The 243,793-nt window shown below is 44.6% G+C and overlaps 11 protein-coding genes across 17 annotated transcripts; 4 read left to right on the forward strand and 7 right to left on the reverse strand.

Moving 5' to 3' along the window:
* Nucleotides 1-57,686: 57,686 nt before the first annotated feature.
* Nucleotides 57,687-58,987, reverse strand: LOC128304080 (alpha-ketoglutarate-dependent dioxygenase alkB homolog 4). Its single transcript, XM_053041211.1, has 3 exons — nt 58,772-58,987; nt 58,055-58,689; nt 57,687-57,991 (listed from the first exon to the last, which is right to left on the reverse strand). Exons 1-3 carry the CDS (start codon nt 58,871-58,873, stop codon nt 57,781-57,783), a joined length of 948 nt encoding a protein of 315 aa, XP_052897171.1. The 5' UTR covers nt 58,874-58,987; the 3' UTR covers nt 57,687-57,780.
* A 367-nt stretch (nt 58,988-59,354) lies between these two features.
* LOC128305603 (recombination repair protein 1) lies at nt 59,355-62,404 on the reverse strand. The gene is made up of 5 exons (XM_053043134.1): nt 61,465-62,404; nt 61,258-61,404; nt 61,025-61,108; nt 60,597-60,662; nt 59,355-60,530 (listed from the first exon to the last, which is right to left on the reverse strand). The coding sequence occupies exons 1-5, from the start codon at nt 62,129-62,131 to the stop codon at nt 59,596-59,598; spliced, it is 1,899 nt and encodes a 632-aa protein (XP_052899094.1). The 5' UTR covers nt 62,132-62,404; the 3' UTR covers nt 59,355-59,595.
* Nucleotides 62,405-62,965: 561 nt separating this feature from the next.
* LOC128305604 (transmembrane protein 53-B) lies at nt 62,966-64,851 on the forward strand. Its single transcript, XM_053043135.1, has 4 exons — nt 62,966-63,457; nt 63,537-63,897; nt 63,963-64,106; nt 64,177-64,851. Exons 1-4 carry the CDS (start codon nt 63,228-63,230, stop codon nt 64,351-64,353), a joined length of 912 nt encoding a protein of 303 aa, XP_052899095.1. The 5' UTR covers nt 62,966-63,227; the 3' UTR covers nt 64,354-64,851.
* A 204-nt stretch (nt 64,852-65,055) lies between these two features.
* Nucleotides 65,056-66,480, forward strand: LOC128305605 (uncharacterized). The gene is made up of 2 exons (XM_053043136.1): nt 65,056-65,334; nt 65,400-66,480. The coding sequence occupies exons 1-2, from the start codon at nt 65,117-65,119 to the stop codon at nt 66,088-66,090; spliced, it is 909 nt and encodes a 302-aa protein (XP_052899096.1). The 5' UTR covers nt 65,056-65,116; the 3' UTR covers nt 66,091-66,480.
* Nucleotides 66,481-66,540: 60 nt separating this feature from the next.
* LOC128305606 (thioredoxin-2-like) lies at nt 66,541-69,899 on the reverse strand. Its single transcript, XM_053043137.1, has 2 exons — nt 69,742-69,899; nt 66,541-67,603 (listed from the first exon to the last, which is right to left on the reverse strand). Exons 1-2 carry the CDS (start codon nt 69,763-69,765, stop codon nt 67,304-67,306), a joined length of 324 nt encoding a protein of 107 aa, XP_052899097.1. The 5' UTR covers nt 69,766-69,899; the 3' UTR covers nt 66,541-67,303.
* An 809-nt stretch (nt 69,900-70,708) lies between these two features.
* Nucleotides 70,709-80,746, reverse strand: LOC128302074 (protein rolling stone-like). The gene is made up of 5 exons (XM_053038798.1): nt 80,472-80,746; nt 80,187-80,409; nt 73,024-73,143; nt 72,764-72,944; nt 70,709-71,269 (listed from the first exon to the last, which is right to left on the reverse strand). The coding sequence occupies exons 1-5, from the start codon at nt 80,565-80,567 to the stop codon at nt 70,996-70,998; spliced, it is 894 nt and encodes a 297-aa protein (XP_052894758.1). The 5' UTR covers nt 80,568-80,746; the 3' UTR covers nt 70,709-70,995.
* Nucleotides 80,747-93,696: 12,950 nt separating this feature from the next.
* On the reverse strand, nt 93,697-143,209 carry LOC128300434 (protein rolling stone). Of its 5 annotated transcripts, XM_053036482.1 has the most exons (9): nt 143,015-143,209; nt 139,948-140,002; nt 134,408-135,040; nt 106,093-106,183; nt 100,491-100,734; nt 100,186-100,308; nt 97,431-97,611; nt 95,890-96,168; nt 93,697-95,535 (listed from the first exon to the last, which is right to left on the reverse strand). In XM_053036482.1, exons 4-9 carry the CDS (start codon nt 106,177-106,179, stop codon nt 95,484-95,486), a joined length of 966 nt encoding a protein of 321 aa, XP_052892442.1. In that variant the 5' UTR covers nt 106,180-106,183; nt 134,408-135,040; nt 139,948-140,002; nt 143,015-143,209; the 3' UTR covers nt 93,697-95,483. The 5 variants fall into 5 exon arrangements, with proteins under 5 accessions (XP_052892442.1, XP_052892441.1, XP_052892443.1 ...); XM_053036481.1 differs by lacking the exon at nt 134,408-135,040; XM_053036483.1 differs by lacking the exon at nt 134,408-135,040 and having other exon boundaries at nt 142,974-143,209.
* A 5,147-nt stretch (nt 143,210-148,356) lies between these two features.
* On the forward strand, nt 148,357-156,559 carry LOC128303493 (voltage-dependent calcium channel subunit alpha-2/delta-3). Its single transcript, XM_053040466.1, has 14 exons — nt 148,357-148,475; nt 151,505-151,586; nt 151,663-151,869; nt 151,945-152,478; nt 152,545-152,670; nt 152,733-153,086; nt 153,166-153,821; nt 153,888-154,033; nt 154,117-154,619; nt 154,707-154,949; nt 155,019-155,130; nt 155,195-155,408; nt 155,485-155,698; nt 155,778-156,559. Exons 1-14 carry the CDS (start codon nt 148,357-148,359, stop codon nt 155,901-155,903), a joined length of 3,636 nt encoding a protein of 1,211 aa, XP_052896426.1. The 3' UTR covers nt 155,904-156,559.
* Nucleotides 156,560-160,221: 3,662 nt separating this feature from the next.
* LOC128301404 (myb-like protein AA) lies at nt 160,222-163,574 on the reverse strand. The gene has a single exon (XM_053037854.1). It carries the CDS (start codon nt 163,351-163,353, stop codon nt 160,414-160,416), a length of 2,940 nt encoding a protein of 979 aa, XP_052893814.1. The 5' UTR covers nt 163,354-163,574; the 3' UTR covers nt 160,222-160,413.
* Nucleotides 163,575-164,231: 657 nt separating this feature from the next.
* Nucleotides 164,232-166,595, reverse strand: LOC128302514 (protein adenylyltransferase Fic). The gene is made up of 2 exons (XM_053039353.1): nt 164,764-166,595; nt 164,232-164,691 (listed from the first exon to the last, which is right to left on the reverse strand). Coding segments are annotated over exons 1-2 (1,626 nt in total). The 5' UTR covers nt 166,389-166,595; the 3' UTR covers nt 164,232-164,690.
* A 1,314-nt stretch (nt 166,596-167,909) lies between these two features.
* LOC128301003 (nuclear pore complex protein DDB_G0274915) lies at nt 167,910-241,032 on the forward strand. 3 transcript variants are annotated; one of them, XM_053037285.1, is made up of 12 exons: nt 167,910-168,422; nt 195,985-196,660; nt 226,272-226,419; nt 226,505-226,668; nt 226,741-226,961; nt 227,034-227,284; nt 227,365-227,447; nt 231,081-232,823; nt 234,236-234,526; nt 235,764-236,231; nt 237,387-237,598; nt 238,085-241,032. In XM_053037285.1, the coding sequence occupies exons 2-12, from the start codon at nt 196,485-196,487 to the stop codon at nt 238,204-238,206; spliced, it is 3,879 nt and encodes a 1,292-aa protein (XP_052893245.1). In that variant the 5' UTR covers nt 167,910-168,422; nt 195,985-196,484; the 3' UTR covers nt 238,207-241,032. The 3 variants fall into 3 exon arrangements, with proteins under 3 accessions (XP_052893245.1, XP_052893246.1, XP_052893247.1); XM_053037286.1 differs by lacking the exons at nt 234,236-234,526; nt 235,764-236,231 and having other exon boundaries at nt 167,910-168,627; XM_053037287.1 differs by lacking the exons at nt 234,236-234,526; nt 235,764-236,231 and having other exon boundaries at nt 167,910-168,627; nt 237,396-237,598.
* Nucleotides 241,033-243,793: the final 2,761 nt, after the last annotated feature.

Consider the following 243,793-nt stretch of genomic DNA (forward strand, 5'->3'; position numbering starts at 1 on the left):
GGATGCTTTTTCCGTGTCAATCGAGACAGAAAACTCGCCACAAATTACCAGCTTGTCAAGCTCCTGATACCAGGAGAGCATCCAACGCAGGAGGATGCTTTTTCCGTGTCAATCGAGACAGAAAACTCGCCACAAATTACCAGTTTTTCGAGCTCCTGATACCAGGAGAGCATCCATCGCAGGAGGATGCTTTTTCCGTGTCAATCGAGACAGAAAACTCGCCAAACATCACCAGTTTTTCAAGCTCCTGATACCAGGAGAGCATCCAACGCAGGAGGATGCTTTTTCCGTGTCAATCGAGACCGAAAACTCGCCACAAATTACCAGTTTTTCGAGCTCCTGATACCAGGAGAGCATCCAACGCAGGAGGATGCTTTTTCCGTGTCAATCGAGACAGAAAACTCGCCACAAATTACCAGTTTTTCAAGCTCCTGATACCAGAAGAGCATCCAAAGCAGGAGGATGCTTTTTCCGTGTCAATCGAGACAAAAAACTCGCCAAACGTTACCAGTTTTTCAAGCTCCTGATACCAGGAGAGCATCCAACGCCGGAGGATGCTTTTTCCGTGTCAATCGAGACAAAAAACTCGCCACAAATTACCAGTTTTTCAAGCTCCTGATACCAGGAGAGCATCCATCGCAGGAGGATGCTTTTTCCGTGTCAATCGAGACAGAAAACTCGCCACAAATTACCAGTTTTTCGAGCTCCTGATACCAGGAGAGCATCCAACGCAGGAGGATGCTTTTTCCGTGTCAATCGAGACAGAAAACTCGCCACAAATTACCAGTTTTTCAAGCTCCTCATACCAGGAGAGCATCCGACGCAGGAGAATGCTTTTTCCGTGTCAATCGAGACAGAAAACTCGCCAAACATCACCAGTTTTTCGAGCTCCTGATTCCAGGAGAGCATCCAACGCAGGAGGATGCTTTTTCCGTGTCAATCGAGACAGAAAATTCGCCACAAATTACCAGTTTTTCAAGCTCCTGATACCAGGAGAGCATCCATCGCAGGAGGATGCTTTTTCCGTGTCAATCGAGACAAAAAACTCGCCAAACATTGCCAGTTTTTCAAGCTCCTGATACCAGGAGAGCATCCAAAGCAGGAGGATGCTTTTTCCGTGTCAATCGAGACAGAAAACTCGCCACAAATTACCAGTTTTTCGAGCTCCTGATACCAGGAGAGCATCCATCGCAGGAGGATGCTTTTTCCGTGTCAATCGAGACAGAAAACTCGCCAAACATTACCAGTTTTTCAAGCTCCTGATACCAGTAGAGCATCCAAAGCAGGAAGATGCTTTTTCCGTGTCAATCGAGACAAAAAACTCGCCAAAACTTACCAGTTTTTCGAGCTCCTGATACCAGGAGAGCATCCAACGCAGGAGGATGCTTTTTCCGTGTTTATCGAGACAGAAAACTCGCCACAAATTACCAGCTTGTCAAGCTCTGATACCAAGATATGTTTTTTCCGTGTCAATCGAGACAGAAAACTCGCCACAAATTACCAGTTTTTCGAGCTCCTGATACCAGGAGAGCATCCAACGCAGGAGGATGCTTTTTCTGTGTCAATCGAGACAGAAAACTCGCCACAAATTACCAGTTTTTCAAGCTCCTGATACCAGGAGAGCATCCAAAGCAGGAGGATGCTTTTTCCGTGTCAATCGAGACAGAAAACTCGCCACAAATTACCAGTTTTTCGAGCTCCTGATACCAGGAGAGCATCCATCGCAGGAGGATGCTTTTTCCGTGTCAATCGAGACAGAAAACTCGCCAAACATTACCAGTTTTTCAAGCTCCTGATACCAGGAGAGCATCCAAAGCAGGAGGATGCTTTTTCCGTGTCAATCGAGACAGAAAACTCGCCACAAATTACCAGTTTTTCGAGCTCCTGATACCAGGAGAGCATCCAACGCAGGAGGATGCTTTTTCCGTGTCAATCGAGACAGAAAACTCGCCACAAATTACCAGTTTTTCAAGCTCCTGATACCAGGAGAGCATCCAACGCAGGAGGATGCTTTTTCCGTGTCAATCGAGACAGAAAACTCGCCACAAATTACCAGTTTTTCAAGCTCCTGATACCAGGAGAGCATCCAAAGCAGGAGGATGCTTTTTCCGTGTCAATCGAGACAGAAAACTCGCCACAAATTACCAGTTTTTCAAGCTCCTCATACCAGGAGAGCATCCGACGCAGGAGAATGCTTTTTCCGTGTCAATCGAGACAGAAAACTCGCCACAAATTACCAGTTTTTCGAGCTCCTGATTCCAGGAGAGCATCCAACGCAGGAGGATGCTTTTTCCGTGTCAATCGAGACAGAAAATTCGCCACAAATTACCAGTTTTTCAAGCTCCTGATACCAGGAGAGCATCCATCGCAGGAGGATGCTTTTTCCGTGTCAATCGAGACAAAAAACTCGCCAAACATTGCCAGTTTTTCAAGCTCCTGATACCAGGAGAGCATCCAAAGCAGGAGGATGCTTTTTCCGTGTCAATCGAGACAGAAAACTCGCCACAAATTACCAGTTTTTCGAGCTCCTGATACCAGGAGAGCATCCATCGCAGGAGGATGCTTTTTCCGTGTCAATCGAGACAGAAAACTCGCCAAACATTACCAGTTTTTCAAGCTCCTGATACCAGTAGAGCATCCAAAGCAGGAAGATGCTTTTTCCGTGTCAATCGAGACAAAAAACTCGCCAAAACTTACCAGTTTTTCGAGCTCCTGATACCAGGAGAGCATCCAACGCAGGAGGATGCTTTTTCCGTGTTTATCGAGACAGAAAACTCGCCACAAATTACCAGCTTGTCAAGCTCTGATACCAAGATATGTTTTTTCCGTGTCAATCGAGACAGAAAACTCGCCACAAATTACCAGTTTTTCGAGCTCCTGATACCAGGAGAGCATCCAACGCAGGAGGATGCTTTTTCTGTGTCAATCGAGACAGAAAACTCGCCACAAATTACCAGTTTTTCAAGCTCCTGATACCAGGAGAGCATCCAAAGCAGGAGGATGCTTTTTCCGTGTCAATCGAGACAGAAAACTCGCCACAAATTACCAGTTTTTCGAGCTCCTGATACCAGGAGAGCATCCATCGCAGGAGGATGCTTTTTCCGTGTCAATCGAGACAGAAAACTCGCCAAACATTACCAGTTTTTCAAGCTCCTGATACCAGGAGAGCATCCAAAGCAGGAGGATGCTTTTTCCGTGTCAATCGAGACAGAAAACTCGAAACAAATTACCAGTTTTTCGAGCTCCTGATACCAGGAGAGCATCCAACGCAGGAGGATGCTTTTTCCGTGTCAATCGAGACAGAAAACTCGCCACAAATTACCAGTTTTTCAAGCTCCTGATACCAGGAGAGCATCTAACGCAGGAGGATGCTTTTTCCGTGTCAATCGAGACAGAAAACTCGCCACAAATTACCAGTTTTTCAAGCTCCTGATACCAGGAGAGCATCCAAAGCAGGAGGATGCTTTTTCCGTGTCAATCGAGACAGAAAACTCGCCACAAATTACCAGTTTTTCGAGCTCCTGATACCAGGAGAGCATCCAACGCAGGAGGATGCTTTTTCCGTGTCAATCGAGACAGAAAACTCGCCACAAATTACCAGTTTTTCAAGCTCCTGATACCAGGAGAGCATCCAACGCAGGAGGATGCTTTTTCCGTGTCAATCGAGACAGAAAACTCGCCACAAATTACCAGTTTTTCAAGCTCCTGATACCAGGAGAGCATCCAACGCAGGAGGATGCTCTTTCCGTGTCAATCGAGACAGAAAACTCGCCAAAAATTACCAGTTTTTCAAGCTCCTGATACCAGGAGAGCATCCAACGCAGGAGGATGCTTTTTCCGTGTCAATCGAGACAAAAAACTCACCAAACATTACCAGTTTTTCAAGCTCCTGATACCAGGAGAGCATCCAACGCCGGAGGATGCTTTTTCCGTGTCAATCGAGACCGAAAACTCGCCACAAATTACCAGTTTTTCGAGCTCCTGATACCAGGAGAGCATCCAACGCAGGAGGATGCTTTTTCCGTGTCAATCGAGACAGAAAACTCGCCACAAATTACCAGTTTTTCAAGCTCCTGATACCAGGAGAGCATCCAACGCAGGAGGATGCTTTTTCCGTGTCAATCGAGACAAAAAACTCGCCAAACGTTACCAGTTTTTCAAGCTCCTGATACCAGGAGAGCATGCATATTTTGCAGCAATTTTGATCGAAAACCACCGAAAAGTATACAATGTTTAAACACTAACTTTCCCGTTGGTCGTGAAAAATTTCTTCGAAAACTACCAGTTTCTGAATGTACAGTACCAGGAGAGCATCCACGGAAGAGGTAGCTCCTGGTACTGCGCCGGAAGGTATGCAATCAACTTGCAATGCAATGCGCCGTAAGGTATGCAATGTTTATACACTAACCTTTTATACAAACCAGCTGTTTTCAAATTTCCGATACCAGGAGAGCATGTACTTCATGAGGTGAAATCTTCCCTCTCCCTCCCCCCCCTACCCTCACCATCGGTCCATGGCGTCCAAGATGGCGACCAATATGGCGGACAAGATGGCGGACAAGATGGCGGACAAGATGGCGGACAAGATGGCGGACAAGATGGCGGACAAGATGGCGGACAAGATGACGGCCAAGATGGCGAACAAGATGGCGGACAAGATGGCGGACAAGATGGCGGACAAGATGGCGGCCAAGATAGTGGCCAAGATGGCGGCCAAGATGGCGGACAAGATGGCGGCCAAGATGGCGGACAAGATGGCGGCCACGATGGCGGACAAGATGGCGGACAAGATGGCGGACAAGATGGCGGCCAAGATGGCGGACAAGATGCCGGACAAGATGGCGGACAAGATGGCGGACAAGATGGCGGCCAAGATGGCGGACACAAGATGGCGGCCAAGATGGCGGACAAAATGGCGGACAAGATGGCGGACAAGATGGCGGCCAAGATGGCGGACAAGATGGCGGACAAGATGGCGGACAAGATGGCGGACAAGATGGCGGACAAGATGGCGGACAAGATGACGGCCAAGATGGCGAACAAGATGGCGGACAAGATGGCGGACAAGATGGCGGACAAGATGGCGGCCAAGATAGTGGCCAAGATGGCGGACAAGATGGCGGACAAGATGGCGGACAAGATGGCGGACAAAATGGCGGACAAGATGGCGGACAAGATGGCGGACAAGATGGCGGACAAGATGGCGGACAAGATGGCGGACAAGATGGCGGCCAAGATGGCGGACAAGATGCCGGACAAGATGGCGGACAAGATGGCGGACAAGATGGCGGCCAAGATGGCGGACACAAGATGGCGGCCAAGATGGCGGACAAAATGGCGGACAAGATGGCGGACAAGATGGCGGCCAAGATGGCGGACAAGATGGCGGACAAGATGGCGGACAAGATGGCGGACAAGATGGCGGACAAGATGGCGGACAAGATGACGGCCAAGATGGCGAACAAGATGGCGGACAAGATGGCGGACAAGATGGCGGACAAGATGGCGGCCAAGATAGTGGCCAAGATGGCGGACAAGATGGCGGACAAAATGGCGGACAAGATGGCGGACAAGATGGCGGACAAGATGGCGGACAAGATGGCGGACAAGATGGCGGACAAGATGGCGGCCAAGATGGCGGACAAGATGGCGGACAAGATGGCGGCCAAGATGGCGGACAAGATGGCGGACAAGATGGCGGACACGATGGCGGACAAGATGGCGGTCAAGATGGCGGCCAAGATGGCGGACAAGATGGCGGACAAGATGGCGGACAAGATGGCGGACAAGATGGCGGACAAGATGGCTTACAAGATGGCGGACAAGATGGTGGACAAGATGGCGCCCAAGATGGCGGACAAGATGGCGGCCAAGATGGCGGCCAAGATGGCGGACAAGATGGCGGACAAAATGGCGGACAAGATGGCGGACAAGATGGCGGACAAGATGGCGGACAAAATGGCGGACAAGATGGCGGACAAGATGGCGGACAAGATGGCGGACAAGATGGCGGACAAGATGGCGGCCAAGATGGCGGACACAAGATGGCGGACAAGATGGCGGACAAGATGGCGGCCAAGATGGCGGACAAGATGGCGGCCAAGATGGCGGACAAGATGGCGGACAAGATGCCGGACAAGATGGCGGACAAGATGGCGGACAAGATGGCGGACAAGATGGCGGACAAGATGGCGGACAAGATGGCGGACAAGATGGCGGACAAGATGGCGGACAAGATGGCGGACACGATGGCGGACAAGATGGCGGTCAAGATGGCGGCCAAGATGGCGGACAAGATGGCGGACAAGATGGCGGACAAGATGGCGGACAAGATGGCGGACAAGATGGCTTACAAGATGGCGGACAAGATGGCGGACACGATGGCGGACAAGATGGCGGTCAAGATGGCGGCCAAGATGGCGGACAAGATGGCGGACAAGATGGCGGACAAGATGGCGGACAAGATGGCGGACAAGATGGCGGCCAAGATGGCGGACACAAGATGGCGGCCAAGATGGCGGACAAAATGGCGGACAAGATGGCGGACAAGATGGCGGACAAGATGGCGGACAAGATGGCGGACAAGATGGCGGACAAGATGGCGGACACGATGGCGGACAAGATGGCGGACAAGATGGCGGCCAAGATGGAGGCCAAGATGGCGGACAAGATGGCGGACAAGATGGCGGACAAGATGGCGGACAAGATGGCGGACAAGATGGCGGCCAAGATGGCGGACAAGATGGCGGACAAGATGGCGGACACAAGATGGCGGACAAGATGGCGGACAAGATGGCGGACAAGATGACGGACAAAATGGCGGACAAGATGGCGGACAAGATGGCGGCCAAGATGGCGGCCACGATGGCGGACAAGAAGGCGGACAAGATGGCGGACAAGATGGCGGACAAGATGGCGGACAAGATGGCGGACAAGATGACGGACAAGATGGCGGACAAGATGGCGGACAAGATGGCGGACAAGACGGCGGACAAGATGGCGGACAAGATGGCGGACAAGATGGCCGACAAGATGGCGGACAAGATGGCGGACAAGATGGCGGCCAAGATGGCGGCCAAGATGGCGGACAAGATGGCGGCCATGATGGCGGACAAGATGGCGGACAAGATGGCGGACAAGATGGCGGACAAGATGGCGGACAAGATGGCGGACAAGATGGCGGACAAAATGGCGGACAAGATGGCGGCCAAGATGGCGGACAAGATGGCGGACAAGATGGCGGACAAGATGGCGGACAAGATGGCGGCCAAGATGGCGGACACAAGATGGCGGCCAAGATGGCGGACAAAATGGCGGACAAGATGGCGGACAAGATGGCGGCCAAGATGGCGGACAAGATGGCGGACAAGATGGCGGACAAGATGGCGGACAAGATGGCGGCCAAGATGGCGGACAAGATGGCGGACAAGATGGCGGCCAAGATGACGGACAAGATGGCAGACAAGATGGCAGACAAGATGGCGACCAAGATGGCGGCCAGGATGGCGGCCAAGATGGCGGACTAGATGGCGGACAAGATGGCGGACAAGATGGCAGACAAGACGGCGGACAAGATGGCGGACAAGATGGCGGACAAGATGGCGGACACGATGGCGGCCAAGATAGTGGCCAAGATGGCGGCCAAGATGGCGGACAAGATGGCGGCCAAGATGGCGGACAAGATGGCGGACAAGATGGCGGACAAGATGGCGGACAAGATGGCGGACAAGATGGCGGACAAGATGGCGGACAAGATGGCGGACAAGATGGCGGACAAGATGGCGGACAAGATGGCGGACAAGATGGCGGACAAGATGGCGGACACGATGGCGGACAAGATGGCGGTCAAGATGGCGGCCAAGATGGCGGACAAGATGGCAGACAAGATGGCAGCCAAGATGGCGGACAAGATGGCGGACAAGATGGCGGACAAGATGGCGGACAAGATGGCGGACAAAATGGCGGACAAGATGGCGGACAAGATGACGGACAAAATGGCGGACAAGATGGCGGACAAGATGGCGGCCAAGATGGCGGACACAAGATGGCGGACAAGATGGCGGCCAAGATGGCGGCCAAGTTGGCGGACAAGATGGTGGACAAGATGGCGGCAAAGATGGCGGACAAGATGGCGGACAAGATGGCGGACAAGATGGAGGCCAAGATGGCGGACAAGATGGCGGACAAGATGGCGGACAAGATGGCGGACAAGATGGCGGACAAGATGGCGGCCAAGATGGCGGACAAGATGGCGGACAAGATGGCGGACAAGATGGCGGCCAAGATGGCGGACAAGATGGCGGACAAGATGGCGGACAAGATGGTGGACAAGATGGCGAACAAGTTGGCGGACAAGATGGCGGGCAAAATGGCGGACAAGATGGCGGCCAAGATGGCGGCCAAGATGGCGGACAAGATGGCGGACAAGATGGCGGACAAGATGGCGGACAAGATGGCGGCCAAGATGGCGGACAAGATGGCGGCCAAGATGGCGGACAAGATGTCGGCCAAGATGGCGGCCACGATGGCGGACAAGAAGGCGGACAAGATGGCGGCCAAGATGGCGGACAAGATGGCGGCCAAGATGGCGGCCAAGATGGCGGACAAGATGGCGGCCAAGATGGCGGACAAGATGGCGGACAAGATGGCGGACAAGATGGCGGCCAAGATGGCGGACAAGATGGCGGACTAGATGGCGGACAAGATGGCGGCCAAGATGGCGGACAAGATGGCGGACAAGATGGCGGACAAGATGGCGGACAAGATGGCGGCCAAGATGGCGGCCAAGATGGCGGACAAGATGGCGGACAAGATGGCGGACAAGATGGCGGACAAAATGGCGGACAAGATGGCGGACAAGATGGCGGATAAGATGGCGGACAAGATGGCGGACAAGATGGCGGACAAGATGGCGGACATAATGGCGGACAAGATGGCGGACAAGATGGCGGACAAGATGGCGGACAAGATGGTGGACAAGATGGCGGACAAGATGGCGGACAAAATGGCGGACAAGATGGCGGACAAGATGACGGACAAGATGGCGGACAAGATGGCGGACAAAATGGCGGACAAGATGGCGGACAAGATGGCGGACAAGATGGCGGACAAGATGGCGGCCAAGATGGCGGACACAAGATGGCGGACAAGATGGCGGACAAGATGGCGGCCAAGATGGCGGCCAAGATGGCGGACAAGATGGCGGCCAAGATGGCGGACAAGATGGCGGACAAGATGGTGGACAAGATGGCGGACAAGATGGCGGACAAGATGGCGGACAAGATGGCGGACAAGATGGCGGACAAGATGGCGGACAAGATGGCGGACAAGATGGCGGACACGATGGCGGACAAGATGGCGGTCAAGATGGCGGCCAAGATGGCGGACAAGATGGCGGACAAGATGGCGGCCAAGATGGCGGACAAGATGGCGGACAAGATGGCGGACAAGATGGCGGACAAGATGGCGGACAAAATGGCGGACAAGATGGCGGACAAGATGACGGACAAAATGGCGGACAAGATGGCGGACAAGATGGCGGCCAAGATGGCGGACACAAGATGGCGGACAAGATGGCGGCCAAGATGGCGGCCAAGATGGCGGACAAGATGGCGGACAAGATGGAGGCCAAGATGGTGGACAAGATGGCGGACAAGATGGCGGACAAGATGGCGGACAAGATGGCGGACAAGATGGCGGCCAAGATGGCGGACAAGATGGCGGACACGATGGCGAACAAGATGGCGGCCAAGATGGCGGACAAGATGGCGGACAAGATGGCGGACAAGATGGTGGACAAGATGGCGAACAAGTTGGCGGACAAGATGGCGGGCAAAATGGCGGACAAGATGGCGGCCAAGATGGCGGCCAAGATGGCGGCCAAGATGGCGGACAAGATGGCGGACAAGATGGCGGACAAGATGGCGGCCAAGATGGCGGACAAGATGGCGGCCAAGATGGCGGACAAGATGTCGGCCAAGATGGCGGCCACGATGGCGGACAAGAAGGCGGACAAGATGGCGGCCAAGATGGCGGACAAGATGGCGGACAAGATGGCGGACAAGATGGCGGACAAGATGGCGGACAAGATGGCGGACAAGATGGCGGACAAGATGGCGGACAAGATGGTGGCCAAGATGGCGGACAAGATGGCGGACAAGATGGCGGACAAGATGGCGGACAAGATGGCGGACAAGATGGCGGCCAAGATGGCGGCCAAGATGGCGGCCATGATGGCGGACAAGATGGCGGACAAGATGGCGGACAAGATGGCGGACAAGATGGCGGACAAGATGGCGGACAAAATGGCGGACAAGATGGCGGCCAAGATGGCGGACAAGATGGCGGACAAGATGGCGGACAAGATGGCGGACAAGATGGCGGCCAAGATGGCGGACAAGATGGCGGACAAGATGGCGGGCAAGATGGCGGACAAGATGGCGGACATGATGGCGGACAAGATGGCGGCCAAGATGGCGGACAAAATGGCGGACAAGATGGCGGACAAGATGGCGGCCAAGATGGCGGACACAAGATGGCGGACAAGATGGCGGCCAAGATGGCGGACAAGATGGCGGACAAGATGGCGGACAAGATAGCGGCCAAGATGGCGAACAAGATGGCGGACAAGATAGCGGCCAAGATGGCGAACAAGATGGCGAACAAGATGGCGGACAAGATGGTGGACAAGATGGCGGACAAGATGGCGGACAAGATGGCGGACAAGATGGCGGACAAGATGGCGGACAAGATGGCGGCCAAGATGGCGGACAAGATGGCGGCCAAGATGGCGGACAAGATGGCGGACAAGATGGCGGTTAAGATGGTGGACAAGATGGCGAACAAGTTGGCGGACAAGATGGCGGGCAAAATGGCGGACAAGATGGCGGCCAAGATGGCGGCCAAGATGGCGGACAAGATGGCGGACAAGATGGCGGACAAGATGGCGGACAAGATGGCGGACAAGATGGCGGACAAGATGGTGGACAAGATGGCGGACAAGATGACGGACAAGATGGCGGACAAGATGGCGGACAAGATGGCGGCCAAGATGGCGGACAAGATGGCGGACAAGATGGCGGCCAAGATGGCGGACAAGATGGCGGACAAGATGGCGGACAAGATGGCGGCCAAGATGGCGGACACAAGATGGCGGACAAGATGGCGGCCAAGATGGCGGACAAGATGGCGGACAAGATGGCGGACAAGATGGCGGACAAGATAGCGGCCAAGATGGCGAACAAGATGGCGGACAAGATGGCGGACAAGATAGCGGCCAAAATGGCGGACAAGATGGTGGACAAGATGGCGGACAAGATGACGGACAAGATGGCGGACAAGATGGCGGACAAGATGGCGGCCAAGATGGCGGACAAGATGGCGGACAAGATGGCGGCCAAGATGGCGGACAAGATGGCGGACAAGATGGCGGACAAGATGGCGGCCAAGATGGCGGACACAAGATGGCGGACAAGATGGCGGCCAAGATGGCGGACAAGATGGCGGACAAGATGGCGGACAAGATAGCGGCCAAGATGGCGAACAAGATGGCGGACAAGAAGGCGGACAAGATAGCGGCCAAGATGGCGAACAAGATGGCGAACAAGATGGCGGACAAGATGGTGGACAAGATGGCGGACAAGATGGCGGACAAGATGGCGGACAAGATGGCGGACAAGATGGCGGACAAGATGGCGGCCAAGATGGCGGACAAGATGGCGGCCAAGATGGCGGACAAGATGGCGGCCAAGATGGCGGACAAGATGGCGGACAAGATGGCGGTTAAGATGGTGGACAAGATGGCGAACAAGTTGGCGGACAAGATGGCGGGCAAAATGGCGGACAAGATGGCGGCCAAGATGGCGGCCAAGATGGCGGACAAGATGGCGGACAAGATGGCGGACAAGATGGCGGACAAAATGGCGGACAAGATGGCGGCCAAGATGGCGGCCAAGATGGCGGACAAGATGTCGGCCAAGATGGCGGACAAGAAGGCGGACAAGATGGCGGCCAAGATGGCGGCCAAGATGGCGGACAAGATGGCGGACAAGATGGCGGACAAGATGGCGGACAAGATGACGGACAAGATGGCGGACAAGATGGCGGACAAGATGGCGGACAAGATGGCGGACAAGATGGTGGCCAAGATGGCGGACAAGATGGCGGACAAGATGGCGGACAAGATGGCGGCCAAGATGGCGGCCAAGATGGCGGACAAGATGGCGGCCATGATGGCGGACAAGATGGCGGACAAGATGGCGGACAAGATGGCGGACAAGATGGCGGACAAAATGGCGGACAAGATGGCGGACAAGATGGCGGACAAGATGGCGGACAAGATGGCGGACAAGATGGCGGCCAAGATGGCGGACACAAGATGGCGGACACGATGGCGGACACGATGGCGGACAAGATGGCGGACAAGATGGCGGACAAGATGGCGGCCAAGATGGCGGCCAAGATGGCGGACAAGATGGCGGCCAAGATGGCGGACAAGATGGCGGACAAGATGGCGGACAAGATGGCGGACAAGATGGCGGACAAGATGGCGGCCAAGATGGCGGCCAAGATGGCGGACAAGATGGCGGCCAAGATGGCGGCCAAGATGGCGGACAAGATGGCGGACAAGATGGCGGACAAGATGGCGGACAAGATGGCGGACAAGATGGCGGACAAGATGGCGGACAAGATGGCGGACAAGATGGCGGACAAGATGGCGGCCACGATGGCGGACAAGATGGCGGACAAGATGGCGGACAAGATGGCGGACAAGATGGCGGACAAGATGGCGGCCAAGATGGCGGCCAAGATGGCGGCCAAGATGGCGGACAAGATGGCGGCCAAGATGGCGGCCAAGATGGCGGACAAGATGGCGGACAAGATGGCGGACAAGATGGCGGACAAGATGGCGGACAAGATGGCGGACAAGATGGCGGATAAGATGGCGGACAAGATGGCGGACAAGATGGCGGCCACGATGGCGGACAAGATGGCGGACAAGATGGCGGACAAAATGGCGGACAAGATGGCGGACAAGATGGCGGCCAAGATGGCGGACAAGATGGCGGCCAAGATGGCGGAAAAGATGGCGGACAAGATGGTGGACAAGATGGCGGACAAGATGGCGGCCAAGATGGCGGACAAGATGGCGGACAAGATGGCGGACAAGATGGCGGACAAGATGGCGGACAAGATGGCGGACAAGATGGCGGACAAGATGGCAGACAAGATGGCGGACAAGATGACGTGTCATGTCATATGATCGCTCGCACGTTCTTTTTGTAGCGCATAACGCGTGCACTCGCACTCTGATGGGTACTTTTTGCTTAACCTATTTACAAAAGTTCTTTTGCTCATTGTGTTATAGTCGAGAAGTTTATAATTTGTTTTCCGGTGTTGTTGGTATCGTCCGATATATAAGATGATATTTCAATTATGGGTTTACCATGGTTTTGTCCTAGTTAAACAAATTGCTGTGTAGCTAGCTTTCTTGCGCAATTATTCCATTTGCATGCGGTTGCTGTTTTAGCATTTCGTTGTCTCCAATTAATCATCGTTATGCTTTACTGACTGATTGCTGCGTTTGCATAAAATGTGTCACCTATGGTGCACTGACCGATCGTGGTGCAATCGATTACTTTGTTGGCTGAAAGAATTGTCTTTTGTAAAATGTGTCTAGCTGTTTCCTGTTTATGTTTTTACCAAATGTGTCTTTATGATTTAAGTTTGCGTATACCGTTTTCTGTCAAGAATGGTGCAATGCTTCGAGCTAATGAAATACATGCGGTTTTGCTGTTAGCACATATGCTACATCCCATTTCATCCATCTCACTTGCATTGGCGATCTCACGTGTTTGATAGTATGCAATAGCAATCGTGATGGGCAAATTTGTCCCAAGCTGCAGATGTCACCTCTTGAATAACATGCTCTCCTGGTATCGGAAATCTGAAAACAATTGTGTGCGCGGCTATGGTATAGTGATTTTCACAGTTGACCAGTTGATTTAGTCATTGGGCAAATTTGTCAGCATTTTGTCAACTCTCGTGGCCCTGCACCTAATGGATCAAAGAATGCTATAAAACATAATCAATTGTTGAAAAAGTTCAGTAAGTAGAAGCTCACCACAGAAAACAACCGTTAATTTTTGTTCATCGCCTAAAACATCGACGTGAGCGAATGATCATGGAGGTAGTCTTTCAACACAAAAACTTGACCTAGCATTTTAGTTTTCAAATGCTAAAAGCTATGCAAATCTAACCGACTGTGCATAACACAAATTATTATTATTATATAAAATTCGCGTTGTTTGTTTAATGGGATACACCATGTTAAACAACCCAATAAATAATAAATAAACAAAAAAATCGAAATTCAAAACTTAGTAACTCGCTCATTCTGTATTGCAAATCGTACTGGACTATATTCCTGTTATCAAGACTCGGATTGCAAGTTACGGTGATGAACATATCTGGTTTGCCCAAAAGCACAAACAATGATCATTGAATTTTGATACTGTGTCCTCATGTATCCGCTGCAACTGAGTGTTGCATGGCGAATATCCCGGAAGCACTGCGAGCGAACCAATTCGATGGCAAAGTGCTCCTTGGATGCTGTAGTTGTAAATTCCACCACGTGCAGCTTCTCGAAGTTGGCGCACGTATGATTGTAGCTCCATTTAGAAGAGTGCAGGTACAGTGGTAACTGGTGTTGGTGGTGATATAGCCGGTTCCGAGATTGTATTCGAAGATGGTGATGGCCATTGCGGATCATTTGAAGAAGATGGTTAGGGACGACCCAGCGGCGAATCAAACGGTAGGCGGAGTAGGCCCCTTCTCACTGCGCTTTTCGCCTTGTCTCATTTCAAGTCCCCTCAATGTCCCCCTTCTCTCCTGCATCGTTTTTAAAATTAGATGCCCCAACTATAATTCCGCTCGGGGCCTCCAAGGCGATTGATCCTCCACTGGCTCAGGTCTTGAGAAGCAATTATAGCAGATCCCAACAACTAACACATCTGCTATGGGATCGCTGGATAAAGGAGTATTTTCCCTGCCTCAACAAACGGCCGAAGTGGCGCGACGACAAGGTGCAACTGAAAGTGGGCGACTTAGTATTTGTCATCGAGGGTGATCGCAAAGAGTGGACCTGAGCGGTGGTCATAGAGGTTCACGCAGGGCGAGATGGTCGAGTACGACAAGCGATTGTTCGTACCGCTACGGGGAAACAGCTAAAGCGACCGACAGTAAAGTTAGCTGTACTGGATGTAGAAGTTAGGAACGAAACGCAATAAGCGCAAACGTGATCGCACTAAGATACTAAGACCGTTGTTTACACTTCGAAAAACGTGGAGTATAAGTGAATCCGGTTATACAATCTGACAAGGAACCGGTTCACGGGGTGGGGTGTTGCCATGGTTCATATACGAGAATTAAACGATATAAACAACAGGTTAGGAAGTATCAAAGTTGGTGACAGAAGGACGAGCGATCGTGACGGGTACTGCTAACCACCGCTAGGTGACAGCCGCACAGGTTCGGGTCTTGGGGCGATGACCTGGAATTTGGGGAATGGAAAAAGATTGCGCCATCGTGAAATGCAGGGAGTCGTAGTCAAATCAGCAGCGAAGCGAGACAGTTTTCAAAAGGTGTGTAAAAGTGCATCAAGCTCCTGATACCAGGAGAGCATCCAACGCAGGAGGATGCTTTTTCCGTGTCAATCGAGACAGAAAACTCGCCACAAATTACCAGTTTTTCAAGCTCCTGATACCAGGAGAGCATCCAACGCAGGAGGATGCTCTTTCCGTGTCAATCGAGACACAAAACTCGCCAAAAATTACCAGTTTTTAAAGCTCTGATACCAGGAGAGCATCCAACGCAGGATGATGCTTTTCCGTGTCAATCGAGACAGAAAACTCGCCACAAATTACCAGTTTTTCGAGTTCCTGATACCAGGAGAGCATCCAACGCAGAAGGATGCTTTCCGTGTCAATCGAGACAGAAAACTCGCCAAACATTACCAGGTTTTCAAGCTCCTGATACCAGGAGAGCATCCAACGCAGGAGGATGCTTTTTCCGTGTCAATCGAGACAGAAAACTCGCCAAAAATTACCAGCTTGTTAAGCTCTGATACCAAGCGATGTTTTTTCCGTATCAATCGAGACAGAAAAATCGCCAAACATTACCAGTTTTTCAAGCTCCTGATACCAGGAGAGCATCCAACGCAGGAGGATGCTTTTCCGTGTCAATCGAGACAGAAAACTCGCCACAAATTACCAGCTTGTCAAGCTCTGATACCAAGAGATGTTTTTTCCGTGTCAATCGAGACAGAAAACTCGCCACAAATTACCAGTTTTTCAAGCTCCTGATACCAGGAGAGCATCCAAAGCAGGAGGATGCTTTTTCCGTGTCAATCGAGACAGAAAACTCGCCACAAATTACCAGTTTTTCAAGCTCCTGATACCAGGAGAGCATCCAACGCAGGAGGATGCTTTTTCCGTGTCAATCGAGACAGAAAACTCGCCACAAATTACCAGTTTTTCAAGCTCCTGATACCAGGAGAGCATCCAAAGCAGGAGGATGCTTTTTCCGTGTCAATCGAGACAGAAAACTCGCCACAAATTACCAGTTTTTCGAGCTCCTGATACCAGGAGAGCATCCAACGCAGGAGGATGCTTTTTCCGTGTCAATCGAGACAGAAAACTCGCCACAAATTACCAGTTTTTCAAGCTCCTGATACCAGGAGAGCATCCAACGCAGGAGGATGCTTTTTCCGTGTCAATCGAGACAGAAAACTCGCCACAAATTACCAGTTTTTCAAGCTCCTGATACCAGGAGAGCATCCAACGCAGGAGGATGCTCTTTCCGTGTCAATCGAGACAGAAAACTCGCCAAAAATTACCAGTTTTTCAAGCTCCTGATACCAGGAGAGCATCCATCGCAGGAGGATGCTTTTTCCGTGTCAATCGAGACAGAAAACTCACCAAACATTACCAGTTTTTCAAGCTCCTGATACCAGGAGAGCATCCAACGCCGGAGGATGCTTTTTCCGTGTCAATCGAGACAGAAAACTCGCCAAAAATTACCAGTTTTTCAAGCTCCTGATACCAGGAGAGCATCTAACGCAGGAGGATGCTTTTTCCGTGTCAATCGAGACAGAAAACTCGCCACAAATTACCAGCTTGTCAAGCTCCTGATACCAGGAGAGCATCCAACGCAGGAGGATGCTTTTTCCGTGTCAATCGAGACAAAAAACTCGCCAAACGTTACCAGTTTTTCAAGCTCCTGATACCAGGAGAGCATCCAACGCCGGAGGATGCTTTTTCCGTGTCAATCGAGACAAAAAACTCGCCACAAATTACCAGTTTTTCAAGCTCCTGATACCAGGAGAGCATCCATCGCAGGAGGATGCTTTTTCCGTGTCAATCGAGACCGAAAACTCGCCAAAAATTACCAGTTTTTCGAGCTCCTGATACCAGGAGAGCATCCAACGCAGGAGGATACTTTTTCCGTGTCAATCGAGACAGCAAACTCGCCACAAATTACCAGTTTTTCAAGCTCCTGATACCAGGAGAGCATCCATCGCAGGAGGATGCTTTTTCCGTGTCAATCGAGACCGAAAATTTGCCAAAAATTACCAGTTTTTCGAGCTCCTGATACCAGGAGAGCATCCAACGCAGGAGGATGCTTTTCCGTGTCAATCGAGACAGAAAACTCGCCACAAATTACCAGCTTGTCAAGCTCTGATACCAAGAGATGTTTTTTCCGTGTCAATCGAGACAGTAAACTCGCCAAAAATTACCAGTTTTGCAAGCTCCTGATACCAGGAGAGCATCCATCGCAGGAGGATGCTTTTTCCGTGTCAATCGAGACAGAAAACTCGCCACAAATTACCAGTTTTTTAAGCTCCTGATACCAGGAGAGCATCCATCGCAGGAGGATGCTTTTTCCGTGTCAATCGAGACAGAAAACTCGCCACAAATTACCAGTTTTTTAAGCTCCTGATACCAGGAGAGCATCCATCGCAGGAGGATGCTTTTTCCGTGTCAATCGAGACAGAAAACTCGCCACAAATTACCAGTTTTTCGAGCTCCTGATACCAGGAGAGCATCCATCGCAGGAGGATGCTTTTTCCGTGTCAATCGAGACAGAAAACTCGCCAAACATTACCAGTTTTTCAAGCTCCTGATACCAGGAGAGCATCCAAAGCAGGAGGATGCTTTTTCCGTGTCAATCGAGACAGAAAACTCGCCAAAACTTACCAGTTTTTCGAGCTCCTGATACCAGGAGAGCATCCAACGCAGGAGGATGCTTTTTCCGTGTTTATCGAGACAGAAAACTCGCCACAAATTACCAGCTTGTCAAGCTCTGATACCAAGAGATGTTTTTTCCGTGTCAATCGAGACAGAAAACTCGCCACAAATTACCAGTTTTTCAAGCTCCTGATACCAGGAGAGCATCCAACGCAGGAGGATGCTTTTTCTGTGTCAATCGAGACAGAAAACTCGCCAAAAATTACCAGTTTTTCGAACTCCTGATACCAGGAGAGCATCCAACGCAGGAGGATGCTTTTTCCGTGTCAATCGAGACAGAAAACTCGCCACAAATTACCAGTTTTTCAAGCTCCTGATACCAGGAGAGCATCCAACGCAGGAGGATGCTTTTTCCGTGTCAATCGAGACAGAAAACTCGCCAAAAATTACCAGTTTTTCGAGCTCCTGATACCAGGAGTGCATCCAACGCAGGAGGATGCTTTTTCCGTGTCAATCGAGACAGAAAACTCGCCACAAATTACCAGTTTTTCGAGCTCCTGATACCAGGAGAGCATCCAACGCAGGAGGATGCTTTTTCCGTGTCAATCGAGACAGAAAACTCGCCACAAATTACCAGTTTTTCAAGCTCCTGATACCAGGAGAGCATCCATCGCAGGAGGATGCTTTTTCCGTGTCAATCGAGACAGGAAACTCGCCACAAATTACCAGTTTTTCGAGCTCCTGATACCAGGAGAGCATCCAACGCAGGAGGATGCTTTTTCCGTGTCAATCGAGATAGAAAACTCGCCAAAAACTACCAGTTTTTCAAGCTCCTGATACCAGGAGAGCATCCAACGCAGGAGGATGCTTTTTCCGTGTCAATCGAGACAGAAAACTCGCCACAAATTACCAGTTTTTCGAGCTCCTGATACCAGGAGAGCATCCATCGCAGGAGGATGCTTTTTCCGTGTCAATCGAGACAGAAAACTCGCCAAACATCACCAGTTTTTCAAGCTCCTGATACCAGGAGAGCATCCAACGCAGGAGGATGCTTTTTCCGTGTCAATCGAGACCGAAAACTCGCCACAAATTACCAGTTTTTCGAGCTCCTGATACCAGGAGAGCATCCAACGCAGGAGGATGCTTTTTCCGTGTCAATCGAGACAGAAAACTCGCCACAAATTACCAGCTTGTCAAGCTCCTGATACCAGGAGAGCATCCAACGCAGGAGGATGCTTTTTCCGTGTCAATCGAGACAGAAAACTCGCCACAAATTACCAGTTTTTCGAGCTCCTGATACCAGGAGAGCATCCATCGCAGGAGGATGCTTTTTCCGTGTCAATCGAGACAGAAAACTCGCCAAACATCACCAGTTTTTCAAGCTCCTGATACCAGGAGAGCATCCAACGCAGGAGGATGCTTTTTCCGTGTCAATCGAGACCGAAAACTCGCCACAAATTACCAGTTTTTCGAGCTCCTGATACCAGGAGAGCATCCAACGCAGGAGGATGCTTTTTCCGTGTCAATCGAGACAGAAAACTCGCCACAAATTACCAGTTTTTCAAGCTCCTGATACCAGAAGAGCATCCAAAGCAGGAGGATGCTTTTTCCGTGTCAATCGAGACAAAAAACTCGCCAAACGTTACCAGTTTTTCAAGCTCCTGATACCAGGAGAGCATCCAACGCCGGAGGATGCTTTTTCCGTGTCAATCGAGACAAAAAACTCGCCACAAATTACCAGTTTTTCAAGCTCCTGATACCAGGAGAGCATCCATCGCAGGAGGATGCTTTTTCCGTGTCAATCGAGACAGAAAACTCGCCACAAATTACCAGTTTTTCGAGCTCCTGATACCAGGAGAGCATCCAACGCAGGAGGATGCTTTTTCCGTGTCAATCGAGACAGAAAACTCGCCACAAATTACCAGTTTTTCAAGCTCCTCATACCAGGAGAGCATCCGACGCAGGAGAATGCTTTTTCCGTGTCAATCGAGACAGAAAACTCGCCACAAATTACCAGTTTTTCGAGCTCCTGATTCCAGGAGAGCATCCAACGCAGGAGGATGCTTTTTCCGTGTCAATCGAGACAGAAAATTCGCCACAAATTACCAGTTTTTCAAGCTCCTGATACCAGGAGAGCATCCATCGCAGGAGGATGCTTTTTCCGTGTCAATCGAGACAAAAAACTCGCCAAACATTGCCAGTTTTTCAAGCTCCTGATACCAGGAGAGCATCCAAAGCAGGAGGATGCTTTTTCCGTGTCAATCGAGACAGAAAACTCGCCACAAATTACCAGTTTTTCGAGCTCCTGATACCAGGAGAGCATCCATCGCAGGAGGATGCTTTTTCCGTGTCAATCGAGACAGAAAACTCGCCAAACATTACCAGTTTTTCAAGCTCCTGATACCAGTAGAGCATCCAAAGCAGGAGGATGCTTTTTCCGTGTCAATCGAGACAAAAAACTCACCAAAACTTACCAGTTTTTCGAGCTCCTGATACCAGGAGAGCATCCAACGCAGGAGGATGCTTTTTCCGTGTTTATCGAGACAGAAAACTCGCCACAAATTACCAGCTTGTCAAGCTCTGATACCAAGATATGTTTTTTCCGTGTCAATCGAGACAGAAAACTCGCCACAAATTACCAGTTTTTCGAGCTCCTGATACCAGGAGAGCATCCAACGCAGGAGGATGCTTTTTCTGTGTCAATCGAGACAGAAAACTCGCCACAAATTACCAGTTTTTCAAGCTCCTGATACCAGGAGAGCATCCAAAGCAGGAGGATGCTTTTTCCGTGTCAATCGAGACAGAAAACTCGCCACAAATTACCAGTTTTTCGAGCTCCTGATACCAGGAGAGCATCCATCGCAGGAGGATGCTTTTTCCGTGTCAATCGAGACAGAAAACTCGCCAAACATTACCAGTTTTTCAAGCTCCTGATACCAGGAGAGCATCCAAAGCAGGAGGATGCTTTTTCCGTGTCAATCGAGACAGAAAACTCGCCACAAATTACCAGTTTTTCAAGCTCCTCATACCAGGAGAGCATCCGACGCAGGAGAATGCTTTTTCCGTGTCAATCGAGACAGAAAACTCGCCACAAATTACCAGTTTTTCGAGCTCCTGATTCCAGGAGAGCATCCAACGCAGGAGGATGCTTTATCCGTGTCAATCGAGACAGAAAATTCGCCACAAATTACCAGTTTTTCGAGCTCCTGATACCAGGAGAGCATCCATCGCAGGAGGATGCTTTTTCCGTGTCAATCGAGACAGAAAACTCGCCACAAATTACCAGTTTTTCGAGCTCCTGATACCAGGAGAGCATCCAACGCAGGAGGATGCTTTTTCCGTGTCAATCGAGACAGAAAACTCGCCACAAATTACCAGTTTTTCAAGCTCCTGATACCAGGAGAGCATCCAACGCAGGAGGATGCTTTTTCCGTGTCAATCGAGACAGAAAACTCGCCACAAATTACCAGTTTTTCAAGCTCCTGATACCAGGAGAGCATCCAACGCAGGAGGATGCTCTTTCCGTGTCAATCGAGACAGAAAACTCGCCAAAAATTACCAGTTTTTCAAGCTCCTGATACCAGGAGAGCATCCATTGCAGGAGGATGCTTTTTCCGTGTCAATCGAGACAAAAAACTCACCAAACATTACCAGTTTTTCAAGCTCCTGATACCAGGAGAGCATCCAACGCCGGAGGATGCTTTTTCCGTGTCAATCGAGACCGAAAACTCGCCACAAATTACCAGTTTTTCGAGCTTCTGATACCAGGAGAGCATCCAACGCAGGAGGATGCTTTTTCCGTGTCAATCGAGACAGAAAACTCGCCACAAATTACCAGTTTTTCAAGCTCCTGATACCAGGAGAGCATCCAACGCAGGAGGATGCTTTTTCCGTGTCAATCGAGACAAAATATCGCCAAACGTTACCAGTTTTTCAAGCTCCTGATACCAGGAGAGCATGCATATTTTGCAGCAATTTTGATCGAAAACCACCGAAAAGTATACAATGTTTAAACACTAACTTTCCCGTTGGTCGTGAAAAATTTCTTCGAAAACTACCAGTTTCTGAATGTACAGTACCAGGAGAGCATCCACGGAAGAGGTAGCTCCTGGTACTGCGCCGGAAGGTATGCAATCAACTTGCAATGCAATGCGCCGTAAGGTATGCAATGTTTATACACTAACCTTTTATACAAACCAGCTGTTTTCAAATTTCCGATACCAGGAGAGCATGTACTTCATGAGGTGAAATCTTCCCTCTCCCTCCCCCCCCTACCCTCACCATCGGTCCATGGCGTCCAAGATGGCGACCAATATGGCGGACAAGATGGCGGACAAGATGGCGGACAAGATGGCGGACAAGATGGCGGACAAGATGGCGGACAAGATGGCGGACAAGATGACGGCCAAGATGGCGAACAAGATGGCGGACAAGATGGCGGACAAGATGGCGGACAAGATGGCGGCCAAGATAGTGGCCAAGATGGCGGCCAAGATGGCGGACAAGATGGCGGCCAAGATGGCGGACAAGATGGCGGCCACGATGGCGGACAAGATGGCGGACAAGATGGCGGACAAGATGGCGGCCAAGATGGCGGACAAGATGCCGGACAAGATGGCGGACAAGATGGCGGACAAGATGGCGGCCAAGATGGCGGACACAAGATGGCGGCCAAGATGGCGGACAAAATGGCGGACAAGATGGCGGACAAGATGGCGGCCAAGATGGCGGACAAGATGGCGGACAAGATGGCGGACAAGATGGCGGCCAAGATGGCGGACAAGATGGCGGACAAGATGGCGGACAAGATGGCGGACAAGATGGCGGCCAAGATGGCGGCCAAGATGGCGGACAAGATGGCGGACAAGATAGTGGCCAAGATGGCGGACAAGATGGCGGACAAGATGGCGGACAAGATGGCGGACAAAATGGCGGACAAGATGGCGGACAAGATGGCGGACAAGATGGCGGACAAGATGGCGGACAAGATGGCGGACAAGATGGCGGCCAAGATGGCGGACAAGATGGCGGACAAGATGGTGGACAAGATGGCGCCCAAGATGGCGGACAAGATGGCGGCCAAGATGGCGGCCAAGATGGCGGACAAGATGGTGGACAAGATGGCGGACAAGATGGCGGACAAGATGGCGGACAAGATGGCGGACAAGATGCCGGACAAGATGGCGGACAAGATGGCGGCCAAGATGGCGGACAAGATGGCGGACAAGATGGTGGACAAGATGGCGCCCAAGATGGCGGACAAGATGGCGGCCAAGATGGCGGCCAAGATGGCGGACAAGATGGCGGACAAAATGGCGGACAAGATGGCGGACAAGATGGCGGACAAGATGGCGGACAAAATGGCGGACAAGATGGCGGACAAGATGGCGGACAAGATGGCGGACAAGATGGCGGACAAGATGGCGGCCAAGATGGCGGACACAAGATGGCGGACACGATGGCGGACACGATGGCGGACAAGATGGCGAACAAGATGGCGGACAAGATGGCGGCCAAGATGGCGGACAAGATGCCGGACAAGATGGCGGACAAGATGGCGGACAAAATGGCGGACAAGATGGCGGACAAGATGGCGGACAAGATGGCGGACAAGATGGCGGACAAGATGGCGGACAAGATGGCGGCCAAGATGGCGGACAAGATGGCGGACAAGATGGTGGACAAGATGGCGCCCAAGATGGCGGACAAGATGGCGGCCAAGATGGCGGACAAGATGGCGGACAAGATGGTGGACAAGATGGCGGACAAGATGGCGGACAAGATGGCGGACAAGATGGCGGACAAGATGCCGGACAAGATGGCGGACAAGATGGCGGCCAAGATGGCGGACAAGATGGCGGACAAGATGGTGGACAAGATGGCGCCCAAGATGGCGGACAAGATGGCGGCCAAGATGGCGGCCAAGATGGCGGACAAGATGGCGGACAAAATGGCGGACAAGATGGCGGACAAGATGGCGGACAAGATGGCGGACAAAATGGCGGACAAGATGGCGGACAAGATGGCGGACAAGATGGCGGACAAGATGGCGGACAAGATGGCGGCCAAGATGGCGGACACAAGATGGCGGACAAGATGGCGGACAAGATGGCGGCCAAGATGGCGGACAAGATGGCGGCCAAGATGGCGGACAAGATGGCGGACAAGATGCCGGACAAGATGGCGGACAAGATGGCGGACAAGATGGCGGACAAGATGGCGGACAAGATGGCGGACAAGATGACGGACAAGATGGCGGACAAGATGGCGGACAAGATGGCGGACACGATGGCGGACAAGATGGCGGTCAAGATGGCGGCCAAGATGGCGGACAAGATGGCGGCCAAGATGGCGGACAAGATGGCGGACAAGATGGCGGACAAGATGGCTTACAAGATGGCGGACAAGATGGCGGACACGATGGCGGACAAGATGGCGGTCAAGATGGCGGCCAAGATGGCGGACAAGATGGCGGACAAGATGGCGGACAAGATGGCGGACAAGATGGCGGACAAGATGGCGGCCAAGATGGCGGACACAAGATGGCGGCCAAGATGGCGGACAAAATGGCGGACAAGATGGCGGACAAGATGGCGGACAAGATGGCGGACAAGATGGCGGACAAGATGGCGGACAAGATGGCGGACACGATGGCGGACAAGATGGCGGACAAGATGGCGGCCAAGATGGAGGCCAAGATGGCGGACAAGATGGCGGCCAAGATGGCGGACAAGATGGCGGACAAGATGGCGGACAAGATGGCGGCCAAGATGGCGGACAAGATGGCGGACAAGATGGCGGACACAAGATGGCGGACAAGATGGCGGCCAAGATAGTGGCCAAGATGGCGGCCAAGATGGCGGACAAGATGACGGCCAAGATGGCGGACAAGATGGCGGACAAGATGGCGGACAAGATGGCGGACAAGATGGCGGCCAAGATAGTGGCCAAGATGGCGGCCAAGATGGCGGACAAGATGGCGGCCAAGATGGCGGACAAGATGACGGCCAAGATGGCGGACAAGATGGCGGACAAGATGGCGGCCAAGATGGCGGACAAGATGGCGGACAAGATGGCGGCCAAGATGACGGACAAGATGGCAGACAAGATGGCAGACAAGATGGCGGACAAGATGGTGGACAAGATGGCGCCCAAGATGGCGGACAAGATGGCGGCCAAGATGGCGGCCAAGATGGCGGACAAGATGGCGGACAAGATGGCGGCCAAGATGGCGGACACAAGATGGCGGACAAGATGGCGGCCAAGATGGCGGACAAGATGGCGGACAAGATGGCGGACAAGATGACGGCCAAGATGGCGGACAAGATGGCGGACAAGATGGCGGACAAGATGGCGGCCAAGATGGCGGACACAAGATGGCGGACAAGATGGCGGACAAGATGGCGGCCAAGATGGCGGATAAGATGGCGGACAAGATGGCGGACAAGATGGCGGCCAAGATGGCGGAAAAGATGGCGGACAAGATGGCAGACAAGATGGCGGACAAGATGGTGGACAAGATGGCGCCCAAGATGGCGGACAAGATGGCGGCCAAGATGGCGGCCAAGATGGCGGACAAGATGGCGGACAAGATGGCGGACAAGATGGCGGACAAGATGGCAGACAAGACGGCGGACAAGATGGCGGACAAGATGGCGGACAAGATGGCGGACACGATGGCGGACACGATGGCGGACAAGATGGCGGACAAGATGGCAGACAAGACGGCGGACAAGATGGCGGACAAGATGGCGGACAAGATGGCGGACACGATGGCGGACACGATGGCGGACAAGATGGCGGACAAGATGGCGGACACGATGGCGGACACGATGGCGGACAAGATGGCGGACAAGATGGCGGACAAGATGGCGGACAAGATGGTGGACAAGATGGCGCCCAAGATGGCGGACAAGATGGCGGCCAAGATGGCGGCCAAGATGGCGGACAAGATGGCGGACAAGATGGCGGACAAGATGGCGGACAAGATGGCGGACAAGATGGCAGACAAGACGGCGGACAAGATGGCGGACAAGATGGCGGACAAGATGGCGGACACGATGGCGGACACGATGGCGGACACGATGGCGGACACGATGGCGGACAAGATGGCGGACAAGATGGCAGACAAGACGGCGGACAAGATGGCGGACAAGATGGCGGACAAGATGGCGGACACGATGGCGGACACGATGGCGGAAAAGATGGCGGACAAGATGGCAGACAAGATGGCGGACAAGATGGTGGACAAGATGGCGCCCAAGATGGCGGACAAGATGGCGGCCAAGATGGCGGCCAAGATGGCGGACAAGATGGCGGACAAGATGGCGGACAAGATGGCGGACAAGATGGCGGACAAGATGGCAGACAAGACGGCGGACAAGATGGCGGACAAGATGGCGGACAAGATGGCGGACAAGATGGCGGACAAGATGGCGGACAAGATGGCGGCCAAGATGGCGACCAAGATGGCGGCCAGGATGGCGGCCAAGATGGCGGCCAGGATGGCGGCCAAGATGGCGGACTAGATGGCGTACAAGATGGCGGACAAGATGGCAGACAAGACGGCGGACAAGATGGCGGACAAGATGGCGGACAAGATGGCGGACACGATGGCGGACACGATGGCGGACAAGATGGCGAACAAGATGGCGGACAAGATGGCGGACAAGATGGCGGACAAGATGGCGGACAAGATGGCGGACAAGATGGCAGACAAGACGGCGGACAAGATGGCGGACAAGATGGCAGACAAGATGGCGGACAAGATGGTGGACAAGATGGCGCCCAAGATGGCGGACAAGATGGCGGACAAGATGGCGGCCAAGATGGCGGACAAGATGGCGGCCAAGATGGCGGACAAGATGGCGGACAAGATGGCGGACAAGATGGCGGACAAGATGGCGGACAAGATGGCGGACAAGATGGCGGACAAGATGCCGGACAAGATGGCGGACACAAGATGGCGGACAAGATGACGGCCAAGATGGCGGACAAGATGGCGGACAAGATGGCGACCAAGATGGCGGACAAGATGGCGGACAAGATGGCGGACAAGATGGCGGACAAGATGGTGGACAAGATGGCGGACAAGATGGCGGACAAGATGGCGGACAAGATGGCGGAAAAGATGGCGGACAAGATGGCGGCCAAGATGGCGGACAAGATGGCGGACAAGATGGCGGACAAGATGGCGGCCAAGATGGCGGACACAAGATGGCGGACAAGATGGCGGCCAAGATGGCGGATAAGATGGCGGAAAAGATGGTGGACAAGATGGCGGCCAAGATGGCGGCCAAGATGGCGGAAAAGATGGCGGACAAGATGGCAGACAAGATGGCGGACAAGATGGTGGACAAGATGGCGCCCAAGATGGCGGACAAGATGGCGGCCAAGATGGCGGCCAAGATGGCGGACAAGATGGCGGACAAGATGGCGGACAAGATGGCGAACAAGATGGCGGACAAGATGGCGGACAAGATGGCGGACACAAGATGGCGGACAAGATGGCAGACAAGATGGCGGACAAGATGGTGGACAAGATGGCGCCCAAGATGGCGGACAAGATGGCGGACAAGATGGCGGCCAAGATGGCGGACAAGATGGCGGCCAAGATGGCGGACAAGATGGCGGACAAGATGGCGGACAAGATGGCGGACAAGATGGCGGACAAGATGGCGGACAAGATGCCGGACAAGATGGCGGACACAAGATGGCGGACAAGATGGCGGCCAAGATGGCGGACAAGATGGCGGACAAGATGGCGACCAAGATGGCGGACAAGATGGCGGACAAGATGGCGGACAAGATGGCGGACAAAATGGCGGACAAGATGGCGGACAAGATGGCGGACAAGATGGCGGACAAGATGGCGGACACAAGATGGCGGACAAGATGGCGGACTAGATGGCGGCCAAGATGGCGGACACAAGATGGCGGACAAGATGGCGGACAAGATGGCGGCCAAGATGGCGGCCAAGATGGCGGACAAGATGGCGGACAAGATGGCGGACAAGATGGCGGACAAGATGGCGGACAAGATGGTGGACAAGATGGCGCCCAAGATGGCGGACAAGATGGCGGCCAAGATGGCGGCCAAGATGGCGGACAAGATGGCGGACAAGATGGCGGACAAGATGGCGGACAAGATGGCGGACAAGATGGCGGACAAAATGGCGGACAAGATGGCGGACAAGATGGCGGACAAGATGGCGGACAAGATGGCGGACAAGATGGTGGCCAAGATGGCGGACACAAGATGGCGGACAAGATGGTGGACAAGATGGCGGACAAGATGGCGGCCAAGATGGCGGACACAAGATGGCGGACAAGATGGCGGACAAGATGGCGGCCAAGTTGGCGGACAAGATGGCGGCCCAAATGGCGACCAAGATGGCGGACAAGATGGCGGACAAGATGGCGGACAAGATGGCGGCCAAGATGGCGGACAAGATGGCGGACAAGATGGCGGACAAGATGGCGGACAAGATGGCGGTCAAGATGGCGGCCAAGATGGCGGACAAGATGGCGGACAAGATGCCGGACAAGATGGCGGACAAGATGGCGGACAAGATGGCGGACAAGATGGCGGACACGATGGCGTACAAGATGGCGGTCAAGATGGCGGCCAAGATGGCGGACAAGATGGCGGACAAGATGGCGGACAAGATGGCGGACAAGATGGCGGACAAGATGGCGGACAAAATGGCGGACAAGATGGCGGACAAGATGACGGACAAAATGGCGGACAAGATGGCGGACAAGATGGCGGCCAAGATGGCGGACACAAGATGGCGGACAAGATGGCGGACAAGATGGCGGACAAGATGGCGGACAAGATGGTGGCCAAAATGGCGACCAAGATGGCGGACAAGATGGCGGACAAGATGGCGGACAAGATGGAGGCCAAGATGGCGGACAAGATGGCGGACAAGATGGCGGACAAGATGGCGGACAAGATGGCGGCCAAGATGGCGGACAAGATGGCGGACAAGATGGCGGACAAGATGGCGGCCAAGATGGCGGACACAAGATGGCGGACAAGATGGCGGACAAGATGGCGGCCAAGTTGGCGGACAAGATGGCGGCCAAAATGGCGACCAAGATGGCGGACAAGATGGCGGACAAGATGGCGGACAAGATGGCGGCCAAGATGGCGGACAAGATGGCGGACAAGATGGCGGACAAGATGGCGGACAAGATGGCGGTCAAGATGGCGGCCAAGATGGCGGACAAGATGGCGGACAAGATGCCGGACAAGATGGCGGACAAGATGGCGGACAAGATGGCGGACAAGATGGCGGACACGATGGCGTACAAGATGGCGGTCAAGATGGCGGCCAAGATGGCGGACAAGATGGCGGACAAGATGGCGGACAAGATGGCGGACAAGATTTCGGACAAGATGGCGGACAAAATGGCGGACAAGATGGCGGACAAGATGACGGACAAAATGGCGGACAAGATGGCGGACAAGATGGCGGCCAAGATGGCGGACACAAGATGGCGGACAAGATGGCGGACAAGATGGCGGACAAGATGGCGGACAAGATGGTGGCCAAAATGGCGACCAAGATGGCGGACAAGATGGCGGACAAGATGGCGGACAAGATGGAGGCCAAGATGGCGGACAAGATGGCGGACAAGATGGCGGACAAGATGGCGGACAAGATGGCGGCCAAGATGGCGGACAAGATGGCGGACAAGATGGCGGACAAGATGGCGGACAAGATGGCGGACAAGATGGCGGACAAGATGGCGGACAAGATGGCGGACAAGATGACGGCCAAGATGGCGGACAAGATGGCGGACAAGATGGCGGCCAAGATGGCGGACAAGATGGCGGACAAGATGGCGGACAAGATGGCGGACAAAATGGCGGACAAGATGGCGGACAAGATGGCGGACAAGATGGCGGACAAGATGGCGGACAAGATGGCGGCCAAGATGGCGGACACAAGATGGCGGACAAGATGGCGGACAAGATGGCGGACAAGATGGCGGCCAAGATGGCGGACAAGATGGCGGACAAGATGCCGGACAAGATGGCGGACAAGATGGCGGACAAGATGGCGGCCAAGATGGCGGACAAGATGGCGGACAAGATGGTGGACAAGATGGCGGACAAGATGGCGGACAAGATGGCGGCCAAGATGGCGGACAAGATGGCGGACAAGATGGCGGACAAGATGGCGGACAAGATGGCGGACAAGATGGCGGCCAAGATGGCGGACAAGATGGCGGACAAGATGGCGGACAAAATGGCGGACAAGATGGCGGACAAGATGGCGGACAAGATGGCGGACAAGATGGCGGACAAGATGGCGCCCAAGATGGCGGACAAGATGGCGGCCAAGATGGCGGACAAGATGGCGGACAAGATGGCGGACAAGATGGCGGACAAGATGGCGGACAAGATGGCGGCCAAGATGGCGGCCAAGATGGCGGACAAGATGGCGGACAAGATGGCGGCCAAGATGGCGGACAAGATGGCGGACAAGATGGCGGCCAAGATGGCGGACAAGATGGCGAACAAGATGGCGGACAAGATGGCGGCCAAGATGGCGGACAAGATGGCGGACAAGATGCCGGACAAGATGGCGGACAAGATGGCGGACAAGATGGCGGACAAGATGGCGCCCAAGATGGCGGACAAGATGGCGGACAAGATGGCGGACAAGATGGCGGACAAGATGGCGGACAAGATGGCGGACAAGATGGCGGACAAGATGGCGGACAAGATGACGGCCAAGATGGCGGACAAGATGGCGGACAAGATGGCGGCCAAGATGGCGGACAAGATGGCGGACAAGATGGCGGACAAAATGGCGGACAAGATGGCGGACAAGATGGCGGACAAGATGGCGGACAAGATGGCGGACAAGATGGCGGACAAGATGGCGGCCAGGATGGCGGACACAAGATGGCGGACAAGATGGCGGCCAAGATGGCGGCCAAGATGGCGGACAAGATGGCGGCCAAGATGGCGGACAAGATGGCGGACAAGATGCCGGACAAGATGGCGGACAAGATGGCGGACAAGATGGCGGACAAGATGGCGGACAAGATGGCGGACAAGATGGCGGACAAGATGGCGGACTAGATGGCGGCCAAGATGGCGGACACAAGATGGCGGACAAGATGGCGGACAAGATGGCGGACAAGATGGCGGACAAGATGGCGGACAAGATGGCGGACAAGATGGCGGCCAAGATGGCGGACACAAGATGGCGGACAAGATGGCGGACAAGATGGCGGACAAGATGGCGGACAAGATGGCGGCCAAGATGGCGGACACAAGATGGCGGCCAAGATGGCGGACAAAATGGCGGACAAGATGGCGGACAAGATGGCGGCCAAGATGGCGGACAAGATGGCGGACAAGATGGCGGACAAGATGGCGGACAAGATGGCGGACAAGATGACGGCCAAGATGGCGAACAAGATGGCGGACAAGATGGCGGACAAGATGGCGGACAAGATGGCGGACAAGATAGTGGCCAAGATGGCGGCCAAGATGGCGGACAAGATGGCGGCTAAGATGGCGGATAAGATGGCGGAAAAGATGGTGGACAAGATGGCGGACAAGATGGCGGACAAGATGGCGGCCAAGATGGCGGAAAAGATGGCGGACAAGATGGCAGACAAGATGGCGGACAAGATGGCGGACAAGATGGCGGCCAAGATGGCGGACACAAGATGGCGGCCAAGATGGCGGACAAAATGGCGGACAAGATGGCGGACAAGATGGCGGCCAAGATGGCGGCCAAGATGGCGGACAAGATGGCGGACAAGATGGCGGCCAAGATGGCGGACAAGATGGCGGACAAGATGGCGGCCAAGATGACGGACAAGATGGCAGACAAGATGGCAGACAAGATGGCGAACAAGATGGCGGCCAAGATGGCGACCAAGATGGCGGCCAGGATGGCGGCCAAGATGGCGGCCAGGATGGCGGCCAAGATGGCGGACTAGATGGCGGACAAGATGGCGGACAAGATGGCAGACAAGACGGCGGACAAGATGGCGGACAAGATGGCGGACAAGATGGCGGACACGATGGCGGACACGATGGCGGACAAGATGGCGAACAAGATGGCGGACAAGATGGCGGCCAAGATGGCGGACAAGATGGCGGCCAAGATGGCGGACAAGATGGCGGACAAGATGGCGGACAAGATGGCGGACAAGATGGCGGACAAGATGGCGGACAAGATGGCGGACAAGATGACGGCCAAGATGGCGGACAAGATGGCGGACAAGATGGCGGCCAAGATGGCGGACAAGATGGCGGACAAGATGGCGAACAAGATGGCGGACAAGATGGCGGCCAAGATGGCGGACAAGATGGCGGACAAGATGGTGGACAAGATGGCGCCCAAGATGGCGGACAAGATGGCGGCCAAGATGGCGGCCAAGATGGCGGCCAAGATGGCGGACAAGATGGCGGACAAGATGGCGGACAAGATGGCGGACAAGATGGCGGACAAGATGGCGGACAAGATGGCGGACACAAGATGGCGGACAAGATGGCGGACAAGATGGCGGACAAGATGGCGGACAAGATGGCGGCCAAGATGGCGGACAAGATGGCGGACAAGATGCCGGACAAGATGGCGGACAAGATGGCGGACAAGATGGCGGACAAGATGGCGGACAAGATGGCGGACAAGATGGCGGACAAGATGGCGGACAAGATGGCGGACAAGATGGCGGACAAGATGGCGGACAAGATGGCGGACACGATGGCGGACAAGATGGCGGTCAAGATGGCGGCCAAGATGGCGGACAAGATGGCGGACAAGATGGCGGACAAGATGGCGGACAAGATGGCGGACAAGATGGCGGACAAAATGGCGGACAAGATGGCGGACAATATGACGGACAAAATGGCGGACAAGATGGCGGACAAGATGGCGGACAAGATGGCGGACAAGATGGCGGCCAAGATGGCGGACACAAGATGGCGGACAAGATGGCGGACAAGATGGCGGCCAAGTTGGCGGACAAGATGGCGGCCAAAATGGCGACCAAGATGGCGGACAAGATGGCGGACAAGATGGAGGCCAAGATGGCGGACAAGATGGCGGACAAGATGGCGGACAAGATGGCGGACAAGATGGCGGACAAGATGGCGGCCAAGATGGCGGACAAGATGGCGGACACGATGGCGGACAAGATGGCGGCCAATATGGCGGACAAGATGGCGGACAAGATGGCGGACAAGATGGTGGACAAGATGGCGAACAAGTTGGCGGACAAGATGGCGGGCAAAATGGCGGACAAGATGGCGGCCAAGATGGCGGACAAGATGGCGGACAAGATGGCGGCCAAGATGGCGGACAAGATGGCGGACAAGATGGCGGACAAGATGTCGGCCAAGATGGCGGCCACGATGGCGGACAAGAAGGCGGACAAGATGGCGGCCAAGATGGCGGACAAGATGGCGGACAAGATGGCGGACAAGATGACGGACAAGATGGCGGACGAGATGGCGGACAAGATGGCGGACAAGATGGTGGCCAAGATGGCGGACAAGATGGCGGACAAGATGGCGGACAAGATGGCGGACAAGATGGCGGCCAAGATGGCGGACAAGATGGCGGCCATGATGGCGGACAAGATGGCGGACAAGATGGCGGACAAGATGGCGGACAAGATGGCGGACAAGATGGCGGACAAGATGGCGGACAAAATGGCGGACAAGATGGCGGCCAAGATGGCGGACAAGATGGCGGACAAGATGGCGGACAAGATGGCGGCCAAGATGGCGGACAAGATGGCGGACAAGATGGCGGACAAGATGGCGGCCAAGATGGCGGACAAGACGGCGGACAAGATGGCGGACAAGATGGCGGACAAGATGGCGGACAAAATGGGGGACAAGATGGCGGACAAGATGGCGGCCAAGATTGCGGACAAGATGGCGGACAAGATGACGGACAAGATGGCGGACAAGATGGCGGACAAGATGGCGGACAAGATGGCCGACAAGATGGCAGCCAAGATGGCGAACAAGATGGCGGACAAGATGGCGGACAAGATGGTGGACAAAATGGCGGACAAGATGGCGGACAAGATGGCGGACAAGATGGCGGACAAGATGGCGGCCACGATGGCGGCCAAGATGGCGGCCAAGATGGCGGACAAGATGGCGGACAAGATGGTGGACAAGATGGCGGCCAAGATGGCGGACAAGATGGCGGCCAAGATGGCGGACAAGATGGCGGCCAAGATGGCGGACAAGATGGCGGCCAAGATGGCGGACAAGATGGCGGACAAGATGGCGGACAAGATGGTGGACAAGATGGCGAACAAGTTGGCGGACAAGATGGCGGGCAAAATGGCGGACAAGATGGCGGCCAAGATGGCGGCCAAGATGGCGGCCAAGATGGCGGACAAGATGGCGGACAAGATGGCGGACAAGATGGCGGACAAGATGGCGGCCAAGATGGCGGACAAGATGGCGGACAAGATGGCGGACAAGATGTCGGCCAAGATGGCGGCCACGATGGCGGACAAGAAGGCGGACAAGATGGCGGCCAAGATGGCGGACAAGATGGCGGACAAGATGGCGGACAAGATGGCGGACAAGATGACGGACAAGATGGCGCACAAGATGGCGGACAAGATGGCGGACAAGATGGTGGCCAAGATGGCGGACAAGATGGCGGACAAGATGGCGGACAAGATGGCGGACAAGATGGCGGACAAGATGGCGGACAAGATGGCGGCCAAGATGGCGGACAAGATGGCGGCCATGATGGCGGACAAGATGGCGGACAAGATGGCGGACAAGATGGCGGACAAGATGGCGGACAAGATGGCGGCCAAGATGGCGGAAAAGATGGCGGACAAGATGGTGGACAAGATGGCGGACAAGATGGCGGCCAAGATGGCGGACAAGATGGCGGACAAGATGGCGGACAAGATGGCGGACAAGATGGCGGACAAGATGGCAGACAAGATGGCGGACAAGATGACGTGTCATGTCATATGATCGCTCGCACGTTCTTTTTGTAGCGCATAACGCGTGCACTCGCACTCTGATGGGTACTTTTTGCTTAACCTATTTACAAAAGTTCTTTTGCTCATTGTGTTATAGTCGAGAAGTTTTTAATTTGTTTTCCGGTGTTGTTGGTATCGTCCGATATATAAGATGATATTTCAATTATGGGTTTACCATGGTTTTGTCCTAGTTAAACAAATTGCTGTGTAGCTAGCTTTCTTGCGCAATTATTCCATTTGCATGCGGTTGCTGTTTTAGCATTTCGTTGTCTCCAATTAATCATCGTTATGCTTTACTGACTGATTGCTGCGTTTGCATAAAATGTGTCACCTATGGTGCACTGACCGATCGTGGTGCAATCGATTACTTTGTTGGCTGAAAGAATTGTCTTTTGTAAAATGTGTCTAGCTGTTTCCTGTTTATGTTTTTACCAAATGTGTCTTTATGATTTAAGTTTGCGTATACCGTTTTCTGTCAAGAATGGTGCAATGCTTCGAGCTAATGAAATACATGCGGTTTTGCTGTTAGCACATATGCTACATCCCATTTCATCCATCTCACTTGCATTGGCGATCTCACGTGTTTGATAGTATGCAATAGCAATCGTGATGGGCAAATTTGTCCCAAGCTGCAGATGTCACCTCTTGAATAACATGCTCTCCTGGTATCGGAAATCTGAAAACAATTGTGTGCGCGGCTATGGTATAGTGATTTTCACAGTTGACCAGTTGATTTAGTCATTGGGCAAATTTGTCAGCATTTTGTCAACTCTCGTGGCCCTGCACCTAATGGATCAAAGAATGCTATAAAACATAATCAATTGTTGAAAAAGTTCAGTAAGTAGAAGCTCACCACAGAAAACAGCCGTTAATTTTTGTTCATCGCCTAAAACATCGACGTGAGCGAATGATCATGGAGGTAGTCTTTCAACACAAAAACTTGACCTAGCATTTTAGTTTTCAAATGCTAAAAGCTATGCAAATCTAACCGACTGTGCATAACACAAATTATTATTATTATATAAAATTCGCGTTGTTTGTTTAATGGGATACACCATGTTAAACAACCCAATAAATAATAAATAAACAAAAAAATCGAAATTCAAAACTTAGTAACTCGCTCATTCTGTATTGCAAATCGTACTGGACTATATTCCTGTTATCAAGACTCGGATTGCAAGTTACGGTGATGAACATATCTGGTTTGCCCAAAAGCACAAACAATGATCATTGAATTTTGATACTGTGTCCTCATGTATCCGCTGCAACTGAGTGTTGCATGGCGAATATCCCGGAAGCACTGCGAGCGAACCAATTCGATGGCAAAGTGCTCCTTGGATGCTGTAGTTGTAAATTCCACCACGTGCAGCTTCTCGAAGTTGGCGCACGTATGATTGTAGCTCCATTTAGAAGAGTGCAGGTACAGTGGTAACTGGTGTTGGTGGTGATATAGCCGGTTCCGAGATTGTATTCGAAGATGGTGATGGCCATTGCGGATCATTTGAAGAAGATGGTTAGGGACGACCCAGCGGCGAATCAAACGGTAGGCGGAGTAGGCCCCTTCTCACTGCGCTTTTCGCCTTGTCTCATTTCAAGTCCCCTCAATGTTCCCCTTCTCTCCTGCATCGTTTTTAAAATTAGATGCCCCAACTATAATTCCGCTCGGGGCCTCCAAGGCGATTGATCCTCCACTGGCTCAGGTCTTGAGAAGCAATTATAGCAGATCCCAACAACTAACACATCTGCTATGGGATCGCTGGATAAAGGAGTATTTTCCCTGCCTCAACAAACGGCCGAAGTGGCGCGACGACAAGGTGCAACTGAAAGTGGGCGACTTAGTATTTGTCATCGAGGGTGATCGCAAAGAGTGGACCTGAGCGGTGGTCATAGAGGTTCACGCAGGGCGAGATGGTCGAGTACGACAAGCGATTGTTCGTACCGCTACGGGGAAACAGCTAAAGCGACCGACAGTAAAGTTAGCTGTACTGGATGTAGAAGTTAGGAACGAAACGCAATAAGCGCAAACGTGATCGCACTAAGATACTAAGACCGTTGTTTACACTTCGAAAAACGTGGAGTATAAGTGAATCCGGTTATACAATCTGACAAGGAACCGGTTCACGGGGTGGGGTGTTGCCATGGTTCATATACGAGAATTAAACGATATAAACAACAGGTTAGGAAGTATCAAAGTTGGTGACAGAAGGACGAGCGATCGTGACGGGTACTGCTAACCACCGCTAGGTGACAGCCGCACAGGTTCGGGTCTTGGGGCGATGACCTGGAATTTGGGGAATGGAAAAAGATTGCGCCATCGTGAAATGCAGGGAGTCGTAGTCAAATTAGCAGCGAAGCGAGACAGTTTTCAAAAGGTGTGTAAAAGTGCATCAAGCTCCTGATACCAGGAGAGCATCCAACGCAGGAGGATGCTTTTTCCGTGTCAATCGAGACAGAAAACTCGCCACAAATTACCAGTTTTTCAAGCTCCTGATACCACGAGAGCATCCAACGCAGGAGGATGCTTTTTCCGTGTCAATCGAGACAGAAAACTCGCCACAAATTACCAGTTTTTAAAGCTCTGATACCAGGAGAGCATCCAACGCAGGATGATGCTTTTCCGTGTCAATCGAGACAGAAAACTCGCCAAAAATTACCAGTTTTTCAAGCTCCTGATACAAGGAGATGTTTTTCCGTGTCAATCGAGACAGAAAACTCGCCACAAATTACCAGTTTTTCAAGCTCCTGATACCAGGAGAGCATCCAACGCAGGAGGATGATTTTTCCGTGTCAATCGAGACAGAAAACTCGCCAAAAATTACCAGCTTGTCAAGCTCTGATATCAAGAGATGTTTTTTCCGTGTCAATCGAGACAGAAAACTCGCCAAAAATTACCAGTTTTTCAAGCTCCTGATACCAGGAGAGCATCCAACGCAGGAGGATGCTTTTTCCGTGTCAATCGAGACAGAAAACTCGCCACAAATTACCAGCTTGTCAAGCTCCTGATACCAGGAGAGCATCCAACGCAGGAGGATGCTTTTTCCGTGTCAATCGAGACAAAAAACTCGCCAAACGTTACCAGTTTTTCAAGCTCCTGATACCAGGAGAGCATCCAACGCCGGAGGATGCTTTTTCCGTGTCAATCGAGACAAAAAACTCGCCACAAATTACCAGTTTTTCAAGCTCCTGATACCAGGAGAGCATCCATCGCAGGAGGATGCTTTTTCCGTGTCAATCGAGACCGAAAACTCGCCAAAAATTACCAGTTTTTCGAGCTCCTGATACCAGGAGAGCATCCAACGCAGGAGGATACTTTTTCCGTGTCAATCGAGACAGCAAACTCGCCACAAATTACCAGTTTTTCAAGCTCCTGATACCAGGAGAGCATCCATCGCAGGAGGATGCTTTTTCCGTGTCAATCGAGACCGAAAACTCGCCAAAAATTACCAGTTTTTCGAGCTCCTGATACCAGGAGAGCATCCAACGCAGGAGGATGCTTTTCCGTGTCAATCGAGACAGAAAACTCGCCACAAATTACCAGCTTGTCAAGCTCTGATACCAAGAGATGTTTTTTCCGTGTCAATCGAGACAGTAAACTCGCCACAAATTACCAGTTTTTCAAGCTCCTGATACCAGGAGAGCATCCATCGCAGGAGGATGCTTTTTCCGTGTCAATCGAGACAGAAAACTCGCCAAACATTAAGAGTTTTTCGAGCTCCTGATACCAGGAGAGCATCCAACGCAGGAGGATGCTTTTTCCGTGTCAATCGAGACAGAAAACTCGCCAAAACTTACCAGTTTTTCGAGCTCCTGATACCAGGAGAGCATCCAACGCAGGAGGATGCTTTTTCCGTGTCAATCGAGACAGAAAACTCGCCAAACATTACCAGTTTTTCAAGCTCCTGATACCAGGAGAGCATCCAACGCAGGAGGATGCTTTTTCCGTGTCAATCGAGACCGAAAACTCGCCACAAATTACCAGTTTTTCGAGCTCCTGATACCAGGAGAGTATCCAACGCAGGAGGATGCTTTTTCCGTGTCAATCGAGACAGAAAACTCGCCACAAATTACCAGTTTTTCAAGCTCCTGATACCAGAAGAGCATCCAACGCAGGAGGATGCTTTTTCCGTGTCAATCGAGACAAAAAACTCGCCAAACATTACCAGTTTTTCAAGCTCCTGATACCAGGAGAGCATCCAACGCCGGAGGATGCTTTTTCCGTGTCAATCGAGACAAAAAACTCGCCACAAATTACCAGTTTTTCAAGCTCCTGATACCAGGAGAGCATCCATCGCAGGAGGATGCTTTTTCCGTGTCAATCGAGACAGAAAACTCGCCACAAATTACCAGTTTTTCGAGCTCCTGATACCAGGAGAGCATCCAACGCAGGAGGATGCTTTTTCTGTGTCAATCGAGACAGAAAACTCGCCAAAAATTACCAGTTTTTCAAGCTCCTGATACCAGGAGAGCATCCGACGCAGGAGAATGCTTTTTCCGTGTCAATCGAGACAGAAAACTCGCCACAAATTACCAGTTTTTCGAGCTCCTGATTCCAGGAGAGCATCCAACGCAGGAGGATGCTTTTTCCGTGTCAATCGAGACAGAAAATTCGCCACAAATTACCAGTTTTTCAAGCTCCTGATACCAGGAGAGCATCCATCGCAGGAGGATGCTTTTTCCGTGTCAATCGAGACAAAAAACTCGCCAAACATTGCCAGTTTTTCAAGCTCCTGATACCAGGAGAGCATCCAAAGCAGGAGGATGCTTTTTCCGTGTCAATCGAGACAGAAAACTCGCCACAAATTACCAGTTTTTCGAGCTCCTGATACCAGGAGAGCATCCATCGCAGGAGGATGCTTTTTCCGTGTCAATCGAGACAGAAAACTCGCCAAACATTACCAGTTTTTCAAGCTCCTGATACCAGGAGAGCATCCAAAGCAGGAGGATGCTTTTTCCGTGTCAATCGAGACAGAAAACTCGCCAAAACTTACCAGTTTTTCGAGCTCCTGATACCAGGAGAGCATCCAACGCAGGAGGATGCTTTTTCCGTGTTTATCGAGACAGAAAACTCGCCACAAATTACCAGCTTGTCAAGCTCTGATACCAAGAGATGTTTTTTCCGTGTCAATCGAGACAGAAAACTCGCCACAAATTACCAGTTTTTCGAGCTCCTGATACCAGGAGAGCATCCAACGCAGGAGGATGCTTTTTCTGTGTCAATCGAGACAGAAAACTCGCCAAACATTACCAGTTTTTCGAGCTCCTGATACCAGGAGAGCATCCAACGCAGGAGGATGCTTTTTCCGTGTCAATCGAGACAGAAAACTCGCCAAAAATTACCAGTTTTTCAAGCTCCTGATACCAGGAGAGCATCCAACGCAGGAGGATGCTTTTTCCGTGTCAATCGAGACAGAAAACTCGCCACAAATTACCAGTTTTTCAAGCTCCTGATACCAGGAGAGCATCCAAAGCAGGAGGATGCTTTTTCCGTGTCAATCGAGACAGAAAACTCGCCACAAATTACCAGTTTTTCGAGCTCCTGATACCAGGAGAGCATCCAACGCAGGAGGATGCTTTTTCCGTGTCAATCGAGACAGAAAACTCGCCACAAATTACCAGTTTTTCAAGCTCCTGATACCAGGAGAGCATCCAACGCAGGAGGATGCTTTTTCCGTGTCAATCGAGACAGAAAACTCGCCACAAATTACCAGTTTTTCAAGCTCCTGATACCAGGAGAGCATCCAACGCAGGAGGATGCTCTTTCCGTGTCAATCGAGACAGAAAACTCGCCAAAAATTACCAGTTTTTCAAGCTCCTGATACCAGGAGAGCATCCATCGCAGGAGGATGCTTTTTCCGTGTCAATCGAGACAGAAAACTCACCAAACATTACCAGTTTTTCAAGCTCCTGATACCAGGAGAGCATCCAACGCCGGAGGATGCTTTTTCCAGGTCAATCGAGACCGAAAACTCGCCACAAATTACCAGTTTTTCGAGCTCCTGATACCAGGAGAGCATCCAACGCAGGAGGATGCTTTTTCCGTGTCAATCGAGACAGAAAACTCGCCACAAATTACCAGTTTTTCAAGCTCCTGATACCAGGAGAGCATCCAACGCAGGAGGATGCTTTTTCCGTGTCAATCGAGACAAAAAACTCGCCACAAATTACCAGTTTTTCAAGCTCCTGATACCAGGAGAGCATCCAACGCCGGAGGATGCTTTTTCCGTGTCAATCGAGACAAAAAACTCGCCACAAATTACCAGTTTTTCAAGCTCCTGATACCAGGAGAGCATCCATCGCAGGAGGATGCTTTTTCCGTGTCAATCGAGACCGAAAACTCGCCAAAAATTACCAGTTTTTCAAGCTCCTGATACCAGGAGAGCATCCAACGCAGGAGGATACTTTTTCCGTGTCAATCGAGACAGCAAACTCGCCACAAATTACCAGTTTTTCAAGCTCCTGATACCAGGAGAGCATCCATCGCAGGAGGATGCTTTTTCCGTGTCAATCGAGACCGAAAACTCGCCAAAAATTACCAGTTTTTCGAGCTCCTGATACCAGGAGAGCATCCAACGCAGGAGGATGCTTTTCCGTGTCAATCGAGACAGAAAACTCGCCACAAATTACCAGCTTGTCAAGCTCTGATACCAAGAGATGTTTTTTCCGTGTCAATCGAGACAGTAAACTCGCCACAAATTACCAGTTTTTCAAGCTCCTGATACCAGGAGAGCATCCATCGCAGGAGGATGCTTTTTCCGTGTCAATCGAGACAGAAAACTCGCCAAACATTAAGAGTTTTTCGAGCTCCTGATACCAGGAGAGCATCCAAAGCAGGAGGATGCTTTTTCCGTGTCAATCGAGACAGAAAACTCGCCACAAATTACCAGTTTTTCGAGCTCCTGATACCAGGAGAGCATCCATCGCAGGAGGATGCTTTTTCCGTGTCAATCGAGACAGAAAACTCGCCAAACATTACCAGTTTTTCAAGCTCCTGATACCAGGAGAGCATCCAAAGCAGGAGGATGCTTTTTCCGTGTCAATCGAGACAGAAAACTCGCCAAAACTTACCAGTTTTTCGAGCTCCTGATACCAGGAGAGCATCCAACGCAGGAGGATGCTTTTTCCGTGTTTATCGAGACAGAAAACTCGCCACAAATTACCAGCTTCTCAAGCTCTGATACCAAGAGATGTTTTTTCCGTGTCAATCGAGACAGAAAACTCGCCACAAATTACCAGTTTTTCAAGCTCCTGATACCAGGAGAGCATCCAACGCAGGAGGATGCTTTTTCTGTGTCAATCGAGACAGAAAACTCGCCAAAAATTACCAGTTTTTCGAACTCCTGATACCAGGAGAGCATCCAACGCAGGAGGATGCTTTTTCCGTGTCAATCGAGACAGAAAACTCGCCACAAATTACCAGTTTTTCAAGCTCCTGATACCAGGAGAGCATCCAACGCAGGAGGATGCTTTTTCCGTGTCAATCGAGACAAAAAACTCGCCAAAAATTACCAGTTTTTCGAGCTCCTGATACCAGGAGTGCATCCAACGCAGGAGGATGCTTTTTCCGTGTCAATCGAGACAGAAAACTCGCCACAAATTACCAGTTTTTCGAGCTCCTGATACCAGGAGAGCATCCAACGCAGGAGGATGCTTTTTCCGTGTCAATCGAGACAGAAAACTCGCCACAACTTACCAGTTTTTCAAGCTCCTGATACCAGGAGAGCATCCATCGCAGGAGGATGCTTTTTCCGTGTCAATCGAGACAGAAAACTCGCCACAAATTACCAGTTTTTCGAGCTCCTGATACCAGGAGAGCATCCAACGCAGGAGGATGCTTTTTCCGTGTCAATCGAGACAGAAAACTCGCCAAAAACTACCAGTTTTTCAAGCTCCTGATACCAGGAGAGCATCCGACGCAGGCGAATGCTTTTTCCGTGTCAATCGAGACAGAAAACTCGCCAAAAATTACCAGTTTTTCAAGCTCCTGATACCAGGAGAGCATCCAACGCAGGAGGATGCTTTTTCCGTGTCAATCGAGACAGAAAACTCGCCACAAATTACCAGCTTGTCAAGCTCCTGATACCAGGAGAGCATCCAACGCAGGAGGATGCTTTTTCCGTGTCAATCGAGACAGAAAACTCGCCACAAATTACCAGTTTTTCAAGCTCCTGATACCAGGAGAGCATCCATCGCAGGAGGATGCTTTTTCCGTGTCAATCGAGACAGAAAACTCGCCAAACATTACCAGTTTTTCAAGCTCCTGATACCAGGAGAGCATCCAACGCAGGAGGATGCTTTTTCCGTGTCAATCGAGACCGAAAACTCGCCACAAATTACCAGTTTTTCAAGCTCCTGATACCAGAAGAGCATCCAACGCAGGAGGATGCTTTTTCCGTGTCAATCGAGACAGAAAACTCGCCAAAAATTACCAGTTTTTCGAGCTCCTGATACCAGGAGAGCATCCAACGCAGGAGGATGCTTTTTCCGTGTCAATCGAGACAGAAAACTCGCCACAAATTACCAGTTTTTCAAGCTCCTGATACCAGAAGAGCATCCAAAGCAGGAGGATGCTTTTTCCGTGTCAATCGAGACAAAAAACTCGCCAAACGTTACCAGTTTTTCAAGCTCCTGATACCAGGAGAGCATCCAACGCCGGAGGATGCTTTTTCCGTGTCAATCGAGACAAAAAACTCGCCTTAAATTACCAGTTTTTCAAGCTCCTGATACCAGGAGAGCATCCATCGCAGGAGGATGCTTTTTCCGTGTCAATCGAGACAGAAAACTCGCCAAAAATTACCAGTTTTTCGAGCTCCTGATACCAGGAGAGCATCCAACGCAGGAGGATGCTTTTTCCGTGTCAATCGAGACAGAAAACTCGCCACAAATTACCAGTTTTTCAAGCTCCTCATACCAGGAGAGCATCCGACGCAGGAGAATGCTTTTTCCGTGTCAATCGAGACAGAAAACTCGCCACAAATTACCAGTTTTTCGAGCTCCTGATTCCAGGAGAGCATCCAACGCAGGAGGATGCTTTTTCCGTGTCAATTGAGACAGAAAATTCGCCACAAATTACCAGTTTTTCAAGCTCCTGATACCAGGAGAGCATCCATCGCAGGAGGATGCTTTTTCCGTGTCAATCGAGACAAAAAACTCGCCAAACATTGCCAGTTTTTCAAGCTCCTGATACCAGGAGAGCATCCAAAGCAGGAGGATGCTTTTTCCGTGTCAATCGAGACAGAAAACTCGCCACAAATTACCAGTTTTTCGAGCTCCTGATACCAGGAGAGCATCCATCGCAGGAGGATGCTTTTTCCGTGTCAATCGAGACAGAAAACTCGCCAAACATTACCAGTTTTTCAAGCTCCTGATACCAGGAGAGCATCCAAAGCAGGAGGATGCTTTTTCCGTGTCAATCGAGACAGAAAACTCGCCAAAACTTACCAGTTTTTCGAGCTCCTGATACCAGGAGAGCATCCAACGCAGGAGGATGCTTTTTCCGTGTTTATCGAGACAGAAAACTCGCCACAAATTACCAGCTTGTCAAGCTCTGATACCAAGAGATGTTTTTTCCGTGTCAATCGAGACAGAAAACTCGCCACAAATTACCAGTTTTTCGAGCTCCTGATACCAGGAGAGCATCCAACGCAGGAGGATGCTTTTTCTGTGTCAATCGAGACAGAAAACTCGCCACAAATTACCAGTTTTTCGAGCTCCTGATACCAGGAGAGCATCCATCGCAGGAGGATGCTTTTTCCGTGTCAATCGAGACAAAAAACTCGCCAAAAATTACCAGTTTTTCAAGCTCCTGATACCAGGAGAGCATCCAACGCAGGAGGATGCTTTTTCCGTGTCAATCGAGACAGAAAACTCGCCAAAAATTACCAGTTTTTCGAGCTCCTGATACCAGGAGAGCATCCAACGCAGGAGGATGCTTTTTCCGTGTCAATCGAGACAGAAAACTCGCCACAAATTACCAGTTTTCCGAGCTCCTGATACCAGGAGAGCATCCAACGCAGGAGGATGCTTTTTCCGTGTCAATCGAGACAGAAAACTCGCCACAAATTACCAGTTTTTCAAGCTCCTGATACCAGGAGAGCATCCATCGCAGGAGGATGCTTTTTCCGTGTCAATCGAGACAGGAAACTCGCCACAAATTACCAGTTTTTCGAGCTCCTGATACCAGGAGAGCATCCAACGCAGGAGGATGCTTTTTCCGTGTCAATCGAGACAGAAAACTCGCCAAAAACTACCAGTTTTTCAAGCTCCTGATACCAGGAGAGCATCCGACGCAGGAGAATGCTTTTTCCGTGTCAATCGAGACAGAAAACTCGCCAAAAATTACCAGTTTTTCGAGCTCCTGATACCAGGAGAGCATCCAACGCAGGAGGATGCTTTTTCCGTGTCAATCGAGACAGAAAACTCGCCACAAATTACCAGCTTGTCAAGCTCCTGATACCAGGAGAGCATCCAACGCAGGAGGATGCTTTTTCCGTGTCAATCGAGACAGAAAACTCGCCACAAATTACCAGTTTTTCAAGCTCCTGATACCAGGAGAGCATCCATCGCAGGAGGATGCTTTTTCCGTGTCAATCGAGACAGAAAACTCGCCAAAAATTACCAGTTTTTCGAGCTCCTGATACCAGGAGAGCATCCAACGCAGGAGGATGCTTTTTCCGTGTCAATCGAGACAGCAAACTCGCCACAAATTACCAGTTTTTCAAGCTCCTCATACCAGGAGAGCATCCGACGCAGGAGAATGCTTTTTCCGTGTCAATCGAGACAGAAAACTCGCCACAAATTACCAGTTTTTCGAGCTCCTGATACCAGGAGAGCATCCAACGCAGGAGGATGCTTTCCGTGACAATCGAGACAGAAAACTCGCCAAAAATTACCAGTTTTTCAAGCTCCTGATACCAGGAGGGCATCCAAAGCAGGAGGATGCTTTTTCCGTGTCAATCGAGACAAAAAACTCGCCACAAATTACCAGTTTTTCGAGCTCCTGATACCAGGAGAGCATCCAACGCAGGAGGATGCTTTTTCCGTGTCAATCGAGACAGAAAACTCGCCACAAATTACCAGTTTTTCAAGCTCCTGATACCAGGAGAGCATCCATCGCAGGAGGATGCTTTTTCCGTGTCAATCGAGACAGAAAACTCGCCACAAATTACCAGTTTTTCGAGCTCCTGATACCAGGAGAGCATCCAACGCAGGAGGATGCTTTTCCGTGTCAATCGAGACAGAAAACTCGCCACAAATTACCAGCTTGTCAAGCTCTGATACCAAGAGATGTTTTTTCCGTGTCAATCGAGACAGTAAACTCGCCACAAATTACCAGTTTTTCAAGCTCCTGATACCAGGAGAGCATCCAAAGCAGGAGGATGCTTTTTCCGTGTCAATCGAGACAGAAAACTCGCCAAAAATTACCAGTTTTTCGAGCTCCTGATACCAGGAGAGCATCCAACGCAGGAGGATGCTTTTTCCGTGTCAATCGAGACAGAAAACTCGCCAAAAATTACCAGTTTTTCGAGCTCCTGATACCAGGAGAGCATCCAACGCAGGAGGATGCTTTTTCCGTGTCAATCGAGACAGAAAACTCGCCACAAATTACCAGTTTTTCAAGCTCCTCATACCAGGAGAGCATCCGACGCAGGAGAATGCTTTTTCCGTGTCAATCGAGACAGAAAACTCGCCACAAATTACCAGTTTTTCGAGCTCCTGATTCCAGGAGAGCATCCAACGCAGGAGGATGCTTTTTCCGTGTCAATTGAGACAGAAAATTCGCCACAAATTACCAGTTTTTCAAGCTCCTGATTCCAGGAGAGCATCCAACGCAGGAGGATGCTTTTTCCGTGTCAATCGAGACAGAAAACTCGCCACAAATTACCAGTTTTTCAAGCTCCTGATACCAGGAGAGCATCCATCGCAGGAGGATGCTTTTTCCGTGTCAATCGAGACAGAAAACTCGCCAAAAATTACCAGTTTTTCGAGCTCCTGATACCAGGAGAGCATCCAACGCAGGAGGATGCTTTTTCCGTGTCAATCGAGACAGCAAACTCGCCACAAATTACCAGTTTTTCAAGCTCCTCATACCAGGAGAGCATCCGACGCAGGAGAATGCTTTTTCCGTGTCAATCGAGACAGAAAACTCGCCACAAATTACCAGTTTTTCGAGCTCCTGATACCAGGAGAGCATCCAACGCAGGAGGATGCTTTTTCTGTGTCAATCGAGACAGAAAACTCGCCACAAATTACCAGTTTTTCGAACTCCTGATACCAGGAGAGCATCCAACGCAGGAGGATGCTTTTTCCGTGTCAATCGAGACAAAAAACTCGCCAAAAATTACCAGTTTTTCAAGCTCCTGATACCAGGAGAGCATCCAACGCAGGAGGATGCTTTTTCCGTGTCAATCGAGACAGAAAACTCGCCAAAAATTACCAGTTTTTCGAGCTCCTGATACCAGGAGAGCATCCAACGCAGGAGGATGCTTTTTCCGTGTCAATCGAGACAGAAAACTCGCCACAAATTACCAGTTTTTCGAGCTCCTGATACCAGGAGAGCATCCAACGCAGGAGGATGCTTTTTCCGTGTCAATCGAGACAGAAAACTCGCCACAAATTACCAGTTTTTCAAGCTCCTGATACCAGGAGAGCATCCATCGCAGGAGGATGCTTTTTCCGTGTCAATCGAGACAGGAAACTCGCCACAAATTACCAGTTTTTCGAGCTCCTGATACCAGGAGAGCATCCAACGCAGGAGGATGCTTTTTCCGTGTCAATCGAGACAGAAAACTCGCCAAAAACTACCAGTTTTTCAAGCTCCTGATACCAGGAGAGCATCCGACGCAGGAGAATGCTTTTTCCGTGTCAATCGAGACAGAAAACTCGCCAAAAATTACCAGTTTTTCGAGCTCCTGATACCAGGAGAGCATCCAACGCAGGAGGATGCTTTTTCCGTGTCAATCGAGACAGAAAACTCGCCACAAATTACCAGCTTGTCAAGCTCTGATACCAAGAGATGTTTTTTCCGTGTCAATCGAGACAGAAAACTCGCCACAAATTACCAGTTTTTCGAGCTCCTGATACCAGGAGAGCATCCAACGCAGGAGGATGCTTTTTCTGTGTCAATCGAGACAGAAAACTCGCCACAAATTACCAGTTTTTCGAACTCCTGATACCAGGAGAGCATCCAACGCAGGAGGATGCTTTTTCCGTGTCAATCGAGACAGAAAACTCGCCACAAATTACCAGTTTTTCGAGCTCCTGATACCAGGAGAGCATCCATCGCAGGAGGATGCTTTTTCCGTGTCAATCGAGACAGAAAACTCGCCACAAATTACCAGTTTTTCGAGCTCCTGATTCCAGGAGAGCATCCAACGCAGGAGGATGCTTTTTCCGTGTCAATCGAGACAGAAAACTCGCCACAAATTACCAGTTTTTCAAGCTCCTGATACCAGGAGAGCATCCATCGCAGGAGGATGCTTTTTCCGTGTCAATCGAGACAGAAAACTCGCCACAAATTACCAGCTTGTCAAGCTCCTGATACCAGGAGAGCATCCAACGCAGGAGGATGCTTTTTCCGTGTCAATCGAGACAGAAAACTCGCCACAAATTACCAGTTTTTCAAGCTCCTGATACCAGGAGAGCATCCATCGCAGGAGGATGCTTTTTCCGTGTCAATCGAGACAGAAAACTCGCCAAACATTACCAGTTTTTCAAGCTCCTGATACCAGGAGAGCATCCAACGCAGGAGGATGCTTTTTCCGTGTCAATCGAGACAGAAAACTCGCCACAAATTACCAGTTTTTCGAGCTCCTGATACCAGGAGAGTATCCAACGCAGGAGGATGCTTTTTCCGTGTCAATCGAGACAGAAAACTCGCCACAAATTACCAGTTTTTCAAGCTCCTGATACCAGAAGAGCATCCAAAGCAGGAGGATGCTTTTTCCGTGTCAATCGAGACAAAAAACTCGCCAAACATTGCCAGTTTTTCAAGCTCCTGATACCAGGAGAGCATCCATCGCAGGAGGATGCTTTTTCCGTGTCAATCGAGACAGAAAACTCGCCACAAATTACCAGCTTGTCAAGCTCCTGATACCAGGAGAGCATCCAACGCAGGAGGATGCTTTTTCCGTGTCAATCGAGACAAAAAACTCGCCAAACGTTACCAGTTTTTCAAGCTCCTGATACCAGGAGAGCATCCAACGCCGGAGGATGCTTTTTCCGTGTCAATCGAGACAAAAAACTCGCCTTAAATTACCAGTTTTTCAAGCTCCTGATACCAGGAGAGCATCCATCGCAGGAGGATGCTTTTTCCGTGTCAATCGAGACAGAAAACTCGCCAAAAATTACCAGTTTTTCGAGCTCCTGATACCAGGAGAGCATCCAACGCAGGAGGATGCTTTTTCCGTGTCAATCGAGACAGAAAACTCGCCACAAATTACCAGTTTTTCAAGCTCCTCATACCAGGAGAGCATCCGACGCAGGAGAATGCTTTTTCCGTGTCAATCGAGACAGAAAACTCGCCACAAATTACCAGTTTTTCGAGCTCCTGATACCAGGAGAGCATCCAACGCAGGAGGATGCTTTTTCCGTGTCAATTGAGACAGAAAATTCGCCACAAATTACCAGTTTTTCAAGCTCCTGATACCAGGAGAGCATCCATCGCAGGAGGATGCTTTTTCCGTGTCAATCGAGACAAAAAACTCGCCAAACATTGCCAGTTTTTCAAGCTCCTGATACCAGAAGAGCATCCAAAGCAGGAGGATGCTTTTTCCGTGTCAATCGAGACAGAAAACTCGCCACAAATTACCAGTTTTTCGAGCTCCTGATACCAGGAGAGCATCCATCGCAGGAGGATGCTTTTTCCGTGTCAATCGAGACAGAAAACTCGCCAAACATTACCAGTTTTTCAAGCTCCTGATACCAGGAGAGCATCCAAAGCAGGAGGATGCTTTTTCCGTGTCAATCGAGACAGAAAACTCGCCAAAACTTACCAGTTTTTCGAGCTCCTGATACCAGGAGAGCATCCAACGCAGGAGGATGCTTTTTCCGTGTTTATCGAGACAGATAACTCGCCACAAATTACCAGCTTGTCAAGCTCTGATACCAAGAGATGTTTTTTCCGTGTCAATCGAGACAGAAAACTCGCCACAAATTACCAGTTTTTCGAGCTCCTGATACCAGGAGAGCATCCAACGCAGGAGGATGCTTTTTCTGTGTCAATCGAGACAGAAAACTCGCCACAAATTACCAGTTTTTCGAACTCCTGATACCAGGAGAGCATCCAACGCAGGAGGATGCTTTTTCCGTGTCAATCGAGACAAAAAACTCGCCAAAAATTACCAGTTTTTCAAGCTCCTGATACCAGGAGAGCATCCAACGCAGGAGGATGCTTTTTCCGTGTCAATCGAGACAGAAAACTCGCCAAAAATTACCAGTTTTTCGAGCTCCTGATACCAGGAGAGCATCCAACGCAGGAGGATGCTTTTTCCGTATCAATCGAGACAGAAAACTCGCCACAAATTACCAGTTTTTCGAGCTCCTGATACCAGGAGAGCATCCAACGCAGGAGGATGCTTTTTCCGTGTCAATCGAGACAGAAAACTCGCCACAAATTACCAGTTTTTCAAGCTCCTGATACCAGGAGAGCATCCATCGCAGGAGGATGCTTTTTCCGTGTCAATCGAGACAGGAAACTCGCCACAAATTACCAGTTTTTCGAGCTCCTGATACCAGGAGAGCATCCAACGCAGGAGGATGCTTTTTCCGTGTCAATCGAGACAGAAAACTCGCCAAAAACTACCAGTTTTTCAAGCTCCTGATACCAGGAGAGCATCCGACGCAAGAGAATGCTTTTTCCGTGTCAATCGAGACAGAAAACTCGCCAAAAATTACCAGTTTTTCGAGCTCCTGATACCAGGAGAGCATCCAACGCAGGAGGATGCTTTTTCCGTGTCAATCGAGACAGAAAACTCGCCACAAATTACCAGCTTGTCAAGCTCCTGATACCAGGAGAGCATCCAACGCAGGAGGATGCTTTTTCCGTGTCAATCGAGACAGAAAACTCGCCACAAATTACCAGTTTTTCAAGCTCCTGATACCAGGAGAGCATCCATCGCAGGAGGATGCTTTTTCCGTGTCAATCGAGACAGAAAACTCGCCAAAAATTACCAGTTTTTCGAGCTCCTGATACCAGGAGAGCATCCAACGCAGGAGGATGCTTTTTCCGTGTCAATCGAGACAGCAAACTCGCCACAAATTACCAGTTTTTCAAGCTCCTCATACCAGGAGAGCATCCGACGCAGGAGAATGCTTTTTCCGTGTCAATCGAGACAGAAAACTCGCCACAAATTACCAGTTTTTCGAGCTCCTGATACCAGGAGAGCATCCAACGCAGGAGGATGCTTTCCGTGACAATCGAGACAGAAAACTCGCCAAAAATTACCAGTTTTTCAAGCTCCTGATACCAGGAGGGCATCCAAAGCAGGAGGATGCTTTTTCCGTGTCAATCGAGACAAAAAACTCGCCACAAATTACCAGTTTTTCAAGCTCCTGATACCAGGAGAGCATCCAACGCAGGAGGATGCTTTTCCGTGTCAATCGAGACAGAAAACTCGCCACAAATTACCAGCTTGTCAAGCTCTGATACCAAGAGATGTTTTTTCCGTGTCAATCGAGACAGTAAACTCGCCACAAATTACCAGTTTTTCAAGCTCCTGATACCAGGAGAGCATCCAAAGCAGGAGGATGCTTTTTCCGTGTCAATCGAGACAGAAAACTCGCCACAAATTACCAGTTTTTCAAGCTCCTGATACCAGGAGAGCATCCAACGCAGGAGGATGCTTTTTCCGTGTCAATCGAGACAGAAAACTCGCCAAAAATTACCAGTTTTTCAAGCTCCTGATACCAGGAGAGCATCCAAAGCAGGAGGATGCTTTTTCCGTGTCAATCGAGACAGAAAACTCGCCACAAATTACCAGTTTTTCGAGCTCCTGATACCAGGAGAGCATCCAACGCAGGAGGATGCTTTTCCGTGTCAATCGAGACAAAAAACTCGCCAAAAATTACCAGCTTGTTAAGCTCTGATACCAAGCGATGTTTTTTCCGTATCAATCGAGACAGAAAAATCGCCAAACATTACCAGTTTTTCAAGCTCCTGATACCAGGAGAGCATCCATCGCAGGAGGATGCTTTTTCCGTGTCAATCGAGACCGAAAACTCGCCACAAATTACCAGTTTTTCGAGCTCCTGATACCAGGAGAGCATCCAACGCAGGAGGATGCTTTTTCGTGTCAATCGAGACAGAAAACTCGCCACAAATTACCAGCTTGTCAAGCTCTGATACCAAGAGATGTTTTTTCCGTGTCAATCGAGACAGAAAACTCGCCACAAATTACCAGTTTTTCAAGCTCCTGATACCAGGAGAGCATCCAAAGCAGGAGGATGCTTTTTCCGTGTCAATCGAGACAGAAAACTCGCCAAAAATTACCAGTTTTTCAAGCTCCTGATACCAGGAGAGCATCCAACGCAGGAGGATGCTTTTTCCGTGTCAATCGAGACAGAAAACTCGCCACAAATTACCAGTTTTTCAAGCTCCTGATACCAGGAGAGCATCCAAAGCAGGAGGATGCTTTTTCCGTGTCAATCGAGACAGAAAACTCGCCACAAATTACCAGTTTTTCGAGCTCCTGATACCAGGAGGGCATCCAACGCAGGAGGATGCTTTTTCCGTGTCAATCGAGACAGAAAACTCGCCAAAAATTACCAGTTTTTCAAGCTCCTGATACCAGGAGAGCATCCAACGCAGGAGGATGCTTTTTCCGTGTTTATCGAGACAGAAAACTCGCCACAAATTACCAGTTTGTCAAGCTCTGATACCAAGAGATGCTTTTTCCGTGTCAATCGAGACAGAAAACTCGCCACAAATTACCAGTTTTTCAAGCTCCTGATACCAGGAGAGCATCCAACGCAGGAGGATGCTTTTTCCGTGTCAATCGAGACAGAAAACTCGCCAAAAATTACCAGTTTTTCAAGCTCCTGATACCAGGAGAGCATCCATCGCAGGAGGATGCTTTTTCCGTGTCAATCGAGACAGAAAACTCGCCAAACATTACCAGTTTTTCAAGCTCCTGATACCAGGAGAGCATCCAACGCCGGAGGATGCTTTTTCCGTGTCAATCGAGACCGAAAACTCGCCACAAATTACCAGTTTTTCGAGCTCCTGATACCAGGAGAGCATCCAACGCAGGAGGATGCTTTTTCCGTGTCAATCGAGACAGAAAACTCGCCACAAATTACCAGTTTTTCAAGCTCCTGATACCAGGAGAGCATCCAAAGCAGGAGGATGCTTTTTCCGTGTCAATCGAGACAGAAAACTCGCCAAACGTTACCAGTTTTTCAAGCTCCTGATACCAGGAGAGCATCCAACGCCGGAGGATGCTTTTTCCGTGTCAATCGAGACCGAAAACTCGCCACAAATTACCAGTTTTTCAAGCTCATGATACCAGGAGAGCATCCATCGCAGGAGGATGCTTTTTCCGTGTCAATCGAGACAGAAAACTCGCCAAAAATTACCAGTTTTTCGAGCTCCTGATACCAGGAGAGCATCCAACGCAGGAGGATGCTTTTTCCGTGTCAATCGAGACAGCAAACTCGCCACAAATTACCACTTTTTCAAGCTCCTCATACCAGGAGAGCATCCGACGCAGGAGAATGCTTTTTCCGTGTCAATCGAGACAGAAAACTCGCCACAAATTACCAGTTTTTCGAGCTCCTGATACCAGGAGAGCATCCAACGCAGGAGGATGCTTTTTCCGTGTCAATCGAGACAGAAAACTCGCCACAAATTACCAGTTTTTCGAGCTCCTGATACCAGGAGAGCATCCAACGCAGGAGGATGCTTTTTCCGTGTCAATTGAGACAGAAAACTCGCCACAAATTACCAGTTTTTCAAGCTCCTGATACCAGGAGAGCATCCATCGCAGGAGGATGCTTTTTCCGTGTCAATCGAGACAAAAAACTCGCCAAACGTTACCAGTTTTTCAAGCTCCTGATACCAGGAGAGCATCCAACGCAGGAGGATGCTTTTTCCGTGTCAATCGAGACAGAAAACTCGCCACAAACTACCAGTTTTTCAAGCTCCTGATACCAGGAGAGCATCCGACGCAGGAGAATGCTTTTTCCGTGTCAATCGAGACAGAAAACTCGCCAAAAATTACCAGTTTTTCAAGCTCCTGATACCAGGAGAGCATCCAACGCAGGAGGATGCTTTTTCCGTGTCAATCGAGACAGAAAACTCGCCACAAATTACCAGCTTGTCAAGCTCCTGATACCAGGAGAGCATCCAACGCAGGAGGATGCTTTTTCCGTGTCAATCGAGACAGAAAACTCGCCACAAATTACCAGTTTTTCAAGCTCCTGATACCAGGAGAGCATCCATCGCAGGAGGATGCTTTTTCCGTGTCAATCAAGACAGAAAACTCGCCAAACATTACCAGTTTTTCGAGCTCCTGATACAAGGAGAGCATCCAACGCCGGAGGATGCTTTTTCCGTGTCAATCGAGACCGAAAACTCGCCACAAATTACCAGTTTTTCGAGCTCCTGATACCAGGAGAGCATCCAACGCAGGAGGATGCTTTTTCCGTGTCAATCGAGACAGAAAACTCGCCACAAATTACCAGTTTTTCAAGCTCCTGATACCAGGAGAGCATCCAAAGCAGGAGGATGCTTTTTCCGTGTCAATCGAGACAAAAAACTCGCCAAACGTTACCAGTTTTTCAAGCTCCTGATACCAGGAGAGCATCCAACGCCGGAGGATGCTTTTTCCGTGTCAATCGAGACAAAAAACTCGCCACAAATTACCAGTTTTTCAAGCTCCTGATACCAGGAGAGCATCCATCGCAGGAGGATGCTTTTTCCGTGTCAATCGAGACAGAAAACTCGCCACAAATTACCAGTTTTTCGAGCTCCTGATACCAGGAGAGCATCCAACGCAGGAGGATGCTTTTTCCGTGTCAATCGAGACAGCAAACTCGCCACAAATTACCAGTTTTTCAAGCTCCTCATACCAGGAGAGCATCCGATGCAGGAGAATGCTTTTTCCGTGTCAATCGAGACAGAAAACTCGCCACAAATTACCAGTTTTTCGAGCTCCTGATACCAGGAGAGCATCCAACGCAGGAGGATGCTTTTTCCGTGTCAATCGAGACAGAAAATTCGCCACAAATTACCAGTTTTTCAAGCTCCTGATACCAGGAGAGCATCCATCGCAGGAGGATGCTTTTTCCGTGTCAATCGAGACAGAAAACTCGCCAAACATTACCAGTTTTTCAAGCTCCTGATACCAGGAGAGCATCCAAAGCAGGAGGATGCTTTTTCCGTGTCAATCGAGACAGAAAACTCGCCACAAATTACCAGTTTTTCGAGCTCCTGATACCAGGAGAGCATCCATCGCAGGAGGATGCTTTTTCCGTGTCAATCGAGACAGAAAACTCGCCAAAAATTACCAGTTTTTCAAGCTCCTGATACCAGGAGAGCATCCAAAGCAGGAGGATGCTTTTTCCGTGTCAATCGAGACAGAAAACTCGCCAAAACTTACCAGTTTTTCGAGCTCCTGATACCAGGAGAGCATCCAACGCAGGAGGATGCTTTTTCCGTGTTTATCGAGACAGAAAACTCGCCACAAATTACCAGTTTGTCAAGCTCTGATACCAAGAGATGTTTTTTCCGTGTCAATCGAGACAGAAAACTCGCCACAAATTACCAGTTTTTCAAGCTCCTGATACCAGGAGAGCATCCAAAGCAGGAGGATGCTTTTTCTGTGTCAATCGAGACAGAAAACTCGCCAAAAATTACCAGTTTTTCAAGCTCCTGATACCAGGAGAGCATCCATCGCAGGAGGATGCTTTTTCCGTGTTTATCGAGACAGAAAACTCGCCAAAAATTACCAGTTTTTCAAGCTCCTGATACCAGGAGAGCATCCATCGCAGGAGGATGCTTTTTCCGTGTCAATCGAGACAGAAAACTCGCCAAACATTACCAGTTTTTCAAGCTCCTGATACCAGGAGAGCATCCAAAGCAGGAGGATGCTTTTTCCGTGTCAATCGAGACAGAAAACTCGCCACAAATTACCAGTTTTTCGAGCTCCTGATACCAGGAGAGCATCCATCGCAGGAGGATGCTTTTTCCGTGTCAATCGAGACAGAAAACTCGCCACAAATTACCAGTTTTTCAAGCTCCTGATACCAGGAGAGCATCCAAAGCAGGAGGATGCTTTTTCTGTGTCAATCGAGACAGAAAACTCGCCAAAAATTACCAGTTTTTCGAACTCCTGATACCAGGAGAGCATCCAACGCAGGAGGATGCTTTTTCCGTGTCAATCGAGACAGAAAACTCGCCAAAAATTACCAGTTTTTCGAGCTCCTGATACCAGGAGAGCATCCAACGCAGCAGGATGATTTTCCGTGTCAATCGAGACAGAAAACTCACCAAAAATTACCAGCTTGTCAAGCTCTGATACCAGGAGATGTTTTTTCCGTGTTTATCGAGACAGAAAACTCGCCACAAATTACCAGTTTTTTAAGCTCCTGATACCAGGAGAGCATCCATCGCAGGAGAATGCTTTTTCCGTGTCAATCGAGACAGAAAACTCGCCACAAATTACCAGTTTTTCAAGCTCCTGATACCAGGAGAGCATCCAACGCAGGAGGATGCTTTTTCCGTGTCAATCGAGACAGAAAACTCGCCACAAATTACAAGTTTTTCAAGCTCCTGATACCAGGAGAGCATCCAACGCAGGAGGATGCTTTTCCGTGTCAATCGAGACAGAAAACTCGCCACAAATTTACAGCTTGTCAAGCTCTGATACCAGGAGATGTTTTTTCCGTGTTTATCGAGACAGAAAACTCGCCAAATATTACCAGTTTTTCAAGCTCCTGATACCAGGAGAGCATCCAACGCAGGAGGATGCTTTTTCCGTGTCAATCGAGACAGAAAACTCGCCAAAACTGACCAGTTTTTCAAGCTCTGATACTAGGAGGGCATCCAACGCAGGAGGATGCTAATTAATGCGAAACGTTTTTCGGTTGGTTCGCGAAAACGCACCTCGAGTCAAGGAGTGCCTGCGACCTTATTGAGGGCCGTTGGTTTGTTCATGAGCAAAACGCTAGTAAGCGTACGAAGCTCTAAACGAACGCTTATGACGTGTGAATGCAAATATGCGTGGCTTAAAGCTTTCACGCGGGCCTTAAGAGGGCGACCATCCGACGGATGTTGTCAAATGTTTATGCCCGGAACTCCACAAAAGCTTGTCCCAACTAGTTCCAGTACGACAAAAGAAGATTAGTAGAAGAGTTAGCGTAAGAATTTACAATTGCAATTTCTTTCGATCAACCTAGCGTAAACAACTCTTTAAACATTCATCTTCCTGTATAATTTGGTTTCGCTTTATGAGTTACGAAATTTATCTATTGCATCTTACAGCCTTTTTCATCCGGTAAAACGGTGCAACACGCAAACTCTTGCTGCGATACATTAGCTATCCACCGTTACTGACCGGTGATCCCAAAATTGTTTCGCCCGTTCAAAGATATCTTCACTCTGACTGAACTCACTGCCACCTTGCAGATACATTGGTGTAAATTCTCGATACGCCAAACAAACGCGTCGCTCCGATATGTCTTCACGTAGAACCGAATGTTCCCACTGATAACGCGGTGATCCGTAAAGTACCAACAGCGAACGTCTAAGAAATGTTAAGAACGGTTAGTTTATGGGGTTTAGTTTAAACTCTAAATTAACAGTCTACCTTGGCATCGGTATGCGTACGATACGGTGTTCATGGCGAAGCATCGTCTTCTCATCCATCAACTCTCCCAGCAAATGCTCACGATACTGTTGCAGAAAGTGTAGATTATACTTTAATTTCCCGTCAACGCATTGATACGGTGACATCGTTAGCACGGAATCGCTAAGCATATTAACCGTCACGATCCGTTCGCCCCAGATCCAGCAGTCGTCTATGTGTGGATCGATCGAGGCACCACGTTCCGGTGCATATTCCAAAGAACATTGTTCTATGGTTTGAAAGTTGGCCAGCAAAGGGATCGCTTCAAAACGACGTTGAACAAATTCGGTCACTCTTGGAAAACCGATAAACTGGGCCGGTCTTAAGCGTGTTTTTTTGAAATTTGTTTTCGGCCCGAAGTTTTGCTTGCGTCGACCGCTCTGTGAAATGTCCCACGGCAACTCGTCTAGACCTTGCAACAGGCCCACTTCCTCTGCAGTAGACAGAAAATCGAGATCAATGTACACACCCGGGTAATTTTCTCCCTGTGCGCCACCGTGCTGTGGTGTGTCTGCATGCTCCGAAAGCACCTTTTTCCAATCCCAACCGGGATAAATTTTATTGCAACGCGGACAGAACACAAACGATTCGGAGTTCTAAAAGAAAAAGAACATACTTAGCTTCTCTATCGTTCAAAGTATGCATGTGCAAACAAGAGAATTTGAATTTCACCATTACCTGAAATGTGGTGTAGAAATCACTCCGCACGATGCCAAATTCGGCTTCACAACTAAGGCACGTTCTACGCCCCTTACAACCACATGGTCGAGGAAAATCCATGGTTCATAAGCAGAAAAACGCTTTCACTCAAAAATTACATCCAATTTATACAAAATCCCTTAGTATTTTGATAATTTTTCCAAGGTTTTAACCTCCGCAGCCTTCAGTACTCTAAGCACTTTCACAATATTGTTGTTTGTTTACATTCCGATGCATTTGACAGATCTACAACAGGGTGACCCAAAAGCGAAGTTATTTTCGAACAGATTCAAATATTTAATTTAAAGTCGTTAAAAAATCGCCGTCCGATTGCGGCAGTGATAATCCGATGGAAATGGCCAAACTGCCAGTCCACGTGCAGTTTGGCCAGCAGGTAGGTTTGCTTTACTCTATCTATCCCACAAGATAAACTTTACGAATCCCCCGGATGAAAAGTAAAGTTCAAATTATTGTTTGTTATTCTTTCAATTATGCAATACATTTGTATAGAATCTTCCCATTAGATAAAATAAATGCATATTCTTAACATTAAGTATTTATTATGTCGCACACACACCAAACAAATATCTTCACGAAAGTGCTGAAGTCCTGCAGTGATACTGATCGGTTAAAATAGATACTTTTAAAAAGGATTACAGTTCCCAACGACAACCGTAGACCAACAAGAGTCTACACGGGACAATCAGCATTAACGTATAATCCGAAAGTACAAAAAGAAAATTATTAGACACAGAAAAATGCAATGTAAAACAGCAACTAAATACACCCAAATTGCGGATATCTTAAATGTTTAAGAACAACGTCACGGGACAGTGATCGCTACCGTATACCTGCGTCCGGATAACATTATCCGTCACCTTGTCCACCAGTCGCTCGGATGTGATGAAGTAATCCAGCCTCCAGCCTACATTTTTCGCTCTCGCTCCTCCCATATACGTCCAGAACGTGTACGCACCCTTCCGGTCGGGGTAAAGCTTCCGGAACGTATCGACAAAGCCAAGCGAAAGCAGATTACTCATTCCGTCACGTTCCTCCTGCGTGAAGCCAGCATTCTTACGGTTGGTTTTCGGATTGGCCAGATCGATTTCCTCGTGCGCAACGTTCATATCGCCACACAGTATCACTGGCTTCTTAGCGTCCAGATCGCGCAAATACTGGTGAAACTTTTCATTCCACCGCAACCGTTTCGGTAGGGTGACCAACTTTTTCCCCGCATTCGGAACGTACACGCACACGAGGTAGAACTTCTCGTACTCAGCCGTTAGTAGCCGACCATCCTGATCCTGCTCCTCATCGCCCAACCCGTACACTACGTGGATGGGCATCTTTTTCGAATAGATCGCCACACCAGCGTAACCACCCGGCTTGCACAACCAGTACGGATGGTAACCCTTGATATGACGCGCTTCGTCCGGTAGTTGATCTTCGGTACATTTCGTTTCCTGTACGCACAGTATATCCGGCTGCTCGTGCTCGATATAGTCAAGCCCACCCTTGCCTACCCAACCGCGCAAACCGGCCACGTTCCAGCTGGAGATTTTTAACGTCCACGGTTTGGGCTCGCCAAGCGCAAAGTTGATGGTCCCGTAATCGGTGGCACATTTGTTCATTTTCGGCGTAGCCACCTTCGCTTTCTTTTCTTTTGATGGTACCGCCACTTCCTCGGCATCGTCTACCAGTGCTTTAGTCCTCTTCCGTTGCGTTACGGTCGGAATGTCTAGGTAATATTAATATACTTTTAAGTGTCTGCTAATGGGTGTATCTGAACTTAAAAGCGGTTTACCTCCATTGGTTGCTCCGCCAGAAGCTTTTCTGTTAGTATTGCTGCTACCATCAGCTTCTCCATCGGCTGCGTGGATAAGATTCATACCACATTTTACAAGTATGTTTATGATTGAAAAATTAAATTTACACGGATTGACATTGCAGACGATATGGACAACGAACTAAGTAAACAAAAAATACAACATGCAACTAAGTGTTTAAATGGGGTTAATAATTCAAACGCATTCATGGCTTTTTTCTACATATGTTCCTTTTTAGTTTGATTACAGAATAATAAGAATTGTAATTCGAATTAAAGCGCATGTGTTAAACATGACTGGTAGTATACAATACATATAAGTTTGTTTCATAAGCGATATGTTTGTTAGTATCGCTAATAGAGCAACGATCAAATTCATTATAACCGTTGGACATTCAATCAATTACCATCGCTCACAACGATCGCCTTGCGAGTTCTGCCTCGCTTGGGTAGTTCTACGGTCTTTGCTGGTGATTCAGGTGTAGGAGCCACTAAGTAAATACAAAAGCAAATAATGTTTACTTATCCATACGGTTGAAAATGATTGTACAAGCAGTGCATAACTGTGCTACATTTGCTAGGTTCTTTCGAGAATCTTGTGCATAACCTTAACCAGCATAGCATTTATGATTTGACTTACCGGCCGGAGAAGCATCCTCGACAGCAGCTACCTTCTTCTTGCCTCTTGCGTTTGGTTTTGTTGTTGTTGCCGTTGTTGCTTCAACAGCAGATAGAGATTTTGAATCTTCCTCCTTCTTTTTGACTGCAGTTTCAGTATCGTTTTTATCTATAAAGAAATGGTATTAATATAATTACTAGTAACATTATCAATCACAGAAATATTTACCTTTGCCTTTGCCTCGTCCCTTAGGCTTTGGTGGGATTGCTGTGTCTTCCGGTTCCTTTGCTACCTTCGCAGCACTGGTTTTAGCTCTTCCTCTCTTAGCAGGCATTGGAGATTCCACAGCCTTTTCCGGTTCATCTGACTGTTTCGTATCATTAGCAACAATTTTCTTTCCTTTCGTCTTTTGTTCTTTAACCGGTGCGATGACAGGTTCGGGTCGTTCCACAACCGTTTCTTTCTTCGTCGATCGACTCTTCTTTACTGGTCTGTTCTTTTCGACAACGGGAGCCTTTTCCAATAGCCCATTGCTTTCCTCCGATGACGCAGCCTTTGTTTTATGCTCCTCCGATACCCCGTTGGGTTGATCCACAGCCACATTCTTCCTTGTCGATCGACTCTTTTTTACCGGTTCGTCACTTTTTACGGCTTCATTTGCTTCCAATCCATTGCTTTGCTCCGATGCGGATGCCTTTGTTTTCCTTCCCATCGCCTTTCGTTGGGGTTTTTCCGTGGCCACAGTTTCGGAAACGGTAACCTTCCGTTTACCGCCCTTCGCCTTCAACGGTTCCACGACGGGCATTTGATCGGGTTCCTGCTCGATCCGAACCACCACCACCGGTTCCTTCACAACCTTCGGCTGACGTCCACGTTTTTTCTGCTTATCCTCCATAGCTTCCTTGGTTGGTGTGACTTCCTAGAACACTTTAGCTATTTCTTGCTTCTCCACAATCGGCTCACGAACAACACCGGTTGTCAAAACGAAAACTGGTTCCTGGTTTTTGCGTTATGGTACAGAGGATTATTCGTGAACCAAGTACGTAGAAATGTTCGTTAGTTTGGCGGTTTTACTATGTGCAGTCGGTTGGAATGTGTTCAGTGCACGGCACCACACCTAGCTAACTCAGCTGGAAAAAACACACTTCGAAGCACTTTGCTCAAAGCTTTGCCTACGACGATTTGCTGTGCAGATGCCGGGTAGTGAAAAAGGCGCGCGGTATTTGACTTTTCTAGCCGTATGACAGTTGGAAGCGTGCGTATATAACCCTCCGGAGGATCGAAATTTAAAACGACAGAGAAGAATATCGCAAACAATCTTTTCTTTTTACCACATCAAAGGTGTAGCTGGAACCAAATTATCTGCTTTTTAATTACATTAAAATTATTATCTTCATGGTATCCATCTGCAACTCTTTTCTCTATCCAGTGCTCCTTCCTAAATCGTCAACAAAGCGCTTCCTCCTTCAATCCCAGCAAATGCTGCTTTGCCGGCAAAGGTGCAAAACTGTGCGCATGCTTCGGAGAACGCTGGAAGAAAACGTGTCATGGAAACGGAGAAACATGCTTCTCGTACCACATGGAAAGCAGCGTACAAACTCGCCGTTTACCATTGTATGCGTTCGCTGAGGCAGGTTCCTGTGTATTTGTATCCGTGTGGGAGTGAGCATGCAGTCAATTTTCCGATTTTCTTCCCTGGAAAAGTCAGCTGGCACACGCGTGTACGGTCAAGCTCCGGCGGAAATACACCCCCAAAATGTGTTAATGGTCGACGTTCGGTGCGGTATTGGACGTGTCCGGGTGTGCTGAAGAAAGTTCCAATGGTGTTTAATACAGTGGTCAACGGTATCGCTTCAATTGGTTAAGTTCTCCACGCATCTTACGGGGAAAATCATCCAAAACGCTTTCGCTTCCAGCAATCCCAGCAGCTTAACCACGTTTACCGATTGAAGGTAGGAAGCAGAAAAAAAACGAAGACACTCCACACACTAATGTCGGCTATTTACGGGACGCGGATGGAATCGGATTATCCACTCGACGATACGCTGGAGTACTTTATCAAATTCCCCTCGCCCAACTTCCGGAGCGACACACAAACGGCCGAAAGTGACTATGTGTTTGTGTGCAATGAAACAAATGTCCCCATCGTGTTGCTGCTTGGATGGGCCGGATGTCAGGACAAATATCTCATGAAGTACTCCAAGATTTACGAAGACCGTGGGTAAGTGGGCGACTGGTAGCCCCAGCTGGTCCGGTTGCGAAGGAATGCTAACAGTGTTGTTTACATTATCGATAAACAGACTCATCACCATCCGATACACGGCGCCGGTGGAAAATCTGTTCTGGAAGCGTGCCGGGATGCATCAGATTGGGGAGAAGATATTGAAACTCATCTACGACATGAACTTCGACAGCCATCCGCTTATATTCCACGTATTTTCCAACGGAGGTGCGTTCCTGTATCAACACATTGCTCTGGCATTAAGACGCTCCAAATCCCCGATCAATATCTGCGGCATGATCTTTGATTCTGCGCCGGGAGATCGGCGGATAGTGGGTCTTTATCGTGCCATTACGGCTATCTACGGGAAGGAGCGACGGTGCAACACACTACTGTCCGCTTTAATGGCCGTCGCAGCCATTTTGCTGTGGACTTTTGAGGTAAGCACATGGAATGTTCCATGCGAGAAAGTAGTAATTCGAATCTGTTTCCTTTACAATCACAGGACGCCTTCAATTATGTGCTTAATTTTATCAAACCCCGCGGCTACGAAGTACAAACCAATCCGTCGTACAATCTGAAGTACGAAAGCAACGCATGGCCACAGCTGTTCCTCTACTCGAGAGAGGATCTTTTGATACCCTACACTGTAAGGCCGGACTAGGGTGCTTCAATTGCGATCGTTGCCACAATAATGTTTTGCTATGCTCCCATTTCAGGACATTGAAAAGTTTGCCAACTACCGACGACGCTGCGGTGTGGACGTACGTATGGTTTGCTTTGAACGTTCGGAGCACGTAAAACACTACATCAGGCATCCGCAGCAATACGTCTACACCGTGTGCAAGTTTATCAACGACTGTTTATCTCACTACTATGGCAAATTTCACAACTAAAACGTTCAACATCGAGCTTTCGAAACATCGGTCCATCGGTAGCGCGAAGTTTATTTAGTTATGTTATACGATTCGTTCAGTTTAAAGTCGCAAATGGCACAACAATTAGTTACTACGCGCGCAAAGGAACGCACATTTACAATTAAGAACTAAACCGCCCCCCCCCCCGAAGTGCGACACTTACAACAAGCAAGCCTTTCCTCGAGCATGAAACTTTAGCGAATTCCTGCGGATGGGTGGGAATAGTTAGTCTAGCAAGTTAATTATTTTATTCACAATATGCATAGCAATTGGTTTTTTGTGATTCACCTAGAAACTAATAAGCATCTTTAAAATGCCTTAATTCCGTGGTGCACGAGATTGAGCGCACCCGCGTGTACGTTAACTTTCTTAGTGCAGTAGTAGCAGTAAAATGAAACTCCAAAAGTGTATGTTCCGTTCTAGCAAAACGGTATCTGTGAAACGAAACCATTTCCAAGGATTTAATAAAAGGATCATGTAATTATCATCATGAAGGGAACGAAGCTCGTCATAACTACCATTTCAAAATGGACCGTATAACAGCGATATAACTGTATGCCAGAAGGAATGAAACGCACAGTGGGAAAGCAACGGTGGAATGTGGTCATTTTAAAATGTCATTTCAATGTTTTCAGCAGCAGCGTCGGATTTGTTTACATTTTGCTAAAACCGCACCGCACCGGTGTTCCGTTCAGTGCAAGAGGTGTGTCGCGTTTTTATTTGTGATAAAATACGTAAAACAATGAAGCGATATTTGTTGGATTTAAGTGAACTGTTTACAGACCATAGAAAAAAAGCTTACATCGGTTATCATGCTGCGTGGACCACGGTGGGATGCGTGATACGCACCATACGAAACACATTCAACATACAGTCGGACATCTACATCTGCAGCGAGGATGGAATATTCTATCCTGCCTGTGAAAGTGTAGAGCTAATATGCGAAGAAAAGTCTATCAAGTAAGTATACCGGTGTATTATTATACCCTCGCGCTATATCCACTCTCTGTTTTTGTTTATTTTAGGGTACTGCCAACGCAAAACGTACAGAAGGAAAAGATAGTATCAGACGACGAACCTCCTAACCGACGCGTGGCAAATACTAAGCAAGAAAGTAACGTCTACGAAGACATAGAATCAATGCTCTTGAGTCTTCCCACGCCTAAGCGTCATCGTGTGCGAAAGCGTAAAGTTAATCAAGTTGCAAGCAAAGAGTCCCTACCGCGAATGGAAAAAAGAGTACAACAAACTCCTACAGTTACCAGGCAGAACGGCCACATTCGATTTCCTCTTGAAGAGCCACATTTGAGTGACAGTAGTAAATTAACGCCCGAACCAGAACGTCCGTACAGGAATCTGAACCGTGAAATAAAGGCAAGAGTTGTACGGGCTGTATCCCCATCGGCACTTATCAAACAGTCATCTGAACCACCAACAATTGGTGGTGGAACTGACACGAGTGAACCGATCAAATGCATCACAAAACCCAATATAAAACCAAGAATTGTTCGAGCGATACCCTGTACCGTTGAAATAAAACAGGAACTACTTAACGCTGGCGCTATGGAAACAAATGTTGCGTTTGGGCAGGAAACGTTGCTCCAATCGTATCAACCGCAAACAGTAGAAGAAGACTCGAATGTAATCGCAATCGACTATCCAACACCTGTTAACGGTGAAGAGGCCACTCATGACACCGCTGTACCGGCAGTATGAAGGTAGTGGTTCAAGTGTTATGTGTTTAACATTACCATCTGTTGCTGCAGCATATTCACTGAGGAATAAGAATGCATTTCAAATGTTTCCTACCTTCTGTTGGCTAATTGGAGAATAAATATCAGAAAACAGGTACTTGAACATTAAATATTGGACACAGAATCCAAACGTTATGTAGGGTTTTGGTGTAAAAAAAATGAATAGATTCGTGCATATTATTTCCATTGGCCAAAGAATTTATTGAAGCACGATGCTATACTATTCTTGTGTTGTAATAGAAGTTATTATTACAAAACAAAAAATTGATTTTAAAACTCGAGCAGTCGTCAGCTAGGAAGACAATTTTCTGTATATTCCCCTCCATTAAAGAATACTATACAACAATACCATTAGCCATTAAGGCTAAAATGGCTGATATTTAGCCAAATAAATAAGCCAACAAAACTCGCATTTCGATTGTAAACACACGCTTCACATAAGCCGATTCGAATTTATTTTACTTTTACGGTGATAAATACAATTCACATTACTTCGTTTACTATTCAATAGCGAGAGCACTGGTGTGTACTGGTGTGTTGATGGGTGTGTTTCGACATGAATATTATTATCTTTTTCTGTTTCTCCCCCCATTATTAAAAAAACGCATAAAAACGCTTGCAAAATAGAGCACAACAAATACATTTATATTTAACACGATGCAAGGCAAATGGTGAAGCGACGACGACGAATCCTATATGCTCCTTCATTTAGTGGGGTTTTGCTGTTGTTGATGAGTTGTTTTGCTTTGCTTTTCTCTTTGCGTGTAAGTAAACCACTTATCCTTCTATCTGCTTAACAACGAATCGGAGCGCATGCACGCGACAAGACAGAGAAAAAATATCACGCAATCAATAGAGAAGGCTGGTGTTGATTAAAAACGGAACAGGTCTTCCTAAACCATACACTACAAAAACATTCGTAGGCTGGAATCGGGAGAGTAATTGGGGAGGGTGACTCTAGTTGTAAATGGGACGCCGAGCGTCCTTTTCCGTGCGCCAAACACACTTGGTGTGATTTTTATGAGAGATTGTGAGAGACTGTGGTGGTTGTGATGATTGTATGGCTGTGTGTAATTGTGCTTCTCTGGTTGGTGTAGTCGCATCCGCTTATAACCTCTTCCGTCCGTCCAAAGGGCACAACACAGCAGTTCGATTGTGTCCTTTCTGGACCGCGCTCAACCAGAGTGCTGCTGGATGAAGCTTTCCAGCTTCTCGGGGTTCGCACCGGAGAACTGGGCCACCACTTCCTTCCTCTTGATGAACAGGAACGTGGGCATGCTGGCGATGTTGTACTGGGCCGCCAGTTCTTCACACTCGTCCACATCCACCTTCACCACCACGATCTTGTCGGCGTACTTGTTCTGGAACTCTTCCAGCTTCGGTGCGATCACCTTGCACGGTCCACACCAGGTGGCAAAGAAGTCAACCACCACCAGCTGATCGCCGGCCGCTTCGAGCTTGTTGTTGAAGTCACCCTGCAGGATGCGGTGCATTTTATGTCAGAGAAGCAAGTGAAAAAACAAGAAATTAATAGACTGTCCCTGGGTTGTTGCTTACGAAAGATTGCCGACATTTGCCAAGCGATTTGGTTTGGCATGAGGAACTATAAACTGGTTTATGGTAATACATCGACAACCGGGCATGAGCAATGCATTGCATCGCTGGTGACAGTGCAGTAAAACTTATTCATTGCACCACCGTGGATGACATCATCGTGTATATTCGTAGTACATACTCAGAACGTAGGATGACTTGAACGTCCATCTCCGGCAAAGCCTTGGGCTTACGTTGAATTGGACACAGAGAAAGTACGAGTATAGAATGAAAGATGGCTCATTTGTAGCCTAACATCCATCCCCATAGCAACAAATGGTTACTACTGGTACATTCTCCCACCGCTAGACTTAAATTGGGCCTTTGGGTCCCTGTATCACGTCAAGGTTGATGCTGCGATACACACATTGCAATTCTGGGCAATAATAAATGATGAATAATGGAATTCTATCGCGAAACTAATGTATTGAATTCCGCTAAGTCTTGCATAAATTCGACGAGCAACCTTCAGACTAGTGGTACAATCTGAAGGCTACACAACCAATGTGTGACTAGTGCAAGTTTCCAATGACTCACTGGACAACAGGTACAGGTGTGTGGTGTTAAGCGTTGTTAAACATATTATTTTACACTTCGCTTTAAGCTTTTCAAACAGGAATTCCATTCCCAAAGTTGGGGGAACGCGAGACAGAGAGCAAAGGCGATGAAAACGTCCATTTAAACACGGTTTCACCCTTTGCATCAGAGTAGGCGATGAAAATACAAACATCACCTGGAACGGCAGAGAGGCGCGATATCAAATGACTCGAAAAAAATTGTGTACACTTGGTCAAGAGAAGAAAAAATGAACCAACTTTTCCCCCCTACACAGTGTGTTTAATGGTCAGTTTTTCTAATTATATCGAGTGTGTGTGTTTTGGGTGTTGTGGACCGTCACACTTTCACCGCGAAGTGCACTCTAAACAAAAAGATGGCATCACAGGAACAGGGAAAATCTTCCTGCTGATCTCTCCCAAGAAACTAGGGGGGAGCGAAACACAAATTAATCAATCAAATTCGCAACCTGGAACGATCTGGAAAGTGAAAAACACAGCATGCCATCATCGCTGACAGAGATCAGACATTCCCTATCGGTTAACGGTTGCGTGTGTGAATGGAGCAAACAGGACCGAGCAGCAAGAGCAAAAGCTCACGTCATAGTAACCTTCCTGTAGTTTTGCAGTCGCAATCGCGTCAACATGATTCGTCTGTTGGTTGCCTAGAGATGGTGTGTGTTTGGCTAGCCGCGAAAGTAGGCTTATCTAACCGCAGGAATATCACACACCCCTCCCGCGGCACACACATACACACAAACTACCATTCATCGGGGGCATTGTTTCCCGAAAAGATGTTCGATTACCCTTTCGTGGAACTCTTCCATCGTATTTCCTACATCTCATCATGCCGCCGTTCGACATGCAGATCATTGCTTGGAAACAACGGTCGCTAGTGGTCGATGGAGGAATCGGCACAATTTTGTCGTATCGTGCCACATAAATCCCCATGATTCGCGCCACATACAAGCACCATATCATCTGGCCGCAGTGTGTCGCTTTGACCGGACAGCCTAACAAATGGCGGTAGTGCAGAGAAGGTCGACACACAAAGTACAGCACTACCAATACATCAAGCGCCTTAATTAGCCCGTTCGTATATTTGCTGACCGCGCGATGACGATGGCGCTGTTCCCTCCCCTGATGCTTGATGCGCTTCCCTCGTCGCGTGGAACGGAAGAAACGAACAAAAAGAAAATGTGATAGAGCACAAAAAAGTAATAGAAACATATTACAGCAATCCGAAAGGAAGCTCCACAAATCCCACACTCGTTGTCCGGGAATATTGATATCCCCGGAATGTGAAAAAAACGTTGATTCCCATTGGAATGTGGTAGGGGAAAAATCAGCCTTCACCTCCTGCCCGGCCGCTTTGGGGAAGTAAGCCGGCCGGGAACGATTGCGTACGTGCGATGAGATTACACTTAATTTCACGGTACACTTTTTAATTGAGCTTGTATACTTACGGAATCCTTCACCATGTACACCATTTTGAAATAGATAAGATGATGTGGTGCAATAAAACGATACTCGAAGTACGGTTGCGATCAACGCACGCGATGACTGTACGCGACGGGAGAACTTGTTCGACAAACACGTCCGCTTGCAATCAAGGGAATTTTTCTATTCCCCTACACTAGTCGGAATGACAGCTTCAAACGCAATACGACGTATGAAATATTTCGAACGGAATGAGAAGAATTGTCGTTCGAAACGATATGGATAATAGCTAAACTAGTTTGCAATATGACATATGGACTTGTTTCGTTGCGTTTCGTGAGATGTCTTTTTGTCGGCTTTACTCATTTGTATTAGCAATATAAAGCAAAAATGTAACAAATGTTCGGAACAATCATTTGGGACTGTATTGCGAAATTTGAATGCCGTAAACTTTTCAATCAAGTTCGAATAAACCCTGACGTGACGTTTGACAGCGTAAACCTGACAACCCATGCAACATTTCGTAGCTACGCGGAATATAGCGGAATTTTTTTGAGTTTTGCTCAACATTGATGCAAGTTTTGCAAGGAAAAATAGAAGTGTTTTGTGATAAATCAAAATAACTTGTATGAAACGTAACGGATATGGATTTTTACAGTGCGTCTCGATCGATGATCTCATAGTGAGAAGTTCATTCAAATTCATTTCACTTATACTGCATAGTGAGTTACTTTGCAAGTGAGAAGGGAGAGCCTATGTTTTCTCACGGAGCTTTCAGCTACAGAACGAGATCATGAAAATTTATGTTCAATTCGGTTGAGAAAAGAAATCCTATTAATGTAATTAATGTAATTGTGATACGATACAAAAATCATATATGAAATGGTCAACCAATTTGACTTTCTTATTTAATTTTTATCAGTGATACACATTCATTCGATGGAAATCCTATGACTAAAAACATTCTATTGACTCTTTGCACACACGGAACGATAAAGTTTAACAATTTTAAAATGTATCATTACCTTTATTAACACATAATCACAGTTTACTCTTAGCATTGTACAAAAAGATGCTTACACATAATACTTAACAAAACAAATACCTTTTCTGTAGCTTTTTTTCAGATTATTCTCGCTACTCTATACCCCCAGAGAAAACGGAACCTCCTAATTAAAAGTGCGCTCTAGCTGACGTACGTAAACCACGGTGTGCATGGGTCTGCTCTGATCGATCTCCGAAACATTGTTGCCCATCCCCAGACCGATCCAGTACGTTCCTCAGTACCGCTCGCCGATGCTGAACGCCTTGTTATCGTTGCCGTACACCATCGAAATGCCATTACACTTGCCAGTCTGCAGCTGCAGCGTCGAGTTGGTTGGGATGATTGGTTTGTGGTTGAAGTGCCGCAGATAGATCTTCACCCGCAGCTTGTAGATCGCAAACATTAGCACGTGGACGATCATGGCTAGCAGGATGGTGCCGACCACCGTTACCATCGCCTTGCCCGGCTCGTTCCAGTCCAGAACGTTGTAAATGTATGGCCGGCCGAATCTGGGGAAAGAAGGCGAGTAATGAAGGACAGAGTGGGCAGGTTTCAGTGTACATGCATGGCACGGTAAGTTGGTAACAGAGTATCCGAAAGTTGCGTTTTCCCCTTCTTCAAATCGTGGCAGATGGATGAGAAGAGAAGAACGTAAAGTGACCCTGAACGGCCAAAGCGATAGGCGCTAAAGGTAGGTAAAAACTGGTCCAGTTTCGTAAAACTTTAAACATCTGAAGAACCTTTCGCGGGGTAACTTTTTTACATCCATTTCATGTGCTGTCTTCTGGCGTCTGATGCTTAGTTGGAGTGGTAATACGCGTCAAACAGGTTTCTACTGCACTACCATCGGATGCTTATGACTGCACGGATGAAGGCGTTTCTCGTACATACACGTACCGGCCAGCCATTTCTAGGGGCTGGTAAATTACAAGGAAGTCCAAGAGGGTACCCGATGCTTTGCGGAACGCATACGAATTACGGGCACTCTTATCGAACAGGGTGCCCCATCTTATGGGACGCTTATCGCTTAGTGTTAGCACTGCCGCTGAGATAGATCAGCGTTATGCAATGTTAATGCAAACTAAAGGTGGATCGTGCAGAGCAAGTGATCTTTGTTATTAGTAGTTGGATCAGTCGTAAGGGTAACAGGGGCGCAGTAAGTCGCATAGTTGATTGAAACTACGTAACAGACTGAGCTGTGTGATGAGATTTTCCAGAAACCGCCAGAAGAAAGGCAATCAGAAACGGCAAGTGAAGACGACTATAAAGGTTATACGAAATAAGTAGCGCTCCATAATCTAGTGGAGATAATAGACAATGCGAAAAGACTCTTCAATGATGTCTTGTTTGTTTTGCCATTTTTTGTGCCGGCAAATGTCTTCTAGCTGACGTCAATTCTATTTTGCTAATAAATCACTTTCATCTTTTTTTTGTAGTATTCTATACAAGAAAGAGCTGTTTTCACAACTTGCAGCTCGAATAATGCAAAACAAATATTGTACAAGCAATGTGACAGGGTTCTGAATGTCACACCCTGATGAGGAAACAAGAAACACTTGAGAAGCATCAAAAGCGGCGAAGACGGAGTAGAATCTATACGCTCGGTCACTGGATATTGCAGTACAAACATCATTTAAATGAAAGACAATGGTTCATCTTCATTCTTGATGTTTGGTTAGCGTAACAACGGGTTTCGCGATTTCCATTACAGTATATCAGCGTGACAAGGTACCTCGCTTGGCTCTTAGGCACACTTTGCTCTTGTCGCAATCCTTTCAACATGGCGAATTGCATGTATATTTAACAATATTCCAACACGAACGGTCGGTTGAGATCGTTAACGCATGGCTAAAGTACTGCAAGCATCATTAATCACTGCATCGATCGGTCCGATCCGTCATAACAGCGCTCCGGTCAGCTGGACAATACAAGCCGTACGTAATAACAGCTGATACCGGGCAAGTTGCGCCCAGTTACCTGTATTAGACCCCCAACCGGCTTACCTATCTGTACCATCGGCCGCGTAGTAGATGAGCGAGAATATGCAGTACACCAGCCCGAAAGTGATCGGTTGCAGTACGTGCCATATTCGCACCGGGTATGCCACGATAATAAGGTCGAGAAACATGAAGACACAGTTGCAAGCATGGATCAGGATGTTGTTCGGATCGACTGGCATTGTTTCTGGGGAGATATTGAACAAAAAAAAAAAGCTCACCGTATTAGTAAAGGATGATTGGAGAAGGTGTGCCGTAAAGTTTACCATTGTGCAGGATCGCCCAGTAGATGACGGTAATGCACACGGACAGGATTAGCGTGATGTTGTGCAGCATCCAGTACACTTTAAACGAGTTGGGCATTTCATCGCTATTGCAAACTCTCTCTGAAAAAAATTAAAGTAAACAAAGAAATTAGATTAATAGATTAAAGATTAAAATAAATTTAATTTATCGTTTTTCGAGCATGTCGTACTAGATTCATTAAGAATTCAGTGGCACCGACCGGACCGATGTTGATGCAACCTGCACCGTTCTTTACACCGCATAACTGGTCTTAAATCCTATCTGGAACATTCCAGATACGCAAATACTGGAACATTTCAGTAAAATACGTCGATACGGCCTAACAGTTCTTACAAAAAAAAATTAAGATTTGACTCTAATATTAGTTCTATTTGCCTTTTTTTACTTATGCACAAGCATATTATTCCCAGTTTGCAATTAATGAACGTTCTTCAACTTATCAATCCACTAGACAGTATTGCCTTTTAATACAAATATAACGTGTTCACATTTAACTATTTATGGCAGGGTTTTAAACTTATTATTTAGATTGATAGTGATAATTTGGAAGGTATTTTTTTTAAATGTGCGTATATTCATGCCATTTTTGATCAATATTTTAAACAAATACCTTTTCTATAAACGAAATGTTTTATTTTATTTGTTTCGATATTATTTTCGTGCATTTTTATATATTTTGTTGAAATAACTCTTCATTTCTTAACTTCCATTTGCAACTTATTTCTACGCCTGTCGACTAACACAAACATTAACGCAAAATATGAAGCATTTTCCATTAATATTCTATTATCATCTGTTTGATATAATTGTTCAATTAAAATTTTTGAACAAATTAATTTTGTAACATGCATTGTTCCTTTTGAGTCATACATCTCAACCAAATGGCTCCCATCGGACGTCTACTATGCCTTTTCTTTGCCAGGGTTTCCGAAAGAAAAGATACATTCGCATGCCTTACGTACATTGTCTGAGTGTTTCCCTGCACTGGATTGCACCATTCCACCGCGTTCTCAAACGATGCAAATGAAGGCACAGTTCGATAGATGCTGACCGATTAGTCCATACGTATACGCCTAAACAACAAGGGCTTGGCTTTGCTGAACGTCCCAAACAATAGGGCCCAAACATAAACCGGGTTACCTTCTCACCGCTGGCTGTCTCGAGACAGAACGGCGTCAATTTGCCGCTTATGCAATCGGGGTCGATTCGATCGCCCCGACACTTTGGTGCACTTTTACGCAACGCTGGCGAGATCGCGAGTTCTGCGAGTTGGCGAATTGTTTGCCCTGTGCCCTGTCTCAAGTGAGCTACATTCGTGAGGTACAAAGGCGCGTGATTGAATGGATGGTAAGGTAAGCTGACGCTGTCAATACGTCGGTGCGTCGGTGGATAAACATTGTACTAAAAGAAATTAAAAATGCACCCTTGAACAAGCGGGTGAGATGGGTCTTTGTTGTCCCTACTGTAACAGTGGCACTGTTTTGTTTGATAAAGTAGCCGGTACCGGGTACCTGGGGTCATGCAAGGCCGCTAAAAGGTAAATAATATCATGCCCATCGTGCAAAACGTGGAAGACGCGCCACCCGTCTTGCACGCGCTGCTGGACAATGTTGATTTAATGACTAAGGATCACCATTACAATGCTGACCCATATTGTTCGTCATGCTTCGGTGGACAGTTGTAGATGCGTTTTTATACGCGATATAGTATACTTTTATGCAGATATCTACCATAAATAAATCACCACAAAATAGGTCCACCAGCGCAGGCTGAGCCAGTGGCCAAGCAACGCTTATGTTATTTTAACGATCATCCATTTTCCGCTACACAATTCAATTTGGAATAAAAAATGAACAATCATTACAATGACAATTGTTCTGGTATGATGGATTCATTCGTACTAAAAAGGAGTTGCAAAGGAAGAAACATGCCATGAAGCTCATAAATACCCTAGACGATATATTTTATTTCAATAATTATGAAACATTTCAGTTAAAGCTAAGCAGTTGCTGCTATCTATTTTTTGTTAATATATTAATATTATTGTCTTTCTTTAAAAGTTTTTTTTTTCTATATTTACTCTATACAAATATTTTTTGGTTAATTTTTATTGAATATGTATTTTATTCTAATTGTTTTTGATTTTATATAAATAGTGATGGAATGTATAATTGGGCTCTTGTTTACTACAGAGTGTAGACCAACTGCTATGAACCTTTTTAAAAATAACCAAGGTCATTATGGGCAGAAATGCATTCACTTCTACAATACGGCCCCTTCGGAAGGTCATTGATGATAAAAATGGAAATCGCTGCAATTGTGTTTTAAGTCGGCAAAGGAACAAACCGTAACTGGAGGAGAAACGAGCAAACAAAACAAAAAAAAACCCTTTCACAACCCGCTAAAGAACCGTGAAGGGAAAATCGGTGTGCTGTGGAAGCATGCAGAAAACAAAATGGTCCAAAATAATATGCCAACCCCGTTAGGTGACATTGAAGTGGGTGGTGTTATTTTATTAATGCATTAATGCGTCCACCTTCGTAACTTGCAGCACCGGGTGTAGCAAACCGGGGGGGGGATTTGAGAGTAATAATTGAGCCGGAAATAATTGTATGTAAAACAAAACACAAAGAACACTACCTATTGGAACTATTGTGATAAAGAATATGAAGTTGCAGGGTAGAAAACGTATAATAAATAGAAGAAGATGTAACGCAATACAACACGCAACTTTAAGTGTGTGCTAAGCGAATGAGAACAACTACACAACGCGAGAAAATCGAAACAATCTTTCCGCATGTACGCAAAATGGGAAGCACGATAAGTTCCTGTTTTTTTGGTTGTTCAATTTCATTCTCATGTTGCAAAGCATTGAGAGCCATACAAAATGGTGAACGTGACGGCAATAGCAAATCGCAATAGTCATATTTTTTGAAGGCGAGTTTTCGAATTCCATAAGTAAGGTTTTTTTTTGGCTTCAAGTAACGGTAGCAGCACGATGCGCAGTATTGGCATAAAAATATCACCAGCAACATTTATGAGTTCCATAGGAAGTACCAACAATGAATTGAGGTCATCGGATTGTTCCATTTTTGGACAAGAAATATTTTTAAACGCATGATTCCACACGGAAGGAGAAGTTTCCACGCGGAACAAGAACAAGAGTTTGCAATATTTTAAACCAGAAACGGAAGTAAAACAAATTCAACACTCAAAAGCGTTTGGAATTGCGGTTCTTGTTCCTACAAGTGGTTGCCACTTTAATGATATGTTGTCATTAAAAATAAAAATTCCTGTGAGACATGTGAACGATGCTATCACTGATGCAATCGAGTGGAGCATCTCATCTATTGCGGGGTTGTTTCTTTTTGCAAACGTGCTTATTGCAAATGGATATTTCTTGTACAAACGATTCGAAGTCGATTTCGCGTGTGTTGCTTTTTTATTTTCCTCAAGCGAATAGACACAACGAATGATAAACGATTGGACGTGATTTGAATGTGCTTGGATTGTTCATTGACCGGCATTGGGTTGCGATCGAGCATGATTAAAGCAAATTATTTCGATGGCACATTGATGGTTGTTTGAAGAATAAAAATGCTTTATAGACCAAAATTATCATTATCACACATTTATTTCAATGTGGGTCAGCTATATAGTGAGTGAATTGATTTTTGGATACTACAATATACTGAAGGACGAATCATAATTATTGCAAGGCAAAACTGTTAAACAGGCTCCCAAAACTTAAGTATTGGTGATCTAAACTTCAAGCTTTTCACCCAGTTTAAGCTCATTATCTCAAAAGCTTAAGAGTATTTGAATATTAGAACTTTCTTTGATGATAACTTGCTGAGAGACTTCTGGTGGACTCATCAACGCCATCAACTCATCACTCTATCTCAATTTGGGATCTACTACGCCTCCTCTGTCCATGTGGAAGACCTTAAATGACTTAACGGACTGCGTCGTCCGGTATCATTCTCATGACGTGACCAGCCCCTTCAGAGCCTGGCGAGTCTAATCTGCTGTACGACAGTGAATTCGTCGTGCAACTGGTGGAGCTCGTCATTGAAGTGGCTCCTTCATTGTCGTTCCACACATGATCAGGGAGAAGAAATCGTTCTGAGCATCTTTCTCTCGAACGCTTCATACAACAGAGGTAATTTCAATTTTAGATGGGCATGTAATTTAATTGTCTTATCAATAGATCCACCATGTTTCATGAGCGTCTAAGAGTTCCTATCAACAATGTTCGTAAAACTTTCCCATTAGTATGCAGAATAACGCCTAAGCTAAGTTTGTGCATAGAAAGAACAAATCGTCAAACACTCAGCATGTTACCTCACACAGGCATGTCTCATCTGGAATTTAGGTTACTGCCATCAACCACCCAATTTGGGGTAGACACACAACGTCACCTTTCAAATTGACAGTTAATTGAAAGTCAACTGATCTATTCGCCCTTTAAAACCTCCAACATGCAGACTCATGCACATCCCCATGTACGGAAGCGTCTAATCACTTCAAGGGGCGTTTATGTTTGCTATCGATCGTCAACGTTCTAATGGCTATTATTGACCATATCGAGCCGGGCCATCCATGACGTGCCGATTCGACTGCTTTCCTACATTCCCGGATGTGACCCACCGGACAGTCATTGAGTCGATTATTGTTGTATACAATCAAGAGCCATTGCGCGGATGCAACTAATTGTGCTTCGATCAGAATGGAGTGGTTCGATGAAGTGGGATAGTAGGAAACGCCTTCCCCTATTAACGATCAGCACTACAAAACCAAAAATCCCCCCCGGCTTTACGTGACATGGTTGTTAATGCTAACCTCCATTCCACGACACCCAGTCCCAGACAACCGGTGTTGATTGTTGGTGTAGGGGCTTCTCCGTCACGGTCGTGTGTTACAGTTCAAGGCAAGTCCTGACCTTCTGGCTTGCAAAGGCCCCCGCCTTTTGACTTAACACACCACCGCCCGACATGAACTTGAACTTGAAAACAGTGTTTCCCCGGCATCGATCAACATCTTCATTTCGGTAAAGGCTGTCACACCAGTCAATGGCATGCATGGAAGGCTTTTAAAAGTAAAGCAAACCTCCAAAAGCGCCAATGCAGAAGACCGGTTTTTCTATGCCTGATCGGGGGGACAAGACAAAAAGCACAACCGGATCGAACAATTAGTGCGGCGTCTCTGAACCGAAAAAAAGACCCATAACCCATAACCTTCTACCACAGGCCGAAGCTGCCTCGTGAAAGGGCAACGGGTTTTGTTTGTTTGTTTTGACGGTAGACGCACGGTATATAAAATGTGAAATTGGCAACAGCATGCTAAATACATCCGGAGAAAGCAGGGACCGGAAATGTATAACTAAAATTTTAAATGCGAAAGATAAAATCAAAAACTGCCGCTACCGCTAAAGAAGATTGTGTGTAGATGGAGAAGATTTAGATTTTTACAGTGTAAGCCACAATAAGCGCCATCGGCTTTTGGAGTGTAAATTTGTAAAACGATATTGCAAAAAATAAAAACAAACTTTTGTCTCACAGAATAGGGTCACGATCACCGGATAGAACAATATAAATGATCGAGGAACTAATTATACTTCACAGGGATCAATATTGAATTAATTAAACAAGGCAATCTTCTATAACTGGGGCTTAAATTGGAAACATAAACAGAAGGAAATTTCATTTCATTATCGGTTTGTTGTTGAGTCGTGCATGATCGAATACCTTAGTCTAGTGATCATAAAACTATGCCTCGCAAGTCACATGTATAACCCATTTGGTGTGGCTCTTCGTTCAAATCGATTACTCGTGGATAGAGTATTAATTACAACATTAATTAGTATAATATTTATTAGTAATTAATTTTTTAGATTACTAATATTTTCATACAGTGTTTCAAGTTGTCCAAGTAATAACGGTAGGTATAGTGCTTTCCATAATAATGCTCGGTAGGACAACATAGCGATTTTTAGATTCAAATGTTTAATTTTAACTTAATTGAACATCTTGTTCCGTCAGTGGCACTATTACCTCAAGAGGTGCTAGCTTTCCTGCACTATAACTATCCATAGCTGCTTACGGGGGTTGGGGATTATGTTGTACAGAACCAACCCCTTCACCGAGCCAACTCAATTGAAATTGTACATATAGGTTTAAATTTGTTTTTAACGAAAACTCAATAAAAATAATTTTAAGCAAGCAAGAGAAATAGAGTACGACATATTTTAAGTTTGTTATGTATCACTATATGAATATCTTATGAGGCTTAATTGTATTCGCTACGTGATAATACGTTGAAGAACATTTTCTAATCTCTAGTTTACCTGCACTAAATTTGTAAAACATTATAAATATTTTTTTTATAAAATTTTACAATTTGAATTTTGAAAACTAGTTTAATGTTCAATTTGTTGTCGACAGGTTCTTCATTCCGAGAAGATCAGTGCTCTACATGACCATAATGAGTAAGTTAAGTAATAACTTATAGATATGTACAGTGAACACTTTTAACAACAAATCCATTAAACAAAGTATATGTAAAAAATATAAAGAAAGCGAGAATTCCAACTATTTAAAAAAAAATTATAATAGTACGAGGAAAAAGAACCGAAAAAGGTTGCTTTACTTTCGTCTATTACTGTTAACACTTATCAAGCGCTGATTTATCAAACACTAACACATCGATGGCATAAAACTAGTTTCGTTTCATTGGTCTTTTTATATCTGGCTTCGGCGCACGCAGCAGAGTCTGGTTGGATGATTTGGTGTGATTTTGGAATATCACAAAAATACACACGATTATGCAAAAAAAGCCCCCATTCTCTCACTAAACTTCCTGTTTGGAAACACGTTTTACACATTTTTTGTCAGTTCGTTTGCATATCGTCCAGCCGTTATGGAAGCGACATTTTAACTGCTTCGACCTCGAGCGCTGTGGATGCAGCAGAACCGTACCATTCCGAAGTGAAGCTGTCAAGGTGGTGATGTTTACCCCCCGGGTTTGTTTGCCGAAACAATTACGACCTCAAATGGTTCGGTTAAATCGTCTAACTATTCTTTCTCACTGTCTCACTCACCACGTGTAGAGTTTGAGGGCTTACCTGAATATTCCGGATGGAAGTACCAAATCATCACCAGCACCGCGCCCATTACGGTCGTTCCCATGCACAGCAGAATGCCCCAGTGTGTTAGATAGATGAAGTATTTACTGAACTCGTCGCGTTCTACGGCGACCACCATCGAGTTGATGACCACACCGGTGAAGAAGATGGCCAACGCTAACCGATAGAGCAGGAAGCATATTGACTTCGTTCTTGTTTGCCACTGCAAGAGGTAAAACCGGGTTGTAGAACAAGCGGCACGCAGCATCCACGCACGAAGCTTACCTGTGATTTAACAAACTCCTCTGCCGGGAGATGGGCAAACCCGCAGTTCCGAACCTCGAGCTCCTCTTTGCACGCGCTCACAAACTTGTTGGGCATCGTTCTGCTTGCCGTTTTCTATTCACCGTAAACACACAGCAGGGGTTTCCCTAGACGCTTTACCACTTTTGCCAAAGGTGCTATCAGTTTTCCGTCGTCTTTCACCGAAGTCTCCGAAGCACTAATCGATCGCAAAGGGAAGATAGAGAAATAGAGAGAGCATTGCATTAAAGCGTCTGGCACAGGTGACAGTGTACGAATGCGAACTAATCGCGTCCAATCAACCTAGGCACCGTCCGTGTCCCACTGGCAACGATGCGACGCGGTCGTATCACTCATTATCAGTCCCATTTCCATCTCCTGCGACCTCACTTTGTCTCTGCTGCACACGCCGTGCGCCGTGTAAACTCTTTTGCCGGCCGATAACAAAAGTGGGTATCATTAGCGGTTTGACTATTGCGTGTACAATACAGAGGAAAAAAAAGCTATGATTCCTTACACTCAACCATCAGCCGGCAATGAGGATTATACGAACGGATGACATTGTTGGTTGTGTCATTTCTTATCGCGCTTAATAAGCTCTACTCTTTCCCGTACTTGGTACGATTGATTGATACGATTTCTGTTAATCGATTGTTCCGGTTACGGTAATGAGCAAGGAATGTTCCGGATATGAATGAACTCGACATTATAACATGGGCAGCTGGCTCAAGATAAAAATAAACAATACGTCACAACGATTAAAGCTTCTCTGTTCTAGAACATTCGTAACGATCTAATGGAATGAGTGCCTCAATGGGATAAATTAGAAATTGCTGTTAATAAACATTCGACAACATTTTAATTATCTTTTGTTTCAATTCAGTTTAAAGCTGTACAAGCCCGAGCTTTCTCTCGACCCCATGTTAACGTTATGGTATGTGATGGATGAAACAATATGTTTCCACTCTTCGTAACAATGTTTGGCGAAATGAATCTCATATGAAAACCCCTGTAATTACATCAACATTTGGAAATGTAATGAAGTTAACTAACTATCTGATTGTATTAAATGTTATCCAAAGCGATCTTTATAAAAAAGAGAAATATCGTTTAAAACTACTGGATGGAAATTTTCGTTTGAGAAATTCTTAACACAATTTTGTAAAACATTTGCCACATACAGGGCTCTTAATAGAAAACCTATCGCTGATCCCACCATGCCCTGTTGCTTGGATTATCAGGATTTTCCGGGATCGGGTTATTAAAAAACTGCAGCTTTTGATTGACTTGCATCATAGATTTACATTAAAAGGTAATAATTTGAGACAAACAAATAAAGTATATTAAAAAATAAATAAAATATACTTCGTCAATATACTTCGCCTTTCTCATGTGTCGATATTTTACAAATGACAGTATTTATACTTTTTAATGCACTCCAAAGACCCAGAAAACCGTCGCTCACTTTGATGTATTTCTCATGGAAAAAGCTCCACTCACACCCAGGAAGTGATATTACTTTAATTCAGCATGAAACACGTTTCACGGGCGCAGTGTGCGTGAAAGAAAAGAAACCATTTTACATTCTTGCCTCGCGAAAAACAATTTTAGCGCCGCGTACGGAATCGGGCCAGTGGGGAAGCTGAAGGTTGACGCAATCTTCTTGGCAACCTCCAAGCAGCACAACGTTCGTACGAAACATCTGGCCATCGCAACAAAAAGGCTTCTTCTTGTTGCGGGTTGTCGAGTGTCAAGGATTAGTCGGTTGTGCACGAATTCATTTGTCCGCACAGGTGCACGGGCGACGGATCATCAAAGGGTGCATCAACAGTCAAGGACTTTGTTGTGGGGCCCCCGGGGCTTGTCGCGGTGAGTAATTAACACAGTAACACTTGAAGGGCACTTTATGAGACGCCATTAATCAGTATGGGTAAAGATCGCATTCCTCCCATCGACTAGCCACAACTCGTTTGGGTGAATAATTAAACATTCGAGCAGACACGGTAGACATTATCCAATATAGTGCCACAAATACTTTCTACACCGTTTTTACTGTCTCGTGATAAATATAATTTTAATTGCAACTGATCCGGAGCATATTTCACGGTGCCGCACATAAACACAGCGCTTCACTACGTCAATATGTGGCATATTTTGTGCACATCCCTTTGAACATGGTACATGATGATGGGGATGGGGTTTTTATTTTATTTTTATTACTTTTGTTTGCTTCTCTGTTTTTCGTTTTATGTTTTTTGTTTTGCCCAATATTGTCCCATCATAATAATAACAATAAAGAAAAATGCTACCACGGTAAAAATAGACATGATAGCAGAACATACCGAACATAATTACCACCTTATGGTTTCGTTTTATTTTTGTTTTTTCGAACTTCGGGTGGTGGTAGAACACCCTTTGGCTTTGAAATGTGCGCCATGATGGTTAATAATGGCTTTTAATTGTTCGCATATCGTACCCGGCGTTGTTTTTATTCCGGAGCTGCAAAACAAGCTGCAAAACAACACCAACACCTCCGTCAGACGATGGGACGGTTTTTGTGGGGATGTACATACATATATGTTGCTTTATGCTGCTGGCATAAAGTCTGCTGATACACTCATTTTGCGGTCAAAATGTGAAACGGTTTTGAAAGCGATACACACCAACACAGCCCGGTCTGCTCTGGTCTGGTTTGGTCTGGTAGGACTTTAATAGAGTTGAGTAATAATCGCATCAGCCCCTTCCTCCCTTACCGCTGGCAACGCATGACCCGGGAGCGAGTGTGTCTTATACCGTGCCACGCACATCGTATGCCATCTAACGAGACCTTACCCACACCGGTGTCCGTTCGATTGCGGAAGCAGCCGGCAGTAGATTGGCAGTTGTTTTAGGCGGTGTTTTGGGTCGGTTTCAGCTCGGCTCGACACGAGCTAACCGTTGCTTGCAGTAGGCGCTGACGCTAAGGAAGCTTCGAGAAAACCGTTCTCCCGGTAATGCACACGATGCAACACCGCACAAACTTATTATTGCACACCATCTCGGATTGCTTCGCTCCCGCGAAACGGGGGGAATCCTTGCGGCCGGGCCAGGCCGGAATGGAATGGGTGGTGGTGGTGGTAGCTATCTATCTAGCATAATGATGGCTTTAGTCGGGTTGCATCGCATTTCGTGGCCTACTGCAAAACTCACCAACATGCGAGCCGAAAGACCGGGAGCTTACCCCGGGTGAAAATTTATTACCATCGCGACGTCTTCGCTTGGACAGGAGGACGGTACTTTCAGCGGTACCCGTAGTTTATGGAACCATTCTTTAGCGTGGTTAACTTTAAGCTAACCTTTGTTTCTACGTTTTTTTCTCCTGCTTCGCCACATAAACATACATCATGCGTGTGTTATGATGGAATTTCAACAACCGTTCACTACTGGCCGGTGGCAAGGCAAGGTAGCTCGATCTAATACGAAACCCCGAAACGCACATAGACGACTCTCGTTTCGCCTTTAATGCTGGCATTATTTTACCCAAATTCCCGCTTTTATTGTCTAACCGGGGTGAAATGTTCCCACCGTATAAAAGGCGATCTACCGCAGCAGGCGGACGCATGGGATCAAAGTGCGTAATGAGTTGCGTTATGTAAAGGGAGCTGGTGTTTTTTTTTTGCTTTCTTTGTACTCCCTGTTGTAAAGAGATGCGCACTTTTGATTAACGGCTTAATTAAATTCCCCACATCGTCTATGTCGTATGGTGGTCGGTGAGAAACACGCACACACACACACACACACACACACACACACACACACACACACACACACACACGGTTGTAAATGATCGACGGTGTGATTTGGTGGTTCACATGGGATGTGGAGTGACATGGTGTAAACATTCGCTATTAAGGCGCGAGATAGAGGAAATGGGATCTTATTTAACCTTTCTTTATTGCTTAGGAGTTTCTGGAACGCCCAATTGACACATGAGCGACTACTTAATCTATCTAACTATTTGATTGGTTATCTTTGGTTACTATTTGATTGGCTACCACCTTACGTTGCATTATGTACATTATGCCATATAGAAGAATTTGGATGTACAGGCAGTCCCCGAGATTCGCGGATTCGGAGATACGCGGTTTTTGAAAATTTGACAGATGAGCTAGTTTATAGCACAACATCTAAGCAAAAAGATGAAAATTGGTCGAAAATACATTATTTTGCCACTTATTTTAATGTATTCTTTCTTAAAATCGCCCGATTCGGTGAAAAAATTAAGTCCAGAGAAGTAAGTCGACTCTGTGACTTTGAAGTATGAACGAAATTGTACTAGGATTCGACTTACGCGGAAATTCGAGTTACGCGGATTTTTGCCGGATTATAGCGGTCCGCTATAGTAGCGTATCTCGAGGACTGCCTGTACTCAAGAGTAGTTAGTCGTGTGAAAAAATTGAGACATCCTTCTTCAGCGTTTTGGTATGTAGAGACTCTTCCCATCCAATGAATCAATGTGACGATTGAAATGTTTAGCCGTAATTCAGGACCAAACCTGAACCTGAGAAGACATCTACCCAGGACACTGTAATATTTAAGGAAATGTACCTATTACTAACGTATTAGCTATGTGGCATAGGTAATTATATTAAAAAACTACAATGGATGTATCAAGAGGGTCTTTTTAAGATTATCATTCTCCCTCAACTTATTGTTTTTATTTCTCTTTATTAATTTGCTCTTCCCTGTGAAGCAAAACTCGGGAAATTTGCAATCCAATTTAACATCTCCCCTTAATATCTTTTAGCTGTCTGGAGCTCTCCCTATATATGGAAATATAAGTGATATACTGGATAAAAATAAAATAAACTTGTATCCTAAAACTTGTATCCCGATAGAAGAACACACCCTCGAAGTCGTCTGAAACTTTTCGCATCTCGAGTTCAAAGTTTATACCGACAGCAACATTGAAGTTGAAATGTATAGACACAAGACTGTACTGGCTGTCAACCGCTCGTATTCCTGCTTCAAGAGACGGTTCTCGTGTCGAAAGTGGAGGCAAGAATTGTTGAACCATCTAAATGGTTCATATGTGCGGAGAAACAATCGAGAAACACCTTAAGAAATGTGTCAAGAGCTGACTATTTTTTATCAATAATACAGAATAAAACACTCAATTCAACTCCTCTAATCAATTTCATACGATTAGCTCAAATTTAATTAAAAAAAAACCTCGGTAAAAAAAATCAACCTACAACATCTGGAAATGTTATTTCATAGCTACACACAATGTGGCTTGCTTGAAGTCTAAGTTCCTAGAACGCATCACGACCGCTCGAAACAATTGGAAAATCCAACACGAATCCAATTTCCCCGCCATCGCATCATCGCTCGTCCAAACACCAACCCGGTCAAACCACCACGTTTTTGTGTCTCTTGCAGGCCTTTTCCCATCCAATGCCTTCAATTGGACCGTTGCACCGTGACGCGGTTGCATACGATCTTGGGGCGCGCAATCGTCGATGCATGCGAACGGATGTAGCGAAGCAAAATGGCAAACCGGGTAATGGTAGTGGCAGTAGTAGTAGTAGCAGCAGCAGCAGCAGCAAAAAACACAGACCAAACCGCTACCATTCATGCGCAATATCAATCAAAACGGATACGAAATGATACGAGTACTAGATGCCAGTTACTGCAAGTGAACTGCAAGTCGCTTGCAAAGTGTGTTGAGAAATTTGGGGAATTCAATATTGGTTTAGTTCGGTTTTTGTCGCTTTCCACCTGCTGGTATGCCGCTCGAGAAGATGATGCAATAAAAACGAGGGCTTGGGCGAGGGTTTCGTTAGTGTAGCACACATAGCCACCACGCCAAAGAATGGCGCTAACCTGGTCGACCGGAGGGTATAAACAGAAGGTTGCATTTTCGTAATGACGCCAAGAGGCAAAATTTGTTTGCCATTCATTCCATACGCAATGTTTGATCCGGTTTCTGCCTGCCGACAATCCGGTAGTTTACGTGGCGCAAGTGGAACGTTCTACAATTTTGCGTACATTCACGCACGCAGATGGAGGCCTCATTTGCGTGCGAATGTTTTGCAAGCGTAGGTCATAGCGGTATTAAACGAATTAATTACATATTTTAACTCATTAGTGATGAAGCAAGCAAATGGAACATTTTATTTCGTGCTCTTCCAGCTTTATGGGCAATGTGCGTTAGAGTTGGTTGTTAATAGGAAACAGCAGACTTCGCCATTAAAAAATAAGATTTCTGACTAATCACATTGCACTGAGTTTAACGAACGTTACTGCGCGCCGTTAGTCATTGATGTTATTTTAAGGGGAGCGCTTTTTTATCAACGCGATATCAACTGTTAGCACAACGAAACGAACGTTATTAAAAACAATACAGAAACACGCGTTGCACGTGAGGCTAGTTTTGCTTTTTGCTTTGCTCTTATCACCATGACTACAACCACATACGATTATTTTCACACTGAACTAACACTAACTGGATGGTGTGTTTATATCGTTTCATATCGAAAGCAAATCGTATTTTACGGCGAAATACTCGGCGAATATATCTGTTTGGTGGCAAGAGAATAATTAAGCTTAATTAAGTCTAGATCATGAATGATCTAATTTTTCTGACTAACAATATGTCATTAATGAAAATAACCTTCTTCTAATCTGTAGGCAAACTTGCACGCCTGTCGAAAAAGAATTCCACCTCACAAGGACTGGTGTTAAAATCCTACACATACTGCTAATGTGCATTGAGTCAACAAATCGATAGCTTCATGCTGTCAATGCCACAAACTTGTCTCACGGGGCGACACATTCCTCCAGTAAGCACCAAACGTCCTATGTTGAAATCCACACGCTACTTTGATCAGCCCGGCAGTTAAAAGCCGGTCCCGAAAAACGAAGAACTTCAACGCCACGGTAAGCGACGAACTCGATCACGACGCGCCGAATGTCGAAAAACCTGAAGCTGTACTGTGTCGCTCTTTTTTTTTTTTGCATCATCATCACCATCGACAGTGGTTGTCGTTGCTGATGCTCATCGTCATGAAAATACCTTCGTGAGGATAAACCTGTTCCATCGCACCTCACGGTCATTTGTGTGCGGGTCCGCAGATCAAGGGCAAAGGAAGCTTAATTTGCGTTGTTTTCAATATCCTTCCCAGTGGTTCGCCGGGTTGATTCTTTCCCGTGAGATTTTATGTGCGTCCGAACCAACGCTCTGGCCATCGGAAGCAGGTGGTAGAAGTTTGTTACCTTGCGCGTTGTTTCGCACAAACCGAATGACCTACAAAAGAGCACAAGGTAAACGGGCCCTAATACAGGCGTCTGGTGCTGTCAAGGGGAAGAAGAACCCGCTTCAAACTGCGGCTAGAGGGTGTTCCTTTTTTACTTGTTACTGGGCATTGACCCAAGACCACTCTGGGACGGAAGAATCGGACAGCATAAATCCATTTTAGTAGGTCATTTAGTAAGACCAGTGCTTTCTTTTCAACAAGCAATAGTTGATAAGGTTCAAAAGAGGGGTATTTTCTCTATCTATGCATTTGAAGGCTTACTAAGCTTTAACAAAAGTGCTAATAACAATTGATTGCAGGATTGATTTTAAAGTGTACCGTTAAGGTATTAATTTAATTAAATTAAAGTCGAAGTAAGTCAAGTATTTATTGACTATTTCAATAGACACTATTTTTAGTCATAAATACATATTAGCAATCTTGTTTTCTATATGAAAAAAAAATTGAATTTCAGCCAAAATATAAAAAAAGCCAAAAAGCCTGGAGCTCTTAATGCAACTTTCATGAAAAAAGCACTCACGCACGTTCCTCTTTCCACAAAAAATCAGGTGTAAAGTACCGGCGAAAGAAGCATCACTCTCACCACCGAAAAGAACATACCACTTGAAGCATTAAACATCAAAGAACAGTTCACACCAACGGGAAAGCCGAACTAACACGCTCCCCTGTTACGTGATACTTGCTCGCAGCGAACCGGAAGGGTGTAAACTTTCCGGTCGGAGGTTTATTCTGTGCCCTACAGCACGGTAACATTACGTGAAGCAGAAGTGTTAACACGGCAAACACCGAAAATAGTACGGGTCAGCACGTGTTCGGTGCGTTATGGTTGTTCGGAAAAGGGAACTGAACGGCCGACCGTGTATTGAGCCGTGCAATCACGTGGACTACACACACAAACACACACAACGTACGTGTCCTTAAAATTGGATTACATTTCTCCCATGATGGGAATGAATTTATTATGCAAAGCGATGGTACACATTAAGTGAGTAAAGCGAGCCCAGTGTGGGCGCATTTGTGGGTCGAATCTTAGTACTGTGCTTTCAGAACGAACAAGCGAACGTTACCCCACCAGGACCCTTTTGCCGTACGCTTAAGGTCAATGAATTCGTTATCTTGGAAAACCTTGAGCGAGCGGTCAACGGTGTGTAGAGTTGGAGGTTCATTTTGGGAAACCTTTTTATTGATATGACTTAGTTTTTGGCACGCTAGTTTTTGGGGTTTGTTTCCATGGCATTGGTTACGGTAGAAGAAAACGTGAAATCCCAACAACAAGGTTAGAAAATGGTTCCCATGTTGGTTCATGTTTTAAGCATAAAAGCTCTATTAAATCGAAGCAATCTGTTTGTTTGTGTGTTGTTTCAGTGTGAGCTGAGCAGTAATGGTCGGTTTGATCAGTTCAGCTAGTTAAGGGTTAGCTTGAATTAAATTGTCACTTTTTATTGTAAAGTTTGTGTGTGACAAACAAATATAAATAGGAACAGAAATTCCTTCCTGCACTTGAAAACAATTTCTAGTGGATTTTTAAACTTCATAAATGTACATCCTTCTGAGAGAGATCTGTCCGAAGTAATTGTCATAACAATCCTTATTTGAAGCTTTTTAAGAACCGTTTTTGTAAATCAGTATATAATTTTTGATTACAATTTAATGGTTTTAATAGTCATTAAATTTATCGATCAATATAATGAAAAGACTTAATGCTTCTTAGATGTTTAAAAGCAGAGCTATTACGAGTTAATAACCGTTCCAATCCTATAGTTTTGCATATTACAAGTGAAATTAGCCGTTTCAAATCAAAACATCGCTGATTCAAAGTGGAGGTAACTTATATATTAACGGGGTAAATAGTAAAATATGTTAACATATTGATTATAAGTTAGTTCTAGATGTTCTTGAGATGTTATTAAAGAAAAACTGAATTATTTTAGTCGTTGTTTGAGGATTGACTGCTACACTGCTAAAGCTGATGTATGTTTTTGAGCAATAAACTGTCACCGTCTTCAAATGCCTTCGATTGATTGAGGATTTGGTTTATGTTCTGCTGCAGAAATAATTTCCTTGGCGTTAGAACCTTCAGGAGTTTTTCAATAATATTGGTATTCTGATATCTTCAATATTATTGTTTTCAATTCCTGCTAGAATACTATTAACCAACATCACCAAGTTAATAAATCACAGAGAACTCTGGTTGAATTGGTTCAATGAGCTTTGCGACGTAGCATATCTTGCGATAAAAGAAGGGAGCAAGAAACCGAAATGTTCGTAATGCCCAAAAACACGTTAAGTAGGGTATTCGCTACGAGGTGGTTCACAGTATACATGTGTCTCTATAGTTCCATTCCCCAAAACTCGATGTTTAAACAGTTGTTCAATAATGACCGACCTCCAGTACCAGCCAGTTTCAGCTGTGTCTATACAACGCACAACCACTTTTATGCAGTGGAAAATGTGTCGATGCTGCGAATGAAACGATGTGATACACTTAGAAGCTTTATATTTTCTTGCCTTTTCATCACTCCAGGCCAATCTAGAGGTGTTAAACTCTGGCGCAAAACACACGCGTTATCGCTACACCTTCATCGTTTCGCCGTATGAAGTACTAGCACTTATCTTAACAATCTATCTGGCAGTTAATACCAACCGGCAATTATAGAACAACGCCCCGCGAGCTTACGGTGGGGCAGATTGGCAAACGCTTGCCAGCAAAGGGGAAGCTGCAATTGAAAGCTCAAGGCCACATTCCAAACAAACGAAAACGAAAAAAAAAACGAACCCTCTCTTCCGCAAGCAGGAAAATGATTGAAAACCCCCGGCGGCCGCCCCGGTTGGTTCTGTTTGCGGTGGGTGAGGTAATAACGGCCAACGGGCCGAATCATCGCGATCAACCAATTGTTCGATTATTAATAACACCATAACCTAAATAATCGAAGCGCTACACCGCTGTATGACCATTTCTTTTTCGCTGTTCGATCCGTCTCGCCTTCTTTCCACTCCCGCTCCGGTCCTAATGCATTACTTGACAAATGAACGTACATGGCATGCAGTGCCAGCATAAACACAACACCCCGATGGTCGTTGGAACAGAAGGTGCAAGTACACAAGGCAATGTGGTGGTTTTTCTTTTTCTCCCAACTCAACCGACCTGCCTCGCACCCTCAAACCGGGGCCAGCACCACAACATGAAACATGTTTGGCAAAGCGATCACCATTAGCGGACGGTGTCTGGCGTGAATTATGTTTCGGCTGGCGTAACGCTCGACCGGGGCCAGCGGTTTTGGGGGATAGATTTAGTTTGCAATTCTGATATCTCTGCTCCCGTACCACGGTACTGGCGCGGGGTGAACCGTGTGGAAGAGGGTGTGAAATTACACTACATTATATCATAAGCAACAAAACTGCTGTGATTGAAACCCATGCGTTTGCTTAATGGGCCGTTTAAAAGTGAGCTTTAGCGTAAATAAATATATGAATTATGCTCATCAATAAAAAAAAACGCCATAACCATATGTGATAAAAGATATGTGATATAAAGTATTTAACTCTCATTTTAAGAACAATTTTAGTAGTTTATAAACCCCTAAATCTCACATGAAGTTTAAAGAAATATGTTTTTAAAGCAATATTTATATTTTAACTCGAATAGCTCTGCTTTTAAGTGGCCAATGTTTTAATTATTTCCGTAAACAGTTTACTTGTTCATTTTCACACTCAACGTTTTCCATAACGTTCTACAGACTGCTGTTTCGAAACAATTCACTGGTGGATTCATTTTCACTAGAACAATAATTATTCCGTTCCATCATTTTTGCAAACAATACACCACACACTGTAACTCATCCATCATTGCGTTTTGAACTCAGACAGTTTCAGCGTGGCTTAATATGAAAATAAATGCCGACTCGCATCAGCATCGATACACATCACTAAATTCAGCACCAATACGCACGCACAGATGCGTTCTGCGATGCGATCACAATCCGTTCCGCCTGCTGAACCAAATACTCACTTCCACTTCCGGTCTAACCGGTACAATGTTAGATGCGAACATATAACCGAATCACCACAACCAGCACAAACTACATGAGAAGCGACGTATGGGAACCTAAAATCACCATTTATGCCCACACGATTTCTCTTTCGGTTTAGAATGGTTTGTACCAAAAGCGCTTAGCATAGATTCACTTCTTACCAAGTGCACTAGAAAACCAACCAAAGCTCACATACACTCTTTGCTGATTTCTTAGGAACAAACAAAAAACACTAAAGCACAAGGCTCTGGGACGAACCTACCGAAAGGTAGGTAAGAACGCTGAGCGCTGCGGTAAACACTGAACTTGGCTTTCCTTTCACGTTTTCCTTTCGATAAAAGCGGCGGTGAGACGCGTCCGACCTCGAACGGGGCGCGCTTTCGGGTGTAGAGGTCTCTGCGAAATGCGCACGCGTTCCAAACCGTAGATCGACCGCGACTGGCAAACACACAAACAAGTCAGCATTAAGTGCCGGGCACTGCGTGGCAGCAGGTTCACAAAGCTATGGTGGGGAGGGTTTAATTCGGGTTTGAGCTTTGCATAAACAGCGAAGGCATGCGGTCGAAGAATATACCTGTGCATTTAGCCGTTGGATAAAATAACACTTTTTTCCATTAATTCAAGCAAACATTGATTATGTCAAAACAATTTAAACTATGTTCAAAAGTTCTTTATGTTTTCGAGGGGTATTTTGTTATTTTTGAAATTTTTATTTCGAATTGTTTGGTTAGATATGAATGAGTAACCCTGCAATAAACTTACGAGCTTTATTGCATTCAATGTTGCATGCACGATTAGGCCTCGCTCTAAAGATGTCGTATGAAACTGAGGGTAATTCCGGTAATGCACGTATCATAGCATTATTAGAATTGTTTTATTTTCAGGATTAATCAAAAGCAGCTTCAGCTGAAAAGGTTTTGGCATTTAAATTACATTAAAATGAAAAAAACATATCTAAAATCTTCAATATGATCATCCCGCGGCTGGGAACCGCGGAAGCTTTTTCAATGCCTACTTAATTCGAATGATACTAGTATTCCTTATTTTGCTTTAAGTTGTTAATGGTTAGCTAGGGTAATGCGAGAATTATTACCATTCTAGGTTACTCTTCAAATGCGCAATCTGTGTCTTTGCTTCTGGATGTTTAATAATGTCATATATTGTTTAATAATAGTGTATATGCTGCAGTCATATTTTTGGTGTGTTTTATGTAAATAAATAAATAAATAAAACTACTTAAGGCTTTCTACCTTTAACGATAAATCAAGCAATCTTGCTAAAACTCTGGCAACAAGGTCACTCTTGCCCAAACGTAAAAGCTTTCTTTGGTAATTCTTGGATAGGTGCCAATTAACAGATTACTAGCAAACAAATCACATAAATCTTCAGCTGCGAAGCCAGACAGTGAAACAACATGATTAGAGCTACTGACCAATACTAGACCCATAGCATGCGGAGCTTTTTCTACTAGGGCAAGGAAAGCTATTGCTTGATGTTTGCAGCTTTATAGACGTTTTAATACCGTATCGTTATAATGTACCTGTTATGAGTTACGATGAGTTGCTGCATCCTACAAATATGTCTTGATTTCGTAACGCCTGAAAGTAGGTAATACAAAATTTATTGATCATTTTTATTAGTCTCTCATTGTGCTGTTTTAATGTTTTAACCATTCCATTCGCCAATACTTACATTACTACATTTTTTATGAGATTATTTATTATAAATAAAAAATAAACAAATATAACATATGTTGAGAAATTGAATACATCACCTTTCGTTAAAACTCACCTTCCTAACAAATTATGCTTACCTGCTATGGAAACACTCGTAATTTCTCAAGTACCAGCAACGATCCTGCAGCACCAACCGGTTGAACATGATTTTTATATATTTTGCATTCACTTCACTCTAAACAAACCAATCAAATTTATAAATGGAATGTTTTTTTTTTGTTTGCTTTGCTTTGTTTCTGGATTTCCTTTCATTAATTTAGTGTTTGATTTCGTTTCCTTCACTCTTCCAGTGCTCCACACCCGGCGTAGCCTGCCATCTCTTTAACACGTGTTAGGTATTCCTTTGTTTTTGTTTCTACTACTGGCTTGTCTGTTTCAATATTTATATCTCAATAAAATGCATCCTATAGGCTTTGCATTAGCAATTCTTTTACGCGGATGCATCACCCCACAGGCCAGAGAACCTATCCATCCGGCTCGGCTGTGCTGTGTGTTGCATCGCATCTCCAATACTTTTTTTTATTGCTAAAATCAACGCACAACGGGCATCACCATTCGTAACAGCTGACAATATCACCAGTGTTGTTTTTTGCTTATCTCGCAGACTGCATTTACGCATTTTTTGCCACTATCACTCTCTACACGCTCCTTCCTCATTTCTTGTATTCTACTATATTTATCAACTCGCGCCCCTTTTCAGCTTCTCTTTTCCCCTTTTCTGCCAAACAATCTAATGGAGTTTCTTTTTGTTCGCGTTCCTTTGCTATGATACTGTTTGTTATGTCTTTAAATATATTTCTAGAATCAACGACTGTACTTTAAAGACGCATTCTTACGGATCCAACATTGGTTTGGTTTAATTTGTTGTGTGGAGTTTGCTTGTGTGTTTCTGTGTTTGTGTGTGACTTTTGTTTTGTAGTTTCTTGTTGTTGCTATTGTTATAATAATCTTCTTTTTTGTTTGAGTTTGTGTGTGTGTGTGTGTTTGTGAATCTAGCCCCCCGCACCACCGTCCGACAAAAACGTTTTTTTTTGTTTGTTTGTTTGTTTTGTGAGCAAATAGTAACTTTATACGCTAAGATCTAACATTTCGTGAGTGATGTCAGTTGTGGTTGAACGGTAGGCGCTCAATCGGTGTGTGTGTGTTTTTTTTGGTTTGATTTTAGTTTTCACGTTTTTGTTTGGTTTTTTTTCGGTTTTTTTTCTCGTTTGATTTTTTGTTTGTTGTTGTTGTTGTTTGTGTTGCATTTTTATAATACGATTACGGGAAAGAGATACTACGGTGAACGAACCCGACGGTAATCTAGGACGGGAATAGTGGAGTGTGAGTGCGAGACGACGTGGGGGAAAGTAAAGTAAAGGTAAAGCAAAAGCGAGGAATCGTTACTTTCGTTTAGAGAGGCATAGTATATCGGAATGTTTCTTTTTTGTTCTTTTGTTTCGTTTTTTTTTCATCCTACGAACGAATGTAATCACCATTGTACGGTTCTTTTCTCTTTTTTTGGCATAACACGCAGGATATGGTTTTGGTAAATTAATTCACTACCTAAACTTACAATAACTGAACGGAAATACTTTAAATGCGAGTATTGAAATCATCTTACCATACGCGCTGCATACCATGCGTGCGTACCTCTAGATGCGTGTCCTTTGAAAGGAGCAAGACAAATTGTATTCCAAACCCTGCCGACGGACTGCTGAGCTGGGCGCAACTCCGACCAGCTGTTTGCTACGTACGCTAGATACTGTCATGGCGATCGGTGTTGGCGATCCTTATGACAACTATACAATTTTATCGGTTAAAAACATTTCCCCTAAATGCAAACGAAAATCCCAAAGTAAAGCGCACGAGCACCATCACCACCATATATATGCCCGCCGTACGGATCGCTGTTAACTCTGTGTGGAAATATTGGTCGAGCAAAGTGCACTAGCGTAGGGAGGCCACCTGGCGCGAGCCACGTCCATCATGGCGCGACTCTCTTCGTAGATGACGGAAAGCGTGCGATTTTGTGATGAGAGGGAGAGAGAGAGAGAGAGAGAGAGAGAGAGAGAGAGAGAGAGAAGAGAAAGAAAGAGAGATATATGATTGATTTCTTCTTCTTTTTCAGAGCAATATGCGGTTGAGCTTCTTGCAACAATGGTGCCCAACAATACAAAAACACACAGCCAAACGGAATCGGGGAGTGGGGTTAAAGGAACTCACAAGGAAGAATGAAGGGAGACAAAGTGTAGGCAATGAAACCGGGACGAAGTGGTAGTTTGTGCACTGGTGCATTCGGCTCATTTCGGCACTATCGCGTTAAGCGTCCCACAAATCCCTCACAAACGCTCACTTCAGATCGACCACGGCGGTCGGATTGAGGAAGTTTTCCCGCTGTGCTTCCTCCATCGAGGAGAGTGTTCGCGTGATGGAGGTGATCTTCTCGTGGCTGCTCGATTTGCTGTTGTTGCCCTGGACGCAGACGCGCGCGTACAGCCACACCCGGAGACAGTACAGGCAGTAGCAGAGGAAGTGCATCAGAAACACGGCAAAGATGCCGAGCGCACAGATGACGATCGATTTGCCCGGCTTGGTCCAGTCGAGCATTTTGTAGATGCTGGAATCGTTGTGTCTGGCGGGAAGGTGAGATACGGTAAGCGTAAGTATTAAAAGTCCATTAGTGCACAATGGAATTCGATACTTAAAAGCACCCGATTTTTGCAGGCTTATCTTATTTCTTAAAAGCTCAAAAATAAACTTAATTATTAACACACTTTACATAGCAACCTTGAAATCAAATATAATTCGTAATATATAAGCCGACGACCAAAATAATTTACCTATCAATTAAAATGGAATGGATAAGTTAAACATAAATAAACATATAAATAAGAAAGCTTAAATATTAGTAAGACAAATACGATATTCAAAATCATATTTTTTGTATTAATAACTGCTTAAATGAACCATCATTTTTGGTGGCATTAGTTTTAAATGAGATTAGTACTTTACACATATAAAATTAGATGTTAATTCGAATAATTCGAAGAAAATGTCACTTATTTCTATAATAAGGCGAAAAGACTATTAACTTTGGATTTTTTTTTCTTTTACTGAATTGAACTATTTAATGGAATGTTATGCTTTTCTAGAAGCTCAGTAAGTTACAGTTTCATATCAAGAAATTGATAAACCAAAAGCTATAATGTTTATCATAAATTTTAACTAAAAATCATATGCATTAAGTAAAATGAAGATCATTTTCTAACGTATGCAAACTTCAACTTCTTATTGTTGACGAAACCGAAAGAAGCAGCAATTTAATGGCAACGTACCGCAAAATAGTACACCGCACTAAATCGTTTGCAACAATTATCACCATCTTGGGAATAATGGAAGCTTGATTAATTTTGCTCTTCATCTTCATGAGTGCAAAATAAATGGTTTCGTTTGCCTGTCATTCGTTTACCGTACAGTGCGCGGAATGCAGCGCATATCTTTCGCTTCTCCTTGGCTAAACTCGCATCGCATTGTAAGCTAACTTCCCGAAGATGGGTAAAACTTTGCTCAAATATTAATGCACTGCTCGCACAGCACCCGTGGCACGGCACAGTGTCGGTGGGCCAAAAGTTCTAGTTCATCGAAGTTGTTGGCATTGCAGCCACTTGGTTTATGGCATAATTTATTCAAATTCGCTGGTAACCATCCAACCTTGCGTCCCAGGAGAGGTGCAAAATACCAAGCGCAATTGACAGTCTAATTAATCCGCCACAAATTGAACACTACGGGACAGGGGCGGATACAGTTCATGTCCGATGCGAGTTTCTAATACTTTTATTTCACGTGACCACCCAGCGGGCGGGGATAGATAGCGGGCCCGTGAATGATCCTTACCTGTCCGTTCCGCCAGCCAAGTAATAGACGATGGAGAACAGCGCATAGGCCACCCCGATACCGGTCGTCCAGTACGCATGGTTGAGCTTGATCGGATGTCCGACGATGGTTAGATCAATTAGCATAATGATGGAGTTGAGCACGTGCACCATGAGATTAACGGCATCGACACGGTTTTTACCTTTGTGGGGAAGAGCGGAAAATCAAAACGGAAAGCGATAGTAAAAGAGATTACACTTTTCTATTAGCAGCAAAACCAATAACACATAGGCCGCTGCTGGGCGGTTCCAGAATGAAGGGTATTCAAGAGGATTAATTGGATTTTGTTCAATTTGTTCAATTCGATGGCAACAATGTTGTCATGTGTGTAGTGCACGTATCATTAGTATAGTGAGGCTTGATGATTTTATGAGATAAATCCGTTTACTGTTAGGCCATTAAGTAAATTAGATATTGAATCTGTAAACGAAAATGCTTTAAGGCGGAGATATATCTAATTTTTAAGTTAAATCTTGCTTAACGAAAAAAGGATTTATATAAACGATACAAAGAAATAAGAACAAACAAATGTTTAAGCGTATTGTTACGTGTTTTAAATTACAAAGACACAAACAGCCAACATACAAATTATTGTGATTGCAGAGCACTATTTTTTTGTGCGACATCACAAATAGCCAACACAACATCAAAAAATCAACAACTATCAGAAGCAACCACTCGTTCCTCTATCTTTTACACCATCCTCGTACGTATCGTTATCCAACGATGCCACATGGCCACTGCACTAATGTCTCTAATGAGCAACCAGGCGTCTCCATAAAGCAAACCTTTTCCCATACACTGCCGAATGAAAGAACTACACACTGGCTGCATCTCATTTCGTACACAGTATCACACAGCACTTTAATATTCACTGACATAATCTCTTTCTTGTTTTGCTACACAGCTACACAGCGCAGGAATGCATCTAATCCTCGTCGACATGTGGCACAATGTGACACTCGCCCTCTATTGTTTACCCTTTCACTGTACAGTGGAAGATTAAAATTCGCAATCATTTCACACCCGTGCACACCAAACGTATGGCCTAAATTATGCGCCAAACACAACAAAATGCTGGTGGCAAGCCGACTGTGACAACGAAATAATACAACTGTAATACAAGCAAAGCGACAAGCGCAATGAATTGAAGAAATTAACGCGCACACTTAACGTTTGTATACGCACAACGTATAAAAGGCTGTCCTACAGAGCCCAGCGTGGGGTGGAACAGTTCTGATAAGCATGAAATGGGTGCGAAATAAAACACGAGTGGTAATTCCTGCGAACAGTATCTGCACAGCATCTGCTGATTGCTGGAGACTTGAAGCTTTCAAGACATTCGCGCTTAAGGCGAAACACCGGAAGTTGTTGTGGTGTGGCAAGCCGCGGCAGTACAAGAGTTCGCTAGCAAATTTGCACCCAAAAGCATGTAAGAAAGCAAGCAAGAAACAATTGGTGCAAGGGTTCCAGCACTTAGCGGTTGGATAATGATTTGACTCTGCTCGGCTGACTAGCCGGAACTGAGCTGTTATGCATGCTTTCAGTTGCCAGTCACAAGCAGTACGAAAGGCACAATGGAGGGTAAAAAGTTCCGGGCCTCGCCACTGCGAAGCTATACCTCCAGCGCTGTTGGTGAAGAGTTAAGCATCTGGTAATGTTAATAGTATGTACCGAGAGCTTTCACTTCGAGTAGTGGCGGATGTACGATTAAGATGTTTTATTGTTACATTAATTGTAAACAAAAATCTTCTACTGAATAAAAAGGACTGAGTAAGTATGAATAGTATCTTAAACCATAACGGAATAGTGCAGAATTGTGTGAAGATACTTTATTTCTATCCGATGAGTTGCATGCGCCTGGAAGTATGCAATATACCATTTCTAAACATCAATCGTCACACAGCTTAGCATTCATAAGCACGAAAAGTGTCTAAGCAGGATCTGAGATGATCTTTCTTCAGTTCGATCTAACATTCACCTTTTTATTGCATACTTTTAGGCGCTACAATCACAAAACAAGTCCTTGCTCTTGAAAACAGCTGTACTAGTATTTAACATTGCTCGAATGACAAAACAAACGATACATGAATTTTGGATACGTTTACGATCGTAAAAACGATTTGATAATCGATTGTTAAATAATTTCAATTTTAAAAAATCGACACTATGACTCTAAATGGCTTCTTAGAAATCAAACACGGAAGACTGTGACATCCATAAGCTGTGAACAAATAACACAACGATTCCGAAGAACGATTAGCCGCTGCTTTTCAACTAACTAATTTTATCCTCTTGCAGGAAGTTATTAATCGATAGCAGATTATACTAGCGTTGAAGAGACCAATTTCTGGGAACTGTTTATGATAGGCTTAAGCACGGCAGCATGGATGTCAACTTATCACCTTGCGGTCTAACAGGCGTTGTGCATGCTTTGATGCGACGAGATGCTGATGTGTATGATATCCGGTCACTCACCGGAGCAAAATCCTCCCGAGATAGTTATAAACGATGATGAAATACATATTCATAAAACATTATCTCTCCGTTCCTATCCCTATTTACAGCTCTGTATCTAATCTGCATTTGTGGGTGTCTATGTGTATGTGTGAGTTGGTGAATGCGTTTGGATACGATGGAATATTATATCAATTAAGGATACACATGCAGGGCCACACCTTGTCCCCTTGCGGACAAAACAGCACACTATACTCACTTGGATCGTACACGAACATCCAGTAAACGATAGTGACGATGAACGAGTAGACGGTAGCAATCGTGTACGCAATCCAGTACACCGAATGAAGTCGGCTTTCCCTTGCGACATGAATGTTCCACTCTGTTGAGGGCGAAAAGATGGGAAAAATCAAATCTCCGGAAACCTATCCACCGAGGACACACCGCCAGGACATGACTGGCGGAAGTAATAGAATTGACATCTTCCTCACGACCGAGCGGCATCAAATGCAGCTTCCTGGTTGCTGTTCTTTTTTTTGTTTGTTTTTGTGTCGCACTTCTTACCGAACTCATTCCGGTCAATCATCAGACCCTTGGTGACGATGATGGCCGCCAGCCAGGCCTGTATGGTGCACGCTATCAGTGCCCAGTGTGTCAGGTAGATCCACCATTTGGCGTAGTGATGTTCGAACATCGGCTCGGAACGGCCAATGTCCAGCACGGAGCAGACGAGCATCGCCAGAAACACGATGGCCACTATCAACCGGTACAGCAGGTAGCATATACCGACCTGGGTGCTGCTTTGCCACTGGAAATAGAAAGGAAAGAAAGCGCGTGTTAGCGGTGACAGTTCGTTTAATAGAAGCACAGTGGACAGACCAGCACAAACAAAAACCCCTCCGCAAGAGATAAACTCAATCAAACACACTATAAACAAGAAACCACCCAGCACACGGTCACAAGCTACAGGACGCGAAACAAAGTGCGAACAAGAGAGAATGGAACAGCGTGAAAGGAAAATGGCCATCAACTGCAGCTAGGCTAGCGGCAAAAATGCACATTTGTGTCTGTGTTCGCCTAACACAAAGTTGTGATTGGAAGATGTGTTTGTTTCACTCCCTTTTTCCCGCTGACGACCACTGTGCACATTTTTTAGGTCGCGAATTTTCCAACCTTTTCGTGCGACGTGATCTAGGAGCAGTTGCTTTGCTGTTGTTATTGCTGTTTTTGTGTTGTCTCTCTCAAATCTACATCATGCTGATTATATGCAGAAAGCGGACCGCATTTTGGAATGGGTGATAGAGTACTTTTTGAATTTTTCATCCCACCCCTCCCCCATTTTGTCCATTTTGGTGGCCGGCCGAAGTTGGGAAACTCTGCATCAGATCGTTTGTGAGAAATGAAGTGATGAAATATTTACGGTTGCATGGAGTTTTCCTCCTGGCAGCTCCTGGCGTTATTTTTCCATTCTCCCGAATGAACATTTGCGCTAAATTGCTCGCTTGGGATGGGGGTCAACGGAACAGTGGGCGGCTTTTGGATAAATGTCACATAAAACTGCCCACCGCACTGGTACACATTTTGTCTATTTGGTTGTCGACCAGGTTAGTCGTCTACGTGGTTTCCAACTAGTGTTATTTTCATAAATTTACAACTTGTTTTGCGTTTTATATTTTTGAAAGAACTCCTGGAAGAGCTCGTGTAAGAATGCAATATTCTGTTGTTTTTTTCTGAAAGTTTTTATAACAGTCACGAAAATAGATTACATAAATTCGTTAAAAAACATTTGGGATGACTTTTGGCAGACAACGGTAAGGAAATTTGGATATCTGTATTCATCCATATTGGTATCCATGTTGTGATAGAAATTCAAAACAAAATAAACAAAACTTTTGAGACACTGGATATCATAAATTTACAGCTTTCAAATACAGCAATATCAAATAATTGTGAATAAATTTATTATAAGATATTGATTTCAAATAAATTACCCATATACATCTTTTGTTGAGCACTAGGAAATAAAAAAATGCCCATTTGATGTAGTTATAAAAGGAAAATGTTATGGCTTATCCCCAATACCAGCTTACCATACAAACTTTGTAAATTTTAAAATGAAAAATGTTGCATTGAAATTTTCTGCAATATTTCCCGTACTTCATTAATATAAACATACTATTTATATACGTTTAATAAAAGAGTAATTTAGTTAATGTTAATAAAGTAAAACAATTTTCGCTCCTTTTGTGTGGAAAAACTATCGCGGAGCCGCTACAATGGCAAACTCTACCAGTTGTACGACGAACTTACTGTCATACTCGCCAAGCTGCTTACGTCATGAGAATGACACCAGACCACCCAGTAAATAAAATCCTTTTAGGTCGTCCAAATGGAAAGAGGAGGATCTAAGGAGTCCTACAGCATGCTTATAATACCGCGAAGGTAAGGTAACATGTAACAGGTAGGTAAGTAAGTAAGTAAGTAATATTATCGAGCAGAACCAACCACATTGTTTGGAAGATATCGTCTAAAGATTTATGCTTCCTAAATTAAAGTACGATTGATCTCAATTTTAAATAAAATACAAAAAGTTACACTATCAATATTAGTTAAACGAATGGTGAAATATTTGGAATTGTTATTGAGTATAAATAATTATGGCGCGGAAGACGATGAACACAACATGTCGCTTATTGTTTTTACAATCACGTTTCAATTTGAAAGGCCCTCAATCGAGCTAGAGTGGTGCAAAGCGGAACACTATATGATGCGCATAGTAGTAGGATAGTATTGTTTGTTAAATTTTGAATGAAACTGTATGTCACCTTTGTCATGATTTTTTTTTCGACTTTGATTGCAAAAACGTTACTTGAAAACGGGTTACGATCAATATATGCAACCAAAATATTAATACATCGTTGGTTGCTTCTCTTGGTAGTGTTCATTCTCTTTCTAACTTTTGAGAATTTAAATATTTATAGCTTTATATTCACTACTGCAGAATGAATTAAGAATGTTTTTTTTTACCAAATTAAAAATGATTATTACATGAACTCTTCATAAAAATACGCAGTCCAAATTATAAAATATTATTTCAAATTAACCATTTGAATATCGCTTCGCATCGACTTTAAATACCAATGAAAGATGGAAATAGCTCATCAAACATTTGTGCAATGATTTAATTGAAATCAACAGTAATGCTTACGATTTCCCACCGGAGCAACTGATCCTGTGCGGTGCGGAAGTACCCCAAACCCGAGGGACGATTTTACCAATCCCATTCTCCACTTAACCTTGCTTTTCCACCATATTACGACCACATCGCTCGGTTACTGTACAGCGTTACCACTTGTCCCCGATCATTATTATTGCTCTTCGAAAAACAATTGTTTGTTACAAATAATACCAACCCTTCTCCTGATAGGCAAACAAATTAAGAATGAAATTGTGATTGTGACTGGGGCGCTGCTTCTTGCACCATGACGCGACTCCAGAGGGACGGTCGGTTGCATCGGCTTGCGCATTATGTGCATTAATTAAAGCATTGTTGAAGCCACAAGTACGTGCGAGTTGTGTCCGCAAAAAAAAAAAAAAAACGGGAAGCGACAACACATAAATATTTGACTGCAGTGTTTTTCAATTTGTTTCATGATGTGATAGGAGCAGAAGCACAAGCAAAAAAAGCTTTCGCAATTTGAGTTTTGTTTGTTTTCTTCGACATTGGCACGAGAGATGAGTGGCGATGGGGAAGCACACCATCGCCAAACTGCACTCAATCCCGGTTGAAAAAAAGGTTGATTTTTGTGGCACGTTCTTTATGGTGCCACGGAGGACCCCATGATTCATAGGTTGAAACCTAAGGACGGCGGTTATGTACCGGCAGGTTGGGGTGCATTTTTCGTGCGCTCCCCACCGTTCCCGTTTGGCTGCTTTCAATAAATATTCCCAGCTTTAGTGGAGCGCTTTTGGCGTACAATCCACTAGAATTGTATGCATAGTTCGCTGCTGTGGCTCATATATTTATCCCGTTTCTGTTCCCGTGAATGTAGCGCTCCTTTATTGTCTTCAGCGACGTTGATGCCTATTTTCTTTAGTTTGATTTTTCCAATCGAATATTTTTTTTTTCACAACCCCTGCTCTCAAATATTGCTACGGGTTATTGATTATTGTTGAGGACAGCTTAGCCCTTGGCCTTTCAAGTAGGTTCAAAATTTTGAAAACTGTTCCAATGGCAACTCCTTTGTGCCTTTCCATTCCTCCGCTCCACACACAAACACACTTTCAAAGCTTAATTTATTTACGTTTATTTTTCCCAGCTTTTTTTTTTAATTTCCATTTTAAAGTGCAGCATCCTTCCCTGTTGGCACGTGGCATTTATCGTGGCTACACGCTTGGCGCATTCTAGGGTCATTGTTGTTTTTTTTCCTCCTTTTTTTTTGTTTGCTTCCCCACTATATTATGCTTATGAGGGTTCGAGAAGAGCAAAACAAAAAAGCACACGAAGAGAGTGCAGCAAATTTACGGTTTTGCGTAAATGATGCTTTACGATGCCGACTGCTGTGGTTCACGGGCTAGCGCACGTACACGTATGCAAACTGGGTGGTTCCTTTTCCGTGACTTACATACATCCCGCTGTTGTTCGGTTCACGCACACACACAAACATGCAGGAGCATCCGCACGGGTTCACATCTGGTCCGGCAAGCGGCACCCCGGGCCGGTTTTAATTTCATGGAGACGCCTGGTGGTTGCAAACAGGCGCGAGATTTCAAGTCCCGTACGAATGTCGAACCGAGTCACGTGTACAATATGAGTGTAATGGTGTTTTTTTTTTGCTTCAGTGCTGTGCCGTTCCGGAAGGAGCGCGATATGCAATATTTGTAGCCATTGTGACGATACAAAATCACTATGGTACTGCTAACGACATAATGCTTAAATTGACGCGTGGATGATCAATTTTCAAAGTGCCACCATAAATGACTAAGTGGACGAGCAGTTAGCATTGTGCTGTTTAGAGTGTTTTAAAATTTTGAAACAACACTCACACACAAAGTGCAACAAAGTATAAAAAACACAGCTACTGTAAGGAAAAAGGAATAAAAGGAATTGTTCAAAAAAATAGCATACAGGGAAGTAGCAAACATAACAAAACCCATCAACATGATAATTTAAAAATTGCATGTGTTAAGCGAGAATTTGCATACTTGTAGGCGTTTTCATTTTATATTTGAAATGTCAAGCCATAAGCAAGCCATTTAAATTGCAATACGCCTCAAATTATGCAATGCACACAACAAACGGTACTGAAAACCAATTCAAGGCAATTTATCACGTGTCGTGTTCATTTCTTGTTTCACAAGTATAAATTGTTTTGCTTTATAAATTCAAACCGCCATTTCCTCGAAATAAAATCCTTTATGCCTGTACTCAACCATCTACTTTATGTGGTTTAACAATTGCCGGTTTGTTTTGTAACCGTGTGTGTGTGACCTATTTCTGAAGACAACAACCACAAAAAAAAACTCTCTCGCGAATGAGGTACCCTATACCAGGTACACTTCACCCGCTGAGATATCCCATCATCATCATCTGGGGGTGAGATATGCTCGACTGGAGTGGCTTATCTTTAGCGCTCCTTGCAGTCTAAATTATGAACCAGATAAAGCGGAAATGTCATCAGACTGTTTCGTCCCGCGCTGTCATCCAATGCCGTCAGCGCCGTCGAGTTGGTTGAACGTGCTGGAAAGTGCTCTTATCAACGCGGACGAGTAACTACGGGACGTGTAGCTCCCGTGCGCTGGGCTAACATAACCGCATCACGCCTACACGCAAGTGGCAGCAGGCACCGTCCACAATGCACCACACTCGTTCGCTCGTGTGCTAGCGGAAACAAAACCAGCCCGGGATTTTTTCGTTTTTATTTATGCATCTCAATCTGTTTATTAGCTCGTTTGCCCAGCCGCACCGGGTGAGGCCCATGCTCCATGTTTGGGTGTTATCTCTCCGGTTCTCTGGGCGGGAAACACTCACTCCCAGCACTGTTATGGTGGCCGTGTTATGGAGAGACCTCTCGGTTTGTTTGTGCGCTATTCCTGTTGTTGTGTTTTGCCATTTTGCTACCCCTCGTCGGAGCCTGCACGTTCCAACACATCGACCTGGACTTACCTGACACAGATAGAAGTGATGCCGTTCGACGCGGTTCGGTGAGCTGCTCGGTTTGGGCATGCAGCTGCTCCATATTTTGGTGACCATTACTCTGGGGAAAGGGAAGAGAAAGCGAGAAAAAAGGAACGGCATGAGCAAAACACGGTTCAATTAAAGTTTATCCCAGACTGGCGTAAAAAAAACCCATAGCTGATGCAGTAGTCGGCCGAAGTAGCTTGCTGTCAAAGTGTGGCGAGCGTATAAATACGGATCTTCTCCACCGACCACCACCGCGTGCGTGTCAGAGCAAGGTACGGATGAGGCAACACATTTGCAAAGCGTGCGGTAAAGTTAGTAATCAACGCAAAACGAAACGGACGGAACGGGGTAAATTAGGGAACTGTTTTCCCGGCCACTTCCTCCCGAACGCAAGGGGACGTGTCAGGTTGGACAGTTGATTTTGTTAATGGAAACAAAACTCCGCAAATTCCGGTTGGTCTCAGTCAGTAGGTAGCTTTTCCCATTCTTTGTGCGGAATATAGGATTAGAGGAAGATTTTAAAGGATTATCTTAGATTTCACTTAGTACGTCACTGTGGTTTGTAAGACTTTGCGGAAGCAAATGCCTTTCCGGGCGAATTTTCTGCTTTAAACTTTCAACATGGAGTCTTTTAACTATCGCTTAGGAAGTTTGAAGTACTAACCGGCATTCAAAGCAAGTGTAAAATAGTTAAATAGTTTGATAAGTAAGATAAAACAGAGTGACAAACTATTACGGTTCGAGGATTTACAAATAACTTAACACAACTTTACTGCGTAGACGATGGTGTTTTTGATAAAGAAAATGAATGTAGTAATTATCATATATTCAGAATCAATTTCGTTTTATTGTATTAAGATTATATCATAAAATTTCCTGTATAAATAAAGATGCGATATGATTAACCCATTGCATCTTGGGGTCTGTAAATCCAAATGGCAAGACCCGACCTAGTAGTTCTTCTAGAAATGACCTGAAACGGGCGACATTATTTTCATTTCACCTTCTTCAGCACTCGCGAATTCTGAAGAATGAAAATTCCACTTTTCGAATTGTATTCGAATTATTACCATTCGAAATAAAAATAAATGTTTTAAAACCTGTCTATGATCATTTTATCACAATTTTAGATACATAATCAATTTAGAAACATTATATTATCTAAAAGATCAACATTAACCCACAACTTATTGCTGCCACAACTGCTGACACTTCTAAATTATTATCTGATACCAGTAAAAACTAGCTGAGCCATTTAGTTTAATACATATAACTTACAAAGCATTTTTGTGTATAATATTTCATACGCGAGGATACAATTGGGTTAAGTAGGACAATTGGGTTAATACAATGGACAAACATCAAGTTACAATATGAAGTATGGCTAGTAATCTGACAGTAATCTAGCGGATTACTGTCGAATAATTTTGTCAGTTCTAGACGCCTAAAAGTATGCAATATCTTTTGTTAAAATCGTGCAAACCGGTCTATGGAATGCTGAGAAACCGTTTTGTAAACATTCCCATCTAACGGATTGATGTCGAGTTACCGTGGTGGTTTGTGCCACTTGTACAGGATTTCGGTCGAATTATAGTTTAGTTTGTGTTGCCTGAAAGTATATAAACCTTTTTTTCAATTGGTTTTAGGAATCTGCAGGAAGCTTGTACAAAGTGCAGCTCAACACCTTAAATGCGTGCATGCAATGAAACGTTTTTTTCTAGTTGAAAAGGTCTGGCTGTATCGACTTATTTTAGCACGAAGCTGTAAAGTCCTAGTCCTAGCAAGTAGAGAACGATTCGGACGGGATTTTGTCCAGGTCCTGTCGAATGAAGACAGGCACCCCTACCAATATACCACCGGACCGCACAATGCTATCCATGTGCTATGCTATCGATGAAAAAATATATACATTTTTAATATTACGCCCCAATAATGTTTTCCCATTTCCCACGTTTTGCAACAACATCGCTCCATACATTTGCCATCAGCGCAAAAGCGAGCTGTCGATAAGCTGTGCTCTTCCGCCGCCCGTGCCGATGGGTATCATTTTCCACGAAAGCATAGTAAACAGCGGAAATGCAAGAATTAAGAAACATTTATCTCATTAGCAAACACCGCACGGTTTCGTACCGGCAGGCAACCGCACCCAGACCATGGAACGATCTTGAACATTTGCCACGTTGTAAAGGAAAGGCTAACGGCTGGCGCGGTATCAGCATCTTCGAGCACCTTCTTGTCGTCGTACCGAGGCGCATTAAAGAGGACGCTCGTGAAATCTTAAACATTGGCGGTCTATTCATTAGCAGCGCACGATAGGCATGTGGCCGCGAGTGGCCACCGAAAGCAAGGCCGGCAAGGCTAGACGATCGAATGGAAAGCAGAACTCCGTCGTCAGCAAACACACCCGGCACATAGTTACGGGCACGTGAGGATGCAACTGAAGCTCGATTCGGTTGGCAGTGAAGGAAGTGATTTTTTGTTGTTGTCGCTGTTATTATCCTCCCAAACGAGCTTGGTTGTGGGAGATCCTATCGGATTGCGATTGCAACCCACTCGAGCGTCAAAAGCATGCTGCCATGCCCCACGGCCCAAGTTTTAGGTCCATCAGACCGGAAAACGGTCGGGCGTCAATTGCAGATTATTAAAATCGCCATCGAAACGCGCCACCGTAATCGGCAAACGGGGATAATGTTTCGCTCGAGTGCCCCTGCGGACGGTTCGCTCCGAAACGTGACTGAACTTCCACTGGCCGATGCAGAAGCTTCCCGAAAGAGGGGAAAAAAAAGAAACAAACGGAGATCCTTTTTGGATAAGGTCAACCGTTAAAGCAGCGGATGCCGCAAGGGTTTTTTTGTTCAAGGGTGACCATCAGCGGCCGGGTTAAGGGCACCGGAACTAAATCGATCACGCATTTTCATTTCCGTGCGCTTTGAACCGATTTCGGAAGCAAACATCGTTAATATAGCGGAAAGATGGCGGTTGATGTGTATCGAAAAACAAAACAAAAAAAGTGCACAAACAACAAAAGGCAAAGGGTGACCCTACTTCCTGGTCTGTCTAATCGATGTCAGCACAATGGTCCCCACCGCAATTATGGCAACCACGTGGTGACACGACTTCCAAGACGGGAGGCCTCCGCTGATGCGCGCGTCCAGGCAGAAACGTGTGTCAAGCGCGAAACTTTTGCCGAACGCATGGCAGCAACCACACTCCACCAAAACGCCGAACGGTGTCCCAAACAACCGTAATGTGGGTCATAAAATTTTGAATCCAACTACCGCAATCAAATGGTCATGTTTATTTCAGTTCACATTTTTTCCTCCACTCATCATTTACCATCGCCCCAAAATGGGAGAACGCGAATGGGAAGAGTGCGCCACCGGGAACAAAACATATTGATTCGGATAACCAGAACCAGAAGGTAGAAAAAACTACACACACACTCAAAATAAACAAAACACAAGCAAATCCGTATGGCGAAATGTTTTTCTTCTTTTCCGTGTGTCGGGGGGAACCTTTTTCCAGCAGCAAAATTGTTGTCCACTTTGGTATCGATATGCTGACGCAGAGAGGGGGAAAAAAACATTTCGGTGTCATTAATTTCACGTGTCGTGAATTAAACTGCCCACGGCAGGTATTTGGAATGTGGTGGATGCTGGACGAAAAGCGAAAGCGAAAAAAACACAATATGACATTGAGCCAAACAAGGTTGATGTTAGCTGCTGCCTTTTTTGCTTGTTTTTATTTGGGAGATCTGTGATATATCATATCAATCAGCTCTATTATTCTATCAATGTGAAGCTATTTTGTTCCGCAGGGCATAAAATTGATTTGAACTTGGAAATAAAGCTCACGTGCGTTTATTTTGCATGCAGGTTGGGGTATGTGAAAAAAAGATTATTTCATCGACTGTCGTTGACATTTTCCTGGTATTAGGCTTTTGAAGTATGATACGACGGTGAAGTATGACGGTTAAGCGGTGAAATATTTTCATGTAACCATTAATGAAATTACAAATTTTTTTAAAACTTTTAAATATCGATTACAGTATTCACATATTCACTTTATACATTTTCTCTGCCCACTATCCCGGCAAACGTCGTATTTGCGTTTGAATCTGTATCTCAATAACAAGCCTGTTCTTGGAACCTTTTCTTAAACTCGATGCCGAAGTCGAAACATTTAAGAGACTTTGGCGTAATATAGAACGTACCAAAGCTGTTCAGAGAAGAGCTAGAAACAGCTAGAACAATCAATGCCATCAGAGAATCTTTCTTGTGACGCACTTCTGAAGGTGGGCAATAATTGAGGCTTGAGACTTGAAAATATGAATATCGAACTAGCGCTACTAACGTAACACATCAAACAATCTCCTAAAATTCCCCGAACAATCTGTGGAGTTAATGTTGCCAAGAAAAGTACCAACAGATAGAGCAGCGAGTGAACGAGAAACGAGAGGATTAAGCATTGCACATATGACATCGGTTATAAGGATAATTGAGTTACAAGATTTATAAACCTTGGATTAGTAAGTTATACACCTTGGCTACATATCTAGAGCAATTAAAAGACCCTTAAGATTACGCAAATGTAAATCAATAAATTTATTGCATAGCACCAGGCGTTTACACCCAAGATATACCTCGGAAACACGATGAAGAAATATGTCAAACATAAATAAAGTTTATAGTGTTTTATAGTAATTAACACTTACTTATATGTCAGTCAACTTTTAATAGTTAACCATTCCATTATCTTTATATATAATTCCATGTATTCCAGTTTAATTATATCCTTAAACATTAAAAGATTCCTTCAACCAATGGCCTCAATGTGATCTTTTAAGACGTTTGAAATCTTGTTTATGTTTTGGTACAGTAATATCTATAGCATTGTTTAAAAAAACTACTCTTATACTCTTCACATTCAACGAAGAAAACGAAATTCAATTCCATGCTTAAAGGTAGAAAACAAGATAGAACCTAGTCCAGGGACGGGTTTGGTGTCGTATCCTGCTTCACAATGAAGCAAAACTTACGAAAGCTCAAAAACCCATCGGAAAAGTCTCTCGATTCTATTTTCGCAGTAAATTGTATCGTTTTCTAAATAAAGTTTTACTCCATAAAAATTTTTGCCGAACAATCGTGTTTCCAATCCTCTACAATTTCAATACGGCAAAGAAAGTCCTTTTTGGGACCAAGAACATACAACCGTCCGGAACTTCGTCACAGAGAAACGTGCCATCTCGCTGCCTAGGTGTAAGCAGGCGGCACCCATAAACTTCCATTGTTGGAAAACAGTTTCCGACTTCGCTTCATTCGTCCTACACCCATGCTGCACGGGTATCTTTGCCCGTGATAGGGAAGAGGCCGTTGCTTACGTAAAAGAATCCATCGTATCAGCCTTATTTCTCGACATAAAAGTCACACCGGCCTCGGTTGTGCAACGGGGCAAATTGAAACATTTTTCCACGAACCTGCGACCGGATCACGTCTTTTTTCCAGGACGCAACAGAAATAAAATGGAAAACTAGTTCTAACCGGGCCCAAGGAAGAACGTTGAGGCTGTCGCTCATGTTTCCGAGGCTCATGTCACTCTTTCACGAACGTCACAAAACGGGGAGGGATGCTACGCGTCCGGTGCATCGAACAAATACGGGACAAACATATTCCATGCCGCTCACATTCGCCACGGGCCAAATTGAAATTCAAATGGCCATCAGCGGGCAACAAGTCTTCTGTTTTTTTTTTTGGGCTATGTTGGTTCTGTATTTCTTTTTGCCACTGGAATCTCCTGGTACGGAAAACTTAAACTCGTAAAACGCAAAAGAACATTGCTGTCGTCTGCTTTTCATTGTGCAGTCTCCAAAGTATGATGTCCTCCCGACACGTGGTTCCGTTTATGCAGGTTTGGAGTCGAATATCATTCCCGAGAAACGACCATTCGCTGTCTTTGCGAGAGAATGGATGCACCCGAAGGGCATTCGATGCACTTGTGGTTATCTTTCAGTGCGCTGGTGTGTTCTCTCTCTCTCTCTTTCACTCTCTCTTTATCTCTCTGTGTGTGATACCAGCGTATGCAATTGATGGTGATGGTGTGTGGTGCTAGCGAACTGGTTGGCACAAGTTGCGGTTCTCTGGTCAAGAGCAATCAATAATCTGGTTAGTGGTTTTGTTACCAACTTTGCCCAGAAATGAATTCAATTATTCTTCCCGTTACTGGGATGGAACGTTTTTGTTCCGGCAGACGGTCGGAAACTAATGTAGCTCATTGGCAAATGTCGGCCACCGCTGGTAGCCTTACGAAAGTCAATCGCAATGCTGCCCAGCGGAGTAGTAAGGACATTTGATACAGATGTCCTACTGTCGCTGCATACTTTTAGGTTGGAATATATTGGGGTTTTATCGTACGTGTTTGCGTTGTAATTGTCTCACGGAATGAGCCACCTGGGAGCAACTTGCAGCAGCAGGTTGTGGTTTGCCTGTGTTTGTCTGTCATTGCCATCAATGGACGAATTTCAAATACTGAAATGGATATATTCGTACTGGTTTTCTATAGCACATTTAATTGCATATATTTAGTGATTCCACTAGTAATGTCTTAAACCTTGGATACAATCTCTTCTCTTGTGATAAATTTAGTATATGACTAATCTCATTCATGTACTATTAAGTTTCACAATTTCTATTATCCTTGTTCATTGTTCATTCAGGTTCATTGTTCCTAGCAATTTAAAGTTCAACTGTGTATTACAATTGTTTGCTTTCCTTATGAAATTCTTTGTTGTTGTAACAATTCACAAACTTTGAAACGAAATCAAAATTACCAAACTCGCCGTAACTTTCATGATCCGATGATGATGGCAAGAAACACAATAAAATATTTCAATTGGAAGAAAATTGCATCCAAAAAATGGATCCATTGGGATGCAACTTTCTGACTTGGGATCCGGAATTCAAAATTCAGATTTTGAGAATTCCTCAAAAAAATCATAAATCGCAAAGGAATAATAATTTCACGCTTCTTTAACTTGCAAAAAAAAATTGTTTCTTTGCAAATATTTTTTAAGCTCTCAGTTTTATAAGCAAATTTATATGGAAACCGAATGCAAATGTACTAAACCTGAAGTGCATAATTCACTGTCTCCAAACCAAGCAACTATCCATTACTTGTACTTCATCGAACTAACAACTTTATCGTCACCCATTGTGCAGCGAGAGGAATCGAATTCACTGGAAAAACAATTTCCATAATGGAATAAACCATCGTCGAACCGAGCGCAGAAGCCATCCGGCTAATGGAAACCCGGGGGGCGTGTTGGACGAGATGGGAGAAAAAGGAGCCAAAGAAGATTCTCTAGCCTCTGATCTCGCTTTAGAGCAGTTCGTTTTTGTTTCCACTGTGCTTTAACTTCCATATCCACGGGGAAAAGATAATGCGAACGGAATGGTGCTGCGCTTATCAATTTCCGCTGACGGTGAAAAATAGTTCCCAAATGGAAGAAATCCACTCCCCGACGGACTCGATTCCCGGGGTGCCTCTCGCCTCCGAACCTCGCACTATTTGCACGTGCCGGTAATTAGACTAACCATGAAATGAATTCCATTTTTCCACTCCAGTCTGTTGTCGGTACTACCGCGTTTGCTTTTACAGCGAAGGAAGATGGCAAAGGACTTTCTTGTTTTTTTTCTCGAGATAATCGAATGCTTAGGGTACACACGGTGGCGGCACGGGTTGACATTTTCCATTTGTTTTATAAAAGGCGTGTCCACCTTCTTATTCGTTAACGCTTTGCAAAGCTTCACAGCTAATTAGTGAGTTAGTTTCAGTGTGTTTCGAACGGAACGACGGGTGACAAACGTACTTAAAAATTGTTCGCAAAGTGTTTCGCCAAACAAACAAAAAACTAAAGCGAAGGAAATGGTACAAACAAACGGGAAATGGTAAATATTGACGTTTGAAATTATGAGCTGACACGTTGCCGAATCAAACAGCAGCACCACGAAAGGAAAGTGAACGAATACGCCCGGAAAAGTCCCGACATCTCCCGCCCCCTTCGGCAACATTCTTGCGCCAAACCCTAAATAAACGTCGCAACATTTTCATTTCGCAGCAAATCGGATCAAAATCACCACTCAGCGCCATGACAGCGAGAAGAACTGAGACGTGGGTGTTCAATCATAACTTATTTTCACACTAGCGCCTGTTCACAGCGCGCAGAAACTAACAGCTATTCGGAAACTTTCCCGAAAGCAACAAAGCAAGCAAGAAAAAAAATCGCACTTGCACTCAGCGAACTTGGACGAGTTTTTCACACCGCTTTTCAGCGAGCGAGCTCCTTGTACCCCTGTACGTGTGCAAAATGGTAAAAGCAGAGTGGAGAAGGAACAACCCAAAAGCACACATGACCGATGACCGGAAATCATATCATACAGACAGACGCGTACCCAACGCCTTGGATGTGGGCCATTAAACTTGCTCCAATCTTGGAATGTCTGCCCGTCCCAGCGCCCAGCCTCAGCGCGTGGCAAGAGCATAAGAAATACGTCCATTTGGGAGGATTCTCGTGTGGAATCATCCACCCTGCCCCAAAAGAAACGTTGACGAGTTTGTCGAACGTTTCCATCTGCACTATATGGAACGGGGGGCAAAAAGCTTCACAAGCATGACCATAAGCCGATTAAAGCGTTGGAAAGGAAAGGATTTGGAGACGGCAAGCGGCAAGAGCGATCTTGCATACGGGCATACATACGGAAATGAAAATCGATGCCATCTTCGTCCGGCGTACGACAAACTGTCGCAGTCGGGGAAAGCGGAAGAAAACAGGGAAAAACATACACACATCAACACCGCTTTCAGGCAAATCGTATCAAAAGAATATGAAATTTATTCAAACGAAATCCATCCAATTCGTTTTACGATGAACCACTGCCTGATCTATATCGTCACGACGCAAAGCTTCTAAAGTTCGCCCGCACCAAACATCATGTTTCGCCCGTGCTTGGCTGGGGTGGTGCAGAAATGGAGAAAAGATTAAATTTTCCTTCTTACTCCGGTCGGTCGGTCGCCCAAGGTTAGGGGCATATGCAGGAACATATTTCTACATCCATTTCACCATTCGATCGGTGACGGCCCGGGAATCCGGTACGCTTGGGAGGGGTCCGGAAACGAAAAGGAGCATTCTTGCAGAGATTGATGGTGAGGCGAATTGTGCAACCGTTTTGTGCTTTCATCTGCACGCGCGTATTAATGGTGTGCTTTGACAGTTTGCAGGTAGACACCCACGACACCCAGTTCCGGTGGCCCCACGCATCTCCACGCCACAAAACTTCCACCGCGTGCCAAAAGGTCGAATGGACAGGGATTTCTACTGAGCAGTACACGATTTATTACAACACCCCTTTTTAGCTGCCACCACCACACCACCACGAAAGCTCACACACTAACTTTGTTTGAGGCGAACTCTGCACTAGGATTTGTGTCACCCGTGTTTCCGTGTGCCCGAGTGACAGCAAACGACGGGATGGAAAAAGAGTTCCGAACTGAATGACGAAAAACGGACGAAACAAACGAGAATGGATGCCCAACATTTCTGTTGCCGTTTAGAACCCAGCCAGCTGTGTCGTTCACATCCGCACGTGTGCCATGGTAGACACACGCAACTGCACCCGTTCTTTAGTTTCGGTGTGTCGCTCACGTGGAAAACTGAAGCACACTTCAGAAAAGGACAAGCACCTGGGGATACAAATATTTATCGATCCCGCGTGAGATGGGTTCTTTTCCTGCTGATTCTTGTGGACAACTTCCACTGTGTCACGGTGGGCGCAACGAAAAAGGATGATGATGGTTGAAGGGATTTAGCCGGGGGCAGCCATTTGAAGATGTGTTTACTGAGCCGGCATAATACAAGTGCCAATCATTTACCAACTGCAATGGAGATCCCATAATCAGCCGAACAAACGCAGCATGGAAGATTGGATAAGATTTAGCAACCAACCTGTGATGAAAACGGCTGACGGCAAAACGGTACGACTGCACCAAATTGACATTTGTTGCTTTCCGTACTATTTGTCGGCAGAAATGTGTGTAAGGTACTAACAGGCAAAAACAAGTAATGTTTCATGAGATGAAAATAAGTTGTAGTGGCCGTTGTACCTGTAATGATTGTGGCTTACGTCGTGTTTTATAAGAATGGATGGTTTCTGCAGTTCTTTTGGGGTGATTTGAAATGGTTGTGCCTTATAGAAAAATAAAATATCTCATTGTTTACATAATTCACGGATTTCAAACGACTGTAAGACAATTTCAAAATTCAAATTCTTATGTGAAAAGATTAAATTTTGAGTCAAAATTGAGTAATCAAAAGTTCTTAAAAGTTGTTTAAATATAAAATGATGTAATGGATTATTATTGTGCAATTATTTTATTACAACAAATACGGCCGCTTTATTTTAAATTACGACGTTTCGAATGTTTCGTCCTAATAATTGCATACATTAAGGCTACTTTCCGATTGCCGCCTGTGTAGTATGCAATACGCATGAATTGGTTGAATTTCCTATAAAAGCTGGTCACAAGCAAATTATCTAGCTCATTTTGGACAAGATCTTGCAAATTGAATGTTAATTTAAAACATTAACACCCAAAAGTTAACCGAAACGCAAAATAAATGAATATTTTTTTATTCTTATATTTTTTTAGAAAGTATGTTTGCTTTTGTTCTGAAAATAGAACACTTCCATTTCGTCATCGAAAGAATGCAAAACTATAATACTTTCCGCCGCAGAAGCCATCACAAACAAAGCGGGAAAGGGTGACGACAGATAAACGCTTACAAGCTTTCCACAATCTTATTTCAAGCGTCTTTCCTATATTTATTATTCAAAGAAGCGGTCAGTGTACAGCTGCGTCCCACCAGGCAAAAGCAGCGAAAAGGTACCATCCGGTTGCTCGGCTGGGAAAAACAACACCGAACCCTCCTACAGTCAGCGTCCACAGTTCCGTCCGGGGGCCTTCGGTTCATAAATATGTACCGTCCTTGAAGTGCATCCTGACCACGGACGGTGGCGTTGGGTGCTAAAAATAGGCTTCCATCACCGAGTAGTAGTAACGGAGGAGGTGGTCCCCAGAACCCGCGTCATGATCGTACGGAAATAGGTAAAAATTGTCGTCGAATACGACGGGGCTGGGAACAAAAGGGAAATCTGACACCCACTCGCTACAATCACAAAGCATTCGGGGAAGGCAAGTGCAAACAGAATAGAACAGTGAAAAAAGGGAGGAAGAAAGCTCGCTCGTACACTGTGCGGAGGAAAAGTAAAAGCATCCGTGCGGGAGGCTCATAAATTATGTGCCCGCAGCAAACAGTGTGCGGCCTGTCGGCAAGCTTTGGACGCAGTTTGCCGAGCGTACCCGTTTTATGCTCGCAGCAGCAACTAGCGAGGCAAGATAAGAAACGTGGTTATGATGAACGGGATTGATGAAATTGCTAATTCGATAACAGTGTTTGTAGTTTATTCAAATTGCTTTTTGTAGGGGGAAAGCCAGGCGCTTCCTTTGTTTTTTCCCCCCAGATCATGCCAAGCTCGTGGGATGAAGAGATCTTGATTGCTTTCGGTATGACTGTCGTGTAAATTATGGCACAAATATGTTTACGCGCATTTTTGCCAACATCATTTTTACATTTAATACCCATGTAAAGGCAGCAATAAACAATAACAACATGCACTAAAAACCAGACTTCAATATTTGTACAGCAGGTTTTTAGATATTTCCTCTAAATGCATAATTTTGAACTGATAAGATATATTTTGTCGTGTGGATAACATACATGCAGGCGCAAAAACCGCAAAAAAATCATCAATCTATTGTTAACAACTTGTGAAATGTTCCCCGAATACGGCGGTTTTAAATACGCTTTCCTTGAGATTATTGTCCTTTCATAATTGCCCTTTGTACTGCTGTCAACATGAAGTATCTAATACCATTCATTCCCTCATTCAGCCTTTGTCCAATTTTGTCTTTCCAACCGTCGTTCTAATATACCCTCGATAACACTCTGCTGTCAATCGTTCTGTAAAGCTTACTCTCCCTCTTAATACCCCGGGGATAATTAACCATCACTAAGGATATCAATACGGACTCGGCTCAGTCTGTCAGATCCTCTCCGGACCGTAAAACCGGAAAACTGCCGACAGACATGGCAGCGTGCGAAAGAACAACAACACCAAACTTTCATTATTTTCTCATTCAACCGCACACATACACACACACATACACACACACGCATATTCGGACACGCAATGCGGAAATAAGCCCGTGCCGGATACTTAGTGCGGAACGCGTGCGTAAACATTCCTTTCCGGTGTCCATACCCAAGCTGGGAAGTTTAACGTTCACGCCCGGAGGGGGCAAACCGTTGGCCAGTCGGAGGTTTCTCGGCTGTACGCGTGCGTGCGTATGTGCTGATCGGTGTTGTGCAAGCATTGAGGTGAAAAAACAAACCTCTCCTTTCTGGACGCATCAAATAATCCTTCAGCCCCGGAGCGACTACCAGCTCACCCGGAGATGGGGATGGGGCCCACACATTTTGCCATAATGACGGACAGTGGCCGGTGCAGCTGCTGGCCTCATCAACTACCACACGGGCTCCTTTTGGCCAGCACCTTGTGTACATTAATCCCCATATCCGAGTTTGGCACGTGATCCAACGTATGTCTCGGGTAAGAGGCCACACACCACAATGGATGGGTCTCGCATGATTTAAGGGCTGTTCGGTGTACCGATGGGTCGTGTATTGGGTGACCTTTTTTTTTGCACCCAATCCCGCCCTGTCAGCACTATCGCATCTATGCTCGACTGCACTATTGGGATTTGTCAGGTTCGAGTTGAATGGTGGAAACATAATTGACACCGCCATGTACGCCACTGCAGAACAATGAAGCTACGTACAAAAGGTGCATTTAGGAATGGAAATATATTACTTTAAATTGTGCGCTACAAAACTCAAATACCACATCATATTTAATATCAGAATAAACTATTATTGAGTGCAATGTGTCTTGAAGGAAGCTCTTTTCGAAAGCGTAACGCCTAGTAATGTTCTATTCCGTAGATTTGCCTAAAAGTATGCAATCTATTTACATATTCAGCTTGAAGATATTCGGACTCACCGATTTAATCGGACTAAAGTTTATTTCCAAAAAGTAAGTAGGTTCTGACAAATGAGCATTCTTGAACTGAGTGATTTGGCGTCCGTTTTAACACACCAAACGTCACAGATCGTTTCTCGGTCTTGTTCCCAGGATGGCCAAATAGGTCATATAGACAAAAAAGATATAGCCTACTGTCAGGCGCTCAGTGAAATAATAATCCATTCAAATTTTCAATTTCAACGAAAACATTTCTAAGCAGCTTACTTAAAAGTGAAATTTTAAATGCTCTTCAGATAGAACAGTCTTTTAGTTATATTAAAAACATTACTTAAATTTCATGCAATACACTTGTCCTTTTTGGTAAGATCAAAATTGTAAAGTAGCTCATATATCATGTATGACCGCCTTACTCCTACGGCTCATAGTGCCCACTCGGTACCAGGGTCTAGTTTCATTCAACGGCCTGGTTTTCTTCTGTGGTTATGTTGTGCGGTGTAACCGAAGCACATGTTCACTTTCACGTACCATTAACCAACTGTAAGGGAGGGGAGGAGGATTCAGGACGAGCAGTACGTATTCACCGTCTGCAGCCTTACGATACGCACTACAGATATGTGAACGATAGAACGTGTACGTCGCTTTCTGCGCTTTCCTTCACCGGGCTATGGGACTATAACTTTGTGAAACTATAAGTATTGCTTAAACACAAACCTTCCTTCGGTAACCCACAAGAACACGCGCTTGACACACATGACAAGAAGCACAATGTGTAGCAACTTTGGCTGCTCTGGCATAACCCGGTACAATGGAGCACCGTTCACTTCGATTCGTTCGTTCCGAGTGTAGGAAACGGACTGGGACACGTATACTTTGCCGAGAGCGTAAGATGGCTAATAAGAATTTATATGATGCCAACACGTTAAAAAGCTCTTATTTTGCACTTTTTAATCCAACCACTGTGATGCTGATCATTGTGTGCAACCAGATGGAGTAGTTTCACCTCGTTATGTATAGTAACAGTAACGACAAGAAGAGCTCACCAGGAAGAGGTTGGGGTGAAGTGCATTTAAAATGTTTACACCTTACTGAACCATTGTTGAAGTGAAACCGCGCCCAGGAATGCTTTCTCCGACAGGTGACGGGTGATGGGAACGCAATGAATACCGAAGGTCAATTAGCTGAACAAATCTAACGTCATACAAGGGCTATTAATCACGCACCCGGTTGCAAAGACAACTTTAAACGATCATAAATCTGCACCGGACAAATAGGTGTTTTGTCGGCCTGGGATGCAAAAAATGTGCTTGTCTATCTACCTAATTTACAACCGGGTAGCATTGCGTGCGGATAACATCGAAACCATAAACTAACAGCAAGTACGATCGATTTCAATTAAATTTCAATGACTCTTTACCGTTCCTTGTACGCATGGATATGGTTGTGCTGTTGCACGCCGTGTTATTATTTCATTTCAAAGACAAACGTTCGGGAGGGGAACATTTCAATATGCTGCAATGTATACATTTGTTTCTTGAAGGTTTTGGACATCTATGAGATGTTGAAGACCAGAAGCATAAGATGAGATAAACATCTAATTTAAATTGTATAGCAATAAGTGGTTTTTACGATTCCGCAATCACGACACTGTCACATTGAAGCTTTGTATTTGTGCTTCCTACAATTTCCCCTAAAGATATGCAATCAGCACGACAAAACGTTCTGTAACGTTCAACACTAATTAGTTGTATTCGGTCCAAACCTAGGTCTTCTTGTATCGTTTTCTGAATTTTGCATTTGAAAGCAACCGAGCAAAGACATTCTGCATTCGAAAGCCCCATTTCAGATGGTCATCGTGTCTCAAGACCGTATCGTTTTGCCAGAAGCATAATGGTCTCGTATTGAAACGATGATATTCGATCCAATCGTTGTCATTTTGTATTGTTATGCTAACAAAGTTATTAGTTTGCCATCGTATTTACTCAGTGCCAGCTGACTAGCAGAAACATCTTGATGCACATCATCTTCCCCAGAACAGTCCGTGAATGTCTTACGGGCACTCACATAGGATGTCGATTTTAATTAACATAACATCAGAAAACAATCTCCTACCTACCCCGAGAGGCTCGAGCTGTCTCCGGAAAACGCGCCCTCGTTGAACCTTGTCGCAACGCTTACGACCTACATTTTTATTCTTCGTCGACCTACTGCTGGTATGGGACATCCCCTGGAGCCCTGGTGACACGGCACGTTAGAACAAATAGTCAAAAGCTCAATCTCGACACTGTGCACTTCAATGTAACGCCTGATTGCTAAGGATACCGGAGCTTCCGGCCGGTAGCATGGATATAAATGTTCGCCCATTGTCACCGTTGGTGCTAACGGGAAATGGTTCCTTTGCTCTCGACCATTCCCTTTGCTTGCTTCCTGTACCGGGATATTTACCTCACTGACTGTAGTAGTTTCTCATGCAGCTGAGCTTTACGTCAAGGTCTTCCATGTTCGTTCCTCGTCACCTTGTCATGCCTGCCCGTTGATGAACACATTTTTCTATTTGCGGTACAATCGCATACATTAATGACATGTACACGGGAGGAAGGATGCTTCCATCCTACTTCAACGTTTCATCCTCCGCAGCCATATTTCGAGCATCTCCCGTGAGAAACATTTTCGCCAGAAAGCTTTTATTTCATCTGCCATCGCTTGACACTGAATGGGAGCACTTATTGCATCGAAATAACGTCTTCCCGGGTGTTCACTTATTTTTACGGCGACGGTCACACAATTTGCCCCCCCGGGGCTCCCGCCCGGTTAGCTAACCGACATATTATCGTGGAGCATCTTTTCCTCCACTCTAAGATGAACCAGCGAGCGCTGGCAAAAAGGTGAAAAAAGCGCTGTCCCAGACTCCGGGAACGCACTCATCAAGGATTGCCTTCATTTGGCAGCGTGCCGTGAAATCGTTTTGCGCTGGTTTTAATGCTTGCACAGTGTCTCTCCGTCGTCGTCGCGGTGCGAAATACGTCTCAAAGGGCCATGCCTAGTTTCTTTTTAAAAGGTTGTAGCCATACAAATGGCTACGGTTTCAAAAGGAACGCTAAATTGCTCTGCGGCAAAGGAATGTTTCGGGGAGTTTTTTTTTTGTTCTATTATTTTTGTTTTGTGTAAATGAAGCGCCAAAGAATGTACCCGCGCGGCTTCTTTTCACGTAACTTATTCTGAATTTTTATCATTTTTTTCCGTAAGAATTTAGGGGACAACAAACAAGATGAAATTAGCTTTAACATTGAAGGAGTAACACATTTACTTTAATTCAAAATGGGTTTAACGTTTATTCTACCTTCCTCTTTGATGTGTTAATAGCTGCAATTGCAAAATGTTCGTCAGTTCTACAAAGTACGCTTCGTGTCACGTGTATTTCTTGGGTTGAAACTGTTTTAAAGCAGAAATACGAAACGGTAAATACCTTCCGTACAAATTTTCGTATCGTTGATGCTGTTTTCCCCTTCTCAACAGTTGAAGGATCAACAACTTCTGATAAGAAAATAAATGTCATTGTAAAAAGCAAGAAATCAACCAAGAACTCCGGCCATCTATCCTGCCGGAAGCGTATTCCAAGTAACTCACCATCATCCAAACCCCAAAAGCGTACGATCGTCGAAACGGTGAAACGTGAAAGACGAGTGTAACATTTCTTACCCCGCCACGAGCCGAGGCCATCCGCAGCTGCACAGTCGAAGTGGACGAAAGTTTTCTGGAATTCAGTCAAATGCTCATCTCGTAATCATAGGTTTATGGGAAGACTTCTGCTCATTAACACGGGCGAGTTTTGTGTGCCACGCCAGGCACAAACTCTTTCCTTCCGTTCTGGTTCAGTGACAAAAAAGGCGTGTTATTTTTAATTTTACAAAGTTCACCCGAAAATTTCACTCACTCGCTCGCTGGGTAGCTAAACTTTTTAAGTGCTGTTTGGTAAGTGTTTAAATGAAATAATTTTAAACTGGTTGATAAATGTCGTTCCCCGTTCTGACCGCTGAGACGGCTGGGGTAAACGATGACTTCGAATGAACCGGGAAAATGGCGGAAATGGTTTAGTATCTTCTAATGAGAGGATTTATGTCTGTTTGAGAGTTATCTTTGTTGTATTGAGCAGTTGGTTGGTTTTTTTTGGTCGTTCAAATTAATCTCGAATTAAATTCCACCAACGCTCGATCGTGTATATTTACTCTTTTCTAACATGTTTTGTTCGCGCACTTTGTTTCACATTCCACACCGACGAAGCATCCTTAAAATTCAATTACGTCCAATATTTATTACATTAAAGTTCCCTTCATTCCCAAAAATATGTTGCACATAAACATCCTCTCCATTCCTGCACACTTCCCATCATTAACAATCGACTTGCAAAAACGCTTCCAGCGATGAGTGTTAAATATTATTCAACCGAGTAAACAATTCATGCTGCGCCATTTTCGACCAAAAAAAGGCCAAGTGACTTTGACTAAGTTTAGCACTGCACGCTCCAAGTATTTCCCTGGCATTTTTTTATTCTGGCTTATTAGTTGGATCAAATTTTTTGGTTCGTTTTCGTGCCGATTTATGCAGCGGGTGGGACACACGATTGGTCCTGCAGGCTGCAATTAATTGCTCAGCTGGAAGCACTCTACGTTTTTTTTGCTCGTACTACACACCCATCTTCCGCTTTAGCTGCCGAGATAGATCTTTACGAGCTTTGCACGGGGCCCAGCTTTGTGGGACAAAACTTCGCTCGCTCGGCAGAGATGTGCAATCCCGGTAACGAACCAGTCACGTCAGATAAAATTAAGCATTTGTTTGTCGTTTGCTGTTACTGGGTGGTTCCTGGAAGCTGGCAGGACATTGAGAGATTGCGACAGAGGGTAAAATACGAACAAAAACTTGCGAAGAATATTAGCGTCATGTTAGTTGGCAGTCATGAGAAGTTAGGAAGAATTGTGGATTTCCTGAAGTTAAATTTAAATCGTATAAAATGTTTTAGATTTTCGTTTTATTGTTGATTAAAAATCTATATTTCGATTATATAAAACTAAGTATAATCATTAATTTATCTAACATTTATCACCAAAATCAAAAATTTTAGGATAACTTCAGATAAAATTATGATTTTTCATCATCATCTTTAATATTTTTATATATCTCTCGTAGGTTTTATATATATGCATCATAATAAAATCTTTATTTACAAAAAAAAATTGAATAAAAAAACCTTGATAGTACAACAAGCTGAATATTCATCGTAGCACTTTGCGCCTTTTCGCAACAAACAACAAAATTCAATCTCGTTTTATGTCTGCATCATATCGTCCGGTTTTTACTTTCTTGCCATCCACCAACATCCCTTAGAAACGCCTTAGCATCGCAATCGCTCCAGCACAGTCAAAACGTAGCCAAAACGTTAAGGTACGGCTCACAATCACGGCCACTATCGATAACAACGCCCGGCTGGGAATATACAATGCTGCTGTGCCTTTGGCCCTGGGCCCGCAACGCTACACAAACTCGAGTGAACACTCATGCGTGCTCGAGATCCTTCGCTGACCGCAAGTCAAACCGCAGCATGACGACGCGTTAGCCACTTGCCGGAATCCAACAGCGAAGACCGACCGACCGAGTGCGATCTTCACCGCTGTTGGAGATTAAAAATGCAAATCAATTCCCGCAGCCAGACTGCACGCTCGACCAGGACTGCTGGATGCTGGAAACAGTGGCCAAACGGGAGCACGCGGTAGCACGCGGGAGCAGCTTAAATGCTGCTACAATCGATGCCAAAACTGATGTCTTCACGCCACATCAAACCACACGTCAGGCGAACGCGAACGGGCGATACATCGTTTACGTACCGACGGGGAGCGCAGCATAGCGCCGCAGCATAGACATAGCGGAAGAAACAACCCGAGCTGGACCGCTTATTGACTCCGGTGAACTATTCGGACGTGATTGGCGTAATTCAATTACCGCCGGTTTGGGCTGGTCATGCATCAAGGTTGTCAATGTTTCACGACCCGCGACGGTACCGACAGTCTCGTTCCGGGTCCAACTTTTCGGTACCGTAACGTGCATAGCTGAAGGATGCAGTAGTGCACTACGGCGGGGGGTCGGTGCAACATTTCTATGCTGCGAAGAAACGGTGCAAATGCAAACGGTGCAAAGACGTGCATTAATTTGACCTTCTGCGCACATTTGCCGGCGAGAAATTAGCGGTGGGAATGCATGCTCGAAGGTGTTGTGCGTAGTGTGGGATCGATTCGATGCAGTGTCACACCGTCTGATGCATGCGTTTTATGGTTCGAGTGTCAATGAAAGTAATTGATCAAAATCAATCATGTTTGTTTGGAGATGTGTAATGAAGGTGAGAAAATTCAAAACAGTTAGACGTGGGCGATGCAATATAGCGCAATTAATATTGTTTGAATGTGATTTGACGTTTTTGGTCGATAAAAGGTGCGGGTTTGTTATGCTTTAACTGTCATAACATCGGAGCTGTCAGATGGTATCAGGCTAAGCGTTCGGTATAACACACAACCTGTCCTGGGATCGAATCCATTATCTGTGGAACTTTATCCGTCTTTTCTAATGTGTAATCTCGTTAGATTACTTTTCCGCGCGGTGGTGATAAGGAAATATGTTGCGCAAAAGCTTCATTATTTAGGCCAATAAAAAATCGTTTTCATTAATGTGCCAGTTCCATGATGAGAGCACATGAAACACAGGAAGCGCGCACGAGAGAGTCCTCAAGTTAATGAGTTTCAGTTCATCTCAGAACCACCACCCCGCTGTTTGTGTTGTGCCATTGTTTTCTATTCTCCGAAAGATCCCATTTCAGTTATTTATGCAATCCCACAAAATATGTTCCACATAAACGAGAGCCGAGTGTGCAAGCAAAGCTTGGATATTGAATCGATCTGCAGACATTTTAAGAACATTGGCCGACGACACACTAATGACGCGACCAACACTTCCACGAACCGCAACTCCTTAATTTATGCTGTGCTTAAACATCCTGCCCCCGGTCCGTAGCGGGCCGTTGGCCGGGAAGCACACGAGAGAAAAACCGCACCGAACACCACTCGATGTTGTTTTTATGGCACTCTCAACCGCCCACCGTACCGAAAACGATAAGTAAAACTCATTTTATCCGACTTCAACCTCGAGGACGCTGAAGTGTGATAATTAAAGCAACTGCGAAAATCCTGCCCAGTAAAAGGGATAAACATTTTTGTCTCCTTTTTTTTGGCTCGATACAATAATACTACATAAGCGGGTGTGTGCGTACCGCTTTGCCGGACGCAGCCACGTGAACTTTGGACGAATAAAAATATTCATCCAAATTGAAAACAATTAAAAGTTCAATTTGTTCCATCATTGTGGCATGCTGTATCGTTCACACTGGGGCTTAACATGAGGTGCGAAACAGCGAACAGGGATGGACAAATATTTTTGACGAAAATTTCCACGCCGGTAGTGAAATAATTTTATGCAATTATGCTGCGTCTATTGGAGCGAAGTGGCAATGAATATTGAGCCGTTGAGGTATCGGTGATTGTTAAATGAAATTTCAGCTGCACAATAATGTTACTTATTTAAGGGATTGGTTTGGGGATTGATCAAGATTATTTTCATTCATTTTGGTTATATATTTTAAGGATTCTATGGCTCCCCTACGTAGTGGAAGCTTACCAACGGACTGAACAGGCGGTACGATAGCACCACCAGGAATCCTGCTAACAAATCCTAACTTACGCAGGGGTGACGTACAGATAGGAGAGCGCACTTCCGATGTCGTCCAAAATTTTACCTATCTTGGGTAAAAGGTCAGCACCGACAATGATGTTGAGATACGGGCTGTCACGGGCTGTACGGGCTCAGAAGGATTTTTGGACCCGTATAAGTGGAAGGATAGTAGAGAAACCGCTACATTGACGAGTTCTACGAGCCGTACGGCAAACTCACTGTCGTATAGAGTATTAGACTCGCAAGGTTCCGGTGGGTTGGTCACGTCATGAGAATGACACCGGACCGGACCCAACCCGTAAAGCTTTTTAAGGTCGTCCTAGGTCTCTAATTCAGTAGGTCTCTAATTGAGATGGAGTGATGGCGTTGTTGCCAATCGACGGCGCTCGACCGTGAGCGGTCTAGAGGACTCCTACAGCAGGCCAAGACCGCAAAGTGGTTGTTCGCGGAAGCACGGAACCACAAATGACACACCTTAGACAAGGGGTCACCAATCTGCGACCCTCTAGTGCCATCACAATATGTGTTAAAGGCTCGCAAATTAATGCAAAAATGCCCCCCCCCACTGCAGTAGTTTCAACCAATGCGGCTCGTGGGCTGAAAAGTTTGGAGACCCCTGCGCTAGACCACTCGAAGTTATTATGCCGATTAACAAGAAGAAAAGTTTATACACAGCTTAAAAAATGATAAATATTTCAGTAATACAAAAAACGCTATACAATAATTCTGATAACATTTAGGGGGTTAACCGAATGTTTCTTAGATGTAGTAATAGTTTGATACGTATCCCTTCCTAATAACTCAATTTCAGTTAGTCCTTAGCAGTAAATTCAGCAGCTTCTACAGACATATTTACACAAAGAGCAAGATAACTGAATTATGGATTCATTAAAAAATCTTATCCTTAAAAAAGAAGCAAAGCGCACAACACAAAAATTAAAAAGAATAACAATCCGTTAAATTGAACACCAAGCCGTACTTCATAAAAGTTTGCCCAAAACAAGTGCAAACAGTGATAAATTTAAAGCACCCTCAAGCGAAATGTTACTTGAATTTGACGCATCTTTAAACCACTCCCATCACACTTTAGGCACACATTCAAACATAAACCAACACACAGCACATGGTAATACGTACTTCTCACCGTTCACCTTCCGGGTGCCTACATTCGGTAGAACATTTCATGCTCCAGATTTCATCCAAAACCACCATTAGTGTGCCAGCCGCCCCGCAAAAGGATTTCCCAACCCCAAAAATAATTGTGATTGCATGATTTTTTAATTCCGTTCGGGAATTTTGTGCATCACGCTAAGCCCCCGAAACCGACCGGTAACCTAATTTCCCAAAACCCAACCCACGAAGTCGTCCCTGATTAGACTCACTGACAAAGATAAAAGACAGATAGTTTCGCACGAGCCATCCCACAGGGGAATGGCTGAACTGATCCCGGGACGTGTAGTATAAACGAGCGTAGCAAAACCCAAAAAACCGCTCACGTGCACTGAACGCAGAAACAAAGTACTCGGTTCGGGCCGGAGGTGAAATGCTGGATGATCTACCTAGTGGTGGCCCTAGAGCGATGTGAAGTATCGCTCTGGCATCGTGCACCGCGCGCCCGGCTCGTGGGAAAAACTCGTGCGACAATTTTCATTATCGTGCGTTGTTAAATTTGCATCCTGTCAATCACGGGGCTCGCACGTTATGGGCCCGGGTTTGGGGCCCTGTCATTCACCGACACCGTCGGCACTTCATGTGGCTTTTCGAGCCGAACATGGAGAATGTCAATCACCCTTGCCATGGTATGGTACGATCCGCCACACACTTCGCAACCTTGATTGAAAGCATCAAGCAAACATTTCGAGTGGCTAAATAGAGCAAAAATAAAACACGCACCCACACCCGGACTGGTTAGTTTAGCGGTTCTATCCTAAAGCTCGGTAAGATCCACTCCGAAAAGGCAGGTTAGTAGAAGAAATGAAAGACTTCCACTTGATGAGGACCAACAACTATCTAACAACGCCATCATGCATTAAGATTCAAGATCGGAGCGACGGTCTTTGATTCGCATCGGTCTGCTGGAAAGTTGGATGTTTCCTTCGAAAAGCTTCGCTGAGAAATGGTACACCCCCAAAAGGTCCTCAAGAATCGAGAACCAAGAAGTAGAGAGAAGAGAAAAAAACGCAAGAAGCAAAAATCTAACGAATTTTCCACATGACATTCAACGTAAAATTTACGAGAGCCAATCTTGCGGCTATATGCGGCCTAAAGCCCCACGATTCATGAAGGAACCTTTTTTTTGTTCTGGGTGGGGGTTATTTTTTCCAGCACCAGTTCGTTTTTTCACCCATTTTTCACACCCGATTCCCAATGACCCGACAGAGGCGGGACAGCAGAGCAACAATCTTGCAAAGAACGAAGGTTTTTCCTCCGGTGCTGTACAGCTTCCTATCGCAGATGGGAAAAATAAATGGTAAACGGGCAAAGAAATGCTGGTTCCGGTTCTCGGAAATGTGCAGCACACATTTCCACGTTGACAGTGTGTGTGTGTGTGTGTGTCAGCAGAAATTATTCATCATCACCTGGTGAATGCTATTCCGCGTGTGACTCTTCCGCTCCCTTTCGGCCCCATTTGCAAGGGTTCGGAACCACTCAGTTCCGTTTACTATCACAGGCGAAACATAACGAATGCGCAAAAAGGCTATTTTTCCTTTCGTTGTAAAATGCTTACCAGGCAGTGAGGCAGAAAACGAGCTTGTTAGCAGGATGTTTCCACACGGCAATAACAAAACATAAAACGTTTCTCACACCAGCAAATCAAGTAAAACGCCACGTAATCGTAAGCGGGTAGGAGCGGCGACGGTGAGAGAAAGGAAACGCCAAGATGTCTGTCTTTTAATTATACATTCCGCCGCACAAAGCGCACCTTCGGGGACGTATATGTTTATTTTAAATTATTCTCACTTTTTCACGTCCTTTATTTAGACGCATGCGAGTGTGGAGTATCTCCCGGCAGAGACTCCCATTTCCGGTACAGAATCCACAGAATCTGGGTGGGATGCTGGGATCGCATATCCGGGCACGAACACGAGACCCACACGTAACGCCATTATGTCGGAGTAAAGCTCAAAGCTCACGTAACACCAAACGCGTCACGACACGGTACCCCACGGAAAGCAGTAAGTCATGGAATCGTATCCCGCCGGGAGGGGGGAGCACGATACGCTCTCATTATTTTGGTACCCAATTCCGAATGGCGAAACCCGGATTACAAACTCTTTTAATTGGCCCATAGAAATGGCGACGAGGAAAATCATAACATTTATTCATTTGGCTTTCAGTGAACCAACACTGGCGCTGCAGTAGGATGGAGGGATATTACCGGGGAGTCCTTTTGTGAGTGTGCTTGACTTTTGATTCGGTTCGGTATTTTCGGGCTGTGTTTACGACTTACGAATGCACGAATGCCACCTTTCTCGGGTCTCTATCGCACGCCGTTTATAATTTTAATTGCATAATTTTCCAAATTGAACGAGTTGTTGTGGTTTTTGAAAGAATGGTAAGAACGGATTACACTTACACTTTGTTTAACCGTACGAGTTACGATTGCTGTAACGAGAGTTACGCAAATTCCATCTATTCCATCTTGTGGTATCATTATGTTGCTGTCGTAATAACTAGAGGTTTTGTAAGGGATGGCGTAAAAGACCCGGGTAACAACATAGCTACGGCATAGCAGTTAGATGTCATGAGGTTTTCTGGAATTCCGACATAATTAGACATGACAACTAAACAACCAAGATTTCGGTTCCAAGAGAATGTGGGAGTGTAATGTTGTGAACACCATACGTACTTTGGTTGCAAAGTCCTTTGGGGTCATTTTATATCAACCAGACTAGCTCTTGAAGTTTACTGGAGTTACTGAAAAACAGGCAGCTAAGGTTTGCAACATCCTCTATGTTACGCCAGTATACAGGAGGCCCAGAAATGCGGATTGTTAGACTAATAGAAAAAACCAAGTTGGTGAAATTAGAAAACTTGGGTTCTATTCTATTTGTCTATTCATGAGTTTGGAGTATAAGACTGAACCACGAAGAAAATACCCTAGATACCACTTTTGAAACAGGACTAACGAATTTATTGGTGTTGTACGACAAAATGTTCGCATCCTTGATGCAATTAAAAAAAATAACCTTTCTGGATTTATAAATACAACAAAGGAGATTGAAATCTACAGTGTATAATACTTTAATATAAAATTCTATTGCGGAAGTCTCCTGGATCTATTTAGAACTTTTGTGACGGTAGTTTTAAGATTGTCCAGAAACAACTTAATACTATGAGAATAATACCGTACAAGCTATCCCATTTCTTCCATTCATTGTATCCTTAAGGCAAGCTTTAACACTGTTGATAGAACTTGCGCGAAATGGATCGTTCATTGGGAAGAACTGAACGAATGCTTCAAATCTTTCGTTCTTTCAACTCTCATAAAGTGTTTCTCTTCATTTCTCTCTCGTTCTCTCATGTGTCTCTCTTCATTTCTATCGATATACGATCGCTCAATCTGTCATTCCAGGTCGCCCGTCATATACTGGATCGTTCCCTAAACTCGACCCTAAACTCGACCCTAAACTCGACAGACAGTTCGCTCAATCTGCGTTATGGGTAGTTCATCTTGGTGTGTTCCATAAGCTGATCAACGTACGCGTCATACAACCGATGCATTTCGGGTATTTACGTTTAAATTGAAGGTTTAATTCCAACTGGCCCGTCTGTAAAGATAGTTTTTCCCGAGGACATTTTGCGAACTGCAGTTACAAAATCTAAAGATCGATGCTCGTTCATTAACTCAAAACAATTAATCGAACTGTACAGGTTAAGGTTTAGAGCTGTACGGGTTATGCGACCAAACTCTACGTAACGGACACCTGATATAAGTGTATTCAAGGACAATAGATGAGGTAGATAAATATACTATTGTAGAGACCATATTCCGCGATAATTTGCAATATTAACCATTTTAAAATAACTCACTATCACCAGCATCGTGATTCATAACCAAGAAACAGTGTATTAATACAGACAATTTTGAAATTGTGTAGAAAAATTCAATTAGTTTAACTAACACTTATCAAGACATGTTATTATGAAAGAAATGTTTTACCAGATTTCTTATTCCCAGCATTGCGAGAAGTGTCCCAGTACACCCAACAAATAGTTAAATTCATCTATATTTGATGACACAATTCCATTGTCAAATGTGTGTATGATTAAATGCATGCAATATTTTTCGAACTCCTACATTGTTCTCCTACAAAAGCAATATAAAATCAGCATATATACATAAAATTGCACCACTCTGTGTGCACCGCTCTTGTGGTCCTGGTAGACTTACGGTAATTGTCCACTTTGGAAAATCCGTTTAAATACCTCCCCCGCAAAATTCCGTACCGTAACCGTACCGGCTTCTGCAATAGCTGACATCTTGTTTTGCAATTCCAACCACCCCCCCAAACCGGTTTTGCAACTTAGTTTGGACGAAAATTTACCCAGCAAATACACACACCGACCGAGATTAAACCGTAAGCCGTAACCGGGAGCCGGTTACCGGTGCCTGGGACACCGATCGGGTGCAATCGGTGTGGCGTTGCAGCAATAATATCCTTAACCACCACAATGCGCCCCCACAACACGAACCAGAACGAATGCACCGGGAGGGGAGGTGGGGGCGGCAAAAAGACCTTATCACGTTACGAAAGCCAAATCAAGTAATTTGTGCCGTACAAGGAAAAGTTGCACCTTGCACACGGATATAGGATGGGGATAGCGCGAAAGGCGCTAGAACACACCGGAAGGTTTGTTACGGCAAATATTTTGCTCTTCAGCCCCCCTGGTCGGTTTGGGGTCGGTGGAGCACTGCCTTGGCAAGGCTTTGCAAGCGATACTGAACAAACAGTGTCCATGCTCGTGCTGGGGTACTACTGAATATTTAGCAAAACCAACCAGGGCAGGGCGTCGGTTCAGCACCACGAACTCGAGACACTGGCAAACTGACCGAAAACTTTCCACCATTTTCACGGGGCGCGGATCGGACCCCCCCCCCCTTCCTCCGGGGATTGAGCGGGGATGGAAAGCTAGACGAAAGTTTTCGACACTTGCTTGTGCAACTGCACCCTTGTGTGCAACCAGGTTCCAGGTTTGCTGCAAGGCCGTCCCGATAGTCGTGTCTTCACCTCAGCAGGAAAACTTGCTGGGTGTGTGTGTGTGCGATTGTTTTTTTTTTTTCATACATTCCCCCCAGAAACTTGCTTACAAAGCTGGAGCGAGGGGCAAAAAAAAAACAATGCTGGTTGGAAAATCCTTCATCGATCGATAAACAACTGGAAATCTGGTATGTCCCTCCAAAACGGCTGCCAATTCGGGTTCCATATCCGGCCGCCATTGCTCATTACGAATTTGTCCCGGTCCGACCGGCGGCCCTGGATGGGGACGGACCGACCAGAAATGGGCACACTGGCTGCCATCTCTTGCTTAGAGAGAGAGAGCGAGAGAGCGGGAAAGCTTGGCGATTCTTACAGCATCCACACGATCCATAGGCACAGAACCACACTCACACACTGTCACCAATGCGATACCAACAAGGACAACGGGGATTTTTGGTATAATTTTTGTTTTCTACATAATTTTCTCATTTTTTCCCTCTCCAACTCGTACTTCGATGACAGGGCATACACCGTTGAAGTAGTAGGACCTTTTTTTTTGGAACAAGCTTAAAATGTCACCATCGAACGTAAACCAAAACGAAAAAAAACCCCTTCGGGGCACTCTTTTCTGGTGTCCGCTTGCTTGCCCTTTGGCGCTTAACATTTTGTGGGAAATTAATATTTTCCTCTGCATGGTTTTTTTTTCTCCCTCTTTGTCGTATGTGATCGTAATGTTTCCTTTCTCTTGTTCGCTTTTCTGTGTGTGTGTGTATGAGTGGAGAGTAGTGGACACAAAAGTCGCCGGTTCGATGTACTCGAAGATCCCTGATGTCTGAGATGTCCAACGTTGCTTCTTCTTTTCCAAGTGAGGTTTTGGGCGTTTCCTTCGATTTTTTTTGTTGAGGCCCTTTAATATGGAAAAGCCTGCACATAATTTCGATCACTGCAAAGGAACTAGCTGCCCTTTAGCTGCCACAGCCATCGGATGGATCGGTGGTAAAGCGGCAATGGCAAATTCTGTAATATCCCTCCCTGAAAAACGGTGTTACCATTTTTTTTTGGTTGGGGTTTGGGGTTTTTCCCATTGACAAATGGCAAGCAGCCGCTAGCGAACCGAAGGTGGGCAGATCCTTGTGGGGAAAATTCACTAACGGCAATGACATGGACATTTACCTGCAGCACGATGGTGGCGGTGGTTCCACGTTGTGCGAACACGCACAACTCTCCTCCTGGTATTCCAATGTGGCGGCGTTTCGTGGGCTACCGGTGTACAGTCAATTATGATGCTAGGGTGCCGCACAAGGCACCCGGGAAGCACGGGAGCGGGTAAAGGTGCGGCCGACAACCAAACACAGCCCAGCCGGAAACGCTTCTCCGTGCGGAAGTATGCAGATCCACCGCGATGACGTTGGTGTTTGCCGTTTTTTTTTTCTTCTCTTCACAGCCACACTCACTCACACCGCTCGTGCTTGCGTGCTTTTACACCAACACACCCCGGGGATCACGGTGGTTCAGGCACAAGTTTGCGAACGTCAGCTGGAACTGGCGGCCACTGCAAACATTCACCTTGACACGGGCACACAAACTTTTCGCACTACCAATGCTCACACGCGGTACACCTTCGGTTGGGCTCATAGCACAACAGCAAGCGCGGGCAAAAATGGGGTAACCACACAGGAGTTATCCTCCACGGTTTGGCACGGAGTGTGCAGTTTGCTTACATTGCACTCACTTTTACAGTTTTAACCAGCGGCCAGGTTTCTGGGGGCCCGTTTTGTCTCTGCGTGCGCCGCGATCTTGCCTGTGCTGTGAAAGCATTCGTTCCAAAACATTACCTTCCGAAAAGCTCCGACGGTAGCGAATGGAAAGCTAACGAAAGACGCAGCTCACGCGGTGGAAATGGAAATGCAATACAACCAACAACCATAAGAACTGAGGCTAAGATAAACAGGCTTAACAAAGATCGGGATGGAAATGAAATAAAATGCGTACAATAATACCGCCAACGATAACAAAACTTTAGACAAATCGGAAAGCAAACATTATGCGACAACTAAAATGAATGTGTATGTGTGTGTGTGGGGGTGGTCTCTGTACCGTCACCTAACGGCGAGTCAACATAAACTAGTTTGTTAACTTATCATCGGTATACGCTTATTGAAAATATTTTTTAAAACCCACACCAGATGTCGTTTCTGCTCCCACAAAAAGAGACATCTAATACTCGAATTTGGAGTGTTTGTTTTATGGCTTCCGGATGACGAGCATTACGCTAAAACAATATCACAAAATTAATGACTGGAACTGGAATGTACGTGAATTTTCCACGCTCGTTCTGATGGAATGCCCAATCACGTGTGGTTGCGGTTTTTGTGGTTTTTTTGGAGGGTTAGATGGTTCGCAAGCGGTATGACGCTCCACGAAGCGACCATGAATTCTTCCTCTTGAACCAAGCAATCAATCACGTGCGGCATATTCATATTTTATATTTAATGTTGAATATAAATTTCAACAATGAGAGAAATGTGGGTAGCATAGTTTGTTTAAAAGTAATAAACCGTATTGTGGTTTTATTTTAAACATTGAATAGTTTATTACAAAAGAACTTTCAATATTAAATCGTTTTTATTTTGCAATCGTACTTTGTTTTAGCGAAATGGCCAATATTTAAGAGCACCATAGCATAGCGACGGGATTAATCATTCTTTTCAGCGAGTTGAATCAGGGTCAAAGAGTGGGTTTAAGAGTGGGGATTTGAAACGTTAACTCACTCTTTAGAGATTCATTTGAAAAATATTACACTGCATTTATGTTTTACCACCCTTTTGCGTTTATTCTCACTCTCATTCTCTCTGCCGACTAGAAACTAACTCAGGAGTAAGTAGAAGTGTTTTATCACTCTCTTTGGATTAAAATCACTTTTTAAGAGTGAATAAAAGAATATTATTACTCTTTTGGCATTAAAAACAATGAGCTTGAATGAGAAAACGATTGTAACGATCCATTACGTATAACAGGAAGAGAATAAAAGCGAGTGCCATTGTTTTGTTATTCGCTTTGGATTGAAAATGATAATATGGTTGTACTTACTCATACAGAGTGATAATAATCCAAAAATAGTGAAAAAATATTTTTACACACTCGTGAGTGAGTTTCTAGTCGGCACATAGAGTGAGAGTGAGTATAAACGCAAAAGAGTGGTAAAAGGAGTCATAAAAACTCTTCGTGCGGAGTTATATTCATTGACTCCGTCGAAGGTTTCAACTCACTCACTCACTCACTCGTTTTCAGTGCGCACAGCTCTAACCTGTCAGATAAGCTTTCTTAGTATTCCTATTAGTCACCTGTGAACCATTTGGAGAGCGCCATCTACAACTTACAATGCTAGTGTTTAGGTTACTTCTACATAACAGTAGGTTTCTTCTTGGCATAATGACCTACACGGTCATGGCTCATGCTATTTCTGGCATATTAGACTTATTTCACCACGTAGCCAGACAGTCAGTCTTTGCTACGATGGATCGGTCCTGATGGGACCGGAAATTTCATCTCGGACCAAGAAGGATATAACCATTTAGTCTCCTCGAGATAATATTGCTGGTAAGTGTATGAGGCTCAATTCTCGGTAAAGTATGTTGAAACAACGTTGAAAGACTGCTTTTGATGCCTAGGTAATAGCAAACTGTTGACAGCTTTTCGTCAAGCGGGATGTTTTCGTGGAATATAATAAAACTTCAACAAAAACGACTGCCTCCAATATGCTGAACGGGTTATCCAACAATGAGAAATAATCCATTTTTATGGCAAATAATCCACGTAAAGTGTTTTTTACCTTTCAGCTTTCCAGTAATCATAATCTAGGTGCAGGTTCCAAACATTAATTAAACAGGTTTGAATTAAGGTGTTTTAATCATTTACAGCAATTATCGGTTGGCAGAAACGTGAGTGGCGTGAGTTCAGTGAGTGGCAACTTCACTGTGGCTATAGATGTTATGGTTGGAAATTTGTTATGAGGTTTTGGACCTCCTGGGTCTCTTCCACTTCTGATGGCTTAAGATGCATTTGCGCCTTTTGCTTCATACTTCAAATCTCTCCCAATGTCGAGTGAATAGTTCATACCATTTTCCAATTTTTCATCCGACGATATACGGTTCTGAAAAAGTAACCGAAAAATCAATGCTTAACGTTCAAAGCACTGTAAAAATTGCTGAATAGATTTCGCAGCAAAAGCCACATGAATGGATTATGCATAAGACTTAAAAAAATCGGTCTCACCCCATCACCAACTCCTTAATAGCATTTGCTATTGGCAGCGGTAATGCAATTACGATGCGATCCATCACACACACACACCCATTCATGAACTTTTTGGACACGACAGTCGCGTGACAAACACCGGGTGGGTGCCACCTTTTGCAGGCTCCTAAACTCAGTGCACTATGAGGTATCATTCGCGCTTACCATTGCCCACCCACGCCCGATTGCCGGATACGCCACAGCAGTAGTGCTGTGGCGCGGGCGGATCTCCCTACCGACCCTAATTAAGGAAACCACACAAAAGTCAATTCAGCGAGCATAATACGTCGCCCGTTTGGGGGGGTTTGGGTCGGTGTCGGGTTTTTGGCACAGTTTTCGGGAAATTGGCATCACCACAACTGCCGATCGACGGTTGTGGGGTCGCGATTCCCACCTCCGAATGCTTCCACATCCGCCTCGTGGAGACACCCGCCCGCGGGTTCAGAAGGAAGCCTTAAATTTCCGATAAAAGGTTTATGCTGACATTTTTATGGGCTATCATCGGTGAGCACCGCGGGGAAAGTCTACGAATGTTACGATAAAAGAGGAAAATCGGGAAACGGGAAAGGTGGATGATGGTTACCACGGTACGGTTTCCGGATGGAAGACAACTCCAACCGGGTCTTCTTTCACGCAGTTTTAGTTCCGGCAGAGAATTCAATTTTCAATTTACGGCCAAAGCTGATTCTGTATCGTTGCTTCCCCTATTTCCCTACTGTCAGCCTGGTTGTGGAAAGAGCATCCTTCAACGGAGCTAGTTTTAAACGCAACCCAACAATGATACAAACGCACCAAAGTGCATCCCCGTTCTTCAGGAACTTGAACTTAGGACAAAGTTTACGTTTGCTGTGTTATCATTTTTCCCTTTCGAGGCAAGCGCCGCTGTGAAGCATCCTTTTATGAAGGGCCTTTTTGTATGCTCAGGTTTGAAGCACTATTACCGTCTGCTAGCATTGTTGCTGCTGCTAAAGCTACTAGCATCCTAGAGCAAAGATGCGTTTTTCTCCATTTTTCCAGAATAAAACTGAACAAGGCAACACTGTAAGGCACTTCTGCAAGGTAAGTACTTCACATTAAAAATAAAAGCATTGCTTAGCAGCGAGGAACTCCCGTTTGGCTTCCCAAACGCATGCCACTTTAAAGTTGTTCAAGTGAAATAAGAAACCGTTCTTAAAATGCTGAACACTGCTACGGTCAATTTCACATTATGAATTTATTTTCTTCCTTGAGCTCTAGCAGGCCGCTTTTTGGAAACTATATCACATAATCGCACAAGGCCCTTTATTGTTTATTTACTGTTAAGTGATCTGTGTTTGACAAACGGACCAATACTTCCATTGCCCGAGTTGCCTCCTTGTTCTCTGCGAAAAAAAACTAGGTACTTTATATGCGATCTATCTGCCTGCTATCAACTTTTATTGCAATCCGTTCAGTATTTAAGTAGACCCCGTGCCGGGTTTTACCGACAACCCGCCGCAGCGATTTATTTCCCCGGTGTATCGTATAATCGTATCCCTTTTCGGTCCATGTGCTTCGACACGAAAGCGGAACACCACTGTAGCTCAGTGGCGTGCCAGCTGGGCAGCAAGGAAGCAAGCAAAAAAAGGTCACCGAATCTAACGCACCCGAAAATTGTACCATTATTGACCGAACGGATTTGAAAGTTTCGCACACATTGCATTCGCGGGTGTACAAAAGCTACAAAACTCGTATTTCAAACACACTTCACGCACACACGTACACGCACGTTGCATTAAGGTGCATCGGAAACTGCGTTCCTACCGTTTGCCGGCCGGTTTTTAACAAAATGCATTCTCACTCGTTATGCCAGCTGGTGCCGAAGAATGCGACCGTGCAGCCACGGGTTGGCTGTTTGTTTCGTTTCTTTTCACTTGCAGGGGGTCCCTATTGTATCGCTGCCTTATTTTTGCAACGGTTGGCAGAATTTGCAACCGTATGTCATCTGCAGCTTGTGCAAAACGCTACATCCGTTCCGATGGGTGACGAAAATCCGAAAATTGGGTGCCACCGTTGGAACGAACATTGCAAAATTTAATCCCTGCGGTGGGTTCCCTACACGAAGGCAAAAAAAAAACAAAACAACGTAACGCGAACTGATCCGCTCAATTGATTCACGTGACCGGGAAACCGAACAGGGAAAATATGGAAAACAAACACGAAACAAATTAGCAATTGAAGGAAAAGCGAAAAATATTTCACCAAAGTGAAAAATAAGTTGTATCTCAGACAAAACTAACGAAAAAGAAATAATGAAATAATAGCTATGTGAAGAAGGTAAAAAAACTTAAAAACTAATTAAAGCAATGTGTTGCAAGACGAAAAATAAAGAGCGCCATGTGAATGAAATAAATTGGTCATAAAAGAAGGAAATAAAAAAAAAGATAATTAATACATACCCGCAGCCAAAATAAACCAAACTAAAGGAACTTTTACGCGGTGGATTGAAGCAATCTAGGAAGAGAGAAAGAAAAAAAAAACAATAAATAGCAAAATAAAAGAGAAAGAAAATGATGCACGCTGGAAGATGGAAAGGGCGAAAATAAGAGTAAACAAAAAATCTGCAATAACACAAACACAGTTGGCCAATCTTTGGTACTGAAAGCGAACTGGTGAAACGAAAGATGCAAAAAGAGCAAGTAAATCAGCACCGTGAAACGCCGAAATTTCGTGGGAAGCACTCTCTTGCAAGCCTCCATAAAACTGATTCGTGGCATCAGTCGTACCTTCCGCTGAATAAAGCCTCCACCACTTTCTTCAGCTACCAATCGTACCCCAGCGCCGATTCGTTTCGGCTGTCGGGGTGAAATGAAACGAATGCGCCAAACGAGTGGCCAGGTGCACACAGGTGGTACGTACCACAAAGATGCACCAGGGTCGGAGGTACCGACAACAGCTGACACGGTCCCGAGGTTCGACACGGCTGGCTGAAGCTGAATCAGCATCGCTGGCGGTATCGGGGTGGCCGAAGCTTGCCACTCTCGCGTGCATTCTGAGAAGCACGCTGAAAAGCAGCAAATACTTGGAGGCATCAGAACGCGCGAGCGATATCGAACGAATGCGCAATCCATTAGGCAGTGGAGAGAGGAGGGAAAAATGGTTTAAAATTTCAAGAACCTATAGAAGATCCGCTTCGAAAGAGGGCAAACGAAAATAGAGGGTTGAAATGAAGGGGATGAAGCATTCGAAAACATCTATCGCGATGCTTCGAGATATATGCTCGCACAGACGAATATGGGGGCCGTTGATCATCATCACTCATCTGCAAGGGGCGGAATAAATCATACCCGAATGCCGAATGCATACCAGCGCACGAGTAGCAAAACGGCAATGCCGGATGTGCACACGCCGGAAGGATGCTGCAGGAAGGAGATGAAGAATTTCACTAGCAACCGGGTGCACGAGCACCGGGAATGCATCAAGGATGCACTGCTGTTTGGAGTGTATTAATCTAAAGATGTTTTTGATTTATCATTCAAAGAGCTCGTCAGATGGAGATCGAACTACGAAATCAAGATTCTTTAGAGTTAAGGTAGAGAGTTGATGTGGGTGGTTTTGTTAAATGTATCTTTAAATAAGGAAAAGAAAATATATTATGGCAAAATATTTTGCGTTGCCAAATAAATCGAGAAATTTCCGCAAAAATATATGTAAATATATTGAATATAGAATAAACAAAAATAAAAAAGGAATATTAAACAGAAAGCATGAAAGCTGCACAATTCCCTACCTAAACCAAACGTTAACCATTGAAGGTGATAAATTTTAATTAAAAGCATATAATTAATCTCCCACACGATGGCATCAAGCGACGATTCATTAAAGGATAATTAAGGAATGCTAATTATGTTACTGCCGCAGCATAGTGGAAAACCCCATCTTGACCATCTTTTTTTTTAACGCAACTTGGACCAAAAAAAATCTATTTAAACGGTTTAACAGACCATAATGGATCGATTACTTAGACAATGGTTCACCGAACTGGAAACCGGGGAACGTCATAAGAGACAAAAAAGGACTTTGAATTTAAAATACCGAAGGACGGCTAATCCTAGTAATCGGTGTGCTTAAGAATAATTTCCCCCCGTTTTTTTTTTGGTTGGAGAGTTTTTCTCTTCACAACTCTCCACTTTTGTCCAACGTTTTCATCGTTCCTGTAACCATTTCCTCCCGGAAATGGAGTGCCTCGATTTATCACGATTCTTTTTTTTTTATTCTATCGGCCACCCCTACAATCTCCGGGTTTCCTTTCCGGTGCTATCAAATTCAATCGGTATTGCACAATCGGTGGAACGAGGGGTTCGCGGCCCAGTATTGGGGTTCTATATTGTACCGATTAAAGTTTTTTACCACCGGTTGGTTCACCGATAGCCCCAGATCCAGCGTGGAACTCTGTGCCATGACGTAGAACTCAATTAAAGCCAATTAATTCAACTACACTAATTATGGGGTAAGGTGGTACGATTTGGAACCAACCAGAGGGGGGTGATTCGGTGGTTCGATTGCACAATACTGCACATGGTTTGCCGGTGTTTGTATCAAAACAAAACATAACAAAAAATACGGTAAAAGTAAAACATTGCTCCAACACTAATCGAAGGTAACAGCAAACAAACCGAACTGAAGCGGATATTACACGTGCGCTGGTAGTAGTAGCAGTAGGCGTTGCTTAACCAATTGATTTAAAACGGGCGATTACAACAATCAATGGGATGTGAAATCTGTTCGATAAGTAGTATATTTTGTAATTTTATCCCACTTTTTTCTCCTTATGAACACTAAACAAATACATACACAGCAAAAACACCTCTTCTTAAGCGGCCTTTTACAGGGTTTTCTCGATTTGACACTAACGTAAACGGTACGGACGTACAAAACACACGCATTTACTACACGGGTGAGGAATTGTTTTGTACGCCGGTCACTTTGATGTTTGTCCTTTTGATCAAACGTTGGTTTGAGAGGGCTGACAGCTCAGCTTCACACTATTGCACCTTCCCCCTCTCTAAACGCTCGCTACACAAGCTCGGTGGAGATTTAATTCAATTTGGACGGTTATTGTTATTGAATTACGGCTAGATAGGTGGCCTCTTAAACTCTCAAACATGCCGTCCGGTCGATGCGAGAGGTGGGAACGGACACCCCCCGCACGGTCGGAAAGTCACACTTTTCATCGTACGATGCGAAAAATCACCTGATATGCGCCCCAGCAAACCTCCGGCGAACAATTTCTTTCACTTGCACAACCACATCACACCACGCCGCAAACACAAACACAACCCTGCGTACAAATCACGCGTGCCGGCATTAATATCCTTGTCGATTTTCCAGCCCGAAAGCCCTGGACAATGTTTCACGAGAAGGGGAGAGGACCAAACCAAACACACGACACGTTGGGGGAGAAGGTTTCAACTGTCAAACGCACCTGTGCTTGCACGGACCGCGGACCGGCCAATAAATACACACCTGATACGGGACACCACACCACTGTACCGTTCGGAACCGAAGATCGATTCCAGGACGGCTGACAAATGGCTTCGGAGTTTCTTCTTCGGTGACCACTTGCTTGCCCACTCACAGGCCACTCATGTACACGGTGTGGGGTTGGTTCGAGATTTGTGTAACTGTGTGCAGGTGTAGACTGCTGCTGGGCACAAGGGCAGGTCGAGCCACGCGGAACAACCGTACACACCGGATGGCTATCCGTGCAGACGCAGTGCTAACAATATTCTGGGACGGTGTGGTCTCTTCCGCAATCGACGGTACCGTAGAAACACCGGGACCGAACAACATCTCTCTCAGGGGTTTTTCGACAGTGCTACCGTGTGGATCCGGACTACAAGCTCTAGCTCTCCGCATCTCGCATAAAGTCTCTCTCTCTATTGTTTTTGATACAGAAGCTGCATATTCTTGCTCTTTCCCCATTGGTATTCTCTTGGTACACTGTCCCGTTCGTTCGTACCGTAGTAGCACCGTTTCTAATGTTTCGTCCGCATGTAGGCATACACCCTCACGCACGCACGTCAGAAAAGCTTTCTTTTCGGTGTTTAGGGTTTCTCGGGCGCCCAAAGCAGGGATGTCGAATGTATTTACTTACGATATTTTTTTTTGCGGTAAAAGTGCAATATACTAAGCTGATCTCCATTAGGTAACATATGAATCGATTGTTAACTTTCCGACATTTTCAATACAACCAAGACTGAAAGCATGACACGGCATGACATAAGCAAAATTTTAATAAAACGCTATAAAGCACATTATTAAACATATTGTGTCACGACTGCTTCTGCCTAAATGTATGCAACAGGATTTAAAATTCCCTAACGCACTAAAGCCTGAATGTATTAAGTCAGTAATTCGAAATAATAAGTTAGCAAAATGTCTGCTTAAACATTGAAAAGTATGAAATTGAACACACAGAGTCGTTGCATAATTTTCGGAGCTGTGAATCAGGTTACCTAAAACTTTAAAAATTGTGAAACAGATCACAAAACTAGTTATTACGTGCTACTAGGAGTAGTCTATTTAGCAATGTCTTCTAAAACATTAAAAAATATGAAACTGATAATAAAATTGGTCTTTGCATACGTTTATGAGCTATGACTCACTAAATACTCTCAAAAGAATTAAAATAATCTGAAAAAAATAATTGGTCAAAAAATATAAATATTAATTGCTAGCTAAATAACAATACCATTATTTACTTTTACCTTGATAATCAATAATTTTTCAATAAAAAAAATCCCCCAATACATCATTAGACAACACAACTCCTCCAGCAAGTTTGACATCGCTGACCATCGCTGGAGCTTAACCAGCCGAAACTGGAAGCAGGTAATTACACCATCTCATACCGATTGGATCTACTTTCGGGTTCGCTGGGCAGAGGTACGGTAGTAATTGAGACCGCAACCGGACCACTTGACCGCGAGGAACTAGTTCCGACACAATCCATCAGCAACAGACACGTACACGCAGCATACTCTCCGGAGTCGCAACGAGTTTCGCAACTGTACGTTTCGTGATCGATCGTTTATCGATCTTCGAGATGGGTTAACAAACATTCGCTTAAGGTTTTATGCCATTCGCCCAACGAGATGTGGTGTGATGTCGCGACATTGAAAAGGTCACAGTATTATCTTTGTTTAGGATAATATTTGTGTAGATGAAAGCTCCATCAAATTAGACCATTCGAGTTTTTGTGCGTGTACGCTTTGTATGTATTATCTACAATCAGCCCAACAGTTGCACCAATTTCATTCTGCAGTACGAAAGACACCCTCGGAAACATGCTTCTATTATCTCAGCCGAGCTAATGTACAATGAGCTGCTCTCGGGTGAATGACAACACTCTACCACACCGGGAGCATCCGGTTCCAGAGAACTCTTGGTTTGGCTGCTCATTTCTGTAGGCTCGCCCTTACAGGGGAGGAAACCTCAAAAACTGACGCCTTGCAAACGGGATGAGGGTGAACGCTGAGTTGAGTGGTGGGCAGGTTCTCTGCAGCGCGACTGCTCTTATGCCAGGTCGATTGAATCCGCAACGGCTAAGCTCTCAGCAGATGGATGCAGGCTCCAGTTCCGGTATTCGAGAGAAGAGATGCAACTTCATTGTGGTAGGAAATAAAAAAAAACCTCACACACACACACCCGACAGGATGTCTCTTTTGCACGATGTGAATGTGAAGAGCAAGCACAAATAAATAAAAGAATTTTGGGGCCCTTTCAATAATGAAAAGACGAAAAGAATAATATGTTGAAATTGTTGGTGCGGTTTCTCGTGAGCGTTGGACAAGCAGCGGTATTACAATTGAAGCATTCTTGATGCTAATCGTTTTTTTTTTTTATAAAATTTATCTAATTCGAAACAGCTTCTAAATAATATGCTGCGACATGGTTAAACTGTAAACATGCTGTAACAAATATCATAATTAAATAACATTATTTCAAGGTTTTACTTTCAAAACTCCTTTGTGAGGCAGTAATCATAATTCGTTTGAATTCCTTTGCAAATTCTACTGAAATTGAAAAATAGCCAGCTTTCATCGCCGGATGTGTGGGGAACGAACGTATAAAAAACAGGATTCCACCAGCCTAGACCGAACCCAGACCAGCTGACAGCAAGGACCTGCTTCGGCAAGCCCACAATGAGTCACATGGTTTCTGTTTTGACAACTAATTTGTGAAGGTCACACACACAGTGACAAACCCGCTCCAAGAGATACGTTCCGGTCGCATGGCCAATCGGAGCAGTTGGCCGGAGACAACCAGTCGGCAATCGGGTCTCCCCGAAATCTAGCACGGATGCTGAGCAAAAATGGCTCCCCGTCTAGAATCGTTAAAGTTCTCTCGCTCTTGCCATCTCCGAAACACGAGCGCTCTTTCGATTATTTTCCCTATTTACTATTGCTTTGCAAATTTGTACAGCAGACCTTTACGGTTAATAGATTCTAGCGGCTTTATGGATCAAATGGTGAAAGGAAGGAAAGAAAACCTGCAAACTCATACACCGATGATGACCTCCAAGGTTCTCTGTTACTGGCCTACTAGGTTCGAGTAATCAATTCACGGCGCCGTTTAGGAAAGAAAAAAATGGAAATGATTTTTATTGTAGTTTCAAATTTATCGCACATAATCAATTGTGCCAAACTCTATTTCCTTCGTTGACATACATACTAGCGGCTTAATAGTGTTCGGGCCAGCCTGTTTCATGCCAGGCCGGGAGTCAGTAACTGCGTGCCAGTAGCTGCGGTTCTCCAAAGATGACGTGCGGTAATGTGCGGTAGATTGCTGATTTAAATTATTATCGACAGAAAGTGCCAACCTTCCTGGACAGAGATCCGGGAATCAGAATTCCGAGAATAGAGCAGTTGATGAAAAGTCAAATGGAACTAATTTTGCTAATGCTCAAAGTTCGCCAGAGGTCTATATATTCAGGTTCTTTATGTCTATGAGGGAAGACTGGTGAAGTGTATCGCGGAAACACTGATTCATTCATTCAATTTCATGCATATCCAAACTACATTTTATTCAAAGATGCCACAAATTATTAATTCAGATGAATTTTATATAGATCTATCGCAAAAGAAGATTTTAGAAGTTGACATGTAATTTCAAATATTTCGGAAATTTCGGTGGAGTGTTAGAAACGGCAGGCCTAGAACTTTTATGGTTGTTGTGCTAATAAAGAAGAAACCATAGAAAAACATAGGCCGTTGTACAGAAAAAACTTTTCACAACTAGCCATTGTGATCAGAAAACTTCTGGAAGCCAAATATAAAAATACACATGGATGATACAATGCAGATATAAAATATGAATGTTGGTATTCAGTAAACCATGTGGTAAAACATATTGTTCATCACAATCGAAAATGCTCAGTAAATCAACAATGACTAGAATTTTTCGTATTACCTCTTAAATAAACAATAAGGTTCAAAGCAGTTACAATTTGCAAGCAGTAATACTGCAGCAAACTTAGCATTTGATGGATCATTTACGTTAAAATCACATTAAACGGGATAAAGAGTCACATGCAGATAGCGAGCCGTAGTTTGCCAACTACTGTCTAAGAAAAGTGACAAAAAATTATTCCTTATTCGAAGAAAAGAGTTCTATCAATTCTAACTAAAGAGTTCGTAAAGATCTCCTAAGATCTTGCAAAGAAAAATATGACTAAAGAGATTGATACTTTCATCTTCAATGTGCATCAATTAGAATCTAATCTGATTCAACGGAGCAGCTCGGTGGCGTCCTCCACTCGTATAGTCCAAAACTAGGGCATTTGTCCTGAGCTGGATGTCTTGAAACTTGGAACCATATGAGATCTTGTCCCAGTGGCCTTTAAAATATTATTTAAGAAAAGATTATGAGAGATGATAGGTCTACAGACCTATAGCTTGCAAGTTGGACTTATGACACACTAGTTGGCTCTATGAAACTAGGATTTAGTTTGTACCAGCAAATAAAGAAAGAGTGAGCTTTCGACCACAGATATATTGGGAGACATATTAACTACATTAGCCAGCTCTGGATGAGGAATAGATCGAAAATCGTTGATCTATGCATTTAAAAACCCCTTAAAATAACCCGGTTGTTTTCCCAAAAGATTTTTTTTCAAAATTATTCTCGAACAAAAATTATAATTTCATTCCGACCACAAATCCAAAAACATCGAACTGACACTTTGAACCGGATCGCAGTAAATGCCATGCGCCGGGTTTTCCGGAGCAAACAAACAAACCACCTTTCACCGAGTTGCATCTCGGTTTGACAGTTACAATACTCCCCGCGCGCACATACACACACACATGCATGGGCGGGGCGGGGGAAAATTCTTCGTTAACTTTTCTTCGCCCCATAACGCCGTGCAGTAAGCAGCAGAACGAGTCACAGTCATTAGAAGAACGTGCTCGTGCTCGGGCAGTGTGAGTGTGGGGCTCGCGCTGGGAAAACTCATTGTTCGCTTGTGAAAATTCGACTTTTTTTATTTGCTTTCGCGCATGTTTCGCGGCTGGTGTGGTGTGTCGTAGCGTGTGATCACCGTCCAGCGAGCTCATTTTCCGGTCTGACCACCATCAGGGATCCGTCACGGTGTCGTCGTTCGTGATGAGGTGTAGCTAGCTAGCACTATTTTTGCCTTGCCTAGTGCTTCGGTAGAGCTAGTTGTTGGGGGTTTTCCGCGTGCATGCGTGCGTGCGTGTGTGTGTACTGTGGTGAAAAGTGTTGTGGAAAACGTAGTGATAGCAGCAATAGTGTCGATCATAGGTGGTAGCAGGCTGTGCGGAAGGCAAATTTAGTGCGCGAGGATGAGACTTCCCATCGTGGCTGGTCTGCCCAGCAGGAAGTTTCTGCTCGGCAGCATCATTTTCCTTTTATGGATAAAATTACCCGCCCAACCCGTCGGCGCTTCGGCCGCGACGGAAATGTAAGTAATTGTGCCGAAGTAAGGGTAAAACAAGTGCTACGCATCAAATTGCATGCAAATTCGATGGAAAATTAACAAATTTTCACCCAATTTTGACAGTGCATTGCTCATCCCCCCAGCATTGTGATTTTCCGTGTTGACAGTTCGTTTCGTGATATGTGGGGTGTGCTGGCTGGGATGAAAATATTCCCTCGCTGTCACAATGAAAACCGAAGCAGCCTGTGGATTCTCAGCTGCCTGGCGCACCAGTGTGGAGGGGGTGGTTGAAAAACTGAGGGCGGTGAGAATGCAGAGAAGGCCAAGGGGCGAGGGGAATGGTGCGTGTAGTTGTGGTGGAAAAACTTAACGAAAACCGACCGACGACACGGATGCTATTTTCAGCTTCACCTCTCCGCTCGTTCGTATTCGCGCTCTCGTTCTGCCGGCCGTCTCGCTCTTTCGCAATGTTTCGGCATTTCGGCAAGCACGTGCTCTTGTTTGTTTTGTGTTGGACCGCGCGGAAAAGTGCGCGTCTCACAGCGCGAAAAGCGCGTGCGGCTGTTCACTCAAGTAACCGGCAAAGGAAGGCCGTATCTTTGTTTGTCAACAGACCCCCTATCTCTCCGTTGCCGGTTTGATCCATTCGCTCAACTCGTTTCCCCGCTTAGTGACACGTGTTATCCGGGCGTGCGCATCATTTTTTGTGGAATTTTTTATGTGTTTCTTATAACATACTGCAAATAGGTGTTGATCGAATGGAGACGATTTGCATTCATTATTGATTGCATAGTCATTAGCAAATTGAAAAAATAAGCAATGCTAGAATTTTTACAAAATTTATCTGTTTAAGGATTGTTTTTCACAAGTTTTTAAATGAATATGCCGCAAATATTAATACAAATGAATAAATGTTGATTCTATCGTTTTTTTTTAGGAATAAGCTAGACAAGGCTTTATAACACTTTAACCTTCATTTCAATGACCACCTACCCTGCACTTTGACCCTACCCCGTATTGCACTTTTAATTTTTAATAACTTTCGATAGAATAGAGGAACTTCAGGAATGCCTAAAAAATATATATTTTCCATCATGTAAGCAAAAACCCATAATTTTGCAATTTTGTAAAACATGCTTTTAATTCAATATTCGATGTACTTCTATATATCGAATCGAATATTGAATTGAATCAATTCCTGTATTTTTATAACCACATACCTGGGTAGATGTCGATACGGCCGGGCCGTTCTAACGAAACAAAAAAATACCTGAGTAGATAATATATGAGGTTTGGTAGATAAAAATTAACTGAAAAAAAACATATTACTCAGGGAGATATATGCTCAGAAGTTCGAAAATAATTAAATTTTTGAAGATTTGTTTTCAACAAAACAACTATCTCACACATTTAATAAGTAGTGTTGAACACAACCACGGTAACGTAGTATTTTTAACTCTAAAATTGACATTTGGAATACAGAGAACTCCGAGTTTGCGGTACCGACTGGTGTTTCGTCAAAACCTTTTGGAAACCAAAAAATTTAAAAAGTAATTTAAGTCAAACATAGTTTTCGATCGAATTTGCGGATATTTGAGGCATCTTTTGTACATATTCTTTTGTAGTACATACAAAATAAATTAATCACACCTTAGCACATCTCAGTATTACATAGCAATGTGAGAGAAAAATGAGTATTTCTAAGAAATTATCTCAAAAAATTTGAAAGAATCATGAAATCATGAAACGTTATTTTTATTCGAACTACGGACACTTTGAAGCAGTATTTCATATTACGGACGTTTTGATACAAATTCCACACAGCATCAAAACTTCATCTCAAACTCAAATTACACGTTTTCTATGCTTAAAGAATAACTATTCAGCTTTTAGCTTCTCACCATCCAAATAGACCTACCGAGACATGCCGGTCCGCGATTTTGGTCACATTCTTACTTCTTGAAAGTAGTTCAATCTTGCAAATAAAGCAAAACCCTTCGACGAGACATTCCTACGCGTTTTGTTGTGGTTTTCCTATATGAGACTGTATGCAATTACGATTTGCTCCAATTCCGGAATGTCCGGAATATAAAACAAGATAAAATATAGTAATTGAAATTGTGGACAAATATATAGAAGTTTCTTTTTTTGTAATGCAGAGTGTAAAATAATAAACCAATACAGTTTTTTCCGCTGATAATTATCTCAAGATTGGTTCCGATGTACTCCGATGCATCTAGGCCAGAATAAATGACATTAATTATGAATTTACATTCATCATTTGAAGCAAAACTGCAACGAAAGCCACCGTTGCACCACCACAGTGAACGACCAGGGCGGTGGCGACAGATGAAAAATATTTATTTATTGCGAAATTTGGGTCTAACGGGTGCGAATTAATTTATATATTGATTCCAGTATATGATGGCAACAATTTAAAATTAATAAGCGATGTGGTTATAGGCTGGGTATGGACATATTCTTCTTAAAACGTGAAGAAAATCCAGAATTTGAAGCTGTCCGTAATTCGAATTCGTAAACGGTAGATGTTTAATGTTGATAAAACGATTTTCGGCTAAAAAGTTGTCAATATTTTACCGATAAAACAAAGAGAAACCAATTTACAAAAACGCCTTTGAATATTGAGAATTGTACGGCGAAGCATTAACTTCTTCGAGTAGAACTGCGCAATTTGTGGGAAATGTTTATCGCATATTCCTGAAATTTAAAAGCTTTAGAAAAAGCAATATTATTTTTCTTTTCCTTTTGACTGTTTGTGAACTGTATATCCTCCCTTAATGCCAATATTCCCACACTCCCATTATGGAATTACTCCCATTATGCAACGTACAATTATTCAACAACACAGATGCCATTGTGCTTCTGCCGACATCTTGCTACTGTTCCATTTTTATCAACATCATCATTTATCATCATCGAAAGCTGACCTATTAACATACGCCGCACGTTCCCAACATCGGCCCCGTACACACCGGCACTGATTACTTGTGCTCTTGTTCATCTCGTTTCATATCCCATGGCATCTTGTGCAGCATGGCAAAATGGGCCGATAACTTCGGTGAGGAGCTCTGGGATCTGGCCCAAAGGATGACGAAGGCGATGGAAATTACGGCGGTAAGTTGTAGGCTGCTACGGTACGGTTAACAACAGGTTCTTTGAAGAGTACGGTGGGTTGTGATTTTAATTTTAGAAATACAAAACCTACAATGCCCGTGTGGAGCACAAGAACGGTACGGTGTTGATTCAATCGATTGTAGAAAACGTTGGCCGCATGTTCATCCGCAAGATGGACGCCATTAAGTGCATTATCAACCTGGCTGAGGAATTGTCCGAGCAGTTCGAGTACAATGAAACACTAGCGGACAACTTTTCCTACTATTCCAGCAAATACTCGAATGTAAGTATTGGGAATTGCGTTTCGAAATTGCTTTGAGGTTAGAATTGATTATATTGCTTTACCAAATGCCTGCAGATTGATGGACGTCCCGAACCGGAACTCCCGGAGACGCTGCAAGAAAATGCATGGATGTATCGGAACATGTCGCTCAATCCGGACACGCACTTCTTCAACATATCGGTCAACACGTCGTACAGTTCGGTCCATGTGCCGCAGAACGTGTACGACCGTTACCCGTGGGTGCTGGAAGCGCTGCAGTGGTCCGAATCGTTAGACGATGTGTTTCTACAGAACTACAACTCCGATCCGGCACTGTCCTGGCAGTACTTCGGTTCCTACACAGGGATGCTGCGACACTATCCGGCACTCGAATGGAACCGTGAACATGTGGACACGTTCGATTGCCGCAAGCGCTCCTGGTACATCGAAACGGCCACCTGTTCGAAGGATATCGTGATCTTGCTAGATAATTCCGGTTCGATGACGGGCTACCGGAACTATATCGCACAGTTGACGGTGAAAAGCATTCTCGATACGTTTTCGAACAACGATTTTATAAACATTTACAAATACTCGAACGATGTGGAACCGTTGGTACCTTGCTTTAAGGTAAGAGCTGGAGAGTTTGTCAAACAAACACGGGAAGTTATTTGTATCGTAACCTTCCATCCCCAGGACATGCTAGTACAGGCAACTCCGGAAAATATGCGTTTCTTTAACGAATACGTACGAGAGCTTCTACCGGAAGGGTATGCTAATGTGAAGAAGGCTTTTGTAGCCGCATTTGAGCTTTTGCAGAAGGTAAGTACCTTGCTCTACCTGCAGGATGTCCTGGCTATTTCAATGCACATCTTTCTTTGCAGTATCGCGAGATACGTCGGTGTAACGAATCGGTAAGTGGTTGTAATCAAGCAATCATGCTTATAACCGACGGTGTTCCCAGCAACATTACGGAGGTGTTTGAGGCGTACAATTGGTTTGAGAATGGTACGAAAATCCCGGTGCGTGTGTTCACCTATCTGCTGGGTCGTGAAGTTACCAAGGTTCGTGAAATTCAATGGATGGCTTGCCTGAACCGGGGCTACTACTCACACATTCAATCGCTGGACGAAGTCCAAGAGGAGGTGCTGAAGTACGTTACCGTGATCGCGACACCGTTGGTACTGCAGGGTGTGGAACATCCGCCAACATGGACGCATGCCTTCACCGACACGGCGGTAAGTTTGGAATAGGGACAGTTCCGCTAAATTGACACCAATAAACACAAGTATTCTTCAATTTCATTGCCCGTCACAGGAAAATTTACTTACGGAAGCGGACGATGATGATCCACCGCGACTGATGATAGCTGTCGGTGCACCCGCATTCGATCGAAAAGCTAATCACTACAATGAAACACGAACCGCACGGCTGCTGGGAGTTGCCGGCACGGACATCCCGGTAGAGGATCTCGATGAGCTGACTCTGCCGTACAAACTCGGCGTCAACGGATACTCGTTCATCGTCAGCAACAACGGTTATGTGCTGATGCATCCGGATCTTCGGCCCGTATCGAATGGCAAACTCAAGGAGAACTACAACAGTATCGATTTGACGGAAATTGAGCAGATCTACGACGATAACATCACGCGCCAGGTCGAGGACATGACCGGGCGGGAGATGAGTCCGTTCATATTGGAGTTGCGTCACCATCTCGTCGATTCACGGTTTGGCAAAATGTTGAAGCTACCGGTACGGTTTCATTACGATAAGATGCGTCGAGTTTCGCTCGAGTATCAGGATTACTACTATGCACCGCTAGAGAACACGCCATTCTCGCTTGGGCTTGTGCTGCCACACGATTACGGTAGCACCTGGATCAAGGTGGGTGACGAGATCAAGCGCAACCAGCATATGGGATTGAACATCTCCGATTTCTTCATGGGTGATAACTGGAAAGTACACCCGGACTGGTAAGCATGTGAATCGTTGTACTAAAACAGAAGGACACCAGGTGATGGGGTTTCGTTTTCTTGCAGGGTCTACTGCAAGTACCACTATCTGGAAGGTCACGAATTTAAAACGCCCGAGGATGAGTTGCGTCATTTTCTGAACCGACTCTACGAACCAACGTGGAAGTGGTCCCACCAGTACGAACCCGAAGACCCGAAAGATTCCGAAGGCCGTACGTAATTGCCTATTTTGCAATATTTTGCATTCAGCTACTGATAAATATCACCTACCTCTCTCTATCTCGCTTTCTAACAGCGAACTGTGGCCGTAAAACGTTGGACGATGATGCGTATTACTGCAACAAGGAGCTGGTGGAACTGCTGATCTTCGACGCGAAGGTCACGAACAACAGCTACCGCAACTGGGAGTTTGAGAGTGAAAACGAGCGAAAGATCATCGAGATGTATAACGCGACGTTACGGTTTGTGGCCACGATGAGCGGACTTACCCGGTGGCAGTTCATATTCGGTGAGGTTGAAGTGGACACGGACAGCGAGTTTGGTGACTATCACAAGAAAGCGATCGATGAAACGTGGTACCGCAGTGCGATCCTGCAGCACAAGATCGATCCGAAGAGTTTCGTGTACTCGGTACCGCACGAATCGGACCCACCGGAAGATGGTGAGCTGAAGGTGACGGCCACGATGGCAATCTTCCCGCGCGACGGTGGCCTGGAAGCGCCCGGCTGTGTGACCGGTTTCCAATTTACGCACTCACTGATGTACGATCGATTTATGGAGATCACCTCGAAAAAGACGGTGTGTATCGGAAGCGTTACCGATTGCTGTCAATCGGAAGCCATTTTAGGTTTGTTTACATTATACGGTTGTCTTTCCGCTTTTCAGTGTGATGATTGTATAGAGACGTGTGCATCAGAATCTCGGGACTGCTACGTTATCGATCACAATGGGTACGTGGTGTTGTCGGAAACGTCCAACCATACTGGCCGATTCTTTGGTGAAATCGAGGGTGCCATCATGCAGTCGATGGTTGATAAGGAAATCTTTTCCATGATCACCGTGTTCGATCTTCAGGGCCTGTGCGAATACGAGCGTGTAGTGGAAAATGACGCCATAGCGTTAATGCATGTGAGTTATATTGGATTTGCAATGATTTTAGTCCTTTATTTACCAATTTTATGGACCTCTTTTTTGTAGCCGATGCGAGTCCTGATGCTAGGTCTGAAGTGGTTCATTGCGGAGATTGCAATCATGCTGTCCCGGTTCGACTTTTGGGTGCACGGAATCCCCAGTCCCGACTACTTTGGACGTACGTATAGTGTTCCATGATGATGGACATTTCTAACTTAACAGCAATATGTCCATATTTTTAGACGAGTACGACGACTACGATGATACGCGCCCATCGAAACCGAAAAAGATACACGTCGACGAGGAGGAGGAGTACTTTAACCGGCCGAAAGAAATTAAGAAGGAGATCGTATACGAACCGTGTGATAAGAAATCTAACCTGTACGTGATGCAGCAGGACAAGTTCATCAATGGAGCTGGTTTCTTCTACGAACCACCGCCGCTACCATTGGAGGAGTAAGCAGCAAACGTTCGATGAGTTCCTTGCAATCGGATTACTGACGTACCATTTTGTGTTATCCTTCTAATGTAGGCCTCTCTATCAACCTTACTTTGCGAAACGTATTCCCCGGTCCAATTTGCTGATGATCATCGTGGAGAACGAATACAAGGTGGATAGGGTCGTGCTGTCCGCCCAACCCGAAGTGATTGCCCATAACGAATCGGAAGCGTTACCCTGTGTAAAGACCAAACTTAACTTCCTTCACCGCCGACGTTTAGAGGAATGTTATACCGAGCATCCAGATGTGAGTATTGATCGATGGTATATCCCCCGCACGAAATCTATCTCCCCTAATGACGCTCTGGTTCGGTTTCGTTTCACAGGAAGAGCTAGTTGCCCAGTGTGGCAGTGGATCCCGCCTAACAATTCAACTGACTGTAGTGATATCGACTATTGTGTCACTGTTGTTATATCGATGTGCCCAAAACGCTAATCCAATTTTAATGTAGATTCGAATGTAGACATAATAGTACCGAATTTTGTATCAACAGTGTGCGCGTGGCAAAGGGTAGCCATCCGACGTAGTCTAGTCTAGACTTACCCTTTCCTGGTTACACCACTATACAAGACTTTGAATAAGAGTGTGTGCACCTCGCGTGATGTTTGTGATTTGTTTTTAAAACTGTTTAAAATACATACACACAATTGTAACACATGAATATTAAAAAAAAAACAAAAAAAACACACAAACTAAACAGAGGAAGTCAGAAAACAAGCAGTTATGCTTAATCACACGCACATGATAACGCACACTCTATTTGGAAGAAGCTAATTGGAGACACTTTTTGGAGTAAAAAAGAAACGAACAAAGTTAAAAGTGGAAAAAAGAGTAAAAGGGGAACAGCACATGTTAACCTGTGAGACTTACAACGTAATCTTGGCACTGGACGATTATGGACCACACACATACACACACACATACAACCACACTTTCCAAAGACTTTGTGCGTGCACTATACCCGGGTATTGGCCACTATATTACCGGCATGGGGCCTCTTGCCTCCCGTACACTTTCTTATTGTACAGTCGGTTTTTACTGTACACACCGTAACGCCATCCACCTTTTTGCATCCATCCAACGATACGTTTGTGGAGAGATTTATATGGGAAACTTAAAACCAGGGACAGTTATTAGACGTGTGAATGCAGTAAGCTTTCGGTGGAGGTGCCTATATTTTTTTTTGTTTGAATCACTCTAGACATCTTGGAAGAACAGTGGGTAGATATAGCCAAGCATATGTTTTCAGTTTAGTTTAGTAACTTGCTGATGGACGGCTCACAATCATCCCGAAAACCTCTAGTCAATCAACCGTACAATCGCGCAAGAGAGCAAAAAACAATCCACAATTCCCGAGTACAATCCGTATAAAACACGTTATGTGTTCTCTCCCTGCCAAATGCCAAAGTACGGTGTAAGTTTATGTTGGTATCTGAAATGCATTCGTCCGCCCCTACAATAGCATAGGAAACAATCTCGATTATCGGATGAAAGCAAAAGTAAACCAAATATACAAAAGGAATTCCCCAACCAACGTCTGTTACTATTGAATTAAGCAACAAATTAAACCACAGAAGACAAAAACTGTCCGGCTAGAGGGAAGCTTCAAGACAAGTTAGGGTAGCATTCAAATGAAATCACTGATGTGTGAGAATTTTGTTTTGTACAATAGGCACAATCCATTGGAAAGTAATTTCGAATGCGTTTAGAAGCGTTAGTGACGTATGTGGAGCATTGAGTCCTACATTTTTCCTTTCCTTACTACACAGGAAGCAGGAAACAAGACATAGTAGATAGTGTAAAACTTAAATAAAAAAAACATAGCAAACGAAACAATAATGCTCCACCATGCACGGAGCAGCGATCGGTAACATTGGCAAGTTGAAATGTTTGTGTAATAGAGAAAAAAAAAGTTAGTCCAATCTGTGTACCACGATGGTATCGATATCGTACTATGTAAATTGCCTAACCATTGAAGAAGTTGGTGGAGCGTGTTTTAGTGATAATTAAAACGGAAATAATGGAAGGCTTTATTTATGCTCTCCGTGTGGTACACGTGTACGGTGAAGTTGTTCCACGTCGTAGCGTTTGTTAATTTTCTGTTTTGTGTCAGCAAACTGTGAGAATAAATTCTTTGTTAAGTTTCCTGTAAGTTGTGGTGCTGTTAATTATTAGAGAGCGTATATCACAATATACTGGTAGATTTGTTTCCCATTCTTCTGGACAGTGGAGGATCAATCCCCTTGTGGCCCAGGGCTGAATTTTTAAAGGGGTGGCCTATAATTTTGCTACGGCATTATCGGTGTTAGGGAGGTGTACTTCAAACATGATTTGAAGCAAAGTCTCGGAAAGAAAGAAGTCTTGCGTACACCTCAGAGCTCTGTTGCGTAGCCCTGTTACCGGGCCGTTATGCTATTCTATATATAAAGGTTTGTATGCGCTAAGGAGATAACCATAACCATAACCATAACGTCACTACTTGGATCACATTCTCCCAGCGGAGGATCAAACGATAGGCGGAGTAGGCGGTCGCCTCAGGCCTTCTTGAGGTTGTTGTTGTGCCGTTAAAGAAGTTTATCGAAAAATTTAAAAATACACTTGCGTTACCTTAAAAATAACGTCGCCAAAAGAGTTTAAACAAACACATGGAAAATCACCACACGGACTAAGTGTCTCATCATGGATCCGGAGATACTGTTCTTCATCGCCAAGCATATATTTGATGTGAGAAGGAATTAAGGTATCAAACCCGTACAAAGTTTGCCAGGTGGCTGTTTGTTCCACAGAAACAACACCAGGCCCCTCTACGATTTCCTTAGCGGAGATGAAGAAAAAGTGAGTTTAAGAACAAAAAAATGCAGCCGGGTGTTGTAGAAACACTAATGAGTGATGTTAAACGTTGTGGTTGTGGTATTGAAGCTGCATGGCATAAATTTGCCAAAAGCTTGCTTAAGAGTTTAGGTATCCGGACCGAAGTTCGATCCTACTTTTATTGACCCTTCCTGGTTGCTGGGTACAATGCACACGTTTTACGCCAACGTTATCACACTGAACTTAGATCGACGATTGGACGGGAACTCCTCGTCGGAGTGCAGAACTATAACTGATTTTGGTATGGACATGCTACTATTTCTATATTCACCTCGAATGTGTCGGTATGTGTGTCCTTTTTCCCACGAAATAGTTGTGTTGTAGTAGTTTTCTCGTCTTGACTTGATAATCTTCCCAACTAGCATCTTGTTAGTACACCCTAATCTCCCTAGGTAGCGCGTTTCGTGTCCTAGCTAACCAGAGCGCTCTGGTCGCCACAAGGGTTTTATTTTAATGCCTTTAAGTTTGAACAGGATCGGTCAACAGTAGTTAATTTTCCACAGCTTTTCAACCGTGTTGTAATTTGATGTGCGACGCCCTTTGATAAATGGTGTAATACTTTGCTGTACGCTTATCTTTTAGAACATCCTGTTTAAGTTGTCACCAATGAGTTCTCTCAACTAGCAACCTCTCCCCTGGTCAACATATTACTCCAGATCCGTAATGCTGTGGACGACAGCGCGAGAATCATCTTCTGTAAAGTAATCTTAGTCTTTGTATTCGCTGAGGATGTGATTTAATTGGAGTCAATTTTCATAATAATCATGATGTCTCACCGCTTATCTCGGAGTGGGACTGAGAAGGACGAAGCAGCTATCGTAGAAATAATTTAAAAACAGTGGAGTGGAGTGGACGATCAGATTGTCACTGATCCTGAAGTAAGGAATCCTGTCATTTAAACTCATTTATTGTGTTGCATAATTCATATTTTAATTCCACTATCCTCATCATCATCAAAGATGGCGCTGTCAGCTAAGTGGCAAGCGCACCAGTAGTCGATCTATGAACGAGCACGTGATGAAAGTCTAGTTTATGAAGAATTTCATAAACCTTGAATAAAAACAGTTTAATGAGTTAATAATAGGAAAGGATAAACGAAAGGATAACTGTTACATATTTAAAAGGTGTTATTCCTTATATATCGTCGGTTAGAATAGAAGTCAGTGATGATATCGCTCCACTTTTACGTATGTACTTTTGCAGTGCTGCTATGATATCTCACCCTTGAAAACATAATGTAGTGTTCGAAACGCGGTGGTAGCCGTATGGGTCGTCCTCTCGATGTCGTTACTGCCGCTGGTATGGCAGTTTCTTCTCTTGCAACATGTTCGGGTTGTGAATGTATGTTAGGCGTTTCAGACATCCTCGTCGCCAATTAGTTATTTGTTTAAAAGGTTTTATTCCTTACAAATCACACACATCTTAATAAAACTTCAATATAATCGAACATTCGGATATTCTACTACGAGGAAAATACTGTTTCAACCCCCATTTTACATCATTCTAACGCTAGTTAGTTTTATTCGTCTTGCTGCTACAATCAAAGTTGTATCCTTTCTATTAGTCACTATCCTTAAACCCCTCTCTTCCACCCGACGGTCGGAACTCATCTTCAAAACAGCACAGCGTATGAGCGTCTCCATTTAATACACCTTCACAAAATCTACGTGACGACACGCACAATAGTGATGAGAATAAGCACATACACGTAGAATAGATGTGTCGTGGGGTAATGATGGTTGGGAAGTGTGTGGGTGAGGGTCACTAAAGAATTATGTTTAAAAACTGAAGCAGAATGCAACATAACTTAAACGCTAACACGTGTTTACAAATCAGCAGACACAAACAACAACGACAAATTCATCAAATTTGCCTACACGAATCTATCATCATCCCCCATTGAGAAACACATACACCGCAGCATTCCATACATACTCTAACAGTTTAAAAAACTAAAGCAAATCAAAGGATAAAAAAGGGTTGGTGGACAAATACACGAAATTACAAAACGTAACTCTGAGGTGACCGTTGTCTAAAGCGGCACAACATAGAACAGTGAAACAGGGAGTGGGAAGTGGGGAAGGGAGGGTTTAAAGTTCCTTCTTGATTCGCTTGGTGAAGCGTTGCTTTTGCGCCTGCAGGCACGGTGCCAACCGGTGTATGAATTTGGTTTTCGTCTCCAGCAACAACCCGATACTGCTGCTCGTACCGGATGGACCCGGCAGGGATGGCGTATGAAGATGATGGACATGATGATGATGCTGTAACAGACCGGTGGACGATTGGGGATTTGCAAACGAAGGGCCCGCCTTTAGCTGATTCCACGGCAATGAAAAGCCACCGTTGGTTGGAAGAAGCGGGATAAGCTCACCGAACGCCTGTACCGGTACGTCATCCGTAACCTGGATGGACTTGAGCGTGTCCACCGTCGGGTAGAGGGTGGTGATCGTTTTTGCCGCTTCCTGCTCCATTGGTTGTTCCTTCAGCTGGCGCTTCTTCAACCGCTCGATGTTTTTCTGTTCGCGTATCCGCTGCACGTCCCATTTCTTTCGGCGCCGCTCATCGATCTCCAGCTTCATGTGCCGTTTAGTGTATACTCCATCGCTAATGTCCTCACGCGAAAGTTCGCTCGCCGAAACTGGTTCGTCCTCACCGATAGCTGTCGCCCCGGCCGGTGGATGATCGGCCTCCGGCTCTTCGTCGTCATCTTCGATCACCGTCCAGGACGGTATTTCTAGTTCGGCCGCCTCGTTCGATTGAAGCTTCTCCAGCTCGGCAGTTACCGCATCGTCCTTCCAGCTGCAACTGATGTACTGCTTCTGAGTGACCATATATGGGGTCGGTTTACAGTTACGCTTAGCCGCCACACTGCCATCTGAAGAGTTGCCCGAAGGGCAGTGCAACGTTGGATTGAACCGCTGGCGAGAACCACCGGGATTGTGACGCTTTTCTCGGCCATTTTCACTGCTACCCTCCGTCGGTTCACTGGTGCACCCGTACTCCAACTCCATCGAGTCCTGTGTGCCGCCGGTCGTTACTTCCGTGGACTGGGCTCCATCTTCTGCCGACATTCCTACGGCACCTTCCGCCTTAACCGCCTTGCAACCATCATCCTCCGGCTGTTCACCCTCACTACCAACCGTACTCTCGACGAACGGAACGTTCACCTCCAGCCCATTGTCCAGGGGCGCATGCTGCATGGATGAGTTCTGTGACTCCTGGTACTCCTGCGACCCTTGGGAATCTTGGGAGTCTTGCGATTCTTGCGAATCCTGAGACGATTCTTGCGATGCCGGTGAGTCCGTTTCCATCTTTACCTCAACCGCTCCATCGTCGATCATTACCATCGGAGTGTCGTCGTAGTTACCGCCCTGATCGTCGCTAACGTACTGAATCTGATTATCATCTTCCTCCGCCATTTCGTTCGACTCGTATCCACCCTCCTCATCGTCCATCACTTCTGCCGGCTGCAAACCGTCATAATTCTCGTACACCTGTTGAGGTTGTTGTAGCAGCACATACTGTTGTTGTTGTTGTTGTTGTTGCTGTTGCTGCTGCTGTTGCTGTTGTTCCTGTTGCTCATTGTAATCGTCTTCGTCCTCTTCTTCCTCATCCCGCTGCTCATCGAAATCATCATTCATTTGGGGCGAAAGAGATTCATCATCGTCCGATTTGGAATAGTTTAGAAAGATTTCCCCGTCCACTTCATTGTTTTCCGTGTTGAATTCTTCCTCCTCTTCATCTTCCTCGTCCTCGTCCTCGTCTTCATCCTCCTCCTCCCCTTCTTGTTCATCATCGTCACCATCGTTATCGTCCTCGTCATTGTAATAGGGGGACTGCAGCTCATCACCCTGCAGCACTATATCGTCCGGTAGTTCTTCCTTTGCCGGGGATACGGTGCTGCTCACCTCCGGGTTGCGTATTGGTAAACACGGGCCGAACAGCGCACCGTCTGCCACACTCGACGATACAAACGGTGGTGATGAGGAGGATTTCATAATGATCGTTCTCAGCCGTCCGTTTTCCATCTGGCTTCGAATCGTCAACGGTGAAACGGTTCCTTCCTGCTTCGGTGGTTGCATGATCATTGGCTGCTGCTCATCGACCGGAAGGGCCAGACCGTTCTGCTGCAGTTGCAACATCATCAGAGAAACACGTCGATTCGCCATATCGAGCTGATGCTTCAGCACCTCGTTCTCGTCCTTCAGCCGGATGATCATCTTGTCCTTGTTCAGTATCTGGTCGCCTTGTTCTTGTATGAGATCGAGATGCAACAGCAAGATGGATTGCAGTTGCTTAACTTCCTTCACCGCCACCAATGTCTCAGCCATTCCCGGATCATTATTGCCATCGCCGGGATCATCTCCCTGCTGATCGTCCGTCAACACTCCACTGTCCGAAGCAACATTGTTGGGATAGTAATCATTCGCATCGTCACCGTCCCCTTCGCTTTCCTCCTCATCGTATTCGCTTTCGTCCGGATTGACCAGTGGCGCATCATTTCCATTGTGCGCCCCGTAATCGTACACATCATTCACAAACTCTGCCTCAGCCTCGTTCTCAACGGCCGGCTGCTCATTATTATGCGGCACATTCCGTTCATCCTCATACGATGCATCCGGCTCGGTTTCATCGTCTTCCATCATAAGCGTCTCATCCTCCATCGAAGGCAACGGGGAGGACGGTGCTGGGGAGGAAGGAACCGATGAGGACGACGGTACCGGAGAGGATGGTCTCGGTGATGCCGGTTGGGGTGATGATGGCAACGGTGATGACGGTGACGGCGAATACTGCGACGGGGACGACTGTTGGAATTGATCGTCGCTGTTACACGATTCCTGCGCGACGATAGCCAGCTTCGGTAGTTCGCGTGACCCGGCAGCCACCGTTGTTGTCGTGGTGGAGGTAGTGACTGCACTCGGCGAAGTCACCGTAACCGGAGCGGCTACCGTGGTCGTTGTTGAGTTGCAGTAAACGTGGTCATCCATCGTATCCATCATGTTGATGGCGCTGGCGGAGCTGGCACCCATGTTTGCCGGCCACCAAGAAACATGTACGCCTCGCCTAAGCCCGGAACAGCACAGATCGTCGCCAACAGTGCACAACGCACGTGGATGTAAACAAATCGGGGAGAGATGCACTTTACTCGGTCACCGCTGCACACCTCACAGCAGTGTTGCGATGGAAGTTACGGAGCAGTACACGAATTTACAACACTAATGCGATGCATCGGATACGATGCATTCGTGAGAAAAACATTACAACAAACGCGTTGCCGCACAGAAAAACAAGCCAAAACTTTTCGCTAAAGCGACGCAAAACAACGCAGTAAAATCCGTTGACGTTGAACTGTCATGTGCGCGTTGACAGCAGCACAACGAGTGGCTGAATGGACATAATTATTTTATTATTTCCGAAGTTTATTTCACAATTTAGTCATTGTGTTTTTTTCGGTGTAGAAATTCAAACAATAAAATAAGTGCATAAAATCTCAGGTTTTGCATAACATCGAACTAGTCGCAAAAGTGTTTTCAAGAGTAAATTATGTTATAAAAAATATTAGTCGAGATTTTAATTTGTGATATCCCACTATGCCTTATTTTGGTTTGTGGTTTGCGTTTATAAACATCGTTTTAGAGATCCACTTTGGTATTCTCAAAAAGAATTAAACAAAATAGTTGATAATCTTCAAATGGTTGGACTTTCCGATTTCCATAATCACTTTTGAAAATTTCTTATTCCATATTTACGAATGAACTATGAATAGTAACACCTTTCGTGAGGTAAACCCACAACTGGCCCACAACTCCGTTTGAGCAATTGGTTACGAACCCTGCAAAGAACATTTAAACAATTTCTAGAATATTTTCTCGAACTTTCTATTCCATTAAAACTATACTTTTAGATGATGATTAAAATTTGCTAGTTTATTGTACATTTTGAATTCTACCAACCAGCTATGGTTTCTAAAAATAATCACAGTATCACAAAACAGTAGGACTCATATTTGTAGTTTCGATTGACTATATGCGGAACTATTGCTAGTTCCGGTTCTGTGCGTTTTGGTAGGTTCCGCGAAATACAGTTTCCCCTTTCGCAGGAGGATCTGCTTGATTTGATCACATTGTTCTACACTAGCTCATTTCATAACGGACCGTTCCTTTGTAAAAGGTAGAAGGTAACGAGAAGACAGTTTAAAAACAGACAATAAGTTAACAAGCTTACACGAGAAAATGGTATTTAAAATACGTGTGCAACATAACAAAACTATGTACAAACAAAACACACTCCACCAAGCACCCGTGACGATGGGAAGATGTGGTGCACCGTACGCCACTGTTCCAGCCAGGGCCACTAGAAGCCAATATCTGTGGGAGGAAAATGAAGAACTTCATTAACATCAAGCAGCACAGTGGTATATCGCTTATAGGTTTACTAACCAAATAACACCTATCCGTATCGTATCACCAGCACCACTACCAACATCGGATCCCTCGTCGGTAACGCTGTTGAAAATTAACGGCATGCCCTCCATACTTTCCTGCGCCAGCAACGGAACCGGGTGCGATAGTTCACTCGTTGCCCACAGATAAAGATCCAGCGTTCGCTCCGTGCAGTCGGCAATGAATCGGACAAACGGACGGATGTCACCTTCGTTGGCCAGCTGCAAAAAGTTGTAGTACTTGTGCCGATGTTGTTTCTGTATGATCACCGGCGGATAACCGGCACGCATCAACAGTGTGTTCATTAGTAATCGTGACGTGCGACCGTTACCATCGCTGAATGGATGTATGTGCACGAGTTTGTAGTGTGCCATTGCAGCGTACTTAACCGGATGCATCAAAAACACCTGTTCCGAGTTGAGCCAATTCTCGAACCGTCCCATCAAAATCGCTAAATCACCCGGCCCGGGTGGAATGTGACCGCCAACGTAAACCTGCGTACGACGGAACTCACCACCCTCGATTGGGTCCACGTGGCCAAGCACACGGCGGTGTATCTCCAGGATGTCCTTCAGCGTAATGTAATCGTTTTTGTTTACCAGCGTTGCGTTGATGTACTTAAGGGCCGCATCCAGCCCGAGAATTTCATTGTGCTCGTCGATACTCTTCCCATCGACGGCCATGCGCGTCTCCAGTATCGAACGTGTTTGTGCTAAACTCATCGTATTGCCCTCGATACCGACCGAATGATAAATGTGCTGTATGTAAGCTTCCTTTTCTGCGCGCTTCAGTGCCATGTTGGACACGTGCACAGAACTCAGCGCATCTCGCTTCCGATCCAGCGCCTCGAACCGTTTGGCATCCATCTGTTCCACGATTTGGGCCGTTCGCTGCCGGTTGGCCAGGGCTTCCGAGTAGTACGGATTCACCGTAAGCGCTTGCGTATAGTACTGATCGGCGGACACCACGTCCTGCTGGTTGTGCTCAAGGAACTCACCGTATTTGGTGAGAATTTCCGGATGTTTCGGGGACAGTGCGAGGGCGTGCTGAAACAATCGTAGCGCCTTATCATCCTTACCGAGCTGTTTCATTTCCAGTGCCATTTTAAGCGACCCGAGCGCTTCTTGCTCGTTCGTCAGAGTGTCTTGCTTCTCATCGGACGGTGTGGCTAGCTTCCGTGCCGGCATGTATGGTTCCATTACGCGCGTTTCATCCGCCAACCTCAGCATCGATTCATCCGGCAGATGCCGTGGTGCGTACAGGGCCCGTGCACCCTCAGAACCGACGCGCCGTATCGAACCCTCCGGCTGTCGATGAGGTGATGACGGGACAAAGTCCAGCAGGATAAGCATTAGCACCGAAAATAGTACGCCACTGGCAAAGATGGTGATAACATGGCACTTGGTCTGTCTCAGGGGCTGCTGCCATCGTTGCTTGTTTGGGCTGGGCTTCGATTCACTTACGGTCCGCTTCCGGTGCCTGTGGGGTGTGGATTGCTCGGACGAGGTGGAACTTTTCCTTCGCTTTCTGTCGCTCACCTTGGTAGTGGAGGTGCCATTTGCGTTGGTACCGAACGTGCCATAGCACAACTCCAAACGCTTACGCTCAATGTCGAAAGTCATGGTTGTGCGCTGGTGGGTGCATACTACTGGTAACTGCTTCCAACGAAACTTGGCGTTTTTGCAGAGATTCTCTTTTCGTGATGGGCGTTTGTAAAAGCACCAAATCAGTGTACGTGTCTGCCGATCGCGTCCTTATCACTTGCAGTTCGGATTTGTTTGAATTTTCTCGCGCAATTTACCAGCTGATTAAACGCCTGCTGCATTGACGTGGTGGCGAATGTTTATGGTTGTTTTGACAGCTGGCAGTGTGCCTTTTTCCTTGGCACAATAGGATGACGAAATTATGAGAAACTTAACTTTTTTTGCAGTAGTTATACAGCAAAAAATAAACAAATTGAAAAAAAACGAAGAAATACTATTGTTTTAAATGAGAACTAGTTAAGTTAGTAGTATTTTTTAATTTATTTCATGTTGACAGCACAAGAACAGCTTCACAAAGGTTCACTGTCATCCTCGATGTAGTGATGGCCGAGCACTTCGAAACGCGAATTTAAAACGTCAAACCTTTTCTGAAGAAAATGATTTGAAACAGATAGAACGATGTTTTGAATAATTAATATGAATAATTCCAATTCGAAAAATATTTATTTCACTGAATAAACCTCCTCCATCACCGCTTGATTTCGTTTAAATATCAAAAAAGCATATTTATTGTAACACTATGATTTAAAAAAGCTTTCTACATTCCCTACATTCGCACACCGTGTAGAGGAGCATTAAGGTTCGCTGAAAACGACACTGTGCGTCAAATCTTTCCTCGGTCTCACTGTGTGTTTTCGCGGCCAGTGCAAAAGAAGGGTGGATGTGTATTGTGCGTGCTGGGCGAATTTTTCGTCGCGCATAATTGTCGCAAGTTTTTATTTCAATGTTTTCTTCCACATTTCGAGTTGCAATCGCATCCTTTAACCCCCTGTGAACACGGTTTAGCTCGAGCTGCAAAATTAACAACAGAGGTTGATGAAGTGAGTTAAAATCTTGATATCTTCCACCTCATCAAGCAGTGGGAAGGAATTGTCGTTTCCCGAGTTGTGTTGAATTTGTGAGAGAGGAAAAAAACAAATCTTTCAATCAAAAGCATAGTGGTTATTCGAACTCGCGGCTTTTGCGTGCTATATTCCCTTCCCGACTCGGCAACCTTTAAGGGGGAAAGTCCTTTTCTTTCTCCGCCACAAGCCACACACTGTGTTCTAGTATTTTCTTATTCTGGTGCTTCGAATACGCGTATCTTCAGCAGTATCTAGTTCTCGAACGGTGTTTGTGTATGTGTGTTTGGCCAATGTCTGCAAAAGCAGAAAACCCTCTAGCCACAAAGGGTGGAATAAAAACCAACCCTCTGTAGTGTGAAAAGTTGTGAATAACGAAGTATTGTTACGTTTAAGAATAAAAAGTGTAGTTCCTTCGTGCGTGACGCGATAAGGAAAAGGGATTCCCACTGATTCGTTACCCCGGATCGAAAGAAAAACCCAAAGCTGAAGGAAACCACTAGCAGGTGATGCGTGTGTGTGTGTTCGTGTGGGGGGTGGTGCGCAGTCTGTGAAAAATACGCTTTCGGTCGCGTAGCCTACTACTTTTCCTTTCACGATTACGATCGCGAATGTCAAACAGGTCCCGTGCAATTTTGACAGTCGTCGCTTGAAAAAAACACAAACCAAAATAAAGAAAAACCCTCCCAGTCCGCTTCGTGTGCGTGTAAGTGCGTTGAGCGTACGTGCATTTCCATTGCAAAGCGTGCGCCAGTGTGCGTGTTTAGTGTGTGTGTGTGTGTCTTCGTTTATATGAGCGCAGTGTTTTGTTGTTGTTGCTCTGTGTGTTGTGTGCTAGGTGGTGAAAAATGTTTTTGCACAGTTTTTCTTTTGTTTAAAACGCGCTCTCTCTCCCCTTCGTCGAAGGTTGTGTTGTGTAATGTAAAAATTGTAAACCCCCATTACAACCCACAAGGCGCGGGTGCACACGATGCTTTGGCGTTCCGACCACCTTCTCTCGTTTCCATCTCAGCTACGCACGGATCAGCTGCAATCAATAGAGAAGCCCACCGTAAGTTGTCTCCGTGTTTTCATTGTTGTTAATTAAAGCAGAAGAAATAACGAAGAGGGGAGCACAATTGCGAAAGAACGAAAAGGAAAGTCACACCATCAATAACCATAGCAACGTGTGCGGAATCGAACAAAAAATACCAGACAAGTATTCGATGGACTCTTCCTACCCCTAATGACTTCAACGGCACTGGAGAAGAGAAAGGGTAAGTGGGATTTTGGTGAAGAAAATGGTGGTGGTAAAAACAGTTCGTTGTAGAACATCCAAGCAACAACCCCTTATTTCTCACCCTTTAAACACGCACACACACACCATGTTAACGAAACACAAACTACCGCGCCACAGGCATATATGCTGGAAGCAGAGTTTCCAGTTCGCGAAAACAATTTATCGCGCCAGTTATCGCCTGCAATCGTGTGCAATCGAAGGCAATGCACCGGGCAAGGCAAACTACTCTGGTGCGTCGCCTGCTAGTTGGTTGTGTAAACTAGCAGACTCACTATCATTGTGCTCTCCAATCGTAAACGCACACACACACACACACACACACACACACACACACACACACACACACACACACACACACACACACACACACACACAAACAGCGAGACACCCTAACGAGTCACGTAAACAATACCGATGATAAATGTGTTGTGTGATGTGGGCAAAGCCGCAGCTCCAGCCAGCATCTTCCAACATGGCATAGGATGGTTGTTTACACTCAGTGAAAGTTAGATGCAAATTTTTGGAAACGTTATGTAGTAAGTCTGCTAAGACTTTTATATTCCACAAACGTTAAATAACTGCTTCGATGGAGCTCATTTGGACTTGCAGGAAAAATATGTCCACCAAACACTTGTAACAAAAGAAGCAACAGACAATACGAGAGAGAGAAAGAGAGAGAGAGAGGCAGAGAGAAGTGAAAATGCATCGCCTGCTAAGAGATTGGGACATACTCTTTCTGTGTTAAAGAAATAGAAAGGAAGAGAGAAAAGCGATGGGATGCTGCATCTTGCAGAAGAGAAAAACTGCAGCACAAAGATGCTACAAGACAAAAGTAAAAAAAGAAAAAGCTGCATACGACAAGAAGACAAAAGCAAAGCAACAATTCATCCCTCCTCCCCCCCCAACACATACACAGATAAAAGTGGGGAAAAGCAGCTGTTGAAGCCCCTGTACAGACACTTGTTTTTACGTAACACTTTTACGCATTGAGCGAGCAATGGGGTGACCATTGTTGGCCATAGGGAGGTTCATTTTAGAAGATACTCCTGTTTGTCACTGTGACGTTTTTACCATTTAGGAAAAATAGTTTTAAAACGTACATGTGCCGTTTTCTTTTTGGGAGGGGGTTGTTTTAGTTCACGGTGGTGACCTCGGTCTGTCGTGTACAAATTTTTCGCGCACGCCTACAAACAACCGGGATTCCTCGTTTGCCATCTTCCCGGTATGGTGGAATGTGTCCAATGTCTAATAATAAATACGGATCAGACGGAAGTTAATTCTCGTGGCGCTTTAGTGTAGATGGGCATCATCATTCTTCTGCGGGATGTTGCTGTCATTGTGATGTATGGAATATGATCTACAATCGAGAAGAAAATTGATAAAATGTCTATTATTCAAAAGCTAATGGTATAAAGAACTTTTAACAATATGGAACAATCAATGTGTAATAGGACAAATTTACCCATGAAATGCATTTTTTTAGTATCTCTGTTATAATCATATCGTAAATATAAAGATATTGGTACATTGCCTGCTTTGATTGGTTGTTGACGGACAACTCTCTTATAACGAGATTAATTCGTTTCAATGTTATACGAAGAATTTCGCATTTATCGCTTTTCCACACAATTTGTATAAGAGATGTATCATTCCAAGTTCATACAAATTGTATATCAGCACGATAAAATGAATACCCTCTTGAACATAGTCTTGAAAATTAGTTACAGTTAATTTACTGGACAAAATCCCATGTTTTAAATACTTTCAGAGTCAGTATGTTGTTGGTTAATAATGGTGATTATAACCCCAAAAGTTCCTCTTGGGAAATGCACATTTAGAATTCTCTTCGAAATTATTTATTTCGATTCTTACTGAAACTGTATTCGATATCCATGTTCATTCTATGTTCAAATGTTTCCAAATAACAAAAAAAATCGATCAGTTTTTCAAAGTTTTCTTCTGCATGGCATAGTTTCACATTAAAATCTCGCTATGCAAATCACGCGCTAGAAGGGATACTTGTTACTTACCTTTGGTTTATTTTGGAGTGAAAGTTAAAGTATTAAGTATTGGAACTCGATAATCCTGATTCATCATGTAAGGTTTAGATAACGTTAGGTTAAGTATGTTTTAAATTTTGTTAAAACACAACAATGCAATTGAAGTATAAGTTGGAGTTAAAATTTAATACTTATGTTTTGAGTAGATATGAAAAATTATTTTTACACGATTACTAATTTTGAATTATTTTTTGTTTATTTAGGTTTATTGATTGTAGAAAGGATTCAATAGAATCCACCACATTCGTTTATTATGTTTTCGATAAGTAATTTATGTCTATTCTTTTCTTCATTCAATCTTCTTTTATTGACGGCTCAATTTATTTACTATTTGCGTATGACACTAAATATCTTCTTTTGATCAAATCATCTTAATAATTTCTTTTCATAATGTTCTCTATTACAGAGGCTTTATGTTCTTGTTTAACACTTTTTCGAAACACGAGAGATCAGCTTAATCTCAAAGGTTTTATCAGTATTAACATAATTCATGTAGCACCGTGTTTTTTTTCTTGTAACATACTAAAGTAACATTTCCGCGTGTGAGTTATATGGCTGATAACAATAATGGAGTTGTTCCAAAATTCCTTTCCTATCGCCACATGATGGTTTCCAGCCATTTCCACTTGTTCGCGGCGTGGTTATCCTGCCGCTTTGAAGCATTTCATCTCACACACAAAGCAACAACACCATCGAACCACTTCTGCGCAGTGTTGTCTGCAGTTGATAGAAAATGCATCCCACAAACCCTCTTAAGCCCTCTGTTTCCCATACGCCGATTTACCCATCCCAGTTGGTTCAAGTGGCGCGGATCTGGCGTAAAACGTTAGCCGCACGGAATGCAACAATCAAACAAACTCCGTTCCTACCTTTTCGGTTGCCTTTGATGAGAAACAAAAAACCAAACCAAAGAGGGAAAACTGTTTGCTTCTGGGCAATCATTCACGGTTCTAAAGTTATGCGGAACACATCAAGCACAGCTTGTGGCGTGTGTTTCTTTTCTTTTTCTTCGCCCACTCGCTCCCTCATTTGGCATCCTTTGCAGTGGAGTAACTTTGTTTTGGTGGCAGCTCGTGGTGTATAAATCCTCGTACGCGAATGCATTTCCGGAGTGGTTTAGTAAATGAACAACGCAACAGAGGCCCACATACGGGCGCCGCAGCGTTTTTGCATTTCCGTGTCAATCAAAACGTGGAAAAATGGTAGCGTGTGTGGTCGGAAAATGAATTTAATTTATTTGAACTTTTCATTTTCTTAAAGACTTTATCTTGGGTTTTCACCACCTCACAAACCGGCAGGAAATTGGCTTGCACTCGGTAAGCGGCACTAATCGATTTTCCTTTCGCTCGACGGTTGAGAATGGTTTCTTGACGTGACGTGAAACAAGGGCAACAGCAGGAATATGAAGAAAATGCTTCACTTTTCCCCCCGACCCCACGATAAGTGAAGTGGCAAATAATTGCCCCCGAAGCGTCTTTTCCACCGAGCAGAGCTTCGGGAAGAAAAAAAAACTCACCCAAGTAAAGAAAGAAAAGCTGGCAACCACAGTCTGGTGTGCTGGGAAATGCAATAACGTCCACACACAAACAAACTGTACTAAAAGGGGGGGGGGGTCCGAGCTGGCTTAACAGCATTTCCATGGAAATTAAATCGGACACAGGCGGGCCAAAGTACCCCACAGCGTACGAACGGAACGGGAAGAAAAAATTGTCCAACCGGATGAAATGTAACATCTTCGCCTGGCAAGCGTCGGAATCGAACGACCGGAATACCGGTGGCAGTTCGTTGCACCGGTTTTATCAGTTAACTTCTTCCCGCTACCAACCACTAGTCGTTGAACTCTCACTCTTTTCATTCGCTTTTCTTCATCTTTTCATCGCTGCCCGGTAGCTTTCTGGCGCGCAAGGAACCACTTTCTTCTTCCCCGGGTTTGCTTCCCTTGTCTTTCCATTTTTGTACACCGGTTCTTATCGACGGACCGCTTGCGGGCTGCCCTATCCGCGAAGGGCCTGAAGACTACCGTGCGTTCCGAACCCGAACTGCATTCCTAACGCACTGGAGAAGAAGTGCATCAGCAAGGTGGTGCAGGTGACACACTCACCGGCAACAGGCGGCCAAGGCGCGTGACACAAACAGCCAGGTTCATAGCACTCTGCGAAAGGTGTTTGGACCGTAAGGTTTAACGGAGCAACTCGAAACCGTCCCGTTGATTTGTCGTAAGCGCCGTGGGAAATCGATCCGTGTCGAAATGGAGCTTTTCACACTCGATACGAGTGAGAAAGAAATTTAACACGGTACCGCACAAAAATGATGGTTGCTTGTTCGTTTTAAACGGAGTAATGTTTCATAGATAACAATAATAATATTCCTTAATATTTGCTCAGATGTTTGTAGATAAAAATGCACGATGGAGAAAACATAATCTTTGTCAATGGATTTGTAAATGTAAGCAAACAAACTAACTCAATTCGTTACAAATTAGTGCTAACAATAAAAAAAATGATACATAAAATATAAATTTTCTTATAAAACGCTGCACTAAATATAACGAAAACGCAGTATCACAGTTCCAACCGATCTTAATCAGTAGCTCATAATAACCGTTCAAAAACTAGTCCCACCAAAGTTTTAATATGCCTTTTTTGTTATTGGTATGTAAAATTAGCATGATATTGTACAATTTACAATTAATTTAAAATGATTAAAATTAAAATTTAAAATGATAAGAATTAAAAATTGTCGTAACATTTACATTTACTTTATGTTTTATTACTGGTTTTGACGACACTCACAATATACAACGTTCAAATAGACCCACCAAATGATGCATTATATTTGTTTGTGCAATAACCAAAGTTGTTTCCACGAGAACTTATGTTTTAAAGTATTGTGAGTAAATGTTATTTTTACTTTCACTTTTTTCCCTTTTGTTTAAAGTTACACATTCTTCAAGAGGTTTCTTCATGTAGTGTGTAATTTATTCGAAAGATATCCGCGTGAATGGCATATGAAATATTAAATTCTTTTTACTGCTCCTTTAACTGGTTGAGTTAAGCCGTTATTACTTTATGGTCCTGCATTCCAACAGCATGATATTGTATCGTCCGCGTTTCGAATTATGTTGCATCACATGATCTTTGCTTCATTTTCATGGTGAATAGCAAAATTTTGCATTCCGAGTGCAGTAATAAATGGATTGCATTACTTGCTGTCTGTGTAGCGTTCGAATATGACCAACAGCATTATTGTCCGAAGCAGGAGCATAAGAAGCATGATATTAAATTACATACAATCAGCATGAAACATTATGCGATGAACCGTTCCCGAAAGGGGTTGGTTGGTCCGATGGCAGGTGCACTGGCAGGGTTGAGGGCCCTTGAAGGGATCGTTTATGTCGTGCGCGCATACCAACTATGAGCATTGTTGTCCAGCGTGCCACACACACCCAAGACACGGTATGTATGTGCGGTATACGATCCAGAGAAAAAAATGGTTCAAGTAGCAGACGTTTGCGAACTACAACACATCACAACCTTTCGATTCGCTTGGTGGTCTCCAGTGTCTTTAAGCTTACGGTTTTTATTGGCATTGGTTGTCGTCTAGTTCGTTTTGCCTCACATGGCTGCCTCCTAGCTTTTTTTTCTTATTTTTGGAGCCACGAACTGGAAGTTAAACTTCTGTTTCCAACCGGCTTTCCGTGTTCTTGAGCAATACCTTGAAGCCAATACCGGTTCCTTCAGTTGGGTGTGTTTCGATATTTTTGTGCGTGTGTTACTGCTTGCCTTGTCTGCTCCTCCGTGTGTGTGTGTGTTTGTGTCCCAAATTTGACACGACATTCGGGGCACTGTTGTATGCGTGTGCGCCCGAAACCAAACGCGACTTTAACGATCATCTTGCGCGATGATGCAATCCAATGGGAGGTTAGATTTAGCGCAAAAGAAACCCCGAAAAGCCGAAATACTCGAAACAAGAAAAGACCACAGCACCAAATGTGGAGTAAATGGTGGAATTCCGTGCGAATGTGATGGTGGTGGCGGCAATATGTTTCTTGTATGCCACCCATGCAGTAGCGACCACTTTTTTCAGGAGGGGAGTTTTTGCACGCCACACTGGGAAAGAACGCTTAGTGTGTCCAGTTTTAGACTGCTTTTTTCCAGTTTTAGACGTTGTCACCACCATAAAGCATGATGGTGATGATTGCTTTTTTGGGCATTCGGTTGGAAAAAGTCAGTTCCTCGGTTGGTGGGAATGCATGCAGGAAAAGCCGGAAGAGCTCCGTCCAAAAACAAAAACCGGGCAAGATATATAGAGTGGTCGGTTCTCTCGGACGTTCATGGGGCGTTTTGTGCATTTTTTGCTCACTGTTCAAGATAATATTATGGTGTGTATCCTCTGCGAACGATGAGGGCTGCTCCTTCGGGCAGGATTTCATTAGTGTGCTGTTCAGTATTCTGCAAAGGAGAGGCTGGTTGGACCTTTCCGCTTCAGCTTTCGCCAGCCACCACCTGACCGTTTTGGTGAGGCAAAGAAATAACTTCAAACTTCAATCATGACCCTTCATTGGGACGTCCCGTTCGTTTGATTCGATTTGTGATGGAAGAGGATTTTTAATTAAATTAGCTTGGGGTTTAACATTGTGTCACACTTTAGTATTATTGATGACTGGTTTCAGCGACTTTAGAGGATTTATTATAAATAGTATAAATGCATACAAATACTATAGTCCATTTTCAGGCATTAATCCTTAATATGAATGCTTTTAGAACTTCCATAAAATCTTTGGTTAGATAGGTTAAACCTTGTCGAAATTGTATCTAACATATATGTAACATTTAATACAGTATTCTTGACTAATATTTAGACATCGGTTTCCAAGGATCAAATAGGAAACACTGTGTTTGGTACTAGGTTGTTTGGTATACTTTTCATGACGTGTCAGTCAATCAAAAAGCACCAATAACTTCTTGTACAATTATTACTAATTTTGCAATTCTCTTTTCTTTATTCCCATGGGATTAAACTCTCTTTGTTCGTCTAAAGCAACTATCACTTTCAATGTGTGTTTTCAAGCCGATAATCGGCTCATTTTATCAGTATGATACTGCTCGTTATCAAGCGAACGATTAGCAACCGTTTATTCCGTTAAAACGAAAGCATTCCCACACGGCTAATAAAAAAAAAAACCTTTGTCCAGGTAACCAGCCGCACGTCAAACCGATCGACGAAGCGAAGTCTTTAATTAGTCGAAGAAAGTGAAACTAAACAAACGCGAAATGGTCCGTGGGCAGCAGCAATTAGCAGGGAACGAACGCAACGAACACCTTCACCGTGGGTGTCACAGTTCCATTCGGCTTGTCTACGGGTGTTTCTGGGGACCTTCTTGTTTACCGTGGTTCTTATGCTTCTGGCGGAGAGTTTCTTAAGAAAACATTATTTCAATCAACAAAAATTGGCGCGTACCATCTGGACTGTGTCCCGCAGCGTACCGGACAATATTACTTTTCTTTAATTAGAGCTTCGTACTGTGGAATAGAGCAGCGAAATTCAGTTGGAAATTCAGTTTTGTGAGCTATTTTTAAAGTTATGCTCATTGCAAAAAGCAGCACAATAATTGAGAGCAACATTTCGCAAGATGAATCATAAAAACTTAAAGCAACGTTTTTCTTTTCTATCGTAGCTCTCAACAAGAGGGCTTGTGACTGTGGCATAAGCAAACTTTTTTTTGTCGTCTGATACCACATTATTTAAATTAATAAAATGCGTCATCTAACCGTCACACAAAAAAAAAAGACAAACGACCCCTTTTCATCACACATTTCCATTCCCTATGAGGATGTCTTTCATCGAAAAAACGCAACGATCGGTCAGAGCAGACGAGTAACAGAGACCCTCGTTATCTTTGTCCCAACTCTCTTCCCAAAGGAATAGTTGCACATGGCCAGTTTCGTTTTTAAGGATTTTTTTGGTTTTCAATACAAAACAATCTATCTTTTGTTCAAAAAATTTTCAAAATGGCTGTTGTGTTTTTCTACCACGACACCCTTTTTTTGCTCCTCTTCTTGGTGGGGGGTGGGAGAGAGTTGTCCTTGACTTAAGTGGAGCACACATGCGAGAACGAAGGCGCAAACGGTTTTTTTTGTTTCACGAACGTGCGAAAAAAATCACCCAAGAGTACGTACAGCACATCCAAACGACACGGCGTCTGTCCGAGACAGGCGTCTGCAGGTGTGGAAAAGCTGTCGAAAACCGGCCAAATAATGATGCGTTGCGCAGCGCACAGTTCGAACAACAATGTGGATAATTTGAGGGAGCATCCCCTAATAGGGAGACGCAACGGAGCTGAGCGCCATTTAAGGTTTGCTTGTTTTTTTTTGTGGTTTTGTTTAAAAGTCTGTGACTTAAAGCGTTGCAGCTTCAGTTTTGCAGCTAGCCGAATGAATGATGTCGATGAGTACCGATGGCTCTACATAATGTCATTATTGATGATCAAATGTGACCTTACTGAGCTTCAAAAAGCTAATATTGGTAGTGTTGTGCGTCCATTAAAGATAGTTCTACCAAAAGCTGATGGATCAGAATGTGTAAATATTATATTATAATATTGGTTTGACTACTCGTAGCACATACAAATGTCATATTGATGCCATAAAATTATCCGGAAAATATTATGAAATCAATTACCTCTTGCTGATGTAAATAATGACCACCGTGTAAAAGTGCTTATTAAACAACGCTTGACATTATTGTCCCAATCAATCACTGCTTTGATTCCGGCCAGTCTCTCGTGGTATGTAATTATATCTGCTGATCCTGTTTCAAGGTTATTTGGCGCGGTGTATTGTGAAACTAACCCATATTTGAACCCCATTTAGATCCAATAAATGCGAATCCCCAAATGGGCGGCTCCGTTTTCCAACCCGTGCAGAAATGTAAAATCCAAAGCGGTCCCTGACACTGATGTGATTTAACACAAACGTTACATAAAACATTCATTACCACACTGTGCCGGGACCAATACGCCATTCTTATGGACACAGGGGGGCTTATGGTTAGGGGGGGGGGGGGGGGGAGAAGCTGCACATAAAATATACATTCCCAAATTTGTCTCACATCGTAACCGCTTAGTTGTGCGTACAGAAGCAGTTCGGATGGCCGCATTACTGTGGGAGGTTTTCCTCGAGGAAAGAAAAACACCCAGCACACACACACACACAGCACACACTTCCCAAAGAAAAGCCGAGAGCTCTTCCTCACAGCCGCCGGCAGCATAATGCTCTCGTTGTTATGCTTCATTCGCTTCTTGATTACTTGGCCCAAACCAAGCGGGCGAAGACGATCGGTAGATTTGTTCATTAAACTTTACGCCTTTTGGGCCACTCACACCCACCCACAACCCCCCCGCTTTTATGCAACCGGGAGGGTGTTTAGTTCGCACTTGTGTTTCTTTTTTTTTGTGTCACCGCTCTTCACTTTCCGCGGAGCCTTTCTGTTCGAAATGGCCAGACACACACACACACACTGTGTGCAACGGTAGTACAGATAATTTATTAATGGTCGTTAGCTTTCAGCTGGCAGTCTTCAACTTTCCGCCACTAACGATGGTGATGTTGATGATGCAACAGAATGCAGAATGAGTCGTCGCAGATATTCCTCCCCACCCACACACGCCCACTTACGAGGCGAAAAGCGAGTGTTTGAATTGTGGGTTGAGTTTGTGCTGCAAAATTGTCCTTCTTCTGTGTGTGTGTGTGTCGGTGTCTTGTCGAGGTGGAAATGTTTTTACACCAGACAGGCGTAAGTCCTTTTCCCCGTGGGTTCATAAGCGATTTGTTAAACTTTGATGCTCGCCTTGAACGTGCTTTTGAGCAAGGAAGGGAAGTAAGTACCACGACAAGCGCTACCAAACATACAAAACGAACCAAACCAAGCATCTGTGAAGAACAATTTTGGGTTTAGTGCTGAAAAGGCAGAATGTTCGAAACGTTATCCCCTTGGAAATGGGATATCCCTTTGCGATCGATAGAACGAATTTCGGAATAATTTTGTTGAAATGTTTCTAAAGTGTATATTACTTATTTTAAACTGTTAAATATTAATTAAATGATCATAACTTTTTAGAAAATGTGTCCGTGTTACATTAGCTAAGTTCGCAAAGCATATTTTTGTAATTTATCAATCTTTATCAACCTTTATCTTTTTTGTAATTTTTTAATTAATCTATCATTAGAATTTGTGTTTACTGAACTGTTTGTTGAACACTGAACAAATATTTCTAATAAAATAGAATGTTTTACACTTTGCCATGCGTGAAATGGTTGTTTCATAATAATATAGATACTTAAATATTATTTTTTTATTACATATTGCATTATATTATTTATAATTATATTTTTATACATATTGCATTATATTATTTATATTTACAATATAAGTAAAATAACCTTTAAATAACATACGTAAAGGTATAAAAATATTAGATTTTATAGAAATATGCTACTCTTCCAATGGAATGATTACAAATTTCGATTTAATTACATGGAACTCAGAAACAATCCGGTGTGTTGTTCTGTGTAGATCTGGCAGCTGGCTTGTAGTACGTACATTTCGGATACCTTTTCATCGTGGTCCATTGGCCAACAGAACAACACCTGGTGCCGGTGTTCTACTTTCTTTCCTTACCCAAAACACCACGAGTGGCCCCGTTTCGCGCGCAATCTCACACTAATCAGTGTGGTGTGCCACCCGCGCACCACCGGTGACCATTTTCTCCATTTCCCGTACGGACAGTGTGTGTTTGAATTTTTCGGTTCAAGCCCAAAATTTCACTCGTTCACCGCTGCTCCACACGCGCTCAATGTCATTCTGCCGGATAATCCCGGCAAATGGCGCGGGGCATGATCATCTGCAGCCCCATCTTTGTTCGCTAGCGATGTGAAGAGTCAGTCGGTCAAGCAAAACACCGTCAGCAGTCGTACACACACACATGTGGTGGTGATGGCGGTCGACGTTCGAAAGCTGTTGGTTTGGCCTACATAATTCGATACAAAGCACCATATCGACTTTGGCCGGTCAGTTCTGTTGGGTTCGATACAAATCGACCAGCATGATCACCGATCGCCCCAGATATGCGTGTGGGGTCAACTTTTGGGAAGAATTTCATCAAAGGCACATTGGAGCACGGGAGTACCCGTCCCGTATTTGGGGCGCACATTTACCATGCGGTTTGGTTTGGGGTTCGCCGTTTGGAAGGCGGTTCTTTTAATCGATGGTTTTACCCAAAATTTTGTCTCTCCCCGGGTGTTCCAGCCAAGTTCAATCACATTTCAGGGTCGGTATGGTTGTGACGTTCACGTTCAGTTCCAAAGAGCACCCAGCGAGGTTTGTTGCGACTGGCACGACGGCATTCAACGGACAGCCCCCCCAGCAGAAGGGATTTTCAAAGCCAACAAGCCAACACGATGCTGGCGAATGTTTACAATTCTTTTTAATGTACTTTTTATTGCCCCCGCCTCGGCAGTGGTTTAGCCATCTGTTTATGGTTGGCCCTAGGGTGGGGCGGTAATTCCAGCCTGCCTGGTGGTATGTTCTGGCTGTTGGGGATGGGGAAAACACCCGCACACAAACACACACACACTCCTTGTGCAACCTTGTGCAGATTGTTTGGGTGGGTGAAATTTGAAAATCATCTGGAAAAGTTGGAGCTACATCAGGAGTCTTATGCATAAAATGGATTTGCGTTGGAATAACAAGATGCGGAATCATTCCGACGCTGTGGACGCTGGAGAATGTTAAAGCAATGCATTTTTTTTCGTCCTCATTGTGGATTCTGTTTCAACGACTTGCGGTGGTGCTTTGTTCTTGAATCAGCGTTACAGCTTGTTGATATTTGTGTCCATGTGGCGTTTAAGGAGCATATAAACAAATGTGTCAAGTAAAATCAAAATATGGTAGTAGCTAAAAATGTAAGAAACTATAATTTAAATTTCATTTAGTGATAAATATAAACATTAATTAAAATAAAGTTAAAAAAAATACGAATAAAAGATAGCAACACACATAAATGGAATAAAACAGAACACATAAAGGACATTAAAGAAACTTAATTAAAGAAAGCAGTAAACCAAACAAGTAAAAATCGTTTGAACAGCAAATAATAGAAGCAGATGTCTATCATGGACAAAAGTAATTGAAGAATAATATAAACATTAATTAAAATAAAATAAACAAACATCGAATAACACATAGCAACACACATAAAAGAGATATAACAGAACACATAAAGGACATGTTAATTAAAGAAAGCAGTAAACCAAACAAGTAAAAATCGTTTGAACAGCAAAAAATAGAAGCAGGTGTCCATAATGGACATAAGCAATTGAAGAATAATATAAACCGCAACAAAAAAGAAATAGAATAAAATAATTGAACGAAATAAAAGAATAAAGCCAGATAAAAATCATACTTCTATTGATTTCCTCACATTATTATCAATAAGATTTAAATCGGAGCAAAAACATAGGGGTCACAGAGGCAATTGGTATTAGTTCTATTCTCTGAAATGGTTATTATCTTTGCCACGTTGTGCTGTATTGTGATGGGTCTTGATAAAGATTGAATCAACCGATGCTTACTCGGCGTATATGCATGTGTCCATATCCTTTAGCGTGCCTTACAGGGCACGATGGTCGTGGGTTGGAAATCCCTCACCCGTATCTGCCCCGTAGGATCTCGCATCCCCATCCCACACGGACACGGACGCTGGCGCCATTCTTTATCCATTTCCAACCGACAAGGGACCGATTCAGCATTTCTTTTTTTTTTTGCTGCTGCTGTTGTTGTTGTTTTGTTCTGCCCTTGACGTAGGTGGCACGCATGTGTTTGACCGCGGCTTGAACACCCACACACGCCGCATGGGCAGAAACTCACCCATCCCACCCATCCGGATCCGGATGTCAGTTGTTGAATGTGCGCTCTCGTTCGGCCGATGAGCCGCTGAGTGATTGCAATCCTGTCAAAACTTTGGGGAACCAGTTTTGGAGCGACGGAAGGTAAAGTGACGGGCCCTGCATGGCAAAACCAAAAGGATTTTGCCGTAAGGATCGCGTTGGGGCGTTGTCGGGTGCCACGTGTGCTGGTCGACGTCGGGTCCTGACGATAAAGTTCCCTGCCACGGTCCAATGCTTCACGGGCAAATATCGATCACGATTTAGCAGGACATGCTCTTGGAACCTAATTGAGGATAAGCCGTCCCTGCGTACATCCAGGGGGGGTTGAAGGGGGATCGAATAAAGGGAGGATCGAAAACCATGTTATCCTCTTTGTTATCGCTCCCTTCGGGACCGGCTCAAGGTTACCCATTGAGAGGAATCACCCATAAGACCCAAGAATGTCGCAAGAATGGGACACAGGATTTCGTTCACAAAGCCATTCCCGTCGTCGTCCTACCCCAAAAAACCGCCCACGGAGACCATCATGAATCCCGTTGCTTGGCCGCGCATCCCGTGTCGCGCTGCCTTCACGTTTCGCTCTCGGTTACTCTCGGCGGCTCTCTTGGTGTCCCGACGCATCCAGACGGGATCGCATGTGGCGCATGTGCAGGTGCAGCGCCCGACTGCGAGCAACAACCGCACCGTGGCCGTGTGTGTTTGATTGAGGAAAAGCGCGTCATGCTCTCCCGTTGTAACACACACACACACACACGCGCACACTCGTCCATGTGACCGTCAAAAGGAAATTGCTCTCTTTATGTAACACGATACACACCAGGTTCAGTTCGGGGCCAAACTTCATTCAACTCCGGTGCCGAACCAGTCGGTACTCGGCAGTTCACAGACATGTAGCTCGGCAGGCACTCGTGGTCTATCCGTTGGACACAGCAGTAGTCACGCGGGCCCCTCCGGGTTTGGGTACGACGCTGCGGGCAAAAACGTTCCGAGTGGTTAATCGTGCGTCCCTTTTGCCTGCTGCTCCATCACAGTATCTCGGTGCGTGTGTGCTGTGTTTGCCATTGGCCACGGAAAAGGGTGGTCAAATTGAACTCCGGAACACAACTGCCAACTGCCGCGCGGCGCACTGGTAGGTTGCCAGGTTCGTTATTACGTAAAACCGCTCCCTGGTTTCCCGTTCGCCAACCTTCCCCTGAATAGGTGCATCACGTTCGTCTGGAGTGTGCGGTTGTTTCGTGACTTTCTGCAAGGCCACGGTTGAGCGGCGACCTCTTCGCTTCCGAAAAAACCAGTAGTACAACGCGAAATCGAATTATCGCGGTGGGCGAGTTGTTTAAGCGGTTTTAAGTTTCGCGTGCCGTGCATGTGTGTGGGCCCCGCGGTTAACGAGTGTTTCCTGAATGGAGGACGAAAACAAAACAAAAAAATTAAGCCCTTCCCGAACTCGGCTCGCGAGCGTCCAGTAAATGTCCTGAATACTTTCGAATTTTGCTTCCTATTGTTTTGCTTGCCCTGTCAGGCTCAAGAAGGTCAAGCTAGTGTTTAGCAGGAGCGTTTGGCCACACCGCTGTTCGCTGTCGCTACGATCTGCATTCATCAAACAACAAGCCTCGCCGAAAAGGCATCCGCTTGTGTACCATCTGCTTAACGACCGACTAGCGTGTCTCGTTAGCGTTGGATGTGTTGGAGGCTTGGAATTGTAAATATCAACAGTGCAGTTGTTACGGGTTGCGTTACGTTGTTATGCCATTTCGGGGTGGTTATGGATACCGTGTCTACCGTTGCCTGGTGCCCATTGCAATGTGTGGCACATTTGTATTGTATGTTTTTTTTGTGAGTTTTTCATTAAAAAATGAGTCCAGTATAATGAAAATTGAGAAGGGATTCCTAAAAAGCTGGACGAATTTCTTGTCCAAGAACTTCTATGTTTTAATTGGAATGTAATTTTTTTATAAATAAAAAAATATTATTGATCTATGAGCCACGATTCTTTGTGCATTTTCGAACTAAATTCTGTTGACTTTAAGAGGTTTATTAAGTTTATTCTTTCGTTGTGGTATAAATCGGAGCATCTTCTACGAAAGATAAAAGTTTTTTTTTGATAAACTGTAAACGTCGAAGAAGCTAGATTAATGTTTTCACCCGAGTTCAATAACTCATAAAGCTCAACAGGAACATTTTAAAGCACTGTTGTTAACGCACTATAGGTCAGAGTAAGAATCTCAACAATACCAAGAATTAATTCAATCTCTCGTTCCCTTCTTTCTATCTTTCTGGCCCTCTGTCTCTCTTTATCTTTCTCTCTCTATTTTATTCGTATTAGTATTGTAGTTAATTACATTTATATTCAGAATATTTTTTTATTTATTATTTCATCATGACGGCATTTGTCGTATTTTCAACTACGCATATACTGAATTGTGGTGGCAAAAGCAATTCATATATAATTGGTCTACGTTTTTGTGCATTTTCGAATCTTTGAGGACTTATGAATCTTCTGATATTCGTGAATTTTTTACGGTGCATCTATTAAGATTCTTGAGTCAATGAGATTTCATAAATATTTTGAGTATAGGTCTGTAATTATTCGTGAGCGTTGTTAGACACAAGACTTATTCGAATTATTTTTAAACAAATGAATAACCTTATAACCGAGATCGTTTTTTAGTCCGGTTGTTATCCCTCTCGTTTTTTATCGTTTTCCTTAAAAGTCTTAACAATAAAGTGTCGAAAACCCAACTCGTTTCAGGGACGGTGTGACTCAGATGTAATTAAATATTTCTATAGCCTATAGTGTCCCACTGTGCTGTAGGTTAGTTCTGGTAATTGTTTTCAAGTAATAAATAATTAATTAATTTCCTGAATAAAAAATTAATTAATTTCCGTGTTCTAAACTAAAATTTAAAGTTTTATTTTTAGATTTTTAATATTTAAGATATTTAAAAGTATTTAATACCTCTTAGAGATAGGCACATCCTGGGATAGATCATACGGTAGATATTAGGCTGGACTAATTATTACATTTTTTATTACTATTATAAAAAAAATTTAAATCAATTTTAAGTTTTGTATTGGAAAAAGGAATAATGAATGTATTAAGTATGTTATTTTTTTTATATTGTATGTCACACATTTGTTAAGGTTTTAAAACTCAATAACCCACTGATAGAAATGTCCGTTATTATCGTCACTTTCTAATTTTCGGCTCACCAGAAGTGTTTACAATTAGCATCGGGTGCGTAAACATAATAGTCGGCTAATGAAGACCACCTTGCACTTAACCGATGAGCATAGTACAAATAATAGTATGATTTTGTTTATCATCTCTTGATCGTCAATCTTGACCGTACTGTTTCGATCTCATTCACGATCATCAGGTTGGGTCGGTGAGCATTGTAGCATTAGTACGGCCACGATTTCCAAACCCGGGGGGGAAAGTCTATCACTTTTCTTTCCCATCTCAATCAGACTTTTCCGTCCGATTCTTACCACCGCGCAATTTCCCAATTTGTCTTTCTATTCGGTTCGGTTTGTTGTTTTCGCACCGAACCTTGGAAAGTAAATTGCCCCCGGAGGCCCAATCTGTGTGGGCCACCGTGCTGCCGTTGTGCGTTGGGTGGAAGAAGATTGGACAAAACAATTGACCCAGAAACCGAGCCCCAGACCGTAATCGGGCTGATCTTTTGCACAGCAGCATTTGCGCGTACGGTGTGTTATCAGCTACGGCTTTTCTTGTTCCACGGCCATTCCCGTGTTTCTGTTTTAGTCGTTGCTTTGTTTGTACGCCGAATGAAGAAGTGGAGTTAGATAAGCATAACGGTGCGATTTTTGTGCCGACTGACGCACCGGCAGTAGTGGTATCGCATGGGTGGAATTGTCTGGCTGTCGGTGCCGAATCCATCTGCCGAATACTCTTGACAGGTACCGTAACATAAGCAAGCACTTGTCTGCCATTCCATTTCCCTTCGTTGCTCGTTTCTTGCACTTCCCTCTTTATCAGCGGTTGGTTCGAAACGATCTTTTTCCGACTGCCAAGATCGCGATCCGCTACCCAAAAGGTTTGCTGTCCTGCTGCTTCCGTCAGCAGCCCGGAACGGAGCGCACGGTAAATCTTCAGATCAACGAAGTTCAAGTACAACTGTGTGTGGCTTTGTGTGATTATGTCGGCACTGCTGCGGTCGACGAATCTGTCTGCTCCCCCTCTGACCCATCTGGGCGAAAAGGCCATCGGAAACCCATTTTCTTCGCTTCCTCCCCTTTCCGACCTTAGCAAACCCGGGTCGATGTGGGTTGCCGGGTCAGGTTGCAATCGGGAGCGCGGGTTTTTTTCTTTTTGCTGTTCGCATTCCTACGGCCCTTTACAATGCCAATGACCGTTTGCGATGAGCGCGAAGCACCAGTGAAGAAGGCCTTTAAAAGATTTCCTTCCCATTTTCGGATTTAAAGCGCCATCGCCTCGGGGCGCCTGGTGCTTGTAATGTGCGTGAAATGTAAAGAATGGTAACTTAATAAGATGAATACAACAAAAAAAAAACAACAAACAGTTGCTCTAAATTTATCAAACAAACAATCGAATGGTGGAGGGTTTTGTTTGGAGTATGGGCTATGTTCTCCGTCTGCCCGCCCGCTCATTTCCCGCGTGGTGGAGAAAATGCAACCCCACGAATGGTTGATTGGCCGGGTTTGATGTCTTACCAGACGTTGATTGGGTTCGATTGTTGGGTGAAAAAATAGAAACTATCCATTAAACCCGCTACTAGCGGCGTGTCTAGTGTATTGGTGCGAGCGCGCGGGAGAACCGGTTGCGCGGGTCTATCAAACAGGTGGTTCTCGAGTAGTAATTATTTAATCGAAATCTAGTACAAATGAATATGAAACGGGCACGAGGCCACCCCGTCATACCCCGTTGGGTGGTAAATCGGTATTATGTTGCCGTTGTTATTGGCGGCCCCTTTCAGCAAGAAGGGTATTTTTTAAAAAAAAGGTCTTGGAAGCGGAAATGATTTTGATGAGCAGCAAAACGGGCTGTCCAGCACAGCAAAACGGTTGGGCAGAAGTGTTCAATTTTGGATCGAATTTTTTTGTGTGAATGAGTGAGCTGGAAAGGTGACGATGAAGTGAAGTTTATGCCATAACCATTGAAGAATTAATAGCATATGAACTGTTTCAAATTGACACTAGTTCTAATATTTGTTTACTTTTATTACAAAATTTTAAATCGTGTAAATAACGATTACTTTTCCGATAGGCATACTAAAGCAAATTTAAATGGAAATAGCTACATATGAAATGAAAACCGAATACAAATATTAAAAAAAAATAATACAATTCAATATTAACAAACCTGTTTGGACAGTCGCAGAAAATTAAAATGAAAAAAGAACACATTTTTTAATTCGCCTAAAAATAGTTTTGACATGATAACAAATCTAATCAAGAAATAGCCATTTTGTACTTTGTACTCTTTTGTTTGCCAATCCTCCTTATAATTTTGCTCCCCAACCATGGTGAAGATTAATCTATTGCTCTAAAACCCCGGTTTCCTTTTCGCTCGTGAGACACACGGTCCCAGTCCCAGCGATAACCTTCCCATTCCCAGCTTACACCCGAGTGTGTCTGTAATTACCCAGCGCGTAGCCCTTTTTCCATTCTCTCCGGTGGCTCACACTAGCCAACGGAGCAGCACTGAAACGGCATAAATCCCGCTACACTTTTGTTTGTGTATTTTTTGAGCATTTTTGAGGCTAGGAAAAAGCGAGAAAAACAAACGGAATACGATAACGCAACTAAGTACCAGACAGCAGACAGTAGTTTTTTCGGCATCCAGCTCTCAAGTGTGGCACTTATTGTCCACTTGAGCCACTGCTATGACCAAGCGCCATGTGGAGTGAGCTTTTGTGTTGTGGCTTGTTTGTGAAGAAAAGACTTAGCTGTGTAGCTGTGTCCTGTTGTAAAGGAATGGGCCGTATGGCGTTTACATTCCAGAGTAGAAATCGGAGATGATTAGATCGCTAAGGATCCTTCAACCGGTTAGGAGACTGGGTCAGCATTTGAGCAACACTGAGCTACAGAGGTTCAAGAGTGCTCAGATGCCGGATTTCCTTCTCTCAACCCCAAAAAAAAAGGTCGTAACATTGCCTTGCACGAGGCACATCTTCGAGAAGAAACAGCTAGGAATTTCGTTTTTGGTGCAGTATTTTCCCATTCCCATTGCTCCATTGAATGATGGATGATGGCACACAGGGTGCGCCTTTACCGTGCCGCGGTCTCGAAAAAAATTACCTAACAGATAACCGAAAAGCACGTTGGGCACAAACCAAATAGAGCGTAGCCAAAATGTGCTAAAATGTAGCGAATCAAGCACAAACACTCGCATCGAAGCCAAACAAATCAATGCGCCCAGTGGCGTTGGACGCGCAATGTTTACCATTAAGCACAACATGTTTCCATTGCACCGAAGACGACTCCTTCGCACGACGACGTGAACACGACGGTGTCTGGTGGGAAGGTTTATTGCTTTGCGTGCACGAATTTTTGCCAAATTTCTCCACTATTTACATTACTGTTTTGCGTTACGAAAATAAAAAGCAAACACATATAAACACAGTCCCTAAATAAATTGGTGTAGGTGTGTGCTAATGATCATGTTTGTGTTACTAGTTGAATTTTGAACTTTTTCAACACCACCTGATGCTCTACTTGTAACACTCCACATGGGCAGTGTTGTGGTTCATGAGTCGGGTTCGTTCAATTTGAGCGCTTATGTTGAGTTATGTCTGCCATTTCATTTGACCCAAGAACTCCATTTCGGGTTGTTAGGAGTGATTTCGATTGCAGCAGCGAAGTTTCTTCGTTTTGAACGGTCTTAGCACTTTCGGTAAGAACCTTTCGTTGCTACTGCTGTTGATATGGTAATTGATCTTTCTGAACCTCACCCGGACGATCCATGCAGTAATGTGCCGATCGTAATTGAATTTATGAATCAATAATAAGAAGCTGCGTTATTGGTGAAGGTATTGCTGTAGAAAGTATGTCAATGAGGTTGAATGGTATTACAGTACGTTATTAACGTGCCATCAGACGGTGACAATTGACACGGAGACTTGTTTCTCCGAGACTTTTTAAAGTAGCTCAATCTTGCAAAAAAACTTCTCGTTGCTCCGAGACATTTCTGCGCTCAATTTAGCTTTTAAATCACTTGTTTGTTTACAAGCCGGTGTGTGGGTTTTTTTAAAATTATTTTAAACAGAGTGAGTAATAAAATTAATAAAAGCAAGTTACATTATTATTAACTAGCCAGACGCCATTGCCATCATCATCATCATCCTCACGCCGGTATCATTATCACTCCGCAGGATAGTATCTTGCGATGGAAAAAATAAAATAATAACTAAAATAAATAATAATTTCACGACGTAACACTAGAAATTACTTGTATTTATGGATGCAAGTTGTGTTTTCAAACAAATGCCAGCAAAACGACAGCCAAAATTGAGCTACTTTATGCATGCGATTAAAAGGTGCGAAAACGCCGTTTTTTATATATTGACTTTTCATCGCATTTCATCGAAATTTCATGTAAAAAGTCTGGGAGACTTTTTCTCACAGACAATTCTCGTTTCAGGCATTATTTCTAGCTATGATTCGTTTAATTTTCCTTTTCTGATTCATTTTCTATTTTGATTTTATTTCATTTGATTTATCTCTTTTCTTTATGCTTTTATTTTCATTTCTTGACAAGTTGAAGGAAAATTTAAGAAATATTTCCTTGATAATCCTCCAATGGATGGGTTTTGCAAGATAAGATGCTGCCTATTTCAAAGCACAAAGATAATATATTACCCTTTAGCAGATGGTGATATCATTGGAAAAGGGATTTTATATTTCTTAATCTATTGTTTATTGTAGATAGTGTAAATAATGTATTATTTATTTATTTTTTACCATCATGGCTTACTATTTTATTTGTTGTTTTAATTCCTTTGCATCATTCTAGTCACCTAGTAGTTCTCCATAGTATGAAAAATGACTTTTTAAGTCATTCTTGCTGTTCGAGCGAACATCCCCCTCTGACCTTCCGATCCGCTAACGACGTTAATGGTGAGAAATCGTTTTCGTAATTCCCTTTTTTCAATAGCTCCCATCATCCCCCTGAAATGGGCAAGACGTGATGATGGCGAGCCCTCAGCAAATCACTTGAAAAGCTCGCACGATATTGTCGTGCTCATCGGTGAGCTACGCCCCAAATTTTGCCCAGGCACCGTCACGCGTGCCTCAAGTGGCAAACACGTGCAATATTTCGGTGCTTTTCGCGTTATGATTTATCGGGTTTCTTGCGTCAAAAGCGGCACGCTACAACCATGGATGTGTTTTTTTGCGGAGATACTCAAGCAGTACCGGCATTGCATTCGAGAACCACTCGTAGGAAGTGGAATAGGAAACACGTCTCGACGGAACGAAAATCAAACCACAAAACTTTTCGTGTGTGTACGGTCCGTTCCGTAATGTGGGCCAGCGAACGACTTACGGCGATGGAACGTGACGTGCCTAATGGAATGAACCGTTTCGGGTGTGCGGTTCAAACCATCCAGGGTAGTAGCGATTGAGGGTTAAGTTGAGGTTGTTCGCACTCACGCACTCGCATCGTCGCTTTAGTAGTTCGAACCGGACCAAAGTGTGGGGCGAAAGGAATTATTTCGATTTCTCAGTCCTACCAGAACTATTCTCAACAAAACAAGCACGATCGCTCACCAGGGTAGATGAGATATCGCATAAACACTTGGTTGGAAAGCAAAACAAACAAACAATCCAGCCAAAAAGGAAATGTGAAATGCAGCTCTACTGAGGACGTAACGAGATTCTCATTTAGTTTCAGTACAAAAGGGGCGTTAACAATTAACAATAAACTCACTGTGAGATAATCTCATGGCAACGTGTACGTGGCTAATGAGGCGGAAGTAACGACAAACATTTAAAGATAGTTTTATCGCAGTTTCATGAGGAAATGTGATGTAATGTGTGTTAGATAATCAATATAGTGCTAATTTTAGTTTATTGATTGAGCTAGGTATTATGCAACGATGCGTGTGCATTGCTCAACTACCAAGATACTAGATCAGAATAAATCTGGAGAGTGTTCTAAACGAGCTATAAGTTCTCCATCGCGGTGAATGGGGACCATCGCGAAGAAGGCTGTACTTTCGACCAATTTTCGGACCTATTTCGCTACAATTCGGTGTGACGTTGACCCTTAGTTGACGACAATAGTTGACATAAACGATACACATTCTACGCAAGCCTTGATTAGGTTTGTGAGAATTGTATTATTTATGCTCAAGGTCTGTGTAGGATATAGGTCGAGTAATATAGAGCAATTTGACAAGTAGCCAAAAGTTCGTTACACGTGATTTGACGTTTAGACACCCTTTTCCATTCAAATGTTTTGTGTGTAGTTGTGTTGATTAAGCGGACCGATCAAAGCAACAAGATTTTTATTGTTTTAGATTTGGTTGGAAATTTGTGTCGCTGTTTTTCGATTTTAGTCCGGAATAAGATCTGCAGATCTTATTGGCGATTTATGTTAGGTATGATTGTTGTTCCAGGCAGGTGAAAAGGCAAAGAATCGGATTTTGTCAAGCGATCATTTGGCAACGAGTAGGCGAGGCTCTTCACATATGAGGAAGAGGATGAGGCTCATCATATCTCCCGGTTCACAGTACGACGTGAAAGTCCGGTACCGTGTGATCAACCCTTGGTTTCAGAACACTAATAGGTGATGACCACACACCACTTTATAAAACCATCAATTAATAAATGCTGTTTCAACTAAAAGCATTCAAAACGAAGGAAAGTGAAACTTCGCGATATAGTAAACAAGTAGGCTAGACGCAAGGAATCTTACACGGGCGACCAAACGTCAAATGAAATCCAAAATGGCGAACCTCTATCTTGGCTATTACCCGACCACTATCCTACACAGACCTTGATTTATGCTCTTTTTTATACATCATTTCATGGCATACTGCGATGTCATCTGTTGCATTTGCAATAGTTTTGCAATATCCTTTGGATGTCTTAAACTTTATTCATCGCAAACCAAATTAATGATAACACGGCGAAAGCCGTCATCATGGAAATATAAATAAATAAAATAAAAATAATACAAATTAACGGCTCATTTAACACATGGTAGAGGTGCTATTCGTATAAAATTAGTTTAAAATCAGTTTAAAATCAGTTTCTGCTGGGTTGTCTGTCCATCTGGAAACATCATTAACAATAGTTGTATATTGGTCCTACACATTAGTCCAAGCACGATCGGTTCACCCGGAAATCAAAGCTCTATATGCTGTGATTGCAGCAGAAGTGCTAGGCTTTGTCCATGTGCACTTGTTACAATGCATTTTCCAAATGGTCATTGAGTGGTAAGCGCTTATCACGTACACACACACGCTCACTTGTAACGCACGCCTTCAACGCCTTTGAACTTGATAAGTAAACACACATTCCGTATCGCACCTAATGCCGCACGGTGAACCACCGGTGTGGACCCATCGGATCGGATTTTTCATCTTTATTTCCTCACACAAACACACACTTGACAGTGCGCGTTGATGGAGGAAGAAGTTTTACGAGGTGGGGGAGTGGAGCTAGAGGTTTAATTACCGATTATGGTCAACTGATAAAACTGAAGGTGTCCTCGCCGGAATGTCATTACCAAAGGTGGGAGGAGCGTTAGCGTTCCCACCACCCGGGAAGCACGATAGATAGAACGACGCCCAAACCCTAACGCACTTCACTATCTCCAGGGTGTGTGTGTGGGGTTGACGTAGAAGAAAACACGTATAGATAACGTGGCCGATTTCCCTTTGCTTCCCCGTTGGACCTGCGGTACCTACACCTGGCATATATCACAGACAGTGGTGGCCTAGCACGTTAGAATGGTTTATTAGTACATTAGTATAATTATCGTCACGTCATATGGCCTATTTCGAAATTTCTTCCCTGTTCGGAAGGAAAAAACCAATGCAGCTTGCGTTTTTTTTGTGGTCCAACTTGAACCATTCCCGCGACGTGGAACTAGTGACGCTAGTGTGACTGTGGAACGTATAAAGGTTTATTTATCTATCTACATGAAACAAAAAATTACCTACCCTAACTATTCCCGTCTTCGTGAGTTCACTAAACCAACACTGTAATCCTATTCGCGAAGGTAAACACACGCTCGTGACCATATGGACAGGTCAACAGCGAGGTAAACAAGCGAGATGTTCTGGACAACGTCCAAACATTCCGTCCCATAGGAGTGCGTGTTTGGAGTTGCTGTAGCTGTTGTACCAAGCGAAACGCAACTGACCTCTTGCTCCCGATGGAGTTTGCCCACTGCATCGGGGATAATTGGAGTGTTTCCGTTTTGGCGTAATTCCCGTACGGATCGCGTGTCCGTGCATCGCGATGCATCAAGCGTTTTAACGCGACTTTTGTTAAATTAAACAGAGTGGCGAATAATTTTAGAATTGTTTAGTTTTTTTTTGTCAAGTTGACGGAAAAAATGGTGTGTATTTATAATTAAATTAATTCATTAAAAGCCAGCACGATAAAGCTGCAGCATGTTCTCATAATAAATTGTCGATTTAAAGACTTGATTTTGTGTGTTAATTAAACATATTACACACACTGTGGTTCTCGCTTGGGCACAGTGTGTTTTGGTTTATTTAGCTCAAGTCATTCCGGATGATATTTGGTGGCCAACCGCAGTCATCGGAACGTGGTAACGCCAAAGATTGACGTTGACCAAGACGTGCGACGCGGTCAGACCATGACAACGCAACCCCTTGTGTTACGCCACACTGTAACCGATGTGGCCAGGGATGGGATAACACTGTGGAGCCGGGTGTAACCTGTGTTTTCCAGAAGTTTTCCCGTTGGTTGTGTTTATTTTACTTTCCTCTTCTAGGGCATGGTGTTGCTTCCTCACACACGCTCCACATGACCTATTTGACCATCTGTTAGTGTTTGATTTAGTGCACTAGAGCAGGAGTTATCGTTTCCCCTTAGCTTAGATTTGTGGTAAGGAATTTGGGGTCTCATTAAAAGAAGGGAATCGATTTTCGAACTACGCCGCTGTAGTACAAATGCATGTTCTTGTTACTTTTTACAATTTTTTAAATGTATTATCCATGCTGGGATCATAATATTGCACACGTTAGCTACCATTTGGTATGGCCATTAATGACTTTAGCAACAAGTGCGCTTCCTCCGGTTTGGCCCCATGTGTGCGCTCGTTCTCACTGTGTCACTTGTCGCGATGATTTATACGATGCCGCATATTGCGCAAGCAGCAGAAAAATGTGTGGTTAGATTTCCGGCCTTCCCTAACCTTCGCTCGGGCACAGGAAGGTGGTAGGAAGGGGCCGGCCAGTCCAATGGGGAGGAAACGATCTGCTGTCACGCTATTGCGGCTTGCGTTTTATGGAGACGTGCTAGTCGTTTTAATCCTAGAATGGTAATTTGGCAGCAGGAATTTCGCTTTGCCTCATGCCTTTCTGCCACTCGGAAGGAAGGAAGTCGGACAGGCACAGATCGGATTGGGACAGTCGGTCGTCTGGAGAGGGTTCCTATACTTTTTTTTTGTTCGCTGTGTGTGTGCCCCCACTTACACAACGGTTCGCGCTCTCGGTGTGGTAAGCACATTTTTGTGTCATTTTTCAATTGACCATCTCTGGCGGAAGGGCAATTTGTGCACACGCTGGAATGTGGTCTTGATTTGCGAAAGAATTCAATGTAATTGAATGCAGATTGTGTGCTGTTCGCCGACGGGCGCTGTACAGGGAGCGGAAGAACGTGTGTTAGCATGGTGTTGATGAATGATTATGCAGCATTTGCTTTACTTTAGATGAACAACGAAAAACACAGAACATAAATCAAGACTGTCTGTTAAAAGTATCGTTATGAACTGGCCTCAATATTTTCTAATTTTTTTCTTCCCAAAGATGATCTTCCCGAATCATCTGGAGCTTTGAAAGTGAACAAATATTGTCCCAAAAAGTTCGCACCTTTAGAGCGAAGCGTTTGTGATTCATCCTTTAGCGTTACCGATGCACTTAGCAAAGTGCGATAAAGCCATTGTCGTTTTACAGGAAATTGTTGTGCCTCTTGATGCGTTATCGGTGTTCCGCCGGGGTTGGCACCTTTCAGGGGAAGAGATATAAGGAGGGAGGGAATGAGGTACGAATAATTTACGACTGTGTGATAAAAATGCTGATAAACATTGCCCGTGAGGGGAAGAATGAGAATGAGCAAAATAATGCTTCATTCTCCACTCGCTCTAATTACCGCTGGGGAGTGATTCAACTCAAGTTATCATGATTGTTCGTTTCGGTAATTTCGCTTGCGATCACCCAACATGGTTAACTTCGTTTTGATAAGTTATTGCATTTATTTTTTCATTTCACGATGTTAATTAAAGTTTTTTCAAATGTTTGATGATTTATTTAATGTATTCTCTTCACTTACTTATTCTTTTCAGTCTTTCTTCGAACTTGATCAAAGTTCAAGATCATGTTTGGTTTGTTTCGACACACTGGCGCTTATCAGTATTGTTTGCAAACCGAAATTAGTTTCGTAATCACAATTTGCGTTCCAGTAAAACATCGGTGGAAAACCTTTGATAGCAATGATAACCCAAACCCGCACCCATTTTCTAACGTTTCGTCACATTCGGCGCGTTACCCGCGTTTAGTATAAACAAGGCAGATAAATTCATTTGGCATTTGGTAGTATTAGCAACTAGGAAGACAAAAAAGACGGGCAAGTTTTGCAGGAAGGGTCTTCCCCAACAAAGTGCGATAAGTTTCTTCTTTATTATCAGAAACCGGATGTGTTACCGCGGCTGGGTTTGATTTGTTTAATATTTTCCGGCATTAATACCGGATCTGGCGCGGTACGATTCGGTGCAACCGTGTGTGCAACCCTGTCCCTTTTGTTTCTGCACCGTTGATAAACGTTCGTGATTGGAGCTGTCAACCGGTTTCGGTTGAGGTTTTGTTGATGGATTATCGTGTGCGCGATATTGGAAGGTGATAATTCATTTCATCCTTTCGTTTGGAACGTTCCAAAGGGTGCGCAGGACAGCCCATTTGGATTGGAGATAGCAACAGCAGTAGATAATGTGACGCCTTTAGGTGCGGACGCGTTTCTTCTCCCTATTAACATTAACCTTTGATACGTTCGACAAATTTTGTCACAAACTACTATCTATAATTTCGATCGTGGATAAATCCTTTGCCTTTTATCTAATGCCGTTTTATCCCTCTTTTATCTTTTCAGAAACAGTTCGTGTCCAGGAATGTCAATAAAATCGTACCGCCATCGTCATTACGGGAAAGGCGCTACTACCTTTAGTCGTTTCAGTGAAAACTGATCTTTAATTACAGAAGCGGGAGGATAAAGCGATACAGGTGTGATAATATTCCTTCATCTGTGTTTTTTCTCTAATTGCGTTACAGCACGTGAGTGAGTGAGTGAGTGAATGTAGGAAGGAAATATAGTGCAGTGGAGTGATTGGTCTCCGGCGCTGTGTATGACCACATAATTCTACATGTAAGCCTAATGCGCGATTGTGAAGCTGCAGTATAAGTGCAACATTCTACAGCAAGTGATCAGTATCCTACCGATGCGGTAGTAGCTCAAGCGCAGTGAATCGCCAGTAGAAAAAGGAATCCTCCGATCGAGGACGAGAGTGTGCGAGCGAGCGAGTGGCTGGCTGGTGGCAGCAGTTTCCGGACGGCACTGGTACTACTCCCCAACACTATACCGTATCGTCGTGAATGACACTAATAGGGCCCGGCGCCCCAGGAATGGCATTTATGATGAAGAAGAAAAAGTACAAGTTCTCGGTGGAACTCCACCTGGAGGAGCTGGTGGAGGTACCGTTCCTGAATGCGGTGCTGTTTGCGAAGATCCGTCTGCTGGACGGCGGCTCCTTCCAGGAGCACAGCAATAGGTAAGTTCGCGGTACGGTGCACATTTATTCCACGTGTAATGAAGTTGGGGTGCTTGTGTTATTGTGACATACCTACACGACTTCATCATCATTTGCCGATGCTTTCTTATTTATTGCGCAGCTGCTGCTGCAGAGCGGGAACTAATTGTGTCGGGGGCACACGTATGAAGAAGGTGTATTTCGTTACAGCCTAACTGTTCTGGACAAGTGTCCGCTCTTGGTCGGCAAATGTGGGTGTCTTTTGTTGTATGTGCGCACGGTAGTTGCACCGTTTGGCACGTGCGTTTTTCCCCGTTGTATTGATGGCACATGTCAGCACATTTGATGCGGTGTGATGATGATGAAACTAGCTCACCTAACAACGTTGAAAGATTCCATTCGGACATTCGGACATATTGTTCTACAGGTTACACAAAGGACATTAAACTGTACGAAGATTTCTGTCATTTATTCAGAAAAAATGCGTTTTTTACGTTTTTGCAAAAGTAAGGATAATTTACTGGAAAACTCTTCCAAAAAATCGGCACATATCGTATAATTTGCTTTGTGGTGCTACAAATTATTCTAAAACTCTTTAGAAATCTAATATTACTATTATATATAATCTTATATATATTAGTCTTATATTATTATTATTATATATATATTAATCTTATATTATTATTATTATTTAGAAATCTAACATACAAACGGATGTTTAAAGATAGTAACTTGATATTTGGGAGACATCAGCATGATTTCTGCTAATAATTATAGTACAATTATTGCGAAATAAGTGAAATACGTAATATAATAAATTATGTACTGGTGTAATAACCCAAGTACTGATTGTTAGACTAGCAACTAATATTCTTTGAGGTTTCATGAATCTGACGATTTAAGAATCTATGAGTTGAGAGCAGCCACGAATTTTTGAAATAGTGATTCAGGGTCATTCTTACAGTTCAAAGCTTCTTTAAGAACCATAAATCTGATTCTCAAAACACTATCAATTTTTATGGTCAGTTTTGATGATAGTTTGAGTGATTTTTTGGGACAGTTTAAAGTCAGTTTCGGGTGGTTGAGAGTTTCAAAATTTCTTACATAGTTATTGGAATTAACGAGACAGATTAATAGCCTTACAAGCTTAATACCTTATAGTTCGGTTTTTTTACACTTAACTGACCTCATTTTTATTATCTTGAGAATAATAATGGAATTAGACAGTAAATAGTATTTTTTGCACTTTTTTTTCATTCTTGCATTACTTTTAATGACCAAAATGGAACCGGTAGGAATAGTTTACATCACTATGTTAATATTTCTTTTGATCGAAAAATTTATCCCAAAACGGTGAACCAAACCTTGGCTGCATTTCTTACACTTCCTCGATATTCATCAACCATTTTGAGCAGGTGCTAAACAAAACAGCTCATTTAATTATCACTTATTCGAGAATTCGGTTGTTTACATGACTGCTTTGGAACATTTTCGGTAGTCGTTGAAGATAAACTCTCTTTGTCCATAAAACGATGAGTCGCGTTTCGTAATTATTGGACAACTCTTGACCGTAAGCAAGCCGTGTCTCATCTTTAAACATTTTGGCAACAAACAATAAACGCTTTGCCGTACTTTTATGTTTAGGAAAACTAGCGAAAAAAACTTATTAAACTGCCGCAAATCAAAGCAAAAACTTCCAATGCGTCAACGGATGTAATGGTTTGTAAATGCCGCTTCAGCGGATATGTTTGCCAACTAAAGAGACTAACGAAAGAAGAAGGACAAAAAACCCTCAATCCTGTCTTTTTTTTTTGACAATGCGAGGTTATTGCCGGTGTCGCCAAAAAGCCGACCCGTAGCAGCAACAGCAAAAAAATATTTAAACAATTTGGCCCAAAACCCCTTTCGTTTGCATTTGGAGTTTGCTGCTTGCCACAAACCAGAACCGATTAAACTGCCTACATGATGACGTCCTTCGTGTGAGACCGATCCTAGCGAGCGCGTTCTGCTGCTCGGATGCGAAGCAGCCCACCGAAAAGGTCGCGTGAAAGGCTCTGGCCCGTGCCAGTTTAGCCACCGGCAGTTAAGCGGCTTGTTGTGGTTGTTCGGAAGGAGGGACCCACCGGAGGTGGTGATGGTGTTCAAGCGTCGCAAATATCGCAGAAGAGCGAACGTCACGAAACTCGCAGACAAGAGGAGACTGACCACAACCAACCTTGAAACGGTCGCAACCTTGCGTCATTGTAAAATTCAAACCAGTTTACATAGCATGAATCCGTTTTCTGTGACGTCGGCATTGGCTTTTGTTGTATATGCGTTTGCTGAGTGCGTACCGTGGCCTGTGATTGCTACGATCTCATTTATGAAACGATGTTGTTACGATTATTTTTCTTAATTTCTTTTCTTCCATACAAGCCGGGTAGGAGTCGCTGCCGAAGAGTACTAAACATGTTTGAGTGACCTTCACGACTCGAAGCCTCTGTAGAGCAATAGTAATCATTTATTTATTTATATTTTATAAAAGTATCATTTCATGAAATAGTACAGCGAATTAAAGATCAAACGTTGATTGTCATGCTTATGCTGTAAGCCGAATTGATCGATGGTTTAAACATGTTTAATACGTACTTTTAGAAACTTTTATTTTTGGGGGAATGATTCTTTTGATCGCCGTAAAATGTTGTTCTCCATTTTGTGCCCGCCTTGAACAAATTCCCAAAACAGGATGAAAAGAGAATGTTCATACATATGCATGAGCCACCATATTTATAGACCTGTTCTATATACCTTTTCTTTATTATACAGCGCTGTGCAAGTATTAGTTTAGTAGCGTATCAATTCAGCTGTTCAGGGATTGTGTCATGCATTGCTGCATGCGTTCATCGCTGTTCTGTCTGCGTCGCTAAATGATAAAAAAAACAGCGAACGATACATCAGCTGCTGTACGATCAAGTAGAAGATGCATCGGATAATGAAAAAAAGAATGAAACAAATTGACTGCACCAACACCACCGTGGTCAATGATACGATTGTGCAGTGGTTGTAGCATACACCAACACCATATGGCCGAAACCACCCCAAAACTCGCCCCAGTGACAACCGATCCGAGCTGGTTGCTATTATGATCGACGGTGAACTGTCATCGGCGGTACACGCACGCGAATGTACACGCCAACGGAGATGACGTGTGCCACGGTTTATCGCGACTAGAACACACTTACACTTACACTGCGGTGGAGGCTGCATTTGACCGTAACGACACAGAATGTGCGAGGCTGTAATTAATGAAAATGCTCTTTTTCTTCAAACCGTACACCGAAAATGGCACGACGCCGGGTAGCGCGATACAGGACCGCGCACAGTTGATTGGTTTGGAAAATAAGCGAGATATTTCCGGGGTGCATGTCGCTTACCATTCGACACAGGAATATTCAGAATCTCCACTCAACAACGCGCTGTCTACGTTAGAAGCGCTTCGGTAGGTGGAATAAAATAAGTGGAATTAATGCTAACGATCCACCCTTACTACACTCGTTCTAATGCGGTGGCGTTTCGGTCCTTCCCATAGCCGCAAGGGACAAGTGTCAAGAACAAGACCGCTCCGCGGTGATTGTTGTTTTGACATGGCGGGCAGAGTTATCTGGGTCACAAGCAGTTGGAGATGGAGGAGAAAATGGCCAGTTTGGTTGGGGTGGGATGGAATTCGAACCGAGAAGACTGATCGAAAGGAAACGAAGTTTTTCTTTAACTTCGTGCCAAAAAAAGGAGGATATTTTTGTTTGCTTGTTTAACATTATTTTATTTTGTTGATTTGCTTACTTCAAGGATAAAGTTGTTTCTAGAAAAAGTGTGTTGAACTATTTCATACAGTACAGAAATTTTATATGCTTTGTGCTTTATATTTTTAGGGATTGAATCACTATCACTAATCCACAGACTGTTTAATTATATTAATAAATATAATATATTTAAAGGTTGTCACAAAATTTCACAAAGTCAACTCTGTTCGTTTAAGTTACTGATCTACATCTGTCAGATTTTTGATCTTTCAACGTTGGTTAAATAACTTGGTATAACAACAAAAAACCTGATTTGATCGTGAAGCTCATATGGATTGAGATCTCCACTATGCGCGAGGAAGATTTCCAGAAGTTCCAGAGGTCAAGAGACTATATCTCGTCTGGTTGATGGTTGAAATTAATTTATATAAAAATATTGGATTAAACAATTTTTTTTTTGTTTTTGTTAGAACGGCCTGGCTGTATCGACTTATTTTACCACGTAGCAGGATAGTCAGTCCTTGCTACGGGGGATTGGTCCGGATGGGATTTTGGTCCGGGCCGTTCGTGTGAAGACCGGCACCGCTACCATCATGCCACCAGGCCGCCCCATTAAACAATATTAGTATTAAATATCTTCCCGATTGTTGAGATATAATAAAATCAACATGTTGATGATATTTTTTTTTATTTATTACAATATTTTTGTTTGTAAAGTTATTTCTAACTTTGTTACATAATTTCCACTGTTCATCCACACCATTCTCTCGCAAAATCCACTCGAAGTGAAGTTCAATAGTTCAATGAAGTTGATTGCACAGCCTGACGACAAAACCTTCTCAGCAACTCATTGATTTTAATCTTGAAACGGAACTAACAATCGTCAATCTAAACACCTCTCCAAACGACCCTGCCGAGGGTTTAATAATATGCACAGCACGGGGTTTTGCAGTGTGGAGAGAGATAAAAAAAACAACGATCCCCCCCCTTGACCGGTTCGGAATAGAGCCAGCAATCAGCTTGGACACAAACCCGGTCTCGCGGTCTCCATTATAATCAGCCGTGATTACGTGTCGTTTTTTGCCCTTCTAAGCAAGGGCGAGCGGTGTACGCACGTGTCAATGAACCGTGACGACGACCGGCGAGAAAAGATATTCGTTGCTGTTGGTGTATGTGAAGTTCAACTCATTTGCATAGACAAAAGGTATGCACTGTGGTTGAACCGTTGATCGGATGCGGTGCAGCGACACAGTCTCAGTCGAGGCAAACGAATGCCATTCCACAGAGTTCCTCAACGAATGCGTGATCCGTTTGGTAGGGTTTGCTCTATTGCTATCAATGTTTGGGCTGAAAAAGATAAAGTTATATTTATGGACGCAAGAATATGAGCTCTTGCCAGTTATCCCCACATCCCCTGCCTGCTTCCCTTTTCCGTTTGATCAACTGCGCCCCGTCCGTATGCTTGAGCCGGATGTGCTTTTTTTTCGCTGTCGATGTGATGGGGCACAACATAGAATGGGGTTCATTTATACCATTCTCAACGGGCGGCTTTATATCTTCAACTTCCCCATTCCGGCGTTTTAAGAATGGAGTATCTAAGACTGTTTAAAAACGAACAGAGAGACAGAGCATGCACACCTCGTCTATAACGCTGCGTGACAATGACAACAAATTCTTTCTGCTTGGGGGCACCCGATTGATGTGATGTGCTGGTCTACGCCACTTTCCATTCATTCGACGTCCACAGGGCGCACACAAATGACCACATGACCCAGTTTGGGTGGACAACATGGGGTGGTACGCTTAGCCGGGAACTGTCTGGTGCGGTTGTCTTCGAGCGTGACCGCAAGGACGGGTATTTGTTTGGGGAGTGTTTCTGTGTGTGTGCAATGAATTAATTTATCAATGAACGATGGTAGTGTGCAATAGGTCTTACACGATTTTCTAGTACTTATTGCTTGTAAATGAATAAGTAATCGTATTTTTATCGTCAATATATCTCGACAAGACGTATTTATTGCATTGCAGTTTGAAGCCTTTTGCAATACTGACTTACTCCCCTTGATTTTTTAATATTTACTAGAATTCCGAATTTTCCAACTTATTCCAAAGAAAATGTGAAGATCATTGATCAACCTCTAGTTCGAAATAAACAAAAATAATAATTGTACCATATTGGCCACTCTCAATGACGCTCTAGAACTGTGATGAAAAAATTAAGCCTTAGCTGTTTAATCTATGGATTTATTTTAAAGAATACACAAATCTATGGACGTCATCATCGTGCCTCTTCAAGCGAGCTGTATCGATTTTGCTCGATGTGTGTGTTTCTTCCTCCACAATTTACGTAATACTTTTTGGACCGTCTAAGAGCGTATCGCATAGAGACACGGGTCCGGTGACCCTAAAAATAGCATTGCTCCATGTTTGGGTTTGCGATCGGATTTCCAAATTTCCATTTCCAACCCTGTGCCCAGTACCGCCCGCAACCTTGAACTATTTTTAGCTCTACCTTTGTACCGTACCGATCCGTAGTTCTAAGATGTTGCGTGTGTGAAAACCCGCTCACCCGCTCGAAGATTTCCGGTCGTTCCTGAGACTCGCTCGCAACTGGACTCGCCAGCGGTTTCCGCATTTCGGGCAAGAATTCCGCACGAAGTTGCTTTTGGTTGTTGTGGCCCTGAATAATGTTGTTCTTGCTGGGAATGTTTTTTCTCTAGCTGGGTGGATTGATGCTTTCCCCATGGAAATGTGGACCAGGTGGCGATGGAATGGCAGCGAAGCAAGGAATCCCCAGAGAATGTAATGGATGGACTCATAAAATCGGAATCACACGTCTGACAACATTTTGTACAAGCTACGGTATCGAATGATTTTAACGAAAGATGTTTTTTCCCCCAACCCGAACCGCCGTCATTTGAACGAATTTCCATGTTTTGATATGTACCTCACACATGTTTGGCCGTTTGAGAATTTCAAAACACCCGATCGCGCACCGGCACGGTCTTTGCTAAACATTTTCCAATCGCTGACGGTGCGGCATAGCATCGTGGAATCAATTCCGTGTTTGTCTAAGGCATCATCACATACACCCCAACTATGCAACGCATTTGACACTGAAATTTCCATCCACACACCCTTCGGTGTTCCGTGATTTTTCCGCCATCCCCCCCAACAAGGGATAAGTGGAACCGGCAGGGCAATGGAACTGACGGAATGGACGGTTTATTTTTAATGACATTCCCTGATGTTCGTCTGTGCCCCGCGCCAGCTTAGCGTAGTGGTTTGCTTTCTTTCCCCCGTTTTGCCGACAAGTGCGGCCACTCTATTCTTAGCCACGAGCACCACAACCAGACGGTTGTTCGAACCATCGGTGATCGGCATTTTTTGTCCCGTTAGTTCGTTTTGGACAATTTATGTTCATGTGCCGTCACGCCGTCCTCCGAAACCGTGCGGTGGATTTTAGAATGATGATTACGGGGTTGCTCTTTATGTTGCGTGTGACACTCTAAGCTTTATGGTTAGTTGTGTGAGCAATTCGGGGAGGGGAAAGAAAAGAAAAGGCATCCACACACGTCTATTTGCAGTGCATTCCTTCTTGGTGTTCGTCATCAAGTGATCACAACCTTCGCCAAGGGAACACCATTAGCAAACCCGGTCATTCACCGGAACAGGTCCGGACCGGAGATGTCAGCAGCTAGCTCGAAATGGATTGCCAAACTGGAGGACCCGATTAGCCTTGGCGGTGTTTGTGGTGTGCGTGAGATTCGACAGGTTGGCCCATCGATGACAGTAATCCGATACGGTCGTACACCCGTCGTAACCGGACGGTTTGGCAACACACGCTTGGCGTTGCGGATTGGCGCGACTGCGGATGTCTTTGGGACGTGATTTAACCTCTGCACCAGTCAGCAACAGACGGTTTGCGGTTGAAAAGCGGGTTCGGGTGTTTCTCATGTCCTGCTGAATGTCACAAGAATTTTATATTATCGTGGTGGTGGAAGCTTCCAAGCGTATTGAATGTCGTTAGATTAGTAATGATTTGACTTTCGACGGGGTTTTCATGTGTTTGGTGTTAGTTTATGGCTTCTTTTGACAGGTTGCAATTTTGTTTGATGCTGGATTACATGTCTATTGCAATAAAGGCACCTTCAACTGATTTTAAAACTTGTAAAATAAATCTTAACATCCAAAGTGGGAGGTAACGTACGACTCGAGTTGTTGTAGCAGATACGAAACATCAAAGAACTCCAATGTTAACAACAATTCAAATGATTAGTAGCATAATGAAAAAAAAACAGACGCATGACTGTTACTTGTCAAGCGTTGCACTGACATCGGTTTAGTTTTAATTTATTTCAAAATTCGTACAATCCTTGTAAAATAATTTCTTACGATAACTCCAAGTCCATAAATATCTTACATATTGTATGCAGGATTAAGTATTGTTTGTTAATAAAGAATTGCCCGAGAATGGGTTATGGGGGCTTATTTTGTCCAAGATGATAAGCCTTTGTACCTTTGAATTTATTGAGACATCAGATATTGCTATATACCCTTCGTGTTATATCGTGTCGTATAGTATCATATACAACCCGGTGTTAGAAGTTAAGATGCAAGTGTGAAGAGTAACACATAAACAAGCTCGATTCCAATATATCTATATTTAATTCTACTCTATTTTCTAATTCTGTTTTTTTACGGTTAAAATAGAAGTAAGTTTAAGAATTTTTAATACTAGAACTACTAGTCATTTTATAATACGGCGAAAGCCGTAATAATGAAGATATAAATAAATAAATAACTACCAGTCATTTTGATCGAAACTGTCAATTCTACACTAGTTGGGTGCAAAATTTTTACAAATCTTTTTTGTAGTATAAACTCAAAAACGTGTTAGAACATAATACAGGACTTCCAAATTGTTTGTAAAGTGACAATTAATGAAAAACGTTTAAAACGCTTAGTATTTGAAGCCTTATTGGATATATAGGCATGTTTAAGGCATTCGAAATTAAAACTCTTTCTTTAATGAACTCTCCTACTCTATATCCCGATTCATTTCCAGAAATAGTATCTCGAACTCTAGTCTCACACAACCTTCTACACGTAGACCATCTGGGTCGTATAATTTATCACCTTCCACGTAGATGAAGGGTGAGCGGAACTCAATTTTAATTCCATTTGCAAACAAAACCTGTCAATCATTCGCACTACCGGTCCCGGCACAAGGCGTATCAAACGAATTCCACACGCTGTCTTGTGTGTTACCTTGCCAGTTCGATAGCAAACACACACATTTAGTGTCACCACCTTTCTCGATGATTATTGAGACATTTCCGATAGGTTCCGACCTTGGCCGCCTGCTGTCAACCTTTGGGATAATCGGAAGCCCTTTTTTGGCATTGACATCAAACAAACAAACATGAAAAGAAGTATACGGTGATAAAGTAGCAAAAAAAAAAAACAGGTAACAACTTCACATTGCGAATGTCATCGTGCGCTCGTAGCGAAGATAAAACTCACCCATGCCGGGGGGGGGGCACCTTTGCCGGGTGATTACGATAACTGTGCGATTCGTACTTTATAGTGCTGGGCTGCCAGCGTTGTGCAATGGGTTGTTTGCTTTGGCGTGCTGCTTTGCTTCTACGTTGAGTGCTTTCCGCACGTTTGCATCGTTCTGGACGGCAGGTATCGAAGGCACACCGAAAAAGGGGTCTCCGTTCACACGTGCCATTTCGCCCAATAATTATTCTTGCTCGTTCGAATCACCTCCTGCTCCAAAAAGAACCAAGCTTATCTTGTTTTGTCCTTTTGTCGCCTGTCTAATAATTACGAAAGCCTTAAACCGAACCGTAAAACACGAATGATGGAAAATAGAGCATTTTCACAATGCACTGAGCGTCTGCCAGCGTCATCGGTTGGTTTTGGCGTGTGCAATTGTATGCCTTCCAGTCGAGTGAGCGACACGATGTCGCTTTTGTCAGCTTTATATTTAGCCTCGATAATGTTGCATTTTGTTATCAAATCGGGCATTTCTTTGCTGTTTTCCATTATGTTGTTGTGCCATTCGAACTATTCCGCTTCCACTTCCGTTTAGTGAGCACACACTGCGTTTGAGGAACGCCTGGAAACTGTCGGATTCATCGTCGACTGAACCGGAACAGTACGATAACAGTTCCAAATACGTCATCATGCGCCTGCTGACGTAATGTTTCTTGCGGTCGAGTGGAAGGTGTTCCCCTTTTTTAGTTGCTGGGTGCAAAAATCGGACCATGCTGTGGACACACGTAGCTGGAGAACGAAACCTGTGGAAAGTGGAAAACCTTTTTTGCCATCACAACCCAACACGATCGTCTTACGTAACTTCGGTTCTTGCTGTTCCGTTTATGGTGTCGAAAAAGAAAAATAAGTTCCTTTTTTTGGGTTTAAAATGAGCTCCAGTGACGTCTTAAATGACCTTTCAAGTGGAATTTTAGAGTGGTGTGTTTAAAATGTCTTTACTCGTTTTGTTTTATACTCCGTTTGTTATCCAATATATTTACAAGTACATTTTTTTTAATTTTGTAGTTAATTTATTTGTTTGCTTACAATTAAAAAAATAAGTTAAATAAATAACAATCAGTTAAATAAGTTGCTAAGGCTTATTAAGAGTACTTACACTAAACAGACGAGTGGGAACGTTCGATTAGCTTGTTTTTATTGCCCATTCATTTTGTAACACACGCTACTACCTTTCCTTACTTCTCACTATCCAAACGTAAAAACGTTTCAATTCCAATTCCACCCTCACAACGCCATCACTCAACAGCCGCCGCTGTTATTCGAAAGATGGCGAGAAAAATCAATGCGTTCTGCTTTACATTTTTACTCACGCAATTGCGAGAAGCGTTCGTGCGCTTACGCCCGAAAGCTAATTGTTGTGCGAACGCGCGTGTACGCTTTCGATTGCTCACTTACACCAACCTGACAGGCATCTCTCCTTCACGCCGTACGACCGTCGATCGTGATCGTGGGTCATTTGTGTTGAAGGGAAAATTGTGTGCCTTTATCCCTTCTTCTTGCTCATTTTGTTTCTTCTTGACCCCTCACCGTTCGCTGGCGTTATGAGCTTTGCTCTACTTCCCCATGCAATTCCCAACACTGGTGATCCGGGCTTTATGCACAGCACAATGTGATTTAGCACGTGGAAAAGGAAAAAAAAGCCCGATGCCGCAGAGCAGTATCAAACAAACGTAATTAGTCAAACGAAATCTCTCACCGATCGAATTTGCCTGTCCCCGATCCTGGATTTCCGGACTAAGTTCGTGTGTTGTACGAAATTAAAGCACTCACGTGGCTTGCCGTCGTGTGCAGTTCACTGCAGCTCGCCCACATTCGCTGTGTGTTTGTTGCGGGTGTTTGAGCAAATTAATGCCTTTTGTTGTGAAAGATTTGCATAGAGGTTGGTATTTAGTATGGTGGAATCATACAATAAGAATATAAAAATGATTTTTTGAACTCAGCTAATATTCTTTTGAATAACATGAATTAATAAAAATAGAGAAACACATCATAAGACTAAAAGAAAATAACAACAACAAAAAAATGAAATGAACTAATGTATAAAACATCTTAGATTTAAGAAAAATTATTAACATTGCAAGAAAGTTATAAAACAATAAATCAAGAATGAAGAATGAACAAACTAAAACGGAAAAAAGATGAACAAATGTTAAGAACAAAACAAACAATACAAAAACAAAGTAATAGAAGGGTAAATGTTTTACAATGTTGAACAATAACCAAAACGTTTCCATCAATAATGATGGATGCAACACTATCAATAGCAAATTTCGCGTGAAACTGCAGCTCACTTAATACCAGTGCAATGTGTTGTTATTAAAAATGGCCTCTTATTATCGACCTGCAGCCCGTTTAATCGCTGGCCTTTTTTAACCTAACGACTAATTACACAGAGGGCGTACACAGCTTTTCTGTTGTTGTCTCTGTTTTTGAAAACATCTCGTGACAGTTATGACTCTATGCATTTGAAATGCAATTGCACCTCACTCCCGCTTCGTGATATGAGCACTGTGTGTGGTGGTGCCCAGTTTTATTGAACATCCGGCATTTGGACTTCGACTCACGTGTACGAATCAGTACACGGGCTAAAACAATCTCGTTTTATGGCTTAGTTTGTTAGTTCGCCTTTTGGCGCTTTTGTACTGCTTTCATCCGTTCAGTTTATGGAAGGTATCCGGTTCTGGTTTAGGGCATTAAGCCGGTCGAACAGGATCTTCAATGATTTATGGAGTGGTCACCTCCATTTTAAGGGTTTGCTTTAGACATGGTTTTCTACTTCGGAGCATCTAAACGATCTTTCAAATCAATTACCACACTGAAATAGTCACATGCACGCCGGACCGGGAGAGCTCCCACTCAATGGAAAGTGTTTGTCCGTTTGTTCCGCTGTCCGGTGAGTTACGGGGCGGATATTGCGCGGCACCGTGCGCGGAACAAATAGGCGACGATGTACAACGTTGATTAGTAGGTCGTCTACTAGGGGAATGATCCCGGGGGGCTACTGTTTTGATATATAACCGCGCGTGGACATTCGAGTTATCACGTCAGCTACACCTTTTGCCCATTTTGTTTGGGGCATACTCGTTTTCTATGTATGTCTGACCGCACGACCGCACGGCGGCTTCCCGCATCAAACGGGGGAGAAGGAGCTACGACGCTCTGCAGTTGTTCAAACAATCGTCTCCTCCTGATCGCCTTTCGCTCGCTGCTATTTGTTGCTACTTTTTCCGCTCGTCTGTCTCGTTTGGGACGCAGCGGAACTGAGGCGACAGGCTCACCAATCCATCCCCAGGGGCGGTTGGTTTTTGTGTTGATAAAAACCCGCCACAAAGCGCTCGGCAGGTGCTGGTGGCACATGCGGGATAATGGTACACAGATAACTAGAATTGCGAGCACGTTTTATCGCCTGATTGCACACTCCACCCCATGGATGGTGGTGCATGGTGCATTGCGTGCCGTTTTTACCCGGCACCCGGAGCCCGGGTGAAATCAAAAGTCGCGAACACTCGCGATGGGGATGGGAGGGATGCCTCTCAACCGGTGGTATGCGATGGTTCGGTGGATCCCGGTGGAGACCAGCGAACGATTAGACATAAGTGCATCATGTTTGATGCAGCCCGCGTGATGACGGGTGTGTTTTGGTGGGTTGGTAAAGGCAACTTTCATAAATCATTCAAAAGTGGAGCACAGAGCGCGGAGAACATGGTTTCGCTAGTGAAAGGGACGCTAGCTAGTTTTGTGCTTCATGTTTTGTCCGGCAGTTTCTAGTGCTTTTTATAGATTCAGCGCAGTTGCAGTTAAAATTAAACGATATAAAACCAATTTCTCAAGCAATTCAAATAATTGGAAAATGTCATTAATGACAATATAATTTTGTAAATGCCTGAAAATATTATTTAAAAGTAGTATTATTTAAAAATTCCATTAAGATTTGCTTGGAATCGCTTGGCTGCCTATTTCTCGTAGTATTCAAATTTACGCCCTTTTTTCTAAAGCAAAAAAAAAATACCACATAAAATCTTAAACTCAACATCTCTTTCACAACACCATCTTCGCAACAGTGTGCAATCGATTGGTGCGGATCGAAAATAGTTTTAGTACCATACAAAACCCATTAAAATGCGCCAAAATTCTGCTCCAACGGCGTGTTGTGGCAAATGTGGGTCAGTAGTAAAACATACTTTAATATTCTTGGCAGCTTCTTAAGAAAGTCAGGCAGTGTAAGAAGGTTTACATTATTCCCCCAGAAAACACACTCCTTTTTCTTGGAGTCGCGAGTCTTTCCCGCGTTATTCCGGCACACCACTGCCTGGCTTTTCATGGCGCTCTCACAGAAAATGGGTTAGTTAAATATTTATCTTCCATGTTCGTTCGTTCGTTCGTTCGTTTGCTTCACGTTCGCGGCCAGCCTGTGAAAGCCATCGACCATCAGACGGCTGTACATCGTCGCATTCCATTGCCGAAAGTGAAATATCGGGTGGAATGTGAAATGATCACCTCATAACTTAAACAATGCTTTCGGTGGTGTCGAAGGATTTTTAAAATGGTGGTTGTTTACAATTTTGGGCTCTGATTAGTGGAAACGATCTTGCGATCCAAAGGGATAGCAGGCTTAAGATAATATTGACCGTTTTGTAACATCATCTTGCTGCTGAGAATTGCACCTCCAATTAAGTAAAGAATATTTGCCTCGCTTTACTGAACCCCTTTTACACTGTTTGCGCCGGTAAACACAAACCCCCCCGAACATGCGATCGCAAAACAGGGTGTGAGATCCCCACACCGAAAGGGAAAAGACATTTTTCTCCCAATTTCATCACCAACGTGTCACAACGGTGCACTACCATTACGTCTACTGTCTCGCCACTAATGAGATTGCGTCACACGATCGCAACTAGGCGAGTGTGATTTAACGTCAGCAGCCACCCCGCATTGACTTAATGGTTCGATTGAGAGAGCCGTTCGCGGATGGCGTCTTGGTTTTCCGCCTCATCGACCACGCCGAATCGAGCTATCGGGGTCTCGCTGTACTTAGAGGATCATTCCGGTAACTAATCCGATAAATCAAAACGCACACACTCAATAAGGTCAACCATAGCCAAAGGGGGTTGCACACATAAATGGTGGGGCGGGGGGGGGGGGGGGGGGGGGCAGTTTGTTGAATTTATGCGTGGCTTTGTAACGAATCTGTTACAAGATAATTTTTCCTTCACCTTCCCTGCTTATTACATCGGAATCGGAGCGTAAAATTAAATCTCTTATTTTCGCTTTCCGTACTTCACGTGTTACGGGTTCCGTTGGATGCTAACTGCGTCATTTGCCAGCACCAGCATACCAGTGTGCGTTATGCTGAGCAGAACGATCGGATGGAACACATTTAATGGGAGTTCTCGCGTGGAATGGGAATTGAAAGACGCTTGGCGCTATAGAATTGGCGTTTGTACATGGGCCATTTTGCGAGCCTGCTTTGTATTCTCTTCGGCCATCCAATACTACCGGCGTATCGCGGGTTTCATGGTTTTTTCTTCCGTTTCGTTGCTGTTGGAACCCGAAAAATGGTTTATTTAATCCGTTGTCAGTGACATGTAGCAGCTCCGTATCTATAAATCATCTGCGTTTTATTGCGTCGCCAAAGCGAAAATTTTCCCATCGGGTAGAGGAAATTAGTCTGCGAGAATTGAAATGTGTTTTGCATATGGCTGGCCATCGGTGTCATGCCTGCCAATTATGTAACACGTGTTCAAACAAATGACAAATGTTTTAAATTGTATAAAGAAATTAATTGTATCTTTAATTAAAAATATTAAAGTAAATAATTTACGTTAATCGATCAAATTACTAATACTTTCTTTATTTTTTCTTCTCCTTTTAGGTAAGCTACTTAAATATGGAAGGACGATGCCTATTCAGGATACCCATGAACTCGCTATGCAGTGAAGATTTTGCGACTCGCTATTTTACCTTTACGAATCAGGCGTAAAGCTGTTTTCCCTTTTTGCTGCTCTCCATTTTCTTAAAAGTGTGATAATTTTTTGTCTGTGTTTTGATTCGCTTTCTGCCCCCAATTTTACACCCTTGATAAACATCCATCAGTTTCCATGAGTTTCCATCTTCCAACCTTGATGGCAAACTCGTTGTTTTTTTTTCAAATCGAAAATTGTCATAAAGTACGCACAATGTTATTGTTCGCACAATGCGAAAGAAATCAACGAGCGTTCCTAAACCTAAACCCACCGAGTTAACATGATCCGCTAATCCGTGTAACAACCCTGACACCACACAAACACACAAGAACAAGGACTCTCGAAATAAAGGTTTTGGTGAAAACACGTGAAATATCGTCTGAGTTATATCGTCATTTTTGGTCCTTCGAACCGGATATACAAGCAAACGGAATGGCGGAAGCGCGTAAAATCAAGTCGCTGAAACTTCAGCTGGATGCAGTGCAGCAGTCAATTAATGCGATCTTATCATTTTCGGAAAGAGCCGCAAAATCTTCTACAGAGGTGTGCGCACGTAGGGATAACCTCAAAAAATTGTATGAACGTTTCATCACCATACAGGATGAGCTATTAGTACTCGATGAGGGCAAAGAGAAAGATCATTTTGCTGTTCGGCAAACGGTCGAAGAAGCATATTACCAGGCTGAAGGTAGACTGTTGAGCTCCATTGAGAAGGACGAAAAGAATGTATTAACCGTCTCAAAAGTGAAGCTACCAGACATGAAATTGCCCAGTTTTGACGGCAATCCAAAGGATTGGATGAATTTTCATTCAATATTTGCCTCAATGATACACGGTTCTCCCCACTACTCAGGCACACAGAAGTTGTACTATCTGCGTACATCATTATCCGGCTCAGCTCTACGGCTCATTCAAAACATTCCTATCTGTGAAAAAAACTACAATGTCGCATGGCAGCTACTTTTGAAGCACTACAATGAGCCGAAGAAGGTCAAACAGTTCCTGTTGGATGCATTGTTCGAGAATGCTGCGCTCAAAAAGGAATCGTCCAGTGAACTTCGAAAAGTGGTAGAAAACTTTGAAGCCAACGTAAGTGCCTTAAAAGAATTGGGTGAACCTACCGCTCAATGGGACACACTGCTCATCCACATGCTTAGCAACCAACTGGATTCGACTACGAAACGAGGTTGGAAGGAATACGCTGCGGAAAAGGATGTGGAAACGTACACTGATCTGGTTGCGTTCATCTACAGACGTATTAGTGTGTTGGAAGAAGTGTCAACACCAACAGTGGAAAAACCAACAAAACATCGTGCCCTCGCCACTCACACATCCAACAACAGAGATTGTGCGTTTTGTTCTCAACACCATCCACTATACATGTGTACTGAGTTTTTTCAGCTTTCCTCACAGGAAAAAGAAAAGTTCGTCACAAAGCACCAACTCTGTCTGAACTGCATGCGTCCTGGACATCGAGCTCGAGAATGCAAATCATCTAGCACCTGCAAGAAATGCCGCAAACGCCATCACACCCAGCTATGTCCGTCTTTGCTGCAACAGCACGTTGATTCACCAACCTTAAAAGATCCTGATACTCCGACCACATCAGCTACGTCGTCGGTCGTCGAGTCGATCACCTGTACGTCGTCTGGGCTTCAGAAAATGACTTTGATGGCCACTGCCACAGTAATTCTCGTTGACGACGACGGTACAGAACACATCGCACGAGCGCTGCTAGATTCGGGAAGTGACACCTGCTTCATTACTGAAAACTTAGCCCAGCAACTCAAATCACGCAAGGAGAAAACAAACCTCAAAATATCGGGTATCAGTTCCACGACTACAACAACAAAATACAGAATACGAGCGACACTTCGCTCGCGGATCGGGCGATACTTCGCCGATCTTCAACTCTACGTCTTACCGAAGGTCACGGAAAACCTTCCCTTTTCGTCGATCGACACTTCAGAATGGAACATACCGAGCAACATCTTCCTGGCTGACCCTTATTTCCATCGCAGTGATCGAATTGACGTCCTCATCGGAGCAGAAATCTTTTACGACATCATGAAGCCATCAGGACGTATTCATCTCGGAAAAGATCGACCCACTCTTGTCAATTCCGAACTTGGATGGATTGTCGCTGGGCCAGTCGTAAGTACGCTCATGTCATGCTTTAATTCTATTTCAGTTCACCATGCTTCGACAAGCGTCAATGAAGTCCATGAACTCATGGAACGATTCTGGGAAATAGAAGAAGACTCAACGAGCCATCTGACGAGCGAGCAATCCGCGTGTGAAGAACACTTTCGGAACACGGTTACTCGTACTTCCTCTGGGCGATATGTAGTTAGGCTACCGGTGAAGACAGACATTCTCGCCAAGTTAGTTGCTAACCGCAATACAGCTGTCCGTCGGTTTCATCTGCTACAAACTCGCTTCCAAAATGATGAACTACGTGTGGGGTACTGTTCGTTCATCGACGAGTACAGCAAACTGGGTCACATGAAACGTATTTCAGAGAAGGAGTATGAAGACAAAACAAAACAGTACTACTATCTTCCGCATCACGCAGTGACGCGAGTTGATTCTGCGACGACAAAACTCCGTGTTGTTTTCGACGCATCGTGCAAAACGGCTAGTGGAGTCTCATTAAATGATGCGTTGATGGTAGGGCCTACCATACAAGACGACATCCGAACCATCATCATGCGTGCACGGACACATCCAATCATGATAATTGCTGACATCAAGATGATGTATCGTCAGATCCTCGTCGATGACTGTGATACATCTCTGCAACTCATCGTTTGGAAGTCTTCACCTTCCGAACCGCTTCACACCTACAAACTTTGTACGGTAACCTATGGCACTGCTAGTGCTCCATATCTTGCAACGCGAGTACTCTCGCAACTTGCTGATGATGAAGGCATCGAGTATCCTAAGGCAGCCCAAGTGCTAAAAAGGGATTTTTATGTTGATGATTTGGTGACCGGATCACCCACTGTAGAAGAAGCAACCGAAATCATACAACAATTATCAACGCTTGTCGAAAAAGGTGGTTTCTCGTTGCGAAAATGGGCCACAAACAACGAAGAGGTGCGTCAGAGCATCTCGAAAGAAAGGTTAGCGGATGAAGAGTCATTTTGTTTCGAGCGAGATCAAGTCATCAAAACCCTTGGCTTGCGCTGGCATCCTTTAAACGACACTATGACATACGGTATAAATTCTCTGACAGAGATCCAACCTATTACAAAACGTTCCGCTCTTTCCAACATAGCTCGTCTGTTTGATCCCATAGGTCTTGTGGGACCAGTGGTCACCAAAGCAAAAATATTCATGCAATCGCTTTGGACGCTTAAGGCAAGTGATGGTTCCTGTTGGGAATGGGATACTGAACTCCCACCACAGTACAAGCAGCAATGGTTAACCTTCCAACAAGAACTGCCTCAACTAAACTCACTGCAAATTGAACGATGCGTCTTACTACCAAACTCTACTAGCGTCCAACTACACATTTTTGCAGATGCCTCTCAAGTCGCATACGGCACTTGTGCATATCTCCGATCAATAAACCAGGAAGGTACAATTAAAATCTCATTGATTGCCGCTAGATCACGAGTCGCACCTCTAAAGACGCTTAGCATTCCACGATTGGAACTTTGCAGTGCCCTCTTGGCCAGCGAATTGTATAAGTCGGTTCAGCACGCTATGCGGCTCGATGTTGAAAGCTATTTTTGGCTTGACAGTACTGTCGCACTTCATTGGATTCAAGCATCACCATCAAAATGGAACACCTTCGTCAGTAACCGTGTAGCGAAGATACAACAGGCAACGAGCAGCTGTATATGGAGTCACGTAAGCGGACTAGAAAATCCAGCTGATCACATATCTCGCGGACTAACTTCCACAGAGCTGATCAATTGTGACCAATGGTGGCACGGCCCTCCATGGCTGCAGTTTCAACAAGAACAGTGGCCTAAACCACAATTGTCATCCGAGCTACCACCAGAAGTGTCCATCGAAACTCGCGTTACTATTAGTTCAACTCCGGCTGCCCGATGCGCTGATCACGAACAGGTTGAGTTCATGAATAATCTGATCTCCAGATTCTCGAACTACAAGAGATTGCTACGAGTATTGGCATACTGTTTACGATTCGTGAAAAATCTTCGTTCTACAACTGATACTTCAGTTCTCTGCGCAGACGAAATCTTGAATGCTGAATCAATAATTCTACAAGTTGTACAAAAGGAAATCTTCGAAAGGGAATGGTACCAGCTCAACCAGAAATCACCAGTGTCAGCAAGCTCTCGACTTAAATGGTTTCATCCATTCTTGTCAGTTGACAACTTTATCCGCATTGGTGGACGTCTCTCACGATCTAACCAACCATACGACGCCAAGCATCAAATTCTACTGACCTCATCTCATCCACTTTCGATTTTATTAGTAAGACACCTGCATGAAAAACATTTGCATGCCGCACCGCAGCTATTATTGACAATTCTTCGTCAACGGTACTGGATCATCGGGGCCAGATCCCTAGCAAAACGCATTTGCCATGAATGCGTAACTTGTTGCCGTGCTCGTCCTCGCCTCCTAGAGCAGTTTATGGCTGAACTTCCGCGTACACGCATCACTCCAAGTCGGCCGTTCGCAATCGTCGGGGTAGACTATTGGGGTCCCATCACGCTGGCTCCGATTCATCGTCGTGCTGCACCTGGTAAAGCATTTGTAGCTGTATTTATATGTTTTGCAACTAAGGCTGTGCACTTGGAGTTGGTTCTGGACCTTACAACAGCAAAGTTTATCCAGGCCTTTCGCCGATTTGTCGCTCGACGGGGACTGTGTAACGAAGTTTATAGCGACAACGGACGCAACTTCATCGGTGCATCAAAAGAGTTACGAGCATTAGTGACTGGAAAACAACATCGCGAAAGTATAATTCAGGAAGGCTCTTCACAAGGAATTCATTGGCATTTCAATCCACCCAAGGCCTCCCATTTCGGTGGATTGTGGGAATCAGCAATACGATCAGCGCAAAAGCACTTTGTACGTGTGCTTGGTAGAACGACCCTTCCTCAAGATGACATGGAGACATTGCTTTGTCAAATTGAATGTTGTCTCAATTCACGGCCATTGGTACCTCTCAGCGACGACCCGTCAGACCTAGAGCCACTCACTCCAGGACACTTCCTTGTTGGTGGCAATCTGAAGGCGGTTCCTGATAAAAACTACGAGGAGGTGACAATGAACCGACTCAAACGCTATCATGTCGTGCAGAAACTTCTACAGCAGATATGGAAACGATGGAGCGCTGAATATCTAAGCATCCTGCAGCCTCGTTCGAAATGGCTCAAGGCACCAGTGAGCATCGAGATCGGACAACTTGTGCTGGTGAAGGATGAATCTACGAGTCCGTTCCATTGGCCCATCGGCAGAATCATCAAGCTTCATCCCGGTGCTGATGGAGTCACGCGAGTTGTCACATTGAAAACTGCTTCCGGTAACTATATCCGTCCTATTGTAAAGCTGTGCCTTCTTCCTATACCAGTGAGTCAGAACGTAGGTTCTGAGGGGCCAGGATGTTCGCACAATGCGAAAGAAATCAACGCGCGTTCCTAAACCTAAACCCACCGAGTTAACATGATCCGCTAATCCGTGTAACAACCCTGACACCACACAAACACACAAGAACAAGGACTCTCGAAATAAAGGTTTTGGTGAAAACACGTGAAATATCGTCTGAGTTATATCGTCAGTTATATTGTGTTACAGGAAGAAGCAATGATCATTCACACCAAGATGTGAAACAATAAACTGTAATTCGCGTTCAGTGTACACTTTTTCAACTGATTGTGAGCTCAGCGCTGAGTGCAAAGATTCGCGGTGCTATAAAGCGAATATTGCTACCCCCATTAATGTGTGTGATAGCACTGGCTGTGTTGCCTTCCGACTGGATATATGAATTTAACCACCTTCACGCATCAGCGCCAGCGCCCCTTTATCCCCCTATGTGGCGTAAAGCGTTGTGCAATCAATCGCACACAACCTTCGATTTCGATGGTAGCAGATAAAGTGATAAATTGCATTCATGCATTTCGTGTTTGAGCTCAGCCTGTATCACCTAATGGTGCGGTGGAATTTTGCATCCCCGTAACTTGTCTTGGAGGGCAAACAACTGTCACAGCGATGGTGAAGGATTTTAATCCTCTTGACATTGCACTTTACCGCTTCCGTCAGTGGTGCAAATTACGTATTCATGATGACGGCTTGCATTCGGATGGGTTGCGAGTGCCTAGTGAAGTTACAGTTTAGTAGATAGCTGTGAAGGTCGAAATTTTGGCAAATGTCAAGAGAGACCATAATTAATTGCTACAAGGTTTCAGGTTGATGAGGCCAATGAGGGACCCAAACAATTAAAAAAGATGTCCTTTCAGTTTGGTTTTAATTATTCAAATTGAGGATAGGTTTACTAACAGTTTATAGAAATGCAATTTCTGTTGACGATTTTACAATAAAAATCTATAATTACTAAAGAAGTTCTTTTTGATATTGGAACTCCGCGTCAAGTATGTTCTAGCAGCAACAACTTGATGTCATTCCAAGGCATCTATAGACAATACACGTGATAGACGTGAGATCTCCCACCAATACGAGCAATGCTTTGCGCTGCTGTACCTTTTGACCCTCGTCAGCTGGTCACGGTCTTCCCCCCTTGATGTTTCGTACGTTCCACCGGCAGTTACTAAGCATTGCACTGGCCTGTAGCTACAAATCACAAGGCCGTTGGTTCCGGTCAGCGATAGAAACAATACAGCAGCCTTCGTCGACGTTTTGCATCACTAACGAGCGCACCAGGCGCACTGCCGTTTCGAAAGAGATGGCCAACAGTGCGCCATTTACGATTTGAATCCATTTTGACTGAACTTGACGGCGCTGGATGGCTCGTAGTTAGTGTAGTGGGAGAGAGTCTAAGGTTTTGCTTTTGCATCTTTGGGAAGGGGACGCTAGTGACGAAGAACGTTTCAAGTTCGTCTTCCATACGCCAAGCCTCATGAAAAAGTGCGTACATCCGGGAAGGCATAATGCACGCCACACGCTCAAGTTCAATGCTGTTTGGGTTTGGCGTGACAGAAGCGGGGAGCAAATATAAATATGCAAATATGGGAAGCCATGGTATATCACGTGGTGATAGCCAGCGGTGCAACACTTCGACGATCGCTGCCTGATTCTCGACTTGATCGCTGTCTGTTTGGGTGGAGATTGCTAGAGCGAAGGCAATAAATTAACGATTAAATATCTAAGTTTATAAATGTCGTTAAAAATGTAGTTGAGGCAAACAGCAATAAAAATAGTGAAAAAATGTAGAGGAAGCTTAGTGTATCTGTGTTTAATCTACAGCAACCGAACAGAAGTGTCATTGATCGGTGGGATGATGCCACACATCTTGAATCGCTGCCATGCGCGTGCTGGTAGGAATCGACGGTTTGCTTTTACCATGGCAATGGCCATTCCTGATACCTATTTTTATGCTACCCGCTGATCACTACGATCGGAATGCATGATAAACAAACGCACAAAGGAAGGAGTTCCCTGTTCGCTGTCGATTACAACTCTGGTTGGCATGCGATCGGAATTGCACATGTCACCTCTGATCTCCCCAGCAACGTTGCGATGAATCACTCTTTGAAAAACAACAGCGAAGGAAGCGCGCACGGTTGGTGACCTGGTGTGAAAGCATTAGCATCACCCGAAAGCCGGCGTAATGGCGTAAGACTCTTTTCTTAACTCGATGACACTGTTCCTTCACGCGACTGTTTACTTACTCAGTCGTTAGCGACGTTCCGGACCTTTTCTGTGCAGGGTTGTGTTTGCGCTGCTGCACCCTCTGCAGCCGTGGGATGGTTTAGTTAAAGTTTTGTTGTGGCGGCTCCGCTAAACTTGTGCTGTGTGGGAAGTTGCTGCATTTGAAATTTTGTTTCAATATTACAGCAGCTTCCCACTGTTTACTGCACAGTTCCGGTTTTTGCAATGGAGCATTCCTAATACTCTTCCTGCATTAGAACGCTTTTGCGGCTAACAACAGCACAAAAGCACAATAATTCGTCCTAAACGATGATTTAATGATATTTAGTCTTTTTTTTGTAATTTTTATTTTTGGTTTCGTTTTGTGACCCTGTAAAGTCACAGTGCTCGGATCGTCCACCTAGATCCGGGTACCTAGTGCTAGTGCCATAAAACATCGATTAGTGACGTCATTCATTAGCAAAACTTTTGCCTCTGTGATCGATGGCGTGCAAAACTTCATCACTCAGTAGGGAATTGACGAGCACAGACCTCAGCAGCTCGTTAGAGAAAACGAGCTGGACCGAGCTATTACTTTCGCCGTACACGTGTATCCTCGGTGGGATTCTAACTTTTCACATTAATTAGTTTGGGCAAAAAAGTTGGCCCTAATCGCTGACGGACGAAGGACGATCAGTTCATTACGATGCATATGTTTAAAGGCGCATAAATATAAAGAGCCTTAAATAAATTTACATTCTGCATCGTGCTGATGTTTCTTTTTAATTAAAGGATATTTGTGTATTTTATTACTTTATTGTCCAAATATTAATAGAAAAAACTTTATGCTTCTTTTATAATAAGTATAATTTCGTTTACTTCAAAATGACTTCAATAAGGGGTGGCCCGGTGGCATGATGGCAGCGGAGCCGGTCTTCACACGAACGGACCGGACCAAAAACCCATCCGGACCAATCCCCCGTAGCAAGGACTGTCTATCCGGCTACGTGGTAAAATAAGTCGATACGGCCAGGCCGTTCTAACGAAAACAAAATTACTTTACGTGTGTTTTGAAGTTTTGAAATTCTATTTTAAAGCAATCTAACAGGTGGACTGATAATTGTTTGGCCTATGACAGTAAAACACTTTTTTTTTTGGCAAAATTATTTCTTTGTATTCAACATACGTCCCTTCAAGGGCGATACACCGATTTTAGCGGTCTTTAAGTTTTTCGATACCCTTTTTGTAGTAGTATTTGTCCGCTGTCTGAAAAAAAAAATCTCAGTTTCTGCGAACATCTCTTTATCCGACGAATATTTCTTCTCAGAGGACATCCCTTTGGGGTCTGAAAAATGGAGTTAGTCACTGGGAGCCAGATCTACGAAATACGGTGGGTGGCGAAGCATTTAGTGGCCTAATTCATGAATTTTTGCCATTGTTTTCAATGATTTGTGGCACGGTGCGTTGTCTTGACGAAACACAACTTTTTTTCCTGCAAATGTGGCCGTTTTTTGGCGATTTCGTCCTTCAAACGCTCCGATAACTTGGTTTAATCGTCGCTGTTAATGGTCTTTCCTTTCGCAAGATAGTCGATGAAGATTATTCCTTGCGAATCCCAAAACAAACTGACGCCATAACCTTGCCAACTGATTGTTGCGTTTTCCCCGCTTTGGAGCAGGTTCATCGCGTCCAGTCCACTCGGATGACTTTTATTGGACTTTGGAGTGAAAAATTAGAAATTATTTTGCTCAAACAGCTCCAAACTCTGCACCGAGTCATCAAATCGTTGTTGTTTTTTGGTCAAATGTGAGCTCACGCGGCAGCCATTTTGCACAGAGCTATCTCATATCCAAATACTCGTGAACGATATGTCCAACACGTTCATTAGACATCTTTAGGGTGTCAGCTATCTCGATCAACTTTTTATTACGGTTGATTTTAATAATTGTGTGATTTTTTTTTATGTTTTCCTCAGTAACCACCTCTTTTGGGCGTCCACTGTGTTCATCGTCCTCAGTGCTCATTTCACCACTTTTAAATTTAGCATACCAATATCTGATGGTTGATTTTGGTGGAACAGTGTTCAAAGACTCTTCATCAAACCAATTTTTGGCTTCAACTGTATTTTTCCCCTTGAAAAACTAATATTTTATCATCACGCGAAATTCCTTCTTTTCCATGCTTATTCAAAATACAAAAGTTGCGACACACAAAATGCTCTAGCTCTTTATGGCCCGAGTGCAGTCAAATTTGGACAGAATTCGTTTGAAGGTTGGTACAAACGAAATATGATATGAATATAAAACTTTTAGCGCGAAAAATGTGTTAGGCCAAACAATTATAAGCCCTCCTGTTACATTAGTTCATCTCCATAAGAATTTTACTGCTTCGAAGCACATTTTAAAGATCATAATTTTGTAACTTTTCGAAAGAGTCGTGAACATTATTCCAAATGTTTGTCTCACTCTAGATGCAATACATTTTTTTTTATTACGAATTGATTTGCAAGACTTGGTACTATTGGTCGTGTATTTCCGAACACGCTTTACACCTCCACATACGAATAAAACCATCGCGTGACACTTTACCACACGCTAATGCGCTTTGAACCAATTATTGTCTTTCGGTTCGTGAGCTTTTGCGGTTTAGCTCACTTACTGTCCTTGTCAGTTGTTCGCTAGTGTTCCAGAATTCCTACCCAACTCACGAACGATCCAGCACTGTTCAATTCAATACCGTCCCATCGTCGCCTTTTTTTTGCTGGCCATTGTTGAATATACACCTTTTCATGAAATGTCAACTAAGCAATGATTCAACACATTCACACCGAAACCTCGGGAAAACCCCGGACCGCGACGGGGTGGACACCGCCACACGCATCTACTGAATTATGCTCCATTTCGTTCGTGCGTGTCACAACAAAAAGGGGAAAAGTCACTGACCGTGGCGAGGTGGAGTTCAACGTATAAAGCATCGGGTTCGCGATGGAGGTGTTGTTTCTTGCTTGTCGTTTGATATTTGTTTGCCAGCATCGTTTGTCCTTACAGCGCCCTACACGCGCACAAAAGGGCACCTCGACCCGCGCGCCGTGGCTGCTGTTGACGGAAATTTATTCGATTTTCATATCGACATGGTGTTTGGCCAATTATGTGGTTTTTGTTGTATCCGGGGGGAGGGAGGTGCCTTTTGCACCGTCGATCACTCCATCGTTGTCCTTTCGGGCGCACCGTTTCGTTGACATTTTATCCGCGGGAATTGGTACGTTTCCCCCGGGTGATTTATGGATTTTTGTTTCCCCTCGCTAATGGTCCTCGTCCTTGCTGTTGGGTAGCTTTGAAAAAAGTTGTACTTTTCCACCATCCATTTGATGGGTTTGTTTTTTTTTTGTGCTGTAATGGTACCAAAGTGCAGATAGGAGTTTATTAGTATTTACATGACACCAATTTCAGATCAGTTTTTTTTTGCCACGGAAAAGCGAGCACTGGCGCGCTGAGGGCGCGTATAAATCACGACCAATGTACAAATCGCTGTTCACGCACAACGCACACCGACAGGCCCGGCTGACAAACTGAGTCTCGGAAAGGTCATAGATTTTCGCTTTTCACCGTTTGGTATGGGCGGTTGAAAATTGGGTGGTGGAAAGCAGCGGAAAAGGTGGCAAAAGGTGGTAGAAAGGTTTGAGGTTAATACACGCTTGCGCTCGCTGAACCGGCAACCCGGGGGACGTGTGCGTGCGGCCAGTAACAATCGAAACGGAAGTGACAAATTGAAGCAAACGGATGAATGAATAAACGCACGTGCCCTTGCACATTAATTAATGCGTGCCCCCCCGCCCTGCCCCATTATGACATCGGAGCACCCTGCGGGGCAACCCATTGCTGTCTAACAGCATAACCTTTACCAGCGCCGTCGTGTGGCTGGGTGGTGCAACTCGTGTGTATCGTGTGTGCTGGTGGCGAATTCCATTTCTAATTTCCTTCCGTCGTCCAGCCGCATTGCATTACATTGCATTACATTTCTGGCCATTAGTGAGTCGATGAAATGTAAGTCAATCAAAGGGAATTAAACACATCCACACGATGGCGCTGCACACGACCGCACCCGCGGATCAACGGGCGGGGTGATATGACTTTGTGTTGCGCTTTTTTTTTTCATTGCATTCATTCCGATGTAACGAATTTGATAGCGGACAGGCGAAGGGAAAACAATGGTTAAAAAATAATAACTAACCCTTTGTGTGTGTGTGTGTATTGCGGTATATATTTGCTTCCTTGCTTCAGGCTTGATTGCTGTGCGTGTCACGTTCGTGGTTGGATGCGTTTAGGCGGCGATCCGGAATGGTTAAAGTATTGGCTTATCCGTAAAAGGATTAAGCGGTGCGGTATGAACATTTCACTTTCACGTACCTGTATGTAAGCAGGAATACCCTTCCTTCCGATAATTGCAACAAAAATAATAACTTCATTTTTTTTGGTTATACTTTTTTCGTAACTCTTTACCACCATCACGAGTTGTTTGTACTCAAGTTAAATACCACAATGTTAAGACTTTATATATTAATCTTAATTGGGAAATAATTTCTTCAGCCATCCCCGCCGATACGACCATTTTACAGTGTTAAGCATGGTTGGTGGGACCACTTTGAAATAGTGTATTATGAGCCAAGAAAAAAAAACAAATTTTTAAAATGTTTTGTCATATTATTTTATTTATTTAATTTCTATTATGACGGCAATGCCGGATTTTCTGTTTTGTCATATCTTATTTATTATTTTGTTTATTTTTCTTTGCTTATTCATGAAGAATGAATAGGCCATATTGCATATCTATTTGGTAAGTTAATCTAAATTACAATTCACATTAGTTTGGAGACATTTCCGTATCCGTATAGGGAAAGTGCAGCTTATCCCGGTTGTACTCGGTCGATTTATTTCCCGCTATTATCGAATGATCATTCAAAGTGATCTTCATAAAAGTGTGCAATTAACATATCAACAATATTCATGGTTGGTGCAACTTTGGAATCACGCATTTGACGTAGTCCCGTTCCCAAAATGATCTGTTCAATTTGTGTTATCTGTTTCACATCAAATCGCTAAAATAAAACCATTATAGCAAACCTTTAAATGTGAGCGACATTGAACAATTTGCTGTGATTTACTATTATCTTCCATGTTCCAACACTCCCACCACTTGATGGCTGGCAAGTGAACCGTCGGGCGGATCGCCTTTGTTTGGCTTCCCCATGGCGCGGCACGAACCTCGGTTGATGTTCAAACTAATTGCATACGCTCTCTCACCCCGAGACAGACTGCCGGGCGGTACCGGCTGGAAGTGCCGGGCGAAAGAAGGGCTTTCAATCGACTCTCCTCTCGGGAGAGTCGTTTCCACCCCCTGGTGGAACATCTCGATTTTCTTTTTTTGTCATTTTATGCTTCATTCGATGGAAATAGAATTTAGCCGTTTAGAGCACGTTGTGTTTGTGTTTTGTTATTATCTCTCTCTCTCTCTCTCTACATTTCGTGATTTCATTTGGTAATGTACGGCGGTGCTGAAAATCAATCCGCCATGCCCACGACCCTGGTCTTGCATGGACATTGTTACGGGCGCGATCAATAATGTCCAAACGATAAAATGTGTCCCCGCACCTGAGCTTGACGACTACGCGCTACACGTTCAAGGTTGCGCGGTGTTGTAGTGCAGCGGCGGCTTGTTGCATCGAGCGGCCACTGTCGATGCAATGCTCCCCGAGCGCCAGCAAGCCGTGTGCGTCACACGTGCGGCGTAGGTTGCACGTATACACCAAAAAAATAAATAAATTCCATCAACCGCACGGCTGTAAGTGCTGTCATATGGGGGTACAGACAAAATGTGTTACCATTTTCCCACCGAGTGGCGTTTTTCTTATCGGTCAAATTTTTGTTGTTTATTTTTGGTCCCACCGAACGGTGTAATGTTTCCTGTCTGTCAAGGCACCGCCGATCCGTTATCAGCTTTTGCTGCTTGCAAGCCTGGCCCGTCGTTGGTTGAAATGGTAACGATAAAAGAAAGCAACATTCGTACTTCCTACTCTGAGAGGTTTCGCGACGTGACAGTCAAACCGTCAACCTTGTCCCCGCTACAAAGTAGGTCGTTTTATCTCGATAAAAGCAGTGCACGAAGGACAATGTTTCCGTGTTTGGGAAAAAGTCGCTGCTTTCCAACGTCTAATGCAACTTTGTTGTACATCTCAGATGGTTAAAGTGTTGCGTTGAATTTCGTAGGCCGCTTTCATTTAATGGAGTGGAACAATTTCGAAATTGAATTATTTATTGAAAACAGTAATTTATAGCTTTCGTGTTAATGTAACGTTTACGTTTGTAGCTACATGGAAGAACATTCTAATCCACCAGAATTTGAAATGTAACATCGTCAAGGATCATGTTCCTACAAATTGATTCTCTGCCGTAAAGCCATCGTAAAGCTCAATTTAATCCAATTTTGTGTTCTAATACCGTCCCCCTATCTTTTTCGTCTATCTCTTTCAAACGCCAGGGAGGAAGTGAAAAACCACACCGTGAAGTGGGGCCAGAAGTTCGAGTTTCCCTGCAAAATGACGTCGAATGCGTCGACCGGCGTGCTAGACCCCTGCACCGTACGGATATCGGTGCGCAAAGAGATCAAGGGTGGCAGGAGTTACCAGGTAAGTTCAGTATCACACCGTTTACAATCGCTTCCTACGACTATTAATGTTTCTGTTTGCTTGTGCTGTACGGGGCCTTCCGCAGAAACTAGGCTTTACGGATCTAAATCTGGCAGAGTTTGCCGGTTCCGGTGTAACGTCGCGCAAGTATTTGCTCGAGGGATATGACGCACGACACCGGCAGGACAACTCCATGTTGAACGTGTCGTTACGTATGCACATGATTCAGGGTGATATATTGTTTAAAGTGTAAGTATTGCTAAAGCCTTGCTTCTTCCATCTATAATTCGTCTAATGTTTTCGTTTTTTCCTCCATTGCAGTCCTTCTCCCAGTCCGAAATCGAAGACTGCCCTACCACAGGACAACCTAGCACTCGGACTACAGCCCACCGATCCGGCGATGGCGACGGTCGGTCCCGTCGTTACACCCGTCGTAACGCGCGTTACTACCAAAGACGATCCATCGGCCGCATCCGTCGCGTCCGGGTTCGATTCGCTGCAGAAGAAGAAGCCCCCTACGCAGGGTCTTCCGACGACGATAGGTACCAGTGACCGGCAGCTGTTCTTTTCCGAGCTAGATTAACGACCATAACGTCCTTTGGCTTCATTTTCAGAGCACCAACAGTCGTTCGATCTGGACCCGCAGTCGTTTATCATTACCGATTCCGGTATCTCCGAATCTTCCGAACCGCCATCGTCCCTGCTGGACTTCCAGTCGAATCTTTCCCTCGTAGCATCGCTACCGATCAGCGTCGGTGCACCGCAGGCTGGCAATGTGCCCGGCAGTCAGATAGTCCCGACCGTTGGTACCGTACCCGGTGCGATCGAATTAGGTCATTCGCGCAACTCGAGCAATACTAGTCAAGTAAGTGTGGCTGGCTTTTATCTATCGCAATCTGTTCCGGTGGCAAACTGATTTGATCTTCTCTTTTTTCACCTTGCCAGATGTCCAAAGGCTCCGGTTACAGCAGCTTCTCCCACAGTCAACACTCGAGGCAAAGCTCCGAGGGAGATTCGGGTCACCAGAGGTAAGCGACGTTTCATATTCAATCAGATTGCGAATACCGTACGTTTAGTTTCTTTCTTTCTCTGGTTTCCATGTGTACCGTAGTTTACTTTTACGTTTGTCGAGGTGTGCAATCAATTTTGGCTAGAAGGAAAACACCCGTAGCTCATTTCGGTTTTTGTTAGTAATTTTTCCACAAATTGTAATAGTTTTCCCCTTTTTAGTAATCCTTTTTCACGATAAGGTTCCCTTTGGATAATGTCGCTATCGTTTTGAGTAACGCGAAATAATAGATATGCCCTTTTTTCTCTTCTTCCTTACCGGTTTTATCGGTGCATCGAAAAGAACTACGATTTTGATTACCCATACTGTACTAAATGCTGAGATCTGTACCCTTTTCAATTATTTTGATTAATATTTTTGATGTTGAATCGTTTTTCTTGTTTGTTGTGAGATTCTGATATTGGTTAATTAATTCAATTCCACACCAACATCATTGAGTGTATTGTTCTCTTCTCAGTGGAAATGATCGTTAGTCGTTTTCCTGTGCATTTCTTTCGGAACTGAATCGATGGATGGTGTATATTTCCCCTTTCCCGTGATTATATTTGTACATTCCCCATTTACTGTTTAAATCCTGTCCGACTGTCCGACAAGTAACTTTCTATTCTACTACTGCATCTACTAACAATGCAAAATGGCTGTATTAATGTGGACTAACGTTTCTATTTACCACATAGTTATCACTCTTAACAATGTATTATTATTTGAGCTCATGAAACCATCCAGTAGAACGTGACTAACAATCGAATCCCCTTCTAATAATCCAATTCCTGCCCGCACCATGGTGCTGTTTGTATGAAACCTTTCATTCCTTTTATGGTTCGACAAGGATGCGACTAACCACAGTCATACGAATCGTGTGAGCTAACGAATGTTGCGTGTGTGTGTATCTCTATTTCTGTTTTCTGGTTTTATCATCGATTCGAAACGATGTCTAACGAAGAATACATCTGCAGCCATGCGGCAATAAGAGAATCCGTTGTCTGTCATTTCAATTTCTGCCCGAATTGATCCAAATAATGTGTCTGATGCTGTTCATTGTAGCATTATTTATAGAATTTGTGGCTCTTTTCTGCGAAATTATTGATTCGAACGGTAGGGATGTGTTGTAGGTGGGCAGATACATGACTACCGATCTGTTCTGTGAAAGTATTTCGCAACAGGATTGATTACGATGAATTCCGTGCTTGGGAGATTAAATCGAATTCATGTTAAACTGTTTTAAAATTAATTGGTTAGCAGTTTTCCGCGAATGTGTATAAAGGAAAATTCTTCTGAACGAATTTTAATCAAAATGGAGCTATTATTTTTTGCTTCTGTTGCTGTGTGACACTTCATACCAGTGGTGAGCCTTTTTGCCCTCGTTCCGTATCTAGTTCTTAGGGGAAAAAATGGTGCAATTTAATATCCAAACCGGATCACTTTATAGACTGTGCGTGATTTTGCAACAGATCGTTGTCTTTGGCGAACGTTTTGCATAACCTAAAGAAGCAGATATCAGAAGGAATAACCCTAACGACCTGCCGGATCATAAAAATAATATCGCATCGCGATAACCGCCAGACGGCGGTGGAGAAAAGCAGGTCAGGTCAGAATCAAGCGCGGCATGAATTTCATTTTAATGGTCAACCCCAAACAGTGGAAGCTCTCCGATAAGAGATCGTTTTTCATGTTAATGGATAAAAATTCTCAAATGTTCACAGGGTTTTATTTCCGAATGCAATTAAAAAATGTAAAAAATGCTTTTGTCTGTCTAATCGATTATTTCACCATCGTAGTGACCCTTTTTGGGGGTGATTAAGGATTTTAAGGTTTCACAAGCGTGTAACGCTTTGCTTTCTTTGCGTAAAAGTTTATAATATCTTGAAGAAATAAGAGAAGCAGTAAGACAAATGAAAGCAAGACCCTTAACATCTACGCCCAAAGGGGCAAACTTTATCGTATCTACAATCTCTTTCTCTAATTCTAATGCTAATGTTTCACGCTATGGCAATTTTGATCTTTACCGATAAGCTGGGGGCATTTCGTTACGGTCACAGCGTAGTTTTTTTTTTATACCGGCGTTTAGTTCAAGCGAGTATACCTTCTAGCGTGTTATTCACCTTTGATGTCGGTGAGTTTTGAATGTGTGCGAGCGTCTGCAATAATGGTAACCTCACCGTAATGTGAGGAACGAAGTGTAACTAAAGACACACAAAGGGAACATTACCTTGCCATCGCTTCGAAGTATATCAAGCGGTGGTCAGCTTGACGCACGTTTCTTGGAAGGCTGGTCCGCATTTTAATATTGCTTATGGGAATGTATATCTCATAAAAAATGTCGTAAAGCAGTCTGCTCTTCCAAGAATAAATAATCCTTCTTAGCAGAGCAGCAGGTGTGGTTTTTTTATTTAATAAAAAAGCATCTTGAATAGAACGATACAAATCGCATGCCATCGCGAAACGCTTTGTTTGTGTGAATGAACGAGTAGTGTTCCAGGTCTTGTAAGGAACTAGCTTGTCTACGAAATAAGTGTTGCTCATGCCTGATTCGTTGGAAGAAAAATAATAACGAACTCCTTAAATACGCTTGTAATTAAATAGAAACACGAAAGAGCGTTCATTACACTAAACAAAACTTCATCACCGCAGATCCTTCTCTATCTGTGTTTAATCCTGCAGAAATGCGCTTCAAACACTTTCAAACCGTCTTCAATGTGTGTGCACTGGTGCGATCCTTTCTTACATTACATTTCTCAAGGACCTTCCCCCACAAAGGAATGCGCTGGCTTGCTGTGGAACTCTCATTTCATTAGCGGCAAGCTCCGGTAGTTGTTCAAACTATCGTAACTGCTCTGGCTAGTTTTTCCCCTTTCTTGCTCTGTCTTTCCCACCGCATCATATAGTGTTATCTGTTTTAGACATCATGTTTTAGCTGTGGCTCCACCTCACGGGGGGCTCCCTTACTAGTCCGTGCTCTTCGCCCCTCTTCTAGCTTGTCGTCCCATTCCTCATTAGTGTGCTCCTTAATTTCTCTCCAGTCCCTCTTTCACCATCCGCTCCGCGTGTTACTGGTGTCCTTATTGTTTTGTTTTTCTCATTTCTGCTATCACAGCCAAGCGTGTAGGATAGTGAATAGTTCTAGTCCGTTTTTAGAATTGCGCTATGTTCCCGTTTTTTATTTCTTTTTTTTTCTCTCTTTTCTTCCTTTTTTTCCCCTCACACCCTATCCTTATCTTCCTGTCCTGTTTCCGATTCCGTTTTTTTTTAATTTTATTTTTTTTTTGCGACACCGATTGCGCGCGCTGATGTGGAAAAACGTGTGCCCGTAATTATACCGTATCTTACACTATACCGTTCTTTGGTTGTTGTGTTTGAAACACACGCTCACACTTACATACGCACAAATGCATACACAAACGCCACCGCCAAAAACCGATGCATTGCGGTGCACTTTTTGGGGGGCCGTTATGATTGTGAACGCCAATTGCCAATCACACCAACAAACACACATACACGTATATATATATACACACACACACACACATTTACGCGCGAAACCGTGTAACTACATACAATGCAAACTGAAACGAACATCAACAACGACAAAAAGGTTCCGTCCGGCGACGGCAGCGGTTTACCATGGCAAACCGGGCACGGTGCTGACGGTGGTGCCGGCCACCAGCTCCACAACCACCACGACTAGTAGTAGTACCGCACAGTCTTTAGTTAACGGTGGCGCTAGCCGATTCGTTACGATCGCTAATAAGAAACTTCTCACCAGCGGTATCAGCAACAGCAGCAGCAGCTGTAGCAGCAGCAACAACACCACCAGCAATGGAAGGCCCAAGATCAACCCAACGAAGCAGCAGATGATGACTGCGAACCGGTTGCTCATGAAGCTGCGCATACCGCAGAGCCCGAACTCCGACTCGGGCGATGATGTGTTTGTCACGCCGGACGTGACGGTACTGTCGGAGGATGAGGGCGGTGGTAGCGACGATCGTACGGAGTCGGGCGTGGAGGAGTTCGGTACGCCCACATCCGAGATCCCGCTAGCCAAGCTGATCAAGATCAAGAGCATGAACAATTTGGCCGTCCCGAAGGGTACGCTGTTCTCGGACGAAGAGATGGACCAACCGGACGGGTTCCTGCAAACGGACGTTGCGGATGAGCACCATCTTACGCCCGGCATGAACCTGAGCCGTATGAAATCGCTCGGCAACCTTTCCGCGTACGAGCGCGAGTTCGGCCACACGCCGGTAGATTTGCTACAGTCGAAGCGGGATTTCGAAACGCGAAGGTTCAGCTTTGCAAAAATGCGCTCCCTGACCGATCTAACGGCCGGTGATGAGTCGGACGATGTGCTGGTGCGTCGCCGACGTCAGCTTGAGGCGGAAGAAAAGAGTTCCTCGGACGAGTCCAAACCACCGTCCTCCTGTCAGCTATCGCCGCCCGGCATTGGCAGTGGGATCGAGCTGGCCAATCGTTTCCTGCCCTTCCAGATGCGCAGCTCGTTTCACAGTGGTGTGTACCGGAAGCGATCCGGGATAGGCTATACGCGCTACATCGGTATCGATGATGATCCGGCGACGTCAACCGCCACCAATGATGGGCCAACGCTCGGCAGTACTAATCTAACGAAGATAAACTCTCTCAGCACGATTCCGACAGTGCTTCCGGGCGAACGGGTCAATCATGTGCCGTTCCTAACGCCCAACATCGGACGGAAAAGGTTTGCTTCCGCTTCGACGTACGGCACCACGAACAACAGTGCCACCAGTAGCCCGGACGAGAATGATCCCGATCCGATTAGGTTAGCCAAACCGAAGATAAGTTCCTCGCCCACCAGTAACGTAGCGAAGGTCATTGCACGGAGCTCCGTCCGTGGGAATAATCCATTCGAGCGTAACTTCCGCAAGAGTGCCCCGATCGGTGGGATCGTTGTTGGACAGGCAGAACCCGCGCCGGGAAATCGCGGCAGTGGTCTTCTAAAAACTTCCAATTCGTCCGGCTCCGTGCAGCAGGTGGGCGGATTTTTCCGTCAGTCCGACAGCAACTTCTACAACATCGTGCGCAACTACCCGATCGGCAAGTCTTCCTCCGCCAATCTGGAGTCGCTCAAGCATCGCTCTTCCTACAACAACTTCCCGCTGAGTTTGAAACCTCAGCAACAACCACAGCAACAGCAGCCTCAGCAACAACAACCAACTCATCCGAAGCAATCGAAAGGCGGTGTACTGTCGAAGGGAGCGGGTGATCCGAAGGGCATTGTACCGTTGGTCGGTGCGAAACCAGTGGCTGTGAATCACCAACCAACGACGGCTACAACAACGGGCAACCGCGTCTACCATAGGTAATAACATTTCTCCCATCCCCTCCGTTACGCTACTACAGGGTGACAGCGGGATACTGTGCATAGCGTCTACAGCCATCCAGGTCTTCTTCCATCGGTCTCATTACCACCGGGCGAACCGAGGTGGTTAGAAAGTGAAATAGAAAAAAAAAACAACATCAGACTGTTCCTTCACTTCGCGCACATATTCGCAAAAAACACTCTCCATAACCATTCGTTTGAAAATCGCTCAGTTTTGTTTCTCGTTGCTGTTGTGTTATGTATTGCGTTGTTGCCGCCTGTTCCCTGTACATTAGCGCGTGGAAAGGCATTACCATCGGGAAGGTGCAAGGATGAGATAGCTTCCGAACCAAAGGGCGAGACAGAGTATGTGTGTGTGTGTGGGTGTACAAAAACACACCATTTAGCAGTAGTCGTGTGTAAGGATGAATTTATGACATAAAAGAAATGACTGTTGACTGCCCGTTATGATCATTACACACACGAACCATGCATTAGCCGCTTTATACATCATGCATTTGTACGAAACACATTTGGCTGATGGAGGCGCCCGGTACTTTGCTCGGACGTGAGATACCAGGCGTCTCCATTGTTTAGTGAAAATATGCTCGTTTAGACAACATCGGAATGGGCCACGTAAGCTTCCACCACGTAGTGCACAGAACAGGTGTACGAATATCTTCAAAGCGTCCTTTAAATGTTACTGCAAGGAAGGACAACATGCCTACAAACAGTGTGAAGTGGTGGGATCCTTTTATTGAACAGGATTTTCCATCCTGTCGTTTCGTTGCACAACACATGAAATCATCACAAACACGAATTCATTAATTAACAACATCAAAGTGTGCGCTGCTAGTTTGTTTGTTTGTTTTTGTTCGATGAACAACTTCACATTGCTCCTTCGTACCTTACCTTCTTCGTTACTGGTGTGTTTGTGTGTATTTTATGTGTGTGTGTTTTTTTTGTAGTTATATTTTTAATGCTACTTAATTTTGTGTTTACTGTTCTGTTTTTTTAATGTTAATGTTTTTTTTCTTAAATTTTCTATGTTTTGATATGATTTTTGTAATATTTTTAAAATGTTACTCACACATTAACATTAGCATTGCAACGGTTTTTCGTTTTTTGTTTCATGCTCTAACCGTATGCTTCATCAAGTAAAAATATACAAAACGTATCATTCGTTTAAGCCAATTTTTTCATAAACAAAAAACACACATTTCCATTGCCAAACCCCCCCACTGTGGCAGTGACAAAATGAAAACAGAAACAATATCAAATTTGGAAACCATTTTGTTTTACATCATTATCTCTATTCGTTTTTATTTCTTTTGCTCTTTCTTTCTCTTCTCTCTCTCTCTTTCTCTCTTCCGCTACCTTATCTTTCTTTTTTTCTCTCTCTCGTCGTCTAGATTCCGCTCAGTAGTGCGGGTAGTACTTAAGTTTATCATAAAGGGACAATCAAACCAATCGACTAACGATTGCCATAAGTCCGTCACCAGCTCCACCAGCATCAGCAATGTTACCAATGCCAGTGGTGGTGGTAGTACCAACGTTACTACCGCAGCTACCACTGTTACTTCTTCTTGTACTACTACCACTACTACTACTACTACTACCGCTACCACTACTACTACTACTTGTTGTTCAAATTCTACTTCCACCACTACCACCATCTCTTCTACCAGTGCGACGGTGTTAAAGTAAGCGACTAGTTACCATGCTAGCACGTGTTCAATGTGACATTCACACTTTCCCTTATCACCCGTGTCCACACCGCACGCCACGAGGTGTACAAGGGGAGATGCCGTGATGTTCGTTTGCTGTCGTTTATCGTTTTTATTTCTCTCTCGTTTGTATTCCGGTATTTTGATTGCAAAACAAAACCAAAACAAAAATAACAGTTTTCCTGGCTGCACACTTCTTCGATTGTTTTGTTTGTTTTACTCTTCTTCGTGACTACTATGCCTGCACCTAGTAAGAACGTAGAGTTACGAGCAAACAGACGCGGAAAGCTAAGGAAAATCACGCCAAAAACTCACACACACGCCAGAAACAGATTGGAGAAGTTGTCATCTCATTGTCCCCTATTCCTTCGCTTGCTGTAGATAGTGCGGTGTGTTGCGGTAGAAGAACACGGTACAAGAAGCCTTGTGGTACAACTCATTATGCTGTAATTGCATTGTAATTAAACACGACGACACAACAATTTCGATTTCGAGTATCAATGTGTCCTTTTGAGCTAATTTTTCTTCTGCACAAGTAGTAGCAATCATGCCAAATGTAACATACCGTTTTAATAAGTTAAAAACCACGGAGCAAGCTTGTGAATAATGTTTTACAGTTGTATACGCTACACTTACACGAATTACTCACGAAATATTTGAATAATAATTTCCAGTTTAAATAATATAATGATAGATCACTGATGGATGAAAATGTTGATGAAAGATTCCTTGAAGTTATTAGCCTTGGTTTCTGTCTAATAATTATTTTTGAATCAGAAGTATCTTAGTGTTCGACACACTCAAACGAATCTTACAAGGAAAAGTTTTTGTTTTGCGTCACCTAGACTTGTTCCAATTTTGTTTACCTCGCCTTTCTGGCGACCACAAACATGGTTCGTACTATTTTTCGTATCCTTTTTCATTCTCCGTTCAGAGGCAGAGGCGCTCAATTGAAAGCGAATATTTTTGGGTCCTATTTTCGTCCCCGTTGATCGATATATTGTACTTTTTTACTTCCTTCTTTTCCATTTACTTCAGTTTTCTCCCTTAGATGTTGGTTTCTGTTTCCTGTTGTTTTTTTTTTCTTTCTGTGTGTGTCTCTTTCCTGCGTTTGTCCCCGCCCCAACCCCTATTCATGCCCTACGTTTGTACACGCTGTTTGTCGCTTTTCCTCTATCTATAATTACCGTTTATCAACTACTTCCTCCTTTAGGAACATTTGTGGTTTGCACCGGCGCTTGCTGGATGGCAGTACCCGTCAACTAACCTCACTAACGCTAGCGACACCGTCGACTTCCGGCGCGGGCACATCCTCGTCCGGCTCGAGCGCCATCAGTCCCTCGTCGACCGGTACGTCGGTCGGTACTGGGGCCGCGTGCTGTGCACTTCCTGCGTGCACCGGACCCGCTGGCAGCACTACTGCCCCCAGTGCCGACTGCACGGACACCGTGATGGCTGGCCCGAGCGTGGTTCTACCGCCCGGTGGAAGTGGGTCCACTGATCGTACGATAGCGGGCGTATCTAGTGCGGGTGGACCAACCGGTACCGGGGCGGCACTGTGCGTTGCTTCATCGTCATCCACATCCGGGTTCGATACGTCGATGCTCAACAATGGCACTAACAACTCATCATCCCTCAATCTACCATCATCGCTTGCGCTCAGACGTCCCAGTGCTAACATGTTTGTGTTTACTTCTACCTATTTCCAAATCTCTATTTTCATCTTCTCTACCTCTCTCTCTCTGTCTCTCTTACATCTCTGTATTATTGCTGTTTGCTAATAATTATCGATCGTATTTGCTCTCTCCGTCGTCTGTTGTGTTGTCATTGTTTGTTGTTCCTGCATTGCTGTTGTTAATGTAGGTTGATCAATGTTGTGGTATCTGCTTTGGAATACGTTGTTGATACTTTTGTTTTCTTTGAATTGATCGTTCCCGTCGTACCTTCTGCTCCAAACGACCAAACGGATTGGCTGCGTTTTTTTTATGTTCGTTTTTTGATTGGCAACCGTTGATCTGTTCTCAAAATATTATAAAATACCTAAGTTGTTTAAGAAAGTTATGTAAATTGTGATAAATATTTGTAAAAAAAATGAATTAACCCTGTTAATTAACCGCATTAATTTTTGTTCGTGTTTCTTAAAAGATAAGTGCATGTTCAAACAATTTTCTTAAATCAGCTTTACACAAATAGTATGGGATAGCTTCGTTTGTTATGCACTTTATTATTGAAATTTTGATTTCCATATTTTATTTCATTAAGACGGTATTTTCCGTATTTTACTTTATTATTTTTTTCTTGTTTGATTTTTTACACATTTTAGTATAATTTATCATTTAATAATTGTCATTGACAAGAGCTCGTTTGCTCGTTTGCTTAGCGTTCGTCACTTTCATTTTGCTTTATATTTTATCACGCCGCTGTAAATAATGCAGATGCTTTATTCGCTTTCAACATCGTTTATTGTTAACTTAATTCGTTTTTAAAAACTCCGTTCCACTTACTGCTACCAAGTTGCCACCATCACCAGTTTGAAACGTGGTTCTGCCTTCCGAAGCTGTACAAGTACAGTGTGTTATGCTTGTTCGGTACAGTTGGCGTTTATTTGTTGTTACACCAAAAAAAAAGCAGCGTGAAGATTGTCACATAAATTAAATGTATTTACTAATAAAATATTGTTTTATTTCTTCTTCTTTTCCTCCATCTTCCAATTTGTATCCCACCTGTCTCCCACTCTCTCTATCTCTCTGTGTCTCGATGTGGTTATTTCGACAATTCTCCACAACCGCCCTCTTTCACTCGCGCTGGGTGCACACTGTGATGACGAAATGTTAAGAAACCCCAGTTCTGGTTCCATCCCGATGAGCGAAACCGGATCACTCGATCGCATGAAGTCGGCGGCAGAGCGAAGGAAAAAGGGTTCCGGGCACGATGGGGACAGCGGACCGACGCTGTCCGGGCGCGTTGAAGATACCCGCGTCAACACCGGTTTGATCATTGACGAGCTGTTGAAAAACACCAAACTGGACCACTTAGAAGATGCCGAAAGTAAGTACTCCCTTCCGAGCTGACTGTTGTAGTGTTGTGTCTAATTGTGTCTAAGAGTCATTCATATCAATCTTCATTGAGGATTCATTCAAATATTGATTCAATTGTCTAAAAATTAATGAATCCTCAAATATTTGTTTATCCTGTAATTTCCTTCTGATTCGTTCATGGATTCGTGAATCTTTGGAGATTTATGACTCTTTAGGAATTAATAAATCTTTCAGAATTCAGAAGCTTCATAGATTCATGAATCTTTGTGGTTTCAGAATATTCCTAGATTCATGAATCTTCGAAGATTTTGAATCATCGAGAATTTTGAATCTTTTAAGTTTCATGAATCAATGAATCTTCGGAATCTGAGAATCTTCAGAATCATTAATGCAGTTAAAAGGTTCATTCAGACTCGTTAATCTGAATCAACTTCACTCAACACTAGACTTTACTTTATATTGCATCTAATAATCCACCAACTTGGTCTCGTTTTAGATCCCACCGGGCTAGCACTGTACATCGGTAGCGATGGAACGACGATGGTTGGCAGCCACGAGGGCCGATCGCGCATGCCGGCCGGAGCATTTAAGCAAGTTGTCATGGAAACGCCAAGATAGTAGCAACAGTAGCAACAATTGCTCACGCGGTTACAACGCTTACCATCGATCGAACCTATCTCAGTGTGCAGTGATCGATGGTACCAGGCCGTGGTGGGGCACACATACACATACACCATCCGTACCGTGTGTCCTGTTCGTCATTCAAATTGTGTATTTGCCATACCTACGTTTTGTCGCTAAGAGTCCGCACGGTGCTGCGCCGAAAACAGCGACCAAAAAGTGTGATTATAGGTGCATGAGCACGGACCGCCGGTGTTTTGTTGTACAGCAGAAGTATTTGTGACTGTTTTGATTTGTACTGCACGTGTGCGAAAGAACGAATTGTGTGTGCGAGAGAGAGAGAGAGAGAGAGAGAGAGAGAGAGAGAGAGAGAGAGAGAGAGAGAGAGAGAAAGCGAGCGTGTAAATCGTGCGTGAGTCGGGTTTTTCTTCCTTCATTTGATATTGGTGTCCTTTATCGGTAATCCACCGGCAACCATATATCCCAGCAGCAGCAGAGAACCACTAGATATCCGTTCCACAACCGAAACGAATCGAAGATACGCTCACATTGGCCATGTGCTTCCACCAGTAAGCAAATTTTGCGTGGGGTGTGAAAATGTGAATTTGAAATTCCGTAGCCCCAAAATTCGACGTGTATCATTCGGGTTGGAGAAGAAGTTGATTAGGCTAGCTCACCTAAGAAATTGTCTTTCTACAAACGCATATAGTGGTACAGGGAAATGAATGTGGCTTTTGTTTGTAGTTTTTTTTTTAAATATTTTTATTCATTTTACTCCCCTTCACTACGCCCAAAACAGCCTGGAAAAACAGAAATACAGAGAAGAGAAACACAAAAGCAAATACCATTAAGCCATTACGTTGTGATAAACTTTAACGGGTTACAGATTTTTTTTTATTTCCACTTCTTCTATTCTTACTATCCCGGCGTTTAGCGTGTAACCGCTGTCTATTATTAGTACTACTTCTAATTTGGGTGGTATTTTTAAATGAAATTATAGTTAGGTGTGTTTTCCCCTATCAGAACAAAACAATTTTCTAATATGGTGCAGTTAAATTAGAGCCCTTAGATTAGTGCACCGAAGCGAAAGTGTTTTTTTTTTGTTGTTGTTGCGGGGGAAAAATTTAGAATCAGTTTTTTCTTAACGTTGAAAAACATAACAAATTAAATAATTTCTCGAGCAGAAATGAAGCAGCAATAATGAACGGGGGATGAAACAAAAGAAATACATTAGCGAGAAGAAACACAACCATGAGTCTGCTTTAATTAGCAAAGAGTATGAAATAATATAACAAAAAAAGAAAACAATAACACAAACGAATCCCTCCCCCTTCAACTGTCCGCCCTCTGGATGAATCCAAGGTGGAAAGTGATACGTAAGACAAGCAACTAGTGTGTGCGATGATGTGTGTGGAAACAAACACACAGAGAAGATTGTGTGCTTGCGAGTGTTTGTACGTGTGAGGAAATATTCAGCAGGACAGATAAATGGAGGAAATTGTATATGCATGTGTGTGTGTGTGTATGGGTGTGTGTGAATGTTTATAGTGGAGGTATTATTATGTATGATTATTACGTTAAATGTTAATTTTATTTCTTTTATCATTACAATTCGTTCCAGTTAACGTAAAATTGTGAAGAAAGCAAATGTAATTTGTTTTTGTTTTGATTTTAAATTTATTATTTGTTTTTGTATGTTTTTGTACATTACCATTCATGTATCCCCTAGCGCGGTATTCAATCGTTTGACCTGATCTTAAAACAGCACTTGAAAATATAATTTACAGTGTAGGGTTGGTTTTATATTACTATTTGCAAACACTGTTTTTTGTTCCTGTGCAGCACTACATACCCTTTTCTGTTAAACATGGAATCGATGTGGATAGCCGATCAGCTAATGTTGGCCATTTCGTTAGATCAGCGTTAGCAAAACAAACGTTAGTTTGAGTTATTATTCCTCTAATTATGCAGTGTAAATAATGAACTAATAGACCTAGGTATCACACAATCAGCAGCGCTTAGAGAGTAACAAACCCTGCAACACTGTGTTCGCGATTCATTCAACTCTAATTGATAGAAAACACTGGGAATGGAACATGAACCTCTGGAAAAGGAAGCAAACAAACAAGCAATGTAAAATTGTGTACAGAGATGCATCAAACAAAAACACAAAACAATGAACAGTGCCGCTGCGAATACTGTGTGCATGCTAGGCAGATAAATCATATTGAAAGGATCGTCAGGCAGTATAATTCATACCCAATAAAACGAACAATTTCACGCAAACAAAACATAACCTAGTACTAGTTTAAATACTGCAATCAATAGGAAAAGAATAGTACACATTTAATATCAAATCCGGAAAAAAGTATCGTACATTTTTGGTAGCAAAAATTTGTTCCCCTGTTTTGTATGGAAACCGTATAACCTTTGATCGTACGCGTTTGTAGGTAGCACAGTACCGTAGTGTAACATCTATTCCATCGTGTTAAATGTAGTGCGGCTAAAAGAAAGCATTTAGAACACTTCGTTGTTTGTGCGTCTTTCTGTTGGCTCCATTGCACAGGCCGTGTTTTTATCGTAGTGTGACAACAGATTCCTAACAAACAGTGTGCGCAAAGTCATAAGCTCGATCATCTGATTTTATTCGCGACGCTAAGACGGTGTTTGAAAACAATGCTGGAGAACGATGTGTTAATAGTAGCGTACGGATATGTATTCGGTTTAGGATAATGCTCTGCCGCCACACACGGTAATGTTCAAGGCGGTGTGTGCATATACACGGGTGCGGAAGAAGTAAAAACAAAATATACAAACCAACAAATCTGAACACAAAAGGCTCAATGATAGATACAGCTCATAATCAATGTTCAAATATTGCGGTGTAGTTATCTGCAATGTTAATCCGAAATATCTTCTTCTCTATATACCAATTTTCGTAAGAAACACCATAACCGTGCAAATAGACATGTAGCGATTTTTCTCAGTGAGACATTTCGCAATGCTATTCGATGAAATGCGATGATAAGTTCATATATAAAAAAAACAGCTTGTCGTTTTCATTGCGTGTATGAAATAGTTCAATTTTGGCTGTCATTGATTCACAAACACACATATAACATTGGTGTAGGTTGTGTTTAAAATTATATTTTGTTTTGTAAGTTGTAGGTGATAAACGAATTTATTCGACAATGAGAAGAATGAGGACACGCATTTGGGCAAGACAGAGCCGACTGATGCGTTCAATTTTGCATGAGGAGCTGAATAACGATCCGGCTTGTAAAACAATGTAATGATTTGCCTCAGTAGGCGCTAAATTGTCTCGAAATGAGATGTGTGCTTTTTTGCAAGATTGAGCTACTTTGCGAAATTTCGCACTGAGAAAAATCGCTGCATGTCTATTTGCACGGTTAGATCAATTAAATGCGGAGAAGAATATCGACTCTGTGACTTGAAAGAATAAACGAAATTGCACCAGGATTTCCGAATGTATAGTACCAGGAGAGCATCCACGGAAGAGGTACCACCTAGTACAGCAGTTTTGCTCGAAAACCGCCGAAAGGTATGTAATGTTTAAACATTAACTTTCCCGTTGGTCGTGAAAAATTTCTTCGAAAACTACCAGTTTTCGAATGTATAGTACCAGGAGAGCATCCACGGAAGAGGTAGCACCTGGTAATTTTGCCCGCCTAAAGGTATACAATGTTTAAACACTAACTTTCTATACAAACCAGCTGTTTTCAGATTTCCGATACCAGGAGAGCATGTACTTCAAGAGGTGACCCTCAGCGACTCAGACACCTGAGCCCCTGAGCCCCTGAGTTACTGAGTGACCGGCATTGAAAAAAGGCCGTTGATTAGCCGTCAGTTAGACGTCAATTAGTCGTCAATTAGCCGTTATTTAGCCATTAATTAGCCGTCAAATGGCTGTCAATTAGCCGTCGATTAGCCGTAGATTAGCCGTCAATTAACCCTCAATTAGCAGTCATCTCCAACCTCGTGTCACCTCCCTCCTCTTGTCACTATCCCCCTCATGTCACCTCCCCCCTCATGTCACCTACCCCCTCATGTCACCACCATCTTCCCACATGTCAACACCTACCTCCCACGTGTCACCTCCGTCCTCCCTCGTGTCACCACTCACCTCCCACGGGCCACCACCCACCAACCGTCATCTTCCCCGCCATCTTGTGTACGCTATCTTGTGTCAGCCATCTTGTGTCCGCCATCTTGTCCGCCTTCTTGACCGCCATCTTGGCCACCATCTTGTCCGCCATCTTGTCCGTCATCTTGTCGGCCATCTTGTCCGCCATGTTGTCCGCCATCTTTGCCGCCATCTTGTCCGCCATCCTGTGTCCGCCATATTCCGCCATGTTTTCCGCCATCTTGTCCGCCATCTTGTCCGCCATCTTGGCCGCCATCTTGTGTCCGCCATCTTGTCCACCATCTTGTCCGACATCTTGTCCGCCATCTAGTCCACCATCTTGTCCGCCATCTTGTCCGCCATATTGTCCGCCATCTTGTCCGCCATCTTGTCCGCCATCTTGTCCGCCATCTTGTCCGCCATCTTGTCGGCCATCTTATCCGCCATGTTGTCCGCCATCTTTGCCACCATGTTGTCCGCCATCTTGTGTCCGCCATATTCCGCCATGTTTTCCGCCATGTTGTCCGCCATCTTGTCCGCCATGTTGTCCGCCATCTTGTCCGCAATATTGTCGGCCATCTTGTTCGCCATCTTGGCCGCCATCTTGTCCGCCATCTTGGCCGCCATCTTGTCCGCCATGTTGTCCGCCATCTTGTGTCCGCCATCTTTGCCGCCATCTTGTCCGCCATCTTGTCCGCCATGTTGTCCGCCATCTTGTCCGCCATCTTGTCCGCCATCTTTGCCGCCATCTTGTCCGCCATGTTGTCCGCCATCTTGGCCGCTATCTTGTGTCCGCCATCTTGTCCGCCATCTTGGCCGCCATCTTGTCCGCCATGTTGTCCGCCATCTTGTCCGCCATCTTTGCCGCCATCTTGTCCGCCATGTTGTCCGCCATCTTGTGTCCGCCATCTTGTCCGCCATCTTGGCCGCCATCTTTGCCGCCATCTTGTCCGCCATGTTGTCCGCCATCTTGTGTCCGCCATCATGTCCGCCATCTTGGCCGCGATCTTGGCCGCCATGTTGTCCGCCATCTTGGCCGCCATCTTGTGTCCGCCATCTTGTGTCCGCCATCTTGTCCGCCATCTTGGCCGCCATCTTGGCCGCCATCTTGTCCACCATCTTGGCCGCCATCTTGGCCGCCATCTTGTCCGCCATCTTGTGTCCGCCATCTTGTCCACCATCTTGTCCGCCATCTTGACCGCCATCTTGGCCGCCATCTTGTCCGTCATCTTGTTTGCCATCTTGGCCGCCATCTTGTCCGCCATCTTGTCCATCATCTTGGCCGCCATCTTGTCCGCCATCTTGTCCGCCATGTTGTCCGCCATCTTGTGTCCGCCATCTTTGCCGCCATCTTGTCCGCCATCTTGTCCGCCATGTTTTCCGCCATCTTGTCCGCCATCTTGTCCGCCATCTTTGCCGTCATCTTGTCCGCCATGTTGT

This window comes from Anopheles moucheti, chromosome 3 (genome assembly GCF_943734755.1).
Source record: "Anopheles moucheti chromosome 3, idAnoMoucSN_F20_07, whole genome shotgun sequence".
Lineage (NCBI taxonomy): Eukaryota > Metazoa > Arthropoda > Insecta > Diptera > Culicidae > Anopheles > Anopheles moucheti.

Excerpts from the sequence above, each read along its gene's own strand:
- LOC128304080 (XM_053041211.1), bottom strand. The coding sequence starts at position 58,873 with ATGGATTTTCCTCGACCATGTGGTTGTAAGGGGCGTAGAACGTGCCTT. Across the intron at positions 58,690-58,771 it reads ATTTCTACACCACATTTCAG|AACTCCGAATCGTTTGTGTT; the intron begins GTAATGGTGAAA and ends TTTTTCTTTTAG. Across the intron at positions 57,992-58,054 it reads GTACGCATACCGATGCCAAG|ACGTTCGCTGTTGGTACTTT; the intron begins GTAGACTGTTAA and ends AACATTTCTTAG.
- LOC128305603 (XM_053043134.1), bottom strand. The coding sequence starts at position 62,131 with ATGGAGGATAAGCAGAAAAAACGTGGACGTCAGCCGAAGGTTGTGAAG. Across the intron at positions 61,405-61,464 it reads GGGACGAGGCAAAGGCAAAG|ATAAAAACGATACTGAAACT; the intron begins GTAAATATTTCT and ends ATTTCTTTATAG. Across the intron at positions 60,531-60,596 it reads TGGCGGAGCAACCAATGGAG|ACATTCCGACCGTAACGCAA; the intron begins GTAAACCGCTTT and ends AATATTACCTAG.
- LOC128305604 (XM_053043135.1), top strand. The coding sequence starts at position 63,228 with ATGTCGGCTATTTACGGGACGCGGATGGAATCGGATTATCCACTCGAC. Across the intron at positions 63,458-63,536 it reads AAGATTTACGAAGACCGTGG|ACTCATCACCATCCGATACA; the intron begins GTAAGTGGGCGA and ends ATCGATAAACAG. Across the intron at positions 64,107-64,176 it reads ATCTTTTGATACCCTACACT|GACATTGAAAAGTTTGCCAA; the intron begins GTAAGGCCGGAC and ends CTCCCATTTCAG.
- LOC128305605 (XM_053043136.1), top strand. The coding sequence starts at position 65,117 with ATGAAGCGATATTTGTTGGATTTAAGTGAACTGTTTACAGACCATAGA. Across the intron at positions 65,335-65,399 it reads TGCGAAGAAAAGTCTATCAA|GGTACTGCCAACGCAAAACG; the intron begins GTAAGTATACCG and ends TGTTTATTTTAG.
- LOC128305606 (XM_053043137.1), bottom strand. The coding sequence starts at position 69,765 with ATGGTGTACATGGTGAAGGATTCC. Across the intron at positions 67,604-69,741 it reads TGTACATGGTGAAGGATTCC|GGTGACTTCAACAACAAGCT; the intron begins GTAAGTATACAA and ends CGCATCCTGCAG.
- LOC128302074 (XM_053038798.1), bottom strand. The coding sequence starts at position 80,567 with ATGCCCAACAAGTTTGTGAGCGCGTGCAAAGAGGAGCTCGAGGTTCGG. Across the intron at positions 73,144-80,186 it reads CTTCCATCCGGAATATTCAG|AGAGAGTTTGCAATAGCGAT; the intron begins GTAAGCCCTCAA and ends AATTTTTTTCAG. Across the intron at positions 71,270-72,763 it reads GCGGCCGATGGTACAGATAG|ATTCGGCCGGCCATACATTT; the intron begins GTAAGCCGGTTG and ends TTCTTTCCCCAG.
- LOC128300434 (XM_053036481.1), bottom strand. The coding sequence starts at position 106,179 with ATGGTCACCAAAATATGGAGCAGCTGCATGCCCAAACCGAGCAGCTCA. Across the intron at positions 100,735-106,092 it reads ATCACTTCTATCTGTGTCAG|TGGCAAAGCAGCACCCAGGT; the intron begins GTAAGTCCAGGT and ends TTCTATTTCCAG. Across the intron at positions 100,309-100,490 it reads GATTGACCGGAATGAGTTCG|AGTGGAACATTCATGTCGCA; the intron begins GTAAGAAGTGCG and ends CGCCCTCAACAG.
- LOC128303493 (XM_053040466.1), top strand. The coding sequence starts at position 148,357 with ATGAGACTTCCCATCGTGGCTGGTCTGCCCAGCAGGAAGTTTCTGCTC. Across the intron at positions 148,476-151,504 it reads GCTTCGGCCGCGACGGAAAT|CATGGCAAAATGGGCCGATA; the intron begins GTAAGTAATTGT and ends CATCTTGTGCAG. Across the intron at positions 155,409-155,484 it reads CCGCCGCTACCATTGGAGGA|GCCTCTCTATCAACCTTACT; the intron begins GTAAGCAGCAAA and ends CTTCTAATGTAG.
- LOC128301404 (XM_053037854.1), bottom strand. The coding sequence starts at position 163,353 with ATGGGTGCCAGCTCCGCCAGCGCCATCAACATGATGGATACGATGGAT.
- LOC128302514 (XM_053039353.1), bottom strand. The coding sequence starts at position 166,388 with ATGACTTTCGACATTGAGCGTAAGCGTTTGGAGTTGTGCTATGGCACG.
- LOC128301003 (XM_053037285.1), top strand. The coding sequence starts at position 196,485 with ATGACACTAATAGGGCCCGGCGCCCCAGGAATGGCATTTATGATGAAG. Across the intron at positions 227,448-231,080 it reads GGAGATTCGGGTCACCAGAG|GTTCCGTCCGGCGACGGCAG; the intron begins GTAAGCGACGTT and ends AACGACAAAAAG. Across the intron at positions 232,824-234,235 it reads GGCAACCGCGTCTACCATAG|ATTCCGCTCAGTAGTGCGGG; the intron begins GTAATAACATTT and ends CTCGTCGTCTAG.